This window comes from Schistocerca gregaria, chromosome 8 (genome assembly GCF_023897955.1).
Source record: "Schistocerca gregaria isolate iqSchGreg1 chromosome 8, iqSchGreg1.2, whole genome shotgun sequence".
Lineage (NCBI taxonomy): Eukaryota > Metazoa > Arthropoda > Insecta > Orthoptera > Acrididae > Schistocerca > Schistocerca gregaria.
The window spans coordinates 264,048,122-264,336,479 of record NC_064927.1 but is presented as its reverse complement, the minus strand read 5'-3'; the positions used below and the strand labels follow the sequence as shown (position 1 = coordinate 264,336,479).

The 288,358-nt window shown below is 40.1% G+C and overlaps 2 protein-coding genes across 5 annotated transcripts in view; both read right to left on the bottom strand.

Annotated features, from left to right (window-relative positions):
• Positions 1–79,252: 79,252 nt before the first annotated feature.
• On the bottom strand, positions 79,253–192,837 carry LOC126284282 (protein PAT1 homolog 1). 4 transcript variants are annotated; one of them, XM_049983109.1, is made up of 13 exons: positions 192,709–192,832; positions 188,897–189,002; positions 165,158–165,462; positions 163,121–163,273; positions 154,179–154,454; positions 153,900–154,095; positions 143,286–143,440; positions 133,182–133,478; positions 130,259–130,453; positions 120,646–120,777; positions 116,517–116,675; positions 109,670–109,885; positions 79,253–85,894 (listed from the first exon to the last, which is right to left on the bottom strand). In XM_049983109.1, the coding sequence occupies exons 1-13, from the start codon at positions 192,745–192,747 to the stop codon at positions 85,625–85,627; spliced, it is 2,499 nt and encodes an 832-aa protein (XP_049839066.1). In that variant the 5' UTR covers positions 192,748–192,832; the 3' UTR covers positions 79,253–85,624. The 4 variants fall into 4 exon arrangements, with proteins under 4 accessions (XP_049839066.1, XP_049839063.1, XP_049839064.1 ...); XM_049983106.1 differs by having other exon boundaries at positions 79,828–85,894; positions 165,158–165,465; positions 192,709–192,837; XM_049983107.1 differs by having other exon boundaries at positions 79,828–85,894; positions 153,900–154,091; positions 154,175–154,454; positions 165,158–165,465; positions 192,709–192,826.
• Positions 192,838–251,747: 58,910 nt separating this feature from the next.
• Positions 251,748–288,358, bottom strand: part of LOC126284279 (dynein axonemal intermediate chain 7-like) — an 828,882-nt gene continuing 792,271 nt past the window's right edge. Inside the window, exons 16-17 of the mRNA XM_049983103.1 lie at positions 270,173–270,274; positions 251,748–252,028 (exon numbers count right to left, since the gene is read on the bottom strand). Coding sequence (XP_049839060.1) covers positions 251,891–252,028; positions 270,173–270,274 — 240 coding nt within the window. The 3' untranslated portion in view covers positions 251,748–251,890. The remainder of the gene's footprint in view (positions 252,029–270,172; positions 270,275–288,358) is intronic.

The following is a 288,358-nucleotide window of genomic DNA, read 5'->3' as shown; positions in this document are numbered from 1 at the left end:
GTGCTATTTTTCCGGTAGTTTCTTTTAGCATGGTTGTTGGTGGTTCATATTTTTGAAGTTGTTTACTAAATATTTTATAATAATCCCTTGAATTTGTCTTTTTATGATCTATTTCTATTTGTTGAATAATTCTCTTTTGATATTGTCTTTTAGTACTTCTGATTGTTTTTTGAGTTAGTGTTCTTTGTTTAGTCAATTCTTCATGTGATTTCTCTGTTTTCTGGCTTTGATGATTTAACCATGCTTGGTGTCTATTTTCAAATGCTTTATCGCATTCCCCATTCCACCATTGATGCTTTTTCCTTGTGTTTGGTGGGGCAATTTTTTCGGCTATTTCTTTTAGTTTTGGGACTATCTCTTCTAATTTATCAGTTTTCTCAATTTTTTTGAGTTACTTCTTTATATTGATCATTGTTTATTAGTTTATGAGGGTCATATATTTTTCTCATTTTAAATTTGGATTTTGGTTTCTTTGCAGGTGTGAATTTACATTTGATTTTCACCATGTAATGGTCTGACCCCATGTCTATTCCTCTAAGTACTTTAACATTTTGGATTTCTTTATGGTAATTTTTGTCCATACAGACGTGATCCAATTGCCATTCCCCCTTTTTCCAATCTGGGTGTTTCCATGTCTTTAGTTTATTGGGTTTTCTCATAAAATAGGTCGATTTGGATATCATGTTATGGTTTCTACAGAATTCTACTAATCTTATACCATTTTTATTGGTTCGTTTTTGAGCCGGCCATTTTCCTATTATGTCTCTGTATCTCTTTTCATTGCCCAGTTGTGCATTGAAATCACCTATTAAAATTTTACTATGATTTTTGTTTATATTTGTCACTGTTTGATCTAGTAGGTCCCAGAATTCATCCGTCTCTTCTCTGGTTTTTCTCCTATTGTTTTTATGATTTGTGGGAGCATGGGCGTTAATTATTGTATAGATTTTATTTGATGCTTTTACTGTCAGCGTCGAGAGCCAAGGAGATTGGGCCTGGAATTCTGTTATCGAATCAATTATTTTTAAGTTGACTATGAATCCCGTACCAAATTGTGGACAATTTTTCATCACTCTTTCTCCCGGAATGCCTTTGTATATTCTATAACCTTGAGATTCCATGGGGACCTGGTCCAAATTCCTCATCTCTTGTAGTCCTGCTATTAGGATCCCTTGTTTGTCTAGTTCATTAGTTAGAATTTTCAATTTTCCTATTTGTGGCAGGGAGTTAATGTTAAATGTTGCTAAATAATTTATTTGTTTCATTTTTAATTTCTGTTTCGGTCTTTGGTCTGTCTTGGGTATTTCTAGATGCTCTGTCTCATCCTACTTATCTTTTAAGTGACTGCCCACCGTATCCGAGTGCAGTCTTCCTTGGGTAGTGCCAAGCGGTGGAGAATTTCTTAAAAGATTTCTGTCCATATTTGACTATCAAAGGCATTGAGCCTTGGATGGAGCAAGCTCCGAATTACAACTATGGTTGTGAACCATAGAGGTTGAGTGTTTGGTCCGAGAGAGCTATTTTATTTCACTCCTATCCACCGGCAAGCTGGTGAGGACACCCCTATCCGCCACCCGGGGACACGCCACGTCAGAGTATCACCTCTCCGCCTGCTACGTCACCGTAGTAGGTTGTGGTTTTTTATTACAATTTTTTATTTTCTCTTTTATTATTACATTTTCACAAATACCCTCATTTACAGGGATCAAAAACCACCATTAAATTTCTTGCTCTCTGCAAAAGTTTCGAAAGCATCGAGACATGTAAGATATACAAAGAAAACTATTTTATTTATGATCATTTTCTCCTACCCATCCAACATTCTTGCACAGACTGATGTCAGAAATGGTGATGTGTTCTCAAAGCGACTTTGTCGCTATTCCAAATTCTTCTGGCCAAGAGCCAATCATTCCGCGCATAGAATGCGCCATCTACATCTACATTTATACTCCGCAAAACACCCAACGGTGTGTGGCGGAGGGCACTGTCATTACCTCTGTTTTCTGTTTCAGTCCCGTATGGTTTGCGGGAAGAACGACTGTCTGAAAGCCTCCATGCGCACTCGAATCTCTCTAATTGTACATTAGTGATCTCCTCGGGAGTTATAAGTAGGGGGAAGCAATATAATCGATCCAGAAACACACCCTCTCGTAACATGGCGAGCAAGCTACATCGCGATGCAGAGCGCCACTCTTGCAGTGTTTGCCACTTGAGTTTGCTAAACATCTCCGTAACGCTATCACGGTTGCCAAATAACCCTGTGATGAAACGCGCCGTTCTTCTTTGGATCTTCTCTATCTCCTCCGTCATCCCGATCTGTAACGGATCCCACACTGATGAGCAATACTCAAGTATAGGTCAAACGAGTGTTTTGTAAGCCACCTCCTTTGTTGATGGACTACATTTTCTAAGGACTCTCCCAATGACTCTCAACCTGGTACCCGCCTTACCAACAATTAATTTTATATGATCATTCCACTTCGAATCCTTCCACACGCACACTCCCAGATATTTTACGGAAGTAACTGCTACCAGTGTTTGTTCCGCTATCATATAATCATACAATAAAGGATCCTTCTTTTTATGTATTCGCAATACATTACATTTGTCTGTGTTAAGGGTCAGTTGCCACTCCCTGCACCAAGTGCCTATTCGCTGCAGATCTTCCTGCATTTCGCTACAATTTTCTAATGCTGCAACTTCTCTGTATACTACAGCATCATCCGCGAAAAGCCGCATGGAACTTCCGACAATATCTACAAGGTCATTTATATATATTGTGAAAAGCAATGGTCCTATAACACTCCCCTGTGGCACGCCAGAGGTTACTTTAACGCCTGTTAGTCATTTAATGGTTACGGTTATTAAACATCATCCAGGATGTAGTGTATAACAGATTAGTTAAAAGCATATGATATTCCTTTGAAGCTGAGCAATATCGAAATGTTCGCCCGTAGAAACGCAGAGGACGCACGCTGTAGTGAGGCGACCATCAGAGTCCACCAGAAAAAGTAACGCAGTCCGAGATACTCAGCCATGTGAGCCGGACGCTGCCGCCGCCGCCGCTGTCTCCGCCGCGCCTGGGGCCTGTCGCCTGTCGCCGTCGCGAACCGTCCGAGCCAGCGTCGTCTGCCGCCAACACATTTGCCACCGCCCGAGGGTTCAGCCGCCTCCCGCCCGCACTCTTTCCAACTGTAACATCGAGCCGTACGCCGCCGGAGTAGGTTATTTGTGGCCTCCCTTTTTTGTAACAATCATTTTTTGCGTCACTAACATCCCCTAATTTTGTAAACATACCACTGGGAACAAGAGTGACGGAATGGGATACTCCTGCAGAGGTACCAGCCTCGCAAGACCTGCTTCAAGCTATTAATACTCAAATGTACCAATTGCTCGTACAAAATCAAAAATTACTTGAGAAAAACCGCGTCTTGAAACAGATGCTGTAAGCCAGTGTGGAACCTTCAGTACCAGTGGCTAGCTCCACGCCAGTAAGAAATGTGCAACCAGTGACAACTAATACTAATTCTGTTGCTGTTGCAACTACCACAATTTCGACTAATACTGCAACTGTAAGTAATATTCCTAGGTATTCTTGAACGGAAAGTGCGAGTATTAGTTGAGGACAAATTGGATGAAAATCAGTGTGGATTAAGGCCTCTTAGAGGAGGTTGTCAGGACCAGATCTTTAGCTTACGGCAAATAATGGAGAAGTGTTACGAATGGAACAGGGAATTGTATCTATGCTTTATAGATCTAGAAAAGGCATATGACTGGGTTCCTAGGAGGAAGTTATTGTCTGTTCTGGTTGGTTCGTTGCTTGGGGAAGGAGACCAGACAGCGAGGTCATCAGTCTCGTCGGATTAGGGAAGGATGGGGAAGGAAGTTGGCCGTGCCCTTTCAGAGGAACCATCCCGGCATTTGCCTGGAGTGATTTAGGGAAATCATGGAAAACCTAAATCAGGATGGCCGAACGCGGGATTGAACCGTCGTCCTCCCGAATGTGAGTCCAGTGTCTAACCACTGCGCCACCTCGCTCGGTATTGTCTGTTCTACGGGATTATGGAATAGGAGCCAAACTTTTGCAAGCAATTAAAGTTCTTTACATAGGTAGTCAGGCAGCAGTTAGAGTTGACGGTAAACTGAGTTCATGGTTCAGAGTAGTTTCAGGGGTAAGACAAGGCTGCAACCTGTCTCCACTGTTGTTCATATTATTTGTGGATCATATATTGAAAACAATAGACTGGCTGGGTGAGATTAAGATATGTGAACGCAAAATAAGCAGTCTCGCATATGCGAATGACTTAGCTGTGATGCCAGATTCGATTTAAAGTTTGCAAAGTAATATTTCAGAGCTAGATCAGAAATTTAAAGACTATGGTATGAAGATTAGCATCTCCAAAACGAAAGTAATGTCAGTGGGAAAGAGATATAAACGGATTGAATGCTAAATAGGAGGAACAAAGTTAGATCAGGTGGGCAGTTTCAAGTACTTAGGATGCATATTCTCACAGGCTGGCAATATAGTGAAAGAACTGGAAGCGAGGTGTAGCAAAGCTAATGCAGTGAGTGGTCAGGTACTATCTACTCTCTTCTGCAAGAAGGAAGTCAATACCAAGACTAAGTTATCTGTCCACCGTTCAATCTTTCGACCAACTTTGTTGTATGGGAGCAAAAGCTGGGTGGATTCAGGTTACCTTATCAATAAGGTTGAGGTTATGTATATGAAAGTAGTTAATTTGATTGTAGCTACTAGTAGATGGGAACAATGGCAGGAGGGTGTCCACAATGAGGAAGTCAAAGAAAAACTGGGAATGAACTCTACAGATGTAGCAGTCATGGCGAACAAGTTTAGATGGTGGGGTCATGTTACACACATGGGAGAAGCAAGGTTACCCAACCTGGATTGGGTTAAGAATGATTTTGAAGTAACAGGCTTAACATGAGAAGAGGCACCAATGTTAGCACTGAATAGGGAATCAAGGAGGAATTTTGTAAGGGGGACTATGCTCCAGACTGAACGCTCAAAGGCATAATCAGTACTAAATGATGATGATGATGATTTTATTCCCACTTTTTCTGGAAACTCCCATGAAAATGTGGCTATGTACATACAGAGATGTGGGTCGTACTTGTGCCTGGCTGGATGATCTATTGGTCAATGTAGTCAGATTAAAGTTGGCAGGGGAAGCCCGAACGTTTATAGAGATAGTGGATGAATTGCGTGATATGCGTGACTTTGAAGTATTGGCTCGAGGACTAACTACGCGTTATTTCGATACCAGAGGTACTGGATATTATAGAGATCAATTATCAACCCTTAGGTAGATCCCTAATGAGGATTTTGATGCTTTTCAGATCGCCTACGAGCCGTATCTTGTCGTACCTACAAGCTAGGCGAAAAGGCCAGTGAAAATAGGATTTTGTGCTGGGAAGTAGAAGCACATGCAATTGATGCATTTGTTCATGGTATTGATCCCGGCATCGGAGGAGAACTTAAAGCAACATACCCTGCCTCTTTGTTTGAGCAGTTCGTTTGGCAATTATACGCGAAGATGTATTGCGCTTCTGCGCTGCTGCACTGCATCTGCCTGATTCAGTACCGGTATTAGCAACGAAAGTGTATTGTCAGCATTGTGGGAGACCCAGCCATATGGCAATGCGCTCTTGCGCACCGTTCTGCACTATTTTCCAGATGGTAGGTTATCTGAATAATGTCTGTCCAACAAAGACCCAGTTTGCTAGCCACATGCGTGGCCAACGCCGGAACGAGGGAACAAACTCGGGAAACGTGTGTGGGGGGGGGGGGGGGGGCACTCGTGCCCCCGGCCAGAATAATACACCCAGTGAGGACTGGAGAAAGTAAAGAGGTGTAACATGTTAGTTTAAGTGGCATACTCGGGAACAAAGAAGTTAATATTTTAGTTGACACAGGTGCACAAATTAGTGTATTATTTGTAGATAAAAATGATCGAAGGGTGCTACAGCCACCCCTATTCCATATCAGTGGCCTTGTTCAAGAAATAATTGTCCCTGCAGCTTCGTGTGTAGTGAATCTCCAAATAGACGAGAATAAATACAATCAAGAGATGGAAGTGGTGAGGCTAAAGAAAGGTGATTTTGACATCATATCAGGGAATGACTTCTTGCACCGTTAGCAGGGAATAGTGAATTATTGAAAGCGCACTGTGCAGTTTGGTGCAGCAATTCTCCGTTTCGGCAGGGCACTAATCCATCAAATAGGAGGAAGCTGTGAAAGGCGCCGTTAAGTTGAAAGTTTGAATAACTTAACTGGAATGGTAATGGAAATAAGACGTTATATAATAACAAAATTTTATTTAATAGAATTATGAATATAATTCCTTGAACACTCACTTTACTTAGTGGCACTGTTATATGCAATGCTGGCCCATCATCAGTCATACCAAAAAAATAGCACTTTTATGCAAACTGACTACCTGTCCTAACTAATATGACTATAGGAGCCATCACGCAGAGCGTCTATATCCACCAGAGTCTCAGCAGGGAAAGGTAGCATTCATCTCACGCTAGGTGAGGAGTAGCTACGTCATAATGACGTAACGCTACGTCATCGTGACATAAATAACCTAACTCGACTAAATGGGTACGTATATCGATCTTTGCAGTTGTACCGATAACGTCAAAGCTAAATGTAAATACATGTGTAGAAACGCAGTGGCAGGAGTTGTGTGATATGCTCATCCCAGCTGAATGAATTGTTAAATGTAATCCCCACAATTTGCGATGTTATTGTGTATTTTTGAACATAATTAATGTCTGAGCTAAGGAGCCATAGCGAAATCAAGAAAAGCTTGTCATTCTTTTTAAATCCGAGGAATCGTGCATACATTGTGCGGACTGAAAAGTGAAGTAATTAATTATTAAGCTGCAATCCAAAGAATGTGGGATGTTATTGTGTGTTTCATGAACGTAACGAATATCTGAATGAAAGAATCATAACCATAATGAAAGTTAAAAAAGTGTCTAGTAATGTTTTCAATCCGATTAATATTGAATAAATCATATGGATAAAAACGTGAAATAGGAAGAAATTAAAGTATTTAGCATTTTTATAAAATCCAATCAATTGTACATAATTCATGTGGGCAGAAACGTTAAACTGAGAAATTGAAGTGGTTCTGAAGATAATTCCGAATGTTGCTAGAAACATTAAACCATCTAGTTCCATTTAATTTTGCCTTCGTGTTGTAAATCAACTAAGAAATATGGTGAAATCATTCAGACTATCTTCATGGATCTGCTCGAAAGTTCTCTCATTTCCGTTAGGGCCCGTGTTCAGAACGACATACACGGTAGCAACACTGGGCAATAGGACAATGAAAGCACATTAAAAAATAACAATGTAGATTCAAGACGCACACAACAGTCGATATATACAGCATGCACACAACAGTCGATAGGACAACTCGTGAAACTCATGATGACGCGTGTCTACGTCACTATGACGTAGGGCTCTCCTCACCTTGAGTGAGATAATGCTACCCTGGCCGGAAGGGCTCAGAGCATCTGCACAGCTACTCTTTGCCAACCTAACAGGGCCTGCGAACGCGTGGGGACTGTATGTCTCTCTGGTTCAGTGCAGTCGCAGTCTATGTGATACAATGGTTGGCTAAACTGCATCTCCACATTCAGAGAACCCACAAAAGACAGCCCACGCAAGTGTCAGCAGACGACCCACATTCACATTTGCAGACTATAATAAGAATGATAATATAACATAATCCCGGATTAAATTTCCTGAGTGTCGGAAGAGCACCCAGGTGTGTTTTGAGCATGTGACTTTTGTAACAAGCCATGTAGCGGGTCACATGGAGCCATTACAGGTCTCCCATAAAACTGCGGATATGGGCGATAAAAACCACTGACCCTGTAAGGATAAAAGCGGAAGTGGAAAAATTCTTTGGATAGATGTGAAAAATCGGAAGCTGCCGAAGACAGACGTTCTGGTTAGATCCGCTCACCCAGAATGATGCATTAGATCGCCAATCAGTTCATGTTAACAGAAGCACTTATGACTGGAAAGCAAAGCAGAAAGGTTTTGCAATACCGGTGAGTATAGATAACTTTGGTATGAAAGATGTTGTAATACCGAAAGGTACTATTGTTGATAGTGGACAGGAGATATTGGAAAAAGTAGGAGTAGCTGAAATTCCACAAAATAAAGATGAGAAGGGACAGAGGAGAAAGAAGCGTTCAGTTAAAGACGTGAGTTATGTCGCAGCGTCATTAAGGAATCAATTGGCAGAGAAGTTGTGTCATTTAAATGTTGAGGAGAAAAAGACGTTGGAGCCAGTGTTACAGGAATTTTCTTGGCTGTTTGAAGAGAGGCAGTTTCTATCGGCCACGGATTTGGTTCAGCAAAGAAATTCCGACAGGTGAATAACGACTGATTGCCCAAAAGCCATATCGTATACCGTATCATTTGCAATCTGTAGTCGATACGATTCAGCAGCAATTAACTGTCAGAATCATGCAGCCCTTCTCAAGTTCGTGGGCGTCCCCCGTGGTCGTCGTACCGAAAAAATCAGTAAATGGAGAGAAAGCCTATTGTCTATGTGTCAATATGCGGGCAGTGAATCGAGTAACTACCCCAATCATCTATCTGTTACCGCGCATTGAGGAAACATTAGACTGACTAGGCAACTGCAGGTATTTCACCAGACTGGACTTACACTCTGGATATCATCAAATCCCTGTTGCATCCCAGGACCGCCATAAAACTGCTTTTTCCTACCTGCAGGATTATATGAATTTCTAAAAATGTCCTTGCATTTGAGGAATGCACCCGCCACTTTTCAAAAATTTGCAGATTTGTTGTTGCACAGATTGAAACCCACAACATGCTTGGTATGTCGTGGGTTTGCTATTTGCTGATAGCAAGCTCTGCCCCACTCCACCGCTTAACGACGCCACACCTCTTTTGCTCCCCTCCCACCTCCCAAGCGAGTGGCCATTAGGATTCCTCCTCTCCCTGCCGCTTTGTGAAGCACCGCGCCCCAACATCTGCGGCCGCTCTGCCGCCCCACATCCAGATGCCTGAGTCAACATTTTGTCTTTCTTCTGCATAGAGACGCCCTCACTCACTTGTCTCCCCTCACCCCTCCCCTTCACTCCTTTCACGCTGCAGGCCATGCTGAAGTAAGCCACCCAGCTGCGCTTCTGCAACTGCAATCTTACAGTTGCAGCGTAACCAATGAATCCAAGAAGAAAGTTATGACAATAAATACGCCAGCCTAATATCGCCCTACAGATTGATTTGTCTTACCCAAGAATGGCAACCTATTCATGTCGTTTATTGGAATTTTCAGTAAAGAACAAAACCTAGAATGAAAAGAAGTTTTCCTTGTAAACACTGTCTAAACCACCAAAAATAGGAGACATTGAAGTTGCAAACTGGGTTACAGCTATGTTGTATTACCACTCTCGTGGTTAATAAACAGATCTGTATGGCATCATGGAAGCCAGCCCCTGCCGTTATATTTATTCTGTGAGTGACCACTGTGTGGGAAACACGTCAGCCAAAAGGCACTGGTTTGAGATGTGATCGTATAATACACTAAAGAAAAGTGAAAACCAAGTTCGTGTTAATTCGGAATAACAGCCTTAACATTAGTGTCCAATTCAGAAGTTATTAGCTATTAGTTCCAAGTAAATTATATCTGATAGAGTCAAGTCATCATTACAATCCCTGCAGAAGTATAAAAATTGATAAAATTACATATATTTCAGAAGAACAGAGTATCTAAGTGAGTGAACGAATCATGATAGTTCCGCGAACTTTAACGATCGAGTTATCTGGGTTCCTTGAAGAGAAGATCTTTTGTGAATAACTTTCGTGGACAACATAAGCTAAGGCTTTAGTGACTGCCCAGGGAAAATTGACACCTCCCAGCCTCCAACCAACCTCCACACATACAAAAGCTCTATTCTGCTCTCCACCCTCACCCCCCCCCCCCCCTTGGGACCAGACCCCGCCATCTGCTTTGCATCTAGCCCCAGGCAACAGAAACGACCGTTGAAAAAGACCACAGCCTGCATTCCGGCAGCGTCTGAGCTGTGTTGTCTAATGCGGTATTCGACGTTAGCAAAAGCCAAAAGTACCCGAAACATCTACACTTCATATGAGACTATTTTTACCTTTGATAACACCACTATTACTTAATTTTTAATCTGTTGCCATAGCATTATTGAGAGTGTTTTACGTACGTATTAATTAGGACAGACCCAGTGTGAATGCCAGCACTGCCGCTGCAGCTGGATGTAACCTGTTGCAGCCGTGCCGTCAGCTGTACTGTCAGCAACTTGCAATTCCACACCTGTCGCGTCTTAGCGACCCAAGCAGCATTGGGTCTCAACACAGAATTCTCAACCACTATATGACGAATACTTTGAGTAACTTTACGCACATCTGCAATACTAAGAAAATTACTTTCCTACCTATACACTCTACACATGATAAATGAACTCCAATTTCATTAAAAACAAAAGCGCCGACAGGTAAGTTATAACTACATCTTCGAGAGGCAACCAGCTTCATCGGACCATCAGTAAAGAGTATAAGACCTAAAAAGGAAACAGGTAAGTGAGAGGGTAACAGAAGGGACAACAATCATACCTCTGGACAATTGGTTAGGAGACTGATAATCACCAATATTCGTAGCTATGAGACAAGAAGTACAAAATAACCCAGGAAATATCACACCACATGTTTGATAATATCAAAGAGATTAATGGCAATAATTGATCTAATAACTAAAGGAGACGTAAACTAAACGAGAGCATAAGGAATAATGGAAAATACTTACACTTAATTTTTTCGAAATGCCACTGGAGAATAATGGAGTTTTGTGTAAAGGAAATAATATTTTTTACTTTTGCTTCTGTCGCAGTTTTTCCACAGCTTGTGTCACTAGGATGGGTTGCCAATTACTTATGTCTAAATACTTGTGTCCAATTACTTAGGTCTGTATATTATTTTTACTTTGGTTCATGAGAGTGTTGCTAGAACTTTACCAGCACCAGTAATTGAGTATTTGTGTCAATAACCCTAGTGTTTCCATGTGTCACTGTGTTACTAGAATGATGAGAATAATTATTTAACTTGTAGGATTCCAAGTATGCCAGAGTAAGTTCCGAGTATTGCCCATTATTTAAGTATGTATTAATCATGTTCTAGTTCAGAAACTGTTGTGGAAGGGTAATTTAAGATGTAACCATGTTGTATTTCATTTGTATTTGGATGTTTGTTTGGAGGGACATGCCATATGCCTACCCCCATGATAGATAATATAAACGGAGTGAATAGCACCCACAGGATAAGCAAACTTTGGCCATACACCTAGTCTGTCAGATGAACAAGAGAACCACAACCTGCAAGGGTACATACCTGACATGATGCGACTGGCAATCGCGCGGCTCCCCAGCTGTCTATGTCGTTCATTCACTTTTCAGTTTCGCGACATAGTCCGCTGTAACCACTTTCCTCATTCAATTTCCAACAGAATAACGCTTTTTGGAGTTTATTATCTGGGCGTATTCCAACACAAAACTATTCAGTTCAAGTGAACTAACACAGTTAGACTTTAATATTTCATATCGAAGAAGAGTTTACGAGAACAGTGTTCCATACTCTCTGACGACCGCTGATCAGGCACTATCAGATGCGAACCGCGTCTAGCCCGCAACTGACCGCCAGTAAGCGGAAATCTTTCATTGTATTTTCTGGAGGATCTCTGACTACTGAATTAGTATTATTTATCTGTATGACGTGTCTCAGAACACTGCGATTGCGATATACCCAAGGATGATGCCAGGATTTAGGAATAAGTATGTACCCGCTATCTTGGAATCGCAGCGTTGTCATATACACAGTTACGTAGGCAATACCGTCGTGTCAACGATGCGCCGTGCACTGTACCTGCATAAAGGAAAAGTCCTTCAGACATTATGCTCAATTTAGTCTTTTCTAATTCAATTCCTTACGCTTTCTGTTTCCGCTATAGAAATCTCTAGCTTCTCGTCGAGTTTTGTTTTTCTTCTCTCATTATAAACAGTGTTGAATTCCTCCAGGGCCGTGTACCTTGCACGTTGCGGTTAGTGCCTGCAGAGCGCCCAGCTGATCGATTTTTTTTCAATTTTCGGTTTCGTAAATCGATCGCTTACCTATCTCTTTTATCGATGCCTCGGTGCCTCTTATCTCTCAATATGACTACTATAGTCTTGCAGCGTTCTTCCTGCACCCAGCCCATTCTCAGGCTATTTCACTATTGAAATCAGAGGTTTAATCAGTATCATGCCCTTAGGTTATCCACCCATTCTTGGGCGCGTGTCATTTCTCTCATGATATTTTTTTCAATGCTGATATGAAGCTCATTCTTATACTACCTTACAATTATTGCAATTGGATTGCCTCTCTTGTCGTCTGCCCCAGTTACCGTGGGACCAACCATATTCAGCCTTCCTGGCCCCTCTCGCAGAATTCACTCTGCATTCTGTCTGTTTTTAGGCTGTCCACCCATTGCATTCCTGGCTTCGCTTTATAACTTTTAATGAAATACTGTTCAAGTCACCAAATACATTTACAAGTCTGATTTTCTAAACCACAGTGTGGCTAGCCTCTACTCTTCTCCAGCATTAAGGTTAAGCAGAGCTGTTTTTCACTCACCAACACAAACATGCTCACACCCTAGTAAACTCGGATATTTCACACTGTCTGCCTACACTAACACTTTTTACCGTTGAGGATATGCGACTTTTCATAGTCCTGGGTAATGAGATGCCCCATCCGCACCAAACTGGTGTCACTTTTATTTGTTAATTTCACGTGATGGTGTTTATCAAATATATTGATGCACGAGAAACTTCTTCTCACAATGTGAACGTTTTACACTTGGATGGTCGATCCACAGAGGCATTTAACTTTGTTTACTTATTGATATAGCATATGCAGCAATGTAATATGATATTTGGTACCCCATTTTTATATTTGCATATTAACAATTACGTTTGGGCTAAAATGGATTTCATAGGATCTTTGTTACGGGATGTAACTGAGATTATGTTAAAAACTTTAATTACTTAGTCTTGAAAAATGCTAATTGTTTACCCTTCGTTGATCAGTTAATAAGGAGTGTTGGGGTTAATTTTTGGGGACTGGGAAGGTGAAGCTGTGGCAAGTCCGTTCTGTAGGGAATGCCGAACACACTTCTCCCTCCGGCGCCACAGTGAAGCGCTGGAACAATAGGGGATCTTGGGTTGGGGGGATAGGGGGGTTTTTCTGTCTTTGGGGTCTGCCATCTTTTCTTCTTCAGCCCCAACACTCCGAATCTTCTATTTCATTTCTTACTTCTCGTCAGAGTACCATGCTATTTTTCCTGCTGTCCACATGCATATGTTTCTATTGCTGAGACACTTCTCAATTGCCATGTCAACTCTTGTCATTGTTGACTTAAGCCTATTATATAGGAGGATCTCGGTAACAAGCTAGCACTTGTGCACTATAGAGGATACCGAATTTGCTTGAATATGTTTTATGTATAAATCCTAACTATGTAATTGTTTTGATATATCTGTCACTTATGAACCCATATACTAATGCATAATGCAATTTTAAATAGAACCCACTGTAACAACGAATCTAGCATGACATCACGTGTAATCCTACTACTGCATCGCGACACTCTGACGTAGCTGCACGCTGACCCCACTGCCCACATTGTTATCACGTCACTAATAACCTTGCATGCCACTATGGCTTACTCACTTAGCATTCGTGGTCATTTACCTAGGTTTTTGCTACTTGAAAGCTCTTTCGTGATTCCCTTGTCAACTGATTTGCCTGCTTTATCTAATATATCAAATGATCTCTTAACATCAAATGATGACCTGTCAAAACATGTGCAAGGGCAAATTTCTTACAATCGCCTGTTAGCACACCTAACTGAATGGCAAACAGCCACTAAACTACATACAACCATTATACCCAGTGCCACGGTAACCCCAGTCATTGCTATTCTTATTATTGTACTGATATGGATCTTGTACAAAAAGGGATTCTGCAAACGGTTAAGACCGTCCCCTCCAGTGGATCCTGAACCCCAGCCTCAGGGCGAATATCTCCCATGACCAGGAGAACGAACCTATCAGGCATGTACCCTCCCTACCAATGTGAAAACTTGTGCAGTATAGTGAACTGCTTCCCTAGTGTTAACTCCCTTTTTAAACGTGTTTGAAATGTGTGAACCTCCCCTCATACCCCATGGCATTGAGTTTTAGTAAACAGGCTAGGCCACAGCCATGCCCTCTTCTCACCGGCAACTTGCGTGCTGCCTGCTGCGGACAACACACCACACCACCTCGCGCCACTCGCCCTGCATGTGACTCCAGTGGTGATGTGAATATGTTAATTTTATTTAAAAAACAACATTTGGCATGCATGCCACATTCAAACCACACTTGTTCACTCATTTAATTTTGTTCTGATGTTTTGTAATGTTTATTCTTGTATGTCCATAATATTGTTGACATGTGTAAGTCCCATCGGGACCCCTAGGAGGTCTTTAGAGTTTCTGCGCCCTCCCATAGGTTAAGGCCCCTGCCGTCTTTTGTGGGAGCCCAAATTGATTATCATACAGAGCAAAATCACATACATTCTCCGCTCCCAAGGCAGGAGTGTAAGGATGAGCCAGATAGTAGGGGATTTTGTTTTAATTTTTTATTCGCTTTCTAAAGGTAACTTTATTTTTCTCATTACGGCCAAGCTTTGGCTGCCTGTAATTTTTCCGTCCCACAGTCTGGTAACAGCAAGTCAGCAAACATCTCGATCACACGCTTGCCTCATGCACTGATGAAGTAACGCCATCTACGCGACCAGGCCACACTCTGGAAATTTACATGCCACCCCCACAGGTTTCTCAGCTTCTGACCAATCAGGGTGGAGGAAGCCTCAAGGCCATGTTGGATGTGCCTGGCCACCCGCCACTGGGCCTCGCTCACTCGATTGTGCACTCTGTAGCCATCAACATCTCCCGCACTCCTCAGTGCTGCGGCACCACGGACTTTCTCTTTCCAGACACCGCTCTTCCTTAACTATGCGAACTGCATTTCACCCCCGACTACGCTATGGCTCACTCTCGCCTCCCTAGGCCTGACTACATGGCCCTTTTTAACGCAAAAGTGGTCAATAAAAGACCTGTTAGTTAAACTCTTTTAATACTTCATTCAGGCCCACTGCCTACCCATCTGACCATCCTGCACATCATACAAAATTATAGATACAGCTATATTACTTGAAATTAAATGGCAGTTTTCCTAGTTCCAAGATGATTACTTCTAAACATAACATCACTTGTTGCTCTATGTCAATTTTGCATGTTATAACAAGACTTTCCCTAATTGCTTCTTGAGTTGTGGATGTTGTTGTTGTTGTTGTTGTTGTCTTCAGTCCAGAGACTGATCTGATGCAGCTCTCCATGCTACTCTATCCTGTACAAGCTTCTTCATCTCCCAGTGCCTACTGCAACCTACATCCTTCTGAATCTGCCAAGTGTATTCATCTCTTGGTCTCCCTCTACGATTTTTACCCTCCATGCTGCCCTCCAGTACTAAATTGATGATCCCTTGATGCCTCAGATCATGTCCTACCAAACGATACCTTCTTCTAGTCAAGGTGTGCCAGAAATGTCTTTACTCTCCAGTTCTTTTCAGTACCTCGTCATTAGTTATGTGATCTACCCATCTAATCTTCAGCCGGGTTCCCGAGTTCGATTCCTTGTGGGGTCAGGGATTTTCTCTGCCTCGTGATGACTAGCTGTTGTGTGGTGTCCTTAGGTTAGTTAGGTTTAAGTAGTTCTAAGTTCTAGGGGACTGATGACCATAGATGTTAAGTCCCATAGTGCTCAGAGCCATTTGAACCATTTGAACCAATCTTCAGCAATCTTCTGTAGCACCACATTTCGAAAGCTTCTATTCTCTTCTTGTCCAAACTGTTTATCGTCCACGTTTCACTTCTATACATGGCTACTCTCCATACAAATACTTCCAGAAAAGACTTCCTAACACTGAAATCTATACTCGATGTTAACAAATTTCTCTTCTTCAGAAACGCTATCCTTGCCATTGCCAGTCTACATTTTATAGCCTCTCTACTTCAACTGTCATCAGTTATTTTGCTCCCCCAATAGCAAAACTCCGTTACTACTTTATGTGTCTCATTCCCTAATCTAATTCCCTCAGCATCATCCGACTTAATTCGACTGCATTCCATTATTCTCGTTTTGCTTTTGTTGATGTTCATTTTATATCTTCCTTTCAAGACACTGTCCATTCGATTCAACTGCTCTTTCAAGTCCTTTGCTGTCTCTGACAGAATTACAATGTCCACGGTGAACCTCAACATTTTAATTTCTTCTCCATGGATTTTAATACCTACTCCAAATTTTTCTTGTGTTTCATTTACTGCTTGCTGTTGGTTTTTGGTCAACTTTGAACACATTCTAAGTTGATTGCTATATGAATTGTATGTTGATTTTTGAATGGACACATAGTGCTTGTGATGTCTTTGGCAGGGTATCCCCATGGCATCTAGAAATAAACAACTTTCCATCAGACAAAAGCAAACAAACAAAGCAAGCAAACAAGTATTTACATCTAAAACAAATAGGTCCCAAGTGGAATGATCCTCTCTTTTTTAATGAACACTATATTAAAGGATCATTTTACAACACTCATAACACTTCGAATAAATGCACTGAAATTAAAATTAAAAAAAATTTGTTTATAATGTAATAAACATATAAATAACTACTACAATACAAACTTTCAATGAACATATTACTGCACAGAAAAGGTGCAAAGGTTAGATTGTTCACACACACACATACACACAAACAAACACACACACACACACAAAATCAGTTGGTTCTACTGAGAAATTCGTCAGTGGAGTAGAAAAAGTTGGCTGGTCCCCAATAAGTCCATTAGGCTTCTCATAAATCGAATTTAATTAGTTGTTAAGCTTTTTATGGCTGCTGGCAAGTTATTGTAAGTGTGTGTTCTTGAATAATGCACACCTTATTGTACAAGAGTAAGTGATTTTAAACTCTTGTGAGGATTATTCTTATTGCTACTATTGATTCCATGAACTGAGCTCTTGATTTGAAAAAAAATGATAGGTTTTTAATGACAAATTTCATTAAGGAATAAATATATTGAGAAGCAGTAGTTACTGTCCTTAGTTTCCTAAACTGGCCTCTTTAGGATGTTCTTAATTCACACTTATTGCACATTTTTGTGTCTGGAAAACTTTAGCTTTGCTTGATGAATTCCCCCCCACCCCCCAAAAAAAATCTCATATGTCATTATGGAGTGAAAGTAAGCCTAGTATGCCAGCTTTTTCATTTTTATATCCCCTATGTCTGATGGAATTCGCATTGCAAATAGAGGTTTGCTTATACAATTCAGCAGTTCTGTGGTGTGCCTTTCCCAGTTGAATTTATTAACAAGCTGTAATCCCAAGAATATAACACTGTCCACTTCTTGTATCTGATTGTCATCATATGTTAGGCATATACTCGTGAGACACACCTTACAAGTTCTGAACTGCATGTGTGATGAAGCAGGCTGGGATATTTTTACTTCCCCTCTTGTTTTGCCATTTGCCTCTTTAAAATTCATTTTTTTCGGTTCTGACTAATTTTCATTGACATACATGAGTATTATATGTCTTTTCATACAAGATGCTTCGGTGCTGATGCAGTCTTTGAAGGTCACACTCTATACTCTACCCTTGATCTCTATCAGTACTATTACCTGGCTCACACACTGGTTACAGCGTCTTACTCAGTGAAATCTTGGCAAAGTGATCATAAATCCTCTGTCACCAGCTCCACACCAGCACTAGGTTTAAAAAAATTTGTGACTTGGTATTCTGATTCTAGTCCATCCTGCAAAAGTTGGCCAACACCTCTTCCATGGAAACTACCTGACAACAATGCTTTCCTTCTCTTTACTGACTTCACTACATTCTTATTTTTCAATTTGCTGCTGAAAGTTTGTTGTGCCCTGTCTACACCTGAAACTGCTTGAGGCTCACCAGCTTCTAACTGAGCAATAGATCAAATCTATTTTCCACATTCACCATGAAGATGTCAGACAAAGTTCTAGGTCTGTTTCTCCTGTTGCCTATTGCGACTTATCACGTCTCTTTACCCTTCTCCCTCCTTAACCTCCCCTGGCCTTGTTTAACTCAGCCTGAAGGGTGGCAATTTTCCACTCCTGTTCAAGAATCTTCCTATCTCTATTACATGTCCTACAAAAGCACTGATGAGTCTCATTTACTTCCCCTACTCCCACGTCACTAGTCACCTACATCGAAAAAACTACAGCATCCATGACACCAAAGCCCCGACCTAACAGTTCTATGGCAAGTCAAGCACTAGTTTATTGAGAATAAGTCTGTTAAATTACAGATAAAATGTATTACACGAACATGTAATAACGCCTGAGTGGAGAATAAATTTAGGAAAAGTGAAAGAGTGATTCTGAAAGTGTTAATGAAGTTAACCGGAGAATAACTGAAACAGTGAGACTGAAAGTGTTTGTAAAGTTAACCGGGGAATAAGTTTTGACAATGGCAGGGATAGTTACAGAACTGGTGATGGCAAGATTACATTGTAGCACGAGGAAGAGACAAAATGGAGACTTCACACAAATTATGTGCAAGTATATGACAGTTCTAAATTTGTATAAAAGTTTGTACTGCTACAACTTTTCAATCTCATGCTTGAGAAACTACAGCATATGAATAAAATGTGAAACTATTTCCTGTCAAAAACCATTTCCTTGTTGTAGCCCTAATAGTCATTTTATATTGGTGCCTTGTGAATTATATTCTGTTGTGTTATATACGTAAATGAGGTAGATAAAAACGAGCATTTGTGCCAAAAGTCTCATTTTATCTAGCAGACACTGACAAAATATATGTAATCAAATCAAGAAAACCACACGTCTTGGGTACTTTTTAAGTGTTAGACAACAACATTTTGATTTTTCATGAAACAAAAAGTTTGACAAACTTTGATGATGTTAATAGGCTCTTTTGTGGAAAGGCAAGCACACTGTGTAAAGCTGTAGCAAGATTAGAGAGTAAAAAATGCTGGGACCTAAAGATTGAAGATAATTGTACTGTCTTGCTGTTTTTACTGGTTTAATGTTCCCTATATTGAATTTTATGTCACACAGAAGAAAAAATTATTAGCCAAGAGGCAATAAAGTGTGCAAATTTTCTGGAGAGATCTTATTCTCCTGGTCACAAATAACCTCATATACTATTGTGATCTTTTATTTTTAAATCGGAGTGTTATGTGAAACCAGCCAACTGGAAGTAGGAGAGGCACCACAGGACATTATAATTAAAACTTTCCTGAATATAATTTTGACGACTTCGATTACTAAATATACACATTTGAATTACACAGAATGAAATACAGTGAGCTGCGATAGAAGAATACTGCGTGAAGAGATATGGCACTGCACTTTAGCACACTTAAAACCAAATAACACTTCTTATATTTCCTCAGACATTTATGTTATATATACAAGGTCTATTCAAACAATTCTGGAACTTTGTTGATAAAATTTTTATACACTTACCTTTTACTTATGGTGTATGCTTCCTTTGAAATACTCTCCTCCACAATCGATACCCCGATCCTAACACCATTCCCACTTCTAGAAGCAATCTTGGTTCACATCTTGCTAGATTGTGCGAAGCGCCGTCCGCGAATTTTCGGTTATCTCGCTTATCTCGGCCCCCTTTCATTGGGGTTTTCAAGTTTGTAAATTTAAAAAAAATGTCCATGGGGGCCAGGTCTGGAGAGTATATAGGATAAGCCAGCAGTGATTTCGTTTTTTGGGCACTAGCCATGCGCCAACAAGAATGAGTGTATCAGTGCATATTTATGATGCAAAAGCCATTAATTGTATCGCCACAATTCAGTTCGTTTCCTTGTCACATTTTCTCACAGGCATTGCAACATGCCACAATAGCTCGACCGATTAGTTCATCCCCTTGGCATGAATTCATATTGAACTAATCCTTCAAAGTCAAAGAAAACTATCAGCATGTTTGTAACATTTTGCATGCACGACGAGTTTTTTTGGTCATGGAAAACCTCTCCTAACTTATTGTGAAGACCTAACCTTGGTCTCAACATCATAAACGTAGATCCACATCTCGCCACCAGTTATAATTCCTTTAAGGCACATTGTAACGTTCTTTTAAAACGCTACGACTTAACTTCAGTTGGCCTGTGGTTCATTGATGTTGTGGATGCTGCGAATAACGAGAATATCACGAAAATTTCAAGATTGACAAATTATTTATTGACATCACCTGATCAACAGAACTGATGTTAGTGCAAAACAACTGACGAAACTGAGGTAAACCGAACTGAACTGCACTGACTCACGAAGTAAACAAAACTTGACTGACTGTCTCCCCCACAGCCTCGCTTTAAATACAGTTTTAACAATCGCTATCATTGTTAATTAATTACTAAATGTAACTTACAATTAAAAACAATTTCATCTAAACTAACTGCTGTTACATTTGTACAGGTTATAAAATACAATGTCAAATAACACGATACTTTTTTTCATAATCTTGGTTTTATGTGTGAGAATTAATTCACAATCTGATTTCAACAACTATTTTGATTTCAATTTAATATCGTAATTAGTGACTGTATGGATTTTATTGCTACCATTTGTTCGAAGTATATGCATCATGCTTCCCTAGATTAAATAAATTAAATACACACTTTTTCTCAAATACCGAAATTTCGTAAACTTAGGTGATGTAACTAACAAGAGGTAAATATCTGCGTAATTTAGAAGCATCATTAATTACAATCAATTACATAAAATGAATAACGAATGAAATTACATCACTGGATAACGTTGTTATTTTTTATATGAATGGTAATGAGGTTTTTGTGTTAGAAAGTTTACAAATTACAAGTATGGTAATTAAAGGTGTTTGTTATTTATGCTAACATTCCCAAAGCCTCTTAATATTTGTTGTTAAACATTTATTAATTCAATTTCACGATCTGATATTTAATTTGGCATATGTACATATTTTTGTTAATGACAAAGATCTATTAACAAACACGAGAATGTACGTCATTCCCGAATATATTATATGTATTTACAAAGATTTTTTTGGGCAAGCTGAACTGAATGATACCTATAAAACTGCACATAAAAGGCCCTAGGAAGCACTGAATCCTATGCAGATACACGGATGATTACAAAGAAGATGGTATCGGACAGTTCATAATGATCTTGGGGGAGCCTGTTGCATAATAACATCTCATTCTCATTAGCGTGATTCAAAAGCTGTTCACAAATTGAAAGGCTAGGGTCCTTCTGGTCTTGATTCATGAGCCTTTGGATAGACATGATGCACTCTAAGATACTGTGTCAGGATTTAATAACATGATCCAATTGAAATGTTACATTCTCCTGCAATGTCTCACACAGTCAGTCTTCGAATGGAACATACAATTCTGTTGATGTTCCTGGCAAGAGCGTCCGTGGTAGACGTCGAAGGGCGTCCTGAACGAGGGCCATTTTTAACTTCCGCCCAGCCATTTTTAAACCACGTGAACCATTAGTAACATTGAGTAAAGCTAAAGAACTGGTCACTATAGGCTTTCTGCACGTTTGGTGTGTCTCCATAAAGGTTTTCTTGTGTCTCACACAAAATTTAATGCTGTTGTGTTGCTCCTCCAACTCATCCATCTTGAAATTTGCAAACTTTGCCACACAAAGTTTTACTCAATACAGCAATGCATAATACCTAACAGATTTACAAGAATGAAGCTTCTAGTTTTTTATTCTATGTTCCTTGCTGCCAGCAGTTATACATTAAACACAGGTGTGTGCAGAGACGCCATTAGCATTTCGCTCCAACATACCACTGGCGCAAAATTACGAATGTTCTGAAATTTTTTGAACAGATCTCAAATCAGGCTCTTCACAGAGATGCACCCCACAAAAGAACATATTTTTGAAAAATCATTTATTTTTTATTTTTGATGCCCTATTTCAAATGCTTGATGGAGGGGGGAGCACTACTATCAAGTTTTTACACCAGTTCAGAAATATCATAGATCCAGGGCTGGTTTAATAAGAAGCTTCTTTCAGTGTTGCTGTACCATAAAGGGTTATGTGCTTGATCATTGTAAATTTCCATATTAACTTGGGATCGAGTCTCTTCTGTGTCATATTTTTTTTTTATTTTAGTTTGTTAATTCTGTACAGTATAAGCTTCCTAACGCAAACTCGCATTTTGTCAGTTAACACGAATTTCAGTTACGATGAGTTAGAAACCCTTTTTCAGAGTCTAGCGTAATTAAATTTTATTCTAACACAGACTTCCATGTTACAGTATATTTGAATCTGATTTTTTATAAAAAAAGGAAGGTAACTACAAAGCTACCCACCCATTGTTGATTCATTTCTAATATTCTGCAGGTCAGCAGCCGTGATTATCACCTCAACAGTCAGCATGTACGGTACATCTGAAGAAATACATTAAAAACATTCACACTTGCGAATATAGACGACTACTAGCTGTAGAATGGAAGTAGAACAGTATTAACCACCTTTCGGCCAGTCTATGATGACGAAGATCCTGCCATCTTCCTTGAACGATTTTACAGAAACTATTCAGTGAAAAAAATTTATTTTTGTGTCAGGTTCATGATAATGTACCCATCACTTCGTTAATGGTCATAGTTATTGTGATATTGACTTGTAAGTAAGACACTGTACGAGATTCAAAGAAATTTGTAATGACAGATTGGGGTCAGTATGATTTTGCGTTTGGTGCATATTTTGTAATATATTGCTGCTTATGAAATTTAGCTAAGACATCAAATTTTTCTTTAGACTTGGGTGGAGGTCTCTGTCTGTTACCAATCTCGACAAAATTGATCTGATGCAGCTCACTCATATGTGATCACGCTGCTCCAATGATAAAGCCAGAGTGAAATATCCACAACATTCCCCATATTTCATAAAAGGTTTGAGATACTGAAATGAGATTTTGTCAAATGATAGAACTCAGAGAGGAGAATATTTTGCCATATGGTTATTACGCAGAACTTCATTATCTGCTGCGTTACTCCACTAACTACAGACTTTTTCGATGACAGAATGTAATTTTTATTTGCCATCGGTAGCTGATGAATCTGAAATTCAAAGCGTTTTGGCACAACATTAGCAAAGACATTAAACTTTTACTTTGTACCAAAGGTGTGCTTTTTCATAAGATACTGACCTTACTTTTTCTCAGTTCCTCGCTTAATAAACCAACGTTGCAGAATTCTCTCACAACTGTATCTGTGCAACATGTTAGTGTGGTGATACTGTGTAAACTCGGCTGAGGTTTGGCAAAAGAAGCAAATTTTAACATGGCAACAAGAGAGATGTGTAGGTTTTACTCAAAGTTCACCACTCATGATGCTTCTCTGAAAGTTAGAAATGGTTAACCAGGCGAAAATAAATTGCTGTATTTTCTGTGGAATTCATTTTAGATACTAACCATAGCAGAGGTGACAGGTCCTTCTGAATGCTCACTAAGCGTATGTGGGTGTGCAGGGGCTATACTTAATACTTACAAAAACTGTGAGCATAGGCTTCAGTTTAGAATGGCATTTCCCTTCCAGCATTCAGCATTTCCCCTAGAGCGTCTGCCAGTAACCCCCACAACTACAGCTCTCCCCACGTGTGCTCTGCATACTCTGCTCTTTATACTTACTGTATGCTGGGTACACCCCTCTTATTCTTTCTGAGTAGGCCTCACAGTTCATTACCCTAGTATACATTTCTATGTGTAACATAATTAAGTATGTTTTGGTAAAGATATAAATCTATCTTAAGCTTCACATTTATTCTTTAATACGCCATTTACTCCCTAGAGCCCTCCTCTACATATCAACTTCTATACTTTCAATAGATACTATGTCAACATATACTATTCATGTTCCACTATCCTTCAATTCATTAAAGTATTTATTATACTGACATTTATCATTGAACATCATGATTAACGTTCTCTTCTGCTTTCGTTTTCTCTCTTTGCTCATGCCTCTTTCTTAGTTACCTTTTCTAATGTATATGTGTGCATATTTCTAGATGTACCCACATTTCCCCTACAACACTTGGCGGTTCTCAAATCGTGACAGGCTTTCTAGTCGTAATTGTATGTTTGTGTCTAAGTGTATACTTGTGTATATGCAGATGTGTGTTTGTGTAGTCAGATTCTTCGGCCTTCTTATCCAAAGTTAAGATGTAGGTTATTAGAAACCACAGAAATAAGGAAGGAGTTAAGCAATAGAAGTTTATGAATACTGAAAGAGTGAAAAATATACAGGTCCTCAAATGAGAATTAAGAAAGGAATAAATAGATGTGGATGCTAGGATCGAAGAAGAGAAAGAAGATAGGCGCAAAGACAGGAAACCCTCTCCACTCCCCTTCCCCAGGATCCCTACCTCTCAGGTACTTGAGTGAGGTGCCAGAGGTGGTTTGGTGATAAATCGTCTCCTACAGAATGGACTTGTCCCACCTTCACCATCAAAGTCCCTGAAGGAAATCCTAGCTTCCCTATGGTAACGGCAAATGATGTAGAATCAGGCACACTTGTTTGTGAGGGTTGTTTGAAAGGTGTGCTATGTGTTTTGTGTTAGTCATGATTTATCTGTGTCGTGTAAATCATGCTCTTACCTATAATACCAACTTCTTTCAAAATTTTATACAAACCCTCCCATCTATATCACATCTCGTAAGATATAAAACACTCTATACAAAACGACAGCAAATTCGACTTTCTTAAAATCTTCCCAATTTTATGGTAAGGCTTGGTTAAAACTTTTTAAGAAATGGGTCGGATGTGCATCTCTTTCCAGCCTAAATTTAAGGAATTGTCTAGATAACCCTGAATTAGCCCCCATTGTAAATCAATCACAGCTTCACTAGTTAACACCACGTTTGGTGACGTTACCCTTTTTTCTACTTTATCCTGGATAAGCTTGAATTCTCTTCACAAGTCGTCTATAGCCTTCTGGGTATCACTAAGTTCAGAAGACAGAATAGGTGATAAGTTTCTGGAGGTTATTCTCTCGGTAACTTTTTTATCTATAATTCTTTCAAACTGTTCCTCCAAACTACTTACATTTATGCTATCAGAATTCGTTATTTTCTCTTTGACATTTCTTTCCCCAATTTGCGATTGAATATTCCGTATTAATTCATTATTCTTATCTACACTCTCTTTCAAAGTATTCATCCCCTGCTTAACACAATTAAAGTTAACATTGCACACATTTTCAAAAGATCCTAACTTTTCATTAATTTCGGATTCCACATTTTTACATCTTTCCTCAATGTTAAATTCTAACCTTTTTGATAATTCTCGGAAATTGTGTTTCTGTATCTAAGATCAGCAAACATTTGATTTACGTGAATGGTCACGGAATTAGTCAATTCATCCATGAAATCTATTTTTAAATTCTCTACTCTACTATTTAATTCGTCAAATTCAGTCTTAAGAGCACCCATGCCTTCACGTAGATTACTAAATTCTTTGCTTTGCGAATCTACTTTGGCATTTAGCAAACTTAGATTTGTCGATTTAGAGTTTTACTCTGGGCATTTAGAGTTTCCCTCAGAGCATTTAAAACTTCACTAAACTTTAAGTACTATAATAACGCAATAAAAGTTCCCTCAACAGTATGCACCACTTTACGCTAAAGTAATGAAGTGAACAACATCTGGTGCCGGCGGCCTCGGATGTAGGTTGGTTTCCGCGTCTGCGTCCCCGGACTGGATCTTCTTGGCTGAAGTGTTCTAGGTGTATTTCTTCTTAGACAAATGCGTCGAAATTTTCTTTGTGGTTTTATAGTTGTGAATTTTCCATGTCATTCACTATTTTTCATTCAAATTTTTCTTCATTGGATACTTGAACATATACCAATGTCTCAGAGTAAATCCCTTGAGGTGTTATGCTTGGTTACTAGGTAAGCACGTAACAACTTCTTCTTTTTGACTTAAAATTCCCGTTTTCTCGGGTCCTTTCACACAGGTCGTCACGTTCTAACGTTTTTGACGGCGATTTAAAGCGAGAAGTTGACGTATAAACTTCCCACTTCTTTTATATGAGGTGACTTACTTGAGATTCGCAGCCGATCTTTTTTGCTGGCTAGCTGGCTGCTGGAAAACTCACTTGACTTCATCTCTGCAGAATGATGCTAGGTACAGGAATGTTTAAGCCTCTCTCTCTCTACTTGTGAAGTAAGTAGATACGCGAACTTTACTTTTCGTTAACCCGAAGTATATTTGGACTCCATAACAGAATAAAATTCTCAATTTCCACGTACATATATGACTTCCAGTAAGTCACTCGCTCCGTCCAACGTCAGAAACTAATTACATTTATAAAAGAGTTGGCTTAATAATAAATATTCTACTTCACACGAATCATAAAATAGGCCTTGTCTCTAACAAGGCTGGATTGAGAGTTTCCAAGATTACTTTTTCAACTGTCCTTCTTTCACATAACAATAGTCAATGACACATTAGGCACAGAGCTGCATAAAAACTCCATCGTTCATCCTGTAAAACATCTATAGATTGCCCGACAAGTACTTGTTGGTGCCGTTCGACTGCCTCGTCTTCTTTCTTCTCACCACTGACTAAACCTGCACACACAAACATGTGACACGTAGTAGATAGGATTTTTACCATTTTACACTCGTATCTAGAATATCGTGTGTTCGAGATAGTAGAAGGCTGAGTGGTTCTAGAATTTACACAGAAATTCTCGAATCACTACAATATTGCTCATCTGCTGGCCACAGTATTCTCCGTGAGCTCTACAAGCTGTACTCGAACATCCATTATGTATATTCCCACACAGGTTATCCATTTTACTGGAAAATCGCTTGCCCAGTGTTTGCAGATAAATATGATACTACAGTACCTGTATTATTCTGCATTATGATGCAAAGTTCCTTTAGACATGCATACATGTCCAAAGGAACAGGACCTGTGGCAACTACAGCTATTATGAACTACATTAAATTTATTTGCAATTATGAATACAGACAACCGTCAGTTGTAGAAAGGAATGACGACAATGAAGATTTGCTCCAGACCAGTACACGAACCAAGACTTCCTGCTTATCGTGAGCAGTCACCTTAGTATTTGGCTATCCATGCATGATTCACAAGCAGACCCAAACTTCATATGTCATCAACCATGCAGCTAGAGCTTGTACATCCATTATGTATATTCCTTTACAGACGAGGCTTTTTTCTTGAGAGTTGCTTGCCCAGTATCTGAAGATGAATACCACACTGCAGTACTGGTGTTATTCTGAATTACGAAGCAAAGTTCCTTTGGACATGCATTTAATTTACTTCACAACAGCTGTAATCATCACAGTACCTGCCTTTTCCTTTAGACATGCATCCATGTCCAAAGGAACTTTGCTCCATAATTCAGAATAACACAAGTACTGCAATGTCATATTTATCCGCCAATAACAGGCAAGCAACTTTCAAGTATAACGTCTTACCTGTAAGGGAATATATACACTACTGGCCATTAAAATCGCTAGACCACAAAGATGACGTGCTACAGATGCGAAATTTAACTGACAGGAATAAGATGCTGTGATATGCAAATGATTAGCTTTTCAGCGCTTTCACACAAGGTTGGCGCCGGTGGCGATACCTACAACGTGCTGACATGAGGAAAGTTTCCAACCGATTTCTCATACACAAACAGCAGTTGACCGGCGTTGCCTGCTGAAACGTTGTTGTGATGCCTCGTGTAAGGAGGAGAAATGAATACCATGACATTTCCGACTTTGATAGAGGTCGGATTGTAGCCTATCGCAATTACAGTTTATTGTATCGCGACATTGCTGCTAGCGTTGGTCGAACTCCAATGACTGTTAGCAGAATATGGAATCGGTGGGTTCAGGAAGGTATTACGGAATGCCGTGCTGGATCCCAACGACTTCATATCACTGGCAGTTGAGATAACAGGCATCTTATCTGCATGGCTGTGACGGATCGTGCAGCCACGTCTCGATCCCTGAGTCAACAGATAGGGACGTTTGCAAAACAACAACCATGTGCACGAACAGTTTGACAACATTAGCAGTAGCATGGACTATCAGCTCGGAGACAATGGCTGCGGTTACCCTTGACGCTGCATCACAGATAGGAGCGCCTGTGATGGTGTACTCAACGACGAATCTGGGTGCACGAATGGCAAAACGTCATTTTTGATCATACAGAACTAGGTTTACAATGTAAATGCAACTTCGAACTTCCCTTCAAGGTCTTCTCTGACTTTGTGATTGATGCCCTAAGCCCATATGGATGAGTGCTTCGCCACATAGAGGAAAAAATGGTCCAACTTCACGACATATGCATTCTCAGTGGGGTGTGACGGATCAGAATAGAAGTGACACAATATGTACCCTCGTACTTAATCACTGGCAGATGCAGAACAATAGTCACCTATGATGAACAATCCAAAACATGCTCTGAATGCGGGGAAGAAGGCCACATCTGTTCTGAATGCATGCAGCGGAGGATAGTACAAGTTCCAATTGGAGAACATGTGCCTACACCCATGCTGTCACTAACATATATGGAGTCTTTCGAACAGATCCCATCCCACAGTAACCGCTTGCGCAGAGATAGCCACCTGTGAAGAAATGACGTCCAATTCTGCCACTCTGATGGCAGCAATGCAGTTAACTGACAGGAAAGAATCTGTAGGAGGGATGGAAATTGATCATACAATTGTACCAACAGCTGCTTTCATGCCTTGGTGCCAGGAATCACTTCCATACTCCGACATGGAGGTGCACACTCACAAACAACGATCACCTAAGCGACACAAGAAACAATGGGTAGCGCTATTGGACACTTGCTTAATGCTCTTCATGACAGACAGTGTTGCATGTAAGGACGACACAGTGAATCCGGACGCAAAACGGGAGGTTTTTCCTCCTCCACAGCAGTGCAACACGAACCACATGAAACAGGGGCTGAATACAGACCCACCAGACAGAGATCTGACAGTAGGGGCCCCTACATCTCCCACAGCCATAGCTTTGCATTCATTCAGCCCAGCAGGAGAAATACGATGGGAGAGAGACCTTCAACACTAGCCAACACTAACGGTCGGAGGATGGCATTCACATATTGTACAGCCATTACAGCGCCTTCCATGACCACTAGCGGCATACATTGGCCCTACATAATGCCACCCCAAAATGGCAGGGAACCTCCACCTTGCCTACAACAAGACTTTACAATATCCTTTCTTTCAGGAATACTGGTTCTGCAAGGTTTGCAGGAGATCTTCTGTTAAGTTTGGAAGGTAGGAGACGAGGTCCTGGCAGAAGTAAAGCTGTGAGGACATAGTGTGAGTAATGCTTGGGTAGCTCAGTTGGTAGAGCACTAGCCCGCGAAAGGCAAAGGTCCCAAGTTCGAGTCTTGGTCGGTACACAGTTTTAATCTGCCAGGAAGATTCATTCTGAATCCACTACCGTACAGTTATACTATTGATGACAAACAGCTCGAGACAGTGTATGCCATAAAATATCTAGGCATAGCTATCCAGAGCAATCTTAAGTGGAATGACCACATAAAACAGATAGTGAGAAAAGCAAACACTAGACTCAGATTCATCAGAAGAGTCTTAAGGAAATGTAACCCATCCACAAAAAGTGGCTTATAAGGTGCTTGTTCACCCACTTCTTGAGTATTGTTCATCTATCTGGGATTCCTACGAAGCAGGACTGATGGAGGAGATAGAGAAGATCCAATGAAGAGAAACACATTTTGTCACAGGAGTGTTTAGCTGGTGAGAAAGCATACAGAGATGCTAAACAAACTCCACTGGCTGACATTACAAGAGAGGCATTGTGCATCACAGAGAGATTTACTATTGAAATTTTGGGACAGCACTTTTCAGGAGGAGTCGGACAACTTCCCCATCCCCTCTCCCACTCCTTCCACCCCCTCACCCCCCCCACATACATCTTGTGTATTGACCACAAGGAGAAAATTCCAGAAATTAGAGCTAATACACAGGCCTACTGACAATCATTCTTCCCAAGCACTATTCGTGAGTAGAACAGGGTTGGAGGGATCAAATAATGGCACCGAAAGTGCCCTCCGCCACACACCCTTAGGTGGCTTGCAGAGTGTGATGTAGATGTATCAATGGTACCACATGCTGCAGTCAATTGCTGGATAATTATTCCCACACATTTGAAGCAATGAAAAACCTGAAATGGAATAACAATCACAATAACAATATGAACTGAACAGATTGTCACTTGATACAAAGAGGAGGAGTTTAGTGGGAACACAGAAATTTTTACAAATAAGATGTTGGATGTTATTCAGCTTTCAGATCTTTGTAAGAAGAAGACGTCGTTGTTGCCAGAGGCTGTGGTTACACTTCTTCTGATGATGGGTTTTGTCTGAAAACTGGATGATATCCATCAGTCTAGTTTTTAATGTGCTTGTCTACCACTCACTTCCTCCTCAAAATGAAGAACACCAATTTATTGAAATCATATTGTGTTATTGTTAATATTTCTAGTTTTTTTAAAAAAATACTGTCTACTTGATATATGATTTCTCACTCGAGAAATGCACCCGACTATCTTTTCTGCCAAATGAAAACACTCTTTCCACCTGAGAAAATACCACATAACAGTAACCCTAGGCTAGATGGATATGAAGACAATCTCAGCATTGAAGGCCTATGGGAAATGATAAAACCAAATGTGGGAGCAGCAGTGGTAGAAGTGCATGGAGAAAGAAAAAGAAGGAACAACAATTTATGGTTCTCAGAAGAATGTGAGTAAAAAGTGAAATGAAGAAGAGTAACAAAGAAAAAAATACGTACAGGAAGATTCCAACAAAAACAAATAAGCATATGTAAATGCTAACAGAGAAACCAAAAACCATCTCAGAAGAAAGAAGAGAAAACATGTCAAAAGTCTAGTGAAAAGAGCAAAAGAGATAAAATTGCAGAGAATAGAAGCAGTTTCTGCAGGTCAGTTAGTTCTTCAGGAAAGGATACATACCATGGATGTATGCATTAAAAATAAAAGTGGCAATACAGTTTTGGAAAGGACAAAAGGTATGGAAATTTGGAGGGGATATTTTGAGGAACTTATTAATGTTGAAGATGAAAGTACAGAAACAGAGGAACAACAGAATGTAAAGCCCTTAGTTGTACTGTTGACATTGAAAGGGACCATAGGTGCAACCAAATATTAAAAAACAACAAAGCTCCAGGGAGAGATGGAGTACAGATGAACTAATTAACAATACAATTGCAAAACAAATACACAAATTTATGACCCACATTTGGAGTGAAGAAAGAATGTCATCTGAGTGTAAAGGTGTGGTTTTGATAAACAGAAATTAATCAATTAGCACACGCTACAAAGTACTCTCCAAAATGTTTCAGAAAATATTGGAAATACATTTGAAAGAGATAATAGATGAGAAGCAAGTGGATTCATGAAGAATCTATCCACCACTGATCAGATGTTTTTAATGAAAGAAGCCATATCGAAGTATTGGGAATACAAAAAAACAATGTCAATACTACTTGTTGGTTTTAAGAAAACATACGATAGCATAAACAGAGAGAAGTTGTTGGAGAAATGCAGAAGTCTGAAACACCATTGAAGGTTACAAATCTTGTGAAAGCTACACCAGAAGACTCAAAGGGGATAATGAAAATGGATGAAGAATATTCCATGGTTGGTTCATGCACCCATTCTGACTGCTGATCATTGGCTATGGAGGCTGGAATTAGCACACCAGTACTGCAACTGGATGTCCACTGACTGGCAACAGGTGGCCTGTGAGATTAATGATGTTTTATGCTCCATTGGAGAGATGGTAGTTGGTGTGTACAGCATGAAATGTCTGAAAGCAAACACATTGCAACAATCACCAGAATGTTATGGTCTGAAGAATCTTTTTGTGGCAGTCTCTGGGTGATCTCATAATTCTGAAAGGCACAATGGCCCAATGCAAGTATGCATCTATTGTTGGGGACCATGTTCAACCCTACATGCAGTTTATTTTTCCTCAAATGATTGGTTCTACCAGCAGGACAATGCAACACATTGCACATCTTGCGGTGTACGTGTATGATGCTGAGATCACCAGGATGACTTTACCATACTCCCCTGGTCACTGAACTTCCCACATTTAAAGCCAATCAAGAATCTGTGGAACCATCTTGATTAGGCTGTTTGCATATGTGTTCTCAATTAAGAAACCTAGCACAGATGGCTGTGGCAGTGGAGTCAGCATAGCTCAACATTCCTCTCGATACCTTCCAGAATCTCATTGAATCTCCTCCTGCATTTCTTGCAGTGGTCTGCACTGCAAAAGGTGATTATTCAGGCTTTGCTTTTGACAGATTGTAACAGGATATCCTCCTCTAGCATTACTTTTCCTCAACAGTAGTTGTCGGCACCAGTATTATTTTTTGAATTTTGGAAAGGTCTATATTATCAAAGCTGCTTTTCTGAAAACTTTCATATAATTTTATATACAGTATGTTGTATTTCAAGCAAAAGTTTATGAAAGGAATTAATTTATTTAGCATGTTATAAACAATAAATACTAGTTCTGAAAGCGCAGTTACAAGGTGTTTTTTTTTTTTTTTTTTTTTTTTTTTTTTTTTTTTTTTTTTTTTAAAAAGAAAGCATCTGAACTTATGAATTATTTGGTACATTTAAAATTTCTATTATGAATTACACAGTCTAGTGCTGTTTATTATGTTCACTTCTGGATTCATTTATACAATCATAATTGAAACTAATAGAAATTCATTCATCAAGAAAAATTGCAAACCCTTTGGAACATTGTTATCACCACAGAATGAAGGAGTAATAATCATGCCTCTGATGTAATTGGACATATTTTTGTATTTTTGGTGAATAATGTAATTTCAGCTTTGTTAATGTGAAAATCCAAAAGACTGTATGAATACTAAAATGTGGCAAAATATATTAACAACAAAAATGTAACAACAAAAATTCTGCAACAACAATCTTCAAATTTATTTAGATAAATTCAACCATGTGGTCCTAAAACGTGAGAATTTCAGTTTCAAGAATCAGATTCCTAGACAAGAAGAACTGGAGTCAACTCTACACAAAAAGCTAAGTAAACTAGAAAGTTTATTGTAATCTCTGTTCCTCTCAAATTTTTTTATAAAAGTCTTTGCTTATTATGGGCAATAACTGGAATTAGGAAGGAGGGGGGAGATTACAAGTTGGTCGCATTAATGTGACTGAACTTGGTGTATAGGACAGAAATATGGATAATAGATGAATATACAGAGAGAAAAATGAAGCTTTTTGAAAACAAAATCCTGTAGAAGATATTTGGACAAATTTGTGAGGGACAAGAATGGTGGAGAGGGAAAAACGGAGAGATGAGGGAGGTATACAATGAACCAGATACTGCTGTGGAACCCAAAACAAGGACCTGAGAAGGGCCAGACATGTCCATAGAAGAGAGGAGGGACCAAGATTGAGAAAAGTTTAAGAGAAGAAACCAGAAGAGCAAAGGCTTTTAGGCAGTCCAAAAATAAGATGGAGAGACCAGGTAGCCAAGGATCGTCAGGTACTTGGAGCAAAGGAAGAAGATGACAAGGACATTTTGCTGTGGAGCAGGCTACTTGATGAGACTGAAAACCAGCTGTGATTTATGGGGTCAGGAGAGTAAGAGTAAGTAAGTATTAAGAGTAATTATATGTACTTTAAGTAACTAACAGAAAATTTTCATTTTTAGAATAATTAATTTGCAGGTCATTCGGTCTAAACCATATATCACAAATTTTGTAGGAGTTAAAGGTCTTTTATGTATGGGTTTACAAGATATGATGCCATTTTTCTGTGTGTTGAATCTGAAAGCATGCATTATATTTTCTAATTATATTTTAAAAATGCCTTGATTCATTCATTATACTTGCACAGAAATAGAGTTTTTAGGGATTTCTCTGGCTCACATAGTACTGGGTGTGAGATTTTGCCACCATAGTAAAACATACTTACTGTCTCTCTCTTCCATTTTAATGTGTTATGGTGCCTATTTTTTTGGTGCTATTGTGATTAATTTATGATTAACATAATCAGTTAATAGATCAAAATCATATGCAGCCTCACCCAAAGCCCCCATGTTCCACATGTAAAACTACAACTCTCTGTTTGTCATACAGCCTTTAAATAATGCCATTGTTATGAGTCTTCAAGCATATTTCAAGCTGTAAGAGATGCTTGATGCTCAGCATCTAAAATGCAACGGGCTTGTGGCTGTTCTAATGTCTCTGTAGCTTTTAAGGCCACCTAATTTTCTGCATCCAAGTTCTGGTGGACATGAGTTTGCTCTGAGGTTTTTTGGGATTTGAATAATGTTTACAGCTTGAGCTCTCTTAGAACTATGTGCAACATCAAATTGATGTTTGAGAGGCTTGTGGTAATCATTTTAAATATTGTTTTCGGGCTTACCATCTGACTTTATTGTTGTTTCTCCAGCAAAACTCTCCAGATATGCCAGATGGTGTAGGAACACAATATCATAATAACATTGGATTTGCACTGTCATGAAATAATCTATAGACACTAAGAGTTGCCCATCATCGTGCCAGCACCATCTGCATGGCTTGCACATGTACCGTATTTAAAAAAATGATAATACTAAAAAAGAAACACCTTTCTAAAGTATCTTATGCTCTACCTCAGGGTTCATGCTGTCTCCGTACCATATACCCTCAGAAATGGTTCAGTGGTAGATCATGAGATAATAACAGACTGAGTTACTTTCGCAGTTAATAATACTGGTATCATTATAGCAGTATCGATTAAATACATTAGGAATTGTATAAGCATTGTATTGCTTAAGTTGAATCATATTATGGAAAAAATATCAACCAATAAAAGCATTTTCAGAACTATGATAAAGTTCGAAAGTGAAAGAATAAATAGCTTTTTCATGGAATAAATATTTTTCCTTAATTTGCATAATGTTCTTCAAATCAATAAATAACTGGTACTACACATTTTGTAAAGTAGGCTGTCTTCTTCATCAGGATACAAGATATCTCATACCAAATTTCATGGATATCAGTTCAGAAGTTTAGTCACAAAAACCCAATAGACAGAGTGACTTTTACATTTATAATATTAGTATGGAAAAGTGAACTGGTGTGGATTAAACACGTTGAGGACTGTATTCTAGCTATCACCCATGGATGTACTTGTGTATCAGCAAAATGAAATGATATGTGTGCATTGCTTTATTGACCAGAAGACTATGGTTGGGGTGTTTGGGACCTTGATGCAACACTTTTTATTTGACAGCACTCTGATGACTAGCATGTTGGTGATGCAAAAATGATGATGAGGACAATGCATGCATCAAAACATGAGCAGAAAGAAACTGAGCCAGATGGGAATTGAACCCAGTGAACTCTCATTCGTGAAACAGCAATGCTTACTGTATGACCATGAGCTATTCACACAGTTTTGGATGCCACAAAGAAGTTAAGATGCGTGATGCTCAGTGGATAAAATGTGGCAGATCTGTGACTGATATTAGATCAGAAATTTGGATTAAACATGTTGAGGATTGAAACTTCCTGGTGTATTAAAACTGTGTGCCAGACCAAGACTTGAATTCCGAACCTTTGCCTTCTGCTGGCAAGTGCTCTACCAACTGAAGTTTGAAAGGTAGGAGACAAGGTACTGGTGGAATTAAAGCTGTGAGGATGGGTCGTGAGTTGGGCTTAGGTAGCTCAGTTGGTAGAGCACTTTCCCACAGAAGACAAAGGTCCCGAGTTCGACTCTCGGTCCAGCACACAGTTTTAATCTGCCAGGAAGTTTCATATCAGCACACACTCCGCTGCAGAGTGAAACTCTTATTATATTGAGGATTGTATAAACATTGTATTCATTATGATGAATCATATTATGTAGAACATATTGAGCAATAAAACCTCACTGAACAGCCAGCTATAGAGCTCATTAATACATTAGCGTCCACTGGTGACACATCAAGAGGGTAGCAAGGTGCATTTCTAGGATTCTATGTGCCTTTATCATTTACTTCTTCAGTTAGTCTTGCTAGGATGGTTAAGATGTGTGCATGTTGTATGAGAATGCAGGAGGGGCTGGCTGAAATTTGCAAAGAGCTGAATGCCTTTTTGGCTATAGTCAGTCACCTTCACACTGCTACCTTGGGGTGTAGCAATGAAAGATAATCTGGCATGTCAAGTGGGACACATCGGGTGTTGCTTGTTTTACCCACAGCTCTGCTTCTGAGGCACCTCCTAGTGCACAGGTTGCTGTGAATCTACCCTCACAACAGGGTGAGTGGCCGTTGGTAATGTGTTCTCATCGCTTGAGGTAGAGGGCCAGTGTGGACACTGGCTACCTGGCTTCGATTTACCCTGTGAGTTGACAGGTAGCCGTACCTTCAGCAGGGTCCGAGCAGGCACATAGGGGACGGGGTTTACTAGTTATGGAAAGCTCCAACATTAGCTGTGTTATGGAGCCACTTAGGCAGATAGTGTTCAGGGCTGGAAATAAAGCCAATATGCATTCGGTATGTCTGCCAGGGGGCCTCATTGAAGATGTGGAGGCAGCCTTGCCTGCGGCAATTGAGCATGCAGGGCGTAGTCATCTCTAAGTCATGGCTGCCATCATCACCAGCAATGCTTTTTGCATGGGTTCTGAGGTCATCCTCTGTTCATACAGGCAGCTGGTGGATATGGTGGAGACTGCTAGCCTTGTAGGTGGGGTACAAGCAGATTTCAAAATTTGCATCTTTGTTGCCAGAGTTGATTCGGGTTCTTTGGTTTGGAGCCGAGTGGAGGATCTCATCCTAAAGCTTCATCAACTCTGTGACAGTCTTGGGTGCAGATTTCTAGACGTTTGTTATCGTATGTGGATTTGTAGGACTCCCCTCAATAGATCAAGGGATCACTACACAAAGGAAGTAGCAAAGTACTTGTGACATGAACATGAGGGTATTTTAGGCTAGACCGTAGTTTGAGGTGCTTTAATGAACACTCACCAGCCAATACACACCAAGGGAAGTCAGACAGCATTCAGAATAAAGACACTTTGTTTGGCAAAATTTTATCAGTAAACTATTGAAATATTTGCAATAAAGTTCCTGAATTTAATGCCCTCTAGGAATTTTCTCACACTCAAATTATTCTTGGGACCAAGAGCTGGCTGAAACCCAAGGTTGAAAGCTCTAAGATATTTAGTGAGTCATGGAATGTATATTGGAAAGACAGATTAGAGGCCATAGGAGGGGGAGTGTTGCTTGCAGTTGGCAATTTTTTTTATCTCTATTGACGCCAAGGTTGAGTGTGACAGTGAAGTTATAATATTGCATATAACAGGTGTAGGTAAAACCAAGTTAATTATTGGATGTTTTTACTGGCCAAGTGATTCCACTGTGATAGTTACTGAGTCATTCAAAGAAGGTCTGTGTTGAGCAACATGCAAATATCCAGATCATGCTATACTTGCTGGAGGTGACTTAAACTTACCAAGCATAGACTGGAATGTCTATGGATTAAATGAGGGGGTTACAAACAGACAATCATGTGAAATACTTTCTAACATGTTTTCTGAAAACTGTCTTGGGCAGCTAGCTCAGCAGTTCACACACAATGGAAATATCTTTGATGTTGTAGCTACAAATTGGCCAAACCTTATTGACAATGGCAGTATAGAAATGGGGATTAGTGATCATGGTGTCATTATAGCAACTATGATTATGAAAGTTGATAAATCAGTCAAGAAGGCTAGGAGAGTGTTTCCGCTAGACAGAGCAGATAAGCAGTTGTTATCATCTCACTTAGACAGTAAATTGACATCACTTAGTCCTAGTAAGATGGATGTAAAGGAATTAAGGGCAAAGTTTAAGTGGGTTGTAAAATATGGTCTGGAGATTTATGTGCCTACTAAGTGGATAAAGGATGGAAAAAAAATCCACCATAGTTTAAAAACAAAATTTGAAAGATTTTGAGGAAGCAGAGGGTGTTGCACTCTTGCTTCAAAAGAGAATGCACAAATGATGACAAGTCTAGGTCAGTAGAGATTCGTGCATCTGTGAAAAGATCTATGCACAATGCATTCAATAACTACCACCATCACACGTTAGCAAAAGATCTGTCAGAGAACACAATAAAATTTTGTACCTATATAAAATTGCTAAGTGGGTCTAAGACTTCTTTTCAGAGACTTGGTGATCATTCTGATGTGGCAGTTGAAAGCAAAAGGAAAGACAAAGTTCTAAATTTCACATTCAAGAAATAATATTATGAAAAGGAAAGTCACCACTCACCATAAAGTACAAAAGCTGAGTTGCAGATAGGCGCAACAAAAAGGCTGTCACAAATGTAACTTTTGGCCTGTAATGCCTTTCTCAAAAATAGATCTCTCTCTCTCTCTCTCTCTCTCTCTCTCACACACACACACACACACACACACACACACACACACACACACAAACACACACACACACACTCGTGCAAATGCAACTCACCCATGTGTGACTGCAGTCTGAGGCAACTGCGTGAGGCTACAGTTGCCTGAGGCTGCAGTCATGTGTGTGTGAGTTGCATTTGCATGTGTGTGTGTGTGTGTGTGTGTGTGTGTGTGTGTGTTTTTTGTTGTGCCTATCTGTTGTCTCAGCATCTCCACTATAAGGTGAGTGGCAACTTTCATTTTTATAATATTGTTACATTCCATCCTGGATTTTCCATTGTTTGACATTCAAGAAATCATACACACAGGAATTTTGTGGATATATACTATCACTTGACCATTGGACGGACTCCAATATGGATGACATTGTAATAAGCATTCCTGGCATAGAGAAACAACTGAAAGATTTGAAAGCAAATAAATCACCAGGTCTGGATGGAATCCTAATTTGGTTTTACAAAGAGCACTCTATGGCATTGGACCCATATCTAGCCTAAATGTATTGTGAAGCTCTCACCCAAGACAATGTCCCAAGTGATAGAAAAAAAGTGCCATGCCGTGACATGCGGCCGGCGCCGTTCGTAGCTAGGTGGCGCTCCCGCGCTCAGCCGAGTTGCGGAGCGCCTCTATCGCCATCTGATCGTACTGTCATGGCAGCACAGTTAAATGTCGTGGCATTGTCACAACACTTTTTCCCCCTTGAAAAAAAAAAAAAACACTTACTTCCTAGGAGACATGGACAGTGCAGAGACATCCATGGCCTCTTGTGAGGCCCCGAGAAGATCCCGTGGAGAGACACGAGAGTATGGTCAAAAATGTCCAGGACGGAAGCTCGTGCGTGGAACGTGCCTCCTGAACAAGATGATGGGTGAAAACTCCGGAGCAGCATCCATAGGTGTCGTGGACCTGGGGGTGTGCTCCAGTGAGATGGGTCCCGGAGAAGGCGGCGTCGCGAATGGGGCCGGTTCCAGCGTACTCGGAAGCGGTAGTGATGTCGGCTGCATCAACACTTACAGTAGATTGACAGCAGCGACAGGACTGGCTTCTCATGCTGGTGGAGGCGAAGGAAGGGGCGGTGGCACCGGCGTGGCCACCACTCGTGGGCGTATCTGGTCGTAATGGCGAACAACCATGCCATCGTCCGTACGTATTTCACAAACCCAGCAGCCGTGAAGAGCTTTGACCACCCCTGCAATCCATGTAGGGTGAGATCCATACCCTGGTGCCCACACGTCAGCGCCCACTGAGTATTTTACCGCACTAGGGGACACAGCACAAGGCCTGACAGGGTGAAGCAGGTGCAGTAGAGTGCGCGGTTGGCAGCCATGCAAGAGTTCAGCAGGGCTGCGATCACCCAGAGACGTGAAGCAATAAGAACTTAGAATTTGCAGCAGAGCGTCATCTGTGGAAAAATCACTAAGGAATTTTTTCATCTGGCTTTTGAAAGTGTGGGCGAGGCGCTCGACCTCCCCATTCGATTGCGGATGGAACGGCGGTGCTGTAACATGATGAATCCCTTGTCCAGTACAAAAATTATGGAAGGCCTGCAAAGAGAACTGGGGGCCATTGTCCATGACGATCATGGACGGAAGACCTTCTAGGGCAAAGATTTTGGACAAAGCCAGTGTCATCGCTGAAGTGGTGGGCGACAGACATCGAACAACAAATGGAAACTTTGAGAAGGTGTCAATCAACAGTAGCCAATAAGTACTAAGGAAGTGGCCCGCAAAGTCAGCGTGCACCCGTTCCCATGGCTGCGCCAGATCAGGCCACGGAGAGGGCATTGTACGAGGTGCAGCCAGTTGTTGAGCACACTGACCACACGCAGCAACCATGTGGGCTATGTCTGAGTCAATACTGGGCCAATAAACGTGCCTGCAGGTCAGGGACTTAGTCCGAGAAATACCCCAATGGCCTTCATGCAACAGTTTGAGAACATCTTTGCGAAGAGAGGTTGGCACCACGACTCATGGAGATGCGCCATCTGTGGCCAGAAGAACAACACCATCACGAACAGACAGACAAAGGCACAAGGCATGGTAGTTGCGAAGGGGATCCGATGCCTGGCCCTTGGTCCTGTCCGGCCAACCCCGTTGATCAAAACTGATCACCTCACGCAGGACCGGGTCCCACGCAGTAGCCGACGCGACCTGCGAACCTGTAAGTGGAAAACCCTCGATCACACAATGTTCTTCCACATCAATGTGGATACAGAGTAGTTCATCACGATCAAAAACCGAGTCGGGGCCCATCGGCAATTGCGACAATGCGTCAGCATTGGCGTGCTGGGCCGTGGGGCGATAGTGAATCTCATAGTGAAAACGAGACAAGTATAACGCCCAACGTTGCAGGTGGTGAGCTGCCTTATCTGGAAGCGACGCCGATGGGCTGAACAGAGAGACCAGCGGTTTGTGGTCGGTGATGAGGTGAAACTTAGAACCATACAAAAAACGCTGAACTTTTTTAGAGCATATGTGATAGCGAGCGCCTCCTATTTCGATTTGAGAGTAACGCCGTTGTGCATTGTTGAGGGTCTTGGAAGCATAAGCGAGGGGGCGTTCCGATCTATCCTCATACCGATGGGTGAGAACAGCCCCTAGGCCATACTGTAATGCGTCAGTCGCCAGAACCAAGTGCTGACCCGGACGGAATGTGGCAAGACAAGGCGCCGACTGCAAATGAGCCTTCAGGCGGACAAAAGCCTGCTCACACTCGTCAGACCAACAGAAAGGGACGTTTTTGCGTAACAGCTGATGCAGAGGATGAGCTACCGCTGCCGCAGATGGAATGAATTTGTGATAATAAGCAATATTGCCTAGAAACGCCTGAAGTTCTTTGACTGTAGATGGCCGGGGTAGAGTGTTAATGGCCGCAACGTACTGACATAGAGGACGTATACCCTCACGGGACAAGTGGAAACCAAGATACTCAATGGAGGGTTGGAAGAACTGTGACTTGTCCAGACTGCACCTCAACCCAGCCGAATGCAAAACCCGAAACAGTGAACACAAATTGCGAAGGTGCTCCTCAGTGGAGGCCCCCATGACAACATTGTCATCCAGATAGTTTATGCAGCCGGGAACGGAAGCCGTGAGCTGTTCCAAAACCACTGAAAAATGTCCGCCACGCTAGCGACGCCAAATGGTAACCACTGGTACTGATACAACCCACAAGGAGTGTTGATGATGAGAAATTCCTTTGAAGAAGCATCCAACAGCAACTGATGGTACGCCTCCGATAAGTCAAGTTTGGAAAAGAACTGGCCCCCAGCGTGCTTGGTAGATAACTCCTCAGGACGGGGAAGAGGGTAAGTGTCAATGAGGCTCTGAGCGTTGACAGTGGCTTTAAAATCACCACACAATCGCAGACTCCCGTTTGGTTTAGAAACCACCATGATTGGTGATGCCCGTTCGCTGGAGGTAACAGGAAGGAGAATCCCTGAAGCTGTTAACCTGTCTATCTCAGCCTTGACAGGTGCACGCAACACCACTCGAATAGGGCGTGCCTGGAAAAACTTAGGGTGAGTTGTAGATTTAAGAGTAATGTGGGCTTCAAAATCCTTAACCAACCCAGACAAGCAGAGAACACGGACAAAAATTCAGAACACAATCCATCCAGCTGTTGATACGGAATATCCTCAGCTATGAGGTGCACATCATCATCAATGGAGAACCCGAACAACTGGAAAGCATCATAACCGAACAGGTTTTCAGTGCCCGCATGATCCACCACATAAAATGTGAGGGGCCTAACAACAGACTTGTAGGCAGTGGAAGCATCAAACTGCTCAATGATAGGAATTTTCTGTTTATTATAAGTTCTCAGATTTTGCGTAACTGGAGACAAGGGAGGGGAGCCCAACTGCAAATACGTGTGAGAATTAATGAGAGTTACTGCAGAGCCAGTGTCCACTTGCATGTGAATGTCTTTTTCCAGAACACAAACAGTAACAAACAACTTATTTGTTTCAGAAAGCACACAGTTAACATCCATGTCCGATGCCTCATCCTCGTCGACAGGAACTTTAGGGGACTGACACACAGAAGCAATGTGGCCTTTTTTCCTACATGAATTACACGTGGCCCAATGTTTTGGACATGTGGCCCTGTCATGCTGTACGAAACAACATGGACAAGAAGGAAGTGTGGAATGGACAAGAAGGAAGTGCGGAATGAACCTGCTTCTGTGGTTGTTGTTTTCGCTGCGAGCGTTGTGGCCCAATGCGACGTTGTTTACACGAGTGAACTGCCACCACATCTTCGTTCTCCTGTGAAACAGGCGAATTGTCCATGTCGAAAGTTGACTGTACAGCGCCTACATCACACCACGCATCTATTTGCCTGCCAGCAGCGTGAGACACTTCAAAGGATTGAGCGATGCTTAGAACTTCCGACGACGACGGGTTTGGCAGTTGTAGGGCACGTTGCCGAACTTCTTTTTCAGGAACAAGCCGTAGAATAGCATCCCTAACCATTGAATCCGCATAAGACTCATGATGAGTGTCCGTGACAAACTGACATTTCCTACTCATACCGTGTAGTTCCACCGTCCAAGCCCGGTACGATTGATGGGGCTGTTTATGACACCGGTAGAACGCCACGCGGGCAGCAAAAACGTGGGTGTTTTTTCGGTAATAGTTATACAATAAGTCACACATTTCTTGGAAGGACAGAGAGGCAGGTTCCTGCCAGCCAAGTTGCGCAGCGCCTCTATCGGCATTTGCGCGTACTGTCGTGGCAGCAGTGTTAAATGTCCTGGCACTGTCACAACAGATACAAGAGTGGCTCAAAGACCTCCTGAGAAATAGAACCCAGTATGTTGTATTTGATGGCAAGTGTCTATTAGACAACAGTATCATCAGACAAGAGAAGCGTGATAGGACTGCTGTTGTTCTGTGTATTCGTAAATGATTTGGCAGACAGGGTGGGCACCAATCTCCAGTTGTTTGCTGATGATGCTGTAATGTACAATAAGGTGTCGAAGTAGAGTGACTGCAGGAAGATACAAAGCAAATTAGACAAAATTTGTAGTTGACTTGATGAATGGGAGCTAGATCTAAATGTGGAATATGTAAGTTAATGCAGAAGAGTAGAAGGAACAAACCTGTAATATTTGGATATAGTACTACTAGTGTCCTGCTTGACACAGTCAAGTTATTTAAACATCTGGGAATAGTGTTGCAAAGCAATATGAAAGGGAATGAGCATGTGACAACTGTGGTGGGGAAGACAAATAGTCAGCTTCAGTTTACTGGGAGAATTTTAGGAAAGAATGGTTCATGTGTAAAGAAGACAACATATAGTATGCTGATGCAACCTGCTCTTGAGTATAGCTTGAGTGTTTGAGGTCTGTACCAGGTCGGACTGAAGGAAGACATCAAAGCAATTAAGAGGCGGGCTGCTATATTTGTTACTGGTAGGTTCAAACAATATGTAATTGTTGTGGGGATGCTTTGGGAACTCAAATGGGAACACTGGAGGGGGCAATATTCTTATTGAGAAACACTATTGAGAAAATTTAGAAAACTGGCATCTGAAACTGACTGCCATGCGATTCTACTGCTACCAACATACATTGCGTGTAAGGACCACAAGAAATTAGGTCTCATACGGAGGCACATAGACAATCGTTTTTCCTCACTCTATTTGCAGGTGGAACAGGGAAGGAAATGATTAGCAGTGGTACAGGGTACCCTCTGCCACACACTGTGCAGTGGCTTGTGGAGTATCTATGTATATGTAGATTTTCACAAATATAATAGTCAAAGGATAAAGAGCTTGTTCAATATAGAGCATTATATTCTTCAAATAAATAAATATGTTGTACAACATCTTTTATAAAATAGCCTATGTTCTTCCCCAGTGTTCAAGCTATCTTTGTACCAAATTTTATCAAAATTGGTTTAACAGTTTTGTCATGAAATCGTAAGAGACAGAGATCCTTTTGCATTTATAATATTAAATATGAACAAACAGCAATAATTCAAGCATGGAATCTTGTGGACCTTCTTGTGTGACATTTACAATGTTTGAACTATTATCATTAAAATGTACAAACTACTTTCTGACATTTGATGATGATGTGTCCCATACTTCTTTACAGAGCATAGGTGAACGATGCGGGAGGTGGTTTGCCATTGCCTTCCTCCAACCGTAATGAGTATGAATGATGATGATGATGATGAAGATGACACAACAACACACAGTTATCTCGAGGCAGGAAAAATCCCTGACCCTGCCGGGAATCAAACCCGGTACCCCATGCTTGGGAAGCGAGAACACTACCCCGAGACCACGAGCTGCGGACTTCTGACATTTAGGGAAGACTTAATTAAAGACAGTATATTTACAGCCATAGTATAAATTTTTTATATAGATTTCTGTAGCTAACAGTCAAAAGCTTTATTAAGGTGCGCAAGTGTTACAATTACTTATCATTGATCATGGTCCATACATAATGTTTGTGGCCAGAGACATGTTCTGGTGGCATCTTTGCTGTTGCTCCACCTGCCTGCAAAAGCAGTTTGCTGTGGGATATCTTCTTCTTCTTCTCAATCAAAGACACTACCAAAATGTGGCACTGGGAATGTACTGCTAATGCATCAACAAGTCAGCAGAAAGAGAGGGGAGAATGCTGGGTATGGACCATGTATGGAGCAGCAGTCCAGAAGGAGAGGAGGGGGGGGGGGGGGGGGTGACATAAACATGCTGATTTTCTTTTTTATATGGGTTTACAAGGTATAGTGCTGGGTAAGTTATAACTATGGAATTTTGTGGAAGTCATTTTTAACAATGTTTGAACTATTATTATTAAAATATACCAACTACTTCACTTCATCATGAGCACCTGATGATGATAGTGTGGTCAGTTTCCAATTAATTGTGAATTAATTAGCTAAATACTGTAGTTAAACTAAGGAGCAGTTTGTAATAGCTGCATTATTGAACTGTTTTCTTCTGTGACATTTTCATTGATATACTCCTTCATGACAGAACAGTATTTCAAGAAACTGAAATGCAGTCAACTCTTTGATATTCAGAATGAAGTTCTCAGTGCAGTCTACTTTGCACTTTTGAAGTATTACTCACTGTTTTGACTGCCAGGCAAAATGTTTCGCATATTTCGATACCTTCGGCATCTCCTTCTGAAACACTTCAACTTAGACTGATAAAGTATTGTTTTCTGTGTATATGATCAATAGAACTATTATGTATATTTATTTATTTATTTTATTTAGCATATGGCTAATACAGACATATCATAAAATTAAATTACATATACATTTGAACATATGTACACACAAGAAACTTAAGTTTGGCTTTACAGCTGAATATCCAGTCCTTCAATCCAGCACACTGCATGTGGAGTTGCTAGCAGGAAGTCCTCTCCAGTACTGTGATAGGCTTGAATCCTGCATTCACTGACTATGTGGTGAACAGTTAGGTATGGAGCCCCACAGTCACAAGATGGATTAGGCAGCTTCTTCCACTTAAAGAGAGCATCCCTGCATCAGCCATGGCCGGTATGGATTCTGTTGAAAGTAGTCCAGGTCTTGCGTGGTAGGTCAAATCCACTTGGAAGTTTAGTATGTGAGAAGATGTTATGCAGGCACACATCTGACACTGCTTCCCACTGACTTTTCCATTCTTCAAGGGGTTTGAAATCCTTAGCAACCATGTCAGCAGCATCACACAGAGTTGGATGGCGTGATTTCAGTCTCTTATGATTTAAAAGTGGCAGGTCGCTATGCACGGATAGAATTTCTGGAGATCTTGTGGAAGTCCCTTATAGGGGATCTTCATAGATCAGGAGGCATTATATGGTTAACAGTGGAAGTCAATAAACTGGAGTAGATCTGATTGCGCCATATATTATGGACATTGTCGTATTCAGCTGGGTGTCAATAGACCTTGTATGGTGACTGTTCATCCAAACAGGTGCACAATACTCAGCACTTGAGTACACCAAGCTTAGAGCTGAAGATCACAGGGTGGTTGCTGAAGATTCCCAGGTAGTTCTGAATAGCTTATGGAGGATGATGTTTCAAGTCCTCAACATTTGAGCTAAGTTAAGAAGGTATTGTTTGAAGCATAGTGTATGGTCCAGGATGACACCAAGATATTTTGGGTTCCAATTACGACAAAGATTTCTGCCTCTGAAACTTACTTCCAGTTTTACGTTCACCAACTGATTATTTAAATCGAAGCAACACACTTCTATTTCACTCATACTGGATTGGAGTCTCCAGATTTTGAAGTAATTATCAAATACAGACAGGTCATTGGTTAGAATCTCTTCTGTTGTCTACTTTTCCTGATGTTCTACAGCTAGAACCAGGTCATTGGCATAGCAGAACTTTCTAGATGAAATGTCAGGTAGATCATATAGATATACTGTAGATTGAATAGTAATGGTGGGAAAACTGATCCTTGGGGGCAAACCATTGTTTAGCTTCCTCTCCTTACTTGTCGTGCTTCCGGTGATTATCTGGAACTTCTGATTGCTTAGTGTGCTGTTATTAATCAGTTGAGTCATTGTTCTGCGGGATATGATGCAGAGAAATCTGTAGATAAGGCCTTCCCTCCACACAGTGTCAAAGGCAGCAGTTAGATCAACAAATACCATAGATGTTTTCTGCTTCTTTTGGTATCCTGACTTTATGAAGGATGTGAGAGACAATACTTGGTTGCAGCAGCTACACCCTGGTCTGAAGCCTTCCTGATCAACTGGAACATTCTCTAGGATAGTGCTACTTATTCTGTTATGTACTAGCCTTTCAAAAAGCTTGTAGCAGCAGCTGAGTAGGGCAATGGGGCGATAGCTTTCTACCATTTTACAGGGTTTGCCAGGTTTCAGAACAGATATTATCTTTGCCTTTTCAAACTTCAATGGAAGTCAGCAGGATGTCAGTGAAGAATTCTGCCAGCCATTTTTTAGCTTTTCCTCCCATATGGATCAAGAATTCTGGATGGATACCATAGAATTTAGGCACCTTAAGAGATTTGAGGTCCTTCAGTCCAGAGTCATTGTCTAAAACTGTGGAGGGATGGGCATACTCAGATGAGGGAGATACCATCTTTTTCAGCCCATGAAGTTGTCATCTGATATGTCTTGTATGCTTCTTGTCGGGAGGCACTCTTGAGGTATTAATGATGTGGAAAGCAGTTTGGTCTGATGTTACTACAGATTTTTTTTTGCATGATGGTGCACTTCCTCACAATCTTCTCAGAAGACTCCATGCTTTCCTGCTTGAGTGGGTAAAGTCCATATTTTTGACTGTTTCTGCCCATTTCTGTTTCCGAGACATGTCCAAGCTGGACTATAGTTCCATAGCTATCTCTGGGTCACTTTCATCATTCCATCCTGGAACATATTCTTTTCAGTATCCTTTTGGCATACACGTTTTAGCTGTTGCTGTTACTGCACCAATGAAGTGTTGATAGTTTTTATGTGATGGAGGTATCCATCGAGTGGTCTTATCCAGTTCCATTGAAAACTTCATCGAGTCAGCTCTCTGGAAATTCCATCGAGCATGCGGGGTTGATAATATGACAGGAACTGTGCAGCCAGTTTATATTATTACAGGTCTGTGCTGGCTGTGAGGAAAGGCATCTATCACTTTTCTTGTGCCACTGATGGGAAAGTCACTTTAGTTGCAGCTAACAAAGCATAGTCATGATCTGAATTCTTGTCCCAAGCAGCTGACCTGAAAGTGCCTTGATCTTTGGCATCTAACACTAGATGAAGATTATTCTCTTCAATACATTCTGCAAGCATGCTCACATTTTCATAATTTTGAGAGTACTTCCAAAGTTCATGGTGGCTATTGAAGCCTTGTATGTAAATTGCAGGATGTTCTGCTGTGTGTAGGACAAACTTGGGCCATGTTGTTTTAGGTGGCTTGTAAACAATTGTAATAGTAATACTGTGCAGTTGTATAACAACTGTATGTATATCTGCCTCCACACTTACAAAAATCAGTGAAGCTTTGTTTATGTTGTTATGCACGTACGTAGCAATTCCATACACCTCGTGGTAAGTTACACACAGTGCAGAATATCCAGGTATTTGACCTCAGCTTTGGAATATTTCTTCACTGGAAATGAATATTTCTTCACTGAAAATACAAGTTTCCTGAATGACAACAACATTGATATTGTTGTCCAGCAAAAATTTTGACAGATAGTCACACTTTGCTCTGCTAATGCTTTCAATACTCAGTTGTAGGAGTCTGATAGTTAGTCCAATGTTTCTTGTTAATGGACTTTCAAAAGAACTGTTTCTGCTACTTAGTTGCTATGTCATTGCCAGGAGATACTATGGATAGTCTGGCTGCCTGTAATCACTGTTGCTCAATTAGCACCACCGAGGAGGCATGTGTAGGGTATTTTAAGGTTAAAGCTATGGACATGAGCAACTTACCAATTATGTATAATTGGTAAGTAAATGCCTTGTACAAACATTTTCAGGAACCTGGGAATTATTATGCAGTATATTTACTAATGTTATTCATACCTAGTGATAAACATCAGCTCTGAATGAAGTGTAACACGCATTACAACATGCAAGTCATGAAACTAATTCCCATGCACAGACTTGTGACTGAATAGGAATTCATAAATTACTACTGTAAGAGCTGTCAGCAGTGTAAAAAGTTCAAATAGTTCATTAGGATGAAATTATACCTAAAATAACATAGTGACTGACAGGATTACTATGAGGAAGGGCAGCTTGAGAAGAAGCAGAATTGTGTTCTTCCATTTAATATTTGTGGGATAAGTTAGAATCCATGCTTGGCTGGGTTTCTACCTTCATTGAGTTACCCATGTTTGTACCTACAATTCACTTTGTTCTCAAATGTTCATGCTGTATTAACGGCTCTGTCTGAGTATATGAAACTGTAACTGCCTCCGGGCACAGTTTGCAACTAATGTGTTTTATGTAACTTGATAGAAAAATAACATAATCCCAAAAATTAAGATGGGCAACTGTCAAAAATAAGTGCTTTGCTAATGCAGCCTGACCTTTTAGGGAAAGACTACAAAATTTGGTGGCAAAAGAACAATAAGGGGAAGAAGACAGGAAATTAGGGTTTAATAGCCTGTTAACAGCTAGAGAATTGGAGATTGAGTGTGATTTGAGACTGGCCAAGGGCAGCGAAGGAAATCATATGCAGTCTTTCTGAGTTGATCGTGTTGGCATTCATCTCAAGGGATTTGGTTTAATCACAGTGGACCTGAATTTGGATGGTCAGACAGAGAATTGGCCCATACTATTACCAAATTCAAGTCTACTGTCTCAATCACTGTGCCACATCACCTATTATTAACGTGTCATTGGCATTATATTGAATGATAATAAAGTGTTGTGGCATAGATAGGTCACATCGACCACACAAATTACAATCTTTGGAATATTAACTGCTTTGATGAGCCACCATGTTTAATTCAGTGCAGTGTTTGTGTGTATTAGTCTTTACGGTAAAATATATGTGTATATAGAAAACTTGGAAACTGTTTGTTACGTACATTACGATCCGTATCCAGAATCCCATATTTGGGACCCCAGACAAAAAGTTCGACATCTTCCGTGACTTCTGTGCCGGTCCTATAGAATCAAAAGGTTTTGCATCTAACACCATGGCTACATCACCAAACATTCTTTACGAAGATTTGGAAGCCCAGCTCTTACGACCAGGCCAACACAACCCTCTGCTGTCGGTTATTTCACAGCTAACGGACAATGATCTACGATCTTCGACGAAGATAACCTCTACTTTAGCAACTCCACAACGACCGAATGTTAGGCAGTTACCTCAAACAATGGACTCAGGCTTTGTTTCGCTGAATTACACATAACAAGTGAAAAGTGAAGTGGATGACATACTAAATAGTATGACGATTGTTCAAAGGGACTAAAATCGCACACCTGCATTGATCCTCCACGTGCCACGACATCAGTTACAGTAGTTCCATGTGCAACGCCGCCATTTGTGCAAAATGCACTTGCAGTCAGCTATTACCAAGCTATGCCAGCCTCACCTTCCTCACAAATCAGTAGCAGACATTTTTATGCATCCAGTTCGCCAGAACAAATCACTGGATTGGCGGCCCAGTTTCGCGACCACGCGGGTACGAGTGCACCCAACATGGCCTCTACATGCAGCAACGTTGTACTACAACAGTGTGACCACCAACAGGTTTCACCAGTGTTTTATGGTCCTACCATGAAGTGTTCATTGCCAGTGTGCACGGAAAACTCTTGTTGTTGCCACTTTAAGCTCCAGGCCAACACCCCCCCCCCCCCCCTTACCCCCCCCTCACACCCGGGGCTTCGATTCTCACCATACTACCACTTGCTCCTTCCGCAGTACTGTCTGTGTTTGCCACACCAGCCTTCCATGTCATTTCCCAGTTGGACAGTGTCAGTGCTATTCCTGCAATTTCTGGTCCAGTTTATGGGCTCTAATTATGCGCCGCTCACCCGTTCGCTTCCACGATACCGACTGTGCTTGCTGTGTCATGTTTTCGGGCATCTTCAGAGACATTACAACCAGCCATTGTTCCAAACGTGTGTGCTAGTAACATTTCCGCTCTGGTGATGTCGGATCCCAGTGGGACTGCAGGCCTTCCAAGACACGCCGAAGCCCCCTTCATCTCCACCTCCAGGCTGCCTACCCAAGCTACCTCCCCTATACAAGAACAATCCAGTTTCAAGGTTCGCACTGGTGGAGCACCTCTTCAAACTGCATCAAATGACTGATGACAACTCCAAGTTGCTACATTTGGTCACACACCTACACGACCACTCGAATTTAATTTGTGATCTCCTATTTTCGCCTCCACCGTCACCAAAGTACGAGTTTGCCAAGAAAATGATGTTGGACCGACTTGCCTGTTCGTCACAGGAATTGATAATCAAGATTCTGTAGAGGAGCACCTGATTCTGTATGAGGAGCACCAGTCACAACTTTGGCACCACCTCAGGTTACTTGTGAGTGAACACATGATGCCAGACATCACTATGTGGGCAGTATGGTCTGCCAAATTACCTACCAACCTATAGATACACCTACTGCCACACTTTTTTGAGTCTATAAGTTCTTGCCTATGCATTGCAGATCAGCTGAATGTGATCCTGCGCCAGAAACACCCAGCTCATTCTCCATCACTGTGTGACACCACACCTCCAGTTTACCAGCCGCCTGCAGGCAGGGGCAGGGCCCATTCCACTTCCACGCCTTCTATACTGCCAGGCACTACTCGTTCATTCTCTCCTCTTTCCGAGTACTCAAGACTCGCCCACGCTCCATACATCCAGGTTTTAAGTCCCAGAAGAGATCAATGAGGACAAGCCAACCCTGCTATCACAGTCATGACCAACACCACATCCAGCTCATCTATACTGTTTGTACCACAAGATATTTGGGGCTGAAGCCAAGAAGTGCAGGTTACCTTGACAACACCCAAACGCATTGCAGGAACTAAGCGACGCTGAGTCCTGCGGGGAACTTCACAGGTGTCCCCTAACATTGCACTCTGTCCACTCGTCCCCTCAGCTGAGCGGTTGTTTATACATGACAGACATTTCATCACAGTTTGTCTACCTAATTGACACTGGCGCTGATGTGTCTACATACCTCGATTGTTGGCTCCTACCAACTTTTCACTGATGAAGTCTCTACTGTCAACTCATCAACGTTACAAACTGTTGGTTTGGTGAAAGTGATGGTGCACCTGTCCCCTTCTCCGTGTTTCCTGTGGACCTTCTACATTGCCGACATTGACAAACCAATTCTCAGTATGGATTTTTTGTCCCATTACAAGCTCTCCCCAAACGTAGTCCAGTGTTCAGTGTTACACCACCTGTGTAACACTCAAATACTGAGCTCCGGCACCCATACTCCTCGTTCCGTTTCTGCTGCGACATGGGATTTAGTTCATGAGTGTTCCTCCCTTGCAGGCAAGATTGTGACCTGCATCCCTAACCTACTTTCAGAATACGACTCAGTAGTGATCCTCTGCTGGAAGAACGACATCACTTACAACGAGCTCGCTGCAGCCCGCACCTCACTGTTGAAATTGCAATCTGCAATTCATTCACTGGATAGAACTTCATCAGCAAGCATCAAATGTTCAAATGTGTGTGAATTCCTAATGGACCAAACTGCTGAGTTTCATCAGTCCCTAGGCTTACACACTACTTAAACTAACTTATGCTAAGAACAGCACACACACCCATGCCTGAGGTAGGACTCGAACCTCCTGCAGGAGGGACCGCACAATCAGTGACATGGCGCCTCTATCCACATGACCATTCCATGTGGCACCAAGCATTAGTTCGAACACTCATAATGTTAGCTCAAAAATATTCATTGTATGTGACGATTCGCGTTTAGTGACCTCCACACCGCCCAAGCACCCACTATGCACTGTGCCTCGTGTTTCAAACATTGTCTTTAAAAACAGTTGCTCACGCAGCATGACCACGCCCACTACGCAGGCAGCCACCCCACTTGTTGATAAATATTCGCCCTCTCCTGCGCACCAGCCAAGCAACTCGGCAGCCATCGCTGTCCCATCGCCAGAGGCTTTCAGGGCTGTTAAAACAGCTTTAACTCATGTGGGCGTACTCGCCCACCCTGATCCGTCTGCCAGTTTGTTCATCACTAAGGACACCAGCGACATCGTGGTTGGGGCAGTATTACAACAGAGTGAAGGTGACACAGTTTCACCACTTCATTTCTTCTCCAAAATACTGTCTATAGCACAGAAGAAATAATCCGCTTTTGATAAAGAGTTTCTAGTGTTGTATGAGGCTGTTAAACATTTCTGCACTGACATCGAGGGCCATCCTTCCTTCATTCTTACTGATCACAAACTGCTGGTGGACGTCTTTTGTAACCAGCCAAAGGATCCTCCCCCCCCCCCCTCCCCCCCCGAAGTTTCCATAACTTCAACCTGATCTCTCAATTTACTATGGACGTATGCTACTTCAAAGGCATGGAGAACATCCCCACTGACTTCCTCTTGCGGATCAATACTGTTTCAAGTATCATCAGTTTATCCAACCACACAGCTCTACAGGCTTTGGAGAAGGACACTCCGGTTCTGCTCATGGACCTGCAGTCTTTGCTCATGTTTACCAAGGGTATGTTCCCTGGCATTTCCGACAAGTTTTTGACATGTTGCATAATCTTGCCCACCCTGGCGTCTGAGCCACCACTCACCTCATCACCGAGCGTTTTGTGTGGAAAGATGTGAAATGGAACTGTCAAACATGGGCAAGCAGCTGCACATTTCCTTTCAACAAAACAAAATAGGATGTCACACCCCTCCACCACTCGGCAAGTTTAACACCCCTAAGGGATGTTTCTGTCATGTACATATCGACCTTATCAGTCCCCTGCCTCCATCGGAGGGCCACACGTATATCCTGTCCACAATAGACCGAATGTCTCGTTGAGTGTATGCTGTCGCCTTACCCAACATCACAGCAGAAACTATGGCCAAAGAATTCATTTCTTCTTGGATCACTAGGTTCGGCTGTCTGCCCACCATCACAACCGACCAGGGTCGACAGTTCCAATGTGCACTTTTTATGATTCTCTGTAATCTTTGCCATATTAAAAAGATCTGTACAACAGCCTACCACCTGCAAAGCAACAGGTTGGTGGAACAATGGCATCACACCCTTAAAACTGCACTCAGGTGCCCGACTGTCTCTGGTCTGAGGCACTTCATTGGGTGTTGCTGGGTGTACATTCTACATTTAAAGCAGATTTACATGGAACGATTTCCAAATTCATTTTCAGTGAAAACCTGGTTCTACCTGTGGAACTAATTCTCCCCCAAGATCCAGGGGATTCCCTCTCCTTCCCAGACTTTATCAGAAGGATGCATACACACTTTAGAAACACCTGGCTACACCCACCTGTGAGCCATTCCCCACCTGACACTTACGTGCCAACCGCACTCAGCTCTTGCTCACAAGTCATGCTCAGGGATAACCCTGTCAGACAACCCTTACAACCCCCTTACCTTGGTCCCTTTGAAGTACTCCGGAGGGACGAGACGATGTTTGACATTATGATAAATCACCTGCAAACCATTTCTCTACAGTGGCTCAAGCCTGCCTTCGTTGACTCTGACACCCCTCTGCCATCCCAGTCGGACTGCCCAAGCACATGCTCTTTTGACAAACCCACTAATGAGTCCATTCAACCTACAGTTGGATTTTCTCTGTCCAATGATTCACCACCACAGTTTGTGGGTTCCTCAGGCATGTCATCATTATCCGCACTCACAGGTTTTGAAGACATTTCAGGTACTAGAGACACGTCTTTTGTTTTGCGCTGCAAGGGACCATGTCAACAATGTGTCAATTATGGTGTTAGATAATCATGTGCTTGTACTGCTCACTGACAGCACAGACCCGACCCTCACTGAGGAACTCAACATCAAGATAGTGCACAGCTTGTCCCTCCCACAAGAGTGCGACCCGTCACGTGTTCCAGCTTTCATTTCTTCGAATGGCTCAGTCAGCATTCGGGGAAGGCATGCTCACATGTTCCCTCCTCTCCCATACCGCTACTACTAAGTTGGCCGACGCATCATTCCCCACCGCTGGTTTTCGGATTACGAGTTGGACTGGCGGCCGCCCTCTGCACCTTCGCACACTGACCCAATGGAGATGTAGCTTGTCTCATAGGCCGGGGCGGGTGGGGGGGGGGGGGGGGGGCTGTGTGGTGTTCATAGATCACATCGACTACACAAATTACAATCTTTGGAATATTAACTACTCTGACGAGCCGCCATGTTTAATTAAATGTGCCTGTGTACTTCATGGAGTGTTCATGTGTATCAGTTTTTACGGTAAATATATTAAAAACAAAGATTCCAAGACTTACCAAGCGGGAAAGCGCCGGTAGACAGGCACAATGAACAAAACACACAAACACACACACAGAATTACTAGCTTTCGCAACCAATGGTTGCTTCTTCAGGAAAGAGGGAAGGAGAGGGAAAGACGAAAGGATGTGGGTTTTAAGGGAGAGGGTAAGGAGTCATTCCAATCCCGGGAGCGGAAAGACTTCCCTTAGGGGGAAAAAAAAGACAGGTGTACACTTGCACACACACACATATCCATCCGCACATACACAGACACAAGCCAAGTTTTTACGGTAAAATATATGTATATATAGAAAACTTGGGAACTGTTTATTGTGTACATTATGATCCATATCTAGAATCCCATAGTGTCATAAAAATGTTAAGGTATGTAGTAAAATGCAGTTTTCCAGGATTAGCTTGATTGTAATGTGTAGTTTCTCGAGTTAAGTCGATAAGAATGTGTAATTTATAACTAGCCAAAAGTATAATTTGGTACTGACAGCTGTATAAGATGTAAAGTAGTTTGAGTAGTTTCTAATACCAACAGCAATAATTTCAGCTTGCTAGGGAATGTTACTTATGCATGTCATGATATACATGTGAACATTTTCCCAAATTCTCTGAAATACGTGACTTTTTTAAGCCTGTCAAGCCACTTTTCCAGTTAAATCAGTTTCTCACAGAATCCGAGGGCAGAATGTTATTCATTAGATGGAGAGTCAGAGGCATTAGAGGCAGAATTATAGGAAAAAAAATTCACTGTATCAATATTGCTAAGGGAATCATTATCAAAGGTTTCTGTGGTATCCATACCATACATGAGTCTGTGCAAGTTGATCCCTAACAATCACAGTGGGCTAGTCACAGTAGCTTTACACGCCCGCCTCAACTAATCATGTAAACAATTTTGTAAATGTCTCTGTGGAAATGCGTCAGTGTTGTCACAACTCTGTTGTCAGCTATTGTTTCCACTTGCATCCATCTTAGTGTCACAGTTGAAAGTTGGCAACAACACTGTTAGCTGCCGGGATTACTTTACACTGACTTGATTACAGTGACAAGCTGATGTCATGATTAAAATGTTCTAATTTTTTTAAAAAAATGAGTCTCCAAAATCACCAGTGCTCCTCAGTACTGAAATAGTAAATTATAAAATTAGGATTATAGATTCAGTAGCTGCCAACAAAGTTTGCCAGGCTGTGGTATGCCTCTTTCACTGCCCAGTTGAACACTACAGTAAAAGAAGAACTCACAGTGCTGTAAATGTGAGACTTTGAGTATTTTCTGGATGGAAATGTGTGAACACATCAAGTGTATTGCATTGCTACTTTCTTTTCATAAGTAACACCAGCTTTTCTAATATTTACTCACAGAAAGAGACATCCATTTCATTTTATTGTGAAAAAGACATGCACCTAAAATGTAATACATATATACAAAGTGGGAATTAGTGAAGTTCGGTGGCAGGAGGAACAAGACTTCTGGTCAGGTGACTACAGGGTTATAAACACAAAATCAAATAGGGGTAATGCAGGAGTAGGTTTAATAATGAATAGGAAAATAGGAATGCGGGTAAGCTACTACAAACAGCATAGTGAACACATTATTGTGGCCAAGATAGATACGAAGCCCACACCTACTACAGTAGTACAAGTTTATATGCCAACTAGCTCTGCAGATGACGAAGAAATTGAAGAAATGTATGATGAGATAAAAGAAATTATTCAGGTAGTGAAGGGTGATGAAAATTTAATAGTCATGGGTGACTGGAATTTGGCAGTAGGAAAAGGGAGAGTAGGAAACATAATATGTGATTATGGATTGGGGCTAAGAAACGAAAGAGGAAGCCGCCTGCTAGAATTTGGCACAGAGCACAACTTAATCATAGCTAATACTTGGTTTAAGAATCATGAAGGAATGTTCTATACATGGAAGAACCCTGGAGATAGTAAAAGGTATAAGATAGATTATACAATGGTAAGACAGAGATTTAGGAACCAGGTTTTAAATTGTAAGACATTTCCAGGGGCAAATGTGGACTCTGACCACAGTCTATTGGTTATGACCCGTAGATTAAAACTGAAGAAACTGCAAAAAGGAGGGAACTTAAGGAGATATGACCTGGATAAACTGAAAGAACCAGAGGTTGTACAGAGTTTCAGGGAGAGCGTAAGGGAACAATTGACAGGAATGCGGGAAACAAATACCGTAGAAGAAGAATGGGTAGCTTTGAGGGATGAAGTAGTGAAGGCAGCAGATAATCAAGTAGGTAAAAAGACGAGGGCTAGTAGAAATCCTTGGGTAACAGAAGAAATATTGAATTTAATTGATGAAAGGAGAAAATTTAAAAATGCAGTAAATGAAGCAGGCAAAAAGGAATACAAACGTCTCAAAAATGAGATCGACAGGAAGTGCAAAATGGCTAAACAGGGATGGCTAGAGGACAAATGTAAGGATGTAGAAGCTTATCTCACTAGTGGTAAGATAGATACTGCCTACAGGAAAATTAAAGAGACCTTTGGAGATAAGAGAACCACTTACATGAACATCAAAAGCTCCGATGGGAACCCAGTTCTAAGCAAAGAAGGGAAAGCAGAACGGTGGAAGGAGTATATAGAGGGTCTATACAAGGGCGATGTACTTGAGGACAATATTATTGAAATGGAAGAGGATGTGGATGAAGATGAAATGGGAAATACGATACTGTGTGAAGAGTTTGACAGAGCACTGAAAGACCTGAGTCGAAACAAGGCCCCTGGAGTAGACAACATTCCATTAGAACTACTGACGGCCTTGGGAGAGCCAGTCCTGACAAAACTCTACCATCTGGTGAACAAGATGTATGAAACAGGCGAAATACCTGCAGACTTCAAGAAGAATATAATAATTTCAATCCCAAAGAAAGCAGGTGTTGACAGATGTGAAAATTACTGAACTATCAGTTTAATAAGCCACGGCTGCAAAATACTAACACAAATTCTTTACAGACAAATGGAAAAACTACTAGAAGCTGACGTTGGGGAAGATCAGTTTGGATTCCGTAGAAATGTTGGAACACGTGAGGCAACACTGACCTTACGACTTATCTTAGAAGAAAGATTAAGGAAAGGCAAACCTATGTTTCTAGCATTCGTAGACTTAGAGAAAGCTTTTGACAATGTTGACTGGAATACTCTCTTTCAAATTCTAAAGGTGGCAGGGGTAAAATACAGGGAGCGAAAGGCTATTTACAATTTGTACAGAAACCAGATGGCAGTTATAAGAGTCGAGGGACATGAAAGGGAAGCAGTTGTTGGGAAGGGAGTAAGACAGGGTTGTAGCCTCTCCCCGATGTTATTCAATCTGTATATTGAGAAAGCAGTAAAGGAAACAAATGAAAAATTCAGAGTAGGTATTAAAATCCATGAAGAAGAAATAAAAACTTTGAGGTTCGCCGATGACATCGTAATTCTGTCAGAGACAGCAAAGGACTTGGAAGAGCAGTTGAATGGAATGGATAGTGTCTTGAAAGGAGGATATAAGATGAACATCAACAAAAGCAAAAGGAGGATAATGGAATGTAGTCGAATTAAGTCGGGTGATGCTGAGGGAATTAGATTAGGAAATGAGGCACTTAAAGTAGTAAACGAGTTTTGCTATTTGGGGAGCAAAATAACTGATGATGGTCGAAGTAGAGAGGCTATAAAATGTAGACTGGCAATGGGAAGGAAAGCGTTTCTGAAGAAGAGAAATTTGTTAACATCGAGTATATATTTAAGTGTCAGGAAGTAATTTCTGAAAGTATTTGCATGGAGTGTAGCCATGTATGAAAGAGAAACATGGACGATAAATAGTTTGGACAAGAAGAGAATAGAAGCTTTCGAAATGTGGTGCTACAGAAGAATGCTGAAGATTAGATGGGTAGATCACATAACTAATGAGGAAGTATTGAATAGTATTGGGGAGAAGAGAAGTTTTTGGCACAACTTAACCAGATGAAGGGATCGGTTGGTACGACATGTTCTGAGGCATCAAGGTATCACCAATTTAGTATTGGAGGGCAGTGTGGAGGGTAAAAATCGCAGAGGGAGACCAAGAGATGAATACACTAAGCAGATTCAGAAGGATGTAGGTTGCAGTAGGTACTGGGAGATGAAGAAGCTTGCACAGGATAGAGTAGCATGGAGAGCTGCATCAAACAAGTCTCAGGACTGAAGACCACAACAACAACAACATATACAAAGTCATTAGTGAAAAATGATTCAATATATTTTGCAGTTAATTGAGAGGAGGATATAAAGAAAAAGGAAGTAAGCAATTCCAAATAAGACAAAAGACAATGCAGCTACTTGGTGGTTTGTAACACTGAGTGATTGGGTAAGTGAAGTATTACAATGAAATTTAAAAAGTGTGCCAGTGTCAAAAAGAATGTTTTTTCTTTTTTTATCACTTGTACAGGATCTAAAATCAGATTTGCCCAAATATAAATTTGTAAAGTTTGTTTACAGGTCACTGGAAAATGAATTTACAAAAGCACTGGTGACTTACTCAGCACTGTATCAAGTAGATCCTATATCCTTGTCAGAACTGCTAAGGTGAGAAGAATTTGACAGAGCTCTGAAAGACCTTCGTGGAAACAAGGCCCCTCAAGTAGATGATATTTCCTTAGAATTATTAAGATTTTTGGGAGACTCAGCCATGACAAAATTTTTATATCTGGTGTGCAAGATTTATGAGACTTGGGGAAATGTTCTCGACTTCAAGAAGAATGTAATAATTCCAATTTCAAAAGAGGTACACTTTGACAAGTGTATGTACCACCAAACCATAAGTCATAGTTGCAAAATATTAACACAAATTATTTACAGAAGAAACTTGTAGAGGCTGACCTTGGAGAAGAACAGTTTGGTTTCCAGAGAAATTAGAAATATGTGATGCAACACTGACCATATGACTTATCCTAGAAGATAGATTGAAGGAAGGCAAACCTTCATTTATCGCATTTGTAGATTCAGATAAAACCTTTGACAGGAGAAAGCCTTTGACAGTGGGGACTGGACTACACTTTGACAGTGGGGACTACACTTTTTGAAATTTTAAAGGTAGCAGGGATAAAATACAGGGGCCAAAAGATTATTTACAAAATGTACAGAAACCAGACTTCATTTACAAGACACAAAGCAGTAGCTGAGAAGGGAGTGAGATAGAGTGTAGCCTATGCCTGATGTTATTCAACCTGCACATTGAGGTAGCTGTGAAGGAAACCAATGCAAAATTTTGAAAGGATATTAAAGTTCAGGAAGATGACATAAGAACCTCACAGTTACCTGTTGACATTGTAATTCTGTCAGGGAATACTAAGAACTTGGAAGAACAGTTGGACAAATTGTCTTGAAAAGGCACAAAAAGAATTAACAAGTGTAATGGAATGTGTTCAAAGTAAATCAGGTGATACTGAGGGAGTTAGATTAAGAAATGAGACATGAAATACAGTAGATGAATTTTGTTATTTGAGCACCAAAATAACTGATGATGGTTGAAGTATAGAAGAAATAAAACACAGACAGGCAATAACATGGAAAGCAGTTTGGAAAGAGTGCCCAGTATGGAAGTGAAATGTGTACAAAAGACAAGTGAGACAACAAGAAAAAGGAAGCTTTTGAAATGTGGTGCTGTAGAAGAACACTGAGTTCTAGATGGGTAGATGGAATCACAAGTAAATTGAAATGAAGAAAAATGAAATGTAGGCACAACTAGACTAAAAGAAGGGATTGATTGGCAGGACACTTCATGAGGCATAAGGAAATCATCAGTTTGTTAATGGAAGTAAGTGCTGAGAGTGGCCAGGGCTAGAATACCGTAAGCAGGTTGAAATGGATGTACGTTGAGGTACTTACGCAGAGATGAAGATGCTTACACAGGATAGACTAGTGTGGGAAACTAGTCTTTGGACTGAAGATCACATCAACAACAACAGACAAAACATACTGCAGACAGCTAATTAAATGAATCATTAAATAAATTATAAACTGCATAAATTTTCTAAAACAATTGAGAGTAAAACATAATCTATGTTTTATTCTTATGTTAACTACTGCACACTGACTCTAATATGACATATAATAAATAACAGATTTTATTTGCTCCTCATAAATTATTAATAGCATATAGATTAGTAATTGGGAAGAAAAGAAAAATATCTACAAATAAGTGTTATAAACATATTGCTTTCCAAAAGTTACATTCTAATTATAATTTTACTTTCCATTTCCTTGTTTTCAGTGAAACAAACTCATTGGCTATGTCACTGAAGTCAAATTTAGCAGCTGTATCATATTCTGCTGACAATATAGCTGAATCTGACAGCAGGTTTCAACCGTACTTATCCTTAAGTAGTTTTTTACTATTTTTAATTAGCAGAATCTGCAGTCACAGGAATGGTCATGAATATCCTCAAATTTATTTCAGAAATGTTTGGACAAGAATTTTACCCATACTTTTTTTTTTTTGGGGGGGGGGGGGGGGGGACTTCAAAGTATCCAAATGGGAAGTTGTGTCAACACCCATTACCATCAGCTCTTTCTACTGGAATTTGAAAGCCGATATTTCATTAATAGCCCAGCTGCATTGATATTTCTGCTGTATTTGATATCAAATTCTACTGAGCATAAAGAACTTACATTTCCTGCATGCAGATCAAAGTTCAGCACACGAAGTATGCAAGTAAGTATGCAAGTAAGATCAGCACAAGTAACAGCACGCATAGTGGGGCTTCTTACTGAAACTTTACAGACAACCCTAACTGAAAGCAGCACATCTTTTATGTTGTGTTACTCCATCAGCTGGGACTGTGAACTGTACCACATGCTTGCTTCCTTCTATAAGCAGTGGCATAGTGAACATAACTGACACCCAGGGCACAACATTTTATTGTTCCCCAAATTGACACATGGGGCACAACACTTTTTGGCACCCTCAGCCCCTCCTTATCTCCACAGCACATGGGGAATGACACTACACTTTAATGGCTCCTCCCCCTCCAGAAACACATATAGTAATATAATAGTAATATAAAATACACAATTTACTCTGATAGTAATAAGTTTTGCAGAAAATCTTGTTTGTTTAAGAGACCGTTTGGCTATTTGGCTCCCCTCTGCAAGTGGCACCTGGGGAAGGGTAGACCCTGTTGCCCCCCTTTCACCCCTCTCTATACCACTGTCGGTAAGACAAATTTCCTAGGGAAGAAATTGAGAAAGGAAAGAAGGAAGAAAAACCAGAGCTTATTACTCATTATTAGAGACTATAAAATGCTATCTCATTTGATTAACATGGACAAAAGATTAAACCATGGACTACTCTGCATTGGATGTGGCAACATAAGGCTGTAGACTCATTCACTGTGGGTTCTCACTATCCTCATGCATCTCCTAAAAAATCATTCCAGCGTTGTTTGTGACAATGCTACTACAGTGGAGGAGGATACTATATGAATTTAACAGGTGCAATATGTAGTCTACTAGATGGACCCAGAATGAGCCGGTATGGAATCAGCAGCAGGGTCAGTTACAGCCATTTCAAGGCATGAGTAATTTAGCAGTTTGTGTCATTTCATGTCAGATGGACAAGGTGACCAAGTCAGTGTTAGTGGATTTTCCTGAAGGTTTCATTATTCACTATTGCACTTATGCATTGCTTGAGATAAGATACAGAGTTCTCTTTTAAAATATTGCTAACAGGAAATTAAAGCGAGATGAAGTTGTGTGTTATGTATGAGGTCCGTTTCCTATATTACATATTATTCTATTAAATAATTTCAAGCGTCCTAGCTTTTAAGCTTTTATTTCACACCATTCCTCAGCTGGCAGAAACAAGAAGCTTTCAGTCAAATAATGTACTTGCTTCAGTCCCTACTTGCCAACCTCTGAGATCCTATAATACAGTAGCAAAGCTTCAGCAAAAACTTCATTGTTGAATGCAAGATAGCTGCATAATAGGCAGCTGTGTGAACCAAGTGCCCTGTTGTCATCCATGTGACACCTGTTTCATGGGAGTCATTTCTTTGACAATGCTTCTTGGACGAAATGACACTGTAACAACAGTGCTCATTTGTAGTTTTGGGCTGACAGAAAGGCTTCTTTTCACAGGCATGGCAGGTGAATTGTGATTTATTCGCCTCACAATGTACATGATCTAAATCATTTGGTTCTGGTACAGGCGAATTCACATACTGCTCCCAGTGGTTAATTTGTAAATAGTTCCCCCTCCCCCACTCCTGCTACATCTGTGCCTGTGGTGGGGGCCGATCTCACTACTGCCTCAGTACAGCCCGGACTAATTAGATACCAATGACCTCAGTTTAGTGCAGTCTAAAGCAATGGCAAGTCAGCTCATCAGATGCAAGGAACAACATCTGGAATCTCAAGGTTCTGAGTGATGCTAATTCTAATTGTTGTAATTAGTAGCTAGTTTCAGGCTACATTGAAGGAAGTTCTTATGAAACAACAAATAGGTAAAAATTATTTACATTGTTAGTTGAATTAGGTAGAGAATAACTGAGTTATTCAAGATAGAAAGTGGAAAGTATAATAATGGAACTTCTCATGCTCTTACCTAGGCTGCTGCATATTGCAGAACTACACTGTAGCTAGTAAAGACTGTACAAAATATTGGAACTGTTGTTCAAGTTAATCTGCCCATAAGTGTTTGGACCTGTTATATTAATTATGTATATGTAAGCATGCCAGACAAAACTTTATTCACTCCCAGGATATATAACACTAACAACATGTAACACCGTCTTCAGCCTTAATAATAACCTGAAGCCGACATGGAAGACATTCTAAAAATTTCTTAAGATGTGGCATATCAATTGAAACAATTAACTGAAGATTAGATTGCATAGAGCAATCAAATTTTAGGTATGTTGATTGCTACGTTTCACTAGTTGTTCAAAATAATCCTAGATACACTGATCAGCCAGGATTATGACCACCTACTTAGTAGCCGGTAAGACAATTTTTGGTGTGGATAATACCAGAGACAGATCATGGCATGGAAGCAATGAGGCCTCGGCAAGTTGCCGGAGGGAGTTGCTACCGCATCTGCTCACACAAGTCATCTAATTCCTGTAAATTCCTAGAAGGGGGAATAAGCTGTGATGCCGTGTTCAGTCACATCCCATATGTGTTCAATTGGGTTCAGATCTAGCAAGTTAGCAGCTAGCTCAATAATTGGAACTCACCACTGTGTTCCTCAAACTGCTCCATCACACTACTGCCCTTGTGTCATGGAGCATTATCGTGTTAAAAAATGTCACTGCCATCGGGAGACATGATTGTCATGAAGGTTTGTACATGGTCTGCAATCAGTGTACGATACTTCTTGACAATTATAGTGCCTTGCACGAGCTCCACTGGATCCATGAATGCCCATGTGAATGTTCCCCATAGAATAATGGAACCGCCACTGGCTTGTCTCAAATCCACAGCATAAGTGTCATGGCGCATAGGAAGATGACAAATTCATGCCCTCCCATCGGTAAAATGAAGAAGGTATTGGGATTCATCAGACCATGCAAGGCTCTGTCACTGTGTCAACGTCCAATGCCAATGGTTGAGTGCCTGCTTCAGTCATAGTTGCAAAAGTCGTGGTGTCAACATTGGCTTATGCACGGACTGTCAACTGCAGAGGCCCATAGTTAGGAGTGTTCAGTGCACTGTGGGTTCAGATAAACTTGTACTCTGCCCTGATGTTAGTTCTGTCAAAGTCCACTGCCTGTCCTGTTAAGTCTGCTCAGCCTATGATCTCCGACATCTGTAATGAGGAGTGGCCACCCAACCCCACGCTGTCTGGATGTGGTTTCATCTCGTTTTCACCATGTGTTGAAGAACTCATCACAGCACTCCTCAAACACCTAACAAGTCATGCAGTTTTCAAAATGTTTGTACTGAGTCTCTGTACCATCACAATCTGCCCTTGGTCAAACTCAGATAGATCGCGCACCTTCCCCATTCTACACACAGGCATCATTCTCACTGATACAAAATGCACCATGTGTGTGTCTGACTATCAATCATTCCTTGCAAGGTGATGCTACTATTACATGGATGGGTTTATATCAATAGTAGGTCAGTGGTCATAATGTTCTGGCTGATCAGTGTATTTTCATTAGCATTAAAATAGGTTGATTTGGCAGGCCAATCATGGTGTTTGTCAGACCACAAATGTATGCATTACTGTGAGTATGGCTTTTTTCATCTTGGAAGATGAGGGTGTTCACAGCGGACTCATCACAAAGATGTAGAAGAAAGGACACCATTTAGTAACCAAAAATGTTGAAACAAATATCCTGGTTCACGTTACTGTAAAATGAATGAAAAGGCCAAGTCATGGTAGAGAGGGCAATCTCATAATACCACAGACCACCTCCATCCTGAACTACTCTCTCCACACTATAACTGTCCGCTGTGGCCGAGCGGTTCTAGGTGCTTCAGTCCAGAACTGTGCTGTTGCTACAGTCACAGGTTCAAATCTTGGCTTGGGCATGGATGTGTGTGATGTCCTTAGGTTAGTTAGGTTTAAGTAGTTGTAAGTCTAGGGGACTGATGACCTCAGATGTCAAGTCCCATAGTGCTTAGAGCCATTTGAACCATCCACACTATACAGGTTCAATGCCCCATTGTATCGTTGGTGCGCTTGACATACTGCATCATTTGAAATGAGGCAAAAGTGAGACTCATTGAAGCACACTACATGCTTCCAGCCAGCTACTGCATTTTTATGAGGTACTTATCTCTGAATGTCCAATGCATGTAGTTTTCTTTGCAATATTCATAACAACATATAATAATAATAATAATAATAATAATAATAATAATAATATATTAGCTGAGATGGACCCTGTAACATTACAGGACATATTGGGACATATTGAAGTATTCGATACTGTAGACTTTTAGGGGATGTCGATAAAGATATGCAAAATGTAAAGGGAAACTTTGGTGATGTTTAAATATTGTACTGTGTCAATATTAGGACATTTTGCACAGAAAGAACAAAAATAGAATTAATGTAAATATATATTAGTGTTAGTAACCTATTTTCATTCAATTTTGTAATTATATTTCATTTTGTAAAAGAAAGACTCACTGTTTGCTGTAGCTCTGATTAATTGTATAAATTATCAGTTTTGAGCTAAATTATTTCGTATAATATGGACAAGATACTTTTAGAAGCTCACCAGCTAGAGAGAGGGTCTGTGAATGAATGTTTGGTGCACGCTTCTGGAACTTTCTATGTAGAAGTTCTGTATTATGATCGCAAAAATACGAAAACTTGTGAAAACTGTTTCATAACCTAATTTCGAAAGACGATTTGTATCAAGAAATATTGCTAAAAAGATTTATTTACGTTTTGAAACACAATTTAAATCATTTTACATATAAATAGTTGTTCTAAATCACTCAAGAAATATCCAGAATCAAATGTCAAGGTATTTCTGGAAACATCGGTACAAATCTGGTGAAGGTTATCCAGAAGCTGGTAGAAAAATGTTATAAAATCTATTTGGAAATTATGCTTGTAAGAATTTATATGTACTGATCCTTTTACTTACTTTAATCTGTACTAAAATTCTGTAATGTCTAATTTAGTTTTAAGTCGTGAATTGCTATCGTATTGTAAACAAAACATTGTCGAAGACTCTCATTGTTTGGAAAGATATTAATACACCTAGGAGTTGTCAGTTGCCAGTTTGGATATGCAGTGCGGTTAGCTCGGAGAGTCAGTTGTCGAGTCTGTGAAGTCTGTCAGTTATGTTTGTAAATAAACGTCTATAATGAAGAATTACTTGTTGTCGTCAATATGAACTCAAGACCTTTTGCACGAAGCAGACACCTCCTAATGCAACGTTTTAATTTGGTGTTGAGGAGCTGAAATGTTATAATTTGGTGCAGAAAGTCCTGGGACGTTATAATTAGGTTGAGGAAGCTGGGATGTTATAACCCACATACACTGACAGCAGAAATTCATGCTGTTTGAAACTGATTGCCATTGACAGGTGATGACACTCATATGCTGTCACCGTCAGAATCTTTTAATGACCACAGTACTTACAATGTGTACAGTCTGAGAGTGATACACCATTTCTTGTATACACATTGGACAGTCCACAGTGATACATCATCAAATTGGGCTACTTTGTCCACAGTGTGGTCACAGACATGTCCAAACATGACAAAGCCTTTCTAATAGACTATCATGTCACTATGTTGGTCCATTTAACTGTGTTGGGTCCATACAACTGACTGCCACATACACACCAATTCATTACCATAGTCTTTGTCAGAAGAGGAGGGCCCCATGACCATGTGGTACCAATTGTACACCTACACAGCACCAAAGCAATCAGTGTGTTCTTTTAAATGGCTGATAATATTTTGTCTTGCGACCTTACAACTTGTACATGTTTCACGATGTAGATTATTCCACTAGTCCACAATAAGAGAGCTTTAATTTGAAGGATTGTACTGAGTGTTACTGTTGTGTCGATGATGAGTATAGCACTTTTAATGGAAAAGTTAATTAGGTGGTAAGAGCAAGACACAAATTATGGATCTGGTAACACTGAAACTAGTTGTAAAAAAAGACGAGAAGAGAAAGGATGGTAGATGAAATGAAAACGACAGAATAGAATAAGCAGAAGTATGAATGTGGTAGGCAATGCAAAAGTAAAGAAAAGATAGTTACAGAGTACAGTGAGAGGTAGAAACCAGTTTAACAGGTTAATTTGAATAGGTGGTATATTTTATACACAGTTTTATTGGAAACTGTATTTCAAAATTTTTGGTACGGAAAGTAAAACAAGAAGCATGGCAATGTTTGTACATCAGAGAGTTTATTAAGCTTTCATTTCTAACATAAACCCGTTAGCGAATTTCGAGATGGCAGAGCTGGAGGAGGAAAGCATCTGCATTAAATTTTGCATGAAAATTCAGAAAACCTTTACAGAGACAAACCAAATTATGCAGGAAGCTTACAGTGATGAGTGATTAAGCTGTATTTAGTGTTACAGATGGTTCACATGGTTTGGAAATAACAAGATGGAAGATGAAGCTGACCCTCATTCAAGAAGTCCTTCAGTGTCTACTGACGAGCTCATATCAGGAACTTTGATGAAATTGTGTGTGCCAATAGAAGGCTGACTGTCCAAGAGATTGCAGAAGAATGTAACATTTCAGTTTGATCACCTCATGAAACCCTGGCAGAGCATCTTGCTGCCAAGTTTGTCCCACAGTTCATGAGTCAAGACCAGAAAGATTTTTGCCTCATAATCTATGAACAGCTTTTGGATCACACAAACGAGAAAAAGATGTTCCTTAAGGGAATCATAAATGGTGATGAGACATTGGTCTACAGTTATGATGTTGAGACCAAGGTTCAATCATCACAATGGGTGGGGAAAGGTTTTCCAAGACCAAATAAAACACGTCTGCTCAGTTCAAATGTCAAAGCCATACTGATGGATTTCTGTGACTTTGAAATTGTGCCACAGGCACAAACTGTTAATCAGTGTGTGAGAAAACGTGAGAAAGAAATGGCCTGAGATATGGCAAGACAATTCAAGGCTCTTGCATCACAGTAACACACATGCACATTCGTCCCTGTTAGTGCATGACTATAGCATAAAAAATGAAATCATTGGGCTGCCTTATCCTCTGAACTCTCCAGATATGGCCCCTGCAGTCTTTTTTTTTTAAATTTCCAGAAGTGTAAACCCCATTGAAAGAATGAAGATTTGCAACAACAGACAAGATAAAAAAAATTCACAAATAGTGCTTCACACAATCCAGCAAGAGGCATCCAGGAATGTTTCCAGAAGTGGAAACGATGTTGGGAGTGGTGTATCAATTGTGGAAGAAACTATTTTGAAGGAGACCACACCCAATAAATAAAAGGTAAGAACAGAAAAAAATTTGTCGACAAAGTTTTGGAATTTTTTGAACAGACCTCATATGTGGCCATGTGAGTGCAAGTTGTGAATGTGTTTGTGTTTTGTTTTGTCTACATCTGATGAAGGACTTACTCCAACAGCTAAATAATATTTAGCGGTCTATTTACAATATGCTTGTCTTTACTCAGTAACTTCTTTATTGGTGAGTAGCAGTCTATACTTTCAAATTGTTATTCCATCTGAGAGTTTCCATTGGTTGGTAATAGTCTGCAATATATTTTGAAAGCATTTGTAATGACTTATTATTTTTAATCTATATTGTGTTTTGAAAATTTCATTTTATGAAAACCAATGTATTACAACAGAGGTTACAGAATTCAGCTGAATTAAACTCAGGAATTTCTCCTTAAGCACTACAGATGTGAAAGTATCTGTACCCACATCTCTACATATGAACTCATCATTGCCCAGCCCAAGCCACTGAGGACAGAAACTTGAAATGTGGAGGGGGTGATAATCTTATACTGTAGGAATCATTTAAGAATGCATTTTTCCAAATTCCACCCCAAAATGGGTTAAATGGAGGATGAAAGATGTTTTAAATATAAATAACTATTAAGACAAGTTTGCAGCTATAACTAAGAAAAGTGATATTTGGTATCCCAGATAAAAATATATCTTTCAGCATTTTCGTAATAAATCATTATTAAAGAAGTACTAAAGATACTTCTCTGGTAATTGGTGTTTGACTTCTTGGGTACAAAAAAATACAGGTTTCATTGTTATTGGAAATTCAACCCCTAAGGGGGTGAAATAAGGGGTGAGAAGTTTTATGAAAATATTTCATTATGAAAGTACTTTTAAAGCTAAATCTATGAACATTTGTATTTGGCTTCCTGGTTAGAAATAAAAAAATATGCTTGTCACAGTTTTTGGAAATTCAACCTCTAAGTTTGTGAAATAAGTGTCAAAACTTTCCATTGAAATATCACCACAGGAACTCAAAAGGCAGGGTTAACAAAAACCTCCAACTCAAGCTACCAGACTTGCTTTTTGCTCAGAAGTACATTTCGGAAAGACCTAGCCTTCATCTCCTTAATTAACATGAAAAGATTAAAAGGGCTTGCAATTTGTTAACTAAATCAAAGAAAGCTATTTAACAGTCAGTATGACAAATCAGCTTTGTCAGAATTGCATAGAAAAAGAAATGGATCTTTAATATATAAATTTTCCAGCAGGCATAATATATTAGGTTGGTGCATAAGTTTGCAGCATTTTTGCTTTGAATGTTGGTAGTGTGGCTGCTGTGGGTTTATTTATCAATTGTCATTTTTTATTTGTGGTTCACTGCTGCTATCTGAGTTTACATATTGTTTTGTCATTTGGAAATACCGACTGGAGTTGTGGATGCTAGAAAATGGAGTGCCAAGTGGAAAAACTGGAATATTTCCAACATATTCTCCTGTTTCAGTTCAACAAAGAGGTGACATCAGCAGACACTGGATAGAATAGGCAAGAAAATGGTTATCATTTTAAGGAGGGTTGTTTAGACATGTGCGACTCTTGACATTCAGGAAGGCCTTTTGGATTTCGTGAAGCTCATTTAAAACCATTAATCCACAATGATCCATGTCAGTGTACTTCAGAACTGGCAAATGTGATGAAGTGAGATCATTCTACCACAATGTAACATTTGCATACAATGGAGAAGATTAAAAAATCGGGTGTATGGGTACCACATGCACTAAGCCAAAAATCACAAAAATCAGCAGGTGGCCATATGTGCATCTCTGCTTGCTTATCATCAATTGGCTCATGAATAAAACTGACCATTCCTATCCTGTATCATTACTTGTGATGAAAAATGCTCTTTGTGCTAAAATAAGGAAAAGAAAGAGATTGTTGAGCCAAACAAAGGAGCAACCCCCCATACAAAGGCCTGCCTGCATCAACAAAAGATAATGTTATGCCCCTGGGGGAACGACGACGGTGTAGTGTACTATGAATTACTTCCCCGAGGTGTAACCATCACTGCTGATATTTGTTGCCAACAACTGAGATGTCTTGCAGCTGCAAACCAAGAACAGTGACCGGAAGACTGTGTGAAATGATGGTACTCCACAGTAATGTCCACCCCAATTCCACTCGACTGACAAAAAAACACTAAGCGGGAGTTGGGTTGGGAAGTCGTTCCACACCCACCTTGCAGTCTGATTTTTATCTACTCTCCTCTCTATCGAATAACCTTCAAAGAACTTCCTTTCTGGATGAAAATGCACTCTGAGCATGGGTTGATGAGTTGTCCACCTCAAAACTATATGATTTCTACATTTGTGGGATCAAAAAGTTACACCAGTATTGGCAGATTGTTGTAAATAGTGAAGGAGAATATATTATTGATGACTAAAGTCTCTGTTATATGTATCTGTTGAGTTTATTAAACTTCTGGAAAAACACTACAAACTTATGCATCAACTTCATGTGTTCATAAAATTATTTTTGTTGTAATTACTACACAAATTAATCATTACTGATGACAAAATAGATACCTCATTTAAATGCAATTACATGTACAAGAATATCCATTTGTGATGTGTGAGTAAGAATGTATACATTGAATTAAATTTTGAAAAAAAAAAAATAAATAAATAAATAAAAAGTGCAAATTTTGCCCAAATAATTGCTATATTAAATTTTAATTTCCTGTCTGCAGCTTAGTTTGTGTAGACTAGATACACTGTTTGCACTGAGTGTAGATTTACACTTGTGCAACGGTATTAACAACATACAAATTACATTGAAGGAATAAAAAATGTGGAGACCATACAGGCTATATAAGTGTAGCAGTGGGCACTAAGTTAATCTTTTATAAATGCCCAAACATGTCTGCAACTAATTTTATGATATGAGGGGGAGGGGATCAAATATAAACGGGGTTTTTGTTCCTGGACATAACAGTTGGTACAACTGACCTTGCGCTTCTGTTATGCTTAGGCGGGACCATTAGAAGTGAGGAGATCGTGCTGTTAGATATTTCCCACCATTTTATCAGTAACACTCATGATGTCTGAGCAACAGGTGCAGCCCTCCATTGCGCAACGATTAAGTATCAAATTTCTTGCTTGTGAAGGGGTTACAGTGGCGGAAATTTGCCAAAGATTGACTGCACAGTTCAGTGATAAAACATTATCAAGGACACGTGTGTTTGCTTGGCACAAAAAGTTCAAGGAAGGGCAAGATGCGTGGAAAATCAGCAACACAATTGCCGTCCTCAGACCAGCATTACAGACAAAAACATTTGTGCAGTTAAAGACATTATTGGCAACGATCAAGAGTATCAGAAATTGCACAGTCAGAATTAGATACGGGAGCTGTCAAGCAATCATCACAAATAACCTATGGTTCTGTAAAGTGTGTTCCAAATGGTTCCCTAAACTTTTGATCGAAAATCTGAAGTTGAGACATTTGGAGATCTGTCAGAAGCAGAAGAAGGTAATGCATTTTTGAATTGGATAATCACCTGCTATGAAACATGGATTCACCACTACACTCCAGAATCCAAACAAGCCAATAAGGAGTGGCAGAGGAAAAGGGAGGCAGCGCCAGTGAAAGCCAACACTTTACTGTCAGCTGGCAATGTCCTTTCAACTGTATTTTTTGATCAGTGAGGCACTTTGCTGATTGATTTTTTGCATGGGCGATGCACAATCAACGCTGCTTAGTACTACAAACTGTTGGACAAGGTGAGAGTAGCATATCGCCAAAAAAGATGAGACCAATTGATTCGACAGGTCATCCTCTTCCACAACATATTCTTGTAGATAGTGTCGGAAGTTCCATGCAGCTTTTCACGGATGATGCTGTAGTATACAGAGAAGCAGCAGCATTAGAAAATTGTAGTGAAATGCAGGAAGATCTGCAGCGGATAGGCACTTGGTGCAGGGAGTGGCAACTGACCCTTAACATAGACAAATGTAATGTATTGCGAATACATAGAAAGAAGGATCCTTTATTCTATGATTATATGATAGCGGAACAAACACTGGTAGCAGTTACTTCTGTAAAATATCTGGGAGTATGCATACAGAACGATTTGAAGTGGAATGATCATATAAAATTAATTGTTGGTAAGGCGTGTACCAGGTTGATATTCATTGGGAGAGTCCTTAGAAAATTTAGTCCATCAAGAAAGGAGGTGGCTTACAAAACACTCGTTCGACCTATACTTGAGTATTGCTCATCAGTGTGAGATCCGTACCAGATCGGGTTGACAGAGGAGATAGAGAAGATCCAAAGAAGAGCGGTGCATTTCATCACAGGGTTATTTGGTAACCGTGATAGCGTTACGGAGATGTTTAGCAAATTTAAGTGACAGACTCTGCAAGAGAGGCGCTTTGCATCGCGGTGTAGCTTGCTCGCCAGGTTTCGAGAGGGTGCGTTTCTGGATGAGGTATCGAATATATTGCTTCCCCCTACTTATACCTCCAGAGGAGATCACAAATGTAAAATTAGAGAGATTCGAGTGCGCATGGAGGCTTTCAGACAGTCGTTCTTCCCGCGAACCATACGCGACTGGAACAGGAATGGGAGGTAATGACAGTGGCACGTAAAGTGCCCTCCGCCACACACCGTTGGGTGGCTTGCGGAGTATAAATGTAGATGTAGATGTAGACGCCATACTGCAGCTCTAACTGTCTCCAAACTACAGGAAATGCACTGGACTACACTTGATCATCCGCCTTACAGCCTGGACTTATGACACTGTGATTTCGATTTATTCGGACCGCTTAAAGAAGTTATAGAAGGGCGACGATTTGAAGATGACTAATGTGTGGAAGACTTCGTGCTCAACTGGCTGGTGACACGACCCACTTCTTTTTATGATTAGGGCATCAAAAAGATGCCCATACACTGGGACAAACGCATTTCCAAAGCAGGAGACCATGTGGAAAACAAATTTATAATTGCATCGAGTTTTTCAATAAATGAATTTAAATAAAAAATAAAATCCCATTCATATTTGATCCACCCTCGTAATTTATATGATAGTTAAAATATTACAGAAAGACATAATTTATGCACGATATCCTGTATTAGTTCAAATATTTGTTTTGTATTTTATTATCTGTTTGAGGTACTAGATGGGCAGTGTGCAATGGATGGAGTTTGTCAACGGGGCATTCTTGCACTGTAGCAATGCAGCACAGAGTCACCAACACTGCACAAAGTGCCAAGGAGGACCTCGGGATACGACACTACAAGATTAGCCAAAAAACATCATTAACAGAGACAATCTGAAAGATAATCTACACCAAGGATGTGTTTTATCACCTTTCACCCTGTTTTACAAAAAAATGGTTCAAATGGCTCTGAGCACTATGCAACTTAACTTCTGAGGTCATCAGTCGCCTAGAACTTAGAACTAATTAAACCTAACTAACCTAAGGGCATCACACACACCCAAGCCCGAGGCAGGATTCGAACCTGCGACCGTAGCAGTCGCTCGGCTCCAGGCTACAGCGCCTAGAACCACACGGCCACTCCGGCCGGCCCTGTTTTACATTTGCACGTGATGTATATGGTAACACCATATTGATTTAAATTACCATTATAACAAAGCCAAATAGAACTTATTTGAGATTCTTATTACGATTATACATGCAGCAATTGTTTAAAATCGGAGATATGTGTGTATCAGCCTGTGAAAGGCACCAATACATTCCAAACTTCCAAGCACAAAAACACAATTTTTCAGGGGTTGTGTCCGACAGTCAGGTTATATTTATCATAGAGGTATGGGTCAAGTGTTTTGTATAGCCGTTGGCCTAGTGAGCATTTGTATACCCATCAGAAAAATGTGCATACTGTAGCTACCCTGCGGTACAGTATCAAAATTTAAACATTACACACTTCCTCCATCTGTGGCAAATCGGTTGGTTCTTTTGCATTAGTTGTGGTGTAAGATGGGCCTTAGAGGTCTTATAAAAGTACAATTTGTTCATGGGCAGATCCTGAGAAAATCCCTAAAAAAAAATCAAGAATTTGCAGTTGGCCATTTCTGTATTTTCCATTCGTGGCAAATCATCAAAATTTTTGCCATCTGTTCTTAAGATGATATTTCAAAACATTTTTCTGGTATCATTACGCATCGCTGAGATCCAGAGTTCCTCAACTTATGCATGGAATATCCAGTCTTATGCATAAATGTAGTTTTAACACACAGCAAGGATTTTGGGGTGATCACAAGGGTTCCTAGGTCACTACTTTGTTTATAATCATTTTTTCATCTGTAAAGCTTTAAGGTACACTGTCTCTGTATAATGGGCATCTCATGCCTCAAAGGCTATGCTGGCCTAGAAATTATTCAATGGTGCCACCTGATAGGGTTACACATCTCACAAAAAATATTTTGTCATAAAAAATTCTTTGGAGTTGCAAATCTAACACCACATTTTTTTGTGTACTGTCAGTGTGGCCTAAAAATGTTGTGTATTTTTATACAAAGCAGTGTAATGTGAACTTGCATTAGATGAGAACCAATTTTGTTTCAACCTTATATTGTGTGTCCATATTTGTTGTTTGTGCGTGTCAAAGTGTGTGAATTTGTTGAAGTATGTAAATAAACTGTCAAAACTTTACTGATCTACAGAATTCCTTTTACTTAAGTAGCACAACCTATTGTACCAGAGAAAAGAATGGAGAAAGCTGAATAATGCTTTTGTTGGTGCACAAAACAGGTGAACATGGTCTCTTTTGAAAGATTTTGACAAAAGAGTGGAACCAACTGCCTCAATCCACTTTCCATCTTTCTTATCAAAAATTTTGGTATTCGAACAAATTAGCACTTTTTTGTGCTGAAAGAGAGTACAAGAGAGACAGTGATGGTGAAATAGAGAGGAGACAGTGCCAGTGGGAAAGGAGGAGATAGGTGGAGACTATACAGTCGTCCACCCAACCAGTGAACTTTAACATTAAAAAATAACACATTTTAATGTTAAGAAAGTTCCCCAGTTTAGGGATCATAACACTGAGCAAAACATCGCCAAGGAGATGTGCAAAGAGGAGAGAATGGTGGTTGAAGAAAAAGACTATAAGAAAGACTAAAAGAAAGGAAAAAGGACACAATAGCAATGGGAGAGGAAAAGAATGAGATACAGACAACAGCAGTGGGACAGAAAAGGAGAAAATGGTACAGACGGGAGACAAGAAGGTGTGAGGATGGTAACAGTTAGGGAGAGAGAGGAGAAAGTGCCAATCGGAGACAATGGAGGTAGTGGGAGAGACATATAAAGACATTGGCAGTGAGAGGGAGATGGTGAGTCCTTCATTGCAAAGAGAGACTAGGTAAAAGGATTTAGAATATCCTGTGTTTAGAGTAGTCTGAATTCCTTTGCATGCCACAAATTTTTGTAAGGAAGGAGGAATGAGAATTGAGGCAGCTGGTTCCCCACTTTCTGTCAAGTCTTTTAAAGAGGACCATATCTGCCCCTTTTGTGCTCAGACAAGAGCATTTTTCAGTTTATCAGTGTACACTCTACAAGATTGTTATGGAGCGACTTTAAAACAGAATACCACTATATATGATTCACTGTTTAGCAAATGGAGATTGTTTACCTAAAGGCAAAATGAAATCCATGAACACGCCTGATACATGATTCTACAAAGAACTTATGTCAGAAAATGTGATAATATTAAAGTATCAAGGAGACAGAACTTAACAAGTCATCAGTTCTGTGAAATACTAACATAATAATTATATTTTCTGAAAGTGATCTACTCCATTCTGGTATTATCCAAACAAAGCAAATCTATCAGTACCCTGCAATGGGAAAAATGTTTTAGTGATTACTCAGAAAAATGCAAATATTATAAAAAAATCTTCAAATGTTAAAATGTGTTGCCAGATTCTCTCAAACCTTTCTTCTGTATCCTGCACCATCACGAATTAACAACCTGCTAGTTAAAGCTGCTACTTAATGCAAAGTGTAGTGAGTAAACAACATCAGTTATTCAGTGTATATAACAGGTTCCACAAATGTTCATACACTTTTCAGTCCACATTGAGAATACACATTAACCTCCTAAGTTTGAGACTCCTGTCTTCTGAGATGTTTATAGTTTCAGTACATGTGATTCACAGAAAAAAATCCTAGATTATACTTACATCTAGTTTTCTTCTGCACCAAACATGGAACCAAACAGATTGTCACGAATTCAGTTCCTAGTTACCATCAATTGTAGTAACTGTGAAATGCTGCTTCTAATGAAGAATGAGCCTTGTAGATAATACTGTTTCACAAATTATCTCGAAAATTTTTGACACTGAGATAATTATTTCCACTGACAGTGCACAGGACATACTATTTACTCATTTTTTTGGTTGATTGTTATAGTTACAGGCATCATATTGACATCAGTGAATGTTTGTTTTACATCTGTAAGAGTAATATCCTGGTGGCATAGATCCATGGCAGATGATGTTCTTGCTGATTGTGTAATAAACAACTGGGAAGAGGTTACGGAAGAGCATGCAGAAGATTCAGAATTTGGAGGAGACACTTGTGATGTAGCTACTTTCTCTCCATTTCAAACACTACTACAGTAACTGATGGTAGCTGTGTAACGAATTGTCATGTGGATGTGTGGGTGAAACAGCTAATATGCTTTCAGTAAGCAGTGTATACTGTTTACTTGTGGTTGAAGAAACATTTTAAGCATGTTGTGAAACTGACACTGAAATTTATATGCATGCTCTGAAGTTGTTTGTGAACTGCAGGCCACTGGGAAATGTCTTCCTTCTGCAGGCATATTTTAATGCTCTGAGAATTTCCACATAAATTCTAGAACCACTCGTCCTTCTGCTGTCTCAAATACACGATATTTTAAATATAAGTGGGAGAGTGGAAGCGTATCTACTAAGCCACCTGTTTCTGTGTGAAGTTGGAAGTTTATTATGAGAAGACTGTAAGAGTGGCAGCCCACTGACGACAACAAGTGTTTGCCACTAGTGCCACTGTGTGAAAGAACACGGAGTAATTATAGGCTATTCTTTGCTGTGTTAGTGAAGGTGATTATTATAAAAAGACAAATGAACAACTGAATAGAGACTCTTACTTCATGTCTTAGCCCTGCGCGAGACAAGACACATGTGATGTCCATAAATCATTTGTTTGTTAGACCAATGAAGTTATAAATATGTGTAACAGAGTCCAATGTTTGATGACTAAGTTGACTTGCAGAAGTTGCTGACAGTGAAAGCTGAAAATATATTATGACTGAACTAAAAGTATTCTACGAGTACCCAATTATTTCGAGAATAGAGAAAGAGTCTAACTAGTTCCTATAAACAGCGAAAATCTACAGAGAAGTAGTTTTTGGGAGATCAACGTAGCTGAATATCCAGAGAAGGGGACTGGCTAGTCACATCACGTTAGTCTACTGATGAGAGTGAGGTGTGCATTGTGAATGCAATCCAGTTTCACACTGCTTCTCGTGTCGTCAAAACTACTAGAATATGTATACTAACAAAAGTCGACACTGATAGTTACCTGCAGACTTGGAAATATATATTAAACTGAGCAGTTTTACTGATTATTATTCCCAAGGAGTACAAACTTACATATGTTTCATCGTTCTGCTAACTAGGCTTAACCAGCAGTATTGCTAATGTAGTATGTATGGTGAAGGATAATATGAAATGAACAATTGTCAACAGAACCAAGAAATAATTGCTAAAATTTAAAAAAGTTCAAACTGAAATTTACTTCTTTTTACATATTATTTATAAATATAATTACACAGAGTGTATATGTACACAATTATTACATACAATTACGCAATTTCTGCAGGTGTTGTTACCCAGCAATATTAAATTTTAAATCAACAAGTCATGTCAATATAACAATGGTAGTCTATAGCTGTACAACACAAACACGAATTTGAGCAGCACATGCCAGTAATGCAAAAATCCACAACTCATTATAAAACAGACCAAAAAGAAAGAGAAGAAAGAATGGTTATTTGCTTATTCAAAACAACAAGAGCACATTCCTAGTGAGACAGCACAAAACAGTGTGTGGCAGATGAGAAAAGTTGAAACTGAGTAGTTTATACATCGATTTCCACAACTCACTGGCTGAAACATTTGTGGACCTGTGCATGCATTCTGCATTCATCTTTTCCTCAACAAGGAGTTATTTACTTATACATGTATAGATATTTCAACATGTTTAAAATCTTGTTAACAACAACCAACAGGTGGATTTTCTTACATTTCTATAATGTAGAAGGTATATCAATGAGATGCAGTGACAGTAATTTTAAAATATGTATTAATCTTTATGACTTCACACCTCTTCTGCAGATACAGTTAAATTTTCAGTTGCTTCCAGTGTGGCATATGTAAAAGGTGCAGGTTACAGCAACATTTTAAAACTACAGTTATCAACTGCAATTAAATGTTCCATAAGCATGTAAACAGAATTTACACCAAACATTTCCATCACATTACAAGTACTGCACTATTTGCACTGACACAGGATTGTACACAATGGATTCATCACTACAATAAAATGATGATCCCAGCAATAACAGTGTTAAAAGGTTTCATATTACTACTGACAAACAAATAAATTTGGAAATATTTGAGATGACTGCTCAAGAAAAATATCTCATTAAAAGATACACTTCAATCTTTTTCCAACTTTGATAAATATTCATATAAACTGCATCTAGCATTCAAAAAAACCGCTGAAACAGTGTAGCATATTCATAGAATATTAGTATTTCATCATTTGTATTTGGTTTTTAATCAAAATGTCAAATTTTATGAAAAATACAAAAATATCTACAATTGTTGACATTACTGTAAATAAAAAGAATTCCATATTTCCTCATATGTACTCTTTCATGTTACAATTTTCTTCATGGGCAAGACTTTCATTGCATCATAAATACAAAAATGGAAAAATACAAATAAAAAGACAAAAGGTCTGTACAAAAAGTGACTTATCTCTTCTGACAGAATATCCTTGTATCATTGTAAGTGTGTGTGTGTGTGTGTGTGTGTGTGTGTGTGTGTGTGTGTGTGTGTGTGTGTGTGAGAGAGAGAGAGAGAGAGAGAGAGAGAGAGAGAGAGAGAGAGAGAGAGAACTTTGGATAACATTAAACACACAATTCAATGAGTAAATGTCGTGCTCTGTCACCTTGTTAAAATGGTAGTTCTTTACTCTATTACTGGTTTTTATTGAGAATTTAGATGTGCTCATCAATGTAATATTTGCTGAGCTGATACATCAACCATCAATTTGAATGCTGGTTTGAAAACAAAAACACTTAGATGTAGTGTTTAGCTGACTTAATCAGACTATGAAACCTATTACCAGAGCTGACCACAGGGACCTTGCACATCAACATAGGTCTCATAACATACTGAAACTTGGCATTTCTAGCATTTACATTCAGCAGTGGAAGACTATCATAATAAAAATAAAAAAAAAATATAATGAATATAAATATTTGCCATCACTTCTTTGCATTTCGGAATGTAAAAAATAGTACCACTGTCAGAAAGGAAAACCAAATTTGGAATTTATAAAGTGAAATAACTGCAATGGACAAAACGCCAAAATGTTACCAATAAATTAACAGAATTCAACAGGCTATTAAGCAGACTTATAAACTGTAAATGAATTATGGTGTGCAGGCAGGATGACTGCCTTAATTATGTAAGCAGAGTCCGCTGTAATGGTAGATTTTGCATCACATTAACTGCATATGGGCTGGCTGACTCGGGAAACTTATGTAGCAAAAGAACATTACCACAGGATATGGTACATGGATTTTAACAGTACTGGCTATGGCAGATGAATTTGCAATTGCAGGGTTCCATTGAGGGAGGTGGCACCCTACACTCAAGATCAGAAAAAGAGATGATGACTTCTAGTTTAAATTCTGGTAGTATTTACTTTTCAAATTGAGTTTTAATTATGTTTATTTTCAAGTTAAATTATGGACTCTGATAAGGATGACAGATATATATTTATCAATTAATACACATTCTAGATTTAAAAAAAAAAATGAAATTTTGCACAAAAATAAAAATGAAGGAAAAGGAGGTTCAAAAGGCAAGTTGAGAGAGGAAGGAAACTGTGTGGTACTTTCAATTTAAGACTTTCAATGTCAAACACTTCTTAACTGTGAGCCAGTTATGATAAACAATGCAGTTGCAAACATACTATTCATCAAAACAGTAAAAGAAAGACATCAGGATCATAAAGTATACCACACTAATGGATAAATTACCAATATTGGCAAGCATTATGCTATTCGCTGTGTCCAACTTACAGCAAGAAACTGCAAAATCCAGAAACTACGTAAGAAATCAATACATTATGTAGACACAAACCTTTAATAGACTGAAGTAAAGGAGAACAATCTGAAGACAATCGGAGCAAATTAATGAAATTAAACATGAAAATTTCTTCAAACGTCACCAAGTTCTTGCAAATCACATGTGAAGAACGAAACGATACCTCTCTGGTAGACATTTTCCAGTAAGATTTTCAGAACAACAGAGATGTGGTGCTGATTCACAATCATAACAGTCAGATAAAGAAGAAAAATTGAAGCACAGAAAGCGGCACTATTTCTCTCAGAGAGAATACATACAATAACCAAATTCAGTTAATTAATAGTGAGCTTTTGGACAGCTGAATTACATACCAACTAGTTGGTACAAATTATAATTAATATGGCAAAACTAATTATGTACTTTGCTACTTTAAAGATGACAGTCCAGTGTCCAGTATACAGATACATATTTTAGACAGAAAAATTTGAGATGGGTAATTTGGACTAAGATCAAAACTGTGCCACAAACCCTGGAACTTACAAAGTCATAGTCATTTCCTTCCTTCATGTTTCATTGACATAAAAACAGCAAAATTTAGTTAACCACGGACAAAGAATAAACAGCAATATTTTGCACCAGTAATGACGGCAGAAATAAAGTGTGACTGACATACAAAATTGTCATAATTTGTGAATTACTTAAACAGTTGTAGCCCTTGAGAAACTACCCTTATATATGAACGAATATCCACCATTGATGTAATAATATGGGTCAAATAGTTATGATGTAGAAAGCAAGCTTGTGGTGTAGGAATTATGGTTTACTAGATAAAACTAATTGTGTACTTTGGGAAAATATATCACCCTCACATTCTTTAACGTCAGCATTTCGCCTTTGGCTAAGTGTTTGTTGCTGACATATAATCAATTCTTTCTCTCTCTCTCTCTCTCTCTCTCTCTCTCTCTCTCTGACAATGTACAATAAATTTCAAGTTCTCAAATTACATTGACAACACAGCAGTCTTAGAAAACAAGCCACATAACATTGTTATTGCATTCATTAGTGAATTAATAATACTTCAACTACAAGTAGTGAAAAATGATCAGATATAAAGCTTAGTCTTCAGCTGAAAGGCCAGCAGATTATGTTTTGGCCATTCTTCTTAACTACTGAAAGCCTGTCATACAAATCAAAGTTAAAAACAAAACATAATCACAATCTATTCGCATAATAATTTTCTTGCGAAATATTTACCATCATTTAAAAAAATAAAACTATAATATGATAAATATTTGAGGAATTAACTACACTTATAATTGCATTCAAAATGTCACTTTTGTGTTTCATGACTATGACACAGCCTTTCAATCAAAATCAGTGTTGGAAAAAAAAAAAGGTCTAATGGAACTTTGCAAATGATACATCTACACAATTTATAAGTCATTACTTGGGCTCCAAAAAATTGACAAATTACAGTACAGAAAAGTAACATTTACAGACCTCCATAGTGCAGTGCTCACCTCTGTAACACTTAATCTCAGTAGAAAACAGAGACCTATACTTAACATGCCATGTAATATGAAATAGCAGTATTCAATTTTGAGCCTACATGCTGAACAAAGACAGAATATATTTACAAATCTTGACAATCACAACACTATGAAGTTCTTGGTTCTCTGGAAATATAAGAAAAAAATTACAAAATTGCAATTGACTGTATTCATACTACCACCATCTATTATTATTTGTAGAAACTGTAAAACTGCAACAGAATTAGCAGCAATCTGAAAATGGTTTTACCACCTTGTGGGAGTTTGTTGGAATTTAAAGAACAAAGATGAAGAAAGTATGCACAGATAATATTCCAGAGTCCAGGACAAATATGAGATATGATGCATGGTAGTAACAAATTTTAGTTTCCAAAATCTGCTATCACCTTTTTCATTTATTGGTCCTGTCAGCTTATTACACTTCTGATAAATACGAGATTTTTTCCTTGAAAACAGTTTGTAGCCTGTAATGTCAGTTTTTGTGAACAGAGATTATGAAACACCAGCTTTCTAAAACTGATTGTGTGAGGAGGGGTTAAGAGAAGAATGAAACTGAAAACCAAAATATGTTGAAATAAACTCAAAATTAAAGTATTACAATTCACAAAATGTGTTCCACATATTATATGGATGTCTTTGAGACTGTTTTCATGCTATTTTCAAATGAAGTATTCCTATAACCACAGAAACGTGCTATTTTGTGACTGACAGCTTGATGAACATAGGTTATTAGCTGCCAACATGTTTCGATCATTTTACTAAACACATGAAAATGAAATTTAGAACATCTCCAACAAAGTTAAGGTATGCAGTCATATTAATAGTGTTCAAATACCAGAATGGTAAATAAATCAATAAATGATATTTTTCAGGTCTGCATTTAAATTTGAGGGAATACACATTTTAGCTGAGAAAGTGACACACCCATTTTCAAAGCTGAAAGACTCTGAACATCTAAAATTATTGCAAATTTTACCAACACAATTTAAAAATTGATTACTAAGTTTTCTAATATATAGGAGCCCAAAAGTATAGACTTAATATGGCTACCAGGTTTTTAATGAACATTCAGATCTCATTCAACATAATCTTTCACATCATATCGTTAAACTCATGGAACAAAATAGCCAAAGCTTGGCTTCTCAACAGTCTTTATCATTAATGATAATGACAGAAATCAACAGTTATATTAAGAAAATCTACCAGAAACTCTTTATCAAGCTTAAAATAAACAATCATCGCAATTAAACACTTATGAGTTTGTAAGCTACATGGTTTTTAGTCCAAAGCAAACCTCAGATACAAATTGCCCAAGACATAATAGACAAAAACAGGCATGTAGCCCACTGCTTGGTGTCAGGAAATAGTGTATAACTAATGGACTTCTCACTGCTAGCCTCTACATTTCAGTACGAACAGCAGAGAAATTGTAATCAACAAAATATTCTCCCATTACTATGTAGTAACTTCTAAACTCAATATGCATTTTCATATAATATAAATGTAAAACAAGAATAAGAAAATTATTTCTTCTATATTGCAGTTATGAGCACCCTATTATTAAAACTTCCCACAGTTTATCTTCCTACCTCTCTGAAAAATAAAAAGTAGTTTCTTTTGTGTTCCAGTTAGAGAGACAAGAAACCAAAAGGGTGATTGTAATGTGCTTCTCTTAGTAACAAAGATAGATGCTTTCTGGACTAAGGACACAAAACTATTACACACATACTCGATACACGAACATATTAATCTATCAAATAAATGAACAAAAACAGCTAATTTTACAGTGTGTCACTCTACACACTATAGTATCATCAGACTTATCACGTATAGAATTGGCAGGTACACTAGTCACACATACTTCTTATCCACATGTCATTTCATCACTTCTTACAGATACAAATCGTACAACCCATTCTTACTATGTAAGAATGAGGTAATCAATGTTACTAGTTTACAGATATATATAGCTGCCAGAATAGTTTTCTCTGAGACTTACTCATATATCACATGTCTCATTTCAAAACATTACATATTAACTTTACAGCTTCAAAAGTAGGAATACACAAACTAATGTGCAACAACCACAAATGGGCAAGAGACTTCTCAGTGGTTAACAGCTTCGGATAATTAAGTATGTGCACACAAACAGCAGACATGCAGTAGAATTAAAGAAATTCCAGGACCCAAGTACACCTCTGTCATTTTCTTAGCGAGATACGGAAGAATCCCGAGGGCCAAATGCTCGAGTCAGCCATTCGCAACCACTACATGGAGGGCAGTGACGTTTCAGGTTTGATGCAGCAAGGGTTCCATCCAGTGGCTGCAGCATGTCAGGTAGAGGTGTTGATGGGAGGCCAGCAGCTGCTGCTCCCAGTCTTTGAACAAAAACTGCCCACTCCTCCAATTGCACAGATTCAGCTGCTGACGAAAGTTGTTCAGCTCGTTCCAAAAGGGCGCCGTACACAGAAAGTGCAAACTGAAAAACAGAAACCACATCCAATGATGAGAAAAAAATACCAGTTAATTCATATCAGCATTTCACTGATTATATGACACATACACAGAACGCACATCTGAAGTTAGTATGGTATTTCTTGCTCTACACCACAAATATCACTGCATAATCTAATTGTGTGTCTCTGCCTTAGCAGAAACAAAATTACGCAGTAACTCATAAACTATTCAGCACCAGCAGCAAAGAGATTATGTTGAATTTTGGGATCACATTACATAAGGTGAAAGGTGTTCAGAACATCCAATGTACTACTTTCACATTAACAAGTTAAAGAGGTACTTGAGATACATGAAAAAATGTTTCACCAAGATGAAACTGTGACATCTCCTTTGCTGCTTTATCAGTAGACATTTCCCTAAATGCCCACATGGCTGTGGACCCAGAAATTTTTCACTGCCTCTTCTTTTAGCTATAAAAAGTCCTGAACAAACTGTTCTTTGTTTGCTATGTTCCAGTGCTGAATGAACTGAGGGATTCCAGGTAGATTAATTGAAAGGGCTGGTGGAAGAAAGTGCTAACCCTCAATTTTGTGAAAATTAGTCTGTACATGCCACATGTTGTGGTTTCAACTGCACTACATGCTGATAACATATAGTTCAATTTCTACTGCTAGAAGGGGCTGATAACTATATGCATTGTTTTGTCTTACGACATTTTTAATCTTATCTTTGGATGAAAACGGTGCCGTCCTATGGAGTAAACATGGCAGTTATGTTGTAATCTTGAATTCAAATAAAAAGATAGCGGTTTGGCGAGGATGATTGTGATCCATTTACTGATGACAGTGATGCAAATCCCAACTATAAGCATGGGAATACATCAATTGTATAAAATACCTGAAGTGCGGCTTAACATTATATTTCCACCAGTCTAACCTCAAATGGTTTAGGCTTACTAAAATTTTAGGGAAACTGTTAACATTATGAGACCATAAATGTGATGTGAAATATAACAATAAATTATAATAAAGTTGTTTCTTTTTCATTTCACTTTCCAATAACATAAAAACATACTATGCCGGTGTCCGAGAGTTAGCATTGTTTTGGTTCTGACATTAAATGCTGTTAGTTAATATCATTTTTATCCTGTTTGAGTTCTGTCCAAATATTTGTGAGTTTTATTTCTGGAAAGAATCACAGTCCACATCCACTGATAGAGAAAGAGGAAGCAGCAGGTCACCACATCCTACACCAAATAGACTACAACACACCACAAAAGAAGTACTGCTGAGAAGGCAAGAAACAAGCGAAAAACAAATGAAGCCAGACCTAATAGAAACTACAAATGGGAATTAATTCCTGGGCACCCTGTTGGGCAACTGTGTAATTGTCTTCGGAAGTGTGAAGAAAAACTGACTTCAGAGGGGGGAGGGGGAAGGAACACATTTATTTGGTCTTACAAAATCATATACTATGAAAACATTCTTCTCACAAGTAAAATTTCTATCATTTTAACATCAATATACACTGATGACTGCAGAATGTGCACAGTGTATTTTCTGGTAGTCTATATTAAAACAAGTTGGGAAGTACACTCAAAAAGATCAATGGGCAAAACACGAAAATCATCCTAACCCAATCCCTGAAGATATAATCCAGGCTTTCCACAATGATATCACAAGTGTGTCTCCAAAACAGACATATTATAGCCAAATGCAAAACCCGAATAAAGTGTATTTTGACAGTGATTTTAATATCACAGGATTATCTTGTGGTTAGCATCTAAATTACAGTGAAGAAAGAAGTATTCAATCTGTCGGTGAAAACAATAGAGATGGGTACTCCGTCAGCTGTATAACATCAGATTTCAACTACCAAAGTCAGGTACTTGCATGATAAGTGATAAACTGCACATTATACTCAAAAATCCAATGCGTACCATACTAATGTTGAGAAAAAGAAGCCCTTAAAAGAAAAAGAGCTGCATCTGAGAAGAGCTGAAGTTTTGAGGAAGAAACTTCAACAACACAGTGCAGAAGCAAAAGGAAAGCCAGAGATATGATATTTGTATGTTATTACATATTGAGACTTTACAATATGCGATATATCTAGGAGAATAGTTCATGAGAAAGTTAAACAAGTTAAAAAAAGTCTGTCAAACCCCAACCTTTGTTGGTGGATGTTGTTGTTGTCGTTGTGGTCTTCAGTCCTGAGACTGGTTTGATGCAGCTCTCCATGCTACTCTATCCTGTACAAGCCTCTTCATCTCCCAGAACCTACCGCAACCTACATCCTTCTGAATCTGCTTAGTGTATTCATCTCTTTATCTCCCTCTATGATTTTTACCCTCCACGCTGCCCTCCAATACTAAATTGGTGATCCCTTGATGCCTCACAACATGTCCTACCATCCGATCCCATCTTCTAGTCAAGTTGTGCCACAATCTTCTCTTCTCCCCAATCCTATTCAAAACTCCCTTGTTAGTTATGTGATCTACCCATCTAATCTTCAGCATTCTTCTGTAGCACCATATTTCGAAAGCTTCTATTCTCTTCTTGTCTAAACTATTTATCGTCCCCGTTTCACTTCCATACATGGCTACACTCCATGCAAATACTTTCAGAAATTACTTCCTGACACTTAAATCTATACTCGATGTTAACAAATTTCTCTACTTCAGAAACGCTTTCCTGGCCATTGCCAGTCTACATTTTATATCCTCTCTACTTCGACCATCATCAGTTATTTTGCCCTCCAAATAGCAAAACTCCTTTAGTACTTGAAGTGTCTCACTTCTTAATCTAATTCCCTCAGCATTACCAGACTTAATATGACTACATTCCATTATCCTCGTTTTGCTTTTGTTGATGTTCATCTTATACCCTCTTTTCATGACACTGTCCATTCCGTTCAACTGCTCTTCCAAGTCCTTTGCTGTCTCTGACAGAATTACAATGTCATTGGCGAACCTCAAAGTTTTTATTTCTTCTCCATGGACTTTAATTCCTACTCCGAAATTTTCTTTTGTTTCCTTCACTGCTTGCTCAATATACAGATTGAATAAGATCGGGGACAGGCTACAACCCTGTCTCACTCCCTTCCCAAGCACTGCTTCCCTTTCATACCCCTCGACTCGTATAACTGCCATCTGGTTTCTGTACAAATTGTAAATAGCATTTCACTCCCTGTATTTTACCCCTGCCACCTTCAGAATTTGAAAGAGAGTATTCGAGTCAACAATGTCAAAACCTTTCTCTAAGTTTACAAATGCTAGAAATGTATGTTTGCCTTCCTTAATCTAGCTTCTAAGTTGAGTCGTAGGGTCAGTATTGCCTCATGTGTTCCAACATTTCTACGGAATCCAAACTGATCTTCCCCGAGGTCGGCTTCCACTAGTTTTTCCATTCTTCTGTAAAGAATTCGCGTTAGTATTTTGCAGTTGTGACTTATTAAACTGACAGTTCGGTAATTTTCACATCTGCCAACACCTGCTTTCTTTGGGATTGGAATTATTATATTCTTCTTGAAGTCTGAAGCTATTTCGCCTGTTTCATACAACTTGCTCACCAGATGGTAGAGTTTTGTCAGGACTGGCTCTCCCAAGGCTGTTAGTAGTTCCAATGGAATGCTGTCTACTCCGAGGGCCTTGTTTTGACTCAGGTCTTTCAGTGCTCTGTCAAACAACCTTTGGTATGACTTGGTAAATTACAAAACAGGTTTTTAAATATGTAGTGAAATGGAACATTGAAATAAGTTCAGCAGTTACTCAGTCCAATAGCTAAAGGATATTGCTCTTTACGTACAATTTTATAAGAGACTTCTCAAGTCTGGGTCTGATCAAATCGGTGATGATGATGATGGTTTTACTGCTCCCAATGATATAGTTATCAGTGGTTTTGCTGAATATGAATGTGTGCAGTTTATGAATTGAGCAAAATCTTTCCTTATAAAGGATTTTATTTTGATGATATAAATATGTTAACACTTTTTTAAAATGTAAATTGTGTAAAAATACGTGAGAAAAACTCATAAAAATCTGTTGGAAAAAACACAAAAAGAACAGAATGGATGAAATATAGGGAAAAAAGGTGAAACATGAGGGAGTAGGGATGATAGTGAAAGGCGAAAACTAACTAAAATAGACATGAAAACATAAGGAGATAAAAGAGAAAAATAAATTAAAAGACAATGTGGGATGCAGGTCAGTGGATGGACATGTGTGAAGAGAAGGGACAGCAGATGTAAATAAATTAGAGAAGATTAGTAAACACATTCTGGAATAAAAGTAGAGGGATGGAGCTTGGTAGGTTGAGGTTCAACAAGTTCATGTGCCACAGGAACGCACGGAAAATAACATGGAAAAACGTCTGAGAGTGAAGTAGAAAGTGATCAATTTGAAGCTCTAGGATTATTATACCGGCAGTAATGATGTGGGACATGATATGCTGCACCAATAATCAGCATGCTCAGGTAGCCGTGTGTTGCATGTGGATGAGAAAGTGGATATAGTGTGGCTCGGAAGTCAGAGTATGTGTGATTTGGAAGGAGCCAGACAAAACATAGCAGACCATACAAAGAAAAGTATGGACATTGAGTAATGTAATGCATTAGAGAATAGTAATAAAGGAAAACACCACTATGATGCGGGAAGGAAGAAAAGGCACTGGGCAAAAATCAAACAATGGACAATCCAGCATGGAATAATGATGATATTGTGAAAAGAACTGACTGCTATTCAACATATAGAGCTTTTGGCCAAAATGCCATACTAAAATATGAGGACAGACTGTGTACAACAACTGCATCTGATGAGAGAAGTAGTCTTTGTTGTTGTTGTTGGAGGTGGTGGTGGCATTGGTGGTTGTAGTGGTGAGGAGGAGATTGGTGCAGGGAGGGAGAGCAATAGCAGGGTAGGCATGGTGGTGTGCAAGGACATGGTGGGGTCAGGGAGAAGAAGAGCAGAAAAGGAGAGAAGTAAAGTGGAAAAAGACTTGTGGGTGTGTTGGTGGAATAGAAGACTACTTAGTGCTGGAGTGGAAACGGGGAAGGACAGGGACTAGCGAAGATTGAGGCCAGGAGGGTTACAGGAATGTACAATATACTGCAGAGAGAGTTCCCACATGAGCAATTCAAAAACGTTTGTGCTGACAGGACCAATCCAAATGATGCAAATGAGTGGTCCATATCTTTCTTGGCCCCAGTCAGTCAGTGGACATTCATACAGAGAGAGACAGAGAGAGAGAGAGAGAGAGAGAGAGAGAGAGAGAGAGCGCTTGTAGATTGTCATGCCAGTCGTCTACTGTACCTATACAATATCCTTGCCAATCCCTTCTCCACCAATGCTCCAAAACATTTGGCTCATGGCAATAGACCTAGAGGCAAGACCTGTCCCATACATCCTTCCAACACCACCTACTCCAGTACAGTCATCAAAGCAACCCTATCTGTGAAAGCAGTCATGGGCCCCCACCATGTCTGTGGATGCTACCACAAGCAGCTTTACAGCTTCCCCAGCCCCTACCCTCTCCGAACCAGCTTCCACACCTAGATACAGTAGGCAGTGTGTGTGTGTGTGTGTGTGTGTGTGTGTGTGTGTGTGTGTGTGTGTGTGTGAATGCCAGACACATTCAGGTAAATCACAATGACACTCCATGTTCTACCAAGGAAATTGCAAATGTAATTAACTCCTAACAACAAAAACTATGCCGGCCAGAGTGGCCGAGCGGTTCTAGGCGCTACAGTCTGGAACCGCGTGACCGATGCGGTCACAGGTTCGAATCCTGCTTCAGGCATGGATGTATGTGATGTCCTTAGGTTGGTTAGGTTTAAGTAGTTCTAAGTTCTAGGGGACTGCTGACCTCAGCAGTTAAGTCCCATAGTGCTCAGAGCCATTTGAACCACAAAAACCATCATGCAGTTGATTATATTTCTAGAATAGTACTAAAATTCTGTTCTTCACTTTTATACAGTGTATTCAGTCACACATGCAACATCAAAATCAAAGGAGATATTTCTAGACAGAAAAAATATGCTACCGTCAGGTGCCTCTACCAGAAAGTAAGGAAGTAAGAAATTAACAATTACTGATAAGTCTCACTACTTACATCCTTCTCACCGATACTCTCAAAATAAGATTCTCAGTCAATTACCTGCTCTCAGAAGATGCTACTTCTTAACTCATGAATCAGGTTATACCAAATTTAAATGACAAAATATTACGCACTGGTATTTTTTGTGACTTGTTGAAACAATTTGATAGTGCAGTTGATGGCACCATCCTAGAGAAACTCAGATATTATGGTATCAGATATCTTGTGGATATCTGGTTTCCACTCTAGCAAACTAAAAATGGATGAAGATTGTCACACTAAGGAACACACAGAGTGCTAAAACATAATTTTCAGAATGGGTGATAATCACTACAGTGTACAACAAGATCAATATTGGATCTCATTAGTAGTCGTTGGTATATATCAAGGGTGGCCACAACACAGTTTGTGAGCCGCATGCAGCTCCTGCCTCAATCTAATGTGACTCTTGTCACTTGACAATGCTGTAAACACACAACCTTCTTGTCATCCTGGTAACACTATACACAGCAGTTAACCAGTTACTCCTATCAACAGTAATGTTTTTGTTATTCCCCATACAGTAACACTGTTAAAGTAAAATTGTGATTTTTTGCTGATATCTTTACAGTTACTACGTTGTGTATGAAGTGACAATAAAATAAAGTGCTTAATAAAGGTTGGGAAGAGGAATTGATTTTTGTAGAGATAAATTGTAAATCAATGTGGGTATCATATCAAATGACACTGACACTGTTCAAGGCCGGTAACCTAAATCATCATAATGAGACTAACCACAATGGTTTCAGTAAAGACTTTCCTCTTTGTTCTTATTTACGGAAAACTGAACTGACCTAACTTTCCTGACCTAACTTTTTTCATTGACCAATGATGCTGGTTTTAAAATCAAAGCAAATTTTCTTCATTAACGATCTAAAAAGGGTTCTTCATTAATGACAAACATTAGTTTCCTAACAATATAGCTCACTATGAATCAGTTCTGTAGGTACATGAAATTCAGTACTGTACAAGTACATCAATAATGAAACTGAATATTCTAAATTCTTTGGTATTTGTGTTGTTGAGAACCTAAACAGGAAGTTACATGTTGAAAAATAACCTTAAAAATCTAAGTTCTATAACATTTGTGTTATGAATATCAGAATTTGGAGAAGAAGATGTCAAAAAATTTAGTTACTTTTCATATTTTCATTCACTAATGCCTTAAAGCACCAAATTCTGGCATAACTTGAATTGGAAATACAGTGTTTGTTGAACAGAAGTTTGTAAAAAGGATAATACATGGTGTCGACTCTTAAGGACAGCTCTTTGAAACAGCGAGGCACACTGGCAACAGCCTAACAGAGCACTGTTTCAAATCAATCGCATTTTGAAAACAGGAGCATTAATAGTAAGACTTTATGCTATAAATTACTGTATACCAACAAAACAAAACAAAAAAAAAAAAAAACACACAAACACAAACACACACACACACACACACACACCTTAAGTCATTCATGGAAATAATCAGCATATCACCATGTTATCATAGCTTTCACTAAGAAGATGTAGTAGCAATTAAATTGACTCATTCCATATCTGGTCACAATTATGACCTGAGGAACACACAATCAATTAAGTAACTAAAAAACTGTCACATTCTACGAGTTGTATGAAGAAATTTAATATTTATTATGGATTTTCTTTTCATAAGTGGCATCTTGTGCTAACACAGAAGGAAAAAGTCAGTGTATTTTAGGTTGCTCTCTACTACAGGCCGTTTCATTAATGAAACCAATAATGGTACACCTATAATCTTGATGGAACCAAATGCATGTTTATTAAACTGTTGTAGACAGGACCTCTCTGCACCCCAGACCTTCTCACTTATACACTTTACAATGTATCAAGATTTAAGTACTCTTACTAAATTTAAAGTTCCACAGGTTTGATGCCCTGGGAGCCTTTGAATCTGAGAGACTAAAATGGAGAATGGTGCAATCAAAATGCAATTCTACTTTATTACAGCTATGACAGGCATGATTAAAATGAACACACACTATTATTTATCATCTGAAAACTTGAAACAAGATTGTCATCAGCCAGTCCCTGGAGTGTCAACTGAAATGACAAGTTATCGATGCTAGATGGGAGGAGGAGCAGTAAATTCTAACATTCTCAGCGACCATACTGTTTAGAAGAATGGTAGAGAAAGTAACAATTAAAAATGTTCCCTTAAGGAACAACATTCTTTTTTATAAAGTCTTGAAAATAAGTATCCCACTTGGTAAGGAGTACTTGTCCTGCAAGGACAACTATTACATAGTGGTAACTGTTCATGGAAGTGGTACTTATGAAGTTTCTTGAGTCTGTTGCACCGTGTAGTAGAGTCAATTGCTTTATCAATATAAAAAAAAAATCTTTATATGGTGCTGTCGACATGGGAAAGCTTCCTGTACATCCACCTCCCTTAACGTCAGGTTATCTAGGACAGGACAAAAATTTCTGCATCCATACTGGGAGCAGTTAATATGTTTGTTTACAACATCCACAAAAGACAGCATCAAGGGTCTTTCTTAACCATCTCATGAGAGTCACTAAGGTAATTGTTTGTGGAGTTACAATCCTTCCCTACATTTTATGAGGGGGATGTTAAAGATTCCCCTACAAGAATTTGGGTATAGTTCTGTGAGCACATGCAGTAAAAGGGACCAAGAAATATTTACTTTGATTCTTAACGCAACTGATATAGCACGCTACACACAGCATAAGGTCCTGGTGTTATATCTGTAGCAGCATCTTACTACATTTTCAATTCCCACAGAGGGAAGCGGCAGTTTACATGCTACTTAGTTGTCACAATGTAAGTCAAACTGCAGCCTCTCAGTAGCTTCTTTCAGATATACGAAATGTGGGATCTTTGTTGCAGCCAGACGTTATACAACGAAAACAACTAGCCACTGCTGAGCAGTTTCGATGGAGAAGTTAAAACAATTCAGTCATTCATTCTTCTGGCACATGGAATAAAATTAAGGGAATTCAGAAAATCTTGACCCATTCTTATCTGTCCTCCACGTGTTCACCGTGCTTCTTCCCTCGTGACCTAAAGGGTCTTTGGCCTGGACATGAGCCTTCATCATGTTGTCCCTCTGTCCCTGTTTTTATATTATAAACTACATAATGAGCTTGGGTCTAGTTCACTCTGCTGTGCAGAACTTTGTGTGGAAAATGGACTGAGATATGAAAGAGGGTGCCTAATTATAGGACAGTGTCCACTTCATACTCTGCAATTTCTCTGAGAGTCAATGGATAATAATGGCCCCTGTAGCTGTGCTAAAATATATTATTTGGCATTTGTTTACAAGACAGATGTCTTCCAGAACAATGAGACACTCGAGACCTCTACTACCTGGGTCAGGTATTGTGCGAACCTCAAATTTCATTCAACTCTCTTGCACTGATGAATGACTTGGGGAGGAGGATGCTTAATGAGGTCTACAAGAGCCTCAGATTTGCTTAACTAGGTCTGCAAGAGCCTCTTTAACAAGTGGTTCATGAAGTGGGACTATGCAGCACATATGGCGTTTTAGCGACACATGAGTGACAATGGCTATTGCCAGGGAGTTAGTGAAGAGGGGGATAGCTGAAGTGCCGCATGTGCTAGTAATAAATAACATCAATCCACTATTAACAATGTCCCCATTTCCGGGGAGAGATCTAGTTCAGGGAACATGGCATGAGAAACTTCTCACTGTGTCCCCTATTGACACAAGCATAGTGGCTTACTCTGTGTGTAGGCTTCTCTTCTGAATATGTTCACATTGTAATGAATTATGGGAGCTACCAATCTTTGAGGGTTTTCTTTTCCATTTTCTTTCTGTTGCAGTGATGTGCAGGTGATAGGCTATTCAGTTTCATGAAGATATCTGTGTCCACAACATTTTTTTCAAATCGATTTTGTAATTCTAGGTTTTTATGGCAATTTACTTTGGCTTTCGTCAGTTTTTTGGTTAAACCTATCACTTTACTTGGAAGTAGTGGTGTTTGTATGGGCGAAGATGCTACCTCATTAGTTTCCCCGACATTGAAAATTTTTATTTGGACGACCCTTTCACCGGCTTTGGAGCACTTGAGAATTCAGAGGGAATTTTCACTTCGCAGATGCAACTGCAAATACTTATATTTATGCTTGACTCTAATGTTTGAATTTAAGTTAATATGTTGCTCTTGGTGCCAAGTTCTTCAGAGCTGTTGCAAAGGATGAGGTGAAAATTTGAGGCAGTATTGCCTTGAAGACTTTCTGAGCTGGAATCTCCTCATCAGCTTCATACACACACACATAGTAGAAAAAGGAAGAGAAGGAAAAATGGTATAGGAATCTGGATTAGGGGAAAGGAATGAAAGAGGAAGCCACCTGGTAGAATTTTAAACAGAGAATAAGTTAATCATCGATATCATTCAGTTGAAGAATTGTGAAAGAAGGTTGTATATATGGAAGAGACAGAGGAGGAGGAGGATTAGTGTTTAACATCATTAGAGATGGAGCGTAAGCTCAGATTAGGAAAGGATTCATGAATGGGAATCTTTAACATACCCCCCATAAAAACTAGGGAAGGATAGTAACTCCACAAGTAATTACCTTGCCCTTTGAAAGGAACCATTCTGGCTTTTGCCTGAAGCAATTTAGCGAAATCGTGGAAAACTTAAATCAGGACGGCTGGACACAGGTTTGAACCATCATCCTCCTGAATACGAGTCCTGTGTGCTAACTATTTTGCCACTTTGCTTGGTGGAGGAGATTGAGGGACACAAAGATTTCAGGTTAATTACATATTGGTAAGATGGAGATTTTGAAATCAGTTTTTAAACTGTAGGGCTTTTGCAGAGTCAGATACGAATCCTGACCACAGTTTGTTATAAAATACTGACAAAACTGAAAAAAAAATTGCAAAAAGGCAGGAATTTAAAAAAGTAGAACCTAGATAAGTTGAAGGAACCAGAGCATGTTGAGTTTCAGCGAGACCATTATGCAACATTTGACTGGAATGGGGGGAAAGAGCATAACAGAGGATGAATGGGTAGCTCTGAGAGATGAAATAGGGAAGCCAGCAGCTTTTGGCAATTGTGACTGAGCTCTGTACTTTGCAATTTTGAAGGTAGTAGCAGAAAAATATATGGAGAAAAAGGTTATTCACACAGGCACAAAAATCAGATGGCACTTTGGCACCTGAAGAGTCAAGGGATGTAAAAGGGAAGCAGTATTTGAGTAGGGAGTGAGACAGTCTTGTAACTTATCTTCCATGATATTCAGTCGGAGCATTCAGTAAGAATTGAGAGAGAGAGAGAGAGAGAGAGAGAGAGAGAGAGAGAGAGAGAGAGAGAGAGTACTTTGAGGTTCATTAATGACATTTTAATTCTTTCCGACATGGCAACAGACTTTAAACAAAATGGTTGTGTCTGGGAAACAGATTAAGATGAACATTAACAAAAGAAAAACAAGGGTAATGGGTTGTGGTTGAATCAAATCAGGTGATTATGAGGAAATCAGATTACGAAATGAAATACTAAAAGCAACAGGTGAGGTTTGCTGATTTGGCAGAAAAATCCCTGATGGTAAGAGCAGATAGGTGAAAACACAGACTGGCAATAGTAATAAAAACATTACACAATTGAGACAAGAAGATTTGATTGGTAAGTCGAATAACAAATGAGGTGCTTAATCAAATTGAGGAAAATAGAAATTTTTGGTACAACTCGATTAAATGAAGGATTCTGTTGATAGGACACAGCATGAGGCATGATGACATTATCAATTTCGTATTGTAAGGAACTGTCGCATTGATTTTTTTTTTGATTGGGGGGGGGGGGGGGGGGGGGTGCGCAGAGGGAGTGACTGTAAATGGAGATGAAGTCTTGAATACAGCAAGAAGGTCCAAATGGATGTCATCTGCAGAAGTTCTGTAGAGATGAAGAGACTTGCTAGGCTAGCATGAAGAGCTACATCCAACCAATCTTCAGAGAAGATGAGGATGACAGCAACACCAGCACACAGCAATCACTGCATCACACAGGATGATCATCTGGACGATTTAAACTCTTGAGTAGATATGTACACAATTCATTTGCTTCATGTGGCTTTGCACTGGGTTTTGTATATAGGGTCTAATTTTGAGACAGATAAAAACAGCCATGATATGCTCTGGTAGTATGGAAGTGTTAAGTATTAAAATTGATGTTTTTTTTTTTTTTTTAGTGACCCATTTACTTATAATTTTTTCACTTCTGTGATGTTCACATTGACTATTATTCTTCTATTTCCATTATATCAAGGCTGGTGACTATCCCCTTCCTGAAATCATGGGTGTTATGCATTTCGATTATTTTAAGGTAGTTACCTATTTTTTGCTCTTCAGCAGCTTAGACACTTTGACATTGCTATTTCAACCAGTAAAATGCTGTTTCTAAGTCCTTTGACTTCTTTCAAAGAACCAGCAATTGCTTTACGGCTTTGGGAATATGTAAAACGGAGATCATTTCAAAGGATCCCTCCTCTCTCATAACTACTAGAAATGAATTTTGACAAAGTTTGTTCCCCATTATCCTCTTTATCATAATTCTTTTATTTTGTTCTCTCGGGAGGACTGTCCACCACTTGAGCTTTCTTTGTTGGTTGTGTCTGTACTCCCTCAAAGTTCACCTGTCAAATGTTTGAGCAGAAAAATCAATTCTGTTTCTAGGAGGCACTGGGGTAATAAACGTTCAGCCAGACAGAGCTTTGCTTTTCTAGTTAAGTCTCACTGATTTGGGGTGTGCCAGGTGCCCCTGTACCACCCTATTGAGCTGGGCAGTTAAGCCAAAAGGCCTGCTTTCCACTGTCATGTCCCCATGACTGTTGCTGAAGCATGCCCAGAGCGTATGGTAATAAGAGGACTCATGGCACTGACCGGCAGAATAAGGCAGAGGTTAGAGCTGCTAGAACGAAAGGGAAGTAATATTTCAAGGGCTTGGAGCCATCTGTTCACCCATGGCATGAGTGTGACCAATTGATCTACTTATTTTATTTCTTTGGTTTAACTGTGTCACAAGCATAAGGGAACACTAAAATAATGTAATGTGTACATATCTGGGCACTGTGCCACTATTGAATTACAGCTTTACTTAAACCATGCTAAAGAATCTAGTGGTTTATTGATAATGCTATATTCAAATAATACTGGGGACTTCTGCTTATTTGTATACAGGATCCTTCAGGAGGAATGGTAAATATTTTAGGAAGTTCTAGTCTAGACTAATTCAAATAAAGCAATGTATATAATGTGTCCAATATGTATTGGTTTCAGAGACACAGTTTTTAGAACATAACCTGACTAAACACTCACAGAAAGTGGTAAGCAAATGCACATGCAAAGTTCAAAGTTGATTTTTATAAATTTCACCTCTGATTTTAATGCATCTTTCAATTATCTTAATACCACTAAGTGTAGCTCTTCAGGTGTTGTCTTGGCTTTCTTTTATGGGTACCATACTATACGCAGTCCAAATGGTCAATCTCTCTCTTATGCTACCTACTTCTTTGTAGAATTCACATTTCAACCACCCTACAGCCAAAAATCTATAGGAGTGCGACCCGTGGATAGTGGTGGCCAAGAAACATGACCATTTCTGCTGATCTAACTTCCAGGAAATGTTAGGCTTAGATGCTGTGTCTCCTGATGACTTGGAATGTTCAGGGGAAAGGGGGAAGGTTGGCCACCATGCTGGAAGAACATAACCATCCTTGTAGCCAAAGATATTTCTTCCAATAAAACTAGAAGCTGGTTTTAAGAAAGTCCAGATAATGGGGCACTCTAAGATAATGCAGTAACACAATCAAGTGACTATCACATCACACATTTACAGAGAAGTGTTTTTGAAAATGTTTCCACAAAGGACTGTGTATTTTTGTTGGATCACCAGTGTGCGCTACAAGCCTTACTGATACTAATAAAAATGAAAGTGGCTTCAATAGTGAACATCATTAATGGGATTACTTGGTGATTTGCAATTAGCCAACTATAAAATTGCAATCATCAATCTTCATCTCCTTCTCAAAACCATTGTAAATGGCAAGTACAGAAGCCTTGTATACATCCTGTCTTCCATATTCTTATATGTGGACTGATCTGTGTAAAAATTCTACATGCAGTTGATGAACAACTACATTCTATCAACTGACTGATGTATTCTACTACATCCACATTTTGTTCATTTGCACATTCCGATGAACTATGACTGATGGGCACTGCACCAGTCTCCTGCTGTTTAGTGAAAACACGAGAAAAAACTTTTGGCTCTGTTACCACACAGTTGCGAAATCGTCTACCATATTCCCTACAAGCAGCAGCAGTGTTTCCATTACAAGACCTGGAAACAAATATCACATTGGCATACTCAGCATTTGTAAACATGTGCAGCATATTTAAATGTTACAGTAGACCCGTCCAATAAGTCACAATCTTAACTGAAAAATTCAATTATGAAAACTCAAACACAATTTCATAATTTGAAACTTAAAACAAAATTGATAATTGAGAAATCAACCCACTGCAGTGGAGTACCACAATTCAAATTTAAGCTTATGTATTCAGCCAATAAAAACTGAGCACATGTTATACAAAAGGTTTTATTCAAACTAGTCTACACTGCCACCTCATAATTCACTATTCGTCCTGAAACAGTCTTATAAATTGATCAAAAATGTTTGTACCACCTACATATTTGCAACTGTCTGAAGGCATAGATTACGGGAGACTCAATAAACCTTATAGAACTAGAAACAAACTTTGCTATGAGATACAGACAAAGCTATTGCCAAAATAAGGCAGTCTGAAAGTGCAAATCTGAGAAATCAGAACCTGCTTTGGGTAACAAGGAATATTGTGATGGTCCATTCCATACAATGTAAAATGGATCCTCCCTGGTATTTACTTGATTTGATTTACACAGTGAGACAAAACAACAGGTCTTATTTTACTGTTGGCCACACTGGAACTGAGCATACTGTGTGATTTCTCTCCTTGTCATTCTAGTAATATCAGCCTGTACCCTTAAAGTGGTGTAGGAGATCCTTCGCGAGTTCTTCGTTAGTTACAACTTCTTCAAGAATTAAAGGCTCATTTATTCTTTGTCTTCAGACTAAAAATGAAATGTGACACATTCCTTCACAACATAGCCTATACTTAGTTGCTTCTTTCTCTACGCCCATTGTGTGCAGGTGTTTCTTGAAGGTCCCATGACCAGTCATTAATCTTACCACGGGCAATCTGTCTCATTTGAAAGCCCACGATTGTAATATTTCTCTTAAAAGATGGCTCAGGCATTAATAGTTTGCCATGTTCTTGTTTTCTGGATCTTAGTCCAATATTCTGGGTGATGCTCTTGATCTAGCTATGTAGTTTTGATTTTACTATCACCTTAATGGTGGTTAAGACAGGTTGCATTCCCATAAATGGAGTTGTCGCACCTGTCCTGTCTAGCCTATCAGCCTATTCACTGCTACTAATTCCTGAGAGAAGGATCTTTGACCCCACTACATGGGCTGATACAGATTTCAGAGCTGCTTGACTGAATGAATGAATATAGAAGTAATGATTCTTGTAGCATCTACATAGAATCTCCTCTGCACATGCTGTGAAAGCAAATATTTCCACCTGAAATATCGTGGCCAGCTCCCATTGAGAAATTGCCCCCAAGGCTGCACTTTGTATACACCGGCCCCAGCACCTTCAGTTGTTTCAATCCCTCAGAAAATCAGACCAGGTGTTCTGACAAGTATCTTGCCCCATTCTTCCACTGCTCCCTACTTCCAATTGTTACCCTGAAAGGTTTACTGAATCAGCTGGAAGTTATTGTACAGTCAGCCAGCATTTCCCTGCCCATTCCTATATTTATCACATTCATTATACTGGAGTGATTCTAGACACCTTAAAGTTATGACTGGGTCTGTTTCATTCTCCTTGGGGAACCTACGAGCCAAAATTTGCAGGAAGCGGTCACTAGCAGGTGTTGTTGACACAAGGCAGCCACTAAAAGGCATTTCCTCAAATTTTTGTATCCAGAACAAAAAATGAATATTTGAATTATGTGAAAGTAGTGTATGCCAATCAAGTGGGCAACTCCCTGTATCTAAAATTCTTGTTGCTGTATAGTAACAATAAGCACATGGTGTTTATTTCCTATGGGCAACAGATAACACAGGTCTGCGACATAAAAATTGTTTCAAATTTATTAAGTGATTTTTATAGTGTTATCAATTCTGATTTCGGGAAAATAGTGAAAAAATTCCATCACATACAGTTATTTCACAAACTGCTTGTCTAGTTTTAGCTTTTTTCGATATTTCAACACTCTAGTGCGTTTGTATTTTGGTTTTTTAGGATCTCCATAAACTGTTATTTAGCTATTTTTATACTAAATATACATAAAATAAAGAGTACTTGGGAGAATATACTGGTATACTTTTATACCAGTTGGACACTCGGTTCACTTAAAAGAACGTTACAGAAACCTTGAACTGGTTTTAAGCAAACTCCGCTATTCAGATCACAAATGGATACTATTTGGTGATTTAAAAGTGATTTCAATGCTGCTGGGTCAACAAAGCGGCTATACAAAGTTCCCTTGCTTTCTCTGTGAATGGGACAGTAGAGACAGAATGCAACACTACATAAAAATAGCTTGGGCCTTGAGAAAAACCTCACAGGTTGGGGTTAAAAATGTTGAAAGGAAAAGCCTTATGGGTCCCAGAAAGGTGTTACTTCCCCCACTTCACATTAAGTTGGGGCTGATGAAACAATTTGTTAAGGCATTACAAAAAGAAGGGAAGTGTTTCAGATATCTTTGTGGCCAGTTTCCTGGTTTATCTGAGGCAACACTAAAGGAAGGAATCTTTGTAAGACCAGACATTAGAAAACTAATGACACATCCCAACTTTGTGGACAAAATAGAAACAAAAGAAAAGGCAGCATGGAAATCTTTTAAACTAGTTGTTACTGGTTTCCCAGGAAACAAGAGAGATCCAAACTACAAGACAATCATCACACACATGCTCGACAACTTTAAGAAGCTGGGCTGTAACATGAGCATTTAAGTTCATTTTCTCCACTCACATCTTTACTACTTCCCTACAAACCTTGGTGATGTAAGGTGAAGAGCAAGGTGAAAGATTCCACCAATACTACTGCTGTATGATAAAGAGGGATGATCCTCAACAAGTCCACAATTGGAAAAGCAATAAAAGATGATTCGACAGAAAGTGGAAGCATTTTATAGGACTTATGAGCTTAAAGAGAAATGGAAGTGTTCTGGAAATGTAGTTTAGAACATGATTTATAAATAAAATAAAATTTTATAATGTTGGATGGTGGTGGTTGTTGGGATGTTTAAGAGGGACTAAACAGCTAAGGTCATCAGTCCCCCATTCCAAAAACAGGCGAGACGAAAATTTGCAGAGCAGGTAAAACCCCAAGGGGAAGGAGACTCTTTCCCGGCACTGAAAGAACACAAATGCGACAACGAACACTACAGACAAGAAGAGCACAGGTGAACACCAGATAGGAAGAAACAGAAGAAAAGAAGATGGCCGGAGACTGGTTGACTGACCACAAGAACAAAAAAAAGGGAAAGCGTCAACCATCCGACTACACACTAAAATCTGCAACTGATTATGAGAGACTCGAGGACAAGAGACACAGAAAGGGAAAGGTGCATGACCTCCCTAAATGAAATAATAAAAAGGAGGCATCGTTGCATAAAACCAAAGGCAAAGTGCCCGGGAGATTAAAAGACTGCCAAAGGGTGCGCAGTCGGGGACACTAACAAAATGTGAGCGACCGTCAGCCGGGACCCACACTGACACAGGGGGGGATCCTCCTGACGCAAAAGATGGCCGTGCGTCAGGTAGGTATGGCCGATGCGGAGCCGACACAGGACGACAGAGTTCCTGCGAGAAGCCCGCAGGGAGGACCTCCACACATCGGTCGTCTCCTTAACAACCCGCATTTTATTAGGGGATGTCAGGCCATGCCACTCATCATTCCACATCCCAAGCACCTTACGGCACAACACCAACTGCAGATCACGAGCCATGAGGCCGATCTCCAAAGCTGGGGCGTCGATCGCCCCTTTGGCCAGCCTGTCGACACGTTCGTTCCCCGGGATGCCAACGTGACCTGGCGTCTAAACAAAGACCACCGAACGACCAGAGCGGGTAATGGCAGAAACAGACTCCTGAATAAATGATACCAGAGGAGAAGAGGTATAGTAGCGGTCGATAGCCTGGAGGCTGCTCAGGGAGTCACTGCACATGACGATGGATGTACCTGAGCAGGAATGCATATGCTCAAGAGCGCACAATATGGCCACCAGCTCTGCAGTAAAAATACTGCAGCCAGCTGGCAAGGAGCGCTGTTCAACATGGGCAGCGTGAGCAAAAGCGTAGGCAGTACAACCATCAACCAGGGAACCATCAATGTAGACAGTCTCACAGCTCAAAATTGAGGTGAGGAGTGCAAGAAAACGGCGAGGGAGGGCCACAGGCAGAACTGAGTCATTGGGTCCCCGTGCCAAGTATAGACGGACGGACGGACGGACGGGACAGACACCAGGGAGGCGTAGGTGCACAGACCCGGAAGGGAGGCAGAAGAGGGAATGACCCCAGTTCCGACAGCAGGGACTGGACGCAGACAGCAATGGAAAGCCCAGACCAAGGACGCTGTTCGGGCAGATGGAGGACCATGGCAGGGAAAAGCAGGCGATGATTGGGATGGCCCGGCGAGCAAATCCACGTGGACAGCATAGTCGGCGAGCAGTCGATGGCGGCGAATCCGCAGCGGAGGAACTCCGGCCTCCACCAGTAGACTACCCACGGGGCTCGTACGGAAAGCGCCAGTTGCAAGTCGAACCCCACAGTGGTATATGGGGTCCAACAATGTCAACACTGAGGGTGATGCAGACCCATAGGCCAGGCTCCCATAATCAAGCCTGGACTGCACAAGGGCTCTGTACAATCTCAACAGTGTGCAGCGATCTGCACCCCAAGACATGTGGCTCAGGCAGCGGAGGGCATTGAGGTGCCACCAGCACTTTTGCTTCAGCTGAGTAATATAAGGAACCCATGTGAGCCGGGCATCAAAGACGAGTCCTAAGAAGTGGCTAGTGTCCACCACTTCAAGTAGGTGGCCGTCGAGGTAAAGTTCAGGATAGGGGTGGACCGTCCGATGCCTGCAGAAGTGCATAACTCGAGTCTTGGCTGCAGAAAACTGAAAACCATGAGTCAGAGCCCATGATGCTGCCTTGCGAACGGCTACTTGCGGCCTGCGTTCGGCGACTCCCGTAGTCGTTGAGCTAAATGAGATGCAGAAGTCGTCAGCATACAAAGAAGGAGACACCCACGACCCCATGGCTGCAGCCAGACCATTAATGGCCACTAGAAATAAGGAGACGCTCAACACCGAACCCTGCGGGACCCCATTTTCCTGTATATAAGATGAACTAGAGGCGGCACCGACTTGCACCCGGAAAGAGTGGCGCAATAAACAGGTTTGAAGAAAGGCCGGGAGCTGACCACTAAGACCCCACTCATGCAACGTAGCAAGGATGTGATGCCAGCATGTGGTGTCATACACCTTCCACAGATCAAAAAATACAGCATCAAGATGCTGACGTCGGGAAAAGGCTGTACGGATAGCAGATTCCAGCTGCACCAAACTGTCCTCAGCAGACCAGCCCCGACGGAAGCCACCTTGGGATGGAGCGAGGAGACCGCGCGACTCAAGGACCCAACATAAACGCCACCCCACCATACGTTCGAGCAATTTGCACAAAACGTTGGTGAGGGTAATGGGACAATAGCTGTCCACCGCCAGTGGGTCCGCACCGTGCTTCAAGATGGGGACAATAACACCCTCTCGCCATTGCGACGGGAACACGCCCTCGCTCCAAATGCGGTTAAAGATGGTGAGGATGTGTCTCTGGCAGTCCCTGGAGAGATGCTTCAGCATCTGCGCGTGGATGCAGTCTGGTCCTGGTGCTGTATCAGGGCAATCGGCGAGGGCAGCGAGGAATTCCCTCTCGCTGAAAGGAGCATTGTATTTTTCAGAACGACACGTGTGGAATGATAATGGTGTCCGCTCGGCTCGCTCCTTTAGAGAGCAAAAGGCGGGGGAGAGGGGTGGTGTGGGGGGGTGTGGGGGGAGGTAAGTTGCAGTCGCAGAGCTCGTAGCAAAGTGTGTGGCAAGGTGGTCAACAATGGCGGCAGTGTCCGAGCAGACAGAGGCCGTCCAGGGAGATCCCAGGGACACCCATAGGGGTCTGGTATCCATAAATCAGCCAGATCCGGGACCACACGAGCGAGGGGGACACACGGGAGCCCAAGGATGAGACATACCGCTCCCAGCACTCCTGCTTACGCCATGCAATAAGACGACGGGCCAAGGCATGGAGCCTCTTAAAGGCGATGAGGGTCTCCAGAGATGGGTGCCACCTATGATGCTGGAGAGCCCGCCTACGGTCGAGAATAGCCTCAGCAATCTCCGGTGACCACCAGGGTACAGCCTTCCTCCGAGGGAGTCCAGAAGAGCAGGGGATGGCAGCCTTGGCCACAGAAATGATTGACGTGGTCAACATGGACCACCTCATCAATGTCACCCTGTGGGGGAGACTCAATGGTGGCAGCGGAAGTAAAAGCCGGCCAGTCAGCCCTGTTGAGAGCCCAGTGGGGCAGGCGCCCAGAAGAGTGACACTGGGGCAGTGACAAATAGATGGGAAAAAGGTCACTACCACACAGGTCAGGGTGCACTCCCCAGTGGAGGGATGGGACAAGTCCGGGGCTGCAAAGAGAGAGATCGATGACCGAGAATGAGCCATGGGCCATACTGAAATGCGTGGGAGCACCGGTGTTCAAGAGGCTAAGGTCGAGCTGAGCCAACACATGCTCCACGGCACGACTGCGGTCATCAGAGACAGTCCCACCCCATAGAGGGTTGTGGGCATTGAAATCGCCCAGAAGCAGCAATGGTGGCGGGAGTTGAGCCACCAGCGCAGCTAAGACATGCCGGGGGAGCTCCCCATCTGGAGGAATGTGAACAGAGCAAACAGTAATAGCCGGTAAGAGCTCAACTCTGACAGCGACAGAGAGTGGTGAACAAAGAGGCAAACTCCACCTGACGCTCGTTGACAGGCAGCGCGGTTCTTATAGTATCCCCAATAACAGCGAAGGGCGGGGGTCCGCATTGCTGGAAACCAAGTTTCCTGAAGAGCAATGCAGAGAACAGGGGAAACACTCAGAAGCATCCGGAGTTCAGGCAGGTGGCGGAAATAATGGCCGCAATTCCACTGGAGAATGGAAGCAGGAAGGGACTGGGAGGGCGTGAAGGCAACTAAGAGGCAGACGGCGCCTCAGAGTCAACTGCTGCCACCGGGGGAGAGTCAGCTGTGTCCATAGGAAAGGCCCCCGAGGGTTCGGTGAGGGCAAGATCCGCGGCAGAGGCGAGGATCTCCCCCTCATCCTGGAGCCAGAACTATTTATCGGTACTGAAACCGCCGAAACGTCCTTCTTGGACACATTCTGTTCCTTCTTCTCGCGTCTGTCCTTTAGGGTTAGAGGGCTGGGAAAGCTTCTCTGAAGGAGCGTCGGAGGCTGACGACGAAGCAGAAGCCCTACAATCAGCAGGTGGCAGAACCTTCAGCCACTGGCTGACATCCGGCTGGGTAGGAGAAGAAACGGAGGAAGGGAGAGCCCCGAGAGACCCCTTCCGTGAGAGAGGAACCGGCAGAGGCAACGCCGGCGGAGAAGGAGGGGGAGGGATCGAGCCCCCCGGTTTCTGAGCAGATGTCACTCCTGAAGTAAGCGTGTGGGGAGGGACAGAAGAGGGTTTGCCCCCAACTGCTAAGGGGGCAACAGAGGAAGGCTTGCCCCCAGACACTAGGGGGGCAGACAGAGATGCAGGGCCCCGAGGGCCCACTGAAGGCGGCATAGGTGAGGCGACAACTGCCGCTCGTGAGGGCGACGATAACGTGGCTGCAGCATAAGATGTTCGAAGGGAAACAGGATACAACCTTTCAAATTTCAGATTTGCCTCTCGATAAGTAAGTTGGTCCAGGGTCTTAAATTCCATTATCTTCAACTCCTTATGAAGAACGGGGCAATCCGGCGAGCATGGAGAGTGGTGCTCCCCACAGTTGACACATACAGGCGGAGGCGCACATGGAGAATCGGGATGAGAGGGGCGTCCGCAATCTCGACATGTGGCGCTTGATGGGCAACAGGAGGACATATGCCCAAACTTCCAGCACTCGAAGCACCGCATCGGGGGAGGAACTTATGGCTTGACGTCATAACGGTAAACCATTACCTTCACCTTCTCAGACAATACAGCACCCTCGGAGGCCAAGATAAAGGCACCGGTTGCCACCCTGTTAGTCTTGGGTCCTCTATGTACACGACGGACAAAATGTACACCACGTCGCTCCAAGTCGGCTCTCAGCTCATTGTTGGATTGTAACAATAGGTCACGATGGTAAATAATCCCCTGGATCATATTTAAGCTACTGTGGGGAGTGACGGTAACAGGGACGTCACCCAGCTTATCACATAAGAGCAACGCTCGTGACTGGGCTGGGGTGGACGTCTTGAGGACGATGGACCCATTCCTCATTTTAGACAACCCCGCCACTTCCCCAAACTTATCCTCCAGGTGTTCCACAAAAAACAGAGGCTTCGTCGTAAGAAAGGAGTCACCATCAGTCCTGCTGCAAACAAGGTATTGTGGTACGTAAGGCTCCCGCTTGGCACTAAATCTGCGTCTCTCCCACGGCGCAGACAACGAGGGGAACGACTGAGGGTCATATTGCGCAGCATCAAAGTCAACTCTGCCTCGCTTAGAGACGCTGCTGGCCGTGCCACCACCAGCTTGGTGTGATTTACTGCACTTCATTGTGCCACATCCGCCCAGATGCCACCTACTCCGAACGAGGGCTCTCCCCAAGGGCGCCACCCAGCCAAAGCAACGGGTACCTGGCCGATATCCCATTGCCCTGAGTCCCCGTGCCCCAGACAAGATGGGCACATACTCCTTGGATTGCATGGGGAGGAAACAGCTCTGGCATCTGTAGTGCGATCCCTGCATTGTCAGGGGGATCATCACATAAGGCCGAAACGTTTGAGACTCCTTTTAGTCGCCTCGTACGACAGGCAGCAATACCGCGGGCCTATTCCTACCCCCGAACCCGCAGGGGGATATAATGTTGGAAAAAAATGTGATAAATTGCTTAAATTTTGTCATTATACCCAAAAATACTCCCTTTTTTGTGAGAAATCCTGACATGATAAAAAAAAAAAATGGATTGCATTTTTGAAATCAGCACTGAAAAGTACATAAAAGTCAGTTATCAAATTTCAAACAACTTTCAAAAAATATTTTTTTGCAGACCCGTGTTACTGAGAAATGGGTGTGAACCAAAGTAGTAATGACTGTGTAAAGCATTACAAAAATATACGGTTGCTATACTGAATATTCCTCTTCAACAATTGCTCCAAATTGTGTCAATAGCTATAATTTTTATATTTTTGAACATTATCTAATACTTAAATAGCTGCATTAGGTTTCAACGTACAAAAGAGATTTTTTGAATTGCTTAATAATGGTATCTTACAACATATACTTCTTGAGTGAAAGAAATATCTTCACCTTGTTAGTGACGGAGAAGGAGCGAGGTGGACTGCGTACAATGCTGATTAGTGGCAACATTTCAGGCTGGGCAGCGAGCCATTGATGGAAATAAGGATACAGAGCTTCCACATCTCGCCTTGGTGGTGAAGCAAGGCCACGAACCACCCTTCCCCACAGCTGAGCCAGGCTGGATGAGTCCAATGGCAATTGTGGCAGGAGCCGTAGTATAAGCTTCTGCAAAATGGTAAGTTTTCATTAATGCTTTGGGGAGGGGGGGGGGGGGGGGCAAAAAAAAAAAGTTAAATGTTTTATAGCACAGATATTTTGTTTATGTATCACAAAATTTAATACACACACATTAACATTGAGAAGCGAAACAAAACAGAGTCTTTTCTCAAAACCAAGGAGAAAACAGGAGGACAAAAAGGCAAAAAGTGAACATAGACATGGTACATATTACAAAATGGATAGTAAAATAAACAGTCAGCTTCATTTTACAGAAATCATATGCTGCAGTTGCCAGTTATGTTATAGTTTTAGACATACAGCTGTTTTCAGCTCAGTTGCTAGTTATCTTCAAGTGTACTTAGTGTTTGCGCCGATGACAGAATGATCACACAATAACATGTAAAACTCTGAGTGATGCATTGTCTTGAATGCAGCAAAAACGATCAAAGCTTGTTTTCAATAGACACTTGTACTCTTACATTTACATCTAGACTCCTTATACATTCTTCTCACGTCACCGTATACTGCTTGGTGGAGGGTACTTTATATCCCTATTAGTTGCTTCCTTTTCTGTTCCTCTCAAAAATGGAGCGAGGGGAAAATGACTGTCTACATGCCTCTGTACGAGCCTTAATTTCTCTTATCTTTGTGGTCCCCACATGAAATGTTTATTGGCAACAGCAGAATTGTTATACTGTCAGCTTCAAATGCCTGTTCTCTAAACTTTCTCAATAGTGTTCCTCAAAAAGAACATTGCCTTCCCTCCAGGGATTCCCATTTGAGTTCCCGAAACATCTCCATAATACTTGTGCATTGTCTGAACCCATTGGTAATAAATTTAGAAGCCTGCCTCTGAACTGCTTCAATGTCTTTTGTCAATCTGACCTGCTGCAGACCCCAGACACTCTGGCACTACTCAAGAATGAGTGCACTGGTGTTCTATATGGACTATCCTTTATAGATTAAACACACTTTCCTAAAATTCTTCTTATAAACCAAAGTCTACCATTTACCTTCCCTGCTGCAATACTTACAAGCTTTTTTCACTCCACACTGTTTCGCAATGTTATGCCAAGATATTTAAATGCCGTGACTGTGTCATGCAGCACATTATTAATACTATATTCAAACATTATGGTTTTGTTTTCCTATTGTTTTGCATTAACTTACATTTCCTACATTTAAAACTAGCTGCCATTCATCAAACAAACTAGGAACTTTGCTCGAGTCACATTGTATCCTCCTATAGTCACGCAACGTCACCTTCCTGTACCCACAGAATGGGATATACAAAATTAACAGTGGTCCTATCACACTACCCTGGGGCCCGTCTCTGGTGAACACTCACCATCAAGGACAACATGCTGGGTTCTGTTTCTTCAGAAGTCTTTGAGCCACTCTCATATCTGGGAATCTATTCCATACGCTCACACCTGCATTAAAACTCTGTAGTGGAGCTCCATGTCAAATACTCTTTGGACATCTAGTAATATGGAATCTGCCTGTTGCCTTTAATCCATGGTTCACAGGATATCATGTAAGAAGAGGGCAAGCAGAATTTCACACAAGTGATGCTTTCTAATACCATGCTGATTCATGGACAGCAGCTTTTCCATCTCAAGGAATATGTTCAAGAATTCTGAAGCAAATCGAGGTTAAGGATATTGGCTTGTAATTTTGTGAGCCCATTCTTTTACACATATTATATACAGGAGTCACCTGTACTTTTTGCCAGTCACTTGGGACTTTGCACTGGACGAATGATTCATGATAAATTCAAGATAAGTAAGTGGCCAATGCTATAGATTACTCTTTGAAGAACCAGTCTGGGATTCCATCCGAATTTAGTGAGTTACTCGATTTCAACACTTCCAGTTGTTTCTCTGCACCAGGAATGATTATTACTATGTCCTCCATTTGAAAGTCCATGCGATTGTCAAACGAAGGTTTGTTCGTATGATCCTCCTGCAAGAATTTCCTAAATGTGAAATTTAAAACTTCTGTCTTCCATTTGCTATTTTCTACTGCCACACCAGACTGGTCAACAAGTGAATGGATATAAGTTTTACACCTACTTGGCGATTTTTCATAAAGGCCAGAATTTTCTTGGGTTTTAGCAAGATCTTTTGCTAACATATGACAGTGGTAACTGTTGTATGCTTCGCACATCAATCTGTTTACCACTGCACGAATTTCTACTAACATTTGCCTGCGAATTTCGTTGTTAAACCACAGTGGGTGTTTCCCGTCTTTTGTCCACTTGCTCGGCACATATATCTCCAGAGTACAATGTACAGTCCATTTAAACTTAGCATTAACCATCTGTATACTGACTGACGAAGTGCAACTGAAGTAATTCCATCCCAAAAATTGACATCCGCTACCTGTACAACGAAATGCATGCATATTTGCATTCTTGCATTCAACATTCTGGCAGTTACATCAGTTATTAATATACCAGAATTTCACACCTGCAATGGATTACCTTGCGCTTACATTAACCTGTGATCATGCAACGTTAATCACTTAAGTATGTTGCCTACACAAATGTATTTCTGAAATTTCAGTACTCTACAGTAATTATTTTCTGGTGTTCTGATTTTTTTCTTTCAGTCTACATAAGGAATCAAAATGGCCAGTACTAAAATGAAACACCTACAACTGTCCTTATGATGTCATTTATTGTATGGCTCCAGTTTCGGTGCCTCAGTGCACCATCTTCAGACCTTAGTTGATGCTGAGAGGGTTATAACCATCTGTATACACAATGTATCAGTGGCCAACTTCTGTAAGTGGCTTTCGCAGGCTGAACTGCTGAAACTGTAGCCATACAATAAATGACATCATAAGAATGGTTGTAGGGTTTCACTTTATTACACAAGTGAACGGCCGAAGTCTCCAAGACCTCCAATCACAATCCCGGACATACAAAAACAAAATGTTCAGGACTTGATTCCAGAAACTGCTTCAATTTTGAATAAAAATCATCAGCAATGGTGACCAAAAACTTCCAGAATAAGGAAGCACCTTCATTCCAGCAATGGCCTTGTTAAAGAAGCCCAAGGAGCCGACAGAGGTTGGGGGTACCTCCTTGCCCTTGGGACAGGAAACCGACTGTAAAAGTGGAAGAAGCAGCAGTAATCAACAAGATGAGGCTGCAGAAGGAAACAGAAATACTGCATCAACCACATTAGTTGTATCTACATGACATGTGACCTCTTACTAAAGAAGTATAATGATGATCTCTCCATTTGCAAAAGATTCTGGATTAATTCACCATTTAGATCTCCAAGAGGAGACTGTCAAGGGGAAGTGATAATGAGAAAAAGACTGAATAACCAACAATAATGAACTGTTCTACAAATTGGAATGGGGAATGTCAGAAGTTTGAATATGGTAGTGAAGCCATAAAACTTGAAAAGGGAAAAGCAAAGGGATCAGAAAAGTGAAGTGATGTGACATGAAGTGGAAAGATAAGAATTTATGATCAGATGAACATGGGCTACTAACAGAAGAAGAAAACAGTATAACACTAGTCTGAATTCTTATGAATAGGAAAGCAGGGGAGAGAGTTACCATGAAACATTCAGTGATAGGGTGGCGTTATCAGAATCAACATCAAACCAACTACAAAAGTTGAGATATATATGCTGATATCATGTCACAAGCAGAAGCTGTAGAGACAGAGAAAGTATACGAGGAAAGCAAATAAGTAATGCAATATGCAAAGGGAGATGATAGTACAGTACTCAAGGGTGATTGTAATGCTGCAGTAGAATATGGCACCAGGAATGAGTGAGGAATTGTAAGAGGACAAAAAGGCCTGGAGACACAGGAAGATTACAGCAGGACTATATTACGGTCAGATAAATTCCAAAATTAGATATTAGGTTGTAATGCGTGCCCAGATTCAGATACAGACTTGGATCTCAATTTAATAGTGATGAAGAGCAGACTAACAGAAGAATCACTGTGGAATTAAGTGGGTTGCTGAAGTACTGAGGAATGAAGAGGTGTGGTGAAGTTCTCTGAGGCTATCAGTACTAAGAGAACGAATATCACAACAGATAGATCATTTGAAGAGGAATGGAATCTCTCAAAAGGGCAAACACACATGTTAGACAGGCAAACATTGGTACAAGGAAGGTAACTGCAAAGAAACTTTGGATAACAGAGGAAATACTTCAATTGACAGAAGAAAGAAATAAGTATAAAAATGTTTGGGATAGCGAGTGCATGGAAGACAAAGTGAAATGGCTGCAAGAAATATGTGAAGAAATCAAAAAAATAAATTGTCATCAGAAGGACTGATTTAGCATACAGAAAAAGCAACAGTCGGTGAAATTAAAAGCAAATGTATCAATATTAAATGTGCAATGGGAATTGCATTGTTAAATGCAAATGAGAGCAGACAGATGGAAAGAAAAAACTGAAGGTCTCTACCTTTGACAGTGTGATTAAAGAAGAAATGTGAGTTGATATGGTAGACATAGGGGATCCATTAAATAATTTGACAATGTGTTAGAAAATTTGTGATCAAATAAGGCAGAAATTTCTAAATTCATTGGGGGATGGCAACCAAACGATTACTTAAGTTGGTATAAAGAATCTATGAACATTCAGACATACCATCAGACTTGGAAAAAATATCTACGCAATCCCAAAGGTAACAAAAGCAAATAAGAGTGAAAATTACTGCACAATCAGTTTAACAGCTCATGCATCCAAGTTGCTAACAAGAATAATATGAAGCAGAATAGAAAAGAAAACTGAGACCTGTTAGATTATCAGTTTGGCTTTCAAAAGGTAAAGGCAAGGCAAGACAGTTGTAACATTTTACTTCATAATGGAAGCAAGGAAAAAAAAAAAAAAAAAAACATCCAAGATAGATTCCCAGAATTTTCTGACACACAAAGAATTCCAAAGGTGTAAAATTAAGATGTCAAAATAATGAGAGAAATAGGTGTAAACTCTAGACAAGGACTGGTAATATACAATATGTACAAGAACCGTAAGGTAACAATAAGAATGGAAGACAAATAACAAAGACATGGAGGCAGCCATTCAAACCTATTGTTGAATCTATACATCAAAGAAGCAATGATGGAAATAAAAGAAAGGTTTGGGAGTGGAATTAAGATTCAAAGCAAAAGGATATCAACAACAAGATCTGCTTATGACACTGCTATCCTCGGCAAAAGTGAAGAATTACAAGATCTTTGAATGAAATGAATAGTTGAATGAGAAGAGAAGATGGACTGGAAGTAAACTAGAAAGAAAAGAATTTAAGTGTTTGAGATATAATGCTACAGAAGGACATTGAAAATTTTGTGGACTGATAAGGAATGAGATTGTGAATCAGTGAAAAAAGGAACACATGGGAAACACTGATAAGGACGAGGTACAGGATGACAGGATCTGTGATAAGGCATCAGGGAATAACTTCCTTAGAGCTAAAGGGAGCTGCAGACAGTAAAAACTGTAGGGAAATATAGAGATTGGAATATATTCAACTAATAACAGAGGATGTAGGATGCAAGTGCTACTATGACCTGAAGAGATCAGCGCAAGAGAGGAATTCATGGCAAGCTGTACCAAACCGGTCTGAAGACTGATGATTGAAAGTTGGACAGCTATGTCTTTGGGGGACGGAATCATTAGATTCAGAAACCAGACAATTTTTTTTTTTTTTGAGAACTAAAATAACCAATCTGTTATGTTTGTACTTTGGATACTACATGCACACAAAATTAGCCAAATTTGCAAATCTTCATAAATTTATCAAACAGTGCTACTACAACATACAAGGGCTCAAATGAAATCGACTGGGGAATGGTTTCATTTGTTCTCTGTACCAACATTATGCGAATGTACACATATTGTCTCCAGAGGCCAATTATTACATTTAGTTGTTTGGCACACAATTTAAACATCCTCGTATAAACAATGCAACAGGATGTAGTACACTATGAATAGTTTTCGAGAAATATTTTTTCCAAATTATTATGGTGCATTTTCATCATTGCAGTTTTATTATTTGCACAACTGCATAAAAACCGACAGGCCAGTGAAATCAGCAGGCAAAAACAGTACCACATTCATTCTCTATATTATTGTTATTATTATACCTCTTCTCTATTGTAAAATAACCAGGCATCATTTCATAAATTTATAATTACAGATTTTATACAGAAGTTTCAATCATACATTTACAATCAACATATTACTTCATTCAGTGCGTCTGTGCATGCATCGAATGATCCTTTTGCCATATTCTTAAGTTAACTTACTTCAGTTACTATTTATGTACTGACATGTAATGAGATAGTTCCATCAGCTCAGCATATTGAAGGTAAGTAGTACAGTGGAACTTGAGACATGGTGACTCATGAGCTGTGATAAGGCTGCCATTTTCAAGTACAGAATATTCTACTGGGACAGTTAGCACTGAGCATGATTGATTTACATGCATTTCAATCCAAGATTAGAGGGGCTTTTATTTAATGAAGTATTCTCGAGTCATTGAGTGCAGATGGACTCATGCCAATATGATTAGATTGAGAACTGAATAAACAACAACATACATAACTTTCTGTATGAAATAATAATTTGGAGAAAACAGTATCACTCAACGAACCCTGCCCTTCCGGACGCAGAGAATGCTTGCCAGACGATCACCCAGCAGGACTGCAGAGACTATTTTGCGCAGGAGGTCTTCTCTATTTTCTGTCACTGCTTCCCGTATTTCTGGTATGTCACTCTTCAGATCTTCCACTTGAAGTATTAACATGTACAGCTAGGGAAAAAAAGACACACACACACACATAACACACGAGTGTTTAACACTTTTTAAATTGAATGATTATCAAAAACAATAGAGCACTATTTAATATAATTGCATCATGCTTTGCTTCCTCCTTTAAACTTGGCAAACAATTTTATTTACCTACAATATCAAGCCCAAACTATAAGCAGACTTTCCGCTCTACGGTCAATGGCTAGTACTGAAAAAGAAATTATTCTATAAATTTCATTGGGGTAAAGCCAAATTCCATAATTATCTCTTTACATTCTGATATTACCGTTTCTTCTAAATTGTGCCCTTATCCCATTTCCTTTGTGTATGAGTTCTGGGGAGGGGAGAGAGTTTGAAACCACACTCTTGCAAGTTAGTTATTCACAGTACCATATTTGTAACTCAGAATTCTCTTCATTCAACAGAGTGGAACCTTTTAAGGAGATGGAATTTTCTCATGTTGCTGCGTTTGCCACCTGAGCGACCTAAGGATATGTAAATTTCTTTAAAATATCGTTAAAGGATTTCTAGCCATTATCATTTTATAAGGTAACTACAAAAGTGTGTATTGTTTATGTTTCATGTTTATGCACAGGGATCAGAGCAACGTGGCTGCATATACTTCGCTGTGAGAAGACTACAAGGACGCTGGTCAGAGTGAAACTGTTAGATGACAGCCAGCGTCCAGTAGAAGATACCGCCAATTTGTTCGGAGTCACTGCATCAATTACTTCTCTAAGAAAAATGAACTTAAATTCTCGTCATGGCGAATATTGTAAAATGTGATAAAACAGACCAGTGTGAACATGTTAAGGGATGAATATATTTACGGTGTTGAATTTTCTGAAAAAGGATATTATTTTGCACCTTTTATTCCTTGACTATTCAGATTGATGTTGGTGATTTTAAAAACAAAGTGACTGAATTTTTGACTTTATGAAAAAGACTCAGCTGATAAGATCTCCAGTAGTTACACACTTTGACAAAGTAAGCAACGGCATAAGTAATTGATATTTATGAAGAAAAGACACTTTAAAAGATATGGTCTTGAGATGCATAATGACTATTAATGCCAAAAGTGTTCATAGTGCTAATAATTTCTATAGTAATAACTTATAATTGGATAGGTAAAAAATCTACTCAGCAAGTGATCTTTTATCTTTGAACAACTCGCTTTTCTGAAAACTGGTGATAGTATTATGGAAAGGATACATTGCTACTCACCATACACAGGATGATGATGATGACTGGTTTGTGGGGCACTCAACTGTGTGGTCATCAGTGCCCTGACACATTCCCAAACTATACCACACTAAACACAGTCCAATCTAGTCACTTTCATGAATGATGATGGACTGATGAGGACAACACAAACAGGGACTGGATAGTCCCTGGGCAGAGAAAATCCTCAACCTGGCCGGGAATCGAATCCAGAGGTAACCATACACAGGAAACACAGAGTTGCAGACAGGCACAACAAAAAGACTGCTACACATTTGAGCTTTCGGTCAAAAGGCAAACACACACACACATTCACACAAGCATAACTCTACCTACCTACCTACCTACCTACCTACATCTCTCTCTCTCTCTCTCTCTCTCTCTCTCTCTCTCTCTCTCTCTCACACACACACACACACACACACACACACACACAAATGGCCACCATCTCTGACTGCTGAAGCTCGACTGCTTAGCAATCCTTTTGTTGTATTTGTCTGTGACTCAAAATCTCCAGTATAGGGTGTACAGCAATCTATCTTTTTCATAATATTGTTATAAGAAAAGCTAGTTTTTCATGCATTCCAATGTTCATGACATCATATCTCGTCACACAATAATATAATTTTGCAAGTACACCCACCGGTATAGGTGGGTATATCTTTACAAAGCATAGCGCATACAATTATATACTCTGTTCGTTGTAAGAATGAACCAGATGTAAACAAACACAAATGCAATGATTGGTCAAAAGCCATAGCGCATGTCCCCCCCCTCCCCTCTGCCCCCCACACACACACTGGTGGTGTTATGCTCTTGGAGTACTTCCTCCTTACATATTAGATACGTTGTTACTAAGTTACATTAAAGGAAACTGTAAGATATTCTAACATATTAACAGCCATTGATGTCTTCCTTAATCATGCTTTAGCTATGTTGTTTTTATTTTAAAAATCGTGTACAGTCACAGTCTCTGTACTGTAGTGCTCTGATTATCATGCTATTAATATGTAGTAGGAAAATGACTGAGGTTGCTTCCTGTTCTGTAGTGAAATACGCATTTGGAACATGGTTAAATTTACAGAAGAAAAAAAAAGAAAGACCGGCTTTGAAGTTTTCCAAGGGACCGTATTTAATACAGTTGATATATAAATATACATTGGATATATGGTGGAATTGGCTGCATAGTAGATTCATAACTTAGTGCATTTCATGGATCGCTGGTTCAAATATTGTTTTAGGTTTTTTTTTCCCCATTCAATTTGAAATAGCTACATGTCGTAATTGAAAATTCATCATGATTTTTTAGGAATAATGCATGTCTTCTTGTTTTTAATTACATACTGCATGCAAAATTCCTGGTTTCACTTCAAATATTAATTCTTAATTATCAATATTTTATGAAAGATTGTTAATAAAGGTTGCTTAAATTAAGAAAACATAACAATTTAATTTTTAGGGCAAAAATGAAACAAAATACTCTATACTCTTACACGAACCAGAGTGATCAATGTCATGGGAACAGGAAAAACAATCTTTTTTACAGTATCAAACACACCATACAAATGCTGCATGTTCACATTTCTCTCTGTTCCATTACAATATGAACCCAACAGAACTGATCTGGAGTGAAGTTAAGGGATTCGGCCCAAGAAATAACAAGACCGTTAAGCTGCCAGACATACCAGAAATAATGCACACACCGTTTTCACACGTCACTGGTGAACGGTGGTGGAATATAGAATGGCAGTGCCAAGGAGTCTTCATGGATTTTGTTGTTGATCGACTTGTTACTTTCAGTATTCAACAGTACGGAGAAATCCCTGCAGTATGCTTTTGTATCACACAATCTCACTCAGAAAAATTACCCTGTGTTTAAGTTAGGAATTTTCATCATTCATCTGTAATTATAATGCTATGCTAGGTGAGAATGAGAGCATTTTATGCTTTCCATCTGGTCACCCAAGAAGTTTGTGGTAGTCTTGCCAAATATTGTTTCATTCACTTTAAAACTTAAATGACATTTGAAGCTATATTGTTTCTTCGCTCGTTTGGCTGGCCAGTGCTGTGCAGGTTTAACGCGCCAGTAAAGCTGTTATCCCGCATAATTGCTCAGTCTATATGCATGTAACACTGCATAAAACACATTCGTATGATTGTACTTGACTGTAGTCAATACAGCTTAGCTTCAGCTCCTCGTGACACGAAATCCAATGAGATTCAAGCGAATGTGGAAGAATACATGGCGTAATGTTTACAACAGGTTTATTCTTATGATGAACAGATTATAGTCGTAAAAAAGTAATACATTAAAATATCATACTTGATACTGAAGTTTATCTATATTAACAGCAAAAACTAGAGTAGGTGGTGAACTTTTTTTCCCTGATTATCTTGTGGAAGGAGTAATTGAGGAAACGTTTTGATAAGGTTTGAAATTACGTTATACCGTCCTAACACAGTCATTCTACTCTATCTCACTGTCACCTGTACACTTCATAAAAGTAATGCAATTCATTGCAATGATCACACTTTGACATTCTGTGCCTGCCAATGGTTCTATTCTGCTTTTCCTACAAAAATGCACTTTAGAAATCTATTGTACTTAATTAGATGCCCAATTGGCATGAACCAGTGATCTTTTCCAATTATTACATTTGTCAAGAAATCCACAATGTTTTTGTAACTCATCTTCATCGAAATTTCATAGACTACATTAGTTCATTTTCTACAGACTACAGAAACTTACCCTTTCTATTTCCAAAAGAAGCTGCTTAGTTTTCCTCAAGTCCTTCTGCTGTGGTGGCAATACTGCATCACTGGTATCCGTGTTCATGATGTCCATATCAATTATCTTCCTTGGTGCAGTGACACTTCCAACCTGCAACAAACACCATGTTACCTTTATTTACTAAACATCAGCAACTGGCTTTTGTAACAAAGTAAGATCCAGTGTCTACTTTAACAACCACATCAACCAACTGTTTTTAAAACCAGTGAAATCTTAATTACTACAAACTCACTAGTCTAATTTAGTTTTAGATATACAGGTCAATTGATTTCAGGCCTAGCATATTCAGTTCAATTATGTTTGAATATTTATCACAGTATAATGTCCATATATAATGAAATAACCACTGTAAAATACCATTTACTATACTTATAATTTACAGAGGGCAAAAATCAGTCTAGTGCCTAGCCATTATCAATGCACTATTTTCTAATCTCGATGCATGTTAGTTCCCTGTTGTTCAGGCATCAGTCACAGTTCTTTTCGAATGGAATGTAATCTGATGATTTAGTATACTGTTATGAGAACTTCAAATTTTGTCAAAAACAGCTGTATGGCTGTGTGAAAATGCTAATAAAAATTGTATGTAAATTGGTTAATACAGACTCAAGATTGCACAGATAACAAACACAAAGGGATAATCCAAAATTACCAGAAACTGCTATTTACAATACTTATACATTGATTGCCTGACTGTGAAAATTTATTTACAAAATAGGACTTAAAACACACTGTATTTCATATGATTTGCTTTCAGTTTACTTTTGGGAAACAGTCAACCAATTTCTTCTGTTACTGTTTGTAGTTCACTTTCTCCCAATGGTGACTCATTTTTCAGACTCAAAATATCAGTACAGGCAATGAAATTTCTTCCTTCATAATTTAACAACATATCCAAACATTTCAGTGCCTCAGTAAGTGTGATAACAGACGCGCTCTCTTCCTCTACTGGACACACCTTGTTCTCTGTGACTATCACTTACCTGATCTTATCCTGATTCATAGGCATAATTGCTTAACTGCTAGCTGATGTTTCCACCATTTATGTCTTCCGAACCAGTAGTTATTCATTGTAATTCAAACAAAATACTTGAGGCTTAGTTTTTTACTTTCTTAAAAAGTCAGTGAGTGACACACAGATACTTAGGAAGATAATTAGCAAGCTGGATCATCTGCACCTGAATAATTGGAAGCATGCTACACTTCACAAAGCTAAAAATACAGTTTCCTGAACTTAAAATATGCCATTCCACCTCAAAATTTCATAGCTTTTGCACATGAATTTTCCTTTTGATGCAGAAATCATTACAAGTATTATAGAGGAGGAGATAGTACACATATATTAAGGAATAAAGAATGGACAATGATTTGTAGATAACTAAACAGACAGTAAGAAAGGTAAAATGGTATGGGAAGGAAGAGAGCCACATTGGTGCTGTATAAAAATATTAGTTGTAGAGGAGAAGGAGGTAGAGACATGTTAAGGAATAAAGAATGGACATTGAGTTGAAGATAATATGCAGGTCTCACAAGGGCCTTCACAGATAGACACTACATACCAAACCTAGTCTGAAAAGAGATCTCTGTGATATATCCTCACACACCCACAGTCATTTCACCACCCCCAAGAATCAGCCACAAAGGAGTGCCCACATGTCACTCAGTATCACCCTGAACTGAAAAAACTGCTTCGATGGTATATCATCGTGCCCTGAAATGAGGGGCATCCTACCCAAGATCCTTCCACCCCCTCCTGAAGTGGTATTACATCTCCCATTCAACTTACACAATATGCTCATACACCCATATGCTAATCACACTCCCAAGCCCTTGCCACATGGTTCATAACCCTGTGGAATACCCATCCATCCACCCAGTACTTACCCTACCAATCATCAACAGAGCCACTTGTGAAAGCACCCGTTTCATATACTAAGTCTAATGCAATCACTGCATAGTTTTTATACTGGTATGAAAACCAACCAGCAGTCCAACCCAATGAATGGCCACTGCCAAAATGTGGCCAAGAATAAAGTTGAATACACAGTGGCACAACATGGATCCGAGCACAATCTCAATTCCAGTTGCTCCACTTAACACTGGATCCTTCCCTAGATCACCAGCTTTCCTGAATTATACAGATGGCAGTTATCCATGTAACACACATCCCTTTTCCATAACCCTCCTGACCTCAATTGCCATTAACTCACTGCCTCCACATCCTCTACCCAACAGTTTCCCTCTGCTCTGCAGCATCACCCCCTCCGAATTAACATCTCCACATGACCTTCATTGTGTGCCACAACCAACCAGCTCTTGCCCCTGGCCATCACACACTTAGCCTGTGCATTGTATGCCTAGTTCATGCACCTGCCTCTCCTCCCTCCTACATGCCTAGCCATCAAACCAGTTGCCTCCCTCCTAGCCACTAGGTAGCCACCACCCACCCTCTTCCTACCTCCTATGTCTCTCCCTCACTGCCCTGCACAAATCCCTACCCCAGCCTAGTCCATGTGTTGAACTGCATTTCTGGTATTGTGTGTCCAGTCGGTACTATGTACAGACAAAAGCATGTGAATGTGAATTTTCTTTTTACTCTAGCTTGGTAAAGGATTTACTCCAAAAGTTACCAAGTTATCTTTCTCTTTTGTGTCTGCCGGCCAATGATTCAATGCCTCTGTTAATCAGTGTGTGGTCTCCTTTACTCCTGAGTGATACATATTTATGAAGATTGATTACTTCATCAGGAAACACACTGACTGACAAAAAAAGTGAAGTACGCAGAAGACATGGTCAGATGTCACTGTAACTTTGTACACATACACACCATCACCGGGTACATAAATGTTTACAGTTGCAATTCTCTGTGGCAGGTAGAATGTCCATCAGGGTGCAATTATGACACTCATGTTCAGAAGTGTTACATCTACCTCTACATTCATATTCTGAAAAGCATGTGAAGTGCATGGCACATGGTATGTCCCATTGTACCAGTTATTAGGGTTTCTTCCTGTTCAATTCACATAAGGAGCGTGGAAAGAATGATTGCTTGAATGCCTCTGTGCATGTAGTAATTATTCTTATCTTATCATCAAGATCCCCATGTGAGCAATACGCAGGAAGTTTAGTATATTCCTAGAGTAATCATTTAAAGTCAGTTCTTGAAACTTTATTAACAGAATTTCTCGCGATAGTTTATGCCTGTCTTCAAGAGTCTGCCATTTCGGTTCCTTCAGTATCTCTCTGACACACTCCGAAGAATTAAACAAACCTGTGACCATTCGTGCTGCCTTTCTCTGTATACGTTCAATATCCCCCATTAATTCTATCTGGTATCTTATGGTGAAGAGAATACTGCATGTGATACACAATTCATAAAAGTTCCTATTAGGAACCATCTCTTCTCATAGGTAGGAAAAAAATTCACAACGTAGAGTAGCCCATATTGACAAACATCCCAGTCTTGAAAGTCAGATTTTATAAGTACACTGAAATGCTGCTACATTTGAAGATGAACAATACGGAATTTGTATTTACTTCATTGGATAATGTATGAAAATGCAGCGGACGAAACTCGGGGCGGAGAAAAAAGCTCGTCTTCCACCTTTTTTTAAAATTTATTTACTGACTCAGAGGTTTCGGCGCCAGTATTTATCTTTGTGCCTGCAAAGCATGCCTGTGTAGCGCTACATATATTCAACAGCAGAAGTTAGTTGTGGCGGCACCTACCAACATTTTTCAGAACTTACTTTGCACTCGATTCTAAGCCACAGGCGGTTTTTTGGGTTACAAAAACCGGAAAAAAGTGCGGCTTGGATTCGAGTAAATACGGTACTCATGTGAGAATGTGTTATCAGTATCTGACAAGAGTTTGAATGGGACCTCACTCTGGATCTCATTTGGCTGGCTGGTCAAATTGTGCAATATACAAATTTGTGGGCATTCAGATGTGCCACTGGCCCGATGTTGGACTGCATGGTGATGACAGGACAGGCATACTCGCCAAGGTTCCAGTTGGCCACATCCAGGCACCACAAGCCGGATAAATAAATAAAAAGGTCTCAGTTCTATAAATTCTCTTTCGATTCCAGCCATACCATTCAGAACAACCCTTATTGACAGCGAAACCCAATTTTATTACCATTTTCTTACTTCTTATATAAAACATGCTAGTTATAAATGTTTATTAAGTACATACCGCACACAATAAAAATTAACAAAGGAAACATAAAATGATCATCATTATAAATTATTTAGCATGATCACACACATCTGAAACAACAGGCCTAACAAAAAGGATGAAACATAGTCGTTCGAGGTTTTTAAAAAGTATTTGACACAGATGAATATTTCCCTTTTTTTGGCTCCCTTCTGTGCTGCAATAACTCTCCACTCTGTTTGCAACTGTACAACTGTTCCCCAGAATTCCCTTTTCATCAATTCATTTCAACAGATAGTCTTCAACAATGGCACATCCTCTTTCTCAGAGGATAAAGCATCTCCACTAATGGTAACCTGGCAAATACTGATCCCCCCTCCCATCCATCCCACCAGCCATTACTGACAGTAAATTCTGAATCTTCTATTTGTCACTGAAAATGCAATGCTTTTTTTTCTGCAATATTGGCCCAGTAAGCAGCAACCCTTTCCCTCTTAAATGTTCATGCCACAAAAATAAAGCTTCTCAACTTCTTTATGATTACCTCTGAAAATCATCTTTCTTACTTTTATTCCACTAGTTTGGGAAGCACACCGCTTTTCAATTTCTGCTCTATTTTTTTCTTGCTGTCTCCGAACAGTACTTTTTCCTAACCTTAACTCCAAAGCAATAGTTTTGGTTGCTACCCCAGAATCCAGTTGTGTTACAGCCCACAGTGTCTGGTCCATAGTCACTACAAAGTTCTTTCATTTATTACCCCTTTCAGGCACACTAATTAAAACACAAACAAATTATTTAACAATGCACTTTCTTTGGATGTCTGAAGAAACAAAGAACACAGGGTTACCAACAGAACTGCTCTCCATGTGTGTTCATTGTTGTTTTTTGAGTGCTAGAAGAGGGCTTCAATAGTATCATTTGTTGAAGAGTGGTTCCGGTAATTAATTCAGTATTAATAATACAATATGTACCTAATACCTATGACTCCAAAATGTGCTAGGAGCACACAACACACACAAAACATTTTGAAAGGCCACGCAGCAATGTAGCTGGCACCCACTTGCTAATGCTTTGCAAAAATACAGTACATACAATAAATTAATCCTTTCTTATCAAAGATGATTATTATTATGATATTAATTAAGTAGGCTGGATAGTAAAAAGGCCGGATCAGATAGTCAAGAGACTACTGTAGTGGACACCCTGCAACACTGTGTGTCACCCCTTACCACTGGCTAAAGACTAGCAACAGCCAAACTAGGAAATTATCACCCCACACACAGGCTGCCATTGTCGTTGTTGTGGTCTTCAGTCCTGAGACTGGTTTGATGCAGCTCTCCATGCTACTCTATCCTGTGCGAGCTTCTTCATCTCCCCTACATCCTTCTGAATCTGCTTAGTGTATTCATCTCTTGGTCTCCCTCTACAATTTTTACCCTCCAATGCTAAATTTGTGATCCCTTGATGCCTCAGAACATGTCCTACCAAATGGTCCCTTCTTCTAGTCAAGTTGTGCCACAAACTTCTCTTCTCCCCAACCCTATTCAATACTTCCTCATTAGTTATGTGATCTACCCATCTAATCTTCAGCATTCTTCTGTAGCACCACATTTCGAAAGATTCTATTCTCTTCTTGTCCAAACTATTTATCGTCCATGTTTCACTTCCATACATGGCTACACTCCGTACAAATACTTTCAGAAACGACTTCCTCTTCTTCAGAAATGCTTTCCTTGCTAATGCCAGTCTACATTTTATATCCTCTCTACTTCGACCATCATCAGTTATTTTGCTCCCCAAATAGCAGAACTCCTTTACTACTTTAAGTGTCTCATTTCCTAATCTAATTCCCTCAGCATTACCCGACTTAATTCGACTACATTCCATTATCCTTGTTTTGCTTTTGTTGATGTTCATCTTATACCCTCCTTTCAAGACACTATCCATTCCGTTCAAATGCTCTTCCAAGTCCTTTGCTGTCTCTGACAGAATTACAATATCATCGGCGAACCTCAAAGTTTTTATTTCTTCTTCATGGATTTTAATACCTACTCCGAATTTTTCATTTGTTTCCTTCACTGCATCCTCAATATACAGTTTAAATAACATCAGGGAGAGGCTACAACCCTGTCTCACTCCCTTCCCAACCACTGCATCCCTTTCATGTCCCTAGACTCTTATAACTGCCATTTGGTTTCTGTACAAATTGCAAATAGCCTTTCGCTCCCTGTATTTTGCTGCTGCCACCTTCAGAATTTGAAAGAGAGTATTCCAGTCAACATTGCTAAAAGCTTTCTCTAAGTCTACAAATGCTAGGAACGTAGGTTTGCCTTTACTTAATCTGGCTTCTAAGACAAGTCGTAAGGTCAGTGTTGTCTCACGTGCTCCGATATTTTTACAGAATCCAAACTGATCTTCCCCGAAGTAGGCTTCTGCCAGTTTTTCCATTCGTCTGTAAAGAATTCTTGTTAGTATTTTGCAGCCATGACTTATTAAACTGAGCCATGACTTATTAAACTGATAGTTCGGTAATTTTCACATCTGTCAACACCTGCTTTCTTTGGGATTAGAATTATTGTATTCTTCTTGAAGTCTGAGGGTATTTCACCTGTTTCATACATCTTGCTCACCAGATGGTAGAGTTTTGTCAGGACTGGCTCTCCCAAGGCTGTCAGTAGTTCTAATGGAATGTTGTCTACTCCCGGAGCTTTGTTGCCACTCAGGTCTTTCAGTGCTCTGGGAAACTCTTCACGCAGTATCATATCTCCCATTTCATCTTCATCTGCGTCCTCTTCCATTTCCATAATATTGTCCTCAAGTACATCGCCCTTGTATAAACCTTCTATATACTCCTTCCACCTTTCTGCCTTCCCTTCTTTGCTTAGAACTGGGTTTCCATCTGAGCTCTTGATATTCATACACGTGGTTCTCTTCTCTCCAAAGGTCTCTTTAATTTTCCTGTAGGCAGTACCTATCTTACCCCTAGTGAGATAAGCTTCTACATCCTTACATTTGTCCTCTTGCCATCCCTGCTTATCCATTTTGCACTTCCCGTCGATCTCATTTTTGAGACGTTTGTATTCCTTTTTGCCTGCTTCATTTACTGCATTTTTATATTTCCTCCTTTCATCAATTAAATTCAATATTTCTTCTGTTACCCAAGGATTTCTACTAGCCCTCATCTTTTTACCTACTTGATACTCTGCTGCCTTCTCCACTTCATCCCTCAAAGCTACCCATTCTTCTTCTACTGTATTTCTTTGCCCCATTCTTGCCAATTGTTCCCTTATGCTCACGCCTGAAACTCTCTACAACCTCTGGTTTAGTCAGTTTATCCAGGTCCCATCTTCTTAAATGCCCACCTTTTTGCAGTTTCTTCAGTTTTAATCTACAGTTCATAACCAATAGATGGTGGTCAGAGTCCACATATGCCACTGGAAATGTCTTACAATTTAAAACCTAGTTCCTAAATCTCTGTCTTACCATTATATGATCTATCTGAAACCTTCTAGTATCTCCAGGGTTGTTCCATATATACAACCTTCTTTTATGATTCTTGAACCCAAGTGTTAGCTATGATTAGGTTGTGCTTTGTGCGAAATTCTACCACGCGGCTTCCTCTTTCATTTCTTACCCCCAATCCATATTCACCTACTATGTTTCCTTCTCTCCCTATTCCTACTGACGAATTCCAGTCACCCATGACTATTAAATTTTCGTCACCCTTCACTATCTGAATAATTTCTTTTATTTCATCATAGATTTCTTCAATTTCTTCATCTGCAGAGCTAGTAGGCATATAAACTTCTACTACTGTGGTAGGCATGGGCTTCGTATCTATCTTGGCCACAATAATGCATTCACTATGCTGTTTGTAGTAGCTTACCCGCATTCCTATTTTCCTATTCATTATGAAACCTACTCCTGCAGGACCCCTATTTGATTTTGTGTTTGTAACCCTGTATTCACCTGACCAGAAGCCTTGTCCCTCCTGCCACCGAACTTCACTAATTCCCACTATATCTAACTTTAACCTATCCATTTCCCTTTTTAAATTTTCTAACCTACCTGCCCGATTAAGAGATCTGATATTCCACGCTCCGATTCGTGGAACGCCAGTTTTCTTCCTCCTGAGAATGACATCCTCTTGAGTAGTCCCCGCAGGAGATCCGAATGGGGGACTATTTCACCTACGGAATGTTTTACTCAGGAGGATGCCATCATTATTTATTCATACAGTAAAGCTGCATGCCCTTGGGAAAAATTACGGCAGTAGTTTCCCATTGCTTTCAGCTGTTCACAGTACCAGCACAGCAAGTCCGTTTTGGTTAGTGTTACAAGGCCAGATCAGTCAATCATCCAGACTGTTGCCCCTGCAACTACTGAAAAGGCTGCTGCCTCTCTTCAGGATGCACACGTTTGTCTGGCCTCTCAACAGATACCCCTCCGTTGTGGTTGCACCTACGGTACGGCTATCTGTATCGCTGAGGCACGCAAGCCTCCCCACCAAGTGCAAGGTCCATGGTTCATGGGCTGCCATTAACACAACAAAAATGACTAGATTTGGAGTGCTGCCATGACCAGAAAGCATGGAGTGTTAATAAATGGCACTGAATTTTGTTCAGCAGTGAATCGTTATTCTGCACTACCCTGGATGACCATTGTCCCCTCCTCCCAATGTTTCAGAGAGGCAAATTGGTGGTACTTCTGGAGTCACGGGAGGGGGGGGGGGGGGGGGGGGGGGGCAATCCAGTATCACATCATGGTTGGCAGTGATAAAGAAACACTGTCGGCACAATTTTAGGTCAGCTTGCCATAGGAGAGGATACAATGGCTTTATGACTCCCCTCCCAACAGTATCAGTGCATGTACCCAGGCCAGAGTGGGTGCAATGTCATACCCTTAAGTGCACTTAAACTGCCAAGTTATTTGTGAATATGACTTGATTCTGTACTCACTGAAGTAACATCACATACCCTCTCAATCCTTGAAGCTTTAATCTGTTTCCTTCTCCCGTTATGGGTCATTTTGCCACACAAAGTATAAAAGTGTGGTTTGGGGAGAGGGACAAACAGGGTAGAAGAGGATTATGAAAGAATATGTCAGTATGAAATATGTGGTTGTGGGAGGTGGCAGGGCTGGATGCAGGTAATCAAATGTAGAATACCGATTACTATGAGAAATGCAGAAAAATAGCTGAAGAAAGGGAGAAAAGATAGGAGCAGGTTTCAGTTGGTGAGCTATGGTGGTGTAGAAAAATAAGATACAGAGTTTGAGGGTGATGTGAGGCAGGTGGGAAGAACAGGAATGTTGTGGGATCAGGAATGTGGAAGGAGGCCTGGGCATGTTCCACTTTTAGATGGAAACACAACACAACTGAAACTTTGTATTACACTTGCAGAGTGCCCCAACCTGAAGTTTGCCAAGTGAGTTCTCAAACTGAGCAGGAGTGTAGACCCGGGGCTGTTGGAGTGAGGACTGGCCTCCTTCCGACCGCTGACTATCCCTGCGCTCCCTTTGCCGCTGCAGCTGCTGGTGGTGTTGTTGAGCAGCAATAAGGACACTGCCATCTTTCTGCTCATTTTTCAGTTGGCGGGACATAAATACCTGGAAGCAATTAAATATTGCACATTTATTCTTTTACTTGCAATTTTGTCTTCTCTCTATAGTGAATAAGGTTTTCTGAACAAATGTATCACTACACCTAAAATTTAAATACTGAAAAATTTACACAATAAACGTAGATAAGGGTATAGCATCATTGACAAAAATACAGAATGCTTTTGAATTTTGTATGTATTAAAATGGTTTGGAATACAGCACCACCACAAAAAACCCATTAATGGCTTTTAAAACACTGCTTTCTAACAATGCTGTAATTAGTTAGTTCATTAGTTTCATCACCACCTGTTTCAAGGCGAGAAAGTTTTCAGTTATTCTGGCATGAGTTTCTCTGTAAATGACATGACTTTTTTCATTTGTGTCTCAAACGGACAGGCAATTGTGAGATCAACATAACATAACCAAATAAGCTTTTAAATTTATTACAAAATTTTTTAGTTCTAAGCAAAATCATTTTTGAACCAGCCTTATATATCAGTACCGTTCCCCCCAAAAGTGCTCAAGATGCTTTTTGCCTTCCACATTAATAAAAATAAGACATTAGTTTTCAAACCAACCGTCTATTATAAAACTAACTTTTATTTTGAGCCTCTTCAGTATTCTGGACACATGCAGCATATTGCTCACTATTTGTTTCTCTTAATAGTCATGAACAACACTCACATATGAAAATTCTGATCCTTACTTCAGTAAAGCAAAAAATGAAAAACTTACGCACATCACCACCAAGCACTGGTACTAATATTGTGTGTATTATAAAAAATGTATGTTTCTGTTATTTTAAACCTACGATTCTATAGAACAATAAATGAAGATATTGCTCTAAACACATCACTTATTTTTTAAACAAATACTTGTTGCTATTTCAGTGATTTTTGGCCTCTCCTTTTTTAAACATTAGCTGTAGGTGCCAATAAATACGAAAGAAAATCCATCTTGCTACATCAAAACAATCTTAAGCATAAAGGAGAACTTTCAGATGTGTCACAAGTAAAGCAGTACATCAGAAGAAAGTGGGACCTATCCGATTCTCTTTCTGCATGCGAGATTTACAGTTAGCATTATGATAATTGTGTTTTTGAAAATAATTTCCTCCTTATTTATTTTGACAGTAATTAAATATATTTCTCAATATAGAGAATTGTTTAATTGGATAGATAAAAAATGTACTCACCAAGCAGCAGCAAAACACACACATAAAATACGGTTGTAATTGGCAAGCTTTCCCAGACAGTGGCTCCTTCTTCAGGCAGCAGGGTTGAAGGGGGGTTGAAGGGGAGTTGACGGGAAAAGAAGAGAGGTGAAGGAAAAGGACTGGTGAAATCTAGGGAAAGGGGTCGATTTCAGGAAAGTCAACCAGAACCGTGGGTCAGAGGAGACTGGCTCCGAAAGCTTGCCAGTTATAACCATCTTTTATGTGTGTCTTCTGCTGCGGCTTGGTGATTCAATTTTTTATCAACCTAATTAAATAATTTAATGATGTAAATAAAATAGAAAGAAACTTCCACGTGGGAAAAATATATTTAAAAAAAAAAGATTCCAAGACTTACCAAGCGGGAAAGCACCGGTAGACAGGCACAATAAAATAACACACAAACACACACACCAAATTTCTAGCTTTCGCAACCAACGGTTGCTTCTTCAGGAAAGAGGGAAGGAGAGGGAAAGACGAAAGGATGTGGGTTTTAAGGGAGAGGGTAAGGAGTCATTCCAATCCCTGGAGCGGAAAGACTTACCTTAGGGAAATCTGGCTAGGGTGAAGGCATGTTTGTGGAGGGAATGTAAATAAAATTTAATGGGGTCGTTGTAGGGATGTTGTGAGGTTGAAATGGTATTAGAAGGTGGAAAGGGTAACATGAGGTTAAAGTGAAAATAAAGAAACTTCCACATGGGAAAAATATATTAAAAACAAAGATTCCAAGACTTACCAAGCGGGAAAACGCCGGCAGACAGGCACAAGAACAAAACACACAAACACACACACAGAATTACTAGCTTTCGCAACCGATGGTTGCTTCTTCAGGAAGGAGAGGGAAAGACGAAAGGATGTGGGTTTTAAGGGAGAGGGTAAGGAGTCATTCCAATCCCGGGAGCGGAAAGACTTCCCTTAGGGGAAAAAAAGGATAGGTGTACACTCGCGCGCGCGCGCACACACACACACACACACACACACACACACACACACACACACACACACACACACACATCCATCCGCACATACACAGACACAAGCAGATGGATATGCGGATGGATATGTGTGTGTGTGTGTGTGTGTGTGTGTGTGTGTGTGTGTGTGTGTGTGTGCGCGCGTATACACCTATCCTTTTTTTCCCCTAAGGGAAGTCTTTCCGCTCCCGGGATTGGAATGACTCCTTACCCTCTCCCTTAAAACCCACATCCTTTCATTTTTCCCTCTCCTTCCCTCTTTCCTGATGAAGCAACTGCCAGTTGCGAAAGCTCGTAATTCTGTGTGTGTGTTTGTGGGTTTTGTTCATGTGCCTGTCTGCCGGCACTTTCCTGCTTGGTAAGTCTTGGAATCTTTGTTTTTAATATAATTAAATAATTTTGTCAATAATTGATTATTTTTGTTTCAATATATAGAAAAGAAATTGTTTTCAAGAAGGGAAGGAAAACATGCAAGCTGCTCTCCATAATAGATTGTAACTAATGAACATGCTCTAATTTTTGTGCCGTCTCATTATGAATTACTCACAGTATAATAATAATCATCTATGTGTGGCGTGTTAGTGTTAAGCTGCAGCATTTGAATGCCAAGCAACCACTGCCGTTCACGGTGGCTCATGAGACCAGCATATTCATCCACCACACCGTTCTGCTGCTGATGATTGTAATGCTGTCTGTGGTTGACAGCCTTCCCCACTGCCCGCAACCTCTGCTGCTGTAACTGTTGCTGTTGGATATGGAGTGGGTGGTGATGCATTGGGTGGAGTGGGTGATTCTGTTGCTGTAAGTGTTGATTCTGTTGCTGCTGCCACATATGGTCCCCCATCTGCAAGACATTACCATTCACACAACTAGTACACAAGGAGCCTAAATGATCTATATACTTACATCAGATGTGCAGATAAGTACTTACGTTCAGGAGCCATAATCTCAAACTAATGACAGAAACATGTAAAAAAATAGACGATAGCACACTTATCTTTTGGAACCAAATGTTCCTTCTTAATGGAGGAAAAAGGAATCGATTGAGGAAGGTCGGATGGGGTGGGGAGTGGGGAGTGGGGAAGAGGTAGGAGAGGGTGGCTGGTTAGATTAAACAAAACTTAGGCTAATAAGTGTCCTCCTCATATGACAACAAAAAATTCCCCATCCAAACTTGAGTATGAGGGGTAAACCCATAAATTATTTTAAATAGTGACATCATTTTCTGCAAAATATTCTGAAGGTAGGTTAGCACAAATAGGACCATTATGAGACGACCAGTGAGGGAAGGCTAGAAGAAGACCATTACACAGTGGACGAGCTCTATTAATGTGAGCATGCAACAGAGACAGTGTATCACTTTAAGGAATAGCTGAATAAGCTGAAATTAATTGTAAAAGATACAACAAAAACTGGAAAGGTGAAACAATTTTGGTCAGATGTTTAACATTTGTAGACTAGCTATTAGGAAACAAGCCATCAATGCTGTTATTTAAAGTGTTACTGGCACATATGTTGGGTTGGGTTGTTTTGGGGGAGGGACTAAACTGTGAGGTAATTGGTCTGAGGTTTAGGGAAGGATGGGGAAGGAAGTCGGCCGTGCCCTTTCAAAGGAACCATCCCAGCATTTGCCTGGAGCGATTTAGGGAAATCATGGAAAACCTAAATCAGGATGGCCAGAAGTGGGATTGAACCGCCGTCCTCCCGAATGTGAGTCCAGTGTGCTAACCACTGCGCCACCTCGCTCGGTGGCACATATGTAACTGCAAGAGTAATACATACTAAAAAAGAACAAAGTTTCATGATTTGTTTTTGATTTATGTCAGTTCTCTGGCAGAGTACAACTTTTTAAAATAATAATGACAGAATACATAAATATCCTTGCATGAAAAAAGTGTGAAGTGAGTAATTGACCAATTTTTTCCTTTTGAGCTTCCGAAATATCTTGACCACTCAACAAAAGTGACATCTTTGTAGCAGAACTACTGCAAACTGTGAAACCTAGTAAGTACACTCTTGAAATCACATCAGTTTGGTCATATTGGTTCAGCCATGTGCGAGAGAAGTTGTTACTTTCACTAATGTTTCTTTTGAAATAATTCTACACACTGACAACAGAATGCAGCACCAGTCAGTGGACCGGTAGTGAGAGGTCCGAACATTGTTTCCTGCTAAATTAACCCAGTTTTCTAGTGCCAGGTGGCTCGCGCAGCTTTTTAACATAAAGCTGTATGAAAAACAGATATTAGACACGTTATCAAGAGAAGCACTATCAAAACTGGATACAATTCACACATATTGGCAATTCTTTAGTTACAGTGCACAAACTCTATCATTTATACAATACAATGAGTTTATAGACTCTTGACACCAGTCATAGTCTATGTAAATAAAACTAGATAATATAATAATTTTATCCTACAACTATTCCATTGGTCGGTGTTTGAATACAAAAACAACAATATGGGATTGTAGGCCCACTTGTTTCTATGCCACGCCAGGCATTCCCACAAACGCTCTTCAACAAACTTGAGAAAATGACGGTGAAACTACATCAAACAAACATGAACCTCAAGTACAACAAAATCTGTTCATCCAACAATGTAATTCCTGATTATATTACAATTAAGTACACACCAAAACTGTATCTATAACACACCACAACACCAACTGAGTAACGCTGCCATACATAAGTTAATGGTTTTGTGTTTGTTCATTCACAGAATTTTAGTTAACATGATGTATGCCAAGAAGAACGGCAATAAAAAGCACAGAAAATAAGCTGGAAACAACGGCATCAATTGTGAAATCATGCTGTACATACAGTAAATAAGGTATTATGAAATTATTCACAGAAGTAATATGTGGAACAAAATACAATAATGTTTTACACTGTTTTATAAGTATGCTATTTCTATGTGTTTTAGAGTAAAATATCCCCCAGAGGATGGCGATATTTGTCGCTGAACCTAGTTTGGGGGAATAAATAAATAAATAAATAACAAAAGTGCTTGCATCAAGGTAGACGCACAATCCCATATTGTGGTTACTAGATAAATGTAATTGGATAGATTTAAAAAAATCTATTCAGGAAGTGGTGGCAGGAGAAAACACATAATGCAGAGTTGAAATTTGCAAGGTTTCAGAGTCAGTGGCTCCTTCTTCTGGCAGAAGGATTGAAGGGGAAGTAAGAAGGGTGAAGGAAACAGACTTGTGAGGTTTAGGACAGGGGAGAGTTTGGAAAACTCTCCCAGAACCCCAGGAGAGGACACACATACCTGACAAATTGAGAAGGAAAGACTGATTGTTGGGGACCGCACTAGCCAAGGTTTGAAACCCTAAGAATAAGCAAGACAGAGACTACTGACTAAACATTGTGCACATATTAATACGAGTGGAAAGCTAAGCACATTGTAACTGGTAGAGTTGGGTGGGGAAGGGGTATAGATCAGAAAATAAAAGATACAGAAAACTAAAAGGGAGTGAAGAAAGGAATGGTTACTGAGAAGAAACACTGAGACTGAAGAAATTAATGTAAATCAAGGCCACATGAGTGGCTATTAGAACCAAGGATATGTTGTAACACCAGTACCCACTGGTGGAATTCCAAGAAACTGTTGTCTGGGGAAAGACTCTATGGCATGTGTGGTAAAACAGGCACCGAGGTCGTGGTTGGAAAGTTGCAGAGCATGCTCTGCAAAAGGATATTGTGTGTTGCCAATACACACCTTTGTCTATTCCCACTCATAACTAATAACTTGGTGGTAGTCCTGCCAATGTAAAAGGCCAAACAGTGTTTACAGAACAGCTGGTACGTGATGTGTGATTTGAGAGGTGGCTCTCCCTTTGATAGTATATGTTTTGCCAGTTACATGGCTGGTATAGGTGGTGGTAGGAGGGTGCATAGGGCAAATCTTACAGTGGGGACAGTCACTGAGGTGGCAATAGTATGAACCATCGAGTAGGAGAACAGGTGCATAGGAGCAGAGGGTCTGACAAGGATATTGCGGAGATTTGGAGGCTGTCAAAAAGCTATTCTAGCTGTGGTGGGCAAAATGTGGGACAAATTCTACCTCATTTCAGGGCACGATTTTAGGAAGTCATAGCTTTGTCGAAGTAGCTGATTAATAAATTCAAGGCCTGTATAATATTGAGTGACAAGAGGAGTGCTTCTAAGTTCTCTTTTGCATGGATCAGCAGTACTAGGATTTGATTAAATGGACTGGAAGATCTGCCTTTGAACTAAACTAGTGGAGTAATTACAGCCAGTGAAGGCTGAGATGAGAATGGTGGTGTACTGCTGTAACACATCAGCATCTGAACAAACATGTTTGGCTCAGATGTATGGGAAGGAATTTTTGACACGGAAATGATGGCAACTGTCAATATGTATGTACTGGGGTTTGTTAGTGGGTTTAATATGAATGGAAGCGCGTAGCTGACCCTTGATGAGGATGAGGTCAATATCAAAGAAAACGGCATGGGATTAGGCATAGGACCAAGTGAAATTTAATTGCTATAATGTATTTAGAGATTCCAAGACTATGAGTCCATATGACAAAGATGTCATCAATGTATCTAGACCAAAACAGGGGCTGAAGCCTTACTGATTCAAGGAAAGCTCCCTCCAAGTGACCAGTTTCTCAGAGCTCTGCAGGTGGGAACTGTGTTCCAAAATGTGCTCGATTCCCGCCACCAACCTGGCCTTAATTTCTGTTTTCAATAACCATTCCTTTCTCCACTCCCTTTTAGTTTTATGTATCTTTCATTTTCTGACCTCTCCCCCCCCCCCCCCCCCCCACACACACACAAATACACACGCCTCTATCACTTACAATGCACTTAGCTTCCCACTCTTAACACATAACAATGTTTAACCAGCAATCTCTGTCTTGAATCTTATCCTGTCTTCCATCATTAACCTCCTAGGTTCTCAAACCCCAGCCAGTACGGTCCCCAACAATCAGTTTTTCCTTCTCATCCTGTCTGGTAAGTCTCACCTGACCTGGGGTTCTGAGCAACTTTTCCAAACACTCCCCATGTCCTAAACCTCACTAGTCCTCTTCCTTCATGCCTTTTCCTTCCCCTTCAACAATTCTGACACAAGGAGCCACTGGCTCCGAAAGCCAACAAATTTCCACTCCTTTTTATGTGTGTCTTCTCTGCTGCAACTTGGTGAGTAGGTTTTTTTTATCTATGCAGTTACATTACATATTTTTAAAAAAATTATTTTCACTGACGTAAGTAAATACTAGTGTCCTTAAGCAAGTGTTCGCTGTTATTTACACAGGCACCTACAAATGTGCAGTTAATAATAAAAAGTTGTTTGTAAATAATGTTAATATCTATTACATCTGTTATCTCACACAAGTTTTTATTACGACAAATAAAATGTATACTGCCATATTATGTAACTCAGCAACACTTGGAGTAAGTAATATTCCTCTGGGTTAGTATATAATTTGCAAGCTTGCTCTAAAATAGATCTTTCATGTCTGTCAAGTACAAATATGGTACTAAGTCATTTTCAGATGTAGTTTTCGGGATGTAAAGACAAGCAACTAATTCTAGATTGAAAGGGATATAGTCCCTTCAAGTGATATATAATGTAAGTAGAAAGCAAATGAGTAATAGCAAGGTAATCTATAACATGTTTCTTAAAAATGTGGTACAGCTGCAGAAATAGAACATCTTATCAAAAATACCATTTACCTTTACAAAGCTGAACTATCTGTATTTTTCATAAGGAGAGTGATATGTTTCAGTATTTTGCTATGTTAATGAACAGTGAGACACAGCAGGGCACCTATCACACTTAGAGCTCAATGGAGATTGAGTCTACTATAATAAGCTCTAAAAACAATTCACAATAGTTAATTATCAAAGCCCAGTAACGTTTTTACACAGGTTACAATGATGATGAAAAATGCACCCTACATTTATTGAATCAAATTTTTTAATCCATTTTCTCTAATTGGAAAACAGCAGTAACATCCGCAAAAATATACTACAAATTTTCACTTATAAAGCACAGGGAGTATTGGAAAGAATCATCTGATTTGGAATGCCTAGATTTCTGAAACTAATAGACATATATAATGAAATTTGTTTTTTGATGAATGGGAAACTCAAAAAGTCTTTTTTCATGTATTTTCATAGCCGTTCCACATGCCACCCCTTGAGGTGCACAGCATATGTCAATGTGGTATTCAAATTGTTCCCACACTGCTGCAAACATGTCTTAAATTACAGCTTCCACAGCTGCTGTTATGTGATATCTCAGTTCATTCATTGTTGTTGGTAACAGAGTCTTTTATACCCAAACACAGTCAGGTCTGGTGACCTTAGGGCCAGTAATTTAAAGCCGAGTCATTTGGTTTAGTGTGACCAGTTTGCCGTTCAGTAATCCTTTGAATTAAAAATTCCTGCACTCCCAGATTCCAGTGTGGTGGTGCTCCATACTGCTGGTAAATGAAGTCATTCGAATGAGTCTCTAACTGTGGGAAACAGAAGTTCTCACACATATCAAGATATGTGCTTCCTGTAACAGTGTTCTTGGCAAAGAAAAATGGACCATACACCTTTTCCTGTGAAACTACACAAAACACATTAAATTTTGGAGGGTACTTCTTATGTTGTAAATCTTCATGTGGTTGTTCTGTACCTCATATTCTCACATTATGTTGGTTCAACTTTCCCTTTAAAGAGAATGTTACCTCATCACTAAACAGTAAGCATGGAAGAAAACTGTCATCCTCCATCTTGCCAAGAATGAAATTACAGAACTCCACATGTTGTCGTCACTTTCACGAAGAGCTTTCAGTAGCTGAATTTTGTATGTTTCATGTGTAAAAGTCGACAACACACGCCTGATTGACACTGGGGGCACACTGAGCTGCATGGCAAATGGATTTATACGTACTCCTTGTGAAACTACGACAGATGCATTCGACGACTGTGCCAGACACTCTGGGACGATCCGGTGGTTTGCCTTTACACAAACAACCTGTTTCTTAGAATAGTTCATGCCTTCCTCTAATGCTTTGTTCTGTAGGAAGATCCATGCCACACCTTGTGCGAAAGTCACGCTAAACTGTTATTACTGACCCACACTGCGCAAAATGTAGAACACAAAATGCTTTCTGTTTTACCAACACCATTTTTACTAGAACTGAAGTGAGCGCACACTGCTTCTACCTAGCAGGAATAATGAAAAACTCAAGAGTCTGCTCATTCCAACATTACATTGTTCAAGCACATATCTTAAATAACATAAGAATTATTATTTTTTAAAAATTAGATGTCTCTTCTAGATACACCCCGTATTGTTTGAGATGTACGTGAACAACTTACTGTTGGAAAGACCAAGCTCTCGAGTTTTACATGGTTCCTGTTTCGTTGCAGCAGAGTGCACCCACTTCAATTCTAGTAAAAACGATGTCACAACAATAGCAGGCATTTTGTGTTCTATGTTTTGCGCAGTGCAGGTCAGTAATAATTGTTCATAACTTTCGTACTAGGTATGGTGTGGATCCTTATACAGTACAGGGCATTAGACGAAGGCATGAACAATTCCGAGAAACAGGTTGTTTGTGTAAAGGCAAATCCCCGGACCACCCTGAGTAACTGACCGCCCTGAGTAACTGACACAGATGTCAAACACATCCGTCTTAGTTTCACAACGAGTCCGCAGAAATCCATTCACCGTGCAGCTCAATGGTTCAACATGTCCCCAATGTCCATCCGCCATGTGTTGGGTCAATGTTTACATATGAAACCATACAAAATTTAGTTACTGCAAGCTCTTCATAAAGGTGACAAACAATGTGTCGAGTTCTGTAATTTCGTTCTTGACAAGATAGAGGATGATAGTTTCTTCCCCGCTTCATGTGTAGTGACGAGGCAACATTCTATTTAAATATAAAGGTGAACGGTGAACTGTCATATTATGAGAATATGGGGTACAGTACAACCATATGAGAGGAATTCTCCAAAATTTAATGTGTTTTGTGTAATTTCACAGGAAAAGGCATAAGGTCCATTTTTCTTTGCTGAGAACACTGTTACAGAAGCATATATCTCGATACTCTTGAGAACTTTATTTTCCCACAGTTGGATACTGATGTGAACGACTTCATTTACCAATAAGATGGGGCACAGCAACAATGGCATCTGGAAGTGCAGCAATTTTTAAATCAATGGGTTACTGAACAATGGATCGGTCGTAATGGACCAAATAATGCAGCCTTACACTACTGGCCTCCAAGGTCACTGGACCTAACTGTAGTTGATTATTTCTTGTGGGAGTTTATAAAAGATTGTGTTTATGTGCCTCCATTACCAACAACAACGAATGAACTGAGACATCGATTAACAGCAACTGTGGAAGCTGTAACTCAAGACATGGTCGCGTCACTGTGAGAACAATTTGAATACCGCATTAACATATGCTGTGCATCTCATCGCAAGGGTGGCATATTGATCATCTATGAAAAGGTATTTAAAGAAACACTTTTTAAGTTTCCCATTAAACAAAAAACAAAATTCATTGTATATGTTTATTACTTTCAGAAATATAGCCGCACCAAATCCGATGATACTTTTGATAAACCCTGTATATACTGGCAACGATATCCACCTTTATGAAATGTCCTCCTGAGTGACTTTCCTTAAGAAAGAATCTTAGCAAATGGTCACTTAGGATATTAAGTTCTACCACACATTTATACGATTATGAACAGGAAGAAAGAAATTAGTTCACTGGAATGATGGAACACATTGACATAAAGGATTTTCAGCCTAGTAGTATTGTATTTCATAGTTTGGGAACACTGGATAATGTGCATCAGTAAGGAGAAGTACTATGGTATAACCCCACTTTTACGTTCCCGGAATTAACATTTACCACCGTTTACGACATTTTTTTTATCGGTCCTATCATATTTCCTATGCCCACAATATTAATTTTCATCTGATTTTGCCTCAACATATTTATAATTTTCCTGCGATTTGCGCATTACAAAAAAATGTTTGTGGAGAAAAAATTGACGCTGGCATGACTTTGGATGTCCAGTAGTGATTACAAATATTATGTGGTTAAGTTTCTTGACACCAAAGCACTCCACTCAGCAGATTTGAACCAGTAAACATGTAAAAGTTGGAGCAATTTGTGAAATATCTCCCACTGCTGCCAAGCTCTAATGGCGCGGTGGCTGATGGGAGTAACTAGATTCATTCAAATGAAGATATCATGACTAATCACAACCATTTCCAAACTGTCTGTACTGCGCAAACGAAGTTTCGTTATTGTTGTGATCATCATCATGACACCTTTCTTGAACACTATTTGGCATGTTTCGGCATATGGCAACTTGGAGCGCTAGTTGACATTGTCATTCACTTTGCGTTGCTCAAATGTTTTTAGTTCAAATACAGGGCCAGTTACGTATTTTATTCACGCTGAGCAAAACATGTTTTGAGAAATCATTCTCATTGTCAAGTGGAGTATTTATGTATGTATTTTCTGTGATGTTACACAAACAAACAATGTGAGTGACAGTTTGCATGTGTGTGTGGTTTTCTGCATAACTGATGAGGCAAAGTATTTGATAACCTCAAAAAGATGACTACAGTGCAAGAGATGCAGAATAACACATATTCAAACACCACACAAAATACTTGTGTACATATTTGCACTTGAAAATGAGAAAAAATTCTCGAAACGCATTGCGCTAAGCATGAAAAAAATTCATAACTATTGCAGCAATTTCATTATTTAAATAATGAATGGCAGCTGCAAACTTTCCAAAACATCAATTATGACATAAAATTGAGTTCCTACTTCCACGACAGTTGTAAGTTCCAGTTACATCAGCTGTTTTTATTAGATAATAAACCTTTATTAGATAATAAAAAAAGTCCCTGACAAGTCTTTTGATGACTGTTATGTACATAATCATACATAAAGTGCAATGGGATATCCTAGGCATAACTTTTACAGTTTAAAATTTTACATTTTATCACGTTTTACGCCATTTTTTTTGAAGTCTCTTGAAAAGTTTAAAAGTGGGGTTTCACTGTATGTTCCAAGTGGAAGCTCTACTGGCAATTTAATCTCAATTTGATAAATGCTTGTAAGTCATCCATGAAAGCAGCTTATGATGGTAACGCTATTCCAAGAGTTAACTAGGAGTTATGTAAGAGACTGTACAAAATGCCATATTTTTCAATGATGATTATCAACTATTTAACACAGAATGAAGCATCTGTAAAAGTGAATAACAGGGGGAACATTACTAAGGGTGAGTATTGTTACTTTTTGTTGCTTCAGTATTTGCAGAGACATTTAGTTGACTAGGCAAACAGAAGCCAGCATATGGCCAGATATTTGGACAAAATGAAATTTATGGGAGGATTTGGCCACTTTGATGAAATTTTATAGTTCTGACCATAGTCATGATGAATTTGAACAAAATTATGAAATAGCAGCCTCAGAAATCCCAGGAAATCTTCCCCACACAGATTCAGACATTGAGTGGGTGTTTTTTTCCTTCTATTGTCCCATCACAAAAACATCAGATGAATGGCAATCTCATCAATGAACAGTTTGTACTCAGCAGACAATAAGACAGCAATTATATCTACTACTTACAGGAAACCCTGGACGAAATTGAACATTTGGCCCCCTGTGTGGCACATTTCTCAGCAATCCATTATCACCTGGAAAGACTTGTAGGCTTTTCCCAACAGTACCAGGATGGCCCATTAAATGTGGAGGTATGAACCTTAAGAGGTTTGGATTTGAACCTGAAACAAAAGGGGCCACTGTCAGCACTACATCACACCGGAGGGAGAACAGATCACACTCTGCCAAGTTTTCATCATCATCATCATCATCATCATCATCATCATCATCATCATCATGAAAGCGTTATTAACTAATTCCTGATATGTTGGATGACTTGTTCAGATAAATCATAACATGGAAGAGGTTTTAAACATCTGATTATAAAAGCCACAATTTTTATGTTAATGATTCATTGTATTATGCGTTCTGCAAACATTGCATGAATACTTCCATGGTTCCAAATATGCTCAAATCATTAGCAAAAATTTTCATAAATCAGGAGACACAAACAAATATCAACAATCCCTATGGCAAAACTGTATCTGACTTGCACACTGTTTTTCGAAGTTCTCAAAGGAAGCACAACTCGGGACAAACAACAAGTGAAACAGTGCAATAGCAGACAGATGCAGCTATTCTGAATTATGTCTATGTGTTAAGGTAGCATATAACATTTTAGTTGATCATCTTGTTGCTGTTGTCTTCAGTCCAGAGACTGGTTTGATGCAGCTCTCCATGCTACTCTATCCTGTGCAAGCTTCTTCATCTCCAAGTTTCTACTGCAACCTATGTCCTTCTGAATCTGCTTAGTGTATTCATCTCCTGGTCTCCCACTATGATTTTTATGCTCCACACTGCCCTCCAGTACTAAATTGCTGACCCACTGAGGCCTCAGAACATGTCCTACCAACCGATCCCTTCTTCTAGTCAAGTTCAATACTAAATTGGTGATCCCTTGATGCCTCAGAACATGCCCTACCAAATGATCCCATCTTCTAACCAAGTTGTGGCACAAATTCCTCTTCTCCCCAATTCTATTCAGTACATCCTTATTAGTTACGTGATCTACCCATCTGATCTTCAGCATTCTTCTCTAGCACCACATTTTGAAAGATTCTATTCTCTTCTTGTCCAAACTATGTATTGTTCATGTTTCACTTCCATACATGGCTACACTCCGTACAAATACTTTCAGAAACGACTTCCTCTTCTTCAGAAATGCTTTCCTTGCCATTGCCAGTCTACATTTTATATCCTCTCTACTTCAACCATCATCAGTTATTTTGCTCCCCAAACAGCAAAACTCATCTACTACTTTAAGTGTCTCATTTCCTAACCTAATTCCCTCAGCATCACATGATTTAATTCAACTACATTCCCTGTTTTTGCTTTTGTTGATGTCCCCCTTAAATACTCCTTTCAAGACACAGTCCATTCCGTACAACTGCTTTTCCTTAGCTATCTCTGACAGAATTACAATGTCATTGGCAAACCAAATATTTCTTCTCCATGGATTTTAATTCCTACTCCAAATTTTTCCTTTACCGCTTACTCAATATATAGATTGAATAACATCGAGGATAGGCTACAACTCTGTCTCACTGCCTTCCCAATGACCGCTTCCCTTTCATGCCCTTCTTATGTGAGTAATAAGAAGTATTAGTTGTACTCTCATATATGCCATCATGAAGAGTAAAACTGATTTTACTGCAGATGTGAACGCACATACAAAACTAGAATTTAAATTATCAGCTTCAGATTTTTCGAGATTATGTTGAGAAACTCTCCAGATGCATACATGTCAGAACCAGTGTCATGTAAGGCAATTAGAATGAATTGCAAGAATTATATGAGAGTTGTGCAATTACTGTTTGTGGTGATTACAATGTTGATACTGTTTTACTGGTCAGCAACTCTGTCCCATAAGTCTGCAGTTCTCTCAAATGAATTTTCATTTTGATAGAATTATAATATTGATTTTCTAGTGAAAGGACTTATCAAATTTGCACAGAGCTTAAATAATTTTGATTGCCTGTCATCAAAATGATGAAGTAGAATGTTTGATTAGATTAGATACGCTTTATGCTCCAAAATTCCACAGTGATAAGATCCTCAAGGATATACAATGTGTCATAAAAGAATAAATAACATGTATAACAAAGACAGTTGCTGAGGAGCAGCCTGTGTACTAGCTAGGGGTGCAGGTAGCAGGGGTAGGTGGCAGATGACTGGAAACCCAATTTCTTAGACTAGGGCATGAGATAACAGCATACAACTTAGCTGATATGGGGACCCAAACTGGGTGGCCATATTGGGGCTGGGGATGGCGTACATGTGTACACACACACACACACACACACACACACACACACCCACACGCACGCACGCACGCGCGCACGCACGCACGCACGCACGCACGCGCGCGCGCGCAAAAACAAAATGGCTCCCATCTGGGCAGCTCAGAAAAGCTGCTGATGGTGGGCAGGATCCAGATGGAAAGTGTTGTCAAGTGGCCACTGAAATCTCTAAATGCTGTGCTCTGCTGCATCTTTTGCCATTGGATGGTCCATCTTGATTTTGGCAACAGTTTGGAAGTGACCATTCATTCTAGTTGACACCTGGTTGTTTGTAGTTGACAGCTGGTTGGTTGTTATACCAATGTAAAATGTGCAGTGGTTGCAGTAGAGCCAGTATATAACATGGTTGCTTTCACCAGAATGTAACACGACTGCTTTCATAGATGGTCTGGCCTCTCATGGGAAACTGTGACAGGACTGTAACAGGTGGTGCTGGGTGGGTGGATTGGGCAGGTCTTGCATCTGGGTCTTCCACAGTGGTATGATTCCTGTGGCAGGGGATTGGAGGTGTCAGTGGCATAGGGATGGAGTAGGATGAAGTGGAGGTTGAGTGGGCAGTGAAACACCACTATGGGGGAGTTGGAAGTACATTAGAAACAGTATTATACTAGTTTTTGAGCTCTTGCTTGATTGCTCTCTCTCTCTCTCTCTCGTAGAAATACACACATTCATGCACAAACCACACATACATTCAAATTTACACACCCATGGCCACAACAAAACTAACATATTTCAAAGAGGTAGTAAATTTGTCACAAAATATGTAACTATACATTATACAAAGATACATGTGATAATTCTTAAACTACTGTATCCCTGCATCATCAAACAGAAAATCAGTTTATAACAGTTATTTACATTGATCACATTACTGCACTGGAGATGTGGGAAGAAATAAGTCTGTATGTACTAAAGTTTTTTGATGTTGTTAATAATATATACATCAACCAGTTCTATAAAATTCACCAACAGACTAATATTTGTCACCAAAAAATGCTTTAGGGCCATCTTAAAAAGAACTTTATTGGTAGCTGAATTTTTATGGCTGCTGGCAGATTAACGAAAATGTGTTTTCCTTGGTAATGGACACCTTTCTGGAGTAAAGTTAGTTATTTCTAGTGTGGATTCCACACACTGAACTCTTGGTTTGAAAAGGAGGTTAAAGAATAAATATATAGGGAGGCAGTAGTTAATATCCCTGCTTCTTCCAACAGGCCAATGCAGGAATTTCTTAAGTTCACACCACAAATAATTCATATTACATGGTTTCGGACTCAGAAAGCTTTAGCTAAGGATATGCTGGGAAGTCTAGCAGAGTGACATCTCCAGACAGATTGTAATTATTGCAGTAACATTGCGTACCTCTCAAACTGTGAAATTTTCTTTTGTTTCTTCCTCTACGTGTGGGTGCTACACTCTGTCAGGCAGTGTATGTGTTTTGTAAAAACATAACCAGTCTAACAGAATATTGTGAGTGACACAATCAAAGGCCTCTGACAAGTTAAGAGAGATATGAATATTGATACAGGTGCTGAGGACAAAATTAATAATTTCCCAAACAGCCTGAGCACATCTGACATGGTACAAATGGTGAACACTGCTAATATGATATAAAAATTTCAGGATCAGTCTTAAGTACTTACAGATATCTACAGGGAAAATTGTATAGTAGTTATAAAAGCTCTTGACTTCTCTGAGCACGGCTGTTTGATAATAATAAAGTTAAAGACTGGTTTGGTAAAACAGATAAAATTACAGGCCTGCAAACAGATCTTCTCGGAACACAATCACGTATTTTTCCACAGCACTGACAAAACAAACTTGGGATGAAAAGTGTATGGAAACAATGTGGATTCTAAGATCTCCAAATTCTGTACTCTATTCAAACTAATTTTCGAGGGAAGTTGCCGCTCACCATATAGTGGAGATGCTGAGTTGCAGAAAGGCACAATAAAAAGAAGTTTCAACAAAAAGACTGTCACAAATAAAACTTTCAGCTATTAAGGCCTTCATCAACAACACACACACGACTGCACAGTCTCAGGCAACTGAAACCACACTGTGAGCAGCAGCACCACTGCATGATGGGAGTGGCAATTGGGTTGGGGTAAGGAGGAAGCTGGGGCAGGGAGGGGAAGGGATAGTACAGTAGGGATGGTGGACAGTGAAGTGCGGCAGGTTAGATGGAGGGCAGAGGAGAGGTGAGGGAGGAAGGGGGGGGGGCGTAGTAAGTAGCAGAAAATGAGTGTGATGGTGGAATGACGACTGTGAAGTGCTGGAATTGGAACAGGGAAGGGGCTGGATGGGTGAGAACAGTGACTAACAAAGGTTGAGGCAAGGAGGGTTACATGAATGTGGGATGTATTGCAGGGAAAGTTCCCACCTGTGCAATTCAGAAAAGCTGGTGTTGGTGGGAAGGATCCATATGGCACAGGCTGTGAAGCAGTCATTGAAATGAAGGATGTCATGTTTGGCAGCATGTTCAGCAACAGGGTGGTCCACTTGTTTCTTGGCCATGGTTTGTCGGTGGCCATTCATGCGGACAGACATCTTGCTGGTTGTCATGCCTACATAGAATGCAGGACAGTGGTTGCAGCTTAGCTCGTAGATCATATGACTGGTTTCACAGGAAGCCCTGCCTCTGATGGGACAGGTGATGTTTGTAACTGGACTGGAGTAGATGGTGGTGGGAGTACATATGGGATAGGTCTTGCATCTAGGCCTATTAAAGAGGTATGAGCCATGAGGTAAGGGGATGGGAGGAGGGGTTGTGTAGAGATGGATGAGAATATTCTGTAGGTTCAGTGGACAATGGAATGCCACAATGGTATTCCACCATACACCAAACCTACACAATACCACAGTGGTATTCCATCATCCACCGAACCTACACAATATCCTCATCCACCCTTACACAACCCATCCTCCCAAGCACTTACCTCACGGCCCATACCCCTGTAAGAGACCTAGATGGAAGACCTGTCCCATACATCCTCCCACCACGACCTATTCCAGTCTGATCACGAACATCACCTACCCCATCAATGGCAGGACTACCTGTGAAACCAGTCATGTGATCTACGAGCTAAGCTGCAACCACTGTGCTGCATTCTATATGGGCATGACAACCAAGAAGCTGTCTATCCTCACCCACCCAGTCCCTTCCCTGTACCCATTCGAGCACTTCACAGCCGTCATTTCACCATCACACTCAATCTTCCTCTACTTACTCCCCCACCTCTCTCCCCTGCCCCCCCCCCCCCCCCCCCACCCTGTCTAACCCCAAAAGCTTTATTTGGGACAGTCTTTTTGCCATTCAGCATCCCCGCTATGTAGTAAATGACAACTTTCCTTTTCGTAATAGTGTTACATTCCATGCTGGATTTTCCATTGTTTAATTTTCAATGACATATTTCCAAAAGTAGTCACATTAACACTTACAGAAAATACTGGGTGGCTGTAATTAAACTTTCACTGCCTGAGAGGGCCCCCATGAAAAAAAAGTGGTTACAGGACAATGAAACTTCGTTCTAGGCGCTACAGTCTGGAACTGCACGACTGCTGCGGTCGCAGGTTCGAATCCTGCCTTGGGCATGGATGTGTGTGATGTCCTTAGGTTAGTTAGGTTTAAGTAGTTCGAAGTTCTAGGGGACTGATTACCTCAGAAGTTAAGTCCCATAGTGCTCAGATCCATTTGAACCATTTTTGAAACTTCGTGGAAACATTTGCAAGGCCACACAGGAGAGGACTGATGAATAAACCACTGAAAGAAACATATTTAAATATTCACATGAGAGGCTAACATTTGTTAACTGCATACCGTGTTTACGTTCCAGGTTACAAACGTTGCTCAATATGACAACCATCTGCATCCATTGCAGTCTAGAACTACATTCGAGATATCATTTCTCAGTTCTTTGCAGCACTTTCTGAATGGCGAACCATGGAATATTCAGCTGTCATGACACAGCTCATATATTGCTTGAAGATCACATCTTGTGTACAGCATCCTCAGTCATAGCAACAATAACTTCAAGAATTTGTGGTGCAAATGACTGTCAGCCTCTTCCAGGAGCAGTTTCCAAACTACCAGTTAATACAAACTTTCAAAATATTCTTCAAGCCCAGTCTGGAAATAGGACATCTCTGTATTCCTTTACTGTGTCGATATTTGCAAAGAGCAGCAGTACTGCTGCTGCTATTTTGATGAAACAGCTTTACAAGTGCAGCCGTGCTCACCTTGTCCACAGCCCTTTATCTGACTATTACTATAACATCAATGCTTCTGTTTCAATCCAACATCGTCATACCAGTACCAGCATCTAACAGCAAGTCATGATACCAACACTACTAACTACACAAATCCTGCAGCACACAGTCTGAATGTCATTCCTATTACATTGGGTGTCCACACAGTAAATAGTTTTCCATGTACACTGACTCAAGTAGCAAAAGTTTAACTACAACAACCCTGTAGAATGAATAACTGCAGGTATTAAAAGGCCTCCCAGACACAAATGTATCAGTTTCTTGCAAAAGCACTACACTAAACCACAGTTCCTAAATCACTATCACAGGTTCAAAAAAAAAAAAGTTACAGAGTAGGGTAATGTTCACTGCAAAAATCATTCAACAGCAAAATACAATATAATGAAGATAAAAACAAAGTAATATCGCATGTCATAAAAAAATGAAACTGGAATAAGCTGATGCAATTGTAGTAACACACAAATCAAAAGATGGGAATAGAATAATAGAAAATTGTCAGGAATTGGCAAATGTTTTAAATGACTAATTCTCTGGTGTTGCAAAAAAGTTGCAAACAAAATCTTCCTAAAACATATGTAGTACACACAATGACTTACACTACAAGCACAATAATAATGTTTTGCACAGCGAAGCCAGAAGTCACGAAGACAATACAGAAATTAAAACATAAGAAGTCAGCAGGCACTGATGAAGTTACAGTCTCTGCACTCACAGCACAAATAGACAGCATACAAGCTCCCTTAACATAATAATGATTTCCTTTAGTTAGGGCACTTTTCTTGAGTATCTAAACATGCTAGAGAAAGGTAATATGAAGAATCTTGAAAACAATAGGCCAGTTTCACTACTGCCAGCATTCTCAAAAATAGGTGAACTAATCATTAAGGGTGGACTAATGAGTTACATGAATAAATACAACCTTGGGTTCTGAAGTGGGAAAAGTGGAATACTGTCTATTACAGAGTCCACAAAAGTGATACTTGAAGCTTGTGATGAGGATGACACTATACAAGCATATTCTTAGACTTTCCCAAGATTTTTGGCAATGCTAACAATAAAAGACTAGACTAAACAAACTAGAAGCACTAGGGGTAGCAGGAGTGGCAAGTGAAGTGTTCCAAGTTGTACCTGGAAAGGTAGAGAGCATTCACAGATCTGCTGCTGATAAATTTGTAATAAAACAATGACCAACCGTCTTTGAGGAGGATGACAAAAGGGCTGTTGATATAATACTGATTCCACATGGGACAACTAATGTCATTCAACCAATTGACAAAGATTTTTTTTGACAGTGGAAAGTAATTTTCAGGAAACTGTTGGACTATATAATTTCTTACAGTTCTTTGTCATTTCAGGTTTCTCAACAGAACAGTAGTCTTAAACTGGTCATATATGCATTATCAGTTTGCAGTGCCATGTTTTCTGAATTTGATTAAGTATGTCTGGTACTCAGCAGAAAATGCAGAACAATAGCTGGGACCATTTCTTACTCTAACTCAGTTCTGGCTGAACAAAGCTAGTAATTACCATTAAATGTCTGAATAGATTAGCTTTTCATTTGTTAGGTGTGTCTTGTGTAAGGAAGATATTTGTTTTCACCATTCGACAGACACTTCACATTTCTGTAATTATGACAGAATAAACAAAAAAAAGTGTTTCATTATAAGTAAAATTAAAATGTTATCATATGAACTGTGCTACAGAAATCACTGTAAAATGATATATGTGTAAGAAATATTCCATTTCTGCGATGAGACATCAACCACTGTTATGTTTTTTTTCCCCTCTCCTGATCACATTTGTAAGAATTACATCTCCAACGGTTTAGCTGCCAATACAAAATGTAGATTTTTAAAAAAAATAGTGACACATTTCTGAACTGGTTAGGGTGCTTAAAATAGATGTTTGTGCAATCTGGACTTTCACACAATGTTATCTTGTCATGGTTTCACTCATTCACATATTCATGTGATCGGTAAGAAGGGCTGTACAAATCACTGTTATAAGCTATTCTCCATGCAGAAAAAATGAGTAACTTCAACCTTTTTTGAAAATACTTTTTGTGCATCTGAGCAAGTAAAAATCTGACAGTACTTTTCTCTCAGTGTATTATTCTTGTATTAAAAAAAATTAGGGTAAGGTTAAACATGTCAGACCGGATATTTACTTGTTAGTCCAATAGCTGATAATCTTTTGCAGACTCTTTTCAATGAACTAGTTGTCACTCGGTACGTCTTCTATGTGGTGAGTAGCTCTCTAACCATTGCATTTGATATACATTAAATTCCAATTGTCCAATATCACACTGAGCTCTTTCTTGATGTTATCGTATGTGGTTCCAGTTCAGGTACAGTTTTCATGTGGATAAAGTAGAGTTGGGTGCCATTTGAACTCAGCTGCCCAATTTTTAGGTTAGCCTTATAACTCTCCCCAACTTTGGAATACTTCTACTGTATGTAAAATTCCCCTAAGTAAGGAAAGAACAGTGACATAGTATTTAAGTTAATCTTTTTTATGGGGGGCCGGGAGGGTGGCGAGGGAAGGTAGGTGGAATACGTGCACCCCCCCCCCCCCAACCCCATCCCCTCCTACACACACAGACACACACACACACACACACACACACACACACACACACACACACACACAATTGCTGAGAATTAGCACACTTGGAAAGATGACGTCAATTTTGATCCGATGACAGCATGTGCCACCTGGGTGTAATGGAAGTACTGATAATAGTTTCAAAATCATCTGTCAACAGATTGGGTAGTGGCATGGCTACCAGAGCAACACCTGTGTCTACCCTTTAAGACGGAATGCTCAAGTCAGAAGGATCAATGTGGTATAAATGTTTGAAGCAAGCAGGCAACCAAGCCAGACAAATGCACTCGTGTTTCCCCAGTTGTGGCCTTCTGAGAGCGGGAAGGTCCTTTTGGAGAACTCCACATGAGTTTTCAGTGATCACATGAACTTTCACACATGCACAGGTGACGTTTTGGGATGTCCACACAGCACAGACGCCTGCCAGGGTCCTCATATTGTAAGGACAGCAGTGGCAGATCATACAGCAACAGCAGCACAGATAAGAGGGTTTGTGAGCACAGACAAGTCAACATGAACTATTTTGGACTGATTGTCAGCAATGGGACTAAATGTACACACACTTCTAGCCCATCTTCCACTCATGCCACAGCATCAATATGCACTGCTCAACTTGTGCCGTCAGAGAATCACCCAGAAGATCAAATAGCGTACCTTGGTCTTCAATGATGAAAGCACATTTTGCCTACACACAAGTGATGGTCAGCTGATCATTTGTGCATACAACGTGCAGCTGTGAGCATTGTCTCACATAATGCATCTGTCCACGAGACACTGGCCCCACGGCAGGCCTAATGGTCTGGGTATGATAAGCTACAACTCTCATTCATCTTTAGTGTTTTTGGAGGGGACCCTAACCAGTGCTCGGTACAGGCAGATTGTTGTTAGACTCATTCTTTTGCCATTCTTGCAACACGAAGGCGAGGTGGTATTCCAATATGAGAATGCTTGCCCACACACTGCCAATGAAATCGACATGCTCTGCAAGACATGCAGTAACTTCCTGGCCAGCACGATCTCTGGACTTGTTGCTAGCCTAGCCACATGTGGGATAAGATGGGACAAGAAAAGACTCGTGCAACTTGTCAACCAAAAACTCTTTATGGGACTATGTCAACAGGTTCAGCAAGAGTGGAATAATGTATCCCAGGACAGTATTCACCATCTGTACACTTGACTGGATGCCAGAACCAGAACCCGTGGAAGCTAAAACACATCCAAATGTGGGTATTTCAGCATGGGTCAATACCTGGAACTTTTGAACCACTTGTGCTATTGATGTGTAAACACAATCATTTCTTGCATCCCCCCCGCCCCAAGTCTATACACACACACACACACACACACACACACACACACACACACACACACACACACACAAAGCATTTTTTTTTTTTTATGTACTCACCTAGTCGGTGGTTCGCCTGGTGCAACAGCACTGGGTGGATACCAGGCGGTGGTTGGGTAGGAGGTGGTGCAACTACTCTCGGTGGAGGCACCACAAAAGGGCCATTCGGATGACTTGCTGCTCGGGTCAGTCCTAACACTGGTGGAGGGAAACTTATGCCCCGCCCTAGAGTTGCCTGGGTACCACGAACAGCTTCCTACAATTTAACAACATGTTGATTAGTAAAAGTTTAAAGTTATTCAAATTCTGTAAATAACTTCAGTAAAAGGTAAAACTTGCCTGCGACTGCACAGTTATTGGAGGAGGTGGAAATTGTGGAACCTGAGGAGGGCTAGTAGGCTGAGCAATTGGCCCAGCAGCAGGACTAGTGGTAGTAACAGACGAGTGTCCTGCACTGCTGCCACTGCTATTACTGTGTCCTGATGACATAGTAAGCTCCCGCTCGATGTCTTCAACACGCAGCACAGCTGCTGGTGGAGGTGGTTGGCTAGAAGCTGAAGACACTGCCGACTGCTGGATGAGACCTCGCTCAAGTTCTTCCACTGTGCATACACTCTGGGAATGAACACAGACATTTCACTCAATGTTACTTTTATGCCAATAACATCCATAGATCCATATGGATCAGATACAAGCCTTACTTAATGAAACTAGAAACAAGGCAATCAAACAGGGGAGGGGGGGGGGGGCAGGCCTGAGAGAGGTAAATAAGAAAGGCGATTCTATGCATGCAGCAGGTATAAATGTGGAATAAAAAGGAAGAGGGATCCAAATGAAAAACATAAAATACAGATATAAACAGAAAAATCAAACAATTAAAAATTCAGTATTGAATTTAACAATCATACGCAAAGGATAGTTACTACTCACCATATAGCAGAGATGTTGAGTCGCAGATAGGCACAACAAAAAGATTGTCACAAAAATAAGCTTTCGGCTAACTAGGCCTTTGTCAAAAATAGACAAAACACACACACACACTTCTGAAGAGTTGTGACTAATTCTTCAAATGGCGTAAGGCATCAAGTGCACTGATGGTCCAATGAGGTTTTTGATTCACAGACAATGGAAGGTGAAGTTCTGGCCAGTTAGATCTGTCTGTCCCCCACATTCTACAATGTACAATGAGTTGGGTCCACGGATTCAAGTTACCGTGAACGTGAACCGGGATATTTATTTCAACATTCGTGGTGACTAAGTGTTGCACTTTCTTCTACATCTACATAATGAGCACGCTGCCTACACTTCCAGCTTCCAAGATGATGACAGCCATGCTCATAGTATATATACATTCCTTGTTTGACCAACACTCAGACATCATATCACAACTCCACTGGCCTGCTAAATCATCCAATCTTTATTAAACTGAAACCATTTGGGACAATATGGAACAGCAGGTGAAACACAAACTGACATCCGCGCAATTTGGTAGCTCTACAGCAACTACCATCAATGAGTGGCTGCAGCTGGATACGGCATACCTGAAGAAACTTGTGAACTCTTTTCTTCGTTACACTGAGACCATTATTAACACAAGAGATGGTATTACACAGGGTTTGTGTGAGGCCTCCAGGGGGTACTAACTTTTTGACTGGTATGCTTAGATAAAATATATTCTTAACAATGCTGGTGAAAATATAACATTATGAAAGCTTCTGGCAGTTGGATGTCATTGTATGGACATCTTTCTGGAATTCTGCTGTACTCAATTAGTATACACCCAGTGCCTCACTCTAGATTGAAGAAAGTAAGAAACAGCTTCAAATGTTCATTGCTGTACCAATGATTTTGTGTGTTAAATATTTTATGTTAACCCTTAGTCCTGGTGTCCCCTATGGGGGACATAACATGTAGCATTATTTGAAAATTTTTCCCCGAGCTCTTATCATTTTGGCAACACTGAAAAGTGTTTTAGAAGGAAGTTCAAAGATGGCAGAACCTCCTGCAATAGCAGTTCATCATTGTTGTGCTGAATGACATAGTTTCCAGGCAGAATAGAAAATGGCTGACAGAAGAAAGCAGGTCAGAGAAGAGGCTGTTTGTAAGTATTTTATTACTACTTTATTCTAGTTTAATCAATATAACATATATGGGATAATGTAAATGAATAGTCAGAGAATAATTATTTAAAGTTATAATCTTACAATTGTCTTTGAAAAAGCATTGAAAATCGAGTGTAGCCTGTAGGGGACATCAGGACTTAGTGTAATGTTGATTTGCCAACAAAATATATTTAATCTTTTTTTACAAAAGTAGTACTTTAATTGTTCATTTTATATTATGTGGTGAATATTAGATTAATATTAATTATGTTCCAGGAAATTGAAATCTACAGGGGAACAATTTTACAATTTTTGGGCCTAATTTCGATTTTTTTTTTTTTTTTTTTTTTTTTTTTTTTTTTTTTTTTGCCCCGATTCAAATGCATTTGAAGATTTTGTAAATGAATTATTTGATGGAGATTTTAGTGAATTGGAGCTCTCTGATGAGGTGTGATGATGATGATACCCATACAGATCCAGACTACCGTGTCAAAAACGAACAGGAATCAGATATAGCTAACGAAGATGAAGACGAAGCTGAAGACATGAACAATAGCAGATCAGAAAAAATCTGCTCTATTCAATCTACCACCGGCCGGACATTTTGGAAGATGACTTTGGATTTTTTCCCTTTAACCACCCGCATCTGAACATGATGAACAAGTGCTAATCAGTGTGAACTTACCACCTCATGACTACTTGAGTAGATAAATATCGGCCAGAAAATACTTTTACCATCCTTACTGAATATACAAACAGAAGGTATCTTAAAAATACTGGGAGAGAGCCGAAATGTACTGTAAGTGAAATGGAAACTTGTACTGAAATGTAGGAGGATCTGCAACGAATTGACGCATGGTGCAGGGAATGGAAATTGAATATCAATGTAGACAAGTGTAATGTGCTGCGAATACACAGAAAGAAAGATCCTTTATCATTTAGCTACAATATAGAAGGAAGCAGTTAATTCCATAAATTATCTGGAAATAGGCATTATGAGTGATTTAAAATGGAATGACCACATAAAATTATTCATCGGTAAAGCAGAGGCCAGACAGATTCATTGGAAGAATCCTAAGAAAATGCAATCTGAAAACAAAGGAAGTAGGTTACAGTACACTTGTTCGCCCACTGCTCAAATACTGCTCACCAGTGTGGGATCCGTACCAGATAGGATTGACTGAAGAGAGAGAGAGAAGACCCAATGGAGAGCAGTGCGCTTCGTTAAAAGATCATTTAGTAATCGAGAAAGTGTTATGGAGATAACAGATAAACTCCAGTGGAAGACTGTGCAAGAGAGATGCTCAGTAGCTTGGTACAGGCGTTTGTTGAAGTTTCGAGAACATAGCTTCGCCGAGGAGTCGAGCAGTATATTGCTCCCTCCTACGTATATCACGCGAAGAGACCATGAGGATAAAATCAGAGAGATTAGAGCCCACACATAGGCATACCAACAATCTTTCTTTACACGAACAATACAAGACTGGAATAGAAGTGAGAACTGATAGAGGTACTCAAAGTACCTTCCGCCACACACCGTCAGGTGGCTTGCGGAGTATGGATGTAGATGTAGAACCTACTTTTCCTAAGTACAATTTTGTAACAATAAAATGTATTATTGTAGTAATTTAAATAAACAATGCATCGATAAAACTAAAAATAATGTTCTTAATGAAATATGATTTTTGGAACTTCATTACACCTTGAGACCTAACATTCCTGTGGGGGACATCCCTTTGTAGGACTAGTAGCAATCAATGATTTTTTAAAACATTTTCCTTGTGTTTCTAACATTGCTAATAAGCAAATTATGGAAGAAAATATAAAAAAATTAAATAAAAATTTTCTCAGGACTGAGGAGATTAAGCATGTAAGACCTTTATCGTAGAAGCTGTAAATCCCTCTATGATGATGGTTTTATTAGTTTTGGATTATTCACGAAGAAACTAATGAAAAATTCCAAACCATACCTCAATGTTTAAGGCGTCATATCTTCGGAACTATGCTCGTACAATGATATAATTTTGCATGTGCATTCAGTGGTATATTGGATACCTTCTGCAACATGTGTTACAAACAGAGATAGCAGTAAAGAAGTAATCATACCTGATGTTGAAGTTTCAGTGCACAAACAGCAAAAATGTAACAACTGATAAACTTTTTCCTTCAATCATCCGTGACAGATCTTGGCATGAAAAACTTTTGGCAATGTTTGAAATAATGCGTGATGTTTTCTGGAAGTTGCTAAGTGCTGTCATTCTCAAATACTGGATGAATATCTACCTATATCCGGATCCCGCTCAAGCTACTGTTGGGTCTGGGTGCTGACGAGTCATCTCCATTTGGCTCAGTCCTCCTCACAACACTTTTCTTCCTCCACTTGCTACCAGATCACACTTCTCCTTTCCACAGATATTCTCACTTCCATTTTCCACCATGTTCTTGGGCATCCTCTAGGTCTTTTTCCATACATCTTTATTTCTTCCATAATTTTGGGGAGTCTCTGCCCATGCATCCTCTTAACATGCCCGTACCATCTTAATCTCTCTTTTTCCAATTTCTTGCCTCATACTTTTTTGTTTAAGGTCCTTTCTAATATCTAAATTCATTACTCTGCCCATTCTTGTTTTTCCATTAACTGCTCTAAGAAATTTCATTTCTCCTGCTTGGAGTATGCTCCAGTCCTTTTCTGTCATTGTCCATGTTTCTCCTCCATAGGTGACAATAGCGAAGTAATAACTCTTATACATAAGGAGTTTTGCTTTTTCTGGAACTTCCTTATTCAAAATTAGGTGTTTTATTGTTTGGAAGAAATTGCCTCCCTTCTGTAACCTCCTATTAATTTCATTGGTTATTCTTCCATCACCAGATATTTCACTCCCTACATAAGTGAAACTGTCAACCACTTTCAGGGGTTCTCCATTCAAAGTAATATTTCTGTTGATCCCTTTGTCTCTTCCAAATACCATTAATTCACTCTTATCTTTATTTATTTTTAATCCGCACCTTTTCATTATTTTCTTCCACGCATAAAGGTGTACTGTTCATCTACCTCTTTATCGGCCCATATTATCATATCATCTGCAAAAATCATCTTTTTGTCTTTTTCTTTTACTATATCTTTAACTGCCTAATCATTTCCTTGTCTTATTACGAAGTATTAAGAGTTCCTCATTGGTGTTCTAATTCTGCAATTGTGTCCTCTGTGCAATGTCTCTATTACATCAATGTGTCCATCTTCTATATCTATCTTCTTTATTTCTTCCCAAAATCTTTCCCTGTTAACTGAGTGATACGACTTCTCTAAGTCTATAAAAACCATTATCACCCTTTTGTTATACTACCAACTTTTTTCCATCAGTTGACGGATAGAAAATATCAGTTCCTAAACCCATGCTGTTCTCCACTAAGCTCCTTTTCTACCTTTTCACTTATTTGATTTAGTAAAATTCTTTCAAAAATCTTGGCTGTATGATTCTTAATTGTTATTCCTCTGTAGTTTTTACCAAGTCGTTTAATGCATTTTTTGAAGATAGGAACGATATCTCCTCTTCTCCAATCATCAGGTATTGTACTATTTCTCCACACACTTGATAGTTTCTCTATACAGCCCCTGTATTCCCACTGGACCTGCTGCTCTTATCATGTCCACTGATACTTCATCAGGTCCTGGGGCTCCCCCCTCCCCCCCCCCTCCTCCCAATTCATGTTCTTTACAGCTATTTCCATTTCTTCCCATGTAGTTTGTCCTAATTCTGCTTCCCAACTTCTCTCAAAATCTCGATTATTTGTTGTTTCCTCGTGTACCTGCTCCTCAGCGTTTAAGAGTTTCTTAAAATGTTCTCTCCAGAGATCTTTTATATTCCCTGCATCTTCAATCACAGTACCACGAATGAATATACTCTGGGTAATTTGTGCACTGTGAGTTACACTGCCATAAGACATAAAAACAATTTGTAACTTTAATATCTGACTCACAATGTTAAACATTTAACATAAGATTATATGTCTTAATGAGCAGATGATGACAACAATTCAGATTTTTGATTTTGGTCTATATTTGCATGAAACACTAAAATCAATTTTCTGTTGTCCCTGGAAGCTCTCTGACAGGTAATTTGCAATGGGGGCTGGGTGAACATTTTAGTCGTTTAATAATATAGATGTTACTCCTGATTTAATTTGCGGCCACTGAATAGAAGTAAGCTTGCATAATAGTGAATAAAAGAGGAGAAACGCTGTTACTGCTAGCGCACATTCGGAAAAGTACGGAATCCTGGAAAGATAAAAAAATAATCCAAAACATGATGATGATAACAATAATAAATATAATAATAAATACAGAGCAAAAATAGAAATTCAGTAGCAAGTGAGTAATATCACTGCAGTATTCAGCTTCTTAGTATTGTTTCATGAGACTTATGGGAAAGCTATCACAGGGAAAAGGAAGGAAGGAAGGAGAAAAAGAAGGAAAATTAAGGTTTGAAATACGGAAATTCCATGTCCTTTTCACAGAAATTATCCCTATTTGTCTCAAGCAATTTTACAGATGTGGATTTGAATCCCATTCCTCTAAAATGTTAAGCTCAGTGCCTTACCAATGGGCATTGAGCATTGAGGAGAAAATATTTAGCATTCACACACAGCTAATTTTAGATACAGATTTGACTACCAATCTAATCTCAAATGCATTTGTGTGTGTGTGTGTGTGTGTGTGTGTGTGTGTGTGTGTGTGTGTGTGAGAGAGAGAGAGAGAGAGAGAGAGAGAGAGAGAGAGAGAGAGAGAGAGAGAGAGGGGGGGGGGGGGAGGGGAGAGGAGGAGGAGAAAAGATAATTTCATGTGAATTTGAAATACATTTTCATAAGTGACAGTGTTTTTTTACAGATCTGCTATATATACTTGCAGAAGTACATATAACTACACTTAATCTAATATTTAAAGATTGGTATCAGTAAAAATAACCTTTTAGCATGTTGCAGATATGTTGAGCTATTGCTAGGGACAAAAACTTTTAAGCAGTAGTTCAGCTTACAAACTTGCATTTTTCAGAGGACATGTAAACACACTGCAATCTAATTGAATTTTCTCATTATGAGTGTATGAAGGGCGATCTGTTTTAATTGTTAAAAACCATTAGTAAGCCGAGATTGCACAAAATATTTTTAATACAAGGCAACTGGTTTCAACAGTCTTAGCTGTCATCTTCAGGTCTGAAACATTTTTTGAAGTGAAACATGTTCATTTTACGCTGACCTCATGCACAAGATGCCAAATGGATAAAACTCAGCACCTTCTTCTGAAAGTGGATTTTCACTTTTTAATATAAAGAGCATTCAAAAAGAAACAAGTCGGATCTGGAAATCGCAAACCGGTGACAAGAGGGTAATATCGTGGCGTGTGTAATGAGGTGTGGTTCTGACCAGAGGGTGGAAGTTCACAGCCCGTAGCTAGAAGGCACATGTGCCTGTTACTTGACTATACAGAGATAGCACCAGCATACATTAATCGTCCGACGTTGCCAGTCACATTGCAAACAGTGACATGGAGGTGTCAACAGAAGAGCAAAGAGGTGTTGTTCATTTTCTGATAGCGGAAGGAGGAGGAGGAATGGACATTCATCGATGAATGTCATAAGTGTACATCAAACACTACACGTCCCTTCCAGGGGTCAAGGCGTAGCACAAGCACTTCAGGGAAGGACGGATGTCATTAGCTGATGATATCATCCATCTGGTGGATGCACTCAGTACCCAGGACTGCTGAGTGACAGTGAAAGCCACAGCCGTTGTGGTCAGATTGAGCATCAAAAGTGTTTACACCCTCATAAAGGTACAACTGCACATGCATAAAGTGTGTGTCCAATGGATGCCCCACAGTCTTCAACCACACCAGGAAGCATGTTGAATGGCGCACTGTCTTGCTCATCTGCAGTGCTACGCTTGGGAAGAGAATGCATTCCTGGCATGATGGTGGCTGGAGATGAGTCATGGTGTCATCGCTTCGAACCAGAATTAAAACAACAAAGTCTCCAGTGCAAGCAGCCAGGGTCACCACCACCAAAATTGCCAAGGTCATCCACAAAAGTGCAGGAAAGTTTATGTTGATGTTCTTCTTTGCTAAAGATCGCTCCCTTCTGATTCACTTCCTGCAGCACGGGACAACAATGAATCTCCAATGTTACCTGCAAACTTTGACCACCCTTCGCCAAGTGATCAAATCAAAATGACCATGCACTCTCACTCCTGGGGTCATCCTGCTCCACGACAATGCAAAGCCTCATATGGCCAACAAAGTCGTGGCACTCCTGTAGAAATTCAAATGGGAGGTTCCCAGCCACCCTCCACACAGTCCGAACCTTTCGCCTTGTGATTACACCATTTTTGGTCCTCTTAAAAAGACTGTGAGGGGCAAATGATTTACCTCAGCTGATAATGTCCAACTGTACACGCAGAACTGGTTAACATCACAGCCCCGGGAATTTCATGAGACAGCCATTTACCACCTTGTATCACAGTGGAACTAGTGTCTCAACAGCCAGGGTCAATACTTCTAACATACAGGTACTGGTTTCTGTAATTATGCAACCAGTTTGTTTCTTTATGAATGCCCCTTATGTGTGTTGAGCATATGTAAACAGATGTGGAGCATATGTAAACAGATGTGCTATTGTGTACATATTTGTATCGTGTAACAGGCATCTGTCAGCAATATGTATAAAGAAAATGGGCTTTTGGACAAGATGCTATGTCCTTTTAAATATTTTAGCGATGACAACTGTTTATAATGTGCTGAGTTTTATCCACTTGACATCTTGTGCACGAGGTCAGTGTACAATGAACAAGTTTGACTACAAAAAGACGACAGCTAAGACTTTTGAAACCAGCTGCTTAAATAAAAAATATTTTGTGCTATCTTGGCTTTTGATTGGTTTTTAAGTATTTTTAACACTGCAATCTTGTCGTCATGTCTGCAGCCCAAATTAGGACAACATTTGGGATTGAGCTTCCAGGTACAATAACTGTGTGATAGGAAGAAAAATGCAAGTTCCTCAGCTAAGACATTATGTTCAAGTTATTGTTTATGTGCCAGTCAATGGCTCCACTGTATGGTGATTGATTGTCTTTGCTCACTCCATTGTCTGTGTTTCACTCTGATTTTGAATTTTCAAATTTACTTACCTTCCCCCCTGGCAGTGGTTTTGGGGAAACAGTGGTGGTAGCTGTTTGAAATGTTAGACCATCCAACTTTCCAACACCCCACATGGAGAAACTTGATGGAGACATGTTATTGAAAGCACTCAAGTCTGCAACTTTAGGAAAGTTTGCAACATTCTGTGAAAACAAAACAAAATAACTAATGGTCAATATTAACTGATTGTTTTGGTTACTACATAAATTTATTTTTATGGAACATCTTGGCTTTTCAAGATAAAGGTTAATAATATTTCTTCTCCAGACAGATTACCAATTAAATAAATTTTTGGTGTATCATACGCAAGTTAAAAAAAATAAGTTAAAGAACTGACTTATTTTTTTTACAAATCCAGTCGTGGACCACAAATGTCTATTAATCAGGCTAAAAATTCCAGTCAGTGATGACCACCTTCAGCCCTGGATAAATGCAGTATACTACATAGTTCATGCCACTGTGCATTTTGATGATACCAGTGTTATGAACTGTGTAATATACTGCATTTACTCAGTTATAAAGATGGTCACTGATTACTGAAACTAATAACCTGCTTAATAAACACCTGTGGACCATGACTGTTTTATAATAAAATAAATAATCCTGGCTCACTGGAGAAACTTACTGTTGCTACTTGTTAAAGAAATGAGCTCACTTGATTGAATGATAAATCACATTATTACTTCTTACGCTCTCCAAAATTTTCAAATCTGTTAGCTGTTATTGACTCCAATGACTTAGTTTTGATTTGTTTACTTACAACAAATAAATTTATTGATGGTACACTATATCACACAAATGAGACATGAAGACTTAATGGCAACTTACTATAATGTGCAACACAAACTGTCAGTTATATACTACACCATTGGAAAATGAGATGAAACATCTACACATTCCCTTGACCACGTTTGAGGATCACATTTGAGGGTATAATTTTAATTAAAAATTATGTCAATACTGTTGGATAATAATATGGAAAAATATGGACAACAGTTTCTAAGAACAGTGAAATCATGGAAAGGATTAAAATTTTTGCTGGTCTAAGATCACTAATGAACAATCCACTCACTCACTGTGGGCAACTATGACACTGACAGTCCTGCAGAACATAACATGGCTAACTTTACTGGGTGCCTCCAAACCACACAATCTGGATTTGTCACACTGAACTGTGCAGGGGAAATTTCTCCCTAGAACACGGTTCAAATGGCTCTGAGCACTATGGGACTTAACATCTCAGGTCATCAGTCCCCTAGAACTTAGAACTACTTAAATCTAACAAACCTAAGGACGTCACACACATCCATGCCCAAGGCAGGATTCGAACCTGTGACCGTAGTGCTCACGCAGTTCCAGAATGAACTGCCTAGAACCGCTCGGTCACTGTGGCCGGCTCCTAGAACATGTATTTGCTTCTACAATACCCCCGTTCTTCACTTGCCCTCTTTCCATCCTCCTTTCCCTTTTACTCTTTACTCAGTCCCATATCCTTTACTCTGAATGAGCCTCTCATGCCTTGTTTCTTCTCTCGTCTACTCCTATCAACTTTCGACCACTCAACTCTTCCCGATTTTCAATCTCTGCATCCTTTCCTCAACCCCCTAATACTTCGTACTTTCTGTGTTCCTGGCAGGACAACTATACCAATAAAGCCCCTGCACCAAGCTACTTGTTCCACCCTGGCATTATCTTTTTCCTATCGCTCATCTGCCCTATTTCTCTATTTATATTCATAACAAGATAAATTTTGGTTTCGCGTCTGTACATTTCTCATGTTTGAAGTATGTGGCAAGTAATTATCTTTTCTCCTCCCATTGTTTGGGATTCACCCAGGACTTTCTAGTGTCAATTTAATAACAACTAAAGTACTTACAAGCAAACTCAGGCATCAAAGAACAAGCAGATACACAAAGAATTCATCTGGACTTTACATTACTGGCAGAATTTCATTCTGACTTGCCATCTATCTTTGTGCATTGCAAGAACTGGCAGGATACAAACAGAAGTTTAGATCTAATATTCACCTCTAAATGATTATTGTGTTGATGAGATTCTGGTGCATCTAGGTCTCCATTCTCTAGAACAACATCATCTGTTCCTAGATCACCTTCATCTTCCTCTTCAAGCATAAGATGGGCAACTCTAGCCTCAAGATCAAAGTCTTCTGAGGAATCAGAATGAGGAAGCGACTGTGTGCGGGACAGGGGCTGGTTGTGTCGAGGTGTCGACGATATAGGCCCTGTTGCTGCACCCTCACTTCCATGAATAGCGAGTCTAGACTGCTCAGCCAGTTCTGCCAGTTTCTCATGGTCTTCTTCCCAGTCTCCTTCTGCTACAAAACAAAAAAATATAATCCTGCAAATTCATGTGTGACAAATTAGCCCATGATGAATGTAGAACCAAATCCTGCACATAAATATTGTAGCAAGCATTATCTGTGTTCCAGTTTATGAATTTGACTTAAACCAAAACAAAATATTATTAATAATTCTACAACGGCACAATTCCCTCATTCCAAAAATTGGCAACAAAGTAATGAGAAATTTTAATGCTAAAGCAACACTTTTTCATTACGTTTATCCATTTATTGTAATTTTGTATAATAAATATCGACGAGAAAGGTACAACTGAGGAGGAGGAGGAGGAGGAGTAGAGAGAGATGGAATGGGGGAAAGGGAGACATACGTGCCTCAGTGCCAGACTAAGTCCATGTCTGCTAACAGGTAACCAGTTTTGACATTAATGTTCAGCTGACAAAGTGAGTAAAAACTGTTTCTCCTATGGGTGTATTGACTACATTGTGATTTATTTACTATTCTCGTTCTCCTCCTTTTGACCCAGCTCCTTTTTTTTATCAGTTCACTATCTCTAATGTATTATTCATCATTTCACAAGACTGTTTGCAGGAGTGTATGTTATCCACATCTTACAATCATTTAATAATTTCGGCAAGAACTTTCTTGAAATTTATGTATGAGCAAAGAGTCGTGTTTGGCTACGATTCATCAATGTTAAAGATTCTTCTAGTCCACCGTATGTTGTTCTCAGTATATTGTTGAACAAGTGGGCTTTACATTTATGCACTAATCAATGATAATTTTTATTGTGGATGTCTCGTTTGTTTGTGAGTGTGTGTGTGTGTGTGTGTGTGTGTGTGTGTGAGAGAGAGAGTGATTTGGGATGTCTTATTGTATCTTATTATCTTATTCGGCATCGAGCATGTGACACAAGATGTTTCTCCCTTGCCATACTAGTTCGGCAAATTATGTTTGAGATGAGTAACTAATATTATTAAAAGATTTCATAGAGTGTAAGACAAATCAACTAAATCAACACAGGCACCACAGATAATTGAATAACTGATCTGCCACAACTGAAGAGGAAACATTCAAATCGTTTTAATGAATGGAGTAGTTCAGCAATGTATCTGACCACTACATCATCACACATCGAATTTACGAAATGATTTAGTCATACATCGAATAGGTAATACACGGGAGCTTACTGTATTTGAATTTAAATGGGGGGAAAATATACAGAGCACTTCTACAAAAAACACTGTAGTAACTAGGCCTGGGTTTTGTACACAACTGATAAACACCACAACAAGTCTGCAAAGTAAATATAACATTCAAGGCATAGGTATCAGTGTCTTCAAGCCATAACTGGTTAAAGGCACTGATGCCTCTACTTCAAATGTAGTATTTACTTCAAAAACATTGCATAGCTTTGTCACTTAGTAGCACCAGCAGTCAGTTGAAACTGGGTAGGAATAAACAAACTACCAGTATCTTGTCACGGCATACAGAGAGATTTTTCAGTGGCCCCCAATAATCATGATACAGCACACTGAAATCTGTGCATCAATGGATCCATCCCTCAGTGTTTTTGCTGCTGCTGCTGCTGTTGTGTTGACTGAACAACCTGATTTTGATCATCTTCGCCACTTTGTTCGACTGTGTGTTATTAATACATCACACTCGTCTACAGAAGACAGCAAATGTTGTCACAAGTTTTATCATACTTGCCACTACAAGTGACCCTCATTGATCTGCAGCATAAAAACTGTCACTCCTAATACAGCAAATTAAGTGCATATGAAAGGAATAGACCAATGTTTTCCATACAGTACATGTCTTTTACAACAAGGAAGAAAAAGAACTGTTGCAACTTAACATACAATCAAAATCCTGTCTGCCTACATAGAAAGCCTACAGGTTGACCAGACAGCTACAGTAATGACCATCAAAAATTTCCTTGTCAAGTGTATTTTATCTGTAGAAAAGTTATGGTGTATCATATTTTATGGTCTATAAGATACACCTTCATTTTTAAGCATTTTTAAAAATTACAGCTTTACCATTTTTATTATTACACTGCAAAGCCAGACTAAAAAAGTTCTTAGTTTTTAAAACCGAACTGACCTTTAAAATCCCTGAAAATTGTCAGCTGAATCTCTTTCTTCTTCTTCTTCTTCTTCCTCTTCATATAAAAAGTGGTCTCCACAACAATTGAAAGCACTACTTATGCTGCACTTCTTGAATGATTTTACGAAAGTCTTATCAAACGCTAGACCATGACTATTTATCCACTGGCACACTTTTTTTGATTGTAGGTCTTTTAAAGCTCCCTTTGGCTTGAGTTCATGTTGGGTTTTATCCATCACCCATTTGTTCCATTCTTCTTTCATATACACTTTAAATGATTTATTTATCAACACATCAAGAAGTTGAAATTGTGAAGTAAGTCCTTCCAGAATAACAGCAAGCTCCATATTACCCTGTCTCAATTTCTCTTTCACATAATTTTCCAAATAACAACTAAATTGATCTGGCACATGAAGAAAACTCTTCTTCAAAAAAGCACCTTTGCTTCTCTCCCACACTCTGTTAATCCATGATTTCATACCGGCCTCATCCAGCCAACGATTGTCTACGTACGTTGACACCACCAGTTCGTGATATTTCAGAAGGTTTTGGCATTTTTTGCACTTGAAAATGATCATTGGATTAAGTTTGGTACCACCAGCACAACACGAAAAGAAAACAGTGTAGTGCATTTTTTCATGTCCACTAGTCTGTAGTTACAGTTTCAGCACCTTTCATAGCAACCATTCAGTTACTTGGCACATCAAATGTCACATATTTGCTATTCGGCTTAGTTCCACATTGATTTTGTTTCAATGTCGAATAATAAAATGATGGGAAGATAAAATTCTCTCTTCAAACTATTGTAGCATTTTCTGAGATATTTTGGTTTTCGTTCGCATGTTATGTCCATGACACTTCATAAATCTGTAGCACCAATCAACTCCACCCTTATAGTCTGTTAGCAATAGCTTACGAGCATCTATTTACATAATTTTTATATTAATTCCAACTGCATTCTGATGGTGTCCTTGAACTCATTTTCTAGTTTTGCCTATTTTGTATTCAGTCCTCTATTTGGCACATTCAGTATTCCTAATTTATTTTGGTTTTTCTTTACTAGGCTGCCAATTGTGAATGGTTTTATTTCTGTTGGTAGAGAGCTGCATGCCACCCAGCTGCTCTATTTCAATGTTGGTCTGCATATGCTACTACTTTCAATTTAAAGCCCACATCATGTTAATACCTTTTTTTTCCATTGCTAAACTAGCTACTAACAAAAATATTGTACTGTTACTGGTAACAAAAATCACTTTAAATTCAAGTTCAGTGGCACTGTACACTGCAATGACACAGCAAAGGATAAACAGTGTTCTGGGTTTGTGATGGTGGGGCGAGATGAGACAGTGTTAGCAAGCTTGTGAATCCCCGGAACTCATGTTGAGTCCAATGTTGCCAGACAAGAGATAGGTTTCCTGTGGCACCGAATATATGGCCATTTTTAAGACTGGTGGGAGTTTTAAGTCAAACACTTGATACTTTTATTCTAATTTCTCATATAAGATGCACCTGAATTTTGGATGCAATTTTTTGAATCAAAAAGGTGTGTCTCATAGATTGTAAAATATGGTATTATTGAAATATCAAACAAGGGAAACTCCAGTAGAAATATCAACAATGAAGGAGAAGACAGATTTCTCGTTACTGTAAAGAAGACAAGTCAAGTTGCAGACAGACGACCACACGCACGCACGCACACACGCACGCACGCACGCACGCACCTAACTATGGACAATGCATTTGAAGTGGAAAGCAGGAAATGTTGAAATGCACCAATAACCATACTACAGCCTTTATTGACCACAATATCCCATTCGGCTCATCCATAAACAGATCTCTTGTGCTATGTCCTCCTCGACAAGTAAACTTGGTAACCAGGCATCATCCTGCAATCCCCTGATTATCCAATGTCAGCACATAGTTGACCAGTGCTTCGATTACCTCTCGCCTTGCCCTGAAATGGGGAATATCCTACCCACATCATTGAAAGTAATGTTTTGCCACCCACCCCGCTTACAGAATATCTTTGACCATCCCCATTCCAACCTGGACCCCACAGGTCATTCCCCTTTGGTTGGCACAGACGAAAGATCTGTTCCACACACCCAGCCACCAACTCCTACTGCAGTTGAGTCACAGGCATTTTGTGCCCAATAAAAGGCAGGGTCACGTGTTAAAGCAGCCATGTTATATATATCTGCTATGCTGCAATTACTTCACAGCATTCTATATGGACATGGCAAGTAACCAACCGCCTACTCACATGAATGGCTACTGCCAATAAAAATAAAAATATATATATATATATATATATATATATATATATATATATATATACACACACACACACATATCCCCCCCCCCCTCTTGTCCTCCCCACCTTCTTTTCCACTGTTCTCCCTTTCTCTCCCACCCACCTCTGCCTCCCTCTTCACCTCACCTTCCCCCTTCTCCCATCCATCTTACTATATCTCTTACACCATCTAGTCTCTAAACTCCTTTCAAGTCTTGTTGTGCAGCTACTGAGTCATCTGTCCAAAGACCTGCCTCGTAGTATCCAGCTACATGCTCCTTGCTTGTGCATCCTTCACCACCCCTCCCCACCTCCATCAAACCAGGTAAATAATCAGTATCATCATGGTCATGTGAGTGACAGTTAAGGAGTCTGCATTGTGTGGCAATGTGTGTACTTTTGCTAGAAAAATAGCAAGATCCCGACAGTTAGTAATAATGCGTTCTGTTACAAGTGACTATGAACCACAAGCAGTCCCTGATTTTATGTATAGTGAAAGAAAAGGTATTTTACAATGTACTTTACCACATCCCAATCAAACATGTTACCATATCTTAATTACGGACAGGCAATTCTCATAACACCAATGTAAATAATGAATTAACATTTTGACAACAAAATATGGAAACAGTAAATTTCTGGGTGTGTAGGTGGATGAAAATCTGATCACATTTGGTTTGTGGAAAAGGAGTAGTAGCAGCAGATATCTCCCTAGCCAGATCACAGAGATAATTACAAGCCTACCATTAGAAATAGTATACCAGGGAACAATTTATCCCTTTCTTAACTAGAGCATTGAATTATGAGGCTGTGCAGCTGATGTTCATTTAAGAAGTATATTCCTGTTAAAGAAAAGTGGAATAGGACTTGTACATGGGATAGACCACAGAGAATTATATCATGCGTGTTTGTGCAGCATTAATATCTAACAATATGTTCTTTACACATACTTAAATTACTCATGTTTTATGGGCAACCAAGTGAAGTTATCATACATGAGATAAAATAAAAACAATGAGTGAAATTAAAAAGAACAGATTAAAGCACATACATCAATGGTTTGATTTAAAAAAACTATCAAAAACTCTGAGAACATATAAATGGGGTATGACCATACAAAATTAAAATTTTCTAATAGATAGATGTTCATTTTCACTCAATGAATTGTAAGACACTGCTTTTGATTAAGGCTATAGCATATCAGCAGCAGTAAATTACGTGTATCAAATAGATAACATACTTTGTAAGTGTGATTATTGTAATACTATTATTCCTGAAATCTGCAAAAGAAAAAAAAAATATACCTTAGCTATTTTTCTAAGTATATGCTGTTCAAATTTACATACTTGTCACAGGACTCTACAATCTTTCCTACACATTCTGTACACATTGCTGGTAAGTTGTTTGTTCAGACACTATTGTGCTCTTTCATTTCACAGTCATTTCCAAGCTATTTTTCACCCAAAAAATCCTTCAATTTCTAAGACAAATAGTAATCACCGGGAGCAAAATGCAGGCTACAAGCAGATGTCAAAAATTTCCACTTAAGCTACCAAAGCAAATCCTTTGCAAATACAGCACAATGCGGGTGAGCGTTACTGTGAAGAAGCATAATGCCACTGGAAGAAAATCCATGCCATTTGTTTAGACGGGTACAACATAGGATCTGACAATAGGGTGCTGCATTTATGGTCTCTTAGTAGGACATTCTGTGGCCTTAACCTTTTAGTGCTCAGAATTTGTTCGGTTTTGTTGGGGGATCATGAATGATGCCATTCCACTGACTAGTGCTGTGTCTCACATATTCCTTGTTATCCTTGTAGTGAGTGAGAAAAGCCAGTGCTGGCCCCATGGTTTTCTTTTCCCCACCTGTCAAAAGTCGAGGAATTCATGTGGCATACATAACCCAAATCTACACTAACAGTATCTGATAAAGAACTAATCATGAAGTTTCAGGAAAGAACAAGTTCAGTCCACTAACAATGAAATTTCTACCGTGTTGTAGTTTTTCCTCAATCCTTGATTTGAGTTTACCTGTCATAACTGAAGGTTGGTCTGAATATTCTTCATCACAAATATATTTTTGTCCCCATAAAACATGATGCACCATTTTCAAACTAAGGTTTCCATCATTACATTTCCATATGCTTTGATTACCTGTAGGTAGATTTCGATACAGCAGACTTTGATCGCATTCAGAAATCATACTACACTACAAACTTCACACTTGTTGGAATAATTAATTTTGTCACACCTTTTAAAATCACGAAAATAAACAATAAATGACCGTTCCTCCTCACTGTTAGCATCATCCTCTTGTAAAATGTTATGAAAGGTCTACAACATAATGGCGGGGGTGGGGAGATAACTACATGACTCCTCAGACCACATCGGTTATTCTTAGAATGACTCTTGTATATCATAAATTTCAGAGAAGATGGTAACTAATCACTTGCTTTGCTCTTTCTACCTGTGTGGTGAGTAAAACAATGTGATAACAGCTGTCACTACTGCTATGAAGTCTGCATCCTGCCACATATTTATTTTTGTACAGTTCAGAGTGTATAAGATCACAGTATTTATTACCATTAACCTAAAGACACAGGAAAAACTCTAGTATGCTATCACCACCACCATCTCCACCACCACCACCACCACCACCACCACCACCACCACCACCACCACCACCACCCAAACATAACCTATCATTTTGGATCACTGCCTAGTTGGGAGAAAATACAACACTTAGATATCCAAATGTTAACAGATAAAATAATTTAAACTTTAGGAGACCAATCACCAAAAAGCAGAAGCAATGAGTTGTCAACAAGCACATGGAAAAGATAAACAAAACTTTGCTAGCTTTCGTAAGTGTTAAGAGATAGACAGAGAAAAAAATTATTTATTTATCCCATTCATTCCATTTTTATGATGTGTTGGATTATCTTTGACATTTAAAAAAAGGACAAAGTGTTGTTATAATGTTGCTCTGTTACTGCTTTGATGGTGTATGTAGTTTCTCTCTCAATAAGTACAATGTGTGTGACACAACACTTTTATTCCATTACAACAATGGTTATGGGCCCTGTTGTGCTAATGAAGAAAACAGAAAATTGTGTTAGTGTCAATTAACTTACCTAAACCTCATTGGCGTGGTGAAGACAAAGTATTTGCCAATACTGGCTCATTATTTTTGTCAACACATTTGAAAAATGTTAATTGAAGCCGAACTGTGTTTGTGGTCTCACGGGAAAGAAAACAACACTAAACTGAGTGGGAAAATAAACAGAGATGATGGAAAACAGACACACTACTGAGAAACCAAGTGGAGTGAATTACACTTCCTGTTCATATTGGATGAAAATGATTTTACTAGATTCTGATTTGTGGACTATAATTGTGTCTGGTACAAGGAACCTGGCAAATATGCATCAGCTGCTGATAAAGCATATATAACACATCATGGTAAGGTGTCAGCAAATGTTGTACTTTCTATATTTGACACACACAAAATACATATACAAAATGTTTCAAAACGAGAAACATTATGGGAAGAACTTCAAAATATGTGCCACAAGAGATAGCAAATTTCACACAATTGATACAAAAGTTATATTCCCTAAAAATGAAAAATTGTGAATACATGAGAAATTATCTAGGGGGAGGGGGGGGGGGAGGGGAGATTTAGCAATGACTATTCTGTGTGGATTTCCAAACTAATGAGCTCTAGCTGTTACAGCTTTGTGCAATTTGCCAGATAATTACTTTAAGTGTGCTACAAGTAAAGTTATTTTACATATGCTACAATTAAAAGGCCTCTACTTGCTGAAGATGCAAGAAATCATGAATACAATGAAACAAAAACATTCTGTTATGTCCTTGAAAGGTATTTTTGATACAGAAGATTGCAAGATCTACAATAAATGTAGAAGACTGCTCATTGAAATTCACGAGAAAGGTTGTTTATGTGGTGTCACTGCCAGACACCACACTTGCTAGATGGTAGCCTTTAAATCGGCCGCGGTCCAGTAGTATACGTTGGACCCGCGTGTCGCCACTATTAGTGATTGCAGACCGAGCGCAGCCACATGGCAGGTCTAGAGAGACTTCCTAGCATTCGCCCAGTTGTACAGCCGACTTTGCTAGCGATGGTTCACTGACTAAATATGCTCTCATTTGTCGAGACAATAGTTAGCATAGCCTTCAGCTACGTTATTTACTACGACCTAGCAAGGCACCATTATCAGTTACTATTGATATTGTGAACTATGTACCGTCAAAACCGACGTTCATCATTAATGGATAAAAGTTAAGTATTCCACCAGCTACGTCCGTTGTTTCTAAATTCTAATTTCCTTGTCCTGTTCCAGACCTCACGCCAGCCTGCGTGAGCGAAATCGTGCCTTTCAGCCTCGTCTAGTAACACGGTTTTAGCTCTCCTGCCAACCACAAAATTGGCGACGAGGCAAAACCGCATCCTTATCAATATTGCCCTGATTTCCTTGTGTAATGCCTTCGCCACAATCTCCAGATGTACTGTCTGAATTTTATCGCTTACAGAATCAGCAGACACAAGCCTTACTGGATGCCCTTGGACAGCTCGTACAGGGTCAACGTGTGATGCAAAACGATGCAGCAGCAGCCGCTTCACCGCTAACGCAGCCACAACACACTGTTGCACCATCTTTTCGACCTTTTGATGCTGCACTGGAAAGCTGGATGGAGTCGTCATGCCAATTTGGATTCCATCTCACTGCCTACATAATTCAAGGTATCGAGCGGAAGCCTTTTTGTTATCTTCAGTCGGTGTACAAACGTACCGTGTGATAGTCAAATTATTTCCCCGACGCAACGTAGCAACTCTGTCCTATGAAGAAATTTTGTCTGCATTAGATGCATATTTCAAAGAATCAGTCAATATAGTTGCCAAACGGTATACCTTCTTTCGTACAAAACGTATGGCAGGTCAGACTAGTCGGGAGTGGGTTGCAACCTTGCAAGGCGTTACTAGGGATTGTGCTTTTGAGTGTCAATGTGGACTCCCTTATTCAGATACTATGGTACGTGATGCAATTGCACAGAACGTTTCTGATGTTCGTATAAGGGAACAGGTTTTGAAACTAGCAAATCCTTCCCTTCAACAAGTGATGGACATATTGGATCGGCAGGACACACTTGACTTTGCTCAGGAATCATTTGAAACTTCACCAGCAGTGTGTCAGGTTAACCGGCCCGCCGGGCGAGCTGCACGGAGCAGTAAGCAGCCCTCGCGCCTGGCCGCGCCGCTGCCGCCAGGCTCTCCGCAACGTGTGCCCCGCCGGCAAGCAAATGCAGTGATCAAATCATGCCCGCGGTGTGCTACTAAACATTCGCATGAGAATTTTCCTGTCACGCCAAGCTATTTGCTTTTATTGTAATAAAAATGGACATGTTCAGAGTGTTTGCCAGGAAAAGCTCAGATCGGAAGCTCAAAACCGTTCCAGGCCCTTTGCTTCGCGCCGGAATCTGAATCGAACCAAGGATACTCAGGCTCATGAAACTTCGTCCATGGAAATTCATGTAGTTCATTCCACTCCGCCCAGTGCCACTCTTTCTAACAGTGACTGTGTTCGTCGCAAAAATAGGGTGCATCGACATCGCCGGAACTGCCATCAAGTCGCAAGTGATTATGTACCAGTGTCAGTTCATGTTGCACGACACAGTCGCTCTTTTAGCCAGCAGGACGATAAACTTTTTGTGGACTTGCACGTTAATGGCAACGTGATACTATTCCAGCTCGATACCGGGGCTGCCGTTTCACTCATCAATCAAGACACTTAAAAACTGCTGGGCACACCTCCGTTGCGTGCCGCATATGTTAAGTTAACTAGCGATTCAGGTCAAGAGATCCCTGTGTTAGGACAGTGCAGCCTTCTTGCAACATACAAAGGACAAACAAAACTTGTGTCATTTTATGTCCTTCGTTCTTCTTCTGCAGTAAACTTGTTTGGTTTCGATTTATTTCAGTTGTTTAACTTGTCTATAGTAAATCAGGTCCATCAGTGAACCAGACTGTGCCTTCCGACAGTGTTTCTCGTCTATGTGAAGAATTTGCAGACATTTTTGCACCGGGCGCTAAGAACTATAAAGCACATTTGGAACTGAAAGTAAACGCGCAACTGAAATTTTTCAGAGTGCGCAATGTTCCCCACGCATTGCGTGATGAGGTTGCAAAAACATTACACAATTTGGAATCACAAGGTGTAATTGAACGTGTGCAGGCTTCTCTCTGGGCATCACCCTTAGTAATTTTGCCAAAACCTTTGGAAAAATTGAGACTCTGTGGACTTCAAGGCAACAGTGAATCCACAACTAGTGATTGCACCTTTTCCTTTACGCTGAACGGAAGATCTTTTTGACAAACTGTGCCCAGGCACATATTTTTCGAAGTTGGACCTGGCAGGTGCGTACTTGCACCGGTGGACGAAGAATCCCAGCGTGTTTAGGTGGTTAACACGCATCTTGGTTTGTATCAATTCAAGTGACTGCCATTCGGGTGTGCATCCACCCTTGAATTGTTTCAGCAATATATACAAACTGTTTGTGCGTCAGTCCCTACTGCAGCAAATTATCTAGACAATATTGTGATCTCCAGAAAGACGGAAGAAGAACCTTTGGCCAATCTCAGAACATTATTTCAGGTCTTGCGACAAAATGGTCTTCGCTTGCGGAAGGACAAATGTGTGTTTTTTGCTTGTGACTTGCCATACTTGGGACATGTACTCAATGCCCAAGGCATACATCCCAGTCCAATGCACCTTTGTGCCATACAAGACTTGCCTTCACCGAAGAATTTGAAGCAGCTACAGACTGTGCTGGGAAAAATAAATTACTACCACCGCTATGTGCCGCATGCCTCTTCCATTTCAGCTCCGCTTCATCGCTTATGCCATAATGGTGTTCCGTTCATCTGGAGGACGGAATGCAAACGCGCCTTTCGCCGGTTGAAACTGGTATTGATTTCCAATACTTGCCTTACGCCATTCAATCCCCAGAAGCCCCTCTTGTTGATGGTGGATGCATTGGATTTCGGGATCGGTGCTATGCTTGCACACAAAGATGGATCGCACGATCGCCCTATTGCATTTGCGTCCAAATTGCTCTCGTCTGCTCAAAGAAATAATTCACAGATCGAGAAAGAAGCATTGGCTCTCGTATTTGGTGTTACAAAGTTTCATGATTTTTTGTATGGTCCTCACTTTACCATAATCACAGACCACAAACCGTTGACATCGCTTTTTCATCCAACCAAGACTGTACCTCTACGTACAACGCAGAAATTCATTCACTGGTCTATTTTCCTCTCGCAGTACCGCTACAGTATCTTGTATCGGTCCACTGCTAAGCACAGAAACACCGATGCGTTGTCCCGCTTGCATGTTGCTGAGGATAGGGCATTCGATTCCTTCGAACTTGCTTGCATGTTCATTGATGCGGAAATCGATGACGTGGTCGAATCGTTACCGATTGATTTTCGTCGTGTAGCTACAGCCACATCTGCCGACCCTGTCCTTGCTCCCGTTCTGCGTTTTGTTGCTACGCAATGCCCCTTATCAAAGTCACGGATCGGGGACCCGTTGGTTCGCCGATTTTTTGCTCACAAGGAGAGGCTTTTTGTACGACGTGGTGTTTTGCTGTTGCGTTCTGATAATGATCAGTCCAGGGTCGTGGTACCACGTTCATTACAGTCCTCTGTCTTACAGCTTCTCCACCAAGGTCATTGGGGTATAGTGAGAACGAAACAAATTGCTCGTCAGCACTGTACTTGGTTCGGAATCGATGCTGCGATTACGAATATGTGCTCTTCTTGCATGGTGTGTGCCGAACAACAATCAGCACCACCGTAGAAATTCTTTGCATGGCCAAAAGCCACTTCCCCTTGGCAACGATTACACATCGATTTTGCTGGTCCATTCAGGAATGCTCTATGGTTGGTTGTGGTAGATTCATTCAGTAATTTTCCTTTTGTTGTCCGGATGTCTTCCACGACGTCATCAGCCACCATCCACGCATTATCCGCTATCTTTTGCATTGAAGGTCTTCCACAGACTATTGTTTTCGACAATGGGCCACACTTCATGTCCGCAGAATTTCAGTCGTTCTGCAAGGCCAATGGTATTCAACATCGGATGTCCGCGCCGTTTTCGCCACAGTCAAACGGTGCCGCTGAACGATTGGTCAGGACTTTCAAGTCACAGATGTTGAAGTTGAAAGAGTCGCATTCTCAGGAGGATGCGTTATTGCTCTTTTTGTCCTCGTATCGCTCTCAGCAACGAGATGGTCGCTCACCGGCTGAGTTGCTCCATGGTCGTCATCATCGCACCTTGATGTCTTTGCTACATCCGCCGGATCAGGCTCCTGTGCAGCGGCAGACACCTGCCTTTGCTTCAGGCGACATTGTCTACTATCGCCACTATCGAGGTTAACGGCATTGGCTCGAAGGGCGCATTCTTCGCTGTCTTGGCAGCGCTATGTATCTGGATTTGGGGGCCTCTGGTGAGGTGCGTCGGCATCTCAATCAGCTGCACCTCTGTCGTCGCACGGGATCTGCCGCTCGCCGTCTGCTTTCAGCGACGGTGCCATCTGGTCAGCGCCCCATCTACTGGCCCACCTCAGCCCCAGGTGTTACCGACGCTGCCTTCCATTTTGCCCCATGGGGACGCGCCGCCGCCGCCACCGCCGCCTGCACTCCTGCCGGCAACGCGTCGCTACAACCGCCGGGCGCCTCCCTGGGTCAGGCGATGCCGATCGCTTCCCGAGACCTGTTGTCCTTCGACATGGTACTCTTGCCCGCTCCAGACCATATGTCGTCTTCGCCCATCAGGTGCCCCGGCCGGAAGGAGGTCGACCCTTCGGCCCCTCCTGTCTCTCTACGGGCACATACACCGCATGTTGGCGTGCACCCTGGAGCAGGTTTTCAGGCGTTTCCTAGCTCCCCGCAGTCCGAAAGGCAGGGTGCAGGTGGCACAGCCTCGCCTGTTGTTAGGCTCCCCACCTCGTCGCATACGTCAACATGAGGTCCTCCCCACAGGCGGAAGCCTTATGCCACAACCGTACGCCGATTTGCGGGGGAGGAATGTGGTGTCACTGCCAGACACCACACTTGCTAGGTGGTAGGCGTTAAATCGGCCGCGGTCCGGTAATATACCTCGGACCAGCGTGTCGCCACTATCGGTGATTGCAGACCGAGCGCCGCCACATGGCAGGTCTAGAGAGACTTCCTAGCACTCGCCCAGTTGTACAGCCCACTTTGCTAGCGATGGTTCACTGACTAAATATGCTTTCATTTGCCGAGATGATAGTTAACATAGCCTTCAGTTACTTTATTTGCTACGACCTAGCAAGGCGCCATTATCAGTTACTATTGATATTGTAAACTATGTACCGTCAAAACCGACGTTCATCATTAATGGATTAAAGTTAAGTATTCCACCAGCTACGTCCGTTGTTTCTAAATTCTAATTTCCTTGTCCTGTTCCAGACCTCACGCCAGCCTGCGTGAGCTAAATCGCGTGCCTTTTGGCCTCCTCTAGTAACACGGTGTTGGCTCTCCTGCCAACCACATCAGTTTATATCATACAAATACAAGAAATGTGCAGCCGACAGATTATTAAACATATTGAGAAATAATGAATGAAACATAAAATCACTAGACTTATGGTATTGTTGAATGATGTATCATAGTAAGTGTACAGTAAACAACATAATAAGAAAGGAAGTAGTCCCGTGACTAGGCTGTGAAAATGAAGAAACCCATTTGCAGGCTGTTTGGCATGTAAATCAGCACAAAGACCATTTCTAAAAACTGTATCACAAGATTCGAAGGAACAAACAACCATTTTACAACTTGTTTATAGTGATCACTTGGACCTACTGGTGTTCCAAGTTTAGGAGGCAATAGATAGATAATGAGTATCCTGGAAGATGCAAACAGATATATAATTGTGCATCTTTTAAAAAATAAGGATGAACTATTTGAAGAATTCAGAACTCTGCACAAATGGTCAAAGTTTTGTGAATCTAAATGAATTTGGCATGAAATAACAATAACACACACCACAGCAAAACTGTGTAGCTGAATGCCTCAACAGAATGTTAACGGTCATGGTAAGGTTACAGTTGCTAGGAAATAATTTATTGAAGAGTTCTTGGGCTGAGCTGAGTACACTGCAGCATACATAAGGAATCGTGTTACAAATAGCCACAACAACAAAAAAAACACCTTCATGATTTGTGAACAGGTAGAAAGCCTAGTGTGAGGCATTTACGTGTGATAAGATGGTAAGTTTTCGTTCATGTACCAAAATAAAGATGTCATTCTAAATTACCCACAAGGGCAGAAAAAGATGTTCTTATAGGGTATTCTCCATATAGCCATGGATACAGGATCTGGATGCCAAAAACAAAAAAGCTTTTCAAATCCAGGGACTATACAGTAAAAGAACCTTTCAGTGGAAAATGCTCAACTGAAAGTAAAAAACAGAAGGAATCTACTGAACTGTACAATGACATAGCATTATCATTCTAAGTCTTGAAGATGAAATATTAAGGGAAAAAACACTGAAGAGGAATTTAATGGTTTCTCATATCTGGAAGAAACTAAAGGTAATCAGGAACCTGTGGAACATACTGAAACTTCATTAAGTAGAAACAGACCAAGAAAGGATGTAAGAAAAACACGAAACAACAGGTTTAAGCTAAAGTCATCCCATGACACTTCATTCCAGATAGAAGGCTTATGCTGAAAAAGCATAAACAAACGTCATGCAAGGAAGGAACACTGATGATCCATTATTGTATCATGAAGCAGTTAATTCTGATGAGGTAGTGGAATGAATAATTGCAACAAATGAAGAAATTAACTCCTTGAAGAATCATGGTGTTTGGAAATTGGTTGCACTACAATCTCGTGTAAGTCCTGCAAAGAACATATAGGTATTTAGAAAGAAAAGAGTCGGTGAGAAGTAGTGGCAAAGGGATTTAGTCAGACAGAAGGTGTAGTCTATAAAGAGATCTATGCGCCTGTTTCATGTGTTGAGAAAAATTAGCATATTGGTTAGTGAGAAGTGAAGAGTGCATATCTGCGTACCAAATTAAAGGAAAATGTATATATGCTCTGGGCAGAAGGTTTCATCAAGAAGGATCAAAAAAGTTTTGTTTACAAGTTAAACAGGGCAATATATAGAGTGAAACAAAAAGTGGCAAATACTGGAATGATCATTTAGATACCTCACTAGAAAAACTGGGATTTATTCAAAATGCTATAGATCCATATGTACAAGCTAAGTGCAAAAGGGAGAGAAAGCTGTCCTGTCTGTATATATAGATGACATGCTTACATTTGCATAAAATGAAGAGATGAGGCAAAAGGTAAAAATTCTTTTAGAAAGTTGCTATGAAATCAAGCACATGGGCTTTGTGTTACAAATTAGGAGTGAAATTTGAGAACAGCAAAAAGATGGAACAATTAGTCTTTCTCAAAAGGAGTACACTAATCAACTATTTGATAGATCTGGACTTCAAAATGCTAAAGGCACCAAGACCCAGTGGAAATGAAACTGAATTTCTTTGATGAGAAGTGTGAAGAGGAAGTTAAAAATCCTCCATATCATGAACTTTTTGGTGGGCTTCTTTACTGTCTCCAGGAAACCTGACCAGACATAGTTTTCTCAGTGGTAAAGTTGTTACAATATTGTTCAAAATTTAATATGAACCATTGGAATGCGACAGAAAAGGGTACTAAGATATGTGAAGGAAACACTACATTACAAACTCACATACTATCCCACTGGTGCTTGAAGCATTTGCTGATGTTAATTGGGCTACTGGTATAGACAACTGCAAATGCATTACTCCATATGTAATATTACTGACAGGATCTCCAGCGTACTGGGCAGAGAATGAAACAAACTGCAGTTGTGCTGAGCACAATGGAAGCAGAATACATTTCAGTGGCACCTATGCAAGTGAGGTGGTATGGATAAGAGAATTACTGAAGAGCCTTAACCTTAAACGACTAACTGTGATAGTCAAGCAGCAATGTTACACTTAAAGAATCATATAGACACACCAAGAACAAAGCATACTGCGATAAAACATCATTTCATCAGGGAGAAAGTAATGGATGGAACAACAGACATTTGATACATTTGACAGATAAACATTAGGCATATTTGTTAAGAAAGCCATTGAACCAGAATATTCATGAATGTCATTAAGAAAATGTTACTCAAAATGATATATGTGGCTATTTTTAGATATCATTTCGAGGGAGGGGGTGTTAAGAGACAAACATGCCAAGAAGAGATCCTTTATTTATTTTATTCATTTCTTTTTATGATGTGACAGGATTTTCTTTGACGTTATTAAAAAAAAAAGCTGGTATAGTGTTATTCTGTTGCTGCTTTAATAGTAGATGCAGTTCGTATTGCACAAAATATAATGTATGTGATATAACAGGTTTATTCCATTAGAACAAGAAGAAACCATTGGATGAGCTAGAAAACACATGCACACACAGACAGTGGTGACGGGTAGCTAGCAGCTTGGAAATAGGTCACCCGTCACCTGTCCCCATTCTCTCCTCCTGCTTCCTGCCTGTTTCTTCCTCTACCCATATGCCGGACAACCGTCACCCTAGTCCACCTGCCAAACTGCACTCCCTGCACTGTGTGTCCAGCCAGCACACTGCAGGTGTACAGGCAGAAGTGAGTGTGTGTGTGTGTGTGTGTGTGTGTGTGTGTGTGTGTGTGTGTGTGTGTGTGTGTGTGTAGGGGGGAGGGGGTGGGGGTTTAGCCTGGCAGATTTCAAACATTTCCACTTCAGGTTAGCTGACAGCCAGTCAGTTTTGGTAAACAACATGAAATGGTTGTTTATTATGTCACCTCTTCACAAAGGGAGCATTTCTGATACTTTCACACTCATCTTTTCACCTTACAATCACTTCAAAATACAATTTTATCTTCATACAAGAACTTGTTGCTATATTAAACATGCATAAAAGAAGACATCTCTACTCATCAAATAGAGAAGGGAGTGAGCAGCAGACTGCATAAACTAGTTTAACTTTGAGAAAGTCTTGTCAGAGCATCTCCTGTTGTTGCTTCCTGACTGGATTCTTCAGATGAGGAGTAGGAAAGAAGAAGATTGGGACAGAAAAACATGTTTTGGTGGTACAATTAGTTGGGTGCAGGGAAAAGTTTGGGATAGGCCACCAGGAGGAACAAGGAAAGAAAAAAAAAAGAGGGAGGTGGCAGAATAAAGAGGAAGCAACAAAAAGTTAGAGAAAGGGACAAGAAGAAGGAAAATTTTCCAAAAAGGGGACTGATAGACAGTAGAAAAAAGGTGAAGGGAAGAAAAGCTGGTGTGACAGGAAGATGAACCATTACATGGGAGGATGTAAAACCACCTACCGCTGATTCAAAATTCTTTTGCAGCCTTCTAAGGATTGTAGAGGGACTTAGCATGTGAAGTTTTGATAAGGAAACAATGTCTGGAAATGTCTTGTCTGGATGTAAAATCAGTTTGAAGATCGGATCACTTTGAAATCTTTCACTTTGCAGTATACATGCAAGCTGAGAAAAGGGCACTGTCGTCAGTCCCTGTATTAATTATGACCTTACGTAACACATTCATCCGAATCCAACAACAACTACAAGAAACTGGTACATTCAAAGCTGGGAGGGATGGTTATGGTGTTCCACGGATGCATTGCACTCTCGATTTTAAATAGGCCATTTAGGAGAGAACCCAAGGACAAGTAATTGAAACACTGACCACGTCACGCTCTCCTACAACACACTGGCCACAGCTCAATAATATACTCTGCATGCATACTGTGAAATGGCAAATTTGACAGTGATCTTATCCTCAAATTGATTCTGCATCCAAATGGCACATTTCCAGAGATAGGTTCCTTATCAAAATTTCATCTACTAAGTCCCCTCTACAACCCTAGAATCCAGTAATAGGAATTTTGAATCACATTGTATGTACATATTCTACAAATTACTGAAGAACATGGCAGTGAATAAGTAGCTTGGTATCAAAGGTTAAAATTTTCTTCCCATTCCAATCATATATGGAATTTGGGAAGAATGTTTGCTTACATGCTCCTGTGTGTGTTGCAAACAGTCTAATCCTGTGTTCATGGCCCCTATGGGAGTGATATATAGAGGGTTTATACAAGGGCGATGTATTTGAGGACAATGTTATGAAAATGGAAGAGGATGTAGATGAAGATGAAATGGGAGATAAGACACTGCGTGAATAGTTTGACACAGCACTGAAAGACCTGAGTCGAAACAAGGCCCCGGGAGTAGACAAATTCCATTAGAACTACTGACAGCCTTGGGAGAGCCAGTCCTGACAAAACTCTACCACCTGGTGAGCAAGATGTATGAAACAGGCGTAATACCCTCAGAATTCAAGAAGAATATAATAATTCCAATCCCAAAGAAAGCAGGTGCTGACAGATGTGAAAATTACCTAACTATCAGTTTAATAAGCCATGGCTGCAAAATACTAACACGAATTCTTTACAGACAAATGAAAAAACTGGTAGATGCGGACCTCGGGGAGGATCAGTTTGGATTCCATAGAGTAGTTGGAACACGTGAAGTAATACTAACCTTACGACTTATCTTAGAAGAAGATTAAGAAAAGGCAAACCTATGTTTCTAGCATTTGTAGACTTAGAGAAAGCTTTTGACAATGTTGACTGGAATACTCTGTTTCAGATTCTGAAGGTGGCAGGGGTAAAATACAGGGAGCGAAAGGCTATTTACAATTTGTACAGAAACCAGACGGCAGTTATAAGAGTCGAGGGGTATGAAAGGGAAGCAGTGGTTGGGAAGGGAGTGAGACAGGGTTGTAGTCTCTCCCCAATGTTATTCAATCTGTATATTGAGCAAGCAGTAAAGGAAACGAAAGAAAAATTCGGAGTAGGTATTAAAATTCATGGAGAAGAAGTAAAAACTTTGAGGTTCGCCGATGACCTTGTAATTCTGTCAGAGACAGCAAAGGACCTGGAAGAGCAGTTGAACAGAATGGACAGTGTCTTGAAAGGAGGATACAAGATGAACATAAAAAAAAGCAAAACGAGGATAATGGAATGTAGTCAAATTAAATCGGGTGCTGCTGAGGGAATTAGATTAGGAAATGAGACACATAAAGTAGTAAAGGAGTTTTGCTATTTAGGAAGTAAAATAACTGATGATGGTCGAAGTAGAGAGGATATAAAATGTAGACTGGCAATGGCAAGGAAAGCGTTTCTGAAGAAGAGAAATTTGTTAACATCGAGTATAGATTTAAGTGTCAGGAAGTCATTTCTGAAAGTATTTGTATGGAGTGTAGCCCTGTATGGAAGTGAAACATGGACGATAAATAGTTTGGACAAGAAGAGAATAGAAGCTTTCGAAATGTGGCGCTACAGAAGAATGCTGAAGATATGGTGGATAGATCACGTAACTAATGAGGAGGTATTGAATAGGATTGGGGAGAAGAGAAGTTTGTGGCACAACTTGACTAGAAGAAGGGATCGTTTGGTAGGACATGTTTTGAGGCATCAAAGGATCACAAATTTAGCATTGGAGGGCAGCGTGCAGGGTAAAAATTGCAGAGGGAGACCAAGAGATGAATACACTAAGCAGATTCAGAAGGATGTAGGTTGCAGTAGGTACTGGGAGATGGAGAAGCTTGCACAGGACAGAGTAGCATGGAGAGCTGCATCAAACCAGTCTCACGACTGAAAACCAAGACAACAACAATGGGAGTGATATGAATAAAAATTAAGACTATCTCTAGTTTCTTCGCTTAATACATGTACTTGATACATTATAGGTAGGCTTTTTTCAATGTTTCTGAACACACTACCATGGATCAAACCTGTGACCATATGTGTTGCCCTTCTTCGTATACATTCAATATACCATCAGTTTTGTGCGGTAGGTAACACACTTGAGTAATGTTCTAAGACCGACTGAATTTTCCCAGTATTCTGCCAATGAACCACAGTCTAAAACTTGTCTTACTTGTACCTGAGCTTACGCAATCAATCCATTTAATATAACTATAAACTGTTACAGCCAAGTAATAGTGTTGGTTGACTGGTCTCGATTGTGGTACATAGATGTAGTTACAAGGTAGACGGTGTGGTTAACAAAAAAAAAAATGTACGCTTTTGGGCCACTGAAAACCTACAAGTGCTTCATGAATGACAACATTATGCTCTGAGGATTACAGCGTGGGCAGCAATTTCCAGTCACGGACTTATTGGACGGTTTTTCTTTAAAGAAACTGAACAGCAAGTGTTATTTGAGCATGCTTTGCAATAGCTTCATTCTACAGCTTCTTGCTACTGCCTTGCCCTTCAACATGCAGTGGTTTATGCAAAATGGAGCAAAGCCACATACTGCGAACACTGTGTTGGAGCTTTTACACGAGCATTTCGAAAAGCGGATCATTTCACTCAGGTTTCCAGGTAGCGTCAATGACAGACAAAATTGCCCCCCCCCCCCCCAACAGTTCATACCTCAAACCATATGACGTTTTTCTTCGGGGGAACCTAAAGGAAAAATTTTCTCGAAACGTCCACGTGATTTAATGGAGCTCTCAGAAGACTTATCCTTCAAGCTTGCAGTGAAATTACAGAAGACGTGCTGTAGGGTAATCACTAATTTCAGTGTTCGTTTGAAGGAAGTTAGGAAACGAAATGTTGGACATATTGGGAATGTGCTGAGTAACAACAAATCTCCATGGACGGCTCTTCATTGCAGTATATGTTCCTTTCAGATTGTATTGACAGTAAAGAGAGTTAGGGCTCTAGGAAACAAGAAATGATTCCTGAAGATAACCCAGAGGCTGGTATGGAATGCCCATTGCAGTACTAATTTATATGTAGGTGGTGCCTACAAGTGACAAGTTACTGTCAACAATACCACCCCACAATTGGTCATAGTTAACACAAAAGAAGTTTTGTGGCTGGAGGTAGAAAGTGTGTCATTTACAGACTCCCTACTAACACCTAAATTAAACTGATGGAACTCTACATACAATACATCTGTTGTTCTGGTGTAATTTCAATGTACACTTTGTTTGCAGACCTATCGTATTTACTCGAATCTAAGACGCACTTTTTTCCGGTTTTTGTAATCCAAAAAACCGCCTGCGGCGTAGAATCAAGTGCAAAGTAAGCGGAAGTTCTGAAAAATGTTGGTAGGTGCTGCAACAACTAACTTCTGCTGTCGAATATATGTAGCGCTACACAGGCATGCTTTGCAGGCACAAAGATTAATACTTGCACCAAAACCTCTGTGTCAGTAAATAAATTTAAAAAAAGATGGAAGACAAGCTTTTTTTCTCCGCCCCGAGTTTCGACCACTGCATTTTCATACATAATCCAACAAAGTAAATAGAAATTACGTATTGTTCATCTTCGAATGTTGCAGCATTTTTCAATGTACTACAAAAATCCGACTGGCAAGACAGTTTGGGGTTTTTGTCAATATGGCGAACTCTATATTCTGAATTTTTTCCTACCTGTGAGAAGAGATGGTTGCTAATAGGAACTTTTATGAATTGTGAATCACATGCAGTATTCTCTTCACCATAAGAATAATATGAATATAAACATTTTGCCATGTATTCTTTCATGTTTGCTGCTATCTCATTGAAAACCTGTGTGCCTAATAAACTACGAAACTAAAGTGAGACAATAGCAAATGCGGAAGAATATACATATCATGTCATGTTTATATTCGTATTATTCGTGTGCCTAATAGTGATACAGTCAGAAATGAAGCATGGCAATTGACTAGATTTTTAAATCTAAGATGACTAATTTCTGTGCCGAATGTAATGTACTGAAGAGGCGCCTGCAAAGATTTTCAAACCGAGATAAATTTAAGCTAAACTCTCTTTCAGAACATCTTCTATCATATGCAGTCTATTATTTGGTTCTTGTTGATCATTATCAAAGAAAGCAGCAGTGTAAGTAACAACAAATGGCAGTCTCTTGCCATTTTTTCGCTAACGACACAATTCCTATCTCTCTTTTTTTTATTTTTCATTGTAAGTGTCGGTAGCATGCACAAAAACAAGCCATGCCACAAGCGGTGACAGGCCGTAAACACTTATTAACACAATGCGACAAACAATGCATGACACAGTACAGTAATGCATTTTCAGCTTAGAGTGACGTAAACATCTATTACAAAGAGAACAGCAGTTATCAGATCAAAGAAAAATAAGCAATCAATTCAAACCAGACGAAGCACGTGAAAAGGGAAGGGTACCAATATGAGTATGGACAGAGTGCCTGAAGTAGCAATGGCTACTTGGGAAAGCTTAACTGCTAAGCTTACGACTCAAACCAAACTACTGTAGCTGTATCGTCATTCATTCGACATACATTGTGTGTCATATTAAAATGGACCAATTTTGCTTCTGTTTGGAGGTGCAGCCTAAAACTTTTCTATCCCCTTGAATTTCGAGTCTCAAATTTCAGGTGCGGCTTAGATTCGGGAAATTTTTTTCCCCCTTGATTTCAAGTCTAATTTTTCAGGTGCGGCTTAGATTCGAGTAAATAAGGTACTACCTGGTCTCCCTCTCCATTAGTTTCTGTCCCCACTTGCCTTACATCCCTCTTCTCTTCATACACCATTCTATAATCAAAATCTTAAATCGGTCTGTCAGTCCCGAATGACCCTTCTACTCCACTCACCCTGCACTTCAAGGTCTTTACACATAGGCCAAGGATTTTTTTTTTCTTTTTCCACAGTATTTTATGTTAGCCTTCCTAAACAAAATTTGCTGTCACATAGGTGATTCATTTTAATTTAATACACATCATGGCATCATTATGTTATTTGTTATTGTTTACATAAGCTAGTATAAACCATTGTTCTACAGTAATTTATTTTTTTTCTGTTTCAGAAAATGCCACACACTACAAATATGGTGTTATAATGAACATTATTATTTAGTTATATGTCGACTGAACTCACCAAGTGCATCAGCACCAAACGTTTCATCATTGAGAGCATCATATTCCTCTTCCTCATCTTCCAACTCTGGTCCAGGTCCATCAGGCAGTTCTTCATCTAAATAGCCCTAAAAATTGTAGGTGTCAATTATTACACCAACACAAGTAGCCTGTACAGTAACATTTTCAAACAGTAAAGGGAACAAAAACAAATGAATAAGTATCAGTATAAAAAACTTTGGGAGGGGGGGGGGGGTCAACCTAATGCTTCAACAATGGTAGTAAAACTGAAATATTTAGCTGAAAACCAAATGTTTCTCCACTTCCTGACACATCAAACTTATCAACACCTGCAAACTTTTTTCCAAAAATTCTCGCAGCAATGTTAATCAAATCAAAGACACTAGTCATTGTTGCAATATTTCACAGTTAATTATGAAGATGCTTCATTTGTCAGACTACATGAACCATCATACTGCAAATAAATAGGCAATATTTTACTGCTGATTATGAAGACAACGCAATTGTGAGACTATATGAATCGTCACAATGCAAACAAATAGGCTATCATTCGAGTTATTAGAAGCACCAAAAATCTTACTTTTGACCTAATGCAACCTGTAAGTTATCTTTGTGCTTTAGTTAGTGGCCCACAGCTCATATTCTGAATGACTTAAATATTTAGTAGCAACACATATTAAGTAAGTGGAGCAAAGCATTAACTAGCATTACAGACATTCCAGTCTTCCTACTCTCTCCAATTTCTTTCTTTACTTGAGAGAAAATACTCTTAATACAGAGTTCCAACGCATTTTTCTAAGAATTTTTTAGTGGCCTCGAAAGCTGGTCAACAAATATGATGAATTAAGATATTAAAGAAAATTACCAACTTGTACATGGCAGTTGGTATGGATGCACAATTTTTTTAAATAATTGCTTCCTAAATGTATTTTGGTCGTATGTATAGTTATCTTAAGAGACAGTTCAGATAAAAGAGAAATGAAACACTAAGAAATTTCATATTGGTAAAACTAATATTAGTGAAATCATGATAACTGTCAACTCCAGTAAGAAGGAAAGCTCCAATAACAGTCTATTCTAGTCATATAAATGTATTAAAAATTTATGTACTGAGGCATCGTCACACTGTGACTTTCACAATAGGCTGAATATATTATTCAAATAGTTATTCTGAATGACACATACCAAAGCTTGAAGACTATCTGACAGACTTCAACCTGCAAAGTAATAACACAAATCTACGTGTCAAGTTTCTCATGTCAATGAGTCATTGTCCCTATTACCATCAACAACAATCACTGTTATTTTTTATCTGTTTCTAAGCCATAGAATGACATCAAATCTTATGGTTGACAATATCCTTACATACTGCAACAGTACAATAGGAAGTTACAGTCATATGCAGAAAATATCATTTAAAAATTTTATAGGGGCTATTTAAGGTAATGTCTGTTTATTTTGTAGTTCATTTACTTATCCTCACAAGTTAGGGTTATCAGGCCCTCTCATACATCTAACCGTGCGTTCAACATCATTTACATTATGTTCATAACCACACGAACTATAAGAAGATTAACAATTAGCATATTCCCAATGTTATTCAATCTGTACACTGAGAAAGGTATTAAGGAAACCAGGAAGAAATTTGGACACAGAATGAAGTTCAGAGAGAAGAAATATGAAGTTCAAAGTTCACTGATGGAATTGTAATTTGTCAAAGACAGCAAAGAATTTTAAAGAGCATTTGAAAATAAAGGATGTATCTTGAAGACAGGTTATACATAGACATAAAGTAAAACAAATGTAACTAAATGTAGTCAATTTAAAGCAATCAATGCTAAGGGAATTTGATTTGGAAATGAACCACTAAAAGTAGATGAATTCTCCCATTTCGATTGCAAAATATAACAACAGAAGTGAGGAGGATATAAAATGCAGACTAGCAACAGCAGCATTTCTGTAAAAATAAAATTCAATAACACTGAATTTAAATTTAAGTGCTAGAGGCCTGCTTTCAAGGTCCGAAGTGTAGCCTTGTATGCAAATGAAATGTGGATGGTAGATAGTTCAGATGAGAAGGGTATAGAAATTTTTGAAATGCTACAGGTTACAGAATTATATTGGATAACTGATGAAGTACTGAACTGAGACAAGAAATTTGTAGTACAACTTGAACGTGTTGATAGGACGTATGCGGAGTTTACTAATGGTGGGCAGGAAGGGCACATGATTACAGTAAGTAGGCTTGAATGGAAATCGGTTGCAGTACTTATGCAGACATCAAGACCCTTGCACAGGATATACTAATGTCAAGAGCTATTTCAAACCAGTCTTGATGACCTAACAACATCATGTACCTACTACTGTTACTTTACGCTGATTAATTGCTTATAGGCCTAGAACCATTGTGCATTATAATAGAAACACGCTTTCCAATTTAATATTGGAAGACTTTTCATACCTCTGTATAAAATGCACATTTAAGTGAATTTATAACAAAGAGAGATGGAATGGTGGTAGGGTAGTATGCCTGGGATTGAATACGTGGGCCTTCTTACGCGTCTATAAATCTTTCTAATCTATAAGACTTGCAATTATTCATAAATCAGAATATAAATTAACAAGAATATCATATACTTGCATTACCACTATCATTCACAATGGCCACCTGTTAAAATATGTTGCTGGTGTGTAAACACAACATTCCACAGTTCCCAAAACAAATTTGGAATCTCTAGCACAAAAAGTTATTGTGAAAATCAGTGTTCTTTCAAAGTTGAAAGTGCAGACCAGTTATACAGAAATAAAAATACATACAAATTATGTTGCAAATAAAACAAGTAGGCCTACTATATTTTTTGGGCAAAAATAAACAAAGAAACAAAAAGAAACACATGTCACACGCACCAACTCCCTGTGGAAAGCAGTTATCACCTTCTTGCAGACTATGCTGCTAATCCACAGGCCAAACATTGGTAGTCAGCAGCTAGAACTTTTAGGAATGTGGAACACCCTGAGCCCAGATGGATAACAACTACAAATCACCCAATATAATCAACTACAATTATCACTTAAAGCCACATAATCTTTGCTGACAACACTTTACAAAAATCAGAAAAACTAGAAATGAAATAGATGAAATTGCAATCACAAAAAAAAGAAAACGGTCCTCAGCATAAGAAAAACTACATAATGCAGCATCCAGAACCAGAAATCTTAGGTGTTCCAGTTCATATAGGATACATAACCAATGTTTACAACTAACAAAAACAACTCTGGTTTAGCCTGTTAACTTTAAGATCACAACTGTCATTTGGCAACGCACGTCAATTATATGATTTGTGATAGGACAACTGACAAACCTACAAACATGTGACAAAGCTATATATCTGAGAAGTTGGGCGTTCAAATGAGGGCGCTATAAAATTTAAAACGACTGCTAACCATGACTGTGGCCAACCGACGGCAAATAGGAAGCAAGAGAACGATATAGATAACATAACGTTTCATTCCCGAGGGAAGCTGGAGTAACAACTGCGGCTCCTCTAAAGTTGTTATGAATAGCGACTTACCCGCTCTGAAGTTGCATAACTTTAGCACCACAAAACATATGAAATGCACGACAATTAATTGTATAAATGCCTTCATTGCTTTTATCTTTCAACGGTCATTTCGGCTCATAACAAGCATGTTAATGTATCAAATCTTTCTTTCCACCATACATTGTGTATACTGATACGGTTTGTACTTGGTTAAGTTAAGAGCAAACTACAAAATTGGGACATTAGTGAATATATAATTTATTATACTAACTGATAAGGACGTGTTAAATCCAAAAAAAGAATCTGCCATTTGTTCTGTTAACGAAAAAATGTCATAATCTTCGCGTCAGCATGAACAACTCAGCTGTCATGGCTGACTGTTATAAAACTTTACTGAATTAACGCTAGATGTAGCGCTAGAAAGTAAATTCGATATATGTATCGATAACGATATTGTTCGACTTATACGTTTCTCCGAATTTTGACATTAGCACACCACGGCAAGATCGCGCTATGCTGGAATATGAATGATTGCATTGCAAGGTGAAAGCGAAAGTTCGAATATGGCAAGGACAATGTCGTGGCGGCTTTTATAAATATACCGTAGCGCTTGTTTTCCTGCGTGTTAATGGAAATCATTTCAATATTTTGAGTGTTTAATTAAATTTACGGTGTTAGATCCGTTGTTCAACAAGCTCATGCCTGTTATAAACCAACAATTGCCAACACAAATGAAAATTAAGAACTTTGTACAAATTAACTGAATTCGGGGATTGAAATGTTCTGTATAGCTACAGATTCACTGATGTCTTCATGGGATGCTAATTTATAACTTGACTCACTTCACTCCACATCCTTGAAGTTTCTGTATGGTAGGATCAATGGAACACGATGAATGAAACAACTCCAAGACGCTCATTGTAATTGATAAAGAGCAGTTCCATAAGCGATGAAAGTGTTGCAACACGTATAGTATGTTCAGTCGATGTGTAGTGTACTAAAAACCGTACTGAGTTACAGTAACTTCGTTGGTACAAATCAGAGAAAATGGCACAGTAATACATTTATAAATGAACATATTTAACCTTTAATCTCACAGTTGTTTTCAGATCTGGATAATCCTCATAGCTGAACAGAAATATGTGACTTCCAGGGATTAGCACTGGCCAGTGCTGGGCCTTGGTTTAAAAAGTCCTATGGGAATTCTCTCCTAACTTGCACACAATGTTTCTGCTATATTTCACAATTGCGTTGCAGCTGATTATCACACTTTCAAATGTCACTGTGCTTATTCCCCTCTCATGTAAGACTTCCCCATTGTTACAAAGTATGTATTTTAACATAAAATAATATGACATTTGAGTTTCACATCTAAATCCTTCCATCATTTTTGTACTTTTGTTGCCAGTGTATGGTATGGCATCTCATGAGACAAGTCACTGAAACAGATTAGGTTTAATATAGTATGTATAATCCATATCAATTCAGACAGGCTAGGAAAAAATCTTACCTTCATAGTCTCAGATGTTATTGAATTTGGCTTATGTTAAAATGAAGGACTAAGTAAGAAATGTGTATTTTTTTGTTTTCTCCAAAAAAATTTCTGCTCCGAGATACAGCCCTCCAAAGATGACACAGCGAATACTATTTTGAAGATGCAAAATATGGAAAAAAATTAAATTTCTGTAACTCTGGATCAGTTCTAGATACTTTGTTGTTTTTTATTTTATTTGAAAGAGAATTGCTTTATGATTACAAAGAAATTCTTCATTTGGATTTACCTGTGAAAGCTCTTTTACTCTAGGGTTCTAAGCTTTTGTTACATTTTATGAACTTTTTTTTTCATAATGCCAATCCGTAATTTTTTCTGTTGATTAGTACCATATAGTTCTACGTTCCCTCAGGAGGAGAGCTTCCACTTTTAGACTGAACAGGTTTTATAAACAATTGAAATTTTTGTCATACGTAAAACCTGTTTTATTACCACATTATCACATAACAGACTCATAAAAATCAAAGCCCAGCCTTTTTATCGTAATTTAATTTCGAAAGATGAGTAAGAGACTCATTTTTCAAGCATCTTAAATGGTTCCAAAATGTATGTGAAAGATCCAAAGACTTAAAGGTTTCAATTTACACAACTTCTGTGCACTCTGTTTTGTACTGAAATTAGCCAGTAAATGAACTAAAAATGTGTTCCACTGTTTCAGTATCTTCCTTTCATGTAGACTGCTGCTTTCCTGTTGAACCATTAGGAACTGGAGCACTTACAGTCTTCAAAACACTGTGAACAGGAAGTGAGCACTGATGGCGTTGTTGCTGTCCATCAGCTGGAAACCTATATCCAGCAACTGGTCTATGTGGTAGCATAAAATTCACTACAATTTTGTTTAACTCATAACTGTTGTCTATAATCTCTGCAGTCCACCAGTTACAGTCATGCACACACGCCACAAACATCCACCTTCTCAGGTTGTGAATCTTAATATTATCCTGCTGTTTCTGAGTTGTTGGCTGAACGAACGAAATTTCTTCTTTCTTGCTCTTTTAAGTGCGCGCAGTATGAGTTCGCCCATCACTTTGAGTCCAAAAATCTATCTTCTGGATTCTTTTCACAGGAGTAGTTTGTTTGGACCATTGTTCTTTTTTCTGCTCACGGAATTCTTCGATTTCCTCTTTGGACAAAAGAATGAGGGCTGTGGATGTGCAAGATTTCATGACTCTCATAAAATCCTCAGCATTCTGAATCGCAGCTATATTTAGTCTGGAAAGATTATGTTTTGTAGCATGGTGCTTCAGCAGGCCTCCTACACCATCACAAGGCCCCTTTACATGGCCAGTAGCACTATATACCCAGTCAGTTGGCACAAATGACTTCCTCAATTCAAATAGCTGGCAACGATTTTTAAAATGACTAGGAGCACCATCAGAAGTAATGTGATATTCTTGTCCCCTGTTTGCAGTTGAAGAATTTTGCACATTGTTAGTAAAGCATGTGCTGAGTCATGTCCTGTATCATCACTTATAACTGCAAAACTTGTGGTCCTGTTTTGAAAATATGTCACTCCTGTAAAAACTTAAATGTGGTCATTACTCCAATGATACCCTTGTACTACTTGTGTGAGAATTACAGACCAGTCTTCAGCAAAATCACAGTGATGCACTAAACATAGTTGTTCAGCTTGTACACACCCTTTCACTTCTGCAATGTGGAGTTGTTGCAATTTCTTCAGACGCTGGTGTATTACTGCTTTCACTGACCATTTACCAAGTTCATCAATGAAACAGTCAAAGGCAACAGTTTTCTTAATTACTTTATTTTCCTCCCATGTCGGATATATAATTTCTGCAGATTTTTTTATTTATTTGTTTATTTATCTCTTGTTCTGGTAATCCATGTTGTGACACTATCACAGGATATGGAACGTGTCAATTTTACAAGCTTTTGGCCAGAATTTATGGTAATACACAAAACAAAAACAGTAAACAGTAACGTAGGTCCCACTACAAAAAAAATACATTTTAGGGATAGATAGAGATTACAAAACAAAAAACAGTAACTTAGGTTCCACTACAAAAATACATTTTAGAGATAGATAAAGATTACAAAATAATAAGTGTTACAGAGAAATAAATATTCCAAAATATATGTTTACAATAAAAATATTCGGTATTATAAATACAAATTTGGGCATACATTTGCAATTTACAATGCAAGTGATGTTAAACTCTAGTTCAGGAACTCTTCTAATGTATAAAATGATCCTTGCAATAGGAACTGCATTAAGGTTTTTTTAAACAAAAGATCATCATCTACCAAACACTTAATTCTTGAAGGGAGGGCATTAAAAAATCTTACAGCCACTGAAATGGACTCCTTTCTGCACCATACGTAGATTTGGCTGTTCATAGTGGATATCATGTTTCCTTCTAGTATTGTGACTGATATGCACCGGATTTTTCTTTCCTATGAAGCACATCAATGAGAATGTGTATTGCATAGTGGATGTAAGTATTTCAAGCTTCTTAAAAAGATTCCTGCATGTGGCTCTAGGATGGACTCCACACATGATCCTTATGGTTCTTTTTTGTACACACAGTACTTTTTTAGCCAGTGGCTGATTTCCCCAAAATATAATTCCAAATGCCATAATTGCATGAAAGTAACCATAATACGCTGACTTCATGGTTTCCATATTTCTATAAGAAGAAACAATGCGTATGTTGCTGAACTTAGTCTTTTGCACAGATCCACGATGTGGTTTGACCAATTCAGTTTGCTATCAATATGCAAGCCTAGGTATTTTGAGGAATCTGCCCTGGTTATTGTCTGCTTACCTATCTTTACAAATATTTCCTCATCTTTGGATGTTTTGTGGAACTGAATTTAAACTAAGACCATTAATGTTGAACAAGTTCACCATTTCATTTAGAACCTTATTTCCTGTTACCTTAAGTTTATCTACTGAATTATCAATAAGTAGTGTAGTGTCATCTGCAAAAAATGGTGAATCTGCAATATTCTGTAGAGAGAGGAAGATCATTTATAAATATAATAAAAAGTAGGGGTCCCAGAACTGAGCCCTGCAGCACTCCACATGTCATGGTACCCCATCCTGAAGATACTGGGACACCATCTTGACTATCTACTACAACTTTTTGTTTCCTGTTTGACAGATATGAGTCGAGCCATTTCCCTGCTACACCACTTATACCGAGATGTGCAGCTTTTTGTAAAAGAATTTGGTGATTTACACAGTCAAATGCTTTTGTTAGGTGACAAAATATGCCAATCACTTTCAGTTTTTTGTTGATAGATTCCAAGAGTTTGCCAGTAAATGCAAATATTGCATCTTCTGTTGACAAACCTTTCTGAAATCCAAACTGACTTTTGCTGAAGTTCTTGTGTTCACTGAGATGCTTAACTATCCTGGCATGCATTAGTTTCTCTAAAACCTTTGAAAAGCTTGTCAGTAATCGTGATATTGGCCTATAGCTAGCAGTATCCGTCGTATCTCCCTTCTTATACAGCGGTTTTACAACTGCATACTTAAGCCTCTCAGGAACTATTCCTTGCTTAAGTGATGCATCAAAAATGTGGCAAAGGACTTTTCTTACATGGCTGGAGCAGTATTTTAATAATTTGTTAGAAATGTTGTCAATTACAGCAGAGTTTTTACTTTTCAGTGATTTAATAACTCTTTCAATTTCTTGAACAGTGACTGTTTTTACCTTCATGTGTTGTACTGAACCAGGTAATCTAGCTTTCAAAAGATTGATGGCTTGCTTCATGGACCCTTGTAAGCCTATTTTTTTCTGTTCCTGTTGAAAAAATGGTTGTTGAATGTGTCTGCAACTGTTTTTGGATCGCTAACAAGATTACCCTCACTTTTGATTTGGATATTTTCACTACAAACTGCATTTTTCCCCATTTCCTTCTTTATGAATTTCCAGATAGTATTTACTTTATTGCTCGAGTTGTCAATTTCTGCCTTCAAGCACATTTTCTTTGCTGCCTGAATGGTCTTATTCAGAACTTCATTGTAGATTTTATAGTGTATAATCCTACTGTTATCATTTGAACTCCTGGCTGCAGCATATAGTTCTCTTCTTGTTTTACAAGAGATTTTGATGCCTTTAGTAACCCAAGGCTTGTTTCCAGATTTGAACAGATTTTCTCTCACTGATTTCTTAGGAAATGCTGCTTCAAAAAGGCTTGTAACTTCATTGATAAATACATTAAATTTTGGCCAGACAGGGAACGGAAATTTTTACATTGAAGTTCTGACCCGTCTCGGAGCTCGTGTGGCCCGAGTTCGAGCAGAGTTGGCAGAAGGAGGCAGGTGGACCTTCATCACGACAATGCACCCGCTCACACATCACTTGTTGTGCGCGAGTTTTTGGCCCAAAGCTCAATCACCATGACAGACCATTCACTTGATTTAGCCCTGTGTTACTTCTTCATGTTCCTGAAATGCAAAATGGTGCTTCGGGGATGGCACTTGGGTGATGTGGAAGCCATCAAGGCAGAAATGACACAGCAACCGAACATCATCACAACTGAAGACTTTCAGTAACGTTATCAACAGTGGATCGGCGTTGGCAGAATTGTATCACGTCTCAGAGCGAGTACTTTGAAGGAGACCATATTGTAATACCTGAATAATTGTAAAATGAAGTTATTATTCAACTTTTATATGTATTTTCCGGACTAACCTCGTATCCATAATGCATTAACTTACATATTATTTGCACTAATGTTACCATCTCTTATGCATAGAGTAGAACCAATTTCTAGTTTTCTTTTTGAGTACTTGCATATTAGAATCATTCGCCCTGATAACATCACCACCACTTCATAATGACACACACTCTAACAAGGAACCCCTTGAGTGTGATGTCATAAGTTCAATCTTTAGTAAGGCTCATTTGAAAGTGTTTTGTTAACAATTATGACAGGAAAGATATTATCTGATAACATCACCACCACTTCATAATGACACACACTCTAACAAGAAACCCCTTGAGTGTGATGTCATAAGTTCAATCTTTAGTAAGGCTCATTTGAAAGTGTTTTGTTAACAATTATGACAGGAAAGATATTATCTGCTAATCACTCACCAAGAGCACCAGGAGTGTGACAGAAAATGAACGTCTGGGGGGTGCAGATTCAACTTTCTATGGGATGTATGTATTATACTTCTCAAAATAGACACTGTCCACATTCAAGAAATGTTCAAAGTAAACCATTAACTTGCACCATGAATACCAATTGAAAAATGGTGCACCACAGTGATCATGAAGGTTCACACCATCAAGATCGCAGGTGACTTCGTTGGGAGTTACAAATGTGCAGGACGTCAAGCTAGGTACCCACGCTTAAAGAACCCACACAGAATCAAGGTGATGGGACCTGATGGAATGTGATGACTTGCAACTGAATGTGAAACGGGCTATTGTGGAGCTTATCGTGGAACTGACTATCCTTTAAGGTGTAGCTGCAGGTAGTGGGCTATGTTTTATAGGTAAGGAAAACGCAGACATCCAGAGGCGGAATTTGACCAGAGGTTCCAGGGGCTGAATTTGTCTAGTGGTTCCAGGTGGTCTGAATTGCAATGCCATACACTTTTCAGGAGGGATAGTTTGCTGTAACGGAATGTAATTTTTACATACAGACCAGCAAAAGCAAGTTATTTTGACCAGCTATTGACCAAAACCAGTGCTCTTACCATAATTGTAGTTCTCTTATGCCCATTTTCCCACTCTTGCTTTCAGTGACGTAAATATTCCCTACTGCCCATGCAAGATCATGCATTTGAGAAAGAATCATGGGGGGTAGAACACCTCCTACTTATTGCAGCACAATAAATAACTTTCCAGACAATTTACCTCAAAAATTAACAGTTGGCCTAATAGTATACAAATGCTTTAAGGCATTGATGTTAGTTGATCTTGATACGACTCTCTCTTGGTACCTCTAATTTCCATGGTTCCTTTGATATGCATTTCGTCTTGAAATTCCAGCTGGTCAGAGTGAAAATAAATTATTTACTAAATGATGAGATAAGTTTGTTTTATCTCATCTACAAATGTTTGGCCCAATCCTGCATTTGATATGCACTGTTGAGTTGATGCTTCATTTGAAATTTTGTTATCTTACATCTTCCAATTCTGTAGAACTGTTTGAAGTTATGCAACCATCCAGTGCTTCCATTGAAGTCACTGTAATTTATGTTGTGCGCAGTTTGGTGTGCACAGCGTACTAGGTAACTATCATGCACGTCTTGTAAATCATACTGAGCATCTTTGAAATGTGTAGACACCAGTTTTTGAAACAAGTGTGCCTTGTTCTCCTTTGAATTTACATAGTTTTTCTTATGCTCTACACTGTCATATTGCTGCGGACTTATTCAAAATCTATTCACAATCCCCGCCCCCTTCAGTGCTGCAGGGGATCTTCCATGTACATAATTATATTTAATACCTCCTCCTTTGACAATAATTTCCCTTTACCACGTCTCACTGGATTTGTGGCTCCCTGTCCAACAGGGATCAGAGATGATGGACTACATGCCTCGACATCTGTTTCAATATCACTTTCACTTGTTAAGCACATATCATCATCATTGCACAGTCAAGCATATACAACACCACACATACGACTGACTCAACTTGCAGAAACACTAATATTTCATCTGCCACTCCTTTCTTACTCTGCAAAATTCCTTGGGTTACTTTCTGATGAAATGTCAATTTTGACAACTGTTGTTATAGATATAGTGCAATGTTTTCTTTGTGCCCAGTTGGCATGTTAAGACTGTTAAAATCCTGAGCTGGTTAGAGGACCCTGGCCACAATACTCCAAATTTTCTCAATAAGAGGAGAGATCCAGTGACTTTGCTGGCCAAAGCAAGGAACTGGCAAGCATGAAGACAACCAGCCGAAACTCTCACTGTGCGTGGGTAGGCATTACCTAGCTGAAACATAAGCCAAGGATTGCTTACCATGAATTGCATCAAAACAGGATGTAGAATATCATCAATTTATCGCTGTTGTATGGCTCCTGTAAATGACAATCAAAGGGGTGCTGCTTTGAAAAGAAATAGGACTCCAGATCATCACTCCTGCTTCCTGGTCTGTACAGTGGGCGACAGTCAGGTTGGTGTCCCACCACTGTCTGGGGTGTCTCCAGACAAATCTTCAGCCGGGAATCTCATTGGCAAGAATAGAATTGTATTCAGTGGTGCGTCTTGTTTTGAATTGAGCCTCGTTGACCAGCGAAGATGTGTCTGGAGTTGCGCTGGACGCAGTGGGATACCAACCTGACTGTTGCCTGCCCTGACAGCCCAGAGTGATGATCAGGGATGCCATTTATTTTCCTGCCAGGATCCCTATGGTTGTCATCTGCAACACCCTTACAGCACAGCGGTAAGTGAACGATATTCTACGCCTAATTTTTTGGCCCTTTATGACAAGCCATCATGGACTTACAATTCAGCAAGATATTGCCTGCCCAGACATCCAGACATGGCAAGAGTTTCTGTTGCTTGTCTTCATGGTTAAAAAAACTTACCGTGGCCATCTAGGTCATCGGATCTCTCCCCAATTGAGAACATTAGGAATATAAGGGATAGGGCCCTCCAACCAGCTCAGGATTTTAATGTTCTAACATGCCAATTGGACAGAATTTGGTATCATATCTCACAGGAGGACACTTAACAACCCTATCAAGCAATGCCAAGCAATGACATAACTGCTTGCATGAGGGCCAGAGGTTGACCAACATGTAATTGACTTCTTCAATTTACGAATCTTTATCTGTTGAATTAACCATCCAATTTTTTTGAAATTATAATCATTTGTTTGTCTGTTCATGTACATTGCATCTACCAATTTCCATCACATTTGGATAATTCCCTTGTGATGTGTCTCTTTTTCTTTGACTTAAAGCATATCATGCAGACACAAAAGATGCACGAACAATGGCGATTCGTGCATGTTGAGACACAGATGAGAATTGCATTGTTGACAATTCCAAGCACTAGTTGCAGTATGTGCATGCACTGTTTTCCTCTTGAAGAAAGCATATGTCCTGCAAATTATGTCTTTCTCTTCTTTTATGCGGTATATAACACTTACCACCACCATCAGTGATGACAACTTGCCACAGATGGAATAAAAATTCACTAAATAATTTGATATGATTATGTCTAATGTTTACATTAGTTACAGCATTCAGAACAGTGTGTTCAGAACAGTACTGAATGCTCATTGGCAGTTGGAGAATGTGTGATACTGGTGCGCAGAACAAGCGTCAACTCAACTGCCATCGTTTGTGACTCCATATATGCCCATTTGTCCCACCCTTCTTTGTATATGTTCAATGCCTCACCTTAGTCCTACTTGGTAGGAGTCCCATAAAATTAAGCAATATTTTAAGATGATATGCTCAAGTAATTTATAAGCAGCCTCCTTTATAGACTGGATTTTCCCAGTATCCTGCCAAGTCTGTCACCTGCCCTAACTGCAGTTGACCATGTCATGAAAATACAATTTATTCAACATAACAAATAATAGTTAATTATGTCATGTACTCAAAAAACTGTCTAGAACATCTATATATCATTTGTTTATACAAAGTTTAGATAGGACACAAATAATCAGAGTCTACACTGCACATAAAATGTATCAGACAGTTTACTGTCCGCATCACCCACTGTCCCCTCCCACCCCAGGTGTCAAAGATACAGGATTGAAGTGTACATGTCACCCAAAATGAGTTGTGACTGGAGGTTTAGTCAGGGACACAGGCTGTGGCAGTGAAAGCCTGTGTGCATCCAGTGCCCTCGTAGAATCATATGTAAGGAACATCTAGATGTATAAGTCCCGGGAAAAAGTCGGGAATTTTTTCATTTGGGAAAAACCTGGGAATTTTTTAGAACTCTGGAAGTTTTTCAGTATTTTAGTTTTCAGTTAACTTTTTGCAATTTTGGCTGGTAAGAACTCATACTCAAACATCTGTCAACAGCTAAATGTGTCAAAGGCTTTAGGGCGAAGACTGTGCAATACTTCATAACAGCAACGTTCATTTGAGCACTTTCCAGCAGGCTAATGCACATGCATATTGAGTTGTGTATGAGCAGTACCTTCTGCTGCTTCTGGATGCTTGAACAGTCCCTGTTAGTGATTTTACTTATTCCTCGTAGTTGCAAGCTGTCATGTCAAATGAAAACAAAACGGATTTCTGTCGCCGGGAGTTATCAAATGAAATAAAACAGATTCACATAATTACAAAAGGCTAAAATTATTATTAGTTTGTTTTCTGATTTTATTTTATTTCCACATTTTTGGCTGTCAAGCAATAAACGTTTTGCAGAACAATGAAGTTATTTTTGTTGGTTTGGTAAATAAATTTGGCTTTTATTAAGCTTTTCTGCAGTGGTAGTCAATGTATTTGAAACAAAATGTTTCAGTACAAACTGTTAGCTAGTTTAAACTGTTTACTGAATTTCAAATGCATGTTTTTATCTCGTGACACACATGTCTTTATGCCATAATAAAGAACCTGACATGAGATAATGTAATACAGCTGCTCAAAGAAAATTTTTGTCCCCAAAAACCACACTGAAAAGCTTAATGTCAGGTTGGGGCCTACTTCATTGTGAATCTGGACATACGAATGTACCCTTTAAGCAGAATTATGCATTTTAGTGTGGTTTACAAAATTCCAATGCTCTTGGAATAGCCTCTGATGCCCTGTTTCTTTTATGACATAATCTACATCTACATTTATACTCCGCAAGCCACCCAACGGTGTGTGGCGGAGGGCACTCGTATGTGCCACAGTCATTACCTCTCTTTCCTGTTCCAGTCTCGTATGGTTCGCGGGAAGAACGACTGTCTGAAAGCCTCCGTACGCGCTCTAATCTCTCTAATTTTACATTCGTGATCTCCTCGGGAGGTATAAGTAGGGGAAAGCAATATATTCAATACATCATCCAGAAACGCAGCCTCTCAAAACCTGGCAAGCAAGCTACACCGCGATGCAGAGCGCCTCTCTTGCAGAGTTTGCCACTTGAGTTTGTTAAACATGTCCGTAACGCTATCACGGTTACCAAACAACCCTGTGACGAAACGCGCCGCTCTTCTTTGGATCTTCTCTATCTCCTCCGTCAACCCGATCTGGTACGGATCCCACACTGATGAGCAATACTCAAGTATTCTAAGGACTCTCCCAATGAATCTCAACCTGGTACCCGCCTTACCAACAATTAATTTTATATGATCATTCCACTTCAAATCGTTCTGCACGCATACTCCCAGATATTTTACAGAAGTAACTGCTACCAGTGTTTGTTCCGCTATCATATAATCATAGAATAAAGGATCCTTCTTTCTATCTAATTACAATACATTACATTTGTCTATGTTAAGGGTCAGTTGCCACTCCCTGCACCAAGTGCCTATCCGCTGCATTTCGCTACAATGTTCTAATGCTGCAACTTCTCTGTATACTACAGCATCATCCGCGAAAAGCCGCATGGAACTTCCGACACTATCTACTAGATCATTTATATGTATATTGTGAAAAGCAATGGTCCTATAACACTCCCCTGTGGCACACCAGACATTACTTTAACGTCTGTAGATGTCTCTCCATTGATAACAACATGCTGTGTTCTGTTTGCTAAAAACATTTCAATCCAGCCACACAGCTGGTCTGATATTCCGTAGGCTCTTACTTTGTTTATCAGGTGACAGTGCGGAACTGTATCAAACGCCTTCCGGAAGTCAAGAAAAATAGCATCTACTTGGGAGCCTGTATCTAATATTTTCTGGGTCTCATGAACAAATAAAGCGAGTTGGGTCTCACACGATCGCTGTTTCAGGAATCCATGTTGATTCCTACAGAGTAGATTCTGGGTTTCCAAAAACGACATGATACTCGAGCAAAAAACATGTTCTAAAATTCTACAACAGATCGACGTCAGAGATATAGGTCTATAGTTTTGCGCATCTGCTCGATGACCCTTTTTGAAGACTGGGACTACCTGTGCTCTTTTCCAATCATTTGGAACCTTCCGTTCCTCTAGAGACTTGCAGTACATGGCTGTTAGAAGGGGGGCAAGTTCTTTCGCGTACTCTGTGTAGAATCGAATTGGTATCCCATCAGGTCCAGTGGACTTTCCTCTGTTGAGTGATTCCAGTTGCTTTTCTATTCCTTGGACACTTATTTCGATGTCAGCCATTTTTTCGTTTGTGCGAGGATTTAGAGAAGGAACTTCAGTGCGGTCTTCCTCTGTGAAACAGCTTTGGAAAAAGGAATTTAGTATTTCAGCTTTACACGTGTCATCCTCTGTTTCAATGCCATCATCATCCTGGAGTGTCTGGATATGCTGTTTCGAGCCACTTACTGATTTAACGTAAGACCAGAACTTCCTAGGATTTTCTGTCAAGTCGGTACATAGAATTTTACTTTCAAATTCACTGAACTCTTCACGCATAGCCATCCTTACACTAACTTTGACATCGTTTAGCTTCTGTTTGTCTCAGAGGTTTTGGCTGCGTTTAAACTTGGAGTGAAGCTCTCTTTGCTTTCACAGTAGTTTCCTAACTTTGTTGTTGTACCACGATGGGTTTTTCCCATCCCTCACAGTTTTACTTGGCACGTACCTGTCTAAAACGCGTTTTACGATTGCCTTGAACTTTTTCCATAAACACTCAACATTGTCAGTGTCGGGACAGAAATTTTCATTTTGATCTGTTAGGTAGTCTGAAATCTGCCTTCTATTACTCTTGCTAAACAGATAAACCTTCCTCCCTTTTTTTATATTCCTATTAACTTCCATATTCAGGGATGCTGCAACGGCCTTATGATCACTGATTCCCTGTTCTGCACATACAGAGTCGAAAAGTTCGGGTCTGTTTGTTATCAGTAGGTCCAAGATGTTATCTCCACGAGTCGGTTCTCTGTTTAATTGCTCGAGGTAATTTTCTGATAGTGCACTCAGTATAATGTCACTCGATGCTCTGTCCCTACCACCCGTCCTAAACATCTGAGTGTCCCAGTCTGTATCTGGTAAATTGAAATCTCCACGTAAGACTATAACATGCTGAGAAAATTTATGTGAAATGTATTCCAAATTTTCTCTCAGTTGTTCTGCCATTAATGCTGCTGAGTCGGGAGGTCGGTATAAGGAGCCAATTATTAACCTAGTTCGGTTGTTGAGTGTAGTACGATCATATGGGCTTCCTACATCATCGTAGCTGCGCACACATAGTAATTCCTGTTTTCTGATGCTCTCTGGCAGCTGCTGAAATGAACCTGTTTCTAATGTAATGAGGGAAAACATGACCAATAGTGGTTTGAGAAACATTAGTTTCAAAGTAAATTTCCTTTTACGCAAGATGAATTATGTTACGTGTGAGAATGTTGGATGAATTTCTCAAACCACAGAGCATTTGACTCTCACCTAAAACTTAACACTTTAGGGACCAGCCGCTTAGAAGAATTTCGAGCCTACACATTTACTCACTATTTAAAATTTTAGTGGCACATGTGCATGATGCTTACTACATCATGTGTCCTAAGCTCTGAATATCTGCTGTCATTTGCTGGCAAGATCACATGACATGAGCTGCACTATGTGATCAAAAGTATCCGGACACCCCCAAAAACATACTTTTTCATTTTAGGTGCATTGTGCTGCCACCTACTGCCAGTACTCCATATCAGTGACCTCAGTAGTCATTAGACATTGTGAGAGAGCAGAATGGGATGCTCCTCGGAGCTCAAGGACTTCGAATGTGGTGAGGTGAGTGGGTGTCACTTGTGTCATATGTCTGTATGCGAGATTTCCACACTACTAAACATCCCTAGGTCCACTGTTTCTGATGTGATAGTTAAGTGGAAACGTGAAGGGACACGTACAGCACAAAAGTGTACAGGTCAACCTCATCTGTTGACTGACAGACCACCGACAGTTGAAGAGGGTCATAATGTGTAATAGACAGACCTCTATCCAGACCATCACACAGGGATTCCAAATTGCATCAGGTTCCACTCCAAGTGCTATGACAGTTAGGCGGGAGGTGAGAAAACTTAGATTTCATGGCTGAGCAGCTGCTCGTAAGCCACACATCGTGCCAGTAAATGCCAAACGACCCCTTGCTTGGTGTAAGGACCATAAACATTGGATGACTGAACAGTGGACAAATGTTGTGTGGAGTGACAAATAACAGTACACAATGTGGCGATCTGATGGCAGGGTGTAGGTATGGCGAATGCCTGGTGAACGTCATCTGCCAGCATGTGTAGTGCCAACAGTAAAATTTGGAGGCAGTTGTGTTATGGTGGTGGTGGTGGTTTTTTTTTTTTTTTTTTTTTTTTTTTTTCATGGAGGGGCCTCCCTTCCTTGTTTTCTTGCATGGCACTATCACAGCATAGGCCTACATTGATGTTTTAAGCACCTTCTTGCTTCCCACTATTGAAAAGCAATTTGGGGATGGCAGTTGCATCTTTCAAAATGGTTGAGCACCTGTTCATAATGCTCGGCCTCTGTCGGAGTGGTTACATGACAATAACGTCCCTGTAATGGTCTGGCCTGCACAGACTCCTGACCTGAATCCTATAGAATACATTTGGGATGTTTTGGAATGCGACATCATCCCAGGCCTCACCGACCAACATAGATACCTCTCCTCATTGCAGCACTCCTTGAAGAATGGGCTGCGATTCCCCAAGAAACCTTCCAGCACCTGACTGAACATATGCCTGTGAGAGTGGAAGCTGTCATCAAGCGTAAGGGTGGGCCAACAGCACACTGAATTCCAGCATTACCAATGGAGGGTGCTATGAACTTGTAAGTCATTTTCAGCCAGGTGTCCAGATGCTTTTGATCACATAGTGTATGATTGACATACAACAGCACATCACAAGATCGATTTCAATGCTTCGGAAACTAACGTGCTGTGTTTCATGGAATTCAAATTTATGCTTTCGTAATATGAAAATATGCAGCTTTTTTCCCAGGTTTTGCTTTCTGAAGTTCTGAAAAGTTCTATGCCAGTGTATGAAACCTTAAGCATCCATAGGATTGATGTTTTACAGTTCCCCAAGGGTAAGTATACTGTCACTTAACATGGAAAAAGCGTATTTTCACCGGGGAAAAGTGTATTTTTAACTGGGAAATGCGGCTAAAATCCAGGAATTTTTTTTTTCTTGTTCACATATACACCTGTTAAGCTGATATTCCTTAACCATTGTGTGTCACTGCTAGTGTAAAGGCTGGCTTAAGTCTGTAGATGGATATTGTGATAAAAGAGTCATCGATGTCAACATTGACTGTTCTGTTGTGGTGTGCATGTTGCTTGGAGAGATTTTTCAATGGTGTTGTGTCAGACAAAAACTATTCTCAGGATTGTAAATCATAGGAAATGAATGGTTGCTGGGCAGAACATTCTGTTGAAACAGCCAGGTGGAGCTTGTTTATCTGCATCAGTAGATGTTTCGCAAAGTCTGAGGTTTCAACAATATTGTTTGATGGGTCAGTGAAGCATGTTTCTGGCAATTGAAGTGTTTGTCTGTACAAAACTCTGCTGTTGTCATGCTAAGATATTTGAAATCCAGGGAGACTGTCAGTCCAATTCTCTGTGACGTAGCATCTGAGTGAGGTCTTCAATTGTCGATGGAGTCACTCTAGGAGACAATTTGCAGCAGGATTTTAGGCACATATTCAAAATCTGCTCGTCTCAAACAGTATTGAAAGTGCTTTAAAGAGGTATGACCCAAAGTGTTTGTCTTGATCAGATGTGGAGGGGAATGCCACACTGACCGATCCACTTACAAAAGGAGGTCATAGCTACAGTTGCAGTTGTTACTTCTTCTTTCATTGGATAGACTTCCAAGTAATGGAGGAATGGTCTATTGCTGTAAGGCAATGTTGATATTTTACTGATGATTGTGTAAAGGTCCAGTAACTTCAATGTGGACGTGCTCAAATGGTTGACTTAGTGGGGCAAAAACACATAGCATAACTATAACTTGCAGAGATCTTTTGTTGCACTATCAAGCATTGCACTTGCAAACAAATGCATTCCAATTCTCAGTGTTTATCCAAACAAATGCCTTTTTTCACTAGTTGTACATAGCCCTTCCTCCTGGATGACAGAGACTCTGGAGAAAGGAAATTACTGTTGGAAAAAATGTAGTGTAACAGAAGGTCACACTTGTAAAGTTGAAGTCCCACCATGGCACTATGTTTAAGTATGGTATTTGAATATGTTGGAGCTGTAAACTTGATGATGATCGAGGAATGTCTTCAGTTTGTTGTCTTTTTTGTGAACATTGGCAACTGCTATCAAGTCAAATTCTTTCACAGTGGTGTCAATGCAAGATACTGCATCTTCTGGTCAATTCTGCTAATAATCAGTATGCCAAATATCCACAGTAAATTGTACAATGAAGTCCAAATGCCACAACTGGCGTAGTAATGCCTTGTCTGGCACTTGCTTTTTATCAGTCCACTGTAGCAAGTTCATAGGTTTAGCCAAACTTTCAGTTGAGAGGCATTGCCAACAATGCTTGATTGCTCACGAAACATCAATAAAAATTTTGAAGCCAAAAAAAATAGTGTAACTCCCATAATGTAGTGGACTTCTGAATTTCAGAAATATCTTCCAGTTTGCCTTGAGGTGCTAGGATTGCTTGTGCATTGATAATGGACACTAAGAATTTTATTGTGTTACTTCAAAGACACGATTTTAACTGGTTAATTGCTAAGCCATCTTCTTGTAGTCTAGTGACATTTGCTGTAGGTGTGTTAGATGCTCTGTCTTGGTGGACATTACAAGCAAATTGTCAGCATAGATGTAGTAGCAGTCTTAAGTCTGCCATTATTTAATCCCTGAAGCCTGGAATTTGAGGTGGTTTTGCACAGTCTTGAGTGGCATTGACCTAAGTTCCTAGAGTCAGAATACAATGCAAACAGTGGTTTGCAATGGATATATGACGAAAAACATTCAGGTCTATTTTGGAAAAAAACTGTCTTGGCATGAATTTACATAGCAAAGTCTTTTATATGTGGCACAGGATAGCAATGAAGTATTGTTTAGGCATAAAACTGTCAATAGTTGCCACAAGGGCACCACCTGTTGCTCTTCATAGAACAGGTGGCATGCAACCATGAGAGAGCTCTTGTTTTGCGATCTTGACTTTATGTGAAGGCAGAAAACAAAACCATGCATAGACTGCTGGTCTTACTGTGATGACAATGTAAACTACCATTGACTGTCTTACCAGTGCTGGAGTAGGTGACATACGGTGACTTCAGGGACCTAGTGAAGCAAGTCACCATACGGTGAATCAGTAGCAATCACTTTGATGCCAGCATGGTTTGAATGGTGTAGGTGTCCATAATGAAATAACCGTGTTGTGGCAGCAAGCATTGATGGCAAATATCTGGGAGGAAGCCGTAAAATGATAAAAAATTTGCTCCCAACTATCACGTATAGCACTTTGGTAACAACAAATCTCCATGTGAAGATTGAAGTTTAGATTTAAGTCAGTGTGGTGTAGGTCTTGATGGAAGATCTGTTCGCTGCCATCAGTATTTCACTGTGTAAGATGAGTAGTGTAAACTTGGGCATCATCACCTGTATTGATGAGGAATTGTAGCTTGGTAGTATGCTCTGTTATGAACATTCAACAGCTGTCCATTTTGAAATAAGCCGTCATTACTACTAATTTGTGGGTTTGTTTTCATTGTTGCAATATGGTTAACATTGCCAGGGTGCAGCAGTAAATTTTCTGTGATACCTGCAGATATTCTCCCTGGTGAGTGAACACTTGTTTCAGCTGGAAAAGCATCACTGCTGCAACACGTGTGAAGCACCATATTTGCAGGGCCATGCTGTACTTAGATATTTCAGCTGTTTGCATTTGTAGCATATGCATATGGGTTGCTGCTCTGGTAGATATAGTTGTAATGCCCATGGATGAATGCATTTTGACTATTAGGTCAACAGGTTGAGCAAAGTAATTGTGATGGTGTGCAGTTACTGATTTTCTCATGCAGAGCAGTTTTTTTTTTTTTCAAATTGCTCAGCTTCTGATTGCAGCAAGTGCATTACAATCGCATGTGTGATAGAGGTGTATTTTCCAATACTTTTCAGCAAAAGTAGTCCATCTTGTACTTTTGTAACTGTTAGTTTGTTAACTGCAGCCAGCATATTTAGTTTCATCTGAGGTTATGTGAGCCAAGACAAATTAATGCTCAAGTTAGACAAACCACAGTCCTGGATTATCCAACCAGAAGGGCAGAGGTTCTGCCACAAATGGTCTAAGGATCACAGTAGCCGTTGGTAAGTCACTGTTGGCAGAATTCTGAATGTTTGTCATGGTGGATGTTGATTTCATGACACACTTTTTTTATGAGTAGTTCTGTGTGTTGTGGTTGACACAGAAACTTACATAAGGCATATTTTATGATTTGGCGTGCAGTTCATTTTTTACAGTGTGTGGTGCAGTCATTCTGGTGCAGTTTGGTAACACTGCATCACCACATGTCATATAAAATACAGTTTATTAAATACATCATAGAATAGATAATTACATTGCATAATCACAAAACTGCCAAGTATCAAAGAGTCTATAGTGCACATAAAATGTGCCAGACAAAATACTGTCCATAAGCTCATGTGACCATTCCATTTCATATTTCTACAAACTGTCACCAACATGCTATTTGTATGTGTTGATTGATTCTAAATGTGAAACACTAATGGAGCCATAGAATACAAATTTTCTGTATTTTGCGAAGTGCACCAATTTACATATCTGAACACTTAATATTTGAGCCACAATTCCTGTACAAGCTCCTGCCCAGAGTAAATGTGTTTAATACATCTTTGGGATATGTCATGAGTGCCTCTTCATGTAGCTTACTGAACATGTTAATCTTTCCTACTCAGGCTCATCCCGTTTATGGTAACAGTACAGAAAACAGTCATCAGGTTCGTTAAGAGAAGATCTTAAATAACCTTGACAATTTTCTTGATATATTTATCCATTTCCGAGAAACAAAGGTTCAGAGTTACCCTGCTTCCACACAACAAATATTTATGGAAAATCTGGCACGAAGTGAAATCTAATGATAAATAACTGCAGCAAACTTCTCAAATTTTAATCGTGTATTCTCTTGACATTTATCTAGGAGGGCCATATTCCTATTTTCAAAAACCTTTATTAGTTCATAGGCAGTTCCTTAGTACACCCCAAAGGAGCTTATTTTTACAATTTTTTGTATGAAGCAAAGCCACAGACTCCAAAACAGCTATGCATAGAAAATGGCTGAAATTTTTACAATATATTCCTAAGATTCCGATCCTGAACAACCTTGAAAATTTTCTTGATATCCTTATCTGCTTCCAAGATATAGAGGTTCAAAGTTACCGTACATCATTCCAGTATGAAGTGAAATCTAAATAACAAATAATCACAGCAAATTGCTCAAATTTTGATGTTGTATTCTCTCTCTCTCTCTCTCTCTCTCTCTCTCTCTCTCTCTCTCTCTCTCGAAATTTGTCTAGAAGTGCCATCTCCCTGTTTTCAAAAATATTTATCTTTTATTGAGACACATTCCAATAACAGGGTTTTTGGGTGCCAAAACTGAGATGCAGATTTCAAGACAGTTGTGCTCTGCAAAAGGGTGTAATTTTTATGATATGTTCCTAAGAACCCAATCGTCAAGATCCTTGAAAATTTTTGTGATATCTTTAACTATTTCTGAGATACAGAGGATCAAAGTTACCCTATTTGAATATGAACATAAATTGCAGTGTGAAGTGAAAACATAGTTTATAAAGTGACGTAGTACATAGAAATATGCTGTTATGTGTGTCACTTATCATCTTTCAGATCAAGAATATTTGAACATTTATAGTCCCTCTAGACAGAGTGTTAGGTCCAATACTGTTTCTCATTTACATTAATGACTTCCCATTATGGGTCAACAATTAGAAACAGTGTTATTTGCTGATGACAACAATATAATTATTATAGATAGGTCACCAGACAGTGGCAGTGGGATATAGTTGACAGTGACAGAACATTTCTAGAAAAAGAGCAAAGGAGATAATACCAGTGTGAGGCTGAGAACCAGTAATACTGAGACAGTCTATGACAATGACATGAGGATCACATTCGGGAGGACGACGGTTCAATCCCGCGTCCGGCCATCCTGATTTAGGTTTTCCGTGATTTCCCTAAATCGCTCCAGGCAAATTCCGGGATGGTTCCTTTCCTAATCCGATGAGACTGATGACCTCGCTGTCTGGTCTCCTTCCCCACACAATCCAACCCCAACAATGACTTGAGGAATAAAGAGATAGTGACAGTGATAAGAGACAGCATCAGTGGGAAGGAATGAATGAGGGTAGCAGTAAGAGAGAGCAAATCGAGAAGATGTACATCTTCAAGAAGCTAGATAAAATGGCAGTCATGTCATACGGCAAAGGAAAACTCAGAACTGTGGGAACCCATTGTGCTACCACTCGTTGTGTACCAGCACCACTGCTGTGGCAAATGCAACATTTCGCAAGGTGCCGACTAAAGCTGTTGCTATTTATCTCAGGTACAATGGCGCCAGTTGACACTTGGCTGGCTGCCAGGTGGTGGCACAATCAAGCATTTGAAGACTGCATTGCCTTGCCTACTGCATGCACCACAACAGCCAGTGCCCTTGAGACATCAGTCAACAAACTAACCATATAACCCTGGAGCAGAACAGCCTCCCTCTCTTTTCACTATTGTAGTAGCTTGTAGTAAGCTGAACTCCACTGTCAGGAGGAATCGCATTTTTCATCTTGGACTAGGCCTGGCTTTTTTACTCTGGATATGTGTGGCAAATATCGGAACTGTGTTTGCATCAAAATGTTTACAAGAATTTTATGAATGTTGTTATTTGTGTGTGTAATCACAACGCTAGTGGCAGTAAGAGTGATCAGCCTTTTCACATGTACTTTGTGCCAATTTGACAATGAGAATGGGCGAGTCCTTGGAGGTGGTGCTTCACAGTTTGCTGCAGGAAGCCAGTGGTATTTGAAATTTTCAACAGTAGTTAGTTCTGACCATGTTGGTCATGGTGTTGACCAGACTAATGGTGAGGCCAAAACAACTTCTAGCCCATCTGCATCCCTTCTCTATGTGTGATGAGACTGTGGAGGATTGGGAGTCATACAAAAAGTGCATATGCAACACTTCTCCAGCTTCAGGGTAATGGGCACTGATACCATTAAAGCTCTCTTTTTTTTTCACCCCTCCCTCCCCCTTTTTTCCAGGAACTCGCTTCCCTCTCATTCAACAAAATGTTTCACTTGTTGTAGTCTTATTATTGTTAGCATATTCATGTTATTTCCTCGAGAGAGGAGTTTTATCAGCCCAGGAAACAACCTCATCAATCATTGTATGCTTGGATTGCAGAATTCTATGTGGAAGTGCTGCTTTGTTACCTCTCATGTTAAAGAGTCTTATGCTGATACTGTGGTCTAGCATGCTAACTTGAGGGTCAGACTCTGATAAAGCAGTCTGCCAATGGGTGTGCTACAGTTTGAAGATCCCTCCTTGGAAGAGACCCTTTCTATAGCTCAATCACTTGAAGTTTCTCATGTGATGGTCCACCAGTTGGATTCGTGACCATCGTCAACTTGTATGATGGTAGACATTGAGGTTCAGGCTTGTCCTCTGAGGTGGAAATCATGGTGGTGTGGCCCACCTGTAAACCTTGCTCTGCACAAACATGGCCACAGCAAGCTGTTTCCCACAAGCCTCTTACATCCTGTTCTGCTTCTTTTGTTCACCTGACTGGCCAGACTGCCCTCAAGTTTTGGTCTTTCTGCCTCCACTGTCAGAAGAAAGGACACATTGCTGCTGGATGTCTACGATTGTCCCCTCAACTCTCAGCGCCCCCAGCCAATGGGCATCAGGTTGTCAGCCATGCGTGTGACACAACCTTTTTATTGTTCCTAACAAGTTGTTCATCCGTGTATGTGTCACTGGCAAGCAGCTTCAGTTGGACGTCAATTCAAGCGACATAGCATCTCCCATTAATTCTCACACTTACTCTTTGGTGCACCACCATTGTCTCCAGCTATGTGTCATCTTGTTAAGTACAACAGACAACAAATCCCCATTATTAGATTATTTGCAGCATACAAAGTGATTGTCTACCCATTAACTTTTCTTGTGGTGGTTATTGCTTTTACAAAAACTACTTTGGCTTGTATGTTTTCATGGCCTTTGGATTCACAGTTGCCAATTTTGTTAACCTGCTTTCTGGTCATGTGTGGTATCAGGAACCTGATGAACTCAAGATTTTATGGCCCTTAAACCAAAGGCGCAGCCCTCCCCATTTTTTTTAGGGCAAGCGGTAGCTGCCATTACTTTATGGTCAAGTGAAGGAATAACTCATTAGCTTGACTGTTTTGGATGAGATTGAGCCTATTTTGTCGAGTCAATGGGCTATACCATTGGTAATTATCAAGAAACCATTTGGAAACTTCCGTCTTAGAGATGATTTTTAGGGGATTATTGATACACAGGCTGTGATTGACATATACGTCATCCCCCATCCAGAGGAATTGGTGCTGAAACTGGCTGGAGGACAGCATTTTTCCAATGTGGATATATTGGAGGCATATCTGCAGTTCCCTCTTGCTGAGGAATCTCGGTAATTGCTTATCATCAATGCCAGCTGTGATCTGTGCACTAAAAATGGTTGGTTTTTGTGGCAGTCAATTCTCCAGCTCCTTTTCAATGTTTCTTGCAGCAGCTCACACAATGTATTTCCTGTTGTATCGACTATCTCAATGGTATTGTGGTCATGGGTCCCTCCACAAAAGAGTATCTGTGAAATCTTTAGGTTCTTTTTCAAACTCTACATGATGCAGGTCTCAAGTGCAATCTGGCTAAGTATCACATTTCCCTACCCTCTGTTGTATACCTTGATACCTTGAAAATGTCATCTCCCAGTGGGGGATACATCTGATGAACAGTCATGTCACTGCCATTCTCTTCCTTGACTCACTAACCTCCAGGAGCTCCAGGCTTTTCTGGACAAAGCTGCTTGTTATCTTAAATTCATTCCATGAGCAACTGCCATTGTGCCGCCTCTTAACCAATTACTGAAGAAAGGTGCACCATTTGTCTAGAAGATGTGTGTGGATGCTCACAGATGAAGATGCTTGCTTGCTGCTGTGTGTACTATCCAGGTGTCAACAACTTGCTGGGCCAGCACCCACACAGCGACAGGAACCCATCCACTTGGACTTTGCGGGCTGCTGCTTGGACACATTTTGCTCACTCATTGTTGATGCTTACTCCCCATATTTTGTTAACTGCTGCTGTAAAATGGCAGTGAGAAAGCTGTACACCCTCACCTGGATCTTCTCCACTGAAGACCTTCCTTGCACCCTGCCTCAGGATGGATAATATGCCGCAATTCAACTCTCAGATATTTCAAGACTTCTGTTTGCAGCATGGCATGCAATACATGAGAGTGCCCCCATTTAATCCACAGTCCAACAGAGAGGCTGAGGAGTACTCCAGCAGAAGAAGCATGCACACACTCTGAACTTTCTTACAGGTCCGGTTCTGTTGGTGAGAAGACCCTGCCAAGTTGGTGCACAAGTGCCAGTTGCACACAGTGCTGCACCTTCTGCTGCCAACCCCTCACCCACCTTGTGCTCATTAGACACCCCTCTATGTGCCAGGGGTCCCAGCTGAGAACACGCTTTCAGTTGCTGTGAGTGTTGGATTCCAGTGGTCATTCTCAGTCACAGAGTTGGTGTGTTTTCATGCTATAGATGGTTGACAGGCTGGTGGCCCACTATCACAACCAATTATGCCCTCAGATGGGGACTGGTCTCTGCTGCCCCATGTGCTCCTTATGAGCTGACCTACCTATCGTAACCTGATTTACTGTCCTCTCCACTGCCTCTTGTGGCACCTCCTCTTTCCTCTGTGATGCCTTGCATTGTGATGACACTCCCCCCTCCCTTGCTCTCAACCTCCTTGTCTGTTCCAGCCCCCTGTTGGATCACCAGGGGCTGATGGTGTCAGGTCCTTCAACGGGCAGGCCTGCTGGGTGGACTCTCCCCAGCACATTCCTGCTCCTGGCCCTGAGGAGCCAGACATCCACTAGGCTCCCATGCTGGCATGGGCACCTCCAGTGGCAGCTGGTGCTGTACTGCAGAGCGTTTGTCTATGATGGAGTGGGCATCACTGGAGCCAGTAACCTAAACTCCCAAGCTGATAGGCTAGCCAGGACGGGTGTGATGACTCCATTTATTGGACTGGAACATGTCTTAACTGTCACCAAGATAATGGTTAAATCGAAAGTATGAAACTCGATCAGAAGACACCATTTAGAATTTTAGACTATGATCCAAAAACAAAAACATGGCAAGCTAATGATGCCAAAGCCACCTTTTAAACGAAGCTCTGTAATCTTGGACTTGAACATGAGAGAGACTAAACTCACGGAGAGACTAGTGACAGACCATAGGAACTTTAAGAAGCACCTACACATGATGTATAGAAAAAGAAACCCCTCTGTATAGGCTGTATGGTGAGGGTGGTGAAACTGCATCATATCTTATCTTCCAATACAAAGTGTTGGAGATGAAAAGACAGAATGTTTGGGTCATTAGGTTCTCAAGAAATTGCCTAATGAAGAACTAGTAAAAGGCCTCCTACTGATCTTTAAGTGTACTGGTTGACTTTACTAAAATCAAAGAGAATGAAACTGCTCAATGAACCTTGTTTCTCTGTGGGTAATAGAGGGCTAGGACCACTACTGTTTTTATCTCCCTGATCAAACCAAATTAAATTAACTTCAAATCTGCTCTTGGGACAAATCACATTTTGCACCTTGGACTAGGCCTGGCTTTTGCATGGAATATTGGAGCTGTGTTAACATTAAAATGTTTAGAACTTTGTATGTCTTCATACAGACAAAGAAATATTATCTCATGGCAACCTATATACCTAGAAAAGAAAGATAGAATATCATACAAGAAAGGAAACTATGGAACACACAAACTGGTATCAGACAGGCCTATATGAAACAGAAGGTATTGATGAAAAGTGGGACAAATATTATTCAACATTAACCCATTGTCTTATTCAGGTGTGCCCAGCTGTCAAACAAGCAAGGAAAACTGACAGTTCCTAAAATTTTAAACTTCCCCCTAACCTGATAATTAAGATATGAAAGGCCTATATGAGGGGGAACCCAAAAACAACCAGAATTTCTTTCTAGAAAGCATATACTTTATTGTTTTCAAATACAACCTTAATCTCCTTCGAAGTACTCTCCATTAGCATTAATACACTTGTCCAAATGTTCATTCCAGTGTACAAAGCACTTTTTAAATTCATCCTCTTTGATAGCTGTTAGCACTTTCATGACATTGCATTTTATGTCTTCCACATATGCAAAACGCTTCCCTCTCAAGTCTCTTTTCATCCTCGGGAACAGGAAGAAGTCCAAAGGTGCTAAATCTGGTGAATAGGGCACGTGGGTCAAGGTAGTCATCTTTGTTTAGGCCAAAAACTAGCGAACAGTGAGAGCCGTGTGTGCGGGAGCATACCCGTGATGCAGGAACCACACACCAGAATCCCACAAAGCCAGACGTTTCCGCGACAAACTTCTGTGAAGTCGTTTCATATCCTCCAAATAGAATTGTTGGTTTACTGTCTGATTTTCAGGGACAAATTCAGAGTGTACGATCCCTTTGATGTCAAAAAAACAGATCAACATCATTTTCACATTCGATTTCACTTGTTGAGCTATTTTTGGTTGAGGTAAGCCAGGTGATTTCCATTGTGATAACTGTTTACTTTCTGGATCGTACCCATAGCACCATGACTCATCACCTGTAATGATTTTGTTGAAAAAATGTGGATCATCTTTGAACACGTCCTTCAAAGGGATCGTCGCATTCAAGCCTGTCTCAAAATGATCTCTGGTAAGAAGCTTCAGCACGAATTTTGCTGCCACTCTTCACATCCCCGAATTGATGGCCAAGATGCGCTGAATGCAGCTCTAGGACAACCTGGACAAGTTCTCGAGTTGGTCTATTGTCCTGCGTCGATCTTCACTGATGAGTTCACGGATTTTGTTGGTGTTGTCTTCGCTTTAAGTAGTTGAAGGTCGACCGGAACGGGGCTGATCTTCAACCACCATTTCTCCCTTTTCAAACTGAGAAAACCATTTGTACACTTGCGTTTTGCTAAGAGCATTGTCTTTGTAGGCTGTCTGGATCATCGCAACAGTTTCTGCTGCGTTCTTACTGTGCAGGAAACAAAACTTCACTGCCGCACATTGTTCGTAAGAACTAGCCCTTTCCTCGTGTCATGTCTGCACTGTACGCAGACTCCAAGAACTGCCAAAGAAACCACACTTCTCACTGTTGGGTGACACCTCGTGGCAGAATGACTCAGCAGAGCTCCTACTACAACCAATGGCGGCACAACCTGCTACTACAAGTACACGATGTGAAGCATTATGATTCCAGTTACTTTTGGGTCTCCCCTCTTATATTCTTTTTTAGAGACACCAAACTGCAGCACAGATGTACGCAGAAGAGATAAGGCAATCCATCAATATTAGCAAAACAGCATGGAATATAGTAAACAAAGAAAGCTGGGGAATTGACAATGCAGTGTGCAATAACATAAAAGGCAATGAAAAATTGTTGAATGACTCAAATGAAGTATGTGAGAGATTTATAGACCAATTCAGTAAGATGAGTAGCAAGGATGTGACTGAGCCACCACAGGTGCTAAGTCCCAGTAATGTCAGTAATTCAATATTCCTGAAGTGTGTTACAAAAATGGAAATCCTGTAAACCATTTCCAACTTAAAAGCAAATACATCCAATGGCCGGGATGACATCTCAGCCAAATTTCTTAGAGAATACAGCAACGAATTAATAAAGCCACAACAACATTTGATAAGCAGCTCTTTCAGTCAGAGGTCATACTGTGACTTGTTAAAAGTCACAGAAATAAGACTGATGCATAGAAGGGAATAACTACCGATATACAGAATTATATGTCTATTTCATTAACATAAATATTTAGCAAGTTGTTGGAAAGGCTACTTCTTGATCAACTTGAATCAGTTTTCTGTAAGTACAGTCTACTAAAAAGCTGCCAGCATTGTTTCAGGAAGGGCAGGCCTACAATAACAGCTGTAGCTACATTTTTTTGAGCGGTATTGGGTAAGCTTGATGATGGAAAAAAAAGTTTTTGGCACCTTTTTAGAGCTGTCCAAGGCCTTTGGCTCTGTAAATCATTCCATTGCTCTATATAAATTAGAAACTCATGGAGTCAGAGGAGTGGTATTAGATTTGTTAAAATCCTAACTTGCTGACAGAAGACAATACATTAAGCTGTATCATACAACTGGGGGGACATACACAAACAGTAAAATCATCTTATAAAGTTCTTATATGTGGAGTCCCTCAGGGAAGTATTATAGGGCCTTTTTTTGTTTATTGTGTACATAAATGATATAATAATTTCACAAAATTCAAAACTAGTAAATTATGCTGCCAATACCTCCTTCATAAGCTGGAGGTCTACAAAACAGTTAGTGCAAAATAATGCAGAGAACATTAGCTTCATCACAGAATATCTCACTAAAAACAAATTGAAACTATTGATAAACATAAATTCCTGGGTATTATAGTAGATGAATATCTTACATGGAAGGAGCACATTATTTATATGTGTAAAAAAATCTCCTGTAACACCTACTTGCTAAAACGCATTTTTAGCATAACAGTACCATCTGTCTTAAGACAAATCTATTTTGGAATCATACACTATCACCTGTAATATGGTATTGAGATCTGGGGTGGAGGACAAATGGTATACATGGATAGTGCTTTTAGAGCCCAGAAAAGAGCAGTTAGGATAATAGCTAATATTAGTAAACATCGGTCCTGAAGAGAGTACTTCATTATGTATAACATACTAACAGTGTATTCATTGTAAATGCGTAGGACAATACTGTTTGTAAAAGAAACTATGGAGAATAGTATAATCAGTAGTGAAATCTATAATTATAATACAAGAAAAAGAAAGGATTACCACATAAAATTTAGTAATAAAAGTGCGTCATATCATAGTCCATTTTCTGCTGGAAGATATTTTTATAACATGTTGCCAAATAATATAAAACCATTAAATGTGAACATATTTAAGGCAAAATTAAAGCAATTGTTAACTGATAAATGTTTGTACTCCATCAAGGATGTTTTGTGTTGATGTGAATAATTTATCTTTATTTCTAAACTCTTATTAATAATATTCATATATTTACAATCAGACTGTCTACAACTGTAAAAGTTATTACGGACAAGTAAATCATTTATTTACTTATTATTATTTTGTGTGTGAGTAATTGCAACAAAAACATTTACCTCTGAGCAAGGCTACACTGAGAGTTATACTTAATGAAACATGTTTGACTGTGGAGAGGACAAGCAAGAAGCATTCAATGACCACTGTAGCAGGATTTAAAACAAGATTTCTCACACAACCTGAAGAAATTCTGGTCATATTTAAAGACTGCCAGTCAAATCAAAGTTAAGTGCCCAGCCATCTATGAGCAACACAGGAACTGCAATTGAGGGTTGCAGAGAGAAAGCAGTAACTTTGAATTCCATTTTCAAATGTTCCTGGACTAAAGAAAATACAGAAGTACTAACCCAATTTACTTCTCTCATCACTGCAAAGATTAGTGAAATAGTTATCAATGTCTACATTATGGCAAGGAAAGTTGCTACTCACCATATTCTGGTAGTGGAAATGCTGAGTTGCAGATAGGCATAACAAAAAGACTCTCAGCAGCAGTGCGTGATGGGAGTGGTGACTGTGTGGAGTAAGGAGGAGGCTGGGGTGGGGAGGGGGAAGGATAGTGTGGTGGGAATGGTGGACATTGAAGTGCTGCAGGTTAAGCGGTGGGGAGGGGGAGGGCAGAAGTACCAGAAAAGGAGAGAAATAAATAAAAAGACTGGGTGTGGTGGTGGAATGATGGCTGTGTACTGCTGGAATGTGAGCAGGGAAGAGGCTGGATGGGTGACTAACGAAGGTTGAGGCTGGGAGTGTTACAGAAACGTAGGATGTATTGAAGGGAAAGTTCTCCCCTGCGCAATTCAGAAAAGCTGGTGTTCGCGGGAAGGACCCGTATGGCATAGGCTGTGAAGCAGGCATTGTAATGAAGGCTATCATATTTGGCAGCATGTTCAACAAGAGGGTGGTCCACTTGTTTCTTGGCCACAGTTTGTTGGTAGCCACTCATGTGGACAGACAGCTTGTTGGTCATCATGCCTACATTGAGTGCAGCACAGTGGTTGCAGCTTAGCTTGTGGACCACATAATGGGTTTCACAGGTAGCCCTGCTGGACTGGATTAGGTGGTGGGGGAAGGATGTATGGGACAGGTCTTGCAACTAGGTGTATTGCAGGAGTATGTGCCATGAGGTAAGTGACTGGGAGCAGGCGATGTGTAAGGATGGCCGAGTATATTGTGTAGGTCCAATGGACAGTGGAATACTAGTGTGTGTGTGTGTGTATGGAGGGGGGAGGGGAGGGGAAGGATAGTGGGCTGGACATTTGTCATTTCAGGGAATGACGAGAAGTAATCGACAATCTGGCAGAGAATGTAATTCAATTGCTCCAGTCCTGTGTGGTACTGAGTTATGAGGGGAATGCTGCTCTGGGGCCAAATGATGGGACTTTAGGAGGCGGTGGGAGACCGGAAAGATAAGGCACGGAAGATTTGTTTTTGTACAAGGTTTGGAGGATAATTACGGTCAGTGAAGACTTCAGTGAGACATTCGGGATGTTTTGAGAGGGACTGCTTATTACAGCAGACGCGACGACCACTACTTCTGCTACTTTCCCCCTACCCCTCCCCACCACTCCCCTGCACTCCACCTAACCTGCAGCACTACACTGGCCTCTGTCCCCACCATAGTGTCGCTCCCCCTCCCCACCCCAGCCTCCTCCTTAGTCCCAACCCGCCGCCACTCCCATCATGCACATCTGCTGCTGGTCGCAGTGTGGTTTCAGTTGCCTTAGACGCCAGTCGTTGTTGTGCCTATCTACGACTCAGCATCTCTGCTTTATGGTGAGTAGCAACTTTCCTTCTCATAATACTGTTGCATTCCATCATAAATTTTCCATTGTTTGAGTTTTCAATGTCAGTAGTGTTAGAAAAAGTTACAATCACTGAAATTAAGCAAGGCTCCAGAGCCCATTGGAATCACCTCATTTTATGCATGGAATTTGCAGATGGATGAATGAAATTTGCATATGAATTAGCCTCTACTTTAACCACAACATTCCTTGGAGCTCTAAAACAACAAACTATGCCCAGTGATTGGAGGAAACCACAGATTACACATCTGCTAAAAGGGGAGCAGAACTGATTCAAAAAACTGTCATCCTATCTCATTGATATCCATCTGTTGAAGAAACCGATGACATATTATATGTCCAAATGTGATGAGATACCTCGAAAAGAATTATCTCCCCCATCCCAACTAGCATGTATCTATCATCCAAAACTTGAATTGTAATTTTCTTACAAAGGAAGTCAGACAAAGTGTTTCTTGACTTGCAGAAATAATTTTATAGGTACTGGTACCACATAAATGTTTGTCTTTGAAGACTAGATTAGATTAGGTGTACTTTTCTTTCTTATAGATCCAAAGTGAGGAGATCCTTCAAGATGTAGAAAAAAAAAACAAGAATACATAATAAATATTTATAAGGAAAAAAGTGCTATGTGCCTTCCAAAGATTTCAAGTAAAATGGTCCTCATTAAAGTAGAATATGCCAAAAAATTCTTACACACATTTTTAATTAAAAGGATAGATAAAAAAAAAATCTACACACCGAGCAGTGGCAGAACACACATACAAAAGGTATTACAGTTTGCAATCTTTTGGAGACAGTGGCTCCTCCTCTTGGCAGAAGGGTTGAGGGAGAAGCAAGAAAGGTGAAGGAAAAGGACTGGTTAAGCTTTAAGCTCTCAGGTTTTCAAATCCTATCCAGTACAGTCACTAACAACCGGTCTTTCTGTATCATCCCGTCTGGTAAGTCTCCCCTGACCCAGTGTTCTCAGTGACTTTTCATAGCTCTACCTCTTTTCCTAAACCTCATCAGTCCTATTCCTTCATTTGCCTTCCTTTCTATTTAACCCATCTGCCAGAAGAACTATCCACTGGCTCTTAAAGTTTGAAAACTGTAGTACTTCTTATATGCGTGTTCTTCTGCTGCTATTTGGTGACTAGATTTTTTAAATCTACCCAATTACATTATACTTTAATAAAATGATTATTTTTGTTTAAAAGATAATGAATAACTTATCACAAAACTTGTAAATGTTCAATGCATTGATGATTCTTAGGCTGTTTGAGCCATTGTAATAAATTGAATTTTATTAGGAGTTAAACTTTTTATGGCTGCTGGCAAGTTGTTGAAGATATGATTACCTGAATAATGGACACTCTCCTGGAATAAAGTCAGTGAAGTTATGAAGATATGGGTTATAACTGGATTGAGGATTTCTTCGTAGGGAAGAGAGAGCATGTTATCTTGGTTGGAGAGTTATTAGTGGAAGTAGAACAACTTTAGGTGTGCCCCAGAAAAGTTCAATGGACTTTCGCTGTTCACATTATATATTAATAAGCTGGAAGACAATATCAATACTACCCTTAGAATTTTGACAGATGATGCCTTTGTATCTATAATGAAGTAGTAGCTGAAGAGAACTGCACAAATATCTATTCAAATCTTGATGAGTTTTGAAAGTGGTAAAAAGATAGGCAGCTTGCTTTCACTGCATTTACATCTATACCATACTCAGCAAACCAGCTAATGGGATGTGGCAGAGGGTACTTTTGGTACCGCTGTCTGATCCTGCCAACACTGTTCCACTTGCGAATAGTGCATGGGAAGAATGATTGTCGGGAAGCCTCTGTATTGGCTCTAATTTAATTTCTCAAGTTTTTTCCTCATGGTCAATACTCAAGATGTATGTGAGGGGGGGAGGTGGGGGGGAGTAATATGTTGTGTGACTCTTTCTGAAAAGTGCTGTCCCAAAATTTCAATAGTAAATCTCTCTGTGATACACAACACCTCTCTTGTAATGTGTGCCAGTGGAGTTGGTTTAGCATCTCTGTAATGCTCTCTTGCCAGATAAACAATCCCATGATGAAACGCGCCACTCTTTGTTGGATCTTCTCTATCTCCTGTCCTATGTGTTAGTGATCCCAGACAGATGAACAATAATCAAGAATCGAGTGAACAAGCGCCTTATAAGGCACTTCTTTCATGGATTATTTGCATTTTTCCTTAAGATTCTTCCGATGAATCTGAGTCTGGTGTCAGCTTTTCCCACAATCAGTTTTATGTGGTCATTGCACTTAAGTTCGCTCTCAATAGTTACGCCCAGAAATTTTACAGCAGGTGCTGTCTCCAGCTGTTCATAATCAATATTGTAGCTGTACAGTACATGTCTCTTCGTATTTCCACTTCACTATCACAGAAACAGTTGACCTAAGGATGTTTAGGAGTGTAGAAATCTCGCATACAGACTTGTGACACAAGTAAAACCCAATCATCTGAGCTCGTTTGAAGTCCATGAGTTCCATGGAACGCCCCATTTTGCTCTCTCACCTCTCACGATGTCTAATGACTACTGAGGTTGCTAATAAGGAATACCAGGCAATAGGTGGCAGCACAATGCACCTAATATTAAGAAAGTATGTTTTTGGGGGTGTCTGGATACTTTTGATCTACATCTACATCTACATGACTACTCTGCAATTCACATTTAAGTGCTTGGCAGAGGGTTCATCGAACCACAATCATACTATCTCTCTACTATTCCACTCCCGAACAGCGAGCGGGAAAAACGAACACCTAAACCTTTCTGTTCGAGCTCTGATTTCTCTTATTTTATTTTGATGATCATTCCTACCTATGTAGGTTGGGCTCAACAAAATATTTTCGCATTCAGAAGAGAAAGTTGGTGACTGAAATTTCGTAAAAAGGTCTCGCCACGACGAAAAACGTCTATGCTGTAATGACTTCCATCTCAACTCGTGTATCATATCTGCCACACTCTCTCCCCTATAACGCGATAATACAAAACGAGCTGCCCTTTTTTGCACCCTTTCGATGTCCTCCGTCAATCCCACCTGGTAAGGATCCCACACCGCACAGCAATATTCTAACAGAGGACGAACGAGTGTAGTGTAAGCTGTCTCTTTAGTGGACTTGTTGCATCTTCTAAGTGTCCTGCCAATGAAACGCAACCTTTGGCTCGCCTTCCCGACAATATTATCTATGTGGTCCTTCCAACTGAAGTTGTTCGTAATTTTAACACCCAGGTACTTAGTTGAATTGACAGCCTTGAGAATTGTACTATTTATCGAGTAATCGAATTCCAACGGATTTCTTTTGGAACTCATGTGGATCATCTCACACTTTTCGTTATTTAGCGTCAACTGCCACCTGACACACCATACAGCAATCTTTTCTAAATTGCTTTGCAGCTGATACTGGTCTTCGGATGACCTTACTAGATGGTAAATTACAGCATCATCTGTGAACAGTCTAAGAGAACTGCTCAGATTGTCACCCAGGTCATTTATATAGATCAGGAACAGTAGAGGTCCCAGGACACTTCCCTAGGGAATCATACAGTATATAGAGTTGTAGAAGTAGAGTTTCTCCTGTTGATAGCTGCTGTGAAATTTCCTGCTGACTTTTCTGTTCTAACCTTTCTGCATAGATCAATGATAAGAAAATCAATATCATCATATTTTTCCATCTCAAGTAGAACTCTGAAAAGCATGCAGAGTACTTATATACGGCTGCTGTAATCTCTTCATTGGATTCAAATTTTTTTCCCAGCTCTAAAATGCTATAAGAGGTCGAAGTACAAATGGGACAAATCTTGAGAATATGGTGGAGGTTCCAACAATTTTGTACTTAAAGATCCTTAGTTTTCAAACTCTGTAAGAACCTTTGTGTACAAGTGTATTGACCCCATTAAAATATGTTTTTCAACACATTCTCTGTAAAACTGATGGCTTATATACTATGAGTTTGTAGGCAAGTTGTCATTTTTGTCTTTACAAGATATTTCAACAACTACCCAGTTGTTTCCCCTCAGGTGTTGAGTGTAAGTTTCATTGCTCATTGTTTGGGCTCCACCAGTATATACTGCAGACTGCAGTAGCAGTTGTTTTTGGATGCCACTAAAGAATTATTGTCTCTTTTGTTTAACAGTGCTGAGAAACAACCACTAGGTGTTCATTTTGCCTGCCATGTCCATCGGGATCTGAGGGATAATCAGGTTGCCACCGGTGCCTTCATCTTGGCCTTCGAGGGTGACATATTGCCCAAGAAGGTCAAGGTGATGGTCTACCGCTGTGACTTCAAGCCATATATCCCTCCCCTGGAATGGTGCTGTAAGTGCTGGAAGTTCGGCCATATGTCTTCCTGCTGTACTTCAAGCATCACATGTCGAGATTGTGGACGTCCATCACATCCTAATACTCCATGTGCCCTGCCACCAATTTGTGTCAACTGCAGAGAGCATCTTTCACCTTGCTCGCCAAATTGCAGGATTTTTCAGAAAGAGAGGAAAATCATGGAATATAAGACACTGGACCAACTGACCTCCACTGAGGCTGAGAGGAAATTTGAGCATCTACATTCTGTGGCTATGACCACCTCTTACGCCACTGCTACAAGTACAGTTGTCGCCCCATCAATTGCTCACATTCCTGTCACCTCTCAGAACATGAAGAATTCACCTGCCCCCTTGATGGTGGTGGGCATTTCCCTCCCTGTTGCTCCCATACCACCTACTTCAGGAGCAACACCCGCCCAACGATCGGGGACCTCTGAGCCAGAGAACCGTAAGTCTTCTTTGGCTCCTCTCACTATGAAGGGGTCCTTTGGGCCACTCCCTTCCCAGGATTCTGCTAGTGATGAAGATGTCACCTGTCAGTGGCTGGAGAGCCCAAAAGCAGCTGTTCATGGGGCTTCATGATCATCCTCAGTCCTGGAGTCTGAATCAGTGAAGACTGAATCAGCTTGGGGAACCCTAGGAGCATTGAGAGAAAGCCAAAAAGAAGGTATCCAAGACCAAGGGAATTGCAGTGGCACGCTCACCACCGCTACCTGCAAGCTCTGTGTCTGCAGATGAGGTGAAGATTCTGGCATCCACTGTGGACTTAGATCTTGCCGGACCCTCAGACACAATGGATATAGACTCATCAGGCAAAAAGGCAGTGGCAGTAGGTCACCCTGAGGCACAGACTGCTCATTGAATGTTCCATGCCTTCGCAGTCTCATGGTGATGTCATCCTCCAGTGGAATTGTGGCGGTTTTTTCCACTACCTGGCTGAGCTACAGCAACTATTAAGCTTTACACCTGCTTTCTGCATTGCCCTCCAGGAAATTTGGTTCCCGACAATGTGGACCCCTGCTGTCCATGGCTATAAGGGATACTACAAGAACCATAGCGACTACAATCGAGTGTCAGGTGGAGTTTTCGTTTATGTCCTAAAATCAGTCTCTAGTAAAACTGTGTCCCTTCAAACCCCTCTTGGAGCTGTGACTGTCAGAATGAGGATGACACAGGAAATAACCGTCTGCAGTCTATACCTTCCTCCAGATGGTGCAGTATCCCTGAATGTATTAATTGCACTGATTGATCAACCCCCTAAACCTTTCCAACCTTCGTGAGATTTTAATGCCCACCCTTTTGCGGTGACATCGTGCTTACTAGTTGAGGCAGAGATGTTGCAATTCGGCTTCTGCCCCTTAAATACTGGGGCTGCCACACATTTCAGTGTGGCTCGTGGTAGTTACTCGGCCATTGATTTATCAATTTGCAGCCCAGGACTTCTCCCAACTATCCACTAGAGAGCACATGATGGCCAGTGTGGTAGTGACCGCTTCCACATCTTCCTATCAATGCCCCGGTGTCAGGTCCACAGACACATGCCATATGGGCTTTAAACAAGGCAGACTCGGAAACTTTCACCTCTGGTGTTACTGTTGAATCTCCCCCACACGGTAACATCGATGTGATGGTTGAGCAGGTGACTACAACAATCGTTTCTGTGGCAGAAAACATGATCCCTCACTCTTTAGGGCGCCCCAGGCGGAACACAGTGCCTTGGTGGTTGCTGGAAGTCACTGAAGCAATTAAGGAGCGTTGGTTAGCTCTACAGTGGCACCCTTCCTTGGAGCACCTCATAGCCTTTAAATGGTTCTGTGCCTGTGTTCACCAGCTTATCAAAATATGGAAGCAAGAGTGTTGGGAGAGATGTGTCTCGACCATTGGGTGTCATACATCACCTTCCCAAGTCTGGGCAAAGATCAAACATCTTTTCAGGTACCAGATCCCAACAAGTGTTCCCGGTGTTAACATAAATGGCGTGTTATCTACTGATGCAAATGCGACTGCCAAGCACTTCACTAAGCACTTATACCCAAGCCACTGCGTCATAAAAAACCCACCAGCCTTTCACACTCTCAGTGTTACTCGTACAATGATGGACTAGTTGCCAAGGAACATTTGCTTCATTGAAATAATGTGCACCAACTAATCACCCATGTAGTGTCATGTTGTTTCTTCATGTGTTAGTGCCGTTTACTTCAATTCACATGTAGCTAAGTGTGAAATCTGGTGTCTTAACCATCATAGACTTATCTTTCTAAAATACCTGGAAATGTCATTATTCAAGCTTCCATGTGACATGACAAAAGTTAAGTAGTTTTTGTAAAATTTCATGCTTAAATATTTATGTGTACCCTGCAGTAAATAGGTACTGATTATTGTCACAGAGACACACTGCGACAATGTGTATTTCATTTTTCATTTGCCTTATGACCTTTGTATAAATATCCTTATAACTAAATAGTTTACTTGAAGTGAGACCAATTTCTTCATTTGGTACCTGCTACTCTTGACGTAATTCTCTTCTTCTGCACCGTAACAATGCACTGGTCACTGAAAGAAAAAAAACTTGAAACTAATTTAAAACTAATTACATTACGTAGCTCGGTGGCCACTGATAAATGTGGTCATTGCATACGTCCACAGATATTTCTGTAGTTTGTTTAAATTCATAGACATTCAATTATTTTGTTACACATTATGTCCATTTACTCTGCAAAGAAAATTATTTGACATTTCTCACGGTATTTTGTCATTAGTCCTTAGCTTAAAATGTCTCAGAGTTTTTCATTAAGCTTCCTTCTGGTTGTAAATATGTTGTACATAGCTTAGTATTTAATTAAATCTCTGTGTGCGTATATCAACACATTCCTTAGTTCGTAGGCAGTAGATGTATTTGCATAGTATTTCTGTTTACTTTGTATTTAGGTTAGGTACATACTGCATTCCTATTTTGGTTCCTTCTGCCAGTCAGTCGCACATGTGCACAGGTCAATGTCTCCTCTCCTGCTACTGACAGTGATTATTGTCGAGTGCAGACAGTTGAGCCATATGCTAATTTTGTTTATACTTTCACTTTACCTGATGCGGTCTATTCCTTCTCATTACTGTTAATTTTTATGCCTATGTGTACAAATCAAAAGAATTACTTATGCATATACACATTACTTTATCTTAAAATGCACTCCAGAAGAAAAAAAATACTTAGAATTATGTACACTATGTACAATTATCTGATGGAAAAAAAAAAAAGTTACCACGCTTCATCATTCTATAAAGGCTTTTATATCTTTGTGAGGGTGGAGACCCCTGTCTCTCTCTCTTTTGTCATAGGCTAATCTGTATGTACCAGGGTGTGGTATTTTGGAAATTACATATGGTCCTGACTATAGTAATTGCCACTTATTCAGTCTGCCAAATTTTGTCGATTTAGGGTGTGTCTGTAAGAGGGCTTGTTGCCTTTCAAAAAATTGTGTTACACATTTCAGTTCCCTGTTATAAATTTTCCTTCTATACTCAGCCCTGTTTTATAGGGTAACCATGGTTTGTTTGATTTTGTCTTGTATTGTCATTTCTGTAGTGGGTACTTTTGGTATGGGCAACTCCCACTCATTCGTTTGTTGTGTCTGGAACATCAATTTGTTAGATGTGAAACCTGTTGAAGAATGTGGAAGGTTATTGACAACTTGCATGAAAGGAGTTATGTATTCTACCCATTGGGTGTGTTTGTGAGGGGCGTATGTCCTAATAAACCAGTTGAATTCTTTAAAGACTCATTCCACTGTGCTTGCTTCTGGGTGAAAAGGCTTACTAATATGTACTTTATGCCCTATGAGACCATAAATTGTTAACAATTTTGCCCAATGAAATATGAAGCATTATCAGTTAGTAGTACCTTTGGTTTACATACTCTTCTCAAATATTCTCCCTCAATTCTTTTTATGACATTTGTGGCTTTCGCATTTTTAATGGCATACATTTTCATATGTTTCGAGAAAATATCATATAGTGCTGCTACTACATATCTCACTCCTTCTTTACTTCTTGGATATGGAACAGTTATGTCCAGGGATACTATATATAAAGGGTTTTTTGTGAGTATTGTGTGTAGCTCAGTATATTTTGACACATTGACTGTTTTGATTTTTGACATATTGCACACTTTCTTAATACTATAAGGACTCGTCTTCTGAAATTTGGAAAGTAACAATGTGTTGTAATTTTTCAGTATATTTGCCTACTCCATAATGCCCCCATACTTCATGTGTGTGTCTTATAAATTTGTCAATATAATCTTCGGGAATACACACACACAATTGATCAGATTTTTTATGTTTTCTGTGAAACAGAATGCCCTTGTACTCTTGATACCATTTACTTACCTTTCCACCTTTATCTCGCTTAAGGTTTTGCATGACTTTACTCCATCTGTGATCTTGCTGTTGTATAATTTTTATTTGCTTTCAAAACTTATGGTAATCAGACTGTTGTGTTGCACTTTGCATTAATAATGTTCTGAGTTCTGCATACTGCTCTGTTAATTAACCAAATTCCTCTAAACCTTTGTGGTAACTTGGACAAGGATTCGCAATAATATTCTGACTTAAATGATCTCGAAATTGAATTCTTGTGAATCTAGACACCACCTAGCTAATCGATGGTCTAATAGTTTACATGCTAAAAGAAATGACAGTGACTGATGGTCACAGTAAACTTTAGTATCCTTGACCCACAAAAAATATTCTAACTTTTTAAATGCCCATATTACAGCTAAACTTTCCAATTCTGACACAGAGTTAAGATCTTTCTGCTTCTGATAATGTGTAATTAGCAAAACTGGTGACCTTGGGTACTTCCTTACCTTCTTCCTCTCGCATCTGAAACAAGCATGCCCCCAGCCCTTGAGATGAGGAATCTGTGCGTAGACAAAAATCCTTGGACATAACAGGGTGGCTAAGAATGTTTGCATTGACTAATGCCTGCTTAATGTTATTAAAGTCCTCCTGACACTTATCATCCCATAACCAAAGCCTATTTTTTCATAACAAGTTCAGTGATGCATCACTGTTCATCAGTTGTTTTGGCACGAACTCATGAGAAAACGAAGCTAGTCCTAAAACTGCTTTTATTTGTTTTTTATTCCGTGGAGCTGGACAATTGCATATGGCATCAAGTTTTTTTGGATCAGGTAATATTCCTTGTTCTGACACAATATGTCCTAAAAATTTGACTTGCTCCTTACCAAAACTAGACTTTTTTTAAAAATTGGATGTTACTCTGTAATCTATAAATCATTGAAGCATGTGTTCAATGAGGCAGATATGTTCCAACCAAGTGGGTGTAGCTGTTGGCATGTCGTCTACATAAACAGTGACTTTGATAAGCAATTCTGGTCCTAAAACCTTGTCCTGTGCAGATATAAACACTGCTGCACTAAAGTTCAGTCCAAAAGGTAGAACACAGAATTCGTAACTTCTGCCACCACAAATAAATACTATATATTTTCAACTTTCTTCATGGAGCTTTATTTGCCAGTAGTACATCTTGAGATTGAGTATACTGAAATATTTTGTATTGTAAAACTGTAGAGGCTGTTTGTACAAGTTGTCTGGTATTTTGTGTACTGGTACTATAAACGTATTGATACCCCTAGCATTGAGAACTAATCTTACACAATCATATTGTTTGCTTACTGGTAATATTGGACTACAATAGGGTGAAAATGAAGGTTGTATAGTTCCCCATTTAATCATATGATTGGTCTCTCCCTTACTGCCTCTCGTTTTTCCCATGGAATAGGATATGGCTTACACAAAATGTCTCATGTGGATAGACTTCAAATTTATATTCATAATCTTTGATTCCTCCTGGCTCCTTATGAAAACATTTGCATAGTTAAATAACAAGTTAGAAAGTTCCTGTCATTGCATATCATTTAGTATCTGTGATTCACTTAATTTCTGCTCTACCATTTTGTGACTAACCTCAGTGTTTGCTTCTTGCTCAGTATCAAATTTGTTTGTGATATATACAGTTGGAAATGAATATTGTACTACTACATTTGACTCTGGTTCGTTTTTGTTACTTTCATCAAATATTTCACTAAATCAATAGAAAAAAAAGATCTGATCCTTTGCAAAAAAAAAAAAAAAAAAAAAAAAAAAAAAAAAAAAAAAAAAAAAAAAAAAAAAGTAGGATTTACCATTACCTATGTAAATCTGTGTTTTGTATGTTCCAAACGTGTCCATGCCAATAAGACAGTTAACTATAAGTTTGTCAATTATAATAAAGTTGCACTTCACTGTAAAATGTTCTATTTGTAATGGTAAGTGCTAGGTGTTTAACCAATTTAGTCTTACTGCCTGCAGCAATCTGCACCTTGGAATTTTAGACATTAAATGTCAGGGATTTTCCCCTCTTCTTCAATTCTCTCTCTCTCTCTCTCTCTCTCTCTCTCTCTCTCTCACACACACACACACACACACACACACACACACACAAATGCATTTGAGATTAGATTGGTAGTCGAATCTGTATCTAAAATTAGCTGTGTGTCAATGCTAAATATTTTCTCCTCAATGCTCAATGATTACTTTTACTTGTTCTTCCTTGACTTTATCTACTATATCTAACTCATACTGATACAAATCATCCTTGATGTTACCTTGTTTGTCAAACCTTATGAAACATATTTGTAGTTTTGCTTTGCTTCCACTCCCTGAGAGGTCAATAGCCTGGGGGTTAACTACGACCAGTTAGTGTTTTCTGACGGAGTAGTGTGAATTAGTTCATTACTTGGAGTAATTTCAATGAGTAGCACTCTGTGTGTACTTTGCCAACTTGTGTCGTTAGCTGCTGTGCAGTTATTCTGCTGTCCAGAGGTTGGCTGCGGTACAGCGTAAGGCAAGGCATTGTTGCTGTATGGTGGCCACTGCTGTGGCTGGCTGTTTCTATTCATGTTCGGCATAGGGCCTTGTGATGATGAATTGTAATTCGCTGTGCATTGAAATTACCCCTGTTGTTTTGAATATTTCTTTTAAATCATTTGTTTTTTTCCATTCCCATTACTGTACTCGTTACCTCTGAGTACATAACTTTGCTGCTGTGTGTAACATCCTTACTGCGCGTTTAGATCACATTTTACAAACTGATTTATGTAACTATGTTGTTGTTACTGATTTTCTGTTGCTCTATTGGCTACAGGCCTTTCCTCGTAGATTAAGTCGATAGAATCAAGTAATGACAGAAAATATTCAGTGTTGTGCTCTGGCATTGTGACTAATTTTTCTTTAATGTGCAATGGTTAATGACTTTTCAAAATTTTTAACATGTCTACCTGTGATATTGGGTTCATCCAGTAGCATGTCTTGTTCATGTATTTTTCAAGGTATCCATGTAGACTACCGTATTTGTCATCGAATGGTGCATGGTTGTAAGCATCACATCTGAGTCTTTATTGATTTATTTATTGATCCTTTTTCATCTACAGCAGCACAATGTGCAAGAGATATTTGGATTTTTATGGTAATATTAACAATTTTACATATAATATATCTTTGTACATAATAACACACATTAATATATCAATTAATGATGAATACTTAAATAAATGTTGTTGTGCTATATATATATATATATATATAAATGTTCTTCTGTATGAGACTAATTGAGTTAACATAGAAAAATTTATTTTTGTGGATATTCATTTACTGTGTAAAACCAGTGATAAACGAAGTACAACATCAATTTAGATTTGAAGTGACCAATGTTTTGTATGTGTTTAATGGTATCTGGCAAGGTACTATATAGTTTGATACTAGGATGGCTAAGACTGTTTTGAAATAACTTCGTGTTGGCATTGCCTCAGACCAGTATTTGTCGAGGAAAGCTCGTTCAGACTGGATGTAAGTGATGCAACGTTTGGCCACTTCAGTTGCCCATAAAAGCACATTGCCTTGCTTATATCCCATGACAAATCTGATTTTCTGTGCTTCTGTCCAGTTGCTTGGAAATACATGACGAAAAGCACTGAAAAATACTACAGGATTCATTCTTTTACCTTTGGTAGTGAATGTAGGAAACTGCCGATGTCTCAGCAATCCTTTGTCTGCAAAACAGTTGATAGACACATGAAATTTTTGGTCATATTTATGATGTTATTGTAGTTACCTGTAATTCTGGCTGGTAACTGTTCAAGTATTGGATTTGTGGGTATGTTTACATTATGCACTCTACAACTGTCACTGGTACCTGCTGTGGGACTCGTGACAATATGTGGATAAATACTGACAGGTTGTAGTTTGTTCACTATAGCCTGTGTATTATTTACATGCATGTTTCGAGATCCTGTAATATTTTCTTCTAAAAGATTGTGGATCCTATCTTCTGCAGCTTGTAGGTTAATGTTTACCTTGTTCATGATTTCATTTTCTTTTTTCTAAATAGCCATTTGTACTACATCTATGGATAATTTACAATTGGTTACTAACTTCTCTGCAATGGTATTATCTTATCTAACGTAGCTGCTTCAGCTTGACTAATGATATCACTTAGATTTTCATTGATCCTGTTTCTCCTTCTTAGCACATGCTGAATCACTTTCTAATGTTGCTACCCTTAAAGTAAGCTCTTCTACAGCTAGAGGTACACTTTCATAGCCTTTACTTAGTTTGTTAATAACAGTGGTTACCTTTTTTACTGTCGAAACCAATTGATTTTGTGTGGCTTCAGTGTTTGTGTTTGCGTCTGTGATTTTCTTTATCTGTGGCTCTACTAGATTGTGATGGTCATTAAAAGAATCTACCTTCTGTTTTAACTCCATAATGTTACTGTTAACTCCAGAAATTACTTCATGCTTTACCTGTGTTTTCATATCATTCAATTATTCATCAATTTCAGTGCGAAATCGTTTGGATAAGTCATCGAATTTCTGAGAGACCATGTCTTGCAAATCGTTGAATAATTATTTTTGCTCCTACTTCATTGTATTTAGATATTGTGGTACAGTGTTTTGTTGCTGTTTTACTATGTTCATATCGTGTGTGAAATTACTGAAATTGGTGTTCATATTGTGTTTCATATCATGAGATTTTGGATTTATGTTAGATAGTAACTGCTGTAGCTGTGCTTCACGTGTACTACTATTGTTGCTGTCAGCTGTACTTTCCAAGTTAATGTTTGTATTGCGAGCAAGTGGTGTTTGTAACATGTTGTCAAAATTCATATTGGAATTGTTCTCCAATGTTTCATTAATGAGCAGTATGTCACTCTGGGGAGATGCATGACATTGCCTCGTCAATTGTAAACATTGTGTCATCAAGGTTGTTCTGCTGTGGAGTGCTGCTATCATTTGTCACTCCTACGACACTCATTTCTGATCTACTTAAACTTTCTGCAGTAGGTATGCATGGTGCCTGAACTTCAATTGTTCGATCATTAAATTCTATGCCTTCTTGGCTGATTGCATTTTTCCTATTGCTATCAACAAAGAGCATATGTTTTTTGGCCATGTTATATGAACATGCAAAAAATAGAAATTTCACAGAAATGTTAAAATTTCATATGCTAATTATTATATTTGACAATTGTAATTTACATGATGTCAAAGCCTGTTTTATGTCAATTATGATGTGCAAACTATTGTATCACAATTATTTAAGTGTTCCTGACAATGCATATCACACTGAAAAATTTCTGCAAATTTTTAGCAATAAATTCAAAAGAGATGCTACCAAGTGTAACCTTGCAAGTAATTTACGTAGCCATCCTACCTTTGCTGCACTGAACAAAATATTTTACTATTGAGAATTTTTATGTAACCTGCGTCCAATTCTTATTCCTTTCCAAAATTTCTCCTCAATTTTTGCATTTTTGCAATACTTTCTCCCTGTTGTGATTCATGCAAACAGAAAATACAGACAGTTAGTCTTTATGATTCATAACAATGTCATAGAAATTTCTTACTGTAACAATAGTTAACAAACACTACTCACAACCGGTGCCCTGAAGTCCTGGCACACAGTTCGCCAGTTGTGTTATAATAAAATAATATAAAAAAATGTAAAATAAATATTACTATTACTAAATATTGTTGAATATTCATATGAACACACACTTTTGTAGGATATAATGCGATTGTGCTATGAGAAATGTTGTGTGCTTATTCTCTCTCTCTCTCTCTCTCTCTCTCTCTCTCTCTCTCTCTCTCTCTCTCTATTGGACTTGACTTTTATTTCAATTGAAGTTGTGGGCAGTGGACTCCGAGAACACCAGCACTTGTCATAATCAAGGAAATCCTCCTTATATGGTCTTCACTTCACTTCAATAAATAAAAAAATACTTGATACTGTTGTTCAATATACTATTATTCATGCACACATACAATACATAAAACTCATAATACTTCAAGCTTCAAATCTCAGATCTTCATCGCCTTTCTACATATGAGAGACAGTGTGTGTAAAAACAAAAACCAGTACAAATAACTGAATGAATGTTTTTTCTTTTGTCTCCGCCTCTACCGCACATTCATAATTAACGTGTTTGCCAATCCTTCTGGTCAATTGTTGTTTCATTTGTTTGTTTTTTAATAAATATTAACTTTACGATATCTTAGGGGTCTTTCATCATGTACCTACACACTGACTACATTGAAAACTAGTGTCATGTATTTGTGTCACTTTGAACAGTAGTGAAGCATTCAATGGAAATTACTTGTATTGCTATGATAATGTGTAACCTACTTTTTGAACTCCCCCTCAAAATTAATGTGAACATACCACAGCATTTACACCACAATTTCATCTTCACATGATTGTCATCTTTATACAGACCGGAGAGCAAAAATTGAAATAAAACAGCTTGTCATTGCATTAACTATTTATTTCAGGCAAAAATAAATAGGAAAGCAGTCACATTGCTAAAATAGTTTATATCAATAAACATCTTCAATCATAACAAAGTTCCATCTTTTGGTCATAATCTTCCCAGGAGAAATTGTAATGTTCTGTTGAAAATGATTCTTGCGGACAGTGTTTCTGTAACTCACAGTGTCTTCATTCTGACATTCCTGTGTATCCATGTGTATGATGTATTCCAGGTTTAGGTTTGTCGTGACTGGTCCACTTTTCCTGAATCTCTCTAGATATATTTGTATATATTTTGGAAAGTTGGCTAGTTTCGCTCATTCTAGATGAGCATTCACAAGAGGTTTATTTAGAAACAGCTGACACCTTTCTTTTTATGGATGGTTGTTCCTAAAGATGATGATTGAATTAAGTCCTGCGATATCAAGATGCCAATAGAATAATATGAGTGTCTCTCTCTAGGTTATTCTGGCTGTTTTATATGATACACAGTATCCATACCATCCTTGGTGCAGCTGTAGTTTCAGTTTACAGTTGATTTTCCACTTTTGATGTCAATTTAATTTTTATCACACACTGTAGAGAGGGAGATCACAAATTCTTTTCCTAGTGGCAGTCTAAGATGAGCCAAAATCATACTGAAAGCCACTGAGTGTCACTTTGAGTCCACGTGGATTACCAGGCTGAAATTCACATGGAATTTCCTTCCTCCCTCCGAAATGCTGATGGTAGCCAACTTTTTATCCAGAAGATTCTGAGCTAGACCATGGCAAGTGTAATAGTTATCAGTTATGACATGCCTATTTGTGCTCTTGATGAATGTTATCAGTCATTTGACATCAAAAGTTAGAGTATAAAACGTTTTGACATCACTAAGGGCATATATTTTGATACCATACTTCACAGGCTTATTTGGAATGTAGTGTACAAATACACAATTGCCTTTCAAAACTTTCAGAATCTCATCAATTGTAACAAATTATCTGACTTTAAGGTGTGCAATATAGCTATTTACAAATTTTTGATGAAACTAGTGAAGAGGTTCCAATTTATCTGTAGGTTTTTCTTCAATTATTGCTTCTGTGTTGTCAAACCTAGTTGCCCTAAGAAGAAAATGGAAACATTTGTAATGGAAAAGTGGTGTGAAGATAGTCATACCAGTGCTACTGGCTGACCACATTCCTCTGAAATTTGCAGGGTTTCCTTTGCAGCTCTGCACACCAGCTCCCAGCATGAGTACATGTGAGGAGGAGAGATGGTTCAGGAGAAACAAGCTGCTCTTTCATCACATAGTGTCGGTGCTACAAGTGTGCCTACTGGTTGGCACACCATAGCATGACTATTACTTCACAACAAATACAATACACTAGCAAACTGTATTGTTAGATGCACAATTTTGGCAGTGGGCAGATTCAAAACACTTATTGGCCCAAATTTGGCCAGCTTCAGCCTATCCAAAGATAGGGAGCCATCATTTGTAGCACTGTGAACAAATATTATTGGACAAAGACCTCCTTCAGATTTAGAAAAATACACACACTTTTGTCCTCTGTCATCTCCTGGCATAGAGATCTGACTACAGTGAGCAACGATCTTGATTGGGATGGGTAGTGAGGATACAGAAGAGAAGTAATGTGTGGGGGGAGGGGGAGATAGCAGGGTTGGAGGGGGCAGGGAGAGAAGATCTAGTGCTGTCTGGGGAAGTGTGTATGGATGTTGCAGGGACAGGATAGTGGGCTGCTAATGTGGCATCGAAATGCTGTTCTGGTTGAGGGGGCATGGATGGGAGAGGATAGCAATATAGAAGAAGAAGGGCTATTGAGGTGAGTTAGGGGATTTTGGGGGAGGGGATAGAAGGCATACATGAAGCTGGAAAGGAGCAGGGAAGGGCATAGAGCCAGGTGGCGGCAGAGTTAGTGAATATTGACACCATGGGGGATTAAAGAAACAAAGGATATGATGCAGAGAGAGTTCCCACATGCACTGTTCAGAAAAGTTGGAGTTGGGGATAAGAATCCAGACGTCTTAAGCTGTGATGCAGTTGTCAAAGTCTAGCATGACATGCCACATGACATGCTTGGCAACTTAATGGCTGAGCTTTCTCTCTGCCACGGTTTGGCAGTGGGCAATCATGCAGATAGATGGCTTGTTAGTGGTCATGCCTCATGCCTATAGAGAATACTGCACAGTGGTCACAGCTAAGTTGGTACATTACATGGCTGCTTTCTTTGATGGGATAGAAAATGCCTGTGACAGGGCTGGAGTAAGTGGTGGTGAGATTATGTATCCAACAGGTCTTTCATCTAGATCTGCTACAGAGATTGAGTCAGAGGAAAAAGGGTGGGAAGCGGAGATGGAATAGGGATGGATAAGGATATTACATAGGTTAGGTGGGTGGCAGAATACCATAGTGGGAGGGGAGGGAGGAACTACTCATTTCAGGGTATGACTAGAGGTAGTCAAAGGCTTGGTGGAGAATGTGGTTCAGTTGCTCCAGTCCTGGGTAGCACTGAGTTGTGAGGTGGACACTCCACTGTGGCCATTCAGTGGGCATGTGAAGAATAGTATGTGAATGAAGAGACAAAGGATGAGAGATCTGTTTCTGAACCAAGTATGGAGGGTAATTTCAGTCTGACCCTCAGCACACATATACAGAGACTGCTCAACACTTCAGATGCAATAACCGAAAGTTGGTAGGCTGAATGGGAGGGATTTCTTGATGCAGTGGCAGCTGTCAAAATTCTTGGTGATTGGTAGGTATGGTGTGGATGGAGGTACTGTTTGAGCCACCAGTGAAGTGGAAGTTGACATCAAAGAAAGTGGCTTGTTGGGCTGAGGAAGACCGGATGATGGGATTGGGAAGAGTGTGTTGTCATTCTAGAGGAATGTGGATAAGTTGTTCTCACTCTCAGTCCAATTTATGAAGATGTCATCACTTAGTATGTATAAGGTGAGCAGACTGAAATTCTATGTGGGCCATGAATATATGAGGGCTGTTGGAAATGTATCCTACCTTATTTTTTATTGTTGAAAGCAACAGTAGTATCAGGGCACATGCATATGTAATGCGTTTGCCTGATAATATTTTTTTTTTTTTTTTTTTTTTTTTTCCAGAACTGTGGGAACAGTCAGTCACTGGCTATTTGTTGGTAAGTGAGTGCACGTAAGTGGAGTTGTCAGATTCTGTGTTGTAGGCAAAATGAAAGACAGAGGGAAACAAAATTATCATATCTAATTTTGTTTTAAACTTGGCAACTCTCAAGTTGAAAAAATGCACAACGTTCAACAAATGTTTGGGGACAAAGCAATGGGTACTACACAAATAAAGGAATGGTACAGCTGCTTCAAAGATGGCTGCTTATCACTGAAGATTGAAGCACATTTAGGTTGTTGTTGTGGTGGCAGTCTTCAGACCAGAGACTGCTTTGATGCAGCTCTCCATGTTACTCTATCCTGTGCTAACTTCATCATCTCCAAGTAAATACTGTACCCTACATTCTTCTGAATCTGCTTAGTATATTCATCTCTTGGTCTCCCTCTATGATTTTTATCGTACATAGCTTCCCTCCGACACTAAACTGGTGATCTCTTAATGCCTCAGAACATGTCCTACCAACTGATCCTTTCTTCTAGTAAAGTTGTGCCACAAATTCCTCTTCTCCCCAATCTATTCAGTACCTCCTCATTAGTTACGTGATCTACCCATCTAATCTTCAGCATTCTTCTGTAGCACCACATTTCGAAAGCTTCTATTCTCTTCCTGTCCAAACTATTTATCGTCCATGTTTCACTTCAATACATGGCTACACTCCATACAAATACTTTCAGAAACGACCTCCTGACACTTAAATCTATACTCAATGTTCACAAATTTCTCTTCTTCAGAAACCCTTTCCTTGCCATTGCCAGCCTACATTTTATATCCTCTCTACTTCAACCATCATTACTTATTTTGCTCCCCAAATAGCAAAACTCATCAAAGTGTCTCATTTCCTAATCTAATTCCCTCAGCATCACCTGATGTAATTAGACTACATTCCACTATCTTTGTTTTGCTTTTCTTGATGTTCATCTTATGGCATCCTTTCAAGACTTGTCCATTCAATTTAACTGCTCTTCCAGGTCGTTTTCTGTCTCTGACAGAATTACAATGTCATCGGTAAACCTCAAAGTTTTTACTTCTTCTCCATGGATTTTAATTCCTACTCCAAATTTTTCTTTCGTTTCCTTTACTCCTTGTTCAATATACAGATTGAATAACATTGGGAATAGGCTACAACCCTGTCTCACTCTCTTCCCAACCACTACTTCCCTTTCATGACCTTTGGCTCTTATAAGTGCCATCACGTTTCCGTACAAATTGTGAATAGCATTTTGCTCCCTGTATTTGACCCCTGCCAGTTTCAGAATTTGAGAGAGAGTATTCCAGTCAATATTGTCAAAAGCTTTCCCTAAGTCTGCAAACACTATAAATGTAGGTTTGCCTTTCCTTAACCTATCTTCTAAGGTGAGTTGTAGGGTCAATGTTGCCTCACATATTCCAACATTTCTATGGAATCTGAACTGATCTTCCCCATGGTCAACTTCTACCAGTTTTTCCATTCATCTGTAAAGAATTCGTGTAAGTATTTTGCAGCTATGACTTATTAAGCTGATAGTTCAGTAATTTTCACACCTGTCAACACCTGCTTTATTTCAGATTGGAATTATTATATCCTACTTGAACTCTGAGGGTATTTTGCCTGTCTCATACATCTTTGCTCACCAGATCGTAGAGTTTTGTCAGGGCTGGCTCTCCCAAGCCTATCAGTAGTTCTAATGGAATGTTATCTACTCCTGGGGGCCTGCTTCTACTAAGGTCTGTCAAATTCTTCACGCAGTATCACATCTCCCATTTAATCTTCACTTACTTCCTCTTCCATTTCCATAATATTGCTCTCAAGTACATCGCCCCTGCATAGACCCTCTATATATTCCTTTCATCTTTCTGCTTTCCCTTCATTGCTTAGAACTGGTTTTCCATCTGAGCTCTTGATATTCATACAAGTGATTCTCTTTTCTCCAAAGGTCTCTTTAATTTTCCTATAGGCAGTATCTTACACGTAGTGATATACGTCTCTACATCCTTACATTTGTCCTCTAGCCATCCCTGCTTAGCCACTTTGCACTTCCTGTTGATCTCATTTATGAGATGTTCGTAATTTTTTTTTTTTTTTTTTTTTTTTTTTTTTGCCTGCTTCATTTACTGCATTTTTATATTTTTTCCTTTCATCAATTAAATTCAATATCTCTTCAGTTAGCCAAGAATTTGTACTAGTCCTTGTCTTAAGATATTTGATACTCTGTTGCCTTCACTATTTCATCTCTCAAAGCTACCCATTCTTCTTCTACTGTATTTCTTTCTCCTGTTATTGTCAATTGTTCCCTAATGCTCCCTCCGAAACTCTTCACAACCTATGGTTCTTTCAGTATATCCAGGTCCTATCTCCTTAAATTCCCATCTCTTTGAAGTTTCTTCAGTTTTAATCTACTGTTCATAACCAATAGATTGTGGTCAGAGTCCACCTCTGTCCCTCAAAATGTCTTACAATTTAAAACCTGCTTCCTAAATCTGTCTCTTACCATTATATAATCTATCTGAAATCTTCTGGTGTCTCCAGGCCTTTTCCACATATACAACCTTCTTTCATGATTCTTAAACCAAGTGTTAACTGTGATCAAGTTGTGCTGTGTGGAAAATTCTACCAGGCAGCTTCCTCTTTCATTCCTTATCCCCATTCTTTATTCACGTACTACTTTTCCTTCTCTTCCTTTTCCTACTATTTTTTTGCAGGCCCCAATGACTATTAAATTTTCATCTGCCTTCACTATCTGAATACTTTCTTTTATCTCATCATACATTTCTTCAATCTCTTTGTCATCTGCATAGTTGGCATATTAACTTCCCATGTGGGCCCAGGGGTTAGAAAAGGCCCAAGGTATTCCTGCCTGTCTTAAGAGGCAACTAAAATGTGTCTCACATCTTTTGACCATTATGTGATAGCCCCTGTAGGGTTTGACATTCATTTTTCAAAATTTTCCTGAACAGCGAGCCAGTTGTGGAGGATGCCTTACGTGGTGCATCATGTTCAACATGCATTGAGATATTTAGCCCACTTTCTCATCATGGCATTGCAGTCACCCTCATCCTCCACCTCTTGGGTGAGAACACCTTCCTAAGTGCGTTTACCTCCACCCACTATGCAGTGTCGTTTTCTGTACCGACAATGACCATGGAATTCTTTGCACCTCATATCCAGCACAGTAGCCACTCCGTCGTGGTGGGACCGCCATTTACGCTGTTGGTTGTAGCCCCTGACTACACAGGGATTGCTCTCCTGATGCCTGCGCAGTTAATTCCCCACCTATGCCAAGGAGTAGATGCCTGTCACCTTGGGGCATCGAGACTCCCGGTGATGGCCATCCTGTCAGGTGGTCTTTGCTGCGGCTGGGTGTTGCCTGTGGGGAGGGCCCCTGCTCGGAGTGGGTGGCATCAGGGCGAATGATGTGCATCATGTCAGAACTTGCTGGTGATCGAACGCCAGCAAACTCTAAGAATTCCAAGTCAGTACAATGCAAGGAAGTATGATCATAAATCATTCACCTCCTTAGCCACACCTTGGGAGGAACGCCAGGCTAAGGATGGCAGCAAACCTTATTTGCCCTGGTACCTCGTATGTATGAGAGTTGATGGGGACTCTGTTGTCTTGATGGAGCCTCAGTTTTTTGTAGAGCATTTATAGGACAAGTTTGGAGAGGTGGAGGGCTTGTCCAAAATGCGGTCAGGGTCAGTCTTGATAATAACAGCATCCTCTACCCAGTCACAGGCATTACTCGCTTGTGACATGCTGGGGGATGTTTCTGTTACCATCATGCCTCATAAGAGCTTCAATATGGTCCAGGGTATTATATTTCACAGGGACCTTCTTTTGCAGTCTGACGACGAGCTGTGCACCAACTTAGAGTGACGAGGAGTTTATTTCTTCCAGCGCATCCATCATGGTCTGAGGGATAATCAGGTTACCACTGGTGCCTGTATCTTGGCCTTCGGCGTGTGACACATTACCCAAGAAGATCAAGATGATGGTCTACTGCTCTGATGTCAAGCCATATATCCCTTCCCCAAACCGGTGATTTAAGTGCTGGAAGTTTGGCCATATGTCTTCCCATTGTACTTCCAGCATCACATGTTGGGACGTCCATTCTATCCCAATACTCCATGTGCCCTGCCTCCCATCTGTGTCAACTGTGGAGAGCATCATTCCCCTTGCTCGCCAGAATGCAGGATTTTACAGTGAGAAAGGAAAATCATGGAATACAAGACCACGGACTGACTGACCTGCACTGAGGCTAAGAGGAAATTTGAGCACCTACATCCTGTGGCTATGACACTCTCTTATCCTGTTGCTATGAGAAAAGTTGTAGCCCCATCAGTTCCACGAGTTCCATTCGGCTCTCAGACCGAAAGACTACCCTTGTCCCCTTAATGGTGCTTCTCTCCCTGTTGCTCCTGCACCGCCTGCCTTGGGAGCACTCTCCCCCCAACCATCGGGGGCACCAGACCCCACTTTTCACTCAGAGAAGCAACAGTCTTCTTCGGCTCCTCTCACTAGGAAGAGGTCCCTTGGGTCACTCCCTTCCCAGGTTTCTGCTAGTGAGAAAGGTGACACCCACCAGTGGCTGAAGTGCCCAAAAGCATCTGGTCGTAGAGCTTCATGTCATCCTCTGTCTCAGGGATGGAATCAGGGAAACCCTTCCAGCCAGAGAAACCCAAGGATCAGCAAGAGAAATGCAGAAAGAAGACTCCCAAAAATGAAGGAATTGAGGTGGCACCCACACCACTGCTGCCTGCAACATCTGAGGATGAGGTGAAGATTCTGGCGTCTGCTGAGGACCTAGATCTCGCCAGACCCTCAGACACAATGGATATAGCCCGTTCAGTAAATAAGTCGAAACCAGGAGATGACCCTGAGGCGTAGACTGGCTCATTGAGTGTTTCATGCCTTCCCAGTCTCACAATCATGTCATCCTCCAGTGGAATTGTTGGGGTTTTTTCCACTACCTGGCTGAGCTACAGCAGCTGTTAAGATTTACACCTGCTTTCTGCATTGCCTTCCAGGAAACCTGCAATGCTGACCCCTGTCCTTCACGGCTACAGGGGATATTACAAGAACCATAGTGAATATTATAGAGTGTTAGGTGGAGTTTGCGTTTATGTCCTGAACTTGGTATGTAGTGAACCTGTGTCCCTTTAAACTCCTCTTGCAGCTGTGGTTGTCAGGATATGGGCAACACAGGAAATAACTGTCTGCAATGTATATATCCTTCAGATGGTGTGGTACCCCTGAACGTATAGGCTGCACTGACTGATCAGCTCCGTTAACCTTTCCTACTTTTGGGAGATTTTTAGGTACATAATCCCTTGTGGTGTAGCACCGTGCTTACTGGCTGTGACAGAGATGTCGAAAATTTACTGTCCCAACTTGACCTCTGCCTCATAATTACTGGGGCCTCCACACATTTCAGTGTGGCTCACGGTAGTTACTCAGTGATTGATTTATCACTTTGCAGCCCAGGACTTCTCCCATCTATCTACTGGAGAGCACATGATGACCTGTGTGGTAGTGACCATTTCCCCATCTTTCTGTCACTCCCCCCAGCATCATGCCAACAGACGTTTACCCAGATGGACTTTGAACAAGGGAGACTAGGTAGCCTTCACCTTTGCTGTCACTGCTGAACCTCTCCCACATGGTTTCATTCATGTTGTGATTGAGCAGGTCACTACAACGATTCTTCCTTCAGCAGAAAACGTTATCCCTCGTTCTGTAGGGAGCCCCTAGCAAGAGACAGTCCTTTGTTGGTCGCTGAGGCAATTAAAGAGTGTCAGCGAGCTCTACAGCGACGTAAGTGGCACCCTTCCCTAGAGCACCTAATAGCCTTTAATCAGCTCCATGCCCGCATTCACCTCCTTATAAAACCTTCTTGGTTTTTTTGCCATGTCAATTGTGAATAAAATCCCAAGCTTTCGACAATTGCCTCCATTGTCATCGTCAGAAGCAACTGCTGCTGTGGTAGCCTTTTTATAGCCCATGGGTGGCTTCTGATTGGTCAGCTTATAACTGGTCGGCAGTTACGTACTGCTGTCACAGATGGTGTCAATGTATACAGCAGTGGCGCCACAGCTTCTGTTGGAACGTAAACCTTGGAAGGAACATCTCTGCTGCTTCCCTGCATCAAGTGCTCGTTTCCATGCACAGCTCAGATGGTATCTGCTATTGCAGTTAAAGTTCTTTTGGCTCATTCTTATTTCAACAGCATCCTTAATAACAGAATCCCAGTGCGTGGAGGCATGGGACATTAGTTTTGTTTCATTGAACAATATTTTACATTTGTTCATGATGCTGTGCTGCTCCACAATTGCTGATTTCTCCAGTTCTCTATTTTTAATATGGCATTGGTGTTCTGTACAGCGGTCGGAAACAGTATGAATGGTCTGACCTATATAATTGCTACCACACTCACAGGGGATATTATAAACTCCAGAGACCCTGAGGCCAAGATTGTCCTTAATAGGCTACATCATCTCCTTAATTTTCTTAGGACGAAAAATCGGTCTTATATCTCGTCTACGCAGGACTCTTCCTATTTTGCTGGAGATCATGCCACAAAAAGGAAGAACTGCAATTGGTGTTTCATCCTGTGAGTGTGCAGCATTTTCACGTTTCCTTCTTTTTTTTTTTTTTTTTTTTTTTTTTTTTTTTTTTTTTTTTTTTTTTTTTTTTTTTTTTTTTGAGAACACTGCCTTTATATCACGTGCACCATAGCCATTTTTTTGAAACACATACTTCAGATGGTTAATCTCAGACTTTAGTGGACCTTGTCAGAAACAGTTTTTGCTCTATATAACAATGTGTTAAAAATGGCTCTCTTCTGAGCAGGATGATGAAAACTCTGTGCATTCAAGTATAAATCGGTATGTGTCTGCTTAACGTATAGAGACTGGCCCCTGTCGTTGTACTAGAACATCTAAGAAAGGCAGTCTCCCTTCCTTCTCCATCTTGACAGTGAACTGCATGTTCGAATGTATGCTGTTCATGTGTTCCATGAATTGTTCAAGAGCTTCTGCACTGTGTGGCCAGATCATAAATGTATCATGAACATAAGGATAAAATAAGGATGGATGGAGGGGAGCCAAATTTAATGCACATTCCTCAAAATTCTCCATAAAGAAGTTAGCCAGTGATGGAGACATCAGAGAGCCCATTGCCATACCGTCTGTCATTTCATAAAATTTGTTACCATACAAGAAGTAGGTGGTTGTCACCACATGCCGGAACAACTTTATAGTTTCAGGAGGAAAAAGATGCGCCAGCATTTTCAATGTGTCCTCCACAGGAACTTTTGTGAACAGTGATACCACATCCAGGCTGACTAAAATGTCATTTGGACCAACTGTAATTTGTTTGATTTTCGCAATGAACTTCTGGGAGTTTTTGATGTGATGTTCACACCGACTGACTAGAGGAGTCATTAACTTTGTTAGGTATTTAGCCAGCTTATAAGTAGGAAAACTAATTGAACTGACAGCAGGTCCCATGGGAACATTATCCTTTCGGATCTTAGGTAGTTCATACAACCTGAGTGGTCTAGGAGCTTGGACTCTGAGATTTTATGTAACATCATCTGGCAGCCCGGAATTCTTCATTAACTTCATGGTTTTTCTGCTGTACGTCAAAGTCGAGCCCCATTTAACACATTTATACATACTGTCCTCCAACAGTGATGTCATTTTACTATGATATTCGGTAGTATTAAGGACTACGGTGGCATTTCCTTTGTCACTTGGTAATATGACAAGATCTTCATCCTTCTGAAGTAAACAGAGGCCCCTCCCTCTCCTATCTACTGATATTAGATCTTAAAGACTTAGCTGAGACCAAAAAGTTTCACTTCATTGGCATCATCCTGTGCAAGATACCGCACCATTTGTTGTACTCCACTGATAAGATCCACAATGGGTATAGTACATGGTGTAGGAGCAAAATTCAAACCTCTATTAAGGGCTAAGATGGCTCCTATGTCCAGGTTCTTGCCCAACAGGTTGGCGACAGTGCGTGCTGTTTCATACAATGACTCTGATCTTTGCATAGCTGCAAGACGCTCAAATTTCTTTACTTGTTTAACTGATGTATTGGTAAGATGAGCTCTTTGATGAGTAGCCATCGTCATATCGACCCACTCCCAGTCAAATGGCGAGTGAAATGTATATAACAAAAGATGACAACTATATAAACTTCGTGCATTAAGAATCAGTTCGTACCTTGTGTGTCATAACCTTTCTCTGACAATTCCCTGGCTTGTCTTCTGTAATATATTCTTCATTCCAACCGACTTGATATGGTGTTTTACCACAGCAAACTTAGGCACAATCTCATTATCACGACAGTATTGCAGAAATGCCAAATTACTGTGCAACTGTACATATTTGATGCGCATCTTCTGCATTTGATGGACCTGGTGTGCGATGTCCTCCCCATGGAGGAAAGTAATATGGGAATGGAGTTTTTTGCCATGGCACTTATTTACGGCACCAATTTATACCTGAATGCACAGAGTTTCCATCATCCTGCTCAGAAGAGAGCCATTTTGAACACGTTGTTATATAGAGCAAAAACTGTTTCTGACAAGGACCATTTAAGGTCTGAGATTAGGCACCTGAAGTACGTGTTTCGAAAGAATGGCTATGGTGCACATGATATAAAGGCAGTGTTCTCCAATAAAAGGAAAAGTGAAAATGCTGCACACTCACAGGATGAAACACCGATTGCAATTCTTCCTTTTTGTGGCGTGATCTCCAGCAAAATAGGAAGAGTCCTGTGTAGACAAGGTATAAGACCGATTTTTCGTCCACCTAAGAAAATTAAGGAGATGATGCAGCCTATTAAGGACAATCTTGGCCTCAGGGTCCCTGGAGTTTATAATATCCCGAGTGAGTGTGGAAGCAATTATATAGGTCAGACCCTTCATACTGTTTCTGACCGCTGTGCAGAACACCAATGCCATATTAAAAATAGAGAACGAGAGAAATCAGCAATTGTGGAGCACAGCATCATGAACAAATGTAAAATATTGTTCGATGAAACAAAAATTCTGTCCCATGCCTCCATGTACTGCGATTCTGTTATTAAGGAGGCTGTTGAAATAAGAATGAACCAAAAGAACTTCAACCGTGGTAGCAGATACCATTTGAGATATGCATGGAAACAAGCGCTTGATGCAGAGTAAGACCCAAAAACATAGTTATAATCATCATTATGTAGAATTTGACAGAGCAGCCCTGCAACACACTAAAAGAAGCTTTACAGTAATGCTTCAAGCAGTGGCAGCAGTGTTGGGGGAGGTGTGTAAAAGCTGAAGGGGACTACTTTGAAAGTGAGTGTGTCAAACAATTGTATCTGAAAAAAAGATTGATTTTATAAATAAAAGTTGGATGCTTTTTCAATAGCCCTTTTTTATGGCCTTGCCAATACTGAATGCTGCCTTTCTCCACATCTGAATGACTCCAAACCTATCTCCATGACCAGTTACATCTTCACTCACAAGTATCTCTCCTTTGAAGGCCGCACCAACAAACAAATCCACAGTACAGATATGGGCACCCATATGGCAACATCCCATACTAACGTACACTTGGGCCATCAAGAGGACGCCTTCCTGGTCACATAGAATCACAGGTCCCTCACTAGGTTCACATTAATTGATGATACATGATACATGATTTGGATCAAGGGTGAGGTTATCCTATCGACGTTCCTCTAGAAATCTGCACGTTACATGCTATACCAGCATGACTATGTTACCATTATCTGTGGAGTTGTGTACAGAGAAAAATATACAAAGAGTGTTTGTTTTATTTATATGTGGATGTCAGTTTCTACAGAACCAATACTGAGCCTTAAAGCTTTGCAAGAAACAAAATAAAATTTGTAATGTTACAGATTCCACAGCTGAGACATATTTCATCAGTTGCTGATTTTAAACAAGTTTTTTATTTAAATTGTATAGGATATAGGAAGCCTGGAAAATTAATTTTTGTCATACAGGATGTACCTGATTTTGGAAGTATTTTGGGCTGTTTCTGGAAGAAACTATACTCTTCCAGTATCAGCTCCTGATAAGCATGAAATCATATTTGGTGAAAAATTGTGTCACACATTTGTAATTTCAGAAGCAGTTATAAGCTATGTTACCCATCATAATGAATCTCCTGGTTAAGTTGAAAATAAAGGTAGTTGAGGTACAGGATCTATTCAAAGGTAAACTGAAGACAAACACTCCAAAATTACTGCACAATTTATTCATAGGACGTTTTTTCAGATGAGCAATAAAGTACAAGACTGTATAATAAAATGCTGTACAAATATACTGCATTACACAATACATAAAACATAAAACAAATATAAATGGAAATCATTTATAATTAATCATGAATAGCTGAGCACTCTTGTTTTTTGCAACATTTCATGCACCGTGTGCACTTGAGAATAGGAAACATCCTTCATTATTTTTTTGGCCTGTGGTGATGCCTGATGTTGCAGCAAGTGATAAAGATCTGCATAAAACTGTAAAATAAAACAACATGTTACTGTTTCAAGAATTAATATGTACACAAACTGACTACAAATATGTAAAAATGAGACAGCTATTAAAAACAACAAAATATCGTGAATTATGACAAACATTTTACAACAGGTATACATCAGATCTAATGACCACAGCTATGGAAATAACACACAGTAACCCCCAGTCCCAAGCACAAAATACAACCTGGAATATTTATTTAATGTGTAACAATGTGTTAATAGTTCAAAACACTAAAATTATAAATGTTAATGGGAGGTAGTAGATTTCCATAGACAACTCAAGATGATCTAGCTAACACATCAGACTACCTCTGACTGAGTCCAGTGTTGATGTCTTGATACACTGGCACCAATTAATACCCCAACAAGATATGTAGTAAAAAGACATAATGAAATAGGAGTCTGGTAGAGCCAGAAATGAGTAGGCCCAGGAAGCTTTAAGGGTAAATGGTACATTTGTAACAGGTATGTAGCTCAGAGAAACAACTTAACAATTATTTTAAATGTGTTACTGATTATACGTGCTTCTCAAGTTAAGTAAGTACTGTCTTGAAATATCTGAGTGCAATCTTCACAAGTAACTTGAAATGATACACCACCATAAAATGTTCATTATAAAATCTTTAAAATAAACACATTCTAGTGGTTCCACATTTACATCTACACTCTGCAAATGACTGGGAAGGGCATGGTAGAGGGAACATCACATTGAACCACATATTAAGATTTACCAGAAAAATCTCACTACTGTCTGTTTCTGGTTTTAGCCAGCTTTGTGCGCTTATATGAGCTCCACTGCTTTTTTAGAATTGCGTCAATCTCTGGAACATTGTTGTGATTACTTTAGCAGTTTATCACTATGATTTTTTTTTTTTTGTTTCATCTGTGATGGATTTCAACACTAATACTTTGGCATCTCCTACAGCTATAATTTTCTGGATTAGAGAGGGGGAAAAATATTGCCTACACGTCACACAGTCAGCTAACTGAGTGATAACATCTGACATGTAATGTGCCCCTATTCCATTTAGAATCAGCCAACATCCTTGACTCATTGAAGACATTGTTTTTGTCAGATCACCAAAGTTAAGCAACACCAGGTGTGGCCAGTACTTGGATGGATAACTACCTGGATACGTCAAATGGTGTTGGGATGGTGGCATGAAGTCTCTAACGACCAGTCTCTTTGCTGATGGCCTGGATTAAATTCCAAACCTCTCTGTAGTGTCACATGAAGTGAGAGCATGTTACCCTGTCGATGGTGATTCCTTCGTTATCTAACACATCTTGATACCACAGTACAAACACACATTTTGACCTAGTTTTATCAGTAACACCTAAACACACAACTCTCACTCTTCATGAGGGAGAGCAGCCATTGTGCATGAAGAATAGAAGAACTTTATGAATTAGGAGGTTGAACCTGCACTTCTGGACCTTCCTGCCAAAAATGCCACATGACTGTACTTTTACTAATTTGGGTCCCCATTACAGCTCTCAAGACTATAACAGAAGTTTCAAGTTTTCTATTTGGATCAGAACCAAAGGGCTCATATCAGTTCTGGAGACATTCCTGCACATTGTAGGCTCCATTGAAATCCCATGAGAAAGACTATCCCTCTCAACCATGTCTGTCGGTCATGAGAAAGAACAAAGGATAATCACAGAGCTCCGACAAATAAGCTTCATTCATTCCAACATAAGCCATAATCTGAAATTGGTTGCACCTTGTTCCTTCAAAGCCTTATAGAAATATAGTCTATTCATTATATTTACAGAATATAACCATTAAGGAAACTTGTCAGTAAAAGCAAAACACATCTAAAAAGAAAGTTGTTTGTTTTATTGTATAGCAAGCTTAAGATAAAAAAAGAACATAGAAAGGCTCATATATTTCACACCAATTACTCTACAGCTCTATTTTTAGGAAATATTCACACTAAGAAGTAGATTAATGGAACAAGGAGAAATCAGCTGGTTTTGTCTGACAGTATTCTTGTTACAATGAAAGCTTCTTGAAAATAATTTTCCTAGTGACCTGTTACCTGATACATTCAGTTACAGTTCAGGGAGTCATATACAGATGATGCAACTGTGTGGTGTTAGTACTTCTAAAGATACTTACTTGCATTCACTCTCCGACAACTTCTTCAAGATCACACCTTATGTGTTCAACAGGATACTTCATCTAGGGTTTAATAGATTGATTATGCAGCTACTAAATGTTCAAATTTGCATCAGGATGTGACATTAAACTCAAGATGTGTGTAGTAGTGGCCCTTATCAGCTAGGGGGCCCACACAACAGACAAGCAAGGTGGACTGCTGACCTCCCTTCAAGAACTCAGATCAAAACATTGGCAGTGGATGGAAACATCAACAGACTTTCCACATAAACATGCCACTACTTTGTGAAAAGCCATGTGACAGAGATCCACCAATTGGAACTAATGTTACTACATGTGGCGCCGCATCAAATCGGTTTTATAAGCATGCCAGCAGAGTCAGACCAGCAGTGTATACCTGTGGCTAGGACAGCTCTGTGCCGGCTCTAGCCTAGTAGACATTCACCATAGACTTCAGTAGAAAGTTATATCTTGTTGGATATAATGCCACTTTGTAATTGCTTACAGTAGTATTTTGGTTATTATTTCTTTTCATTCTCTTGTACTCTTATCTGGCTTTTGACACCACAAGAATTGTTGGGTTTCTTGTTGTTCTTGCATCTGAAAATTAGTGCATGCCAAGAAGGCATTTTATTTAAATAAAGCGTGCTCAAACTTGATCATCAGTTCTTCTCTGCCACCCGCAGGATACTACAGTTATTGTAAACAAGGATGGAATGTTCATTTTCAGGCGAAATGGCCTCCTTTGGGGAATTTCTTCAGTCCTTGATGGAAACCCTACAGGAGATTCAGGAGTGCTCACAAAGTCAGAACACCACCCTCACTCCCCAGCATTGCAAGAGGTAGCTTATAGAGCTGATTCCATTGCAGGTAAATTGAACACTTTGCATGTGGTTCCACTGACGTTGCAGGCTTTTGATAGGTCTGTCAAACCGTGGTCAAATTATGACAAATGTATGGAACAACATTTACTGGAACATGGGCTCCACAAGGAAAATCAAAGTCACACTTTTTACCTGCAAGCAGTCTAATGCCTCTTCACTGTTTCACTATATAGTGGTGTTTCATGCATGAGATGAGGGACTTTGGGCTGATATCTTGAAGTTACAGGACCCGTTTCTCGACATCTGTTTGCTGATCATTCGTATGTTTGAACTATCTCACCGGTACAACTGCTTATTTGCTGCTGCCATTTGACAAGGAATCACAGCAGATCCTAGTCATCAAAAGCTTGTGTGGCCTTTCCTGGTACAACCAACTCCTGTTTGGCATTGACAGTGCCCCCACCATTTTCCAAAATTATTTGGAATGCCTCACAAGTCAGGTGCCCAGTGTGGCAAATTATCTGGACAATGTCATTGTCAGTGGCTCATCCGCAGTGGACCTCCTGGACAAGCTGGATAGGCTGTTTCAGGATTTTTCTGAGGCTAACCTGCAGTGCGGAAAGAAAAGCATGACAGTTATGTTGGGTTCAAAATTTATGCCCGCGACCTATATACCTCCAAGGAGAATGTCGAGGTGATTCAAAACCTGCCTCCTCCCACCAATGTGAAGCGACTGTAATCTGTCCTCAGTCAAATTAACTATTATTGGCGTATTCTACCTCATGCCACCAAGATTTCAGTGCCACCGACAAGGTTGTTGCATAAGGGTGTGCATTGGGTTTGGGATGCAGCATGTGAGCAGGCTTTCACAAATCTCATGTAAGCTCTCTCCCTCCCTCCTTGTCTGGCCACTTATGACCCTTCCCTGCCCCTCATCGTCACTACCAACGCATCGGACAATGACCAAGGTGCGATCCTCTTGCAAGTGGTCAATGACATTGAGAGGCCAGTGGCGTTCGCATCCAAGAAATTAACTGACAGTCAAACCACATATAGTCAAATTGAAAAGGACACTTTGGCACTGATTTTTATGTATGGTCATCATTTCACTCTGCAGACCAACCAAAAACTTTGGCTTCACCTAGGTGCCGCAGTGCCCACCCGGACAATGCGCCACCTCCAGCATTAGGCACACTTCCTGGTGACGTTCAGATTTGATATTGTCTATCGCATCTCTGAACAGCATGCAAACCTCGATTTCCTTTCCTGGGTGCCTGCCAGAGTGGACCATGAGTTTGATGCCTCCCCCTTGGTTTGTTTCCGCATGGAACTGAATGTGGATGCAGCACTGGGCACACTTCCTTTTGATGCCGATGCAGTCTGGTAAGCCACCACTCAGGATCAGACACTGAAAGCTCTCTGCCTCCAAATTGCTGTGGGCTGCCCAACCAGCAGTCATAGCACCTGCGATGCAGAAATCCAGCATTTTTGGGATCACTAGCACAGTCTCTTTTTCTGCAGTGGTGTCATCCTTTTGCATAGTGATTTGGACGTTCCATGGATGGTCATACCCCTCCTATTGCACCGTCGTGTCCTCGACCTCTTCCACACTGACCATTGGGAAATCGTCCTAACTGAACAGCTGGCCTGCCGACACCTTTATTGGCACGGATTGGATAAAGACATTGCCTCCCTCATGTAGGTGTGCACCACGTGCCAAACACATCGGGCAGCATCCCTGCACCAGTATTTTTCGTGGACAGATGCAGCTGCTCTGTGGGAACATCTCCATTTGGATTTCGCTGGGCCATTTCGTGGTTTGCAATGGCTCATCCTGATTAACTCTGGGTTGGAGTACCCTTTTGTATTCTGCAGCACCATTCTGCTGAGACTATCAAAATTCTCTAGCGCCTCTTTGCTGTCGAAGGACTCCCCAAAATGACTGTTACAGATAATGGTCCACAGTTTACTTCAAATGAGTTTAAGCAATTCTGTGATGCCAATGGGATTTCCCTCATCCACACCGCCCCATTTCAGCCTGCACAAAATAGCCAGGCAGTTTTTTTTTTTTTGCTACATACCGCACCACCTACGATGCCAGTAAAAGTCCAGCGGAGATACTTCACAGTCGAACATTCTGCTCTCCATTATCTGTCGTTGCTGCTGTGTCTTCTCACCCCCCCCCCCCCTCCCCACCTGGACTTCAGCGCACCCCTTCCACATAAGGCAGGAGGTCTGGGCATGGACCTTCTCTCATCCTTCGGTGCGCTGGGCACCTGCTGTCATCATCAAGCACTGCGGCCAGGTAATGACGTCTCTCGAGTGGGCCGATGGTTCTGCCACTCACCAGCTCCACCCCCCATCCCCCTCTGGTGGCCCACGACGTCCCAGGGGAGCTGCCAGTGCCTATCACCAGCTGCCCTGTCACAGAACCTCCATTTCTGCCTCTGCCTCAGCCACTGCCTCTGCCACCAGCTGCCTCTGCTGCATTGCTGCCTCCAGACCCTACCAACCACAAACCTATGGACATAAACCAGGATACACCAACTCCTATGAATGTTTGTGGTGCTGTGCATTCTTTTTCCAGGGGAGAAATGTTGTAGGGACTCCTTATTAGTTAGAGGGCCCACACAACAGACAAGCAAGTTGGGATGCCAACCTCCCTTCAAGAGCTCAGATCAAAACATCACCAGTAGATTTAAACATCAACAGACTTTCCACATAAACACGGCACTACTTCATGAAAAGCCATGTGACAGGGACCCATCAATTGGAACTAATGTGATTATGTATAGCACTCTGCCAAATTAGTGTTATAAGCACGCCAGCAGAGTCAGACCGGCAGTGTGTATCTGCATCTAGGACAGCTCCTGCCAATACCTATACTGGGTCTATCCTAGAAGACATTCACCATAGCCTTCAGTAGGAAGTTGTATCTTGTTAGATGTAATGCCACTTTGTAATTGTGAAGAGTAGTATTTTGGGTATTATTCCTTTTCATTGTCTTGTCTCTTTTCTGAATTAATGGGTTTCTTGTGTTTGGAAATCAGTGCACACCAAGAAGGTGTTTTAGTTAAACTGCAGGACAGTAGAAAGTGCACAGAAGTTGGGCGTGGCATGAATGACTATGATTGGACAGCCATAGGTGAGTGCCACCAAAGTGTGCAACTGCATTTCCATGTGCTGCTGTCAGAGGTGGTCGTTCCTGAAAGTTACAGACTATGCTTATGTCCACCAATCCTTTGTAGTGAAATACAATATATGATCATATCACAGCAACCAAACAAGATAATGAAAAGCATGATATATCATTTTAACGAATGGTGTGTAGGGACTAAGAGAATCAGTGGCTCCAGTCTCGTAAACTGACATACGGCTGGATTGAGCAGTGTGCTGATCACTAGCCCTCCGTATATGCATCCAGTGATGCCTGGGGGCTGAGGATGATATGGTGGCTGGTCAATACCATTGGGCCTTCATGACCTGTTTGGGTGGAGCTTTTTTCTGTGGTGAATAAGTTGATACTGTATTTGTATCTGAGTCACTTAAATTAAATGTGTATCAGCATGATCATTACATAATGTAATGGACAAATCTTTTGCATTGCTGGATTGAGCATAGTGGTGAAGGTCCCCTGGTTGCTTGACACAACACCTTCTGAATTTTTCTTTTTGGGGGTACATTAAGAACTGTGTTTATGTACTCCCACTGCCAAGAACACTGGAACAGCTCAGAGAATGTATCGATACTGTTGTGATAACCATTGACAGGATGTTGGTATGTAAGGTAAGGAATGGACTTGATTACCGCTTGGACGTGTGTTGTTTGACGAGAGACATTCATAGAACATTTGTAGATTGTAAAATGCAAACTTGATGAGTTTACTGTTCTATTCATGCAGAAATTATATTTTTACATGTAATAATCTGAACACCATAGAGCTCCAAAATGAATGAGTCATTGATCGTAGCCCTGAGCAATCACAGCGACCTACATACCAAAAATGCTAAACATTCTGTTATTTACAGTTGTATCTAATATGGTCTATGTCACGAGGACTGAACTGTTAACTACTATGAAAAAAAATTATAACTCTGCATCACCCACAAAGACTTTATGCCATGAACAGTGCGTTCTGAAAGTTACACAAACTCTCACTTGCAAGCATCAATGATTTCCAGCAGCAGCAGCAGCAGCAGTGCAATTGCACTGTTAACAATAAACTGAATTAGTTGCTGCATCCAAGTCAGGATGTAGCAAGTAGTTTTCTATTTGCCTCTAACCTGTACTTTCCACTGTAAAATATAAAATGTACCTATAGTTCAAGAAGAATCACAATTGCTTTTGTACATCAATCACACAATGTTGTAGTTATGCAGTAATCCCATTACTTTTTAAAACATATCCTACCCAAGAAAATCTTCAGATATGCGAACAGCATGCCAAATCTGATGAAAAGCACAGATGTTGCAGCAAACATGCTTCAAGTTCCTCAGTTTTACATCTACATCTACATCTGCACTCTGCAAAACCACTGTTATGTGTACGGCATCCTTTGTATCAGTTATTAGGACTCCTTCCCATCTCATTCAGGTATGGAGTGCAGCAAGAATGATTGTGCACATTGTACTTAGTCTGATATTGTTTTCTAAATGTTTGCAAATCATTTAACTGAATTGGGAAATGGGTACTAGCCCAGTATTCACCTAGTGGGATGTGGGAAACTTCTTAAAAACCACTTCCAGTCCGGTCAGCACACCAATCCTCATCATTACCAGGTGGATTCATACTGAAGCTGGTGCATCTCCTCAACTCAGAAGCAGTGTTTTAACACATGGCTAACCATGCAGGTTGGAATGTTATCAATATTTGACTGAACATTTGTGGAGTGTTTTTTCAGACAGTATTTTATTATAGGTAGGTGCATCATCTGCCAAAAGTCTGAGGTTTATTACTGCTTGCAAGGTCATTAACATACAACATGATCAGCAAGTATCTCAACATATTTCTCTGGGGAACTTTCTGAAGTTTGATTTGATTTGATTTAATCAAAGATACAAAACAACAGAGGTCTTAGCTCCATGTTGCCTGCATCAAAATTATGTTTGTTGTGTGGTATTGCTCTCTGTTGTTCTAGTAAAGCTAGTCAGTACCCCTGAAGAGTAGTGGGAGACCCTTTGTGAGGTCTTTGTCAGACACAATCTCTTCAGGAATTATTGAACCAAGAATTTGTCTGAAGCTATTTCTGCATTGGTCAATGACACTCCATTTAAGATAAAATGCTGTATCCTCCTTTCCACGAAACCCTCAATTCAGTCACAAATTTTGGTTGAAACCCTGTAAAATTATACTTCTGATAATAAGCCTAGGTGTGTTTTTCAAAAGTCAATAGACACTGCATCCAAACTGATTGCCATGAAGCATCCATGTTGGTTCGTGTGGAGGATGTCATTATGTTTGACCATAGAATATCTTCCAAGATTCTGCAACACATGGACATCAATGAGATCTGATGGTAGTTTTGTGCATAGCTTCTGTTACGTTTCACACAGAGCAGAGTAACCTGAGCTTTCTTCCAGCTACAGGCCAAGATTTTTGTTCAAGGAATTTATGACATGTTATTGTTAAAAGAGGAGCTAACTAAGCCACAACTTCTGTATAGAATCAGACAGAGATTTCCTGAGGCCTTGGAGCTTTCTTCCAACTTAAGTGATTTCAGCTATTTCCCCTTGCCAATGCAGCTTATAACCAGATACATTGCCCTGAAGAAATCAGATCTACTTTTTTGTTCTCAACATGCTCAGAAATGATGCACTGTTGTGTCACCACTGTAAACAGTTTTCTGCCATTATTCATTTTGATAAACAGCCAGGTTGTTATGGTTTCAATATTAAATAGCCCGTAGCTCATGGTCTTGTGGTTGCATTCTCGCTTCCCAAGCACGGGGTCCCGGGTTCGATTCCCGGTCGGGTCAGGGATTTTCATCTTCCTCAAGATGACTGGGTGTTTGTGTTGTCTTCATCATTTCATTATCATTCATGAAAGTGGCAAAATTGGGCTGAGCGAAGATTGGGAAATTGTACAGCCGCTGATAACCGCGCAGTTGAGCACCTCACAAACCAAACATCATCATCATCATCATCATCATCAATATCAAATGGTGAATTAAACTTATAAATAATTTTATATTTAATTATTCCTTCCCTGTTTATTCTTTTAAAGTTATCTCTTTTAACTCTCATGTTATTAGCTACAGTTAAATAGAGATTGTTCAGAAATTTCCAGTACAAGCTTCTAGGACTTGTAGAGAGGAGTGAGTACATAATATTTTGAATAGGAATCCATGTCTGGAAACATTCTGTTTCTGTTCTATGACAGTTCCAGTTTACATGTTAAACTCATTCACTTCTGCTTCAGGAATTGAATTAGGTGTACGTAGCACAATTATTAGGTAAAAATTCAAAAGGAAACATAATGAAACATCTATTAACCACATAAGCACATTTGTTTCTATTAACACTTAAACATTACATGTTTACATTACTCCAAAACAAAACAAAAACTAGTGTACTGTATGTACAGAACAGTACTGAACCATTAAAACAGCAGCTCAATGTGGCAGCAACCAATGTTGTTATAGACATTCTACCTACAAAGAATGTTCTTGTACACACCCTCCATCCCACCTGGTGTCTCTTTAGTTTCTAGTGCAGTGAACAGAACTTGTGCCAGCAGATGATCTTCTGTCTCTACAGGAGTCTCATAAATTAAACTTTGCATATGACCCCACAAGAAGTAGTCCATAGGAGTTAAATCCAGTGACTGCAATGGCCAAGTGGTTGGATCATGTCAGCTGAAACCATACTTCCTGATGGACATTCAGTGGCACAACTTCCAAGAATGGGTCCAATATATTTTATAGGAATATCAAGTATGCATGACCAGTTAGTCTGAATGGGAGTAGGTATGGTCCAATTATCTGACTGTCTAGAATAGCTGCCCACACATTAATACCGAACTGGTGCAGAAATCCCTGAGCATGTATGACACAAGGGTATAGTCTGCCCAGATGTGGCTGTTTCATAGATTCAGAACACAGTCCCTAGTGAACTTAGATTCATCTGTGAACAGAACTCAACATTGAAACAGGGGTGTGTCAATGTAGCAGTGCAGGAACCATGTGCAGTAGGCTATGTATTGTGCGAAATGTGCTGGGCCCATAGTGTCTACCCTTTGTAAGTCATACGGATGTATGCAGAATATCCTGGATGATAATGTGACTAAACTCATTGCATGTGCAGTTGTTTGAATAATCATTGATGGGTTTTATTCAATGGGCTGCAGTACATCATCTTCAAATTCAAACATGCTGCTTTGCCTTGGAGCACCACAGTCCTGATTCCTAATGGTGAAGGTACCTGTATCTCAGAGCTGATGCATAACTTGGCCAAAACATCTGTGTGATGACAGCTCTTCCACTGCCTTGAGCTTCACCATACACATGGAACATGTCTATGTATTCCAAATATGTGTACCAAACAATGCTTTCTGTATTGTATATGCACAGGCATTGAATAGGTCTCACAGCAAACAGACATTAAGTGATGCCAGGTGACCATCTGATGTAGTACATCTTATTCTGTCTACACTATTGCATACCAGGACAATCAAATCTGAGACTTTCCTCTTTCCCTCAGCAGACATCAGACATGGATGTGTTACACATCACAACTGAAATCACCATTGAACAGAAATGGCATGTTTCTGGACATAGGTTCCTATTTAAAACATTATGTACTCAATCCCCTCTACAAGTTCTAGAAGCTTGTCATGGAAGTTAAGGACACTGTGTATTGGTAGAATCTTGGAATTTGAATCCTGACAATTAATACACAGTTACTTTCTGATCATTTGCTTTCTAATGACTGCAGGTTTGCTGAACAGTTTACTTCTGTTCAACACAAACTTTCATTTTCATGTTCTCTATATCTATCATATTGAAGAAATTTAGGAAAATTTCAAATATCCACCACATTTATAAATACGCAAACTGTGTGAAAATAAAGTTTCAAGCTGGTTTCAGAACACAAAATTTATTTTATTTATTTATTTATTTATTGTTCTGTGGGACCACATTAAGGAGAAGTCTCCATGGTCATGGAACGAGTCAATACATGAAATTATAACACGATTGTAGAAACAGATAAAATGACATATAAGAAACATATTCAGTTGTAGATTGTACAAACAGATAAAATGAAATATAAGAAACATAATCAGGCGACAAGTAGTTAGTTTAAACAAAGAAAAATCAAGAATGTAACACTGGAATTTGCTTAATTTTTTAGCTCGTCCTGGAGTTACTTGACAGAATAGAAGGAGTGAGCCACGAGGACTTAGTTTAGACTTAAAAGTGTTTGGGCTACTGCTACGATTTTTGAGTTCTTGTGGTAGCTTATTGAAAATGGGTGCAGCAGAATACTGTACTCCTTTCTGCACAAGAGTCAAGGAAGTGCATTCCACATGCAGATTTAATTTCTGCCTAGTATTCACTGAGTGGAAGCTGCTAACTCTAAGGAATAAGCTAATATTGCTAACAACAAACGACATTAAAGAAAATATATACTGTGAGGGCAATGTCAAAATTCCCAGACTATTGAATAAGGGTCGACAAGAGGTTTTCGAACTTACACCACACATAGCTCGAACAGCTCATTTTTTAGCCAAAAATACCCTTTTTGAATCAGAAGAATTACCCCAAAAAATAATACCATATGACAAAAGCATATGAAAATATGCGAAATAGACTACTTTTCGTGTTGAAATGTCACTTATTTCAGGTATTGTTGTAATGGTAAATAAAGTGGCATTTAGTTTCTGAACAAGATCCTGAACATGGGATTTCCACAACAGCTTACTATCTATCTGAACGCCTAGGAACTTGAACTGTTCTGTCTCGCTTATAATATGCCCATTCTGTCTGATTAAAATATCAGTTCTATTTGAATTGTGAGTTAGAAACGGTAAAAACTGAGTCTTACTGTGATTTAGCATCAAATTATTTTCCACAAGCCACGAACTTATTTCATGAACTCCATTATTTGATAATGTTTCAATATTACACACAAGATCCTTCACTACCAAGCTGGTGTCATCAGCAAACAGAAATATTTTTGAATCGCCTGTAAACCTTGAAGGCATATCACTTATATAAATAAGAAACAGCAGTGGCCCCAGCACCGACCCTTGGGGAACGCTCCACTTAACATTGCCCCATTGGGACTGAACATCACTACCACTCTCAATATTGCAGAGAATTACCTTCTGATTTCTGTTCTTAAAGTAAGAGGTGAACCAATTGTAAGCTACTCCCCTTACTCCATAATGGTCCAACTTCTGCAGTAATATTTTGTGGTCAACACAGTCAAAAGCCTTTGTTACATCAAAGAAAACACCTAACATTCACAACCTTTTATTCAATCCATCCAAAACCTCACAGAGAAAAGAGAATATATCGTTTTCAGTTGTTAAGCCATTTCTAAAACCAAACTGTACATTTGACAGCAAATTATGTGAATTTTAATGCTCCAGTAACGTTGTATATACAACCTTCTCAATAACTTTAGCAAACACCGATGGCATAGAAATAGGTCTATAATTGTCAATATTATCCCTGTCTCCCTTTTTATAAAGTGGCTTCACTACCGAGTACTTTAATCGGTCAGGAAACCGACCACTCCTAAAGGAAATGTTACAGATATGGCTAAGTACTGGGCTAACATACATGGAACAATACTTCAGTATTCTGCTAGATACCACGTCATATCCATGAGAGTTCTTGGTCTTTAGTGATTTAATTATTAGCTCAATCTCCCTCTTGTCAGTACCATGGAGGAGCATTTCAGGTAACAGTCTCGGAACACTTTTTTCTACGAGCGCTATATGATTCCCTGTTGGGACTAGGTTTCTATTTAGTTCACCTGCTATATTCAGAAAGTGATTATTAAATATTGTACATATACGCGACTTATCAGTTACACGGACATTCCCATTATGCACTGATTCTATATCCTCTACCTGTCTCTGCAGACCAGCCACTTCCTTTACAACTGACCATATGGTTTTAATTTTATCCTGAGACTTAGCTATCCTATCTGCATACAACATACTTTTTGCCTTCTTAATAACTTTTTTAAGCACCTTACAATACTGTTTGTAATGGTCTGCTGCATTTATATTGTGACTGTTTCTAACGTTTTAATATGATTGCCACTTTGTTCTACAAGATATTCTTATCCCTCTAGTCAGCCACCCAGGCTGCCTGTTTGTGCTAGTACCCTGTTTTGAACATTCTAACGGAAAGCAACTTTCAAAGAGCATGAGAAAAGTCTTGAGAAAAGCATTATATTTATCGTCTACTGTATCAGCGCTATAATCATCTTGCCACTCTTGTTCCTTGATGAGCTTTACAAATGTCTCTACTGCAACTGAATCTGCTTTCCTATACAGCTGATGACTATATGTAACACGTGATGCAGCATAAAAATCTTTTAGAGTTAAAATTTGTGCATCATGATCTGAAAAGCCATTCACCTTTTTGCTAACAGAATGCCCTTCTAGTAATGAGGAATGAACAAAAATATTGTCTATGGTTGTTCTACTGTTCCCTTGCACTCTCGTTGGAAATAATACGGTTTGCATAAGATTATGTGAATTAAGGAGTTCTACCAGCATCCTTTTCCTTGCACAATCACTTATACAATTGATATTGAAGTCACCACATATAACTAACTTTTTTTTATTTCCTATAAAGTGAACCAAGAACCTCCTCTAGCTTTAGCAAAAATGTTGTGAACTCAGGGTCTGGGGATCTATAAATAATAACAGTAAGAAGTTTAGCTCCACTAAATTTAACCACACCTGCACAACATTCAAACACCTTTTCAGTGCAGTGCTTTGAAACATCAATTGACTCAAATGGGATACCATTTTTCACATACATGGCTACTCCCCCACACTGCAAAGAGCTCCTAGAAAAGCTACCAGCCAACCTGTATCCTGGTAAAGGAAGCCTCTGAATTATCTCCTTATTTAAGAAGTGTTCAGATATACCAATAATTTCAGAGTCAACATCTATAAGCAGTCTCTAATACCCTGTATATTTTGATGAAATATACTAATTCCCTCATTAATCAGATACCTAAGCTTTGTCGAAAGTGGTTTCTTTGTTAGAGAGACTTCCCTTAAGCAGGAATACCTATCAGCTGACTTCAATCTAAAAAAGATACAGCTCTAACACCCACAACTACCGGAATTTTTCCATGAGTGATCCCACCACCCTCACCTATGCTGTCACCTATAAACTTTGCCAACCTCCCCTTTCCATACCTGTTGAGGTGCTGGCCATGTCTAGTGAAACCCGTCCTGCTGATAGACTCCACCGACACCACTGAAATGTGACTCATGCCTTCTGTCATCAGCGCACCCCCAAGTCTCATGTTATTACCCCTGACGGCTGTATTAAGATGAGGCCGGTCGTGACGCTGAAACAGTTCCACAAAATGAACATTCGTGTTGCCAGTCTGAGTGGCTATCTTTTCCAGGTCACCATCTATGTCATACTCCCCATCCCTATCAATACTATTAGCAGTCCCATCCACAATCACTACCTTATCCTCTTCAGTAAAATCCCTACATAATCTCCCTATGTTAACAGTCACCTGAGCCAATCCTGTATTAGGCTTCACAATGCTGGTGACCTGGTACTCATTCCCCAAAACTTCCTGCAACTGCTGGCCTACACCTCTACCATGAGAACTACCTAACAGCAGAACCTTCTTCTTTCTCTTAGACTTTGCAACTGTCCTAGCCACCGTAACTGCTGAGGTCTGCTGCATAGTTCCTACATCTACAGCTGCTAGAGATTCCTCTCCACTAGACTCATGACAGTTGGTCATATCTATTACAAACACCAATAGTAAAACTATCTGAAAATCTCCTTCTCCTAACAGATCTCTTGCCAACAGCCAGCTCCCATTCCCCAACCCCCTTCTCCCTCCTCATCCTATCTAGCTCCTCCTGTGCGTTTTTCAACTGCACCTGAAGGGCACAGATCTTACGCTCCTGCTCCTCTATCAACTTACTCTAGCTACATAACCTGCAGTTCCAGGAGAGGATCTCACCAGAATACCCACTGGCTTCCCCACTACATTCCCCCCAGTGAAAATACTTCGAACAAGTCTCACACTGCAATCCACTGCTCACGAACCTACGGCAAAGCCCACACCTCTCACTCATGGTAAAATTTTACAGCTATTGAAACAAGAAAACAACTTTATCTAAGTTCCGCTACTGCAATATGATGATGTTAAAAACTGACTACAATAATCACAAACTTGCTCTACAAGGGAAGTAATTACTATTATTGACAGTATTAATCAACCACAAATGAGAATATAACAAAATACTAACACAGAAAGTAAATCAAACGTCTAATGACACAGTAACGAAACTGAGAGCAGTTCGCAAAAATTTCTTCTGAAGTTATTTCACCGGAAAACACTAAGACCACCGCTTGAAGACTACTTAGGTTCCTAAATAAACTATTATACACAAACAATTAATTAGTACTTAGCTTTCGATGCGCCGCTACAGCTGCAACTGGTCAGCGCGGAATGTAAACACGGGTAAGAGGTTAAGTTGCTTGATACAAAACACTCACAAATATCAGTTCACAACACAAGAAACGCAGAGGTGAGTGAAGAAACCACTAATAAGTCACTTATATAGTAAATATTATCACAAAAACCGTTAAAATATATATCTGAAACCTAAAAATATATAAAAACTTGGAGAGCGATCTCACACGCAGTCACGCGCTTATGACGTCACACCAAAGACCAACCAATATACTGAATACTTTCATAATGGGACTAAAATTCTTCAAAATAGGCGCCTTGAAAGTCCATACACCACTGCCAATGAGATTTCCATTGCTGGTAAGCTCCCTGGAACTCCTCATCTGGAATGCTGTTCAAAACCCTCGCCGAAGACTATTTTGACCGCTGCAACACTGTCAAACTGCTTCTCTTTCAGGTCTCTCTTCATTTGGGGGAACAAAAAGAAGTCACTGGGGTTGATGTTGGGGCTATAGGGTGGCTGCAGCAGCATTGCCACTTTGAACCGGGTCAAAACTTCAGTGACGGCAAAGCAGGTGTGAACAGTCGCATTGTCTTGGTGGAGCACTCAGTCGTCTTTCTTCTCAGGGCAGGCTCAGTGGACTCAATCCCTCAAATGGCAGACCACTCCAGTATAATACTGACCACTGACAGTATGTCTGGCAGGAACAAGGTCTTAGTGGACCATTACTTCTGCTTCAAAGAAAGCAATGAGCATGCTTTTCACACTGACTCATGCAGGCTTTCTTCAGTTTTGGTGAGGCGGAGGTGTGCCTCTCCAAGATTTGCCTCTTCAACTCTGGATCATACTCAAAGACCCAGGTCTCATCACCAGCTTGTAAATATTTAAGCACTTCCTGCGAAACAGCCAGGCACCACTCCTTCTGTTCATCTGAGAGTATTTTAGGGACAAGTTGTGCATACACTTTTCTCATCATTAGATGTTCTGTCACTAGCTAAAACACAGTTTGGTGATTCTAACTCCCTTCATCTGCTATCATTCTGATAAAATGAAATGTCGTGTGGCTAGGGCCTCTCGTCGGGTAGACCGTTCGCTTGGTGCAAGTCTTTCGAGTTGACGCCACTTCGGCGACTTGCGCGTCGATGGGGATGAAATGATGATGATTAGGACAACACAACACCCAGTCCCTGAGCGGAGAAAATCTCCAACCCAACTGGGAATCGAACCCGGGCCCTTAGGATTGACACTCTGTCACGCTTACCACTCAGCTACCGGGGGCGGACATCATTCTGATGCTGAGACATCAGTCACTGTTTAAATCTTGACACACTTTGGCCGGATTTTTGTCAGTTCTGCTTGTTCAAGGACTTTCAGAGCTTATTGTATTGTATATGCAGAGGCACTGAATAGGTCTCACAGCAAGGCAAGTCTTCACAGCCATCTTTGAACCTCTTGTGACACATGAAAACCGTGGCACATGACATGATGTATTCTTTATAGGCCTCTTGAATCATTTTGAACATTGTTCAGTTTTACACGAAATGCTGCTCCAAGAGGTTATGCATTTTGAGCACCCTGATTTCTCTACAATGTTTTGTAACAGACACTCCCTGCACTCACAACAATTTCACTCCAGCATTTCACCAGAGAATGCCGATGCTTGGCTTGCTTAGCCAATACCCCACACCACCTGGTGCAGGTGGTGAGAGTGGTCTGCACGCATACCACTACTCAGGCAAAATTCAATCTTGAAACTTTATTTACATACCCTTTAAATGTGTGCTTTTGTCATTCCTGTGCTACATGTGCGAGGTAATAAAATACATTTCTTTAGCCATAAATATAATTAGTATTCTTATTTGGCTACAATTCTAAAGTGCTATAAATATAGGCAAAACGCATTTATGTTCCTGACTATCACGCAACCACTGGAAAACTGTAATTGTTTTATGACCCAGATACTGATATTAGCATTGTAAGAAGTTGTCATTCAAATGATCGCTGGAATACAACACAATACATTACCAAACAAAAAAATTATCTCCTTTGAAAAACTCTACTACCAAAATATTGATCTCATAAAAATTTGTAGCATCAATAATGATGTACTCTATACAGATATTTTACATGTTTGGGATAGGAAGTTTACCATGTTACACAATTCTTCTTCTAAAAATATACGTATCAGAAAAAACTACTTGAGAAACCTTTTTGAAATAAAAAATGAGAACCAACACAACTAATGGGAGCTGCTGTGGAATTAAATTATGGTAACAAACTGGAATGTGAAACTGAAATAGGTTTCATTTCAAGTGTCTGCCACAGCAGTCTATGATAGGAATTAAAAATGTGTGATTAAAATCAGTATGGAATACAGTGAAAATTATGATTATTTTCATTACCACTTTATTGTCATTTCAAAAGAAACTAAACATAAGAGACCTTAATATGAATAAGAGTAATAGCTTCACAAAATGCTTTATCCATCTTTACAGTATAATTATTTGCATGCACTGAGAATATTATTCAGCTTACCTTTAGGCCAGGAACTACTTCTGATACAAATGACTGGCTGAACTCGGTGCAGTCAACAAGGGTGGCTTTCAGAGGTGTTGCATGCAGAGTACTGTGGTTTGCCTTGAAGAAAGAAGTGACACTTAGTACCCAAGGCATATTATTTGTCTTAATGGTTTTTGAGTGTTCTGCCAGGTGAGATTTGAGAAGTCCCACAATGTTACAGCAGTATATCAGTCTGCCATTATCACCTGACTTGGCATAAATAATAGTTTATCCTGCAATACTAATAACAAAATACATGGTGTAGAGCCAGGTCTTGGTGTCCAGCAAGCACAATATTTCAGCAAACGACCACACTGCCATCATTAGGTGTGCTGATGAGGTCCCCTTCTGCACCTCTCAGCAGATTCTTTAATTACACAAAAGGAAGGACAATTAATGTTTAATGTATCATTGACAATGAGGTCATTAGAGGTGGAACACAAGCTTGGAGTAGGGAAGGATGGGAAAGGAAATTGGGCATGCCCTTTCAAAGAAACCATCCTGGCATTTTCCTTAATTGATTTAGGGACATCACGGAAAAATCTAAATTTGCATGGGTGGATGGGAATTTAAAACTATTGTCCCCCTGGAAGTGAGTCCAGTGTCTTACCGTTGTGCCACCTTATTCAGGTTTTGTTCAACAGTTTAGGTAAGCTCACCAGCCCCTTTTCTCCATCCCTCTTCCTTCCCTTCAAACCTTAGTTAGAAGAAAGAGCCACTGGCTCTAGAAGCTTGCACATTTCTTTAATCTTTATACATACTTTCTTCTGCTGCCACTTGGTGAGTGGAATTTTTATCCATCTAGTTATACTGTAATTCCATGTAATTCTGATAGACAGAGTACTGTGAATGCCATTTTTTTGAAGTCCAGTAATTGAGTATGCTTTAGGTGTTCACAGCAGTAGACTTCAACAGTACACAATCCCTTCCATGTTTGCTATGCCAAATTCACAGAGTATTTGTTAATATGAGACTTCAAAGTTCAAAAAAATCTTTGAGACTACCAAAGAGAACCCGAGCGAGGTGGCGCAGTGGTTAGCACATTGGACTCGCATTCGGGAGGACGACGGTTCAATCCCGTCTCCAGCCATCCTGATTTAGGTTTTCCGTGATTTCCCTAAATCGCTTCAGGCAAATGCCGGGAGGGTCACTTTGAAAGGGCACGGCCGATTTCCTTCGCCATCCTTCCCTCACCCGAGCTTGCGCTCTGTCTCTAATGACCTCGTTGTCGACGGGACGTTAAACACTAATTTCCTCCTCCTCCTCCTCCTCCTCCTCCTCCTCCTCCTCCCTCTTTAACCAGTGGATAGAGAAAAGTCATCACATGATTTTTCCTGAGAATTCATCCTTGATAACATACCACTGTACGCGATAAATGCAGTAGCTGCATCCTCCTCAGGCTCCTCTTCTATTTCTGCCTGTTTTACTGTCAGCATAGGGCAAAGGACTCTCCAAAACTAGCACTACATGTAGGCATTTCAGTTTTTGAACGAAACTCTCCATATCCTAAAGGGTATGAGCCCTGTTTACCAATGATTTGATGTTCCAATTCCTCTGCACTGGATGTGACATCTGTCTAAATGCAAGTACAAGTTGTTGAGCATCTTCTTATAGAATACATTGTGGCACAATGTACCATCTCCTCTCCTTTTTAACAGTTTTGCTGGAAGAACCTGAAGAATTATATTACATGCCTCTGCAGGGAGGAGATGAAACACTGTATGAAGAAATCACACAAGCTGCTCCATCAGGGAAGCCATTCTCTGAGTACTTTCAGGTTTATCATGAGATGTCATTATGAATATGTGGTGCAAATTTTCACCAAAGTGATGCATCATTTGTACTCAGTGAAAGTTAGGAGACTGAGAAAATATACCAGTTTATACTTGATCAGCAAGAGAGTGGGCCCTGCTGGAAGATGGAGTGTACTGGAAAATATAATGTGGTCCTCCTAAGAGAGTAGAGAGAAGCTACTGTGTTCATCCCATACAGACACACATTATCCAGGAAAATAGGATGAATTCTTAGAGACTGCATTGTAAAGAATGTCATCTGTCCACTGATCACAACACATTATCTTACAGCACCGAAAGTGATCTGAAACTATGGACTTCCAATATCTGTCAAATCCTTTGCTAATGCAGCGTGACATACAAAGGGCAAATGGTATAAGCCACTGAAATCATTGCACTGAATGTGAATGGCATACTTGAATACTACAGATCAACAAGTTGGTGGTTGCAGTGCGGGAGGGGGGAAGCAGAAGAGAGATATACGTACAAACTGAGGTGGTCGATTCATCAACATAACTGATGATAACAGTTGTTGGCCAAAATGTTGGGGCCTCTGGACACTGAAATGAATTAATTTGTCATAAATTATGTGGCTTATTTAAGTTTGTGCCTTTACTGCCTCTCACCCTCTACCACCCTACCTGTCTCATAGTAGTCCACCATATCAACCTGAACTGTTTTGCAAGGAGTGTCAGGAGCAACAGCTAATTTTGGAACTGACTCTGAAATTGTTATTATTGTGACAAGGTTAACACTTTTCATTTTATTGTGGTATGTTACCTGGACTGGGAACTCCTTACACACATTCTATGCTGCTTTAGTTATTTCACGTTCCTCGGCAATGTCATCACCATATGATTTTGAAATACCATGTGACTCATATGATTTCTCTTGTAGGACACCAAAAAACTGCATAAGAAATCTCATAAATTTATTTTACTGTATTGAAGAGCAGAAGAATTTTACCTCAGTATTCATGAAGTTTGAGAACTCACAACATTTACTGCTAATTCTATGCACTACTCTTACTTCATACCATAATTCTATCATCATGAATTATGACATCTGCAGTGGAATGCTACAGTTTGTTAAACTAACTATACCTGTATAATATGGATGTCTTATTTTTCTTATTTTCAATTTTTAAGTTTTTAAGTGTATAACATCTCATATTGGTTAAACATTATAAAATACAAATTGTCAGTTCATTTAAAATATTTCTGTGAGCTGCGCTGTGTGCCTTTTGGTGTAGCAATTACGATGAATGGCACTGCTGCTGTTGTTCTTAATAAATATGCTTTCAGTGAGAAGTGTTGTAATTCAATGATGATTTTGGATTTAGAATTGATTCTGGCTACAAGCTCAAATTGTTTGGTGAAGGTGCCAGGTACTTCAAAACATCTACATCACGGTGGCTCCAATTAGAAAATGTAAAAATTGTCGCCTACACAGATAAGTGTCAAAACACAAGCAGTGCATCTTTCCTACTGTCTATGGATTCAGGATATCCATGGGTAGCAAAACAGCAGTAAATCAGCTGGTATGACTGACTCCCACATGTGGTCCCTCTGTCAGTCATGGAAGACCACCACGAGCTCACTTCTTTCATGTGCCAGGTAATACGAGAATGGGTGCAGCAGGTAGAAATGTCAGCCAAATAAATTAGAGACAGCAACCACTGATGTCAACCCCACATATCAGGACATAACAGAGAATGTCGAGGAAGAGATATATCAATCTTTAGCACCAATCTCTGTGACCAGTTAAATGTGCCATGAAAAATGGACTTGGCCAACTTGGTCTTACACTACAGCTGTTAATGACAACCCAGTATCTGAGCAACATAGGTACAGCCAGCTCCTCTTCCAAATAAAATGCCCCACAGAGGAACAGACATTTCAAGGAAAGAAAACAACATGCCAGTATGTTTTCACTGTAGACACCCTGAACATAGGGTACCATCCACCAATTAGCCAGCACTTACACAGGACAAGGGCTGAGGGTCTGCTGCTACTGCCACTGCCTTTGCCTTTGCCTTTGCCTCCTCCCTACGTGCCTTTCCCAGCCTTACAGGATACACCACTGTGGTATGGACCCGCCTTCCTTGTGGACATCAGTGCGTCCTGTCTCTCCTCTAGGGTCCAGTGCCCCGATGCATGCTGCTTACCTTCCTCATGATGCTTTGCTACCACCTACACTTATGCTATCACCTGGGCCAGCACCACTGGGTCTTTCACATCAGCTTTCCTAGCACCACCACCCGAGTTGCCCAGGCACCTTCATTGATGGTGCAGTTCCGTCACTTCAAGGACCTGGATGTCAAGATGCTACCAGTGCCATTATCACCATCCTCCATTATAGTGCTTCATAGGGAGAAGAGGGAGGGTGGGGTGGGGGCAGCTGCTATGCATGTCAGTGGGCACACAACTTCTGACCCTACTCACCAGTTCTGGCCCTTCCACCACTCCCATCATCACTTGTGGTGCCCACCAAAGGGGCCATGGATGTATCATCAGTCATTTTGATGCCTGCATCAGAGGAGCACTCTTTCCCCAAGGGAGAGGGTGCTATGATCCTGTACATCATACATAGCACCAGGCTGCTGGAGTCCAAGAGTAATACCCCACCAATGGCATTTGGACAGGCCAGCCACCAGAGCCCCTCTATGACTTGTGCACATGGCGCAGCACCTGCCACACCATCTACTGGAGATTGCCTCTGTAATGACAGTGTGTCAGGCACCCACCCTCAGATTTTGTTCTACTGATTATTGTACTTTTTTTATATTTGTTGCTTACTTGACTGTATATAAATAAACTCTTATTGTTTGCGGCCACTTTATTGTTTTTACCTAGCATTATAACATTAAGGAATAATGCTGTATTCACAATAGTTCCAGTTACAACCAAAGGCAGCTGTTTTACACAGATTCAGCACTCAGTCTATGCTGTGTTTTTTATGCTATGATACTATTTTATGTGACAAGGAAGATGGTATTTCAATGCTTAGTTGGTAAGCATCTCTGGACCTCTACGTACGCATCACAGTGAGCCAAATTTTGAAGTACTGCAGATCCCTCCAGATGTGAAATTATATGCTAGAATAATTATATATGATTAAAAGCACTTTTAAATATTATGTGTACCTATAGATGGGGGGATATTTCAGAAACATCATCAGCACACTGCTCCAGCATTGTTTTTATTCAATTGTTGAATATCTGGAGATCAATTCATGACAAACATAATTCACGTCTTGCTTACAGTGATGCTTCACTTACAGTTAACTCTTATATTTCTTTTATTTAATTGATGTGATTATAGAGAACAGTATATATAAAATATAATAATATTCAACTTAAAATTAATCCTTATGGTGGCATTTATAGCCTATTATATTCTTTACAGAACATGCAAGACTGTGTGTAAAATTATTGTAACAGAAAGGTCTGTGCTTTTTTAGAATTTCATTAAGATGCACCCCTTATCAAGAACATGATTTTCTGGATCAATAAATGAATAAATAAACTTCTGATCATTTCTCTTCATTCAGTATGGAAAAGCATCACAAACAATTTATGATTATGGCCAGGACATATTGTACACTTTCTCTACAACTGCTGATACTGTTTCTCTTGCCTTCCTGATGAAGAAGGCCATAGCTATCAAAATTTATGCAGTGGGGTCTGTATACATGTTGACCTCACATTCACTCCGGTCTCATGTTTAATTTATACTTTTTCTCTGTTATGCAATATTACTATTTCCATTTTTATTTGTGTTACTCATTAATTCACATTCTTTTCACTTCTTACTTCATTTTCTGGTGCTTGCCATCAATAATTCACATGATTACTACTATATTCACATCATCATTCTTGTTTTTTAATCTAACCACACACAAAATATTTTTGTGCCCCCTCTTGAGATTTTTTGTGATACTTTATTCAGGGAGAAGCCTCTGATTTCTTCCTTCCATGCATGTCAATGTATTGCTCATCTTTATATTGCCTCATGCTGTGGTGTAATGGTTACAGTCACTGGCTGGTGACATGTTACCATTGGGGTGTAATGGTTATAATCACTGGCTGGTGATGTGTTGGTTGCTGATTTGATTCCAATATCCTGAAATTATTTATTACCTAAGCTTCATTATGTCTGGAAGCTTCTGGGACTTACTTATTTTTGGAACACTGTTATTTTCTATAACATTCTATGTCTGTGAAAACAGGAACATTCTCCGATGAGGCAGACGATTCAACTTCATCTGAACATTCACACATACTACATAAAAGTGCTTAAAGTGTGAAGTGCCCAATTTACACAGGTCAATTGAATCTGATTGATGAAAGGAGAAGATATGAAAATACATTAAAATAAAAGGGAATGCAGATGGTAAAAAAATGAATTTGACAAAAAATGCGAACTGGTTAAGTAGGAATGGCTAGAGGATAAATGCATGGCTGTAGGAGCATGCATGACCAGAGGAAAGATAATAGTCACTTACAGGAAAATAAAGGAGATCTTTGGCGAAAGTACGTACAGTACTGGCCATTAAAATTGCTACACCAAGAAGAAATGCAGATGATAAATGGGTACTCATTGGACAAATATATTGTGCTAGAACTGACATGTGATTACATTTTCACTCAATTTGGGTGCATAGATACTGAGAAATCAGTACCCAGAACAACCATCTCTGGCCTTAATAATGGCCTTGATACACCTGGGCATTAAGTCAAACAGAGCTCGGATGGCATGTACAGGTACAGCTGCCCATGCAGCTCCAACACGATACCACAGTTCATCAAAATTAGTGACTGGCGTATTGTGATGAGCCAGTTGCTCACCCACCATTGCCCAGAAATTTTTGATTGGTGAGAGATCTGGAGAATGTGTTCGCCAGGGCAACAGTCAAACATTTTCCGAATCCAGAAAGGCCCGTACAGGACCTGCAATCTGCGATTGTGCATTATCCTGCTGAAATGTAGGGTTTTGCAGGGATCAAATGAAGTATAGAGCCATGGGTCATATCATATCTGAAATGTAACGTCCACTGTTCAAAGTGCCGTTGATGTGAACAAGAGGTGACGGAGACATGTAACCAGTGGCACCCCATACCATCACGCCGGATGATACGCCAGTATGGTGATGATGAATACACACTTCCAATGTGCGTTCACTGTGATGTCACCAAACATGGATGCAACCATCATGATGCTGTAAACAGAACCTGGATTCATCTGAAAAAATGACGTTTTGCCATTTTTGCACCCAGGTTTATCGTTGAGTACGTATCGTAGGCGCTCCTGTCTGTGATCCAGCGTTAAGGGTAACTGCAGCCATGGTCTCCAAGCTGATAGTCCATGCTGCTGCAAATGTTGTTGAACTGTTCATGCAGTTGGTTGTTGTCTTGCAAACATCCCCATCTGTTGAGATAGGGATCGAGACGTGGCTGCACGATCCATTACAGCCATGCAGATAAGATGCCTGTCATCTCAACTGCTAGTAATACGAGGCTGTTGGGATTCAGCATGGCGTTCCGTATTACCCTCTTGAACCCACCAATTCCATATTCTGCTAACAGTCATTGGATCTCGACCAACGCGAGCAGCAATGTCGCAATACGATAAATCGCAATTGCGATAGGCTACAATCCGACCTTTATCAAAGTCGGAAACATGATGGTATGCATTTCTCCTCCTTATATGAGGCACCACAACAACGTTTCACCAGGCAATGCCAGTCAACTGCTGTTTGTGTACGAAAAATCGGTTGGAAACTTTCCTCATGTCAACATGTTGTAGGTGTCACCACCGGCACCAACCTTGTGTGAATGCTCTGAAAAGCTAATCATTTGCATATCGCAGCATCTTCTTCCTGTCAGTTAAATTTCACATCTGTAGCACATCATCTTTGTGGTGTAACAATTTTAATGGCCAGTAGTGTATGTTAATTAGTATGACCTATTTTGCTAGTTGTGTTCTCCTTGAAGGTGTGGGAAAACATTATATTTTCAAGACCCATATTTACAGAATGTGTTACTTTTCAGTTCATGAATTTTCTGTGATGTGACTGGTGAAAAGCATTTGATCGTGCAGTTCAAAGTGTTCTCCTATTGAAGCTGAAACATAATGCTATCAGAGGTGTTGTAGGTAACAGATTATTGTATTGTATTATTAAGAGTTTGCGGTGTTGATATTGGATCCACTCTATTTCTTGTTATACACTCCTGGAAATGGAAAAAAGAACACATTGACACCGGTGTGTCAGACCCACCATACTTGCTCCGGACACTGCGAGAGGGCTGTACAAGCAATGATCACATGCACGGCACAGCGGACACACCAGGAACCACGGTGTTGGCCGTCGAATGGCGCTAGCTGCGCAGCATTTGTGCACCGCCGCCATCAGTGTCAGCCAGTTTGCCGTGGCATACGGAACTCCATCGCAGTCTTTAACACTGGTAGCATGCCGCGACAGCGTGGACGTGAACCGTATGTGCAGTTGATGGACTTTGAGCGAGGGCGTATAGTGGGCATGCGGGAGGCCGGGTGGACGTACCGCCGAATTGCTCAACACGTGGGGCGTGAGGTCTCCACAGTACATCGATGTTGTCGCCAGTGGTTGGCGGAAGGTGCACGTGCCTGTCGACCTGGGACCGGACCGCAGCGATGCACGGATGCACGGATGCACGCCAAGACCGTAGGATCCTACGCAGTGCCGTAGGGGACCGCACCGCCACTTCCCAGCAAATTAGGGACACTTTTGCTCCTGGGGTATCGGCGAGGACCATTCACAACCGTCTCCATGAAGCTGGGCTATGGTCCCGCACACCGTTAGGCCGTCTTCCACTCACGCCCCAACATCGTGCAGCCCGCCTCCAGTGGTGTCGCGACAGGCGTGAATGGAGGGACGAATGGAGACGTGTCGTCTTCAGCAATGAGAGTCGCTTCTGCCTTGGTGCCAATGATGGTCGTATGCGTGTTTGGCGCCGTGCAGGTGAACGCCACAATCAGGACTGCATACGACCGAGGCACACAGGGCCAACACCCGGCATCATGGTGTGGGGAGCGATCTCCTACACTGGGCGTACACCTCTGGTGATCGTCGAGGGGACACTGAATAGTGCACGGTACATCCAAACCGTCATCGAACCCATCGTTCTACCATTCCTAGACCGGCAAGGGAACTTGCTGTTCCAACAGGACAATGCACGTCCGCATGTATCCCGTGCCACCCAACGTGCTCTAGAAGGTGTAAGTCAACTACCCTGGTCAGCAAGATCTCCGGATCTGTCCCCCATTGAGCATGTTTAGGACTGGATGAAGCGTCGTTTCACGCGGTCTGCACGTCCAGAACGAACGCTGGTCCAACTGAGGCGCCAGGTGGAAATGGCATGGCAAGCCGTTCCACAGGACTACATCCAGCATCTCTACGATCGTCTCCATAGAAGAATAGCAGCCTGCATTACTGCGAAAGGTGGATATACACTGTACTAGTGCCGACATTGTGCATGCTCTGTTGCCTGTGTCTATGTGCCTATGGTTCTGTCAGTGTGATCATGTGATGTATCTGACCCCAGGAATGTGTCAATAAAGTTTCCCCTTTCTGGGACAATGAATTCACGGTGTTCTTATTTCAATTTCCAGAAGTGTATATGGATGATATTCCATCATAAGTCAATAAGGAGAAATATATTTTTGCTGATGATGCAAGTGTTATTATAAAACCTAATGGAGTTACTTCAGCACATGGAAATGTAATTGTAAAATTGACTTGTTCCATATCATAGGCAGAGATTGAAATTATGATCGACAAAATATGCATGTAACTGACTGAATACCAAATTTCATGGAAGACCTTCAGCACCACACACCGGTAACACAGACCTTCAGCACCACACATCGGTAACACAGAAAATTGTAAGAGGTGAGATATGAAGGTTGATACTGTGTCTTGAGATTGAACTCGGATGGTCTAAAGTACCAGACTTGAATGTCAAACATGCAGAAGGCAATGAAAGAAGAATTGCTTATGCCTCCAGGTTCCTCTTGAATTCCAACAAAAATTCAGTCATAGTTAAAGCTGGACAACTTTTGTTTTGAATCTCAAATATTTCTGTCAACATTATCAATGGTTCTATTTTAAACCCATATACTGTTTTGTGCTGCATTCCAAAGAGCAACTTGTGAATATTTATGTAAAAGCCACATTGCATCATCATGGTCAGTGATTCACTGCCTTTGTATAATTTTTGTATCCCACAAGATACAAACAAAAACTGTCCATTACATGTGCTGAATGAAAGTTCTGCGAAAGTATGAGCTAGTCTACACCCACTAAAGCCTGATGGATTAGATGCAGAATGTAAGGATTACATTAAGAGTTCGTCCATCAACATTACAGTGTTAGCCATCTAAAGAGAAATCTAAAGTAAAATCTAAGTACACAATGAGGCTGTAAGTGTGGTGCATTCTGAACAGCTTCATAAAGTGGAATCATCTGCTATAGTGTACACTGTGCTGGACTTTATAGGCTGGCTGGTTTGCCCAATACAATCATTTTCAGCAGTAGCTTCTACCACTGGGTATAGCCTTCATGAGGCTCTACCTCCCAGCAATATGCCTTATTTGGGTCATATCAAGATCCTCATCTGGTGGCAGATCAAGTATGTCTGCATCTTCATCATTGCCAGATGAGTATACAATATCTACCCCCATCTGGTCAGTGCTTTGCCTGACCTCCAAGTCGACAGTCTGCATCTTGTGGGAGAGAGAGAGGGGGGGGGGGGGGGGGGGGGAAGGATGGTGATGACACTTGTGATATTTATAGGCAATATTGAGGGTGGCACTTGGCCACTTTTTTTGGGAGGCCAGTGCTGAGGCCTGCCTCCCTACTTCCAATTACCTGTCTAAGAGAGGAGGAGGTCATAGCTGAGTGTGGTGTGTACCTGTGTGTACCTCAATCTCCACAAAATCACTCCTTGTGGGTTGTAGTTGCAGCACTGGATGAGCATGAGCGTGGGTGCCATTCTGCTGTATAATTGGAGGCAGGGGTGAAGCCTGAGAGGCAATGGAGGGCTTATGTAGCTGTTAGTGAGTATGATTGTGTCTTGTTGTAATGGCTACAGTTTATAATGATGGCTGGACCAGGTGATTCTGGATGGCCACAACTTCAAGTTACTTGTGCTCCCTACAGCCCATGATAAAATTTTGATATCTGTCCAATTTATCTTTACTTCTATATGGTTCATGGTCTTGGTTCCTGTAGTCATGTCCCAGTTCATGAACCACGGGCAACGTATGAGTGGCCAAGTAAGTGGTCCCGACAGTCGGGATACTAGTTATTTTGGAATAAGGCTGGGCATCTTGGAGATATTCTGAGTCGTGGTCACCTTTGTGCTCATACGGCAAAGACTACCAAATCCACCGGTTAGTCCCACAACCTTTAGGGGTAAAACTCAATGGGACTCGGGGCAAGTAAGGCTAGCAACCTGCTTCCCCGGTACTTTAAATATGATGCTGGCAACAATCAGAGCAAAATGCCTCAGACCTTTGGAGATGACAGAGTCTCACCTCTAACTGACAAACCAGGGACTCCTAAGATACGACTTGGCAAACAAATGGTAATGAGATGGGGAGCTATTAATATCAATGGGGGCTACTCTGGGAAGAAGATAGAGCTGGCAGAGGCTGCAAGTAAGATGGGGCTGGACGTTTTAGCTGTTGGTGACATTCGAGTAAGGGGTGAGAAAGAAGAAGAAGTGGGAGAATACAAGGTCTACCTGTCAGGAGTCAAAGCAGGAATAGCACAATGGGGTGTAGGGCTTTACATCAGGAAAGAAATAGAACCCAGCGTAGTTGCAGTAAGGTATGTAAACGAACGACTGATGTGGATAGATTTCACAGTGTCTAGCAAGAAAATTAGGATTGTGTCAGTATATTCGCATTGTGAAGGGACAGATCAAGATAAGATGGATAGTTTTTATGAGGCACTCAGTGATGTAGTTGTTAGAGTGAAGGACAAGGACAGTGTTCTGCTCATGGGTGATTTTAATGCCAGGATTAGAAATCGAACAGAAGGTTATCAAAAGGTTATGGGTAAATTTGGAGAGGATATGGAGGCCAACAGGAACGGGAAACAACTCTTGGATTTCTCTGCCAGTATGGGCTTAGTAATCACAAACTCCTTTTTTAAACATAAGAATATTCACCGGTATTCTTGGGAAGGCAGGGGAACCAGATCTGTCATTGACTATATAATAACAGATCAGGAATTCAGGAAGGCCATGAGGGACACACATGTATTCAGGGGATTCTTTGATGACACTGATCATTATTTAATCTGCAGTAAAATTGGGATTGAGAGGCCGAAAGTTCAGGAGGTCAAGAAGTGGCTAAAGAATGTCTTGGAACAGTAGTGTGTAAAAGTAGGATGAAGCAAAACAGCTTGGTGGAATGACACAGTCAAGGAAGCCTGTAAAAGGAAAAAGAAGGCGTATCAAAAATGGCTACATGCTAGAACTCAGGTAGACAGAGAAAGTTATGTTGAAGAAAGACACAAAACCAAACAGATAATTGCAGCATCCAAGAAGAAATCTTGGGAAGACTTTGGAAACAGGTTGGAGACTATGGGTCAAGCTGCTGGAAAACCATTCTGGAGTCTTCGAAAAGGAGGTAAGAAGGAAATGACAAGTATTTTGGACAGGTCTGGAAAACTGGCTGGTGAATCATGAGGATGCCTTGGGCAGATGGATGGAATATTTTGAAGAGTTGCTGAATGTAGGTGAAAATACGATCAGCAATGTTGCAGATTTCGAGGTAGAATGGGATAGGAATGATGATGGAAATAGGATCACATTTGAGGAAGTGGAGAAAATGGTCAATAGATTGCAGTGCAATAAAGCAGCTGAGGTGGATGAAATTAAGTCAGAACTCATCAAATACAGTGGAACGTCAGGTCTTAAATGGCTACACAGGATAATTGAAATGGCCTGGGAGTCGAGACAGGTTCCATCAGACTGGACAAAAGCAGTAATCACACCAATCTTTAAACATGGAAACAGAAAAGATTGTAACAACTACAGAGGTATCTCTTTAATCAGCGTTGTGGGTAAAATCTTCTCACGTATTGTTGAAAGGAAAGTGCGAGTATTAGTTGAGGACCAATTGGATGAAAATCAGTGTGGGTTTAGGCCTCTTAGAGGTTGTCAGGACCAGATCTTTAGTTTACGGCAAATAATGGAGAAGTGTTATGAGTGGAACAGGGAACTGTATCTATGCTTTATAGATCTAGAAAAGGCATATGACCGGGTTCCTAGGAGGAAGTTATTGTCTGTTCTACGAGATTATGGAATAGGAGGCAAACTTTTGCAGGCAAATAAAGGTCTTTACATGGATAGTCAGGCAGCAGTTAGAGTTGACGGTAAATTGAGTTCATGGTTCAGAGTAGTTTCAGGGGTAAGACAAGGCTGCAACCTGTCTCCACTGTTGTTCGTATTATTTATGGATCATATGTTGAAAACAATAGACTGGCTGGGTGAGATCAAGATATGTGAACGTGAGATCAAGATATGTGAACACAAAATAAGCAATCTTGCATATGCGGATGACTTAGTTGTGATGGCAGATTCGATTGAAAGTTTGCAAAGTAAAATTTCAGAGCTAGATCAGAAATGTAAGGGGTATGGTATCAAGATTAGCATCTCCAAAACAAAAGTAATGTCAGTGGGAAAGAAATGTAAACGGATTGAGTGCCAAATAGGAGAACAAAGTTAGAACAGGTGGATGGTTTCAAGTACTTAGGATGCATATTCTCACAGGATGGGAACATAGTGAAAGAACTGGAAGCGAGGTGTAGCAAAGCTAATGCAGTGAGCGCTCAGCTACGATCTACTCTCTTCTTCAAGAAGGAAGTCAGTACCAAGTTATCTGTGCACCATTCAATCTTTCAACCAACTTTGTTGTATGGGAGCAAAATTTGGGTGGATTCAGGTTACCTTATCAACAAGGTCGAGGTTACGGATATGAAAGTAGCTAGGATGATAGCAGGTACTAGCAGATGGGAACAATGGCAGGAGGGTGTCCACAATGAGGAAATCAAAGAAAAACTGGGAATGAACTCTATAATTGTAGCAGTCAGGATGAACAGGCTTAGATGGTGGGGTCATGTTACACGCATGGGAGAAGCAAGGTTACCCAAGAGACTCATGGGTTCAGTAGTAGAGGGTAGGAGGAGTCAGGGCAGACCAAGAGAAGGTACTTGGATTCAGTTAAGAATGATTTTGAAGTAATAGGTTTAACATCAGAAGAGGCACCAATGTTAGCACTGAATAGGGGATCATGGAGGAATTTTATAAGGGGGCTATGCTCCAGACTGAACGCTGAAAGGCATAATCAGTCTTAAATGATGATGATGATGATGATGATGATGATCTATATGAAGACAACTAATTGTTTAACATCATCACCAAAAATCTTGAAAAGTACTTGACCAATTTACTTCAAGTTTTTATTGCCACTTTGATGCCACTTCCCTATACACAAATATCCCACACGTCCAGGGCCTCGCTGTAATGGAGCACTTCCTTTCACGCCGATCACCTGCCACCCTACCTAAAACCTCTTTTCTCGTCACCTTAGCCAGCTTCATCCTGACCCACAACTTCTTCACTTTTGAGGGCCAGACATACCAACAATTAAAGGGAACAGCCATGGGTACCAGAATGGCCCCCTCGTATGCCAACCTATTTACGGGTTGCTTAGAGGAAGCCTTCTTGGTTACCCAAGCCTGCCAACCCAAAGTTTGGTACAGATTTATTGACAACATCTTCATGATCTGGACTCACAGCGAAGAACAACTCCAGAATTTCCTCTCCAACCTCAACTCCTTTGGTTCCATCAGATTCACCTGGTCCTACTCCACTTTCCTTGATGTTGACCTCCATCTGTCCAATGGACAGCTTCACACATCCGTCCACATCAAACCCACCAACAAGCAACAGTACCTCCATTATGACAGCTGCCACCCATTCCATATCAAACGATCCCTTCCCTACAGCCTAGGCCTTCGTGGCAAACGAATCTGCTCCAGTCCTGAATCCCTGAACCATTACACCAACAACCTGAAAACAGCTTTCGCATCCCGCAACTACCTTTCCGACCTGGTACAGAAGCAAATAACCAGAGCCACTTCCTCATTCCGTCAAACCCAGAACCTCTCACAGAAGAACCCTAAAAGTGCCCCACTTGTGACAGGATACTTCCTGGGACTGGATCAGACTCTGAATGTGGCTCTCCAGCAGGGATACGACTTCCTAAAATCCTGCCCCGAAATGAGATCCATCCTTCATGAAATCCTCCCCACTCCACCAAGAGTGTGTTTCCTCCGTCCACCTAACCTTCGTAACCTCTTGGTTCATCCCTATGAAACCTCCAAACCACCTTCCCTACCCTCTGGCTCCTACCCTAGTAACTACCCCCGGTGTAAAACTTGTCGTATGCACCTTCCCACCACCACCTACTCCAGTCCTGTAACCCGGAAGGTGTACACGATCAAAGGCAGAGCCACGTGTGAAAGCACCCACGCGATTTACCAACTGACCTGCCTACACTGTGACGCTTTCTATGTGGGAATGACCAGCAACAAACTGTCCATTCGCATGAATGAACACAGGCAGACAGTGTTTGTTGGTAATGAGGATCACCCTGTGGCTAAACATGCCTTGGTGCACGGCGAGCACATCTTGGCACAGTGTTACATCGTCCGGGTTATCTGGATACTTCCTACCAACACCAACCTATCCGAACTCCGGAGATGGGAACTTGCCCTTCAGTATATCCTCTCTTCTTGATATCCGCCAGGCCTCAACCTCCGCTAATTTCAAGTTGCTGCCGCTCATACCTCACCTGTCTTTCAACAACTACTTTGCCTCTGTACTTCCGCCTCGACTGACATCTCTGCCCGAACTCTTTGCCTTTACAAATGTCTGCTTGGGTCTGTATATGTGCGGATGGATATGTGTGTGTGTGCGAGTGTACACCTTTCGTTTTTTCCCCCTAAGGTAAGTCTTTCCACTCCCGGGATTGGAATGACTCCTTACCCTCTCCCTTAAAACCCACATCCTTTTGTCTTTCCCTCTCCTTCCCTCTTTCCTGAAGAAGCAACCGACGGGTGCGAAAGCTAGAAATTCTGTGTGTGTGTTTGTGTGTTTTATTTATTGTGCCTGTCTACCGGCGCTTTCCCACTTGGTAAGTCTTGAAATCTTTGTTTTTAATAAAAACAAAGATTCCAAGACTCACCAAGCAGGAAAGCGCCAGTAGACAGGCACAATAAAATAACACTCAAACACACACACAAAATTTCTAGCTTTTGCAACCAGCGGTTGCTTCTTCAGGAAAGAGGGAAGGAGAGGGAAAGACAAAAGGATGTGGGTTTTAAGGGAGAGGGTAAGGAGTCATTCCAATCCCGGGAGCGGAAAGAATTACCTTAGGGGAAAAAAAGGATAGGTATATACTCGCGCGCGCGCACACACACACACACACACACACACACACACACACACACACACACACATATCCATCCATACATATACAGACACAAGCAGACATATTTAAAGGCAGAGAGTTTGGGCAGAGATGTCAGTCGAGGCGGAAGTGCAGAGGCAAAGATGATGTTGAATGACAGGTGAGGTATGAGTGGCGGCAACTTGAAATTAACGGAGATTGAGGACTGGAGGATAACAAGAAGAGAGGTTATACTGAAGGGCAAGTTCCCATCTCCGGAGTTCGGATAGGTTGGTGTTGGTGGGAAGTATCCAGATAACCCGGACGGTGTAACACTGTGCCAAGATGTGCTGCCCGTGCACCAAGGCATGTTTAGCCACAGGGTGATCCTCATTACCAACAAACACTGTCTGCCTGTGTCCATTAATGTGAATGGACAGTTTGTTGCTGGTCATTCCCACATAGAAAGCGTCACAGTGTAGGCAGGTCAGTTGGTAAATCACGAGGGTGCTTTCTCACGTGGCTCTGCCTTTGATCGTGTACACCTTCCAGGTTACAGGACTGGAGTAGGTGGTGGTGGGAGGGTGCATAGGTGACTTCCTAAAATCCTGCCATAAAATGAGATCCATCCTTCATGAAATCCTCCCCACTCCACCAAGAGTGTCTTTCCACCATCCACCTAACCTTCGTAACCTCTTGGTTCATCCCTATGAAATCCCCAAACCACCTTCCCTACCGTCTGGCTCCTAACCTTGTAACCGCCCCCAGTGTAAAATCTGTCCTATATAGAATGAAACTTCCACATGGGAAAAATATATTAAAAACAAAGATTCCAAGACTTACCAAGCTGGAAAGCGCCGGTAGATAGGCACAATAAATAAAACACACAAACACACACACAGAATTTCTAGCTTTCGCAAATGGTGGTTGCTTCTTCAGGAAAGAGGGAAGGAGAGGGAAAGACAAAAGGATAAGGGTTTTAAGGGAGAGGGTAAGGAGTCATTCCAATCCCTGGAGCAGAAAGACTTCCCTTAGGGGAAAAAAGGACAGGTGTACACTCACGCACACACACACATATCCATCCGCACATATACGGACACAAGCAGACATTTCATGTTTGCAAAAGCTAGAAATTCTGTGTGTGTGTTTGTGCGTTTTATTTATTGTACCTATCTACCGGCACTTTCCCGCTTGGTAAGTCTTGGAATCTTTAAATAGAAAGAAACTTCCACATAGGAACAATATATTAAAAACAAAGATTCCAAGACTTACCAAGCGGGTAAGCGCCGATAGATAGGCACAATAAATAAAACACACAAACACACACACAGAATTTCGAGCTTTCACAACCTGCGGCTGCTTCGTCTGGAAAGAGGGAAGGGAAAGGCAAGATGAAAGGATGTGGGTTTTAAGGGAGAGGGTAAGGAGTCATTTCAATCCCGGGAGCGGAAAGATTTCCCTTAGGGGGAAAAAAGGACAGGTGTACACTCGCACATGTGCGGATGGATATGTGTGTGTGTGTGCGAGTGTACACCTGTCCTTTTTTCCCCCTAAGGGAAGTCTTTCTGCTCCCGGGATTGAAATGACTCCTTACCCTCTCCCTTAAAACCCACATCCTTTCATCTTGTCTTTCCCTTCCCTCTTTCCTGACGAAGCAGCCGCCGGTTGCGAAAGCTCAAAATTCTGTGTGTGTGTTTGTGTGTTTTATTTATTGTGTTTATCTACCGGCGCTTTCCCGCTTGGTAAGTCTTGGAATCTTTGTTTTTAATAGAAAGAAACATTCCGTAATTGTGCTTCATTCTGGATTCCAGGTGACAACATTTGCACATGTTATATAACACCCCAGCTTTCTCTGTCTTCACC

What these genes read in the sequence shown, in the direction of transcription:
- LOC126284282 (XM_049983106.1), bottom strand. Translation starts at nt 192,747, where the DNA reads ATGGCAGATTCTTTTTTTGGATTTAACACGTCCTTATCA. An exon ending in AACCACTGCCAGGGGGGAAG is followed by an intron (nt 154,455 to 163,120) that starts GTAAGTAAATTT and finishes GTTCATTCCCAG; the next exon opens with AGTGTATGCACAGTGGAAGA. An exon ending in CCTTCTCCGTCACTAACAAG is followed by an intron (nt 85,895 to 109,669) that starts GTGAAGATATTT and finishes TCTGTTTTTCAG; the next exon opens with TTTGCACTTTCTGTGTACGG.